General features: G+C 40.8%; 1 protein-coding gene and 1 long non-coding RNA gene across 8 annotated transcripts; both read left to right on the top strand.

Annotated features, from left to right (window-relative positions):
- Positions 1-39,629: 39,629 nt before the first annotated feature.
- On the top strand, positions 39,630-210,384 carry magi1b (membrane associated guanylate kinase, WW and PDZ domain containing 1b). Of its 7 annotated transcripts, none has more exons than XM_088086521.1 (24): positions 39,630-40,465; positions 116,729-116,845; positions 148,252-148,371; positions 152,873-153,115; positions 155,657-155,882; positions 157,592-157,674; positions 158,633-158,668; positions 163,792-163,849; positions 164,893-165,008; positions 166,759-166,878; positions 169,170-169,355; positions 169,504-170,163; positions 180,012-180,043; positions 180,517-180,561; positions 182,972-183,218; positions 188,707-188,798; positions 189,505-189,697; positions 191,749-192,120; positions 194,053-194,256; positions 198,714-198,807; positions 199,814-199,901; positions 200,876-201,019; positions 204,351-204,489; positions 208,308-210,384. In XM_088086521.1, exons 1-24 carry the CDS (start codon positions 40,168-40,170, stop codon positions 209,555-209,557), a joined length of 5,163 nt encoding a protein of 1,720 aa, XP_087942647.1. In that variant the 5' UTR covers positions 39,630-40,167; the 3' UTR covers positions 209,558-210,384. The 7 variants fall into 7 exon arrangements, with proteins under 7 accessions (XP_087942647.1, XP_087942637.1, XP_087942643.1 ...); XM_088086511.1 differs by having other exon boundaries at positions 164,893-165,026; positions 182,975-183,218; XM_088086517.1 differs by having other exon boundaries at positions 164,893-165,026; positions 182,972-183,212.
- Positions 210,385-214,764: 4,380 nt separating this feature from the next.
- LOC148190175 (uncharacterized) lies at positions 214,765-248,110 on the top strand. Its single transcript, XR_015775319.1, has 3 exons — positions 214,765-214,982; positions 216,744-216,860; positions 247,756-248,110. It is a non-coding gene; the product is annotated as an uncharacterized LOC148190175 (long non-coding RNA).
- The last annotated feature ends 12,347 nt before the right edge of the window (positions 248,111-260,457 follow it).

The following is a 260,457-nucleotide window of genomic DNA, read 5'->3' as shown; positions in this document are numbered from 1 at the left end:
GACCGGGCTGCTGTCTCAACTGTTTCGATCAGTAGAGTTTGAGGACGACAATGGCGTCACTTGCACACTGCTTCTCACGTTTTTATTGTCTAAATGCAACACTTCATAACATAGACCTCAGAGTGTATTCCACTGTGTGTAAGAACTTCTTTATTTTAAGCATGTTTTTTTTTTTTACCATGTTTTACTCCACTGAACATATGCAGTGGTTATTTATTGTGACACTGTCATTATGCTGGTGCTTTTACATTGTAGTCCATCCCTGAGGAAGACTTTGTCCCTCATTTCAGTCAATACAGCGCATTAATTCTATGCCATACCTGAAATCGATTTTTTTTTCTCTTTCGGTTGTTATGGAGAAGTTTGCAGTGTCCAGAGTCCTGTCTGTTCCATCATGTGAAGCCATTTGTCACCCTGTCACAGCACGTCCTTGGTTATTGGGATTTTTGTCATTTGTGCTCCAAATGCTGTATTCCTGTAAGTCTCAATGGACTGCTGGCAAAACCTTAAGGCTGCATTAAAAATGTAAACGTTTCCTAAGAAGATTTAACCACCTTGGATCAGTTTTTCAATAAATGTGTTACTCCTAAATGAGATTTGTAAAGCGTATGTACTGATCTTATGTACAAGGTGCCACAAATGGTTTACTAAATGGGCCTAATGTTCACAGACCGAAGAGCTCAAAGTGTCACCTTCTGGTCTCTATCTGCAAAATGCCACTCAAGTTCACTCACCGAGCAGTAGAAGACAAAAAATGTCCATAAAGAGATGCAAAAGAACTGCACAGAGAAACAAAATTACAACAGAGGAACACAAAACAACCCCAAACAACACAAGATAACCTCAAACAGACACAAAACCACAAAAAGGTAGACACTCAAAATCATCTCAAAAAGATACAGGAAACAGCAAAGAGGCACAAAATGACTAGCAAAAGGGGTTAGTCATCTACAAAGAGACAAAAAAAGATAGAAAAAAAACCACAAAACAACAACGTAAGAAACAAACCCATATTTAAAAAACACAAAACGAATACAAAGGGATTCAAAACAACAAAAAAGAGGCAAACCACCACAGAGTCAATGTTTCTTGCTCCTATGTGAGAGAGGTGGTGGGGTCTTTTGTATGACTGTGCCCCAGGGCCAAATGCCTTATAATCCGGCCATGCAATGTACTTGTCAGTATCACCCAATGTGTTCCCTGAGTGGCTTCAGTGCCAGTTTCATGTCAGGAGTGAAGCTTGCAGTTTTAGGCCATGAAGAACTGCAAGCAGGAACTGGTCTGCGCCTGTGACTTTTTGATGAAAGCCCCACGATCAGTGGGTGAATTTATCCATAGAAGTTAATGTAAAAGCTGGCTGGATGAGAGTCGGGAGTGTTCAGTTACCCCTGTGTAAGGTCAATGAGAAGCACCCGGAGTCTGGGCAGATTTGCAGGGAGCACCATTGATCTTGACCCACTCAGAGTATGATCTCAGAGATAAAAGGGAGGAGACGAGAGGGGAACTTATTCACTGTCAGCCGCAAGTCAGCAAAGGGCAATTCTAGCCCGCAGGCTGTCTTTGAAAAACTGAAGGGCAAAAGCGCAGAGGATTAAGCCACAATGTGGGGAGAGAGAGAAATGTAAGCAGCAATAAGGGTTATTGTAATAACACAGAGCCAACATCTATTGGTCTCACTCACCTTTAGAGGCATGTGTGTTAGCTGACAGTCAGAATGAACTCCAAGGCAAAAGGTTATGTGGATTGCACAGATAAAGGGGTGTTCAGAGTTAAACCTGAAGTTTTTAGACACATTTTCTGCCTTTGTGTGTGTTTTTTCAGACAGGACAGCTTGCTTACATTTGAATTCTTTAAATGAATTTTCATTACCCTCATTTTAAAAGCCCACTTGTTCTTTTGGACACCGCTATGGACCAACTTTTTTTTTTTTCTCATGTGTAAATTGAGAAAGCACCATCTGTAATGGTCATTATTTGTGAACTGAGTGGAGCACACATCTTGAGTCTGACACAGTGATGTTATTCATGAGACACGGTGGTTCGAGCAGTGCGGTAAACTTCAGCCCAAACATAACTCCTGCTCATTAGCCGGCCTAACATTTGCATCATTAGGACACCGCAACAGCAGGGGTAGGTGGAAATGCGACTAAGCGCCTTTCATATAACTCTTTGTTTTTGCTCTCAGGATGATAGGCTACATGAGCCTGTGACAGGGAGGGAAAGAGCGGGAGGGAAGGGAGGGTGGGAGTGATGCTCCAAAATGAAGAGAGGAGGGAGGTGACAAGAGGAGAAGAAAGGAGGTGAGATAAAGGGAGTAAAGGAGAAGAGAAAGGTTAGAGAGAAAGAGGAGAATAAAAGAACATTCATTATAAATTCACTGAATCGACAAGCTGTCAGGCTGCGCTGCCGTCCATGTAGCATATAAGCCTCTGCTGCACTATTGACTCCTACGTCACACCCAAAACTTCTTTCTCCTTTTCTCACCTTTGGCTGCATCCATATCACCTGTTTGTGCTCCACATTATCTGCTCTCTGGATTGACCCCAGAGAGCTGGACAAAGCCTCATCATCATCCCATCTTCCCCTTTTCCTTTCTCCCCCTCTGCCCTCTCATCCCTACTGGGCCACCAGTGAAATATGAGCTGCCTGTAGCATATTGATCCCATGCCTAGCTCCTGCCTAAAGATAGATAGATCACAGACAAGGCAAAGCACTCCTGATGCCTCCTCCTCCTCTGCAGCAGCAGCAGTGCCAATGGCTTCACTGGCTGATATTGATCGCACTGATCAATTTCAACACAATGCGCGCTGATGGATTCTGTGCCACTGTCGTCATCGGCTCAGTAAGAGCAGGTGAGCTGAGCGAAGGGCTGTCACACACAAGCTGAACTGTGATGGCACTCGATTGGTCAGGACGTGTGTAATCACCCCTGTGTTACAGCTGTCCAGTGGCAGTGGCCACAATAGAGGCATCAGCTGTCAGGACCTCTTTCACACTCTGACAAAATCAATGAAGATTAAGCTTTGGGCGTCATAGGTCAAATGGTGATTTTGAAACAATAATTTAGATACATTGTAGTGTTTATGTATTTATTTGCTTGTATTACAAGGCATTGTAATGGTCATTGTAAAGGCCCAGTCACGTGTCTCTTATCTACATGGGTTGTACCTCCCAAAATTATCTTGTGCTGCTACCTGAAATATTGGTCACAATTATGTAAAACAGCAACATATTATTTAATATGCCATAATAACTTAACTTATTAATTAGTTATGAGTTAAGATCTTAACTTGTCAATCTAGGTCAATCTAAGAGGATAAGAATTACAAATTCCAGCAGAAAATAATATGAGAAATAATAAAAACTTTGTTACCCTCCTCCATGTTTTTGTAAATTTGGCATCTCCTTTCCTAAATTTTTCAGACTTTACAAGTTATTTAAAGACTTCTAAGGGACGTTTCACCACATGAATGTAAAAACCTATCAATATAATCCATTACCATTTGTTCAATTGCAATTTGTCCATTACTTGATGATTTTATTAAATACCTGCAAAACATATTGTGTTTAGAGCTGATTAGCAAATGTTAGCATGATTTCTTGCTAAAATAAGATGTCGAACATGGTAAAAATTGTATCACCTGATAAACCTGCAAAGGCAGACCTAAATTTAAATGTTTGCAGACAATTACTCGTCCTTCTCCGTCCTGTCTGTTTTGAAATTGATGTGTAGACTATTATTTTGTTCTGCATTCAGATATTAACATTTAACACAATGTTGTCCCTTAGTAAACCTCACAAGCACTGGCACGGCTAACAAGTTTGATCTTTGTAAAACTTTAAGTATAAGTATTTTCTCCTCTATTGTGTTCATTGTCTAGCCAGATGGTTTTCTTTTTGCCCCTTGGTGAGTCAGCAGTGTGCTTGTTTATGCTTGTAGCTGAGTTTTTAATTTGGTCCATTTACATTTACGCTAAAGTAATTTACATGGATTTGGGACTCTGGTTTATCAAAGCCATTAATTTGGACTCTGTCTCTTTCTCCTGACTTGCTCAGTTTCTCACATTAATGGTATCATGTACGACATGACACATAGACCTAAAATATATATTTTTAAATAAATGAATAAATGCATAAATATAATATCTTAGAAATGAATTACCAATAAATAAGACTACAATTTTAGTGTTGTGGAGGCTTTGATGTAGAACAAATGGTTTCTTTATATAAAATGTGTAAAAATGCGTCTGAGAGTAAGTGTGATCCGACACAAAAATAAGCCAACAGGTTGAATCCTCTCTAAAGAAATGTGCTGACTGGTGGTACAGCAGGAAAAATGAACAGCCAATCTCCTCACAGAAAGCAACTTACACAAAATTATCTCAAAGGGGATACTGTATCTATTCATCACAACTAGTGTGGCTGAATTCCTCCCTCCGCTGGTATTAACTGACTGGCCTTTCGCTGCTTTGGTTCCTAGTCACAGATGGCACTTGCATTTGTCACGGCCTAAGTGCTGAGGAGGAGAAGGTGAAAGCACCCAAACAACAATACTTCACAAAGAGCTGCAAGATGAATCATGGGAGCTTTGTTTGCAGCATCCTGTGCACTTTGATAAATCACTTCACTAAGTCTCACTTCTTTAGAATTCACCATATAGCTGCTTTTTGCATTTTCTATTAAAAACGCACCTCTCTACCCTATGTAGTAAACACATTCAATAGATGATGGTATGATGGGAGAGAATAGGGTATGGCTCTGCATGACTGATCAAACAACATCATTTAAAGTACAAAAAAGCTCGAACACTAAAATTTAAATTTCCTTTGACTTTTTTCTCTTCTTTATGTAGCATAATATACTCCTTTACCATTAGAGAACTTTTTGTGTGACATGAGTCACACACACCTCGTTGACTCCACTAATGCCATCCTGTCTTTGTGTCTGCAGTGACAGATATCCCTGCCAAGCCTGATTGCGTCTAGTGGCTGATGCCCTGGTGCTGCTCTAACGCTCCACAAAGCTGTGTACAACACTGTACAGCTTTGTCATGCACGACGTTGTCTCCTTTAAGACTCTGTCTCACATACTTGAAAGTGACATTTCCACACTCTGTCTTTCTAGTGTTTTGCCTAGTTTGACTCCATGATGTTATGTGAACAAAAGCTACTATGAGTGCTTATAATTGACACCAAAGACCTTCTGTTGAGCAAGGACGTGTTGAATTGAATCATGCAACAGTCCCTGATGCTTCTCCACTGAAAAGTTTGGGGAAGTAGCCATGCTTTGTGCTTTTAAATGCACAGAAGAGGGGAAGTTAACTAGATGTGCCCTTACCAAACAACCCACAATCCTTACAGTCTTTCTCTTGTATGAACAGCAGGATTCAGTTGTAATGGATCTATTACTGCCACCTGGGGCCACAGAGCAGAAACCATCCACTGCAACTACAGTTGGTGGAAACCGCAGATTGTTTAATTCTATGGCCATATTAGGGTGCAGTGCCCAACCATGGTCATTGCGATAAAACGCAAATGTTTATCTCAAAACATCCCCAACCTTTTTTTTCCACAAAAGCAGTTAGTAGTGGTAGTTTGTAGTTCGACCATGTTACTTTTTACTCTGCTGCTTTCCATGTTTCATTACAATGTTAACTGTCTTCATTAACAACAGCATCAGAGGCTATCAGACAACACGACCCTAAACCTATAAGACCGCAATAACAGAGCCATCTCCATCTTAATCCATTTTTTATGCTGCAACAACCCAGATGCAGCAGTAGGACCATAGATTGTACAACAGAAGTGAATGTAGCCTCCTTCACGTCACTCATTCGTCTTTGGGCTTCTGTTTTGAAGCCTTAAGTTTGGACAAGAAGGTGAAATTGTGGAACGACTGAGTTCTGGATCTGACTGAGAACCTGAGGAAACCACCATGGGACTTATGGGTAGGGACTTATCAATCACAGGGTAGCCACATCCTAAAGCATACCCTGCTTTATCAACTTGTTTTTTTTTTAAATGAGACCATCATTTACAAAATGAAAATCATGCTTTACTGTAGAAAAGCTGAAAAAAGCACCATAAACTCATTAGGAAAATGTTCACTGAAATAATAAATCAAGTGAGAAGTAGGGTCTTATTCTCAAGACTTCTACAATTTCTTTTTGCTGCCAGTGGAGTTGTCTCCTACTGGCCATTAGAGAAAAAAAATGCAGGTTAAGCATGGCTGCAGCCCATGCAGGTTTCAGCATTGGCTTAACATTTCAGATCCAGACAAATAAAACCCGGTATATGTAACCTCATGCAGTGGTTTGTATGATATCTTATGAATTAGCACCCCATGAATGACGTTACTTGCGTGACACAAAGTCATAAAGTTGCATAGGTTAGGTCTAGGCAAGTTAAGGTATGTAGATTAAGGTTAGAAAAAGAATAATGGTGACAACATACCTTAAAATAACTTAGAGTTTGCCTGATTTCATACAGGACACAAAAACTGGTCTCCTGGGGGAAAAGTCCTGTGTTTGTTTGACCCACATGCCACTCCAACCTACCTCCTTTAATGGATTTCCACTCTTCAAACTACTTTTGTCTTTACTCCTTTAAACATATTAGTCACATGATCGCAGCCTTACGTGGTTTATACACAAATAACGGGCCAATGGTCACGTTGGTATTATACAAATTGTGGTGCATTACCTTTTCTTGGTACACATACAAACAGTGAATGAGAACAGTCTATAAAGGTCATTAAAATGGAAAAGGGCAAATTTGGTAACAGTCTTATCCCTGCTTACATTTCAAAAATTACACCTTGAATCCAAAGTTTTGATCTTCCTACCATTTTTATTTTGACCACACAGGGCCTCACCCCTAGTGAGTCAAGTTTAATTTCTACAACTAAGCCTCAGAGTGTACATCTCAGTCAATATCCACCTGTGTCATCATGCGGGTCTGAGAGCTCACAGTCGCTGTGTGGCCTACCAATAGCCCGCGTTGTGCTAAAGGCCTTTGCAGCGCAGGGACCAGATGTGAACAAGTAGATTTCATCTTCGCTGGCAGTCATTCCCCTCAGGCAGCTGCAGATGGATCAATAATACGAGTCCCCCCCACCCCCCTCATCTCTGCCAGAATGAGAAGTCTTGGAGTGGCTCTTGTGGCAAAAGCATGTACAGATCTAGTGGGTTTGTATGGATCGATTCGGGACATGCACATCAAATGAGAGAGGAGGTGTGTGCTGTATTATGTGTGTGTATGCCTGTCCATATACAACTGTATATGTTAGCTCCATGGAGGCATCTATATCACCTCCTCTGTAGGTCAGTGAAGATGGAGGAGCTGCATTACGGTAAAATATGCACAAAAATGCTTTGCAATTCATTCCAATCTGTTCTGTCTGTGGAGCTTAATAGAAATATGGATCTTTTCTTGCATGCTCCCCGTCACACTGACATTTGATTCATGCCTTCATGAGCTGATACACTGGCCCCGACGCAGCATCAGTGTGACACACTGACACGTTGAGACGCTTTCAGCCACAGGAGAACTCTGACAAATTGTTATCATGAATGTGAAAGAAATTTTTCACGCTGCTAAAAACTCATAAAGGAGACCTATTATCTGAGCACAACAGGAAAGACGACATTGTATGGCCCTCTTCTCACCACAGTCACCTTCAGGTTACATTGGAGAACTAAGAAATTAGAGTGTCATCCAAACTGTGATAGTGATCAACTCCACGCCCTGTTGCAGACAACGATTATGATTCAGCAACATAAATGTTACATCAGATTGTCCTTTGCTTGCTAATGATGACCTTTCAAACAAGCAAAGAGTGAGCACAGAGGGAGAAGCTAACCTTTAGAGCTGAATAACATCTGGACAGCATGTGCTGCTCTGTCGTGGTGTAAGAGTGCCATCTAGTGGTCAAATGGTACACTGAAATTGTACTTTGTCATTTGGATAATGTTTGATGAGGCAGTCTGGAGTGAGTTAATCAGACACAAATTGCATCTCACATTTTGGGAAATAATTGCATAATGATACAAAAGCAAAACAAAGAAAAGTTCACGCATTACAGAAAAACGTGTCTAATTTGATTGAGCCGCTCTCATAGACAAAATATTGCTGTATGTGGCTTCATTAACCCCGCATTCATAATTCATATACTTCCAATTTATCAGTTGTCAAGCATTACATATTGTTGCTTTCCATCTCCAACTCATGGGAACGCTCCCATCAAGCCATCGGTAACAGAAAAGCCTTTTGGGACCAATGCACTTGATTGTGTGATAATAACCCATTAACATGCTAATTTTGCAATTCATCTCTGCCATAATTGCCTCCATCAATATAAACTGAGGCCATGCAGCTTTCATTTGTGGAGAACAGTTTTAGATTTCTTTTAAAAAACTGCTGTATTGTGATTAATAATGGGTGGCAAGAGGTAGTGCCTAGTAAAATATCATGATGTAGGTGACAGTCTTTGTTATTTTGATAAGAAAATGAATCTAAGCTTGCCTTCATTTGTGATGACTGGTAAGCATTTGTGTCTCCAGGATGAATCAAAGATGGTTCAATCCTCCCTTGCTTTGCCATTAATATGAGAAAAAATGAAAAGAAAGAAAATGCTTAAAAAAAACTGACATGTTTACAGTGACAGTTCACCCCAAAATCAAAAGTGCATATTTTCCTCTTAACTGTAGTGCTATTTATCACTCTAGATTGTTTCGGTGTGAGTTGCCAAGTGTTGGAGATATCAGCCACAGAGACGTCTGCCTTCTCTTGAATATTAGGGAACTAGATGGCACCTGGTGGTGCTCAAAGAGCCAAAGAAATACTTTTTAAAAACTCAACAGCAAGTTTGGCCCGTGTGATTTGGTGTAATTTCCGACATGAAACTTCTAACAACGAGGTCCGTCATGATTTCTGGACTATAGTTGAGTTTTTCAGTTGTTGTTGTTGTTGTTTTCTTCTTCTTTTTCTTTTCTTTTTTTTTTTGACACTTTGACCACCACAGGCTGAGTGCCATCTAGTTCCATTACATTGGAGAGAGGGCAGACATCTCTAGAGCCGACGTCTCCGGAGTGAAGTGCTATTTTAAACATGGCAGTTAGTTGTTAACTCCTCTGGCTTATTTTCTTTTTTGCAATTTTTCTTACATTAATTGCAAAGCGATGGGGGCCAGTAAACCATATCTGACACTTTCTGATACTTTTCCCACATATAATGGCAATGACCTCTATAGAGGTCTGGCTGTCCTCTGCCCCCTTGCTTTCCTGTTTAGCCCACCCCCCTCTCCAGGGCACTTCACCACATGTATGCCCATAACAGTCAGTGATCATAGAAACTTTTCTATAATCTTTGACCTCAGATCATAAAGTGAGCATCAATTTACTATACATATCATCTTTTTTAATTGTTCCATCAAAGTTCATGCAGCTCCTGTACAGAGCAGACCTCATTAGATACCAACCTCCTGAAAACTGCTTCCTTGACTCCTAGTCAAGTCAAATAAGTCAAAGAAAACAGCCACTTCACTGGGATTAAACTTGGCCATTAATCTCAAGTTATTAATATCAAAGTAAGTTTCAAAGTAAGTTTGCTTGATTTGCAGCCGGGAATTAAAATGTTGCAAGTTCTCCTGCTCTGATGCAATCCTGACAAGGTTTACCTAAAGATTTTTGCAGTGCTATTTAGTTTGATTTTTCTTTCTGGGTTGAAAGATTCAGAATGTATATCTTAATCTAAAATATGAAAATATTGAGAGACGATATAACCAAATACGATATGATGCGATGCGGCGTGGCACGGCACTACACGGCACGGCAAGACACGACACGACACAACACGATGCGATGATATGCGATGTGATGCGATGTGATGCGATACGGTACGTACATTAATCCTTTATCAGTCCCACAGCTTGGAAATTTACGTTGTTAAGACAGTAAAGGGGATAGTGCGAAACACAAAGCATCAGTAAAAATCACAGAGCAATATAATGAGCAAACAGTAAAAAAAAAGCCAAATATAACAGAAAGACTGAAAAACTGAATTCTCATTTTATAATTACAGATATATGGTGAAAAAATTAAAAAGCAACAGCAAAGTGGTCCCACTAGGATTTTCTGAGATCACACCATCAAATGCTCACAAACCCCAGACATCTGCTCTCTATGGGCCAAGTATAATGTCAGTGTACTACATAAACTCTTAATTTCAACTATGTATCACAGAACACACATAAAATCTCTACCAAATGAAAAAAATCTAAATCATCTGCCTAATGACAATCTTGCATCAGTGAAGTATACAAAAGGTCAAACATAAGGTCTTTCAACAACATGGGGGCAATGCTGAGTTAGAAAGCCTCACTATGGAGAGCAAAGAGAAAATTTTGAGAGAGCAGCATCCTGAACCTTAATCCTAACCCTAACACCCCAAAATCAGCGGAAGTGTATGCTATTTTAAGAATATTTAAACAACTTTACCTTAATGTCAGAAAGTGTTCCCAGTGGCAAAACAGAAGCCATTATATTGTTTTCGTCAAAGCCTGATTCCACTGTCACTGCTTACATACTGAATAACATTGTGCCCAGCAGATGTGAATAATACAGCAACTTATTTGTCAGAATTATTTACATTCATTATCTGGAGCTATTGCGGGTTTGGTAAGTTAATTATTGTTTTTGTATGACAGCGAGTAATTGAGGAAGTGTGTGTGTGTGTGTGTGTGTGTGTGTGTGTGTGTGTGTGTGTGTGTGTGTGTGTGTGTGTGTGTGTGTGTGTGTGTTACAGCTTCATTGAACGTGCCCCCATCATTCCAAAATCAATTGTATATGGACAACATATTAAATGATAAATCTGTTAAGTAATTAAATATGAGGATAAAGATCCTGCCTTCTATTCAGGATCATTGAAAAATTTGACTAGTTGCAATCAAACTCCTTTTCTTAATTAACAGTAATCAATTTGAGGGTCACAGCCAGCTTATATCGAAATTCTGCTGACAAACCAATTCACTAACCTTCACTATGCATGCTCACTAGAGACCATTTTACATGTAACCAGAAAATGATCTATCCTGTCAGCAGAGTGCACTTTTACTTTATTGAGTAATTCCTCTTTATGTTTCTTTATACATTATATTTAAGAGGAAATTGTTGTACTTTTATACATTAATCACTTTATAAGTTACTTTGCTGATTAAAATTTTACATAAAACAAATGTTACAGCTATGAAACACAGCTAATTAATTTTTACTAGAAGTTAAAACCCCAAATTTAGAGGATGCCAGGCAACAGATCACTTTTTATTGCAAGGAATCATCAACTGAACATTACATGATCAAATCAAGGACCAGACTGAACTGAAACCCACAGACTAGACTGACAAGGGGATGAAGTGCAAGTGGAGAAAAGATTTGGAGATGCTCAGGTGAGGGGAATACGGTGATTAGCCAGAAGAACAAACAGGGAGCTGATTGGCTGAGAGAAACTGAGGAGCAGTGATGGACTAACAAGGTCTGATGCAGGACAGGCGTGTAGCTGGATTAATGAGGGAAAGGCAATACAGGAACACTACAGTAAACTGAAACCCAAAATCCAAGAAAACACAAACTTCCATATGCTGAACAAATGAAAACAAAGACAGACTAACTACTGGAGGCAACTTAAATGAGTCTTAAACAGACACTCAGTCCAGTCTTCCAAAAAGTAGACTGTGACATTAGTAAAGATTCAACCAGTGGTTCTCATAAACTGTGACCTTTTACAAAAAACAAAACAAAAAACCCCCCAAAAACCAAAGTGTTTGGCAATATAAAACATGACCTATGTTTGTCATGTTTTAAATGTCTGAGTTGCTAGCAGTGCCACTGAAAAGATGCTTCCTCTCAGAATTTCTTACATGCGTAAGGGTTAGAAAGACATCCAAAAAGTGTATACAAATATGTGTAACAGAGCTTTGTTTTATTCTTTCCTGTCCCCTTGTATCATCACACGATTAATCCTGGGACCTCTTGGATGGGTCCCACTGTTACGTTGGGAAGGACTGAACTACTCACCTTTAATTAAGTTAAACTAACTCCACCTCAATCAAGTACATGCAGCAGACACACTGTTGCTTCAGTATTTAAACAATCTAATAATGTCAGATGTGACAATATATCGCCCACAGGGGACATTTTACTACAGAACCAGTACTTTTATTTTCCATAGTTTAGTACATATTAATGACACTTGCATACTTTTACTTAATTGGGATTTTAAATGCAGGACTTTCACTTGTAAGAGGTTTTTTTTCATTATTATTTTTTGAGGACTTTTGCCTTTAATGATAGGACAGCATTAGACAGACAGGAAAGGTGGGAAAGGGTAATAACAAGCAAAAAAAGGACAGCAGGTTTGGAATTGAGTCCAGGTCAGTGCTAAGTTACTCAGGCTCAGGCTAGGAAAGCTAGAGGTCACCTCATAACAGAGTATTTTCACACTGTGGCATTATACTTCTTCCACCACGGCACCCCACCAACCTGCAGAACTGACAGATGTTGGATGGACGATGAATTACAGTTTTTCTATTTCCCTTATTGATTTCCTTAAAATGAAACCATGACTTTAGGTCAAGACACAGTTTGTTGAATTGTGCATGTAATTACATGACACCAGTATTATTAACTCTACTGAACAAGACGAGGGCCCATTACCTTAAACAGCTTGTTTTCAAGCATCACAAATTAGTGTTAATAGCTTGGACAGTAAACATGGCTAATTACACTGCACCAGTACATTTCCTTCAATGCTATCTTGTTCCACTGAGGGAATGCCGTGTGTCTTTCTCTCCTAATTGGTCTTCTCATCATCTCTCATCTTAGGAAACTGCTGCCACCTAATTTTCCCAATGGTAATGTTCCCAGATGCCTGTAGGCTTGCTGAAAATGACTCCTGTGATGTGTTTAATGATTACCGAATATGCTCGCCACACTGCAGTCAGATAGGAGCAATCAACACAAGAGGCTATAGATATATTAGAAATTGCTGGAGGCAGTGTAATAATGCTTGGTATCAATGACAAACACTTGCACTCATGTCATTTGGTAAAACTGTAACGGACATTTCTCAATCACAAAAGGCTTTTGCACTTTTTTTTAAGAGGAAAACTGCTTTTCAGGGTTTTTTTTATGAATTATATTGCAATGCCTGAACTAACCAGCAGAGGGGGCACATGTTATTCTGTTACAATGTGAAAACCTGGATGAAACAGAGGATCTTTGACAGGCTGTTCATATCAAACATGAATCCACTTTAAACCCATGCATCATGCAATACTGTGCAAACGTGGGGCTTCTTCCAGTACACTGCACTGAGGTGTCACATACACAGCTTTCATGCAAAACACTCACTTTCGGAATAGGAGAACATAATTCATGATCCAGTTTCAAGCTTGTTCTGACCCTAACTTGATCTTCTTCCATCAGACCAGTCATAAATCTCCATGCCAGTCACTGAAATCCCTTGATGAGTGGGAAGAGCAGAAGATCTAGTTTTCTGGTTGAGAAGAAAAGCCAATCCCTGACCTGAACACACATAAAAGCTAGAAGAAGTAACGTATCACAGCTGAGGATTTACAGCCCTTTGCCAGAATTAAATGTTGATGCATGGAGAATATTTTTCCCCAACAGTCTGAATCACTTTGAGTGCTTCTGTTTTTTAATTATATAAGTATCAAAACACTGATGTTAAAGTTGTTTTGGGGTTTTTTGGTTTTTGTTTTATCTTTGCCTGAATATTTTCTTGAAAGAATGATGCTGCATATGACATGAACTGGAACCTATTATTTGAAAAACATACCATGGCAAGGAGCTTCACAAATTCAAAGTAGAAAATAAACACACATTGCTTTCAAAATTGAGGGTTAAGCAATGAACTGAATATGTGATTATGAGTGGAAAAAAACAATACAACACAGACAGAAATGTCTATTTAGGAGCTTACTGTTAATAAGAAAAACTTGATTGAAAATTGATAAGAAAGACTGTTTTCCCCGTTAAAACAACAGAGGAGTCATTTGTTTATCATTTATGTACATTTGTAACAGTCTGTGAAGACAATAAGGGGTTTAAACTCCTCTGGAGGTAAAGAGTGTCATTAACTACAAGACCCATAAGCCACTGGGCTAATTGCTGGCTATTGATTGGCTGTAAGGCCACAGAAACCTAGGTAGACACTTCCTTAAACAAAGGCCTTATCTGCATATTGAAGCCTAGACTGTCAGTATGGAAGATTCTATTGGCTCAAATGAGGTGTCCATCAAAAGGTCAGAGTTCAGCCTTAATTTTGACACTAGAGGAGGTGGCATATATTTTTATGCAATCAAAGGAAATTCCGAATAATATATGGAGGAATACGAATGTTTGAAACAATGTAAAGGCAGATCACAAGTCAACAATGAGGACATGAAACATTTTAGGAGAGAATGACAACATTGGGAGATCTGTCTGGTAGCGAAGCAATAAAAGGTGACATGAAAACAAGATCAAATTGCTTAACAGCTGCTGCAGGAGCAGAAAAGTTGAGAAAGTTGGCCTAAAGTTGTGACGGATGGGGAGCGATTTTTTATGCCGCGCCTGTGGCTAATGGAGTCAGATAATGGCTAGTCCCCTGCTTTCATCCCAGCTCCAGGTTATTTAATTAGATCAAACGCTGATAAATGAGTCTTGACTTTCAAATGAGCGTCTCATAGGGTTGGAGGTGGAGAGATCTCTATCCACACTGATAATAAAGTTGGCCCGAGTCTGCAATTCATTAGGGAGTCTGTACAAGACTGGAATGGTTACAAACACAAGCTTTCTTCCTCATGTACAAACAGACACAGATGCAAAAGTGAAAGAAACATGGACAATAAGTTATCAAAGCATTTGCCTGCTATAAAGTGTGTCTCATGTGGAGCAATAAACTTCATGTTGGAAGCGTTTTCCGTTCATCAAAATGTATCTCTGTTATATAGTTTCATGGATGATACTTTTTCTTAAACATTACCTCGTAATACCGTAGGCATTTAATCTGTCTCTTTTTCTCTGCTCACCTCCCATCTCTGCCAGGGGTCTAATCCTCTGTGACTAATAGGCTGGATATGAGGATTATTTTTTACCTGCCCAGAGATACAGTTAAAGAGAGGCAGAGAGGGAGAGATGAATGGATATGTGGAAAGCTGATCTTTTTTAATGGTATGACAGAGTTGCCACTATCCTGCTCCTGAGCTTGGGAGGCAGTTTGAGCATTTACATGCTGAAATAGAGTCTGAAAGCCATGATGCTTTCATGTTGCAGTCACATAAATGTTGTGCCTACGTAGAACTTTCTCAGGTTTTATTTACAATATGAGTTGGACGGACCGACTCAAGGTATAGTCACACGCACCGAGACATTAAAAGTAATCAGTTCAGCTAGATTTTTCAGTTCATGAAGAGATTATTCAGTGTGATCTCTGCTCCACTGCTCAGTGGAAAGAATATCATATGTTAAAGCTGTATTCCACATCTCTGTTCTTTTGATAATAAGAAAGCCATGCAGTTTGATGTGCCAACCATCTTAAAAATGCACCCGAAATAGCCCCAAAACTGAGTGGCCTCCTATGAACTGAGGTCCAAATAAAAAAATGAGCTATGGGTATGAATGAGCACAAACAGTTGAATCCACAATATAACGTTGCTTTGCATTCTTTAACCAGACAGCCATGTTTGCGCCATGCTGAACGCTAACATCATGACGCTAACATCAGCCCGCTAATTGGCTCACACTGACAAGGCTTACACACTGATATTTGGTTGATAATGGTATAATGTTTACCACATTCACCATCATGTTTTAGCATGTTAGCATGCCAACATTTAATCCTCAAAGTATTAAAAAAAATAGACATTTTGAGTAAAGTCAGAGCATCACCAAAGTCACTGGGAGATAGGTGTAGCCTAAAGTTCAGGGGGGATGCAGGGGCCACATCCCCCTCAATATTTAGCTTGAACATGTTTGTATCCCCTTAATAAAAAAAAGAGAAAGAGAGTAGCAGAGGACGGTTATTTTGACAAAATTAAATTACACTATAGATTGCTCAAAAGCACAAAATGTTCCAAATCCCTGGTTTCATATGTGCGCCCCCCCAATATTAAAACAAAACCTATGCCCTTGTTTGAATACCTCCTCTAGGCACCATGAATGTCTGCAGGAACTTGAATTGCAATCCAAACAACAGGCTACTTGCTAAGATATTTCACACTTAACTTACAGTATCTCTCTGAACAATAATCCAATCTTGCCATCACTTGCCATGCCACAAGCATGGCTAAAAACTCTTTTAAACCTGATCTAAAGAAGAGTTCTGTGATTGCTTTTCAAGATGCTTGTCATCTGTCAAGTGGAGTGAAGTGGAGAACAGCATCTCATTGCTCAGGTCATCCATTTTTGCATGCTCCAAGAATCAATTTGAATATCTAAAAGCCCAAAGTGTGTTGGGAAAATTTTCTCATGCTCTCTTGCCGTATGGTTCACTCCTTTGATTTCAAGGGCTTTGGCTCGTTAAGATTGCATCAGCGGATAATCAGATTGTCCGAAGAATGAGCCAGTTCAGCTTTACGTCTGAGACCCATGGGACACAATAAAGCTAATCTTATTAAACAACTTCTATAGTAAATATATGCAGTGATCCTCCCTCGACTGCTTCACATTGTAATCCTATCAAAAGGTTGCAGACAAAGAGGACAATGTGGTCCTCTCTCACCAATGTGTCAAGCTACATTGTCTCAGGCGGATCCACTAATGTATTTCCACTTGAGAGAATGCTGTTGGGGTTTGGGATAACTTGTCTTCAAAATAAGGCAACATAATAGCCAGTGAATTGGAGAGTTAGAGGTAATTTCTTCAAGATATTAGCATATGATTACTCTCAGACAGTGCACTGTGTGGCAGCAGATGGCAGCACTGTAATTTTGCACTTCAAGAAATAACAGGGTTCATTTCTGTGCTTCATTCTTGCACTCATCCAGCAATGGGATGCACCAGTTATTTGGAAATCCATTTCTACATTTGCAAACAGTTCTTCATTTTTTATTAACTTAAGAAACTTTTGAAGGGATTTACAGATACACACACACACACACACACACACATACACACACACACACATATGAGCATGGTAGCTTTAAATGACAGGCATAGTCTGTGATTAAATAATGAACGTAGCTACTGTGACGTCACCAACTGGTTTGTACACCTCCAATTTTTTTTTTTGTTTTAGAGCCAGAAATGACCATATTAGGACAAGAGGGTGGAGCTGTGGAAGAGGAAGTGGTGGATCCTGGGCAAAGGCCACAAGGTTGAACTCAAGACTTCAAAAGTAAGTCTGTCAGGCCCAAGGAAGCTTTGAAGTTAATTTTTGTATTGGTCAAATAATGTAATTGAACCCTCACGCAATGCCCTGTGGCTCAAAAATACTTTTCCATCAACTAACATTGTTCAAAGAAATGTCTGTATATTAGTGGACTGCTTTTTTTGAGAGTCATAACACAAGTAAATTGACTTCTTTTGGTCGGTATAAGTCTGTAGTGCATCTGCTCTACAGGCCAAATTATGCAGAAGCAGTGCCGACATAAGGGTAAATTTATAGACGGCAGTTGAACCGTTTCTGCTTCATGTACCACTGAACAATTTTTATATGACTGAGCGGGTCCTGCCTCCTATGCTGTATCCAGTTCTCTGTATATATCCATAGAGGCCAGAAACCAATGGGTGACATCATGATAGCTGCATCCATACAGTCTATGGCTGAGCCTGTTAGCAACACAACAGTTACACCAGGTCAGTTACCACACTGAAATCTTTAATAAAAACAAATCTCTCTGCAAGTCTGTGTGGCGCAACACTTTTACTTAAGTGATGCGTAAATCTCCATCCAACACTTGTACTATACAGGAAGTTTGAACATGCTAACAGCAGGTGCAACCGACTGCTAGGCATAAATGAAAACACAATACACTGATGGCCTTGAAAAATAAAGAGCCCAGCATCCATCCATCACATTTTTACCTGGCAATATATAGTATATAATACACTGTATGACCCTTTGTAATACAATGAATTCCACATCATGGAGGAATTGCTCTGCACTGTGTGCATCCACAGATGACTGGTCTCAGAGAAAACTTAGTCCTTTGGGATCTAATTTACTCTGCTTCTCTAGAGTTCCCAACAAGTCTTGGGAATATCTATTACTTGCTGGCTTCTCCCTAACACATATATCTGCAGTATCTATGAAATAATTCCGTTTAATGAAAAACACAGTGCAGCGAATAGCATTCTGTTTATTTCTGTAACCTGTCTGGTCACATCTTCATGCAAAGCTTTTTTGGTTTGAGGTAGGAAGGTGTATTTTTTATGAAAACTAGACACACACATGCAAACACATAAAAGCAGGAGCACTCATTTACAGAAGGGAATAAAATGCCTACTCGACTTGACATAGTGCTCATACACGGCAGCCTTTCACACACACCCGTTATGTGTCTGTTGTTTGTCTTTGGTTGCCTCCACCCTGCCATGTTCACTCAAGGGTGGAGTGCCTGAGATTGCGTGTTGGTTTGTGCACGTGAGAGTGTCAGAGGGATTAATATCAGTAATGGCGACAAAGAGCATCTATGCCCATATGTCAAGTGGCCACTCAAACACTGATAGTTGGGGGATGGGACTAAAACAGGAAGAAACAGAAGTAGTAAATCTGAGAAGAGGCACTATGGGGATGTGTGAGTACTGACCACTCATGTATAGAGAGAGAGAGAGAGAGATGGGACAGATGCAGCCAAGAGGTTATTAGATAAAACATATAATCTTCAGTCTAGGCCCCGGTGGCACTATGTAAGCCTCAGGGCCGAGAGGTGTTAAAGGAAGTTTATGAGCGTGTTTATGGAGATCGATATGTGTAAGCTGCAGTGGCAGGGGACCGAGTGCAAAGGCATCAGTGAGATTGCCGTTTTGTCTGGAGGCAGCAGCCTCATGTTAAGGCTGTTGTAAACCTCTACTTGTTGTTCTCAGACTGAACTGTAAATCATTGCATCCAACAAGTCTTAAGTTCAGGTGTTGCTGGAAACAAGCATGCTGAGATTGTGGAACTAAAACGATGGATAACCGACTGATAGGAGTATGATAACCTCATTTTGTAGAAGAGTGGACCAATCATGAAAATACGAATGAGGTGATCCTTTGGCCAGCACTGAAAGCTTTGCTATCACTTTCTGTCATATTTCAGAGTCAGATCGTGACTTTAAAGCTGCATTTCAACGAAAAACTTTCAATAAATTTCTCTCTTGATACGATACGATACGATACGATACGATACGATACGATACGATACGATACAACACAAGATACTTTTTGACTCGGAGGGGAAATTTGTCTTAGACTCAGTGCTGCACAGATAATGCCTCCGCAGTGACAATAAAAACAATGATCACACCATTACATTGAAAACATGACAGTCAAAACAAAAAACAACATCAGATGTACCATTGCACATAATCCCCGTTAGACCTAACACGATATTGTGCATACATTGCATTCACTGAATGGTCATGTGATTCATTGCTAATATAAGTACATTGATTAGTGCTGCTTTTGCAGATTTTTCTCATTCATGTGCACATGCATGCATCAGAAACTATTTTCTGGGGTAACACATGCAGATACTAAGTCACCATCATGTATCATTTGTATCATGCCGTTCAGAGGAAAGTTTCTATACACAGATACCACAATGACAGCTTAATAGCTTGCACAGCATGTACAATAGTTGTGAGATATAAATCATATTCTTGCTATGTACCCTGCATTATTATCAGATAGAGCACTTTTCTTATTCCCCATGATAAAAGGCCAAACAAAGATGGCCTCAGGTCATGTCAAAAATACTTTCAGCACAGCTGCAAATTTACTTTAGCAGCACAAATCTTCCCTCCGGGTCAAAGAGCTGTGGCTTTTGCTGGCCTCATTATTTTGCACTAACAAAATAACAACAATCACACATGGAGGAAACCACCGAGGAAGAGATGATGAGACACCAGTCCTCCCCTCAAACATGCCTGTAGAGTTTGCAGTGCAGACACAAAAGATGTTGTGCTTAAATTAATTAACTCTACTGGACTTCTTTACTCTTGCCCTGAGAATGCTCCCACTATGATACTCTCTCACACCTCGATGCAAAAGCCGTCTTCTGGGTTAGTGTGCCAGTGAGACTGACTCCAGTCTAAATAGATTTCTTCCCAAAGGATCCCAAAACTGAAAATGAAAGTGCCGCACCTCCAAGAAAAAGAACGTTCATGACAACCTGCCTCAAAGCCATTATGAACTCTCACATTCTCATGGTAACGAACCTTGACCTGAACAACACACACACGTCAGCACATTACACTCAGACAGAGACACACATCCTGTCCGCGCATATTTATAGTCAAGCATGACTCTATAACCGAAGCCATTGTCTCTGTGTGCGTACGTGATAAATTACACACCATCCTCTCCTTTCACATGAATCTACTAGCACACAGACACACACATGCCTGAGTCAGTGCTGCAGCAATGCCACAGTGGATCACAGTGAAAAGCCAAAGAGGACCTGCAGCTTGGAGCCCATGGCAGAGACTCAGCCTCTGAGGGAGGTGGCCTCCTGCTGAGGACAGTAAACGTAACGCAGCACATAACAGAGCAGAGGATCCTGCTCAGTTCTCCCAACCCACAGAGCTGCTCACACATTACGGACTGCTCACTGAGTCGGATTGCTTTGTTTCCAGAATTAACGAGAAGGTTTTGTGTGTGTGTGTGTGTGTGTGGATGTGGTTAATGTTGCTTTTAGGGGTGCGTGCATACTGTGGTACAACTATGCATGTGCATGTTTCTGGTTAGAATGCATTTCTGAGCAGCGTAAACTTTAATGCTTTTGAAAATAGCAAAACATAAAATATTCAAACAGCTGTGTCAAAGCTCACATAAGTGGCTTTGCAGCCCCTTTGTGCTGTGCATCTCTCCCCCTCTCTCTTCCTCTCTCTTTTTTTCTCTCTCTTTCCTTTATGTCATTACTGTAATTCAGTTGTTATTTGCGACATCTATTGCACGTCTGTCCGTCCTGGAAGAGGGATCCCTCCTCAGTTGCTCGTCCTGAGGTTTCTACCATTTCTAGAAAAATGGATGCACTTGTTTATGGTCAAAATATCTTTGTTTATGAGAAGGAAAACAAAACAAAATTCAAGCAGCATTCAACATTTCAAAAATAAAATGGAATGCGATGCCGTGAGGCTCTCAGGCGTTCTGTAATGATTTCAAACATTTAATCTTTTGTAGATCCATATTTTCATAGATCTTTATCTCTGCTGAGTCAACACACACGTAGGTGTAAGTCTTTTTCCCACCGGCTCGTGTATTAAGAAACCCACCTTATGCTTTAAGATGAAATCTTCTTAACCCTTATGAAATATTTTGTGGTAAAAGAGACATCTCACATAGTAAACAACTGTCTAGAGTAACATATGATTCTCACTAACTGTACAATGTTAATTTAGAGGCTGGCGGGAATACTCTCACCTGTAACTTATATTTACTCAGCAGTTTGAATGAAAACACCACTCAGTGACACAAGATATCAGGTTTTGAAAATGTATCGCACCTGAAAACAAACATTCAGACCTTTGGTTTTGAAAAACAGAAAAACTAAGAAAAATAACAGACCCGGGTAAATATGTTTTGTTTAGTCCTAATTGTTACTTTGCTTCGTTGGCGCGCTTCGTTGGAGCTCATGGTGGTTCAGTAATGTCTGTGGGTACCTCTGTGTGTCTGAAGCTAGCGGGGCCAAGCTGCAGTTGCCGATACACTCCGCCGTTGCGGCGGCTCCTTCGTTGGCGACGCTCATCCACGACGACCCGGCAATCCTCGTCCGTGACGACCCGGCGATGATCCTCGTGCCGTTAGCTTTTCACAAGCTCCGACTGGCTAACTCTGCTGAACTTACTTAGTTTCCAATAAAACAACAAATACACTCAACTGCGCCGACTCGCACACTCACGGCATAATTTTCAGACAGCAGTTCAGTCCGGCGTGGATAAACCACGGCACAGATATAGCTCAGTCCCAGAGTCTCCGCTCCACGCCATTAGCACACTCTGCCTTCCGCTCCCTCTCTCGGGTCTGCCCGGAAGTGTAAACACTCAAAGGTCATGAACTCACACACGTAATATAACGTAATAAGAATTACTTTCAAACTTTTTTAAAGGCATTCACACCCCATGGAATTGTGTTTTTAAAACCACTCATTTTAAACAAAAATCCTTTATACATTTTAACATCTTAGTTTTATCAAATAGTTATTTATGCAAATTTTAACTTGAACTAGCTTTTTTCCTTTAACTCATTCCCATAAAAAAATATAACATAAATACGACTGATATTTATCAGAGTATTAAATAGGTATGTATCCTCTTTTGTGTGGAAAGGTAAGCTCTTTAAATGTGCATGTGGCACCGTTTGATGTCAATGACATATTAATTCATTTTAATTAATATTTAAAGCCCTGGACCCCTGGACAGTATCTCATATCGTTTGTCATATTCACAGAGAGAGAATGGAAAACAATGCATACATGTTTGGGGTCATTTTAGAATCACTAGGCTGGGGAACCTCTATTTTTTTATTTTTGTCTTATATTACTTTTTGGACAATGCACAACCTACGGTCAAAGCTTTCAATTTTTTTGTAATCACTATGAAATGACACTTATAATCTGTCTTTTGAGAGGATTTTAAACATTTGTACTCTTGTTCTGGCACGGCAGCTGTGGTCAGCTTATATTCAGATCAGTCACAATAGATTCCAGTAGTGTCAAAAAGTATTAAAAGTGTTTCTAGAAACTTCTCAAACCACTCCTATAACATCATCCACTTCTCATCTCCATATGCATTGTATATGCCAAACGTTCATATTTTCCCTCAAAATATTGTTAAACACAGTTTCCATCTCAAACCTCACGCACAACCTTTCAGTATTTCTGTATGTGCCTGTATATTTTCCACAGGGATTCCATGAATGCATGGATAAATGATATGCTTTAAAGTCAACACATTTGAAGGCCCTCTTTTGTTAGGGAGCTCTGTTTTGAATTATTGTTCACTTCCTGACTGCTCACTTCCCCTGCAGTTGAATGTTCTCCCAGGCTAGTCCCCCTGCCTCGCCATGTGAAACCCTATACAGCCTTGACATACATAACTGGAGCAAAGTAACAACACGGCACTCCCGGGCCCTGCGGCCCTCGCCCTACCGGCCCACAGCTTCTCTCTCAGGGGAACAATCCACCCCAATCTCCCCCTACATCTCCTGGACTTCTGCCAAAGCTTCATTCAACGAGGGATCAGAAGAAGAAGCAAACCTCTACTGGTGAAGGAGGCCCAGATGAGAATATTACCTCTCCCTAGATATGTTCACAAAAAATTAAAGACACAGCAAAACATGCTGAATTAAAACTGTATAGAGGAGCTGAAGTTGAAGACCATATTGTAACTACAAAATGCACTGTATATATTTAACCCCTTGTATCCTGGAGAAACATCACTTTTCTTCTACTTCTTTTGGATTCCTCTCACAAGTGTGTAAACCTTTGAACCCAGAGCAAATTGATGCAATTTCTTTCAAAAAAATGGAAAAAAAGGCAATGAGCATTTGGTGATAAATGTAACACAAACTGAAAGAAATTAGTAGGTTTAGAAAATTTTGTGAGTTGAGTTTTTTATTTTATTTTTTATAAATCAAGGACAAAACATCTGGGGAAAAAGAAAAACCTAAGGAAAATGTATGATAATGTATTATTATATTTTTTAAGCGCTTTTCTCCAGGTGATTTCCTTTTTTGTTTGTTTTGTTTCCTTTTCTTTTCTTTGTTTTTTATCTTTTTTCTTTTTTAAAAAAAAATGTTTTCAGGTATTTCCTGTACTTTTTACTAATTTCTTGAGGTCATTTCTGCCCATGTTGCTCATTGCTTTCTTATTTTCTTTTATAATTTTTTTATTTATTTCTTTTTATTTTTTTTAAAGGAATTGGCAAAGGGCAGAAAACAGCTAAAAGGAGTGCTCAGCAACAGGACTCTAAAGTGATGGTGCTCCATGTCTGCTGGATGTGTAAATAGGCAACAGTTTGATAACCAATTCAACATACAAGTGGCAAAAAAATGTTAATACTGCTACAGATCTAGTGTGTAGAGTCACAGGCAAAATTTGTATGTGGGGCCCATGTGGGTAGCAAATGGGCTGAAAAGTGGGCCCCACATGTTTGCAAGAGCTACCTGGGTACCAAGTGGGATCCAAAATAGGCATCTTATTCGAGCACCCTTAGATAACCCACCCAAGTGACTGATTGGCATGGAGCCTTTATGGAACCGAAACATGTAGGAGAATTATAGTGGATGACACAAAAATGCAAATTACCCTATCTAGAGCCAGTATCTGATTTGTGCAGACTGGGCTTCTGTAGAACGACATAGTGGACTCTGTGAAAGAGGGTTTGCTTTGTATGTATATACAAATGCCTCATTCTAAGATAACAAAAACACAAGTATTCAAATTTCCAAGTTATTATACACTAAAGAAAACATACATATTATATCATATTTATTATCTGCCAATATAGCCCCCTAAAACACCTGGACCTTTTAAGAAATAATGTCATATTTCACCAGGTAAGTGCCATGACAGACACCAAAAACTGTCTATTTTGGAAATCCATGCCAACACTTGGTGACAATAGGCTGGTGCTTTTGGCTAATGATCTAGCACAATGCTAACTACAGTATGTGAGACTGAACCTTTAACACGAGTTTCATGTGTTTTTATATGATCCTTAGTTTTAACTACAGGTAGGAAGTGATTTATCTAGTGACCAATCACTGATTTGTGAAGTGTACATGTTCAGTCACTCATCAATTTAACTGAACCACAAACTTTCCTAAAAATAATAACGGAGTAAAATTAACAAAATCTCTAATGCAGCCTCATCAAAATGCTAAGTGCTTCATAAAGTTACAGCAGGAGTTGTCTAACAAGGCTACTTGACTTTTTCAATCACTGCTTTTTACCTTATTTTATTAATACTGTTTATTTTATTTTATCTTATATCTTATTTATTTATACCGTAGACTTTTATGTATCGTTTTGTTTGTTTGTTTTTTCGCTTTTCAATAATTATTTGTCTTATGGTTGTAATTTGCAATTTGTAATTTTGCAATTCTAGTCATGCAAAACAAAAAATAGTTATTGTGTTATCCCTTTAATTGTGTCCTTGTCATTTAAATCATGCCACGTGAAGCACTTTGGGCAGCATGTTTGTATGAAAGGTTCTATATAAATAAAGTTGAGTTGAGTTTATTTAGTCCAACTCCTAATGTGACAATATTCTATTGTTACATTATTGTTTTGGATCACTCCAACATGATACGGATTGCTGAAAATATCTGAGCATGTTGTTGCCACTGCCACATTGCACATAATCCAGACACTAACTGTGTGTTGTTTATAGGCAGCAGTACATAGTTTCATAATCATCATCAACAACAACAAAAACAAAAGCAGTGCCCCACACAGTGAACCCATGACAACAACTGATTTTTTCATATTGACTCCTCTAATCAGCGTTGGGTTCAGGCACAAAGCGGATCTCTGTGCTGCACTGCAGACTGAGGACGGTTGGATTGCCTCACACTGCTGCAGGCAGGTCAGCTGGCTGTGAGTGGAGTCAGGGTCGTGTTGGCCTGTTGATGCATTTGTTCGTCTGTGCTCCAATGTTTATGCTTTCTGTCTTATCAATTATTTACTCTGTGTATTGCACATCTGTTGGTGTAGCTGCTTGCTTGTTTCTGTGTCACTATTGTCAGTCTCCCTGTTGGAGTGAAGGGACAGAATTTTTGAAGATGAGTGTGTGTTTTTTTTTTTTTTGTATGTGTGTGTGTGCTTACATGGAGCACAATGTGGGGCTGTTTCTCTTGTGCATTTGTGTTTTCATGAATCAGTCTGAAATAAGAGATGAGTTTCATTTCATTGTTTTAAATTAATAAAATAAAAATGAAAGAAACGTTTGCATAAAAGTGAATGTACGAATACATACTTGAAATATCTGTATTTACTTATTCAGCAAGTCTTTCATTTTTCTTTCAAAAGATTTTATTCATAAAGTCATCAAACACAAACAAGGTGTCAGTGTCACTCTGATTTTGATCAAACCCACCTGATATGCAACACACTTGATGAATGAAAAAGCTTGTGGCTTTTATAGTGCACAGAACAGATGTAGCTGTGCTGTATCAGTTTTCACTGCTGCAGAACAAAGCTCTTTGTTGGGTGTTTGATGGAGCGGGTCCATTCTGCTTGAGTTAGTGAGAGGGGAAGTACCTGCACTCCAACAGAAGCACCCATGTGCTTCCTCCACTAGTGTTTAATACTCACTCAGGCAAACCTACTTTGTGCCCTGGCTGAAATCCTGCCAGTTTAGGAATTCTCATAAATTCAGAGCAAATGTTTTCAGTTGTGACCCTGTGCTTCTGGTCAAGCCCTGTGTTTGAGGAAACAAGAGTTGTACAGATGTAAAGAGTTTCAAGCAAACATCACCTAGATATTTTCTATTTAAAAGAATACTTCATCCCCCCAAAAGACAAACTGTATTCCTTTAAGGCCTCCTCGTCCAGCTACAGGAAATTAACATTCGCAGCATACTGTAAAAAGAAAATATAGGGACTATTGTGTTCATCCAGATTCCACTGGTTTCCCCGTTAAGTCCACAGGGACGCCGCAAAAAGCTTTGTGTATGTTTGTTTAAAAATGTTCCTTTAGCTGGGTGATATATGAAAGGATGCAGGACAGCAGTGATGGAGTGATACTTACAGATTTATTTTTAGAAATTTCATCATCAAGAGAATATCAAGAACATTTTGTAAGAAAGCTGATACCAAAATGTAGCACCAGCAATGTAGATTTAAGGGATAGTTCACCTCAAAATTAAAATTCAATTGTTATCTGCTCATTCTCATGCTGATAGAAAATCTGGTGAAGTTTTATAGTCCACAAAAAACACTGTCGGAGTTTGACGGGGAAAAGGCGTTGCACTCATCTCCAAACTAATTGAGGCAAATTGTGACCAGAATTCAAACATAAAAAAAACCATAATAAAAGCATAAAATATATCCATATTGCTCCTCTGAAGTAAACCAAGTGTCCTAAAGCCCAGATTTGCAAAGGCTGTTTTCAAAAACATCACTGGCACCATTTTTTAGCCTTGTTGTAACCTGTAACTTTTAGTGCAGGAGCCACGTTCACGTATGCATACTTCCATACCTATGAAAACTCACAGTGTATCTGCATGCCAGTATTTGCATGCTTTACATATATTACCTGTGAAACTCCGGCATTGTTTTTTAGATAAAATTTCACCTGACTTACCACTGGCATGAGAGAGAGTACATAATGACTGAATTTTCATTTTTGGGTGAACTATCCCTTTAAATGTAATATCAGTGGAGAATTAAGTGTACCTCTTGACAACAAAGGGCTATTGTACAATATTCAAAACACACTTTAAGATGTTAATCACATCCAATCAAATTCCCACTGAATCCAAACAGAGCACGGGTGGGGGGAGAATGAAGTCACGCCTGATGTGGTGAGGCATTTGCCAAGGCTGTACCCTCCCACCCCTCTCCCCCCATTGTGTGCTTTGGTCCTCCGTCATGCCAAGCAACCTAGCTGGGTCAAGCAAACAAAGGAGCACCTGGACACAAAAGCCGCCTTGTTTGCCACTGTGTGACAGCAGTGTGACAGGTATTTCAAGGCTGACGTAAGCACAGGCTGCCTGAGAGCTGCTTTGAAGTCACTGACACCGTGATTTTATTCTGCTGTCTGTCAGTACTGACAGCCCATGTAAAAGCTGTAAAAACATTAGTATGTTCTATCAGACAAGCATAGCACTCTTGATGGTGTGTTCAACAACTGCAGCTACATCTATCAAGTAGTAGCTTTAGAGTAGCAACAGCAGGCTGAAAAGCATCGTTTCTTTTTTGTTTCAGTCTTTTCCTGACTGTTGTTGACCACACTGTAGATTCATAATAATATCTAGAAACCAAATGCCAATTCAATCCAATGGAGAGGCTCGCCTGGAAACATATGCCAAAAAAAGTTTGTGGCTTCCTGGGTTAACCCACAGCTTGTATTCCACTAAGTATGCACAGTACTGTTCCTGCAGATTGTATTGATAACTTACAAGCTTTTGTTTTGTTTTTTCAGTTTGAATTGTTTCATCCAAAACACAAGCATGGACCAACTATTGATGATAAGAAGACAGTTTCTCACTTGACTTCTCCATTGTTGCCTTTGCTATCTCCTCTTTCCAACCTGTAAAATATGACACACCGACTGACTTTGTCACAGTTTGCACTTCATGTCAAGGCAAACCTGCTATTTTCTGGTTCCAGCTGGAAACCAACTTTCATTGTATGTCTTGCTTGGTTTTTCACAAAAAAAAAAAATAGGGAATACTGTGAAAGAGCGACTTTATCCTTACTTAAAAGTTGAAACCAGGCAAGTTATTACACTGTGTTTCATCAGAAACAATATAAGCAGTGGTGTGTGCGTGTGGCCTTCAGAAAAAAAGCAGATCATATCAGAAGTTTATATCAAATAGATAAACTAGACAAGCACTTTCAAAACAATGTTGAAATGTCCAAAATGTCATGCGGGATTTGATTTTCAGTGCACATATCATTTAACTTATTTTATTTGTTGGTGTGAGGGTAAAGCACAGACCAACAGAAATATTCTGGACACGTAATTTGCCAAATTTTAAGATGAATTAATCGCTTTATTTGTGAGATGATACTTTGACTTGCTCAATCCCAAGGGCTTTTTGAAAACATTTATAAAACTATTTGGATTTTATTACCTTTCATTTAGCCATGTGTTTTATCAGATGATGTCAGACAGCTCCTTTAAAAATATTGACTGGTGCTATTTTTGCAGTGATTTAGTTATTTCTAACTGATTCCATGGATTCTTCAGCTGTCATAGTAGGAAAGATAGCAAAAGAGGCAGAGAGACATCGAGAGGAGAAAGAGGTGAAGGAGAGCATGCCCTGTCTCATGTGGTTTGGCCGAGCATCTTCACGTAATCACATCTGAAATCAGGAGGAAACGCAAAGCAGTTGCTTAAGGCCAGAGGGATCGCACAGAGGGTGAGCGGGGCAGCTCATATGGTCCTTACATGAGCTATCCATCTGTGCATACAGCACACTGTCCTATTCACAATCCCTTCATTTAGTCCTTTTATTAATTCATGCCCCTTGTGATGTCTTTTATTGTGTTAGAAAATACTCTTTCTGGATACAGAAAATACAGAAGCAGAGACTGTGATGATTAATCACCTTTTTTAACTGACAGTAGAAGCTGTTCCTTACAAATTCCCCTTTAAACTGTAGAAGAATATGAAAAATGTCATGTAGCGTGCATCATCGGCTTGTACAGCTGGGCTCTAACCCTAAAATGTCCACTTGACTTGCTTCTGTTTTATTCCAGGCCGTGTGGTCGTTGAGCTGGCGTGGGAGTCAGTAGCAGAGGACTAAGAAAAAACCTCGCTCTGTTCATTGTGTTGTGTTGCTTTGAATTATTCAGTTTTGTTTTAACATGACACACGTGACCTAACCCAGTCATACCCAGCTAATCATGATGTATCATCATCATCTCTCTCTCTCTTTGCTCTTCGCTTTTATCTTTTTACTCCCTTTTCGGGCTCTTCATGACTAAGATGTTGAAATTGAAAGATTCAGAGATGAAAGCTCTAAATTGTGGAGTCGCAGTTCTTGGAAGTGAGGAGTTTGTATGATCTGTGCAAGAGCTCAATAAAGTAAAACCTCACATTTAGTCTTAATGCAGCAATTTAAGGTAAAACTCTGATGTGAAATGTTTCAATTTGTGTAATCAGTCTTGGCACTGAGTGAAGAGCCAATGAATGATACTCGTATTTTGCCTCAGACATTTACATGCTAAGTCACTTAGGCACAGCAAAAACAAGCTATGACCATAACACTGACATATTATTACATTTTAAGTTGACGCTACTGAATATGTTGAACAAATAGTTCCCATATATTGTGTTTTCTGCCACCAAGTTGATGTAATTCTAATACATTTCTTTATGTCTTTATTTACATTTATTTCTTTTAGCTCTGTTTTTGTTCTCCACCAACTTCTGAGGGAAATTTGTCAGTTTTGCTGGTAAATGCTCAACTGTGTTTACTATCCAGTTGGGAAGTGTGTCAGTCTGCTGTCAGTTTGTCATGAAATGTTAACTATGAAGTGAAGAGTGGGATTTTAGATCATTTTGCTGTGTGAGAGATCGAGCTGCAGGCATGAGGAGTCACAAGTGGGTTTAGTTCCACTATAAAATGAAGGAAGCAATTTCCAAGAAAAAAAAGAAAAGAAGAAAGTTCTAAAATACACTATAAATACAACAAAATGGGACAATTAGTTTATCAGTTTTAATGTTTTCACAATTAAACAAAACAGAGGTACCGAAAAATTAATATACCTTACAAAAGGATCCCATTGAGGGTGGGGGGAGGTAGGATTTCTAGTTAAGAGTTTTTGCAGTGCACATCTTTTGCTGAGGCATGACAAGGTGTTCCTCTAGCTGCAGCAACCAGCAGCAGGACCCTCACCTCAAAGAAATAAATTAAGAACACCTTAAAGGGGCTCTGTAAGAAATTCAGTGTGTGAGTGTGAGAGTGGTTTGCTGCTACATGAATGCTCTGAATGTCACAAACAGGAAACTCAAAAACTCAAACTCTGACAAGAGTTGACTTTACAGAAGTTGTGTGAGCAACAAACGAATGCGCTCTAAAATATACTAAATAAACTGTAAGTATCATGTATGAAACAAAGGCTTTGTATTATAATTTATCAGTTTACTTATGTGTCTGCAATGTCCCTGAGGTCAAAAGGTCAACACACTAAATGAGAAAATGAGAAGACAATCAATTATTAAGAGATAAGTAATAAAGGTGAAATAAAAACAATAAAATAAAAATAATAAACTATGAAGTGTAAACTATAAAGAAAACACAGAGATGTGTGAACCAGAACACGAAAACAATAAGTTAAAGATGCTAAGAAGCTCCATAAAGCTTAGAGGAGGAGTGGGGAGGGTGATAATTCAGTGAGTTCATAACTAAGTATGACCCCTTTTACATAATACAAACTTATTATTGTTGACATTTGAATATGTATATTTTTAACCAGCATTTCCAGCACCTATCAGCTGGTGCTTGCTGAAATGTGACATTTTGATCCTTTGATCCAGATTCTTAAAAGCCACCTGTTCTGTGAAGATAACTGTTGAGGCTATTGTGGATGCAAAGAATGTTATTCCATGCTATGATGCTGAAATGCAACTGCATGCAGCATCAATGTTCATCAAAATTTAACATCCAATAATGACATTGTAGTGTAAGCAAGAGTGACATAAAACTGTAGGTGGCTTGTTGAGGATTAATGAGTATGTGCATACATCTGCAAATACAAGAAAAAACAGGGCAAAGAGCAAAACTTCTCACTTGTTATGTAAACAAGTGTCTACCAGTCTTCATCTAAATACAGTCAATCCCCTCCCTAAGGCCCTGGAAATGCAGATAAAAAAAAAGATACTTAACTCTGCTCAGCTGCCCGTCCAAAAAAGGAGATGATCCTCTCTGGGTTCCCGCTGATGGGAGGAGCTTCGGAGGGCAGTTGGGAGCACTCCTGACACGATGACCCATATGTCACACGTCTGAGGCATCAGACGGTAGTGCTTTGAGATGTATTGAGTGTTGCAGTGTGACAGTGAGTGAGATGTCTTATTCAGAGTGCTGGAGAAGATGGTTGATTGTTTCTCAAGTGAGTAGACCTGAATGATTGTTCAGGTATTCAGATATATTATTCGTGTATTTGTTAAAGCAACACATGACACATGTTAAAAAATGTATCCCAAATGTGAATATAAAAGAAAATGTCTGGGTCCACAAGTAAATGTAAAGATGGCATCCCTTTATATTTCTGGAAAGGTTTAAAGATATAAGGTATTTTGAATTAAGAGAGCAGCATGGGTGCAGGCTGCTCTGTGCTTCATCAAAGTTATGGCGGAGCCAAACATTCTCAGCATCCAAATCCAGCTGATGTTTTATTGCTTGGGATCACAGCCAGCTGCGAGAATGTGCTGACGTAAATTTAGGCAGTTAAATACGCTGAATAATGTGTGTAATTCACTCAGTGTCCCATTCCTGTCCTGGCCCTTAGTTAAAGAGCTCCAGCCTTTGCTGCTCACTCACTCCTGATGCACAGTGGCGCCCCCAGACATGTTTCACAGGGATGGCCAGGTGGAGCCACCAAAACCAAAAGCCATGCCTGAATTTGAATATGTAATGTATCTATACATATTAGGCGATTTATTCTCTTTCAAGTAGGCTGTCCTAGGGACAAATATACAGCTTTCATTTGAAGGAGTACATTGACTGTAAGAAACAAAACATTTACTGATAACAATCTGTGTATCATTAGTTCTTTTGACATTAAATTTGAAATACAAAATCAGAAAATTTAAAAAAAAACATTTATAACAAATAATGGTTTGTTTTTTTGTGCTTTTTTGCTGAGAACAATAACAGGACATGCAAAAAAAAAAAAATCAAATTAAAATAATAAAAAACAAGCCATTGGCTGAACTTTATTTTGATATTTAATTTGTCTGATTCGTTGTGACCCAGAAGCTACCAGCTGGCTGCTACCCCACGGCTCCTCTCTGTTCCAGTCTTAGCGTATGAGACCACTTTTGTCGTGAAGAGAGCGGCCTGCACCTCAGGAGAGGTGGAGAAGGATTCGCTCTAGCAACTCGAATTCAGCCAGAGCCAACCTGTTAACCCAGCATGGGGTGGCCAGGGGCAGCTCTGGATCTAACCTGGAGAGTTGGGGTTTGAGGCTGGCTGTATTCAAGTTGCTACTGTCACTAACAAAAGAAACGTCTCCACGGCTGCTGTCTGCTCTCCTCCCAGCTAAGTAGTCCCATATGCAGGAGTGGCGCAGCAAATGTATCAGGGGGACTTGGCCACCCTTGATCCCACCTCGTAGGCACCACTGCTGATGCAGATTTTTAAAAACAGAACAAAGCTCTATTTAGAGGACTTTAGTACAGTAGAGCTTACAGTAAAATGGAGTCCTTACTATACCAAGTACCTCATTAGTCCAAGTTATGAACCCCCCCTCCCCATCATTGGCTGTGATGTGACAGCTCTGCGAGAACCAGTCACATAATCTGATGGCCTTTTTGTGCTGAGCCATTCATCCTTAATCTTCCAGGGCAACACTGAGCTTTACAGCGCTGCTTTAGTTAAAAGAAGGATTTCGCTCTATTTTCCCCCTCACTCTCTCTCCCTCTCTCTTTCCCTCTTACGCTTTGTGGATATTATGATGAATGAGGCATTATCAGGGCACAGAGGTAAAGTAGATTAAAGTGACATCTAAAGCAGAAAAATGACCCTCCTCATTTACAGCGCCTGTGTTAAGTGATGAGCACAGATAAGTCATGGGTCAGCGAGAATGACTTGAGCAAAATTCGTTTGTTATACAACGGGAAAGCCACTCGGGGGAGTTATGCTATGATGCACCGATAGGCCTCAGATATGAAAAAAGTTCATATGTTTTTAATGACTTATGAATGGTGCACAAGCTGCACAAGATATGTGAAATGGCGCATCATTACAATCTCACGCCACAGATAATATGAGGTCATGTGCAGCCTGCAGGTTACATATAGGATTACACATATAGGCTACGTATATTCAGCAGATTTTCATCTATCAAAATACAGTTTGTGTCTGTTGATGTAGAGGATGGTGCTCGCGGCAGTCTGATCTCATTTATCAAAGCATGAGCTAGGATAGACATGCCCTAAAAATTTTTTTACAGACTTCTGGTTTTACAGCTACATGCCCATTAGAGTTTCTAAGAATTAAAAAGAAATAGGGAGTTTGGTTAAATATTTAAACAAAGTTCACTGCATGTCATTTGATATACAAAAAGTCTGCAAAGATAGCAAGAACATTAAAGATTGAGATGGGAAATGTCAGAGGGAAAACTGTGGAAGTTTCCAAACAGGAGGAAGCTTTGAGTTATGACTTGCAGGAAAAGGAGAGGTTTCTTTCAGGATGGATGTGTTGAAAGGTCAGGCGTCAGGCCACATCACATTATACAGCTCTCTCGTTTCTATTTCTGTGACAGCACACAATAAATTTAAAGTATCATTTCTTTCTTCCTTTCAATCCCTCCAACTACTTAGAGGTGTAATGATAGAAGTGAAATAAATGCTGATGCACCTATAAGCTCATTTGCTGACTAACAAACAAACATAAATCATTTCCTAAATTCTAAAATTTATGTTGGATTAAGCATGAATATAGAGTATACAACAAAGTAAGTGAAATGACCCAGTTCGGTGTTGTACAACCAGTGAAAAGAAAATGGGCAAAGACAGACTTCAAAGTTACAACAACTTTATTAGAGCTGTAATTAATATTAAAAATAAAATAAGTGGAGGCTAAAATGGGGCAGAGCTACTATCAGGACTAAGGGGAGTGATAGGGGGAGAGAGTCTGTTATTGGGCGGCCTTCTCCTCTGTGTTGGCTAGGCCTATAGTGCACTGGGGACCACTGGTCAGGGCTGGTCTGCAGGTGGTCACTGTTTACCAGGCTAGATCACTGTATCTGGTGGTGAGGAGCTCCCAAGATGGCTTCACCAGACACCAGATGTGGGCCAAGCCCTTTCAGCCCCAGCAACCGGCTCTGATACTGCACATCCAACACTGCACACAGGAGGAGAAGAATGAAAAAGGGCCAGCTCACAAACAATTTAAAATACCACGTAGCACACCGGAGGAGAGTCTACAATATCTTACAGCCCACACTTAATTTGAAACATCAAGCACAACATGACCAGCTGCATTCCTGCACACAGGAGGAGAACAATGAAAAGGACTTTCCAAGCAGGAGTGAGGTTGCTTAAGTAGTAGTGAAATCACCTAATCACACTTGCATGCAGTTACCCATTACACACACACACACACACACACACACACACACACACACACACACGGAAACCACACCCACCAAGCACAAGAGGTGCTTGCTCACCTTCACAGCACTCAACACACAACACAAAAATCTAAACAAACAATGGATACAGTTCTACCTGTTACATAAGATTAAGTGTCTACAGTAATGCTGACGGCTCTTTGACACTGCACTTGGAGTCTCAAGCGTTAAGAGCTGAGTGCTAATGTCATGCTAACATGCTGATAATGTGTTCACCATGTTCTCTCATATTTCATCTTGTTTTAGTTCTTTAGAATGCTAACATCAGCTAATTAGCTCTTGACACGATGTACAGCTAAGACTATTGCTAGTGAAAATACATCAGGTAAGTGGACTCTTAACTACTTGCAAAAACAGCAGGTGTGAATATTAAGAGAGAGTGTAATGTTTATATCACATTACACAATTTGAAATCAGATGATGGATGGGTCAGTCATTGTGTACATCATGAAAGCTACTAATGGTGGAGGACTGCCAGAGTGTAGCACCAAAGTCATCTGAGTGCAGCTGTCAGATTTGATGGCTACATTATTACTGTTGGCCATTAGGTTCACTCTGTCATAACTTGTCAGCGATGCCACCAGGCGCATCAGGCACATCAGGCACCGTGAATGGAAATGGTGGCTAATAATAGTTTATGATAAACAAACCGTTCTCATCCAGGTCTTCCTCATTACACATGCTGTCATAACACAGCGGCACAATGGCAGAAAGCGATAATGTGAAGGCGCTGCTTTAATGAGAGTTCTCCCTGACAAGGTCCTGACTTTTCGATACAGCTCCTCAAGATCAACACTGACATTTATTGCATACTCTGTGGAGTTGAGTTTAATATGTAGATCCTGTAGTGCCGTATAGTATAACATGAGTGACACTGGAGACGTTATATAAACTATTATGCACCGGTGTAAAAAGACAGCATTTCGATTGTACTGTCACCATGCACTGCATGTGATAATGTGTACAAGACCAGACTGGACCAGAGTGTGTACTGCATGCAGTGTGGTTAAATCCATGTGGCTAAAACACAACATGCAGCTGACTCTGTGTGTGCATTTAATGTTTGGATGCACATGCAGAGATTTGCATTTATTAATAAGTGCAAAGGGGTGAAAGGCAGGCAGAGAGAACATGACAGTGAAATACAGAGAGGCAGCAAACGCTACCAAGAAAACGTTGACACATGCAGACTGATGGATGGGTGGAAAGGGAATAGGAAATTTTGGGCCTGTGGCTGTGTGTGTGCCTCTGTCGATCTGATTTGGGTGACACTGTGACAGGAAGCTGGCAGAGGAGCTGGGTGACCCCCTCCATACTGGAGGTCAGGATGGAAGTGACTGGCACATATTCACATTCAAACACACACACACACACACACACACACACACACACACACACACACACACACACACACACACACACATCAAACCAAGCCTCCAAGTCTAAAACTTCTTCAACCCTGTACTTCTTATTAGCCCTCAAACTACTAACAGTGAATATCAGGCTGGCATAATGCTGGTGTTAACCCTTACATGGCCACTAGAGCTTGAATTAGTCTTGTGCATTAAACCAGAGACAACAGCTGGAAATATATAATTTCCCTATGTTACATCAAGGTAGGACTTCTTATATCTATATCAGTGATCCCAGGCCAAGAGAATCATGTACCCACTCCCAGTTAGGTTGAAAGGAGTCCTCAGCCATGCTTGAGTCTCTAACAGGCTGTACTTGAGCTAAATGCTGCCACCAGCATGTTTACATACACTCAGTAACAGTGTTAAATAGCTGAGGTTTAGCAAATGAACCTAATGACGGCAGTAAAAGAAAGAGATCACTAAAGTCAGTAGGATTTATCCTCTGGAGACGGTGAATGTATGTCCAAAAAATGTACCAAATCTTTGAGTAGATGTTAAGATATTTCATTGCGTACATTAAAACTGTGATCCCAAAGTGCCAGAGGAAATGTTAGTGGACCACCAAAGTCAGCAAATACATTCTCTGGGAACCACGAATACTGGACAAAAGTATAATAGCAATCCATTCAACTGTTTCTTAGATCTTTCTGTTTGGACATAAGTCACTGAAGTAGAATTAAAAAAAAAACTTGAACCTGCCTTGATGTATGGAAAAACTAGTACCCCTGATTCTTGCCTTCCACACACAAAGTTTTTCCCCTTTTATCAGAAGGCTCAAACCACTGAAGGATAACTCCCACAAGAAAATAAGTTCTTTTGTTTCTTGTGCCATTTAATAGCTTACCTCTGGTTTATGTATTTTTTATAGGGTAGTTGGAAATGCAGTGTTAGTGCTGTTTAGTTTAATGGTGGTCCGTAGATAAATGAAGAAGACATTCATAATTTATGATGCCGGCATATTTTGTTTTAAGTACTTTTCTATATTAATGTTTGTATTTCATCAATTGTCTGCAAAGAGAATTTCCCTCGGAGGCAACTGCAATGAACTGAGCACAATATTAAACATGCATTTCATGTATGAACAGCTGATGAAGATTGTTGTACGTTTTCATCTTAAAAGTGCACTTACTATTTCCCGTCCCATCCAGGCCAATGGTTTTTACTCCCAGGAGACCAAGAGTACTTTCACTGTTATTTTTAGGTTGAGAAAAGCTCATCTGCTGTTCCCAAGGTGAGAGGCCCAGCCCATCTGATCCCATCAAGCAGTGTATTCATCTGTGCTGTCTTAGTCTAGCTGAATGTCCACCTGTACCAATGTCTTTTTTGTCTTGCTTTCATTATATCTTGGACTATAAACCTGCTGTACAGTTATGGCCTATTCTCATTTCCTTGTGTTGTGTTCTTTCTTTGTTACTCACCAATCATCCCTTTCCCCTTCACTTGAATACAACAAATCAGAAAAAAATGTATAGTGACTGTAATTATGACACTGACCATAGATTGATAATGGTACAAGCAAGTCATTCTCTAGTAGATATAGAATTGCATCGTTGAAAAGAAAAAGAAACAAAGTCCCAATCCTTCTGCAATTTCTTTGATTAAAAAATATGAGTATGATGTCAGGAATACAAGAAATAATGCTGACATTTCTGTATCAGGGCCAAACACGCACAGAGGGGAGGTTTCACCCACACATGAAAATATGGTGAACCTCCAGTCTAGCCTGAAATTCAAGAATCCTACCTGGCAGGGTCACAGGTGTAACCCTTGGCTGACTCACTGATTGTCAAATTAGCATTTCAGCTAGAACCATCCACTCAAGTCTGAATAACCAACTTTTTTGAGTATCAGTTGAAATAATGACAATTCCTTCACAAAAATCTCCACAGAGCACATAAGCAACAGTGATGTCTAACAAAGACATTACAATAAATTCTATATTTAATACATGAATTTAAATGAGATCTTTTTAATATTTTATTGACTAGTCTAAACTGATTGGAGTAAACACAAGATGTAATCAGTCATTAAGGGAAGCCAGAAACTCTTTTATGTAAAAGGGTACAACCAAGATAGACCTTTCTGCCCTGAGCAGCACGCATGCGCCCATATTGCTGCCTTCATGTGCTCTTTGCAGACTCCGTCTTCCGATACTCAAATTTAGAAATGTGTCTGAACTCAATGCAATGATGATAATGTAAGTGAAGCACTTTACATTACTGTACAATTTCCACTGTTTAAGCAGTTATCAAAATAAACACAGCAGCCTATATTGTTTTGTCATATAGGCAACTGGGAGACAAGAAATTATATAAGTCAAGCTTTGAGTGACCTCAGCAAAGCTTGTATTTATATTTGGCTTGCGTAGAGTGATTAAAGTATATATATTACGTCAGTGAATTTCTTAATTATTTTTTGTAGTCTGAGCCGTTCTGGCATTTAAGAAAAAATGTTTTTAGTCATTTTGAGTAACCTATGTTTTAGCGTTTACAGTGTAAATGAATCTGCCTCAAAACATAATTAATATGGACATGGTATGCAATTTGGCACATTATATAATTATAAATAGTTAATTTGAGTCTCAGATTGGATTTATGATTCTCATTTATTCTTTTATTATTATTTTTTATTTAAGTGTGATGCCTCTTTTGGCCCATCCTATGGAATTACAAGACATGTTTTTTTTTTTTTTTAAATAAGCATTTTCTGGTCTTGCATGGACAAAACAATGCATGTGAAAAGGGAAAAGCACTCAAAATTAAAAACTGATTAAAAACGCATCACATTAAAATAAAATAAAAAACAAATAAATTAGGAAGGTATAAACTAATTTAAGATAAACATCATGGAAACTCCCAGCCCCAATTTACTTATTTTACACTAATATTTCCATTTTTTCCACATTACATATTGTTGGGTGGTCCATGTGAACCTGTCTGTAACTTTCCGACAGCGCCTGAACGCAGCACGAACAGCAACACATTCCCAACGCCACAGCAGAGCCCAGACTGGGAATGACACTCAGCTAAACTGCACGAGAGCGTCGTACCTGCTTAAAACGAGCCGAGGACGGTGTCAGTCACCGGCAAAGTGACGCTCAGATACGGAAAGGAAAGAGTTGAGTCGCTTTTCACTGAAGAAAAGACAAAAACCCAATTTAAAGTGAGTTTTAAGAACAACTGGGAGGATTTGAGAAGTGAGCACGAGCCGTGAGTGGAACCGTGGCAGATGTAAGATGACATCGATAAAGGTGGATTAAACAGCAGGGATGTTAAAGGGAATGATGAAAACAATATCTGCACAGTAAGGAGTGACTTTGGAGCCGACAGGAATGGCTTGATTTTTCTCACCGGGAGAGCGGCGGGACAACACTGTCAGAGGCGCTCATGTTTCTGTGGAAGAGAAAGAAAGTTTGCTGCGCTTCACTCGGATACACTTTCTGAAAGGCATCGCTGTTGTGACTATTTTTCACCCCAAGTGGCAGAGCCCGCCAGTTTTTGGTGTCGGCTCGTAACTGTTCACAATGTCCAAACCCGTGCTAAAGAAAAACCACTGGACCTCCAGAGTGAACGAGTGCTCCGTGTCCAAAGATGCCCGCGGTGACTTGAATGTGCCCCTGCGCGGCGGAGCGGAGAACGGGGAGTTTGCCTACATCGGACAACTTAACGAGGATGTCGTGGTTTACAAAAACGGAGCAATAAATGAAGGAGACCTGCTGCTGGAGGTGGAGAACCTCTCCATCTCGGGATTACCCCTGTACGACGTGCAGACAGTGATAAAGAACTGCAAAGGTCCCGTCAGGTTGAAAACGGTCAGGCAAGGTAAGGACTTTGAGAACACACACCAAACTGGGTTCAAACTTCTGCCATTTTAATGTTACACACTGTTCTGAAAAATTGTAAGGGATAAAAAAAGCCTTTAGTTAAAAGAGAAGGAACCACTCTGCCGTTCGGCACACATGAAATGAGAAATGAAGCTCAAAAGTTCACCGAAATAGAAACGTTAAGTTAGCTATGCCTCTAGAGAGTAGCTGTGCAGGTAATCTTGAAGTTGGTGATATGCTGAAATATTCTCTTCCTGACAAAACAATAGGTTATCAAGTTGTAGAGTACATGACAAGACGTCAAAAAGTCGCGACATTTTATACCTGTCTTTGAGCAAGACCGCGTTAAATTGACAGATTTTTGAATGGGATTTGGTGTGCACTTTCTTCACGTGCGAGAGAAAATGCCACCTGTCGGGCCCAGGGGGATTTGGGACAACATAGGTTCTTACATAGTGTTTATTCAGATTTTTTTTGTTTTATCTCATTACCAACCCTTTAGCACACGTCTGAAATAATCTTATCCTTACTGGTGTCACTCATGCAATTACTTTAAAGAGAATTTAACTATCAAACCAGTGACTTCATGCAGGAGGCCTGTAGGATAGCTCCAAATTCAAGGTGAAACCTGGATATTATAATCATATGCAAGAGTCAGATCACTCTGAATTTTAATTCAGCCAGACACCATACAAGCAAATAATAAGCTAAATCTGAGCTGGCCTGGATCTGTTTCGGCCGTGTCGGTTAGGCTGTACATTATCTGTTGAGTCCTCAAACAGGCTAGACTGGCAACACTTCTCCAGCACCTAACAGGAATGGGGACACCACATTCACGTAAGAAAAATGCGAACATCAGGCCAGCGTGGCTGGTCTGGCTCGTTCATGGTCAGCTTGACTCAGCAGGGCTGGGCATTTTGACACTGAGAGTCTCTGACAGGCTCCCAGTGTGGCACAGCAGACTGCTGAAGGGATGCTCGGAGCCAGCCTGGGCCACACAGACTTCCTGTAGAGACAGATAAAAGAGCAGCAACTCTTCAAGGACAATTTCACATATTTAGAACCTGTGAATGCTGGTAGCAATATAGCAATATAGTCTTTTCAGAAGTGGCACATTGCTTTTTAAATGTGCTACATGTGGAATTCAGCATCCAAGCAAGTACTGCATTAATTTCAGGACAGTATTATGATTATGCATTTAAGACTAGAACGATAGGCAGCCTCAACCTGCATATTACATTTTTTGCCACCCCATTGTATTTGCCATCACCTTGGTATAAAACATGAAAAATACACTGCTCTTGCCGGGGAATAAAAAGTAGGAAAAAAATGCTACAACAGTGATTTAAATGAAGGAGAAAACCTTCAACGTAAATGTCCTCACTGGGATGGGGAGCATAAGGGCTAATGAAAAACATGGTCCAGCTCTGATTAGTTCCTGCTCACCGGGTTTGTTTACCACACGTCACAGAATGTAGTTTTTGTTTGAAATAAAAGGCTTCAAACTTTTCATTTCTTACATTTCAAACAATTCTCCATGTAGAACCTTTTATGATACGCAGTATCAACTCAAATAGTGAAACTTAGAAACTGCCTTAATGAAGTATGAACAGAACACAACTAAATTTAAAGAAGGTCCTGCATACAGGTGTTTTCATTTATTGGTCAGTTACATATTTTATGTTGCTTTTAAATGGAACTTGTGAGCTTGTTGACATTAGAATTTGTGTATACAATTCAATTGATTAAGTGACTCTAGATTGGTGACTCTAAATTTCCCGTAGGTGTGAATGAGAGTATGAAAGGTTGTCTGTATTTATGTGTCAGCCCTGTTATAGTCTGGCGACCTGTCCAGGGTGTACCCCGCCTCTTGCCCAGTGACAGTTGGGCTCCAGCCCCCCCGCGACCCTTACGAAGACAAGCGGTCACGGACAATGAATGAATGAATGCATGTTGAGAATATCAATATTGTTCAGACATATACAATAAAACTGAAATTATATTACGTTCATATGAGTCAGTAAACACTGCTGCCTTTAAATGAAACGTGAGCTTGTAGTGAAAAAATCATAGTTACGTACATGAGGTGCTTGGTGTTCAAGTGGTTAAGTCGTGAGAGCACTGCTAGGCCATGGCATAATAAGACATAATAAAAGAGGGAAAAAATGAGGCTGTTGGGAATATCAACAGTTTCATATAAATTACAAAGAAAAACATAATTTATGAAATTATCAACAAACATGTCACAACTCGTGAGCTTTTGGGAAATTTCCACTTCTGAGGCTGTGAATATTACAACAGGGGGGTGGTAAGTAGTAGGTCAAGCACAGGTGTTACTAATAACATTAACAATGGCCCTGTTTTGTTGAAGTGTCCCATTGGGGCATGACAGTGAGCCAACAGGCAATACAGCAGGGCCGTTGTTAATTTTATTGTTTACACCTGTGCTTTTCCTACTGGGACAGGTTAAAATGACTTTTATGAAAAATGCCTTCATACTCACCATGAGGGTGTATGCTGTCCTGCCCTGACTAGTGCAACAAAACTGACTGGACAGGTGGGAAGATGTCAGTTAAACTCAGTAAATCCTACTCAGTCTTGAGCAAAAGGAATAATTTGGGAAAATAGGGAAGACACCTGTACACACATGTAGAGGCTTTAATTCAGTTTGAAAGCGCTCTTAATGTTTAAAAATTGTTGGCTACTTTGAATGTTCAGGATATCTGTTTTCTTGTTTGGTCAGGCACTCGAGTTAAGTATTGTTTACAAGTTTCCTGGTCATTCTTAACTGTGACAGGTGCTGCTGGTAGCTCGTCGTCACCCGTTCAGTTCTTGCAGGGGTAGCGTGTTCTCCAAAAAACTCTTGCTGCAGGAGGAAACAGCAGTAAACATATCACAGTACCAAGTGGTTTACATCTTCTTCAGAAAGTTTGCCTGTTGTTGAGTGCTGGATTTACATGCCTATCTTGAATATTTTTTTTTTTGTGGAGCTTGTAAATAGAAACCTATTTGGTGATTTCATTTAGCACTCATGTAAATACTTTGAGGAAATCACCAGTGTGAATTCTGATCTTGTAACAGTGTCTGTGTTGATTACACACCCCTCCTTCCTTTCTGCAGTTTGTAATGACTTTAGACAATAGCAGGAAACTCTTTTCTCACTTTGAACCAATCAGAAGTCTCTTAGCCCCCAGCTTCCCCCATTTTTCCAAGCCCCATCTGGGGATGTCGGGTGTCACCACCATACAACGTCACATGATTAGATTCCATTTCAAGTTTTTAATAATTCACGCTGTCTGGGAATTTCCCCTCCCTAATCAGCCTTAATTGGGAAAATATGCTTGGCAACAAGGGCCATCTGTAAAATCTAAGTGACCTAATTTTACCCGGAGCTTGTGCCATTTTCTCATTTTAATCAAGTGGGATGTGTGGAGAGGTACTGCTGCAGTGTCTTGGCTCACTGATCTTCACAAAGCTTTTGCTGCTGTTGACTGCCAGCCGTATAAAGAGACGTGTTGAAATGTGGGAGGTCGGGACCTTCAGCACTATTCACTTCTATTCAGAGCTGTTAGTGCAAACTCATGCGTGCACACGCACACACTCACACACTCACACACACACACACACACACACACACACACACACACACACACACACACACACACACACACAGACGCACACAGTGATACTTCCAGTCTGAGCTGATAAAAGGCTGTAACCAGTTCTGCTGCAGAGATTGTATTGTTTACTTTGGGTATCAGTGAGAAAGTACAGGACACACACAATTGACTGCAGAACACACACACCCTGTGCACTGCTGCTGAGTCCGAGCCATGAGAAGTCCACTTCAGTGTGTATCGATCGGCCAGAAGCTGTGGGAAAATAACTGGATTACGTAATTATGGACTATTACAGACAAACACAGATATACACTCTCACTCCTCACCCTTTTAATAACCTAATGCAGTTCAGTGTTCATTAGTATTATGAAAAAGACAGCATGCCATGTTTGCAAACAGAAAGTCACATAATGATGAAGACGTGTCAATCTGCAAAACACTGGAACTTCTTTATGGATTATTGTATTAAAAAGATGACTCAGTGCTCCACAAAACTATCACGGTCACACTGTGGATAATACAGTGGTGCACAAACACACAACCTCAACAGAGAGGTTTCAGATTGAGAGCAGATTATTGTCAGGCTCTCTCTGGTGATAGTACACATTTTGAGCGTGCTAATAATCAGGGAAATGTCTATGATAGTGTGAGATCTTGCACTGTATTTTTCATGGAGACATAAAGATAGCGGCTGTTACAGTTTAAGGTTGCTTTAGCACTGCTACTCAGCAGCTGCCCTGACAACCAACCTATCTGCAAGAGCGCTCCTGCAAAGTGTTTTTAAAAGTGGCTGCGGCAGCTGTGATCACAGGCAGGTGCTCTGGTGAACACTGGCAGATTCCACTGAAATTACAAAAAAATTTCCTCATATTTGGAAAATTTACCAGTCATCTGAAGTTTGGTGGAAATGTTATCCCAGGCCCAATTTTTCTTGTTGTTGTTCTTATAAGTTGCTAATGCTGTAACTGCATATTCAGACACCAACATTCTCTGCTCCCCCATCTTGTTTTCTTTCGGCTTCTGCGATGCCTGGTTTTTGATTGGTCAAAGCCAGGCGGCAACTGCCAAAAGTTCAACACTGTGAACTCGCAGAGCGAAATCTGTGTGCATTCAGGTGGGCAGCAACCACTTCATACCTCTCCCACCTTGTTCGAATCGACACTTCCCCCTGTCGCCTTCACCTTATTGAAATGAGCAGAGGTTGGCAAGTTAACATGCGGTTGTGTGAAAGCCCCATAAGGGCCATGAAACACCAGGCTACTGGTCTGCCGTTGGCCAATGTCAGGCTGTCGGTGAGTGGCCCTAGTCTTTGCTGTATGTTCCACATTGTTGGTAGTTGGCCCTTGTCGGTGGCTTTTTGTCTGTTTGCTCATGATGAATTGGTGGCAGAGCCTGTGGGTGAGACAAATCATGCTGATTGGCTGTCCAGCTAAACCTATCAGAGCACAAGAAGAGAAACAAGGTGAGAAAAAGCTGTATACCTTCATTCCCAGGCTTCCACTTTTCCTTTTCGAATTACGAATACAGACCACCGGCGCCTGCTGGTATAAAAACTTATTTTTTCTCACACAGTTGAAGAATGTATGTGCTAGTTGGCTGTTGGCTAGTCTTTGCAGTCTGTTCAAGTGCAACTTTTTGGTACCAGACATAGGCAACGTGAAACAACACAATATTCGGCGTTCATCGCCACAAGTTCTTTGATGTCAGTTTGGTGGTTCTGGGCCGTAAGTTTAAGATTAGATTGTAATTATGTTTCAGGTTTAGGGTTCGGTATGTGTTAATATTAGGGGTAAGGGACTGTAGCCAACAAAGGTCCTCAAAAGCCTTGTAAAACATACATGTGTGAGTATATGAGTATGTGTGTGTTTTTTGGTCATGAAAAGTAGCACAGTGGCCCAGAGTTCACGGGTTTCCCCAGGCAAGAGGTATGCTGTGTGTTGGTTGCCCTGCAGGATTTACTGCATGTGACTACGCTCTCACACATACACTTGAAATCTGAATCCTCCTCATGTAAAACCAACCGTCGCTTTCCAAGACCAATCAGGAACTAAGGAACTACAGCTTTGGAAGAGTGTAATTCTTCCCAAGCTGCATTATATTATGAAGCTGGTGTGATGAATGAGGGCCTCGCTGTAGCTATAAATTTCTGGAAGCAAAAAATATTCTCTCTTTCATAACGCTGGTGCAGGTCGCTAACCAGGGCTGCTCAAATTTACAACACCGTGTTACTGCATTAACTCTGAGCTCCGGGTGTGTATGTGTGAGTGTTTCTGGCAGGCATTGCATATGGAAGTGTTTATTTCCTTTCTCTCTGCAGGAAGTTGGACACCCCTCCTTACCCCAACCATTCTTCCACCTTTGTATTTTCTGACAGCGTTGGAACGACTTCACTTCCTCCCTCATAGCAGGCTTTAGGAAAGATCTCTGGCTTCAATTTTAGGGTGTGTGTTTATATCTTTGCAAGTGTGTGTGGGGGGTAGGAAAAAGAGGGAGAGTCACATGTGTACAGTATAAGCATCTTGCCCACTTTGAGATGAATTTGTGTTTATGTGTGTTGGTGCTCAGCTTAAGCTCTGCACTTAAATACAGTGGAGGGACACTCAGTTACCATCTAAATAGACCATGAAATGCTGCCTCACTAATGCTGCTCTTTTTGTAATCCCACTAAAGAGGTACATATGCACATGTGCACAGTCTGTCCTCTTGTTTGCTGAAGAATAGTCTTTCTTTTCCTAATTAGCTCAAGTGTAAGTTGTATTGAGTCTGAATGGGCATTGGTCACACTTGGCACTTGCGGTTACACACTCTGTCAGAGGAAGAGAAAGGCCAACTAATTTACGATAGTGAGTTTAGTAGGGCTTGGGGAGAGGCAGTGAGGCCGTTCCTTCCCCTTTACTTTGAAGACTCATCCAGTGTCCTCACATTGTATACATCCACAGCAGAGGAGTGTGTATTTCTGAGGAACGTGTCAAGATTTAGGAGATTTACCAAGGAACATCAGGACTATAGAGAAGTATCTAAATATTAGTTGTAAACATGACATCACAAATTGCTGTTTTTTCTTTACTAACAGGAAATCAAAGCCTCTTTATAGATGTCTAAGTCAGCTGTTTGTTTTGTAGCTTTAATGGTAGCCATGAAAATTGGAGCTCCTTATGAGTGCCAGAACACACAGGAAAATTAAAGCCTTAAGCTTAATATCAGGCTGCTCTGGTTCTGTACCTAAGGTATCATGCTAACCTAAGTGTAGACAAATCTACTCAAAAGGCATTGACTTATTGCCGCACTGTCAGTCCGACTGCTTGGTTAGCATAATCCCCCAGCTGGGAGGTTTGTTGATGCTCAGTGATGGCAAAATTAGACTCTAATGTCAGAGCAGGTGAACGTCTTAATCAAAGACTTTTTTAAATGAAGCATTAAGATCTTGAAAATATGCATCTATTCTCAGTTGTATAAAGGAGCTGTACGCAACATTCAAAGAAATATCTCTGATTCAGGCTGATGGAGGCATGGAGGTGGCTGAGCTGACTGCTAGCAGCTTAAGGTGCTAACTCAGTAAACAGTGGTAACAATGGCAATCATGCTGACCAAGCTAACATTGTAACCTGGGGTGATATTGTAGGGTGGGTGCTATATGTTTCTGCATTGCTGCCTTCCTGATAGCAGTCGTAACAGTGCAGTGTGGCAGTGCATAGCTAGCAAGTGGGATCGCACAAAGGGACTCACATGCACTAACATGCACACACTGCTGGGCCCCATACCACAACATTGGACAGAGAAGCTCGAATTGGGCACACACAAAACGAGAATGACTTTAATTTCTGCTCAGGATGCCATTTAGTCACTATATCTTTACATAGCTAATGTAGTTTTTTGCTGCTATATTAATGGTTTGAATGTCACTAACAGGTCCTTTAAAAAGTTACTTCAACCCTGATCCATTGGTCATTAAAAAAGAAGTTATATTTTCTTTGTATTTTTTTTTCCTTGAGATACCCCCAAAGTCTAAGAAGAATCTATGACTCACTTTTGACAAACACCCTGGAATTCCTCCATTTGTACTACTACTTTTACAAGTAAGGAAGTGGTTTACAGTAATGACCGTACTCCTCATTCACATCCCCTGTTCTGTGATTGTCACTTGCCTATGTGGAAGCCTTTTTAAGCTAAACAGTCAGTTCAAATGGCTCTGAGCCAAAATCTTGGTGTGTCTGTTGTTAGGCTCGGCTGGTATGTATATTTCATCCCTCCATACCCTTCTGAAATGTTACCAGGGTGTATGGTATATGACAGTATAAGTGTGGGGTGCTGACACCCCTGCCCTGAGGGCGCTACTTACTTTCAGTTTGTCCGACTAATAAATAAACAATAGAAACCCACAAAATGTTAAGAAAAGTAATATTCTCACAGCTGCTTTCCCTATTAAACAGAGAAATACAACTGTACACCTTGTACACCTCGTTCACGGAAGACAGACAAGGCTTACATACCTCATTAACTCATCATAAAGCACGCGTCATTCAAATAGATGGAAACAAAATAAAACTCACTCAAACCATATTGGTTACTCTTGCTAGTAATTTAGTTAGTAAGTCCATTGTTCCAACACTTACCAGCTCCGGTTTGGTTGAAATAAATCCTTTAATGACCAAGTTATGTGTAAAAAAACATGCTATTATTCCCCACAGTCTCTCTCTGCTGTCGCTGGCTCGCTGGCTGTTTGCAGTTCTGTAATTTATGATGGTATTACAAAACTAACCATTGTTATTTCTAAATACCTTGTTATACTGAAAGATGGTGTACTGCACATACTTAGTTTGAAAGCATTTTTTTGAAATTGTGAAGTGAGTGTGTTCAGGCTAAAACAGAGGGTTAAGTTGCTGTTCAAACTCTACAGCACTAAGACCATCTCAGGTTTAAAGCCTGTAGATCAATCAGAACCAGAGTCACCCTTTGAACTGTAAATGTGGTCGTTAGTAGCTGAGTGGTGAAATGTTGTACCAAGACACCAACCACTATAGAAGCAGCTGATGCTCTGCCAGCGTTCAATGTGCACATAGTCTTCACAGTGTTTGAGCATTGGCTGTTCTGTTTTGTGTCATGTGTTCAGTCAGGAATGGGATCATATGCCTGCAGATAGCAGTGGGGTGTGTGTGTGTGTGTGTATGTGTGTGTGTGTGTGCGTGCATGTGCATGTGTGTGCGTCCGATTGCATGCCAGACAGGCTGACACGGCCAAGTCTTTCTGTCAGCTCTGCTGCAGTTAAACTCAGATGAGATGCGGTTGTGCCTGCAGCGGGCAGACGAGGAAGCAGAGTGATTGGTAGTGGCTTTGGGCATCATTAATATAGCTAAGACTAGACCCAGCAGCAAGTGGAAGTGCCCAAGAAAAATGCTGCTGGTCTGTTGAAAAGTTTGTTTTATGTGTTTTTATGTTTTTAATTCAGCAGGGACTTGTGCACAAAGAAACATAGTTGAGTGCTTGTGCATTTTTAAGTTCATCTTTTTGTCATGTTGCAGCATATTTGACTTCTTGCGACACAAGATAGTAAAAGACACTTGGAAGCTTACTTGGAGTTAATTTGTTGTTGTTAAAACTTATCATCAGCTCGTTATCATTCCAGTCATGGATGCATCTGCAAAAATCTATACTTTATCTCTCAGGCTCCTTGAGATGTAAAGACTTTTCTTCCCAAGTCTGCTTCCTTTTTTTTCTTTACCTTTAATTATGTTCTGGTTGAGGCCTTTGGGGTCTGTTTACACAAATCCCATTAATGTCAAGTCTTTGGGAAGCTTACTCACATACAATCACGTGCTCACACAGACAAAACAATGGGAATATCTACAGGTTTAGAGGATAGTCTAGCCCTGATTAAGAGGATTTAGACACAACTCTGTCTGTTGGTCCACAGCAGTGAGCACACATGCACGCACATGCACAGACAAACACACGTACACACGCACACACAGGCCCAAGCTCTCAGGGTCTTCCTGCAATGGCAATTATGCAGCACGCAACAATGCCTCGTTGAACCACACTGCCTTAGTCCTCCTCCTCCTCATCTTTCCTCGCTCTATTCATCTCGTCTGCTCTCTTTATCTCTGCCTTCTCAAGTCTTTATCTTTTCTCTCCACACTCATTGTCGTCTGAGTATGGGAATTGTGATGGCTCTTATTAAGGGGCAGCCTATTCTGACTGAGTCCCCCCTCCCTGTCCTTTTCCCGCTTAAGTCCTAATGAAAAGAATCATTCCAACAGGTCACTTCACAGTAGTTATGGATGAGTGTGTGCGGCAAAGCATTGAAGACAGCTTTACGTGGATGGTAGTCATGGTGAAACGAAAGTGTGCTGGATTACACGTTAAAAAAAATTATCTGAGAAAGAGTTGAAGTAAGGAAGACATATTGGTAACGTGTTAAGGTTTGTGGTGAAGAAATGACCACTGATCTGTGTGTTTAAGTGTCCTTTGATAAACCTAGAGTGATGTTGTTCTTTAGTATTTTAGTAATTTATGTGTACATAGTAAGAGTTAAATTCAAACCGACCTCATGTCTGTACCATAAATATGCAACTGGAACTAGCAGCCAGTTAACTTAGCGTAGCATATAGACAGGAAACAGGGTGGAACAACTAGCCTAGCTCTGTCTAAAGGTAACAGTCTGTCTACCAGGGTTTCCCACACATTCATTTATTTGTGGCATCCCACCATGATAAAAACATCTCCCACTACGTTCTGACTTTATATTTTTGGAATTTATATACTGCTCTGTTATTCATTGCACCACACTTTTGGAGTGCAGAGTGTACTCTAGGCACAGATGGAGCAGAAGACTGCCAACTGCAGTAAAAGTGAAACTTAACCATTTATTGTGCTGGGTCTAAAAGTTTGCTTTCACTCACCTCTGCAGCAGCTGCTCCTCTTATCCATCGATCTGATCATCTCTGATCAGATTGACAGATCAATTATCCACCCCGCAATTCAAACTTCTCAAACTGCTGCTGAGAGAACAGGCTTAACAGGCTTGTTCTATATGAAAACACTAGCAGAAAAACAACAATTTGCCATTTTACACGGCCTGCTGGCTCTGTAGCTGTTGCAAGGCAGGTGTTCCCAGCCAAGAAATAGTGTAGCACATTATCTATCATGAAATGGTGAATTGTTGTTTTTTTGTATGAAAGTGAATTTTCCATTCCTTTAATCTCTCTGAGAAAACGACTGAATTGCTGTTAATTTCGGAACTGTGCTGTGCTGTCACAAAAAAGGATGTGGCAACCAATATTAAAGAAATCTTAAAAGTGTTTGTGTGTGTGATCTTTTGTTTGCACAGTTTGTACATAGATGTGGAGAGCACTATTAAAAAGGAGCCTGCAGTTCTTCCATCTGGAAATATCAGCCTCAGTAATGATGACCAGCGCTAAAGCATCCTTGATTGAGAAAGCATGTGTGTGCTGCGGTTAGCAGGAAGCCTTCAGGACACCAAATGGCTTTGGTAATCTCTTATGGTGACAGGGGAGATATGGTTGTGTCATCAGCTTTGCAGGTGGCCTCCGAGTGCTTAGCAGCTAAGGGCCAAGTGACACTGTGTCTTAACAGCTATTGGAGCTATCTGATATCCCTGTGTTGGACTGCATGGCTCTGCGTGGTGCATCAGCTGAGCTTGTGCGTCCCCTGAAGCTGGGCACTCACCGCATGACTCCATCACCACCACAGACCTCTCCACCACTCACATTAGAGTCTGTTCCAGTAGTTTCGTGGCTTTTCATCTTAGTGGTACACACACTAAACGATTCAATACATGCTGGGGACCACACACAACAAATTCTTTAATTTGTTATGCACGCAGAACGTGACTTAAGTTTTGAACAGACTGAGCTGAAATGGAACTCGAGAAGGAAGAGTGGTGTGTACTCATTTGTGCCAGGAAAGAACAAAAGCAGTGAGCTAGATGCCAGAGTGTATTACTTAATGTCCTTGCTGCATTAATAGCATTGTCAAGGGTATTATTTTACAAGCAGTTACAAATGATATTAGTTTTTTTATTCTAGATTCAAGTCAGTTTTATCATGAAGTCTTTCAGTCATTCACATTTGTTACTAACCTTTCTTGGGATTATTTAAGTGAGAGGAGAGTTGGTTTATATCTTGGCATTTTGACTCCAAAAGTTAAAACTCAATTAGGGTAAAGTTAAATTTATTTTTGGAAAAGCTTTAGTGGCAAAACACTATGAAAGCAGGCAGACCTAACACCTCTGTAATGAGTGTTTGAGAGGGATAATGTGAGCAAAATGTGATTGAATTGTAAGGAATTCTTCTTATCCTTTGGCCATAGTAATTGGGATTCAGCCCACAGCAATATAAAATATTCTTGAAAGTCAAAATGTGACAAATGATCTGCAAATTTTATTAAGTTAAAGTGGTTTCAAACGGCCTTTGAAAGCACAGCTCTGTGACGGGTTTGCTTCTTTCATCGTCTTGGTAGCACCATGGCAGCACAAAGTTACGCTGTCCCACTGTGTGTGTTTGTGCATCTGATAGTTCAACATAAAGGCCGGTATGCATCTGAGCACTTTAAGGTCAGCACATGTACTATATGAACACTACAACAGAGAAACTTCATCCTCATTTTTTACAGGCAGAAACAGTTCACACACTCATCATTTGCTGCACAAGCTTCATTAAACCAGTACAGTGAGGGAAATGTGACAGCTTACCGATAGAATCTTAATTAGACAAGCAGAGACTAATTAGCAAAGACAGGGAAAGGATTGAGTCTTAATTAAGAGGTCATTGGTGTCCACCTCCTCTCTTCACTCTTGGCATCAGTCACAGATGCTAATGTCTAGTCTCTTGAAGTGACGTCTGTTCATGTGACAACACCACCACCCTCTATATGTCAATGTCAGCAGCTGACCCCCTTTCTGTTCTCTAACTTTACAAGTTCCTTACAGGCCGGGTTCAGCATATTCAGATCCTCGCCTGAACACAAACATTCACACAAATTAAAATCAAGAAAAACTTAATGTGAGCAATACTGTACATTAAAACTAGCAAGTGTACCTCTGTCAGGCTGTTCGGCAGTATAGCCATAGTCCTCTTTTTTTAAATCAAGTCTGATAAATGTACCTGATGATAGATAGCATTACAGCAGTTAACTATGTATGTACATTTTCACACACCGACCGCTCATTTTCACATGATTATGATAATTCTTCTACTTTGAGAAGAAGATATTGTACATCATCACCACAACTCTTATTTTGCCAGCTGCCCTTCATGTCTTTCACAGTGAATTTGACATCAAGTTAAATCAAGTTTACTTTCAAACTCCAACCAACAGCATTTATTATAAAGTAGATTCAGGGTGGTGTTTTGATGAAAGCTGAACTTACATGAAAGAAGTCAAATTTCTTTTTTAATTAAAGAACAAATACAACTCCTGTATTATTAAAAAAAAACCCAGAGGTCAAATGTATGCTACAGCAGATTTAACCATTTTACAATCTCCTAACACAAGATAGGGTTAAAGGAGCACTTCATTCCCCAAATGACCCTTTGTATACCAATTAATCGCATGGTGTTGGAATTAACTAATGGAATTAGTAAAGAAAGCATTGTTTTTTTCCTATGCCTCTACCGTGAACAAAGAATCCAAAAACATAGAATTTCATAGAGTCAAAGGGTCCACATTTAATTATAGCAAAACTATATCAAAACATCCGTTGACAAACTCTCACACAACTCATGCAGCGTAATCCAAGTCTCATGGATCCAGTTGACTGGATAAACATTTACGCTTTTTTTTTCTTAAACAAATTTCTTGCAGTTTGAGGGACGTTTCTTGCCAGCTTTGTCATTGCGTTTTTACTTGCGTTATTTGAAAGAAATCAAATCAGTTTGCTCAGGTTTGAAAGGGTAAAAAAGTTTGCGAAAGGCATCTAAATATAGTATGAGAAAATTGATGTCTATCCAGATTTCAAAGGGTTAATTAGGCCTTGACTGTTCTGTTCTCTGTGACTCAATTCTGATCTGCTGCAGCTTCAAAACAGTATTCCTTTGGAGGTTTACAGTTATGTTGTAGTCTCCCTCTAAGATTTATTTTAGGACATTTTAATGTAACCAGTCTAGTTTCTTTCCATCTCTGATCTTATATAGACTTGACACCATAAAATAGTGGCGTTTCTGATTTAAATTGCTTCTCTGCGCTTCAGTGAACGAATGTAATGAGGCAGACAAGCTTGGCTTTATTCTAAGGTTTTAATATTTTAAGCAGAAACACACATTTCTCACATAAATGTCATAAACAAATTCCAAAGCCAGCCACTCTAGACTTTGTAGTGGTAATTACAGTAAAACACAGACCGCACAAAAACTTACAAAAAGTTGCCTATTCAGAAAGGCTGCCCTATCACACTGGAGCAATTGTATATGTTTGTGGTAACCAAATCAGCACCCTGATATATCTGAACTCATGTCTCCCACAATGTTAAATTCTTGCATGTTCATGGCAGAGATACACTGGCGTGGGCTTGTGGACCACGTGTCACTGCTAGTAGCGCCCACTGTGACGAGGCTAATCTGATACCCATATGGAAATAGTGCCACACAGCAGGATTATGACTTGACACAGACCCTGCAGGCCTTGTCATCATGCCTGTATTTTCAGTTTATCTAATGACCGCTCAGCAGCACGTCAACTGACTGTTGCTGGTCTTGATGGAGGCTTTGTGAAGCTGAGGTTCCCCACACACAGCATACTGTTGATGATGCATGGCTTTCATATGGGCATCATGTGGTTTATAGATGTGTGTTGAGTCGAACGAGCAGGACTGTGTGGGCTGGGTCTGAATTCCATTTGTCACTTGGTAATGCCACACAACTATCACTGCAGCTTACAACCATAAACACGGACAGACACACACTTGCATGTAAAGTTAAATCCATAATCCATGCCCTTGAGATAAACATGTAAGCTTACTACATGCAGATGTTTTCTCCTAAGTTTGCATGCAGGGATGCACACACACACACGGACACACACGGACACACAACTGCTTCTCCTCACCCTGTTCTGCTCAGGAATGCTCTGTTTACATAGCTGGAGCTGGCCAAGATTAGTATTTTGGTCTCTCAGGTGTCTGCTGTGTGTCACTGACAGTTATTTTGTAGGCCCTGGTACGGCTCATGCTCAAATGCCGCTGCACCTTGCTGTAAACTCTAGTCTGTCTGCTGGATTTATAGGACAACACAATGGTCTAGAGACACTTGGGAATTTTCGCCCCATGGTTGAAATGCACTTCAGAATTGTCATTTATTTCTGTAGGAAACCTTGTGGAAAAGTTGTTGAAAAAGGTATAGAATTTTTCACCTTGTGTTCTATTAGCTTGTCTGAAATGTGACTGATGCCAAAAGTGCCACTGTGATGAATGCATATCCTCAGCATATACACTCTGACTTTTCAGCTTTAAACTTGCCGGCCTGACATCATTTGTCAGTGCTGCTGATAAGATTGCACTAGTTTATACAACTGTGACTGCAGAAAGCCTATCAAATCAGACGGTGTGCCGCGAATGAAGGCCACACTGATGGCCGGACAGAATGCATCTTTCTCCCCCGCTTGTGAATTGAATCTCCCTAGCCTTGCCAACTGCATCATTGTAAAAGGAATGTGCAACATCAGCACGCCTTTTTATATGATCTCTCTCTCTCTCTCTCTCTCTCTCTCTCTCAGACCTCCACCCCCTCTCTTTCTCTCTCTTTGATGTTTCCTCTTGATGCACCTTTCCATGAAATGACAGTTCCTGTACCGGTGATATATTGCACCAATCTGTTTAACACATTGAGAATCACCTATTTTCTTAAAAACTCATTGGCGCAAATAGGCAGAAGATTGCTGTCGAACACAGACGTCCCTCTGTGACCTCAAGCTCTGCTGGGCTCCGAAGCTCATAAATTAGACAAGAAATCTAATTTCCCTGTGGGGCTCTTAGGACCCGAGCGCTCACAGGTACACTGTTTCTTTTCAGGGGCGGTTGATTTCTATTCTTCTTGATGTAAATGGGCTGATAAGGGGACAGCTGGAACTGGATTGTGGCCTAGTTGCTTGCTGAGTCACAGTGGACAAGTAGTACACTCCTTTCTGTCACACTGACTGTGGTTTTTTAGCAGTTCACATGACAGGACTGTTTGCAGTTGTCTCCTCGCAGCTGGAGAAAGTGTTGCGAGAGGGAGTTTATTACAAGTGTTGAGTTGTTGTTGGTCCTGAGAGTCTCGCGGGCCACTGAAAGCACAACACACTTTTTAAACAATGTTATCACAGAAAGCAGCTGGAAAACTGAAGTGGGAATGAGTGTGATAAGAGGAGTCATTTTCAGCATTGTCATGTGTTACTGAGCTCTGCTGTCGAGTTCTTGTCTCCTCTTTGAAGGCGCTTTTTTTGTTTAGCTTTCCTTTAGATTCATTTTCACTATCTTTGACTCTCTGTTGCTCCCACTCTAATTCCTACGAGTCACTTCCTCAATCCATTGTGTTGTCTCTGTCCACCACGCTCTTTGTTCTGGTTGATATGCAGAGGCACTGTGGACATTTCCTGGGTAGGTCTCGGTGTATTGAAACCTTTCTGCAGGGGCGTGTTTCTTTCTCAATTTTCAAACACAAACAAGCCAAACAGATGCGTGCTGATGAAATCACAGGGTCATCATGTGAAACCTGACTCCTGCCATCTGTTTGCTTAAAGATAATAAAATGGTACGAGTCACACATTTGTTTGGTTTATTATTCATGTTCAACCTCTTTTTCTCCACCGTTAAACAACAAGTCTCTTTGATCAATATCTGACTCACGTCCTCAAAACATTTAAAGGCACTGCTACCCCGAACTACTGAATGCCAAATTCATTCAATCTTTATTTAGTCTCAGTGGATCATTGAGAGCAAGCTCTCATTTACAGTGATGTCGAGAAAAATATATCCCACAAAAACAAAAGTCTGCAAAAAGAAGAGTGATAAAATAATTGAACCAATTAAAAGCATTTAAAAGAATACGGTTAAAATAAATCAAAATAATTAAAATTAAAAATGAGATTAGAAAAATGTTTTTAAAAATCATTTAAGACGGTTGCAGACTGTGGCAGCATTATTGTGTGCTCATTTCTCCCTGCATTGCCTCTCTGAAATTAGCAGTGTAAAACAGATTGGATTTATTGTTATTTCCCTGAAATGTATCTTGCATCAAGCAAAGTCTGCTTCATAGTTAGACTGATTGAGGATTTTTGAGATTTCAATAATTGAGTTTAAAAAATGGATGATAAATTGGCAAATGGTGTCTCATTTTTTTTTTTTTGATCAAGTGCCTGGTGCTGCTTTCTTAATTACTTAAAAACTAGTTTGTCATTTCTGTAGTGCAGTGTTTTGTTGCTCATTGGCAAACATGTACACCAATAGTATCTGCAGTGAGCTGATACAAGCCAAGATGTCGGCCTGGTGGATTCATCAGTCTGGCTTTAGTTGCATTTTCATGCCTTGTAGCATTTCTCTAATGCAATTCCTTGTTGCTTATAAACTGATATTAACACTGATACAAATATAGCTACAATAATCTAATACAAGCCACTACATCGTCCATTATTATTTCGGCTGGAGGCTTTTTCATGTACATGGCATGTGAACATCACAAAACAAATGCAGCATGGCATGGCCAGCCAACAGTTGTATATTCAGCTGCTTTGCTTTACATTCAGTATATGGCATTCCCTGGTAAATTGCCATTTTGTGACGGAGAAAGAGAGACATGAGGTGTGAATTGAATTTTTTTCCAAATCCGTACTTCTAGCATTGTAACTCAGTCAAATCTGAACACACACAGATATGATACACATGCTTTATTTATTTTAGATTCGGTGTGATGTACACCTAAATATAATATTATTATTATCTCTAATGTCCAACATACAGAAATCTGCTTTGAAATCATAGAAAAAAAGATGCCTCTAATTACTAAAGAACTTGCTGAGAAATTATCATGTTTTCTGTTTTCTTCAGTATCAAACTAATCAAGTGATAATTGCCTGCACATCCATAGGATTGCACTTGAACAGCAACTGCTAATTAGCTAAGTTGGCATACTTTTAATGGTGCTAATTTGCCAAAATGTAATTAAATATAGGTTGAATAAATGGGCTGCAGTTAAGACCTAACCGGCATGATGTTATTTCCTCTGTTGTTCCACAATGTAAGGCAACATTACACTCCAAATCAAAGTGAGATAAAGCATAATAATAATAATAATAATAATAATAATAATAATAATAATAATAATAATAATGATAATAATGGAAGTTAAAAAATCTATATCAATAACTTATTTTCTAGAACAATCCCACATGTTCCGTTTGGTCTACCATGTAAAACAAACAGTAACCTGCAGTATAAAGACCCCACCCATGCTGCCAGTGAGTCTGTGTTTATTAGCTCCATGCGGCCCCAGCTAGTTCATTGTCCTTTTGGTAGGAATGGTTGGAATCCTATACAGCTGGTTCGGGCAGTTCGGCTGTCTGTCGTCATGTCTCTGGCTTGTTGTCAGTTAACAGCACAAGAACATGCTGGTGTCAGGCGCTCTTTACGAGTTGTTTAAAACAGAAGGTGAACATTTGGGAAAATGAATGAGTGGTTTGAGTTGTCTGTGTTGTTACAGCCACATGAGCACACAGACTACTACTCTGTATGGGCGAAATCGCTTTTCTGAATTAGTAGGCGTGGACTTAAAGTGACACAAAGGTTTATTCATCAGAAGAATTGCAATTTTCTGAATCAGTTGTTGGTTGTGTTAATGATCAGAAACTGACTAATCACCTGAGAAAGCAGTTATGTCATTTCCTCTGAGGTGTGTGTGTGTGTGTGTGTGTGCATATGTGTGTTGACACCTGCTGAACTTGTTGGACAGGTTGGGGTGAAACTGCAGCATACCCCTGCTGCACCTGTCAGCAGGTGCGCTGGGCGGCGCTTGGTGGCAGAACACATCATCAGAGCGAGATAAAGATGAGCGATCAGAGGCTGCTGTGCTTCCTGGAGATTTGACCACGCCCGCATACGTCTTTGTTTTTACTGCACTCTTGTTTCCCCACTGGTAAATGCAAATTCCCCAGAGCCAGTCAAACCTCTCTGGACGTAATATTGGAATTGTCTCGCTCATTTTAAAGTGTTGGAGCTTTGTAGTCACTGCAGCTGGCACTTTAAAGAGATAAATGATCTCTCCACAGTTCGGGCCGATGTGTCTTTACCCTGGTTAAATGCCACACTTGAGCGCACTCCATCCTTTTACCCTTATCCCCCCTGTTCATCTGGAGAGTGTAAACATGATGTCTAAGGTGATTGGTGTCAGGTGACCTTTTGGTTGTCAGGGCAACAGGGTCCTAAATCCCAAGGCGCCGGTCATCTCCAGGGGCTTGGCTGATTACTAAATAAAATCTTCCCAGGCACACACACACACACACACACACACACACACACACACACACACACACACACACACTTGCACAGACTTGGAAAGCGGTAGATAAACAGTGGTGGGGAGAGGAGAAGCTTTTAGTCTCATGATGTTGCAGGCAGATAACTTTGTTTAGCTGCCCGAGTACAGACAGACCACATTCCTGCTGTCTCTCTGCACGGACGGAGAGGTACAACAGCATTGTTGTCCACATCTGGTTGGAGTTGAGTCACTTATTGGTGTGCTGAACACTTGCATTATTTTGTTAAAGGTAGATATGAAATAAAGAATTACTTCCTTGCACTGTTATATTCACGGTGGAAGAACTTATAGTTGAGATATCCCAGAGGTGAAACGGTCTTGTCAAAACAATTGTCTGTAATTAAATATCCAGTCAAGCATTCAGATTTATTTCTGTAATAGAATTTATCCATCCCTCTACTCTGATATAAAGCCAAACAGAGCTGCATGATTTTGAAAAAAATTAACAGTTCCACATTCGTTTTAGACTTTCGGTCAGATAGAACAAGGCAGTTGTTCATGGCACCGTGGGCTTTGAAAAACCTTTAAAACAATGAAAAGACAGCACCTATCACATCCATAATCTAAGACGATATCTCGTCTGATATTGATATTGCATTGATTTACTGCCCAGCCCAATATGAAAATGTATTATCATTTTTTTAATGGACCAAATAATAAATTGATTAATTACAAAGAAGAAGATTCATAGACAGTTAAATTGTTAGTTGCAGCCCTAAATCCACATTAGGTTTATAGGAGCCTCCCACTACTTCATTCAGATTTTCTCGTGTATTAAAAGCCGTCTTCCATTCCTCTCTCTGTTGTGAATAGAAACATGTAGTTTCAGCAGAAAGCTCTAGGAAGTGGATTCATCAGTACTCTCCTGCACCTTTGCCCTCTTAGATAAGCTATAGGCTGGCTGCTCTTCAGTCCCAGCTTCTACTAATCTATGGCACGCAAAAGAGAGAGGGCCAAGGGATTAGCATGACAAACTGTCTGCGGATGACTTACTTCAGTCATTATACATGTGGGAATATTTTTTTTATCAAGCTTGAGTTGTAATGATTGCTCAGGCTATAACTGTTTTATTTATAAATTTTACAAAGCGGGAAATACAGGTTGTTCTTAATGTACACTTTGCAAGATATTTAAATCCTGAGTTTACTTTAGAGAGTTGAATGTCAGCAGAGAAACATGGGAAGGCAGCCTTAATGTTTCCACAGGAAAACTGTTGCTGGGAAGGTAGTTATATTTGAATGCAGTTTTAAACAAATGATGTCATAGCTTTGCTCCAGATTGTAAAAAGGGAGCAGAGGAAAAATGCGTTGCTTTGTTCTCTTAAGTATCCAGACTCTTGACCACAGGCCTGCTGTGTGTGTGTGTGTGTGTGTGTGTGTGTGTGTTTGTGTTTGTGTGTGTGCAACTCGGCACTGGCATACATGCTTGTGTGTGGTCTAAATACAGCTCTTTACTGTTGCCCAAATCATTGTGAGCCAAAAGGCACAAACAAGGTCATAAAGTGACTTTGTATTGTCGCTCTAAACATAGACCGCCTCTATATTTTCATACCATTTCCCACAGGCGACTGTGTCTTTGTTGGATGTGAGTCAGCAATGGATCTGTATTCAGCTACTGTTTTGCTCCTGAAATGTCAACCCTGAGTGATAATTTTGTCATTAACACATGTGCCCTGGCTCCATGTCATTGTTCTTAATGAAAGAGTGTTATTTAAAGTGTACAGATTTAGTCGTGCTGGCTAAATTGGTATAATTACTGTAAATTTTTTCTCCATCAGGCAGTCATAGTTCATAATGTGATCGACGTCTGCAAAGTAGGAATGTAACCAATTTATATTTAGGAGGTTCAGTGCTGTGCGCCTAAATGTGGCCCAGTAAATTTGGGGGAATTTACCCATCCAGACTGTGATCCTGGCTTAACCTCCACTCACTCTTTTTGGCAGCTAGAAGACACGCACACACACACACACACACACACACACACACACACACACACACACACACACACACACACACACACATTAACCCTACTACACATTCCCCATCTGCCTGACACTCAGATGAATGAATTAGAGCAGACACAGGATGAGAGGCTAGATCTGTGTTATTTTATTGTGTGTGTGTGTGTGTGTGTGTGTGTGTGTGTGTGTGTGTGTGTACCTGCTCATCTGGTCTGTTTCTCTGACTTGTTTCTGCCCTGCTAAGCGCCAGCTGTACAGGGAGGTATTTCTGTCTACCTGACTGTGGTGTGAGCGCTCGGCAACACAGCCTAGGTCAACCACAGAGCCATCACTCATTTTTCGGATAAATGACAGGCAGAGGACAATGTAGGTCTGACTGAAGCCTAGGATGTTTATGCTCATCAGTGACTGCTTGTATAACAGAAGGTCTTTGCTTAAAATGAGAGACTTAATTTTGAAGTTTTAGCACTTCAGATTCTTGGCTGACAAATAGGTTGAGCTTTTCCAGATGATGATCCGTTCACCTGGCGACGTCGTATTTCTCAAGCTGCTCCAGGTGCAAACCGACAACATCTGTTATCATTAATATGAAATGTACATTGCAAATTAGTGCAGTATTATAAAAAGATCTCATGGGCATAACAATTCTAGGTGAGTTATTGTCTGTGTTGTCATGATTGCCTTCAGTTGCACAGACCACCCAACTCCATTTCATGTGCAAGTGAATTTTTGATCATTGCATGAAATAAAAAAACAAGCGGAGATTTTGAGGTTCTCTGTCTTAAGTCATGGGAACCAGAGAGAACACGGAGAAATTACCTCATTTTGCTCTCATTAGCATTTTAGCTCACACCCATCTTAACTTAATTTCACTACTTTTCGTTGTCTCTCTCCTGGGATCTCTCTTTCTCCCTTTCCGATTGAACAGAATCCATTGTGGGTCATAAAATCTGGGCGTGTGTAGTGTCTTCCAGGCGACCGTGGTCGGCTCGACACGGCCTTACGGAGCCGAAAGAGCCCTTAGGAGCAGAGGAGAAAACTGGCGGGGCTTTTGCACCAACCAAGCCCCTTCCCTCCCCTCCCCTGAGAGTCATCCCAGCGTTCAAACTGAAATCAATCCTCCTCCCTGTCGCTCTGCACCCCTCCTCCTCCTCCTCATCTCATCTCCCTCATTCTCCCTCTGTTCAGTCACCTCCTCCCGTCCTCCATCCTTTTCCCCCAAGCCCATATTGCCAGGAATCCAATTACATCACATGAGGGTAGACCCGGGCTAATGCTGCTGCTGTTCTGCCGCTTCAATCCTTTGCCTCTTAAACTTTTCTCTCTCTCATTTCTTCTTCATACTACTTCTCCCAGTGGGTGAAGAAAGATCCACCACCCTCTGGGAATTTGGCCCCCAGGCATGTCACTCTGTCCTGGGTCAGTGTCACCTCGTAGCCCCTCCTCTATGAGCTCTGGGTGCCTGGCTTTCTTTGCATTCCCACACTAAACAGTGGCTGTGTTGACATTGTTCCAGTGGTGCCGTCACGTTTTTCTGACACACAGCAGGTGAACCATGAATGAGAAGAAGGTCAAAGCAAGGCCATGCATGGGTGGATGATGGCAGTGGTGATACTGGGGGAGGAGGGTCAGCCAGTTGACAGCAGGGTGTTATCATTAGCCCTTTTTTCACAGAGTTCTAGTGATAGGGCTGCTGCCAATTCTCCTTTTTTTTGCCTCCTTTGAATTCTTACATTGTACCAAACGACAGCATCATGCTGCTCCAGCGTGAGAGTTGAGATACCATGGTGACATGTGACATATGCATCAGCAGCTCTTTCTTAACAATAACAATGGTATAACATGACAATAACAATCATTTACTGTCTCTGTTTTCCCATTTTGCTGATATTTACAGACACTGTTCTTTTCTTTGATTTAGCCTCATGCAGTGAAAACATGACTCTCCTTCCGTCCATGTTTCCATCCTGCCGGCTGTCCCCTCTACATAGACCTCGATTCGGCCCTGCTACTTTCTCCATTGCTGGCTCCAAAGTGCGACAACTCTGTTGCCTGCGTTCCTTAATTGTACCTTTTATACAGAATGGCGAGACGGCATAACGGTGCAATATTCCTGCCTTGAACAGGCAGTGTAAAAGGGGCTGTTGACTCTCTTTGCTGGTTTGGAATTTCTTACTTAAAATAAATCAGCAGAAATGATTTCTTGCATGTTTTCAGACTGTGGGAGGACAAATAATATATTGGAAAATTAAAAGTGTTGGTGCTGACAGTGTTTGACAGAGTCATACATTGCACTGTAAATTTCCTTTACCTGAACTGAGAAAAAGCAGGTTTTTTTTTTTTTTATTTGACACCAGTAATGCGGAGTTGGAAAGGGTGGTTTATATTCCATGTTTGTTCCATGTGTGGGTGTGTGAGTCCGTGTGTGTTTGTCAGACATCGCTGGCTGAATCATTAAGCTGTCGGGATCCTCCAACAGAAGGCAACAGATATTACCTCCATATTTCATGTCAGGAGGAATGGATGTGCCCTGCCAGTCCCACTGTCTAATCAGCTCGAAGTGGACTGTGCCAATAATCAGCAGCCACAAATCACTCTCATTTCCTGTTATGGGGCGAGGTATGTTGTTGTTGTTGTTGTTATTCTTTTCCTCACAAATTCCACAATAACATTCAATCTGCAGCATTCTGTGTAAAGTTCTGGCAATATGCTTATAATAGATAGGAGGAGTGGCTGTCGGTGAGCGATTGTGTTTACATGTGTGCTGCTTATATGTGATTATATGTGATTAAAAAAAAAACAAAAAACTCATGATAAATAATTATGCCCTCACATTTCTGGCTTTATCTGAAGTATTTCTCTTACTAAAACTGGAATGTTTAAAAGGTTATCATTAATTGCATAGAAAGTTTAAGCTGTCCTGAGCTAATATGCAAGAATGTGCCTGGAGCTGTTTGTTGAAAACTGCAATTTTCTTCATACCGGGGATAATGAGGTGGAATCCAAATTCTGTGCAAGCATTCTGCCACAACAGTAACAGACTGAAGCTCCTCTCACTGTGGATATTGTAGAGGACACCATAAGAAACCATGAAAAGAAATCTGTGATGCAGGCTGTTCCTTCTTAATTCAGAGCTGTCAAATGTCTAAATTGGATAGGCTTCATTGATTTTAATATAGGCCTTCTTTGATAAGGTGTATTGTGTGGAAAATACACTAAGTGAATTGAAACCTGGAAGGCTGTTGCTATTAAACGGCTTAGAAGGTGTTCAAGGGATAAAAAAAATAAATAATTTTTTTTAAAAAAAACTCTCCAGAGTTCCCTGATTATGAACTTTGAATGTCAAGTTTGGGTGTCATTTCCTCAAAATGTCTGGGTTTTATTAAATCAACTGCCATAACTCTTTAAAAAAAGTGAATAATGCTGAGGTAGATTAACTTTATAAATTAACTTCACTTGAATTTACTAAATAAAGAGGATCAGACTGCACATTGCTGACCACCATATAGCAAAAATGTTCCCACACTGTCAACTTGAAGAATGTGCCCAGGATATGGACTGATAAACAGTATATTTATCAAATTCAGTGCTCTGTATCGCTATTTTCCAAGCTGCTCTAGCTGTCATATTTTGCGGCACTGAATGAGCAAAGTTTCCTTTGGAATGCAGCTGGTATCCTTCTAAAGTAGGTCCGAAAAATGATAGATGCCGATGTATGTTAAAGAGAGAAAGAGGACGAGAGAGAGAGGGGGCAGAAGAGGGGCTGAACAAAAAACAAGAGGGGACCACCACATGGGCACTGTATGGTTATCATGGCGTGGGTCTTGGTTACAGGACTATTCAACCCAAATATTTAGCACTATTGATAGCAAACACCGTTCGAGAAATCGATTGAAGAAGAAGTTGACCAGAAAGCAAAGCAGCTAATTGGAACGTTCTGCTTTAAAATAGTATTCCTCTTATTTAATATCAAAACCAATTTTCATAGTCTGTGGTGCCTATTACCCACAATGCAACCAGACATACAAAAGTTGCATAAGAAATCAGCTAGCCACTATCAGAGATGATGAGTGGCTATACTCCAACACCTCCAAAATTTTTGTTGTCATTATTCAAACATGTAGTTTTCATATTAAGCGACATCACTGGAAGTAATTTACTGCAGCTCCCTCAGAATCTAGAAAAGGAAATTCACAACTTTTTTCTCACTTATGCATAACTACTATCCAATATCTGCAAACAGACTTTAATTTGTAACATTGGTGGAGTTCCCCTTTAAGGGACATGACTACTGCAATCACCACAACAAGAAACAAATCCACTGTTCTTGCTCATACAGTGTCATTCTATACTGTTCTTGTTTTGTCTAGATGTAAATACACACACAGCTGAAAGCAACAAGCTCATGGACCTTTTTTTGCCTGTACTGAAATGTAACTAGATGTAGTTGGTTGCCAGAAACTTGGTAAAACAACAGAGTGAAACTTTATTACTCAAAAAAAGAGCATAGTGAAAATCACAGATTGATGATATACTGTACAAGAGAATGTCTGAGGTAGGATTCTTGCTTTAATCCCTTTGTTTGTGTGTGTGATCTTCTGTGTGTGTGTGTGTGTGTGTGTGTGATGGATATGCTGCATGCTCAAGTGTGTCAGATGCTGGTGCTCGACTGTAATAATGACTCCCGCCCACTGCTATAGAGGAGGAGTGTAAACACACTCAAACAAACCCTCCTCCTCATCCATCTCTCCCTCTCTTTAACCTCGCCTGAAGTTATGGTATCCAACAAAATAAATTTGCAAATTTAAAGGTGTAAAAAAGCTACAACAGTTGTTTTAAATTGCAGATAGACTCACATGCACATGAACAGAGGGACTTACAGAGAATTGATTTTCTCATTTGAATTGATAATTTCTTGCCACTTGTCATAAAGTTCCCCTGTCAACTCTTCCGTCCTGACACAACATCGCACTGAGATCCAGCAGTAAAGAGACATCAAACCACCATGTCAGTCATCGGAGGGGAATAAACTTGCAGGATTCAGCAGACAGGTAGAAAAATATGCACTCCTGCATCATATCTCAACTTTCAGTCCTGCCTCTGTAAACTGTGAGCATGGCAGACTGAACACCGTAACTGGCACGGCCCTTCATAAAGCTCCTCAGCCCCTTAGGCAGCATGCTAATGTAAACGCTGTGCTCCGCTGCCCCTGTTTTAATCACAACCATATGCCTCGCATTCCTCCCCCTCGGGACCTGGACCCCGGTTCTGCCTACAGTCAGCCAGTAATACGACAGCCGCTCTGTTAGCGAGCTTGTTGAGTTGCTCGGCTGAAACACCTCATATCAGCAGGCTGCCTTTTAAATATTAAATTTCAGTCGAGTTCATATCACACCTGAGGAGGCAGGAGACTAGCAGTTGTTAAAGCAAGCTCGTGGTCAGACTGTCAGAACTGACTGCAGAGCTGCAGGAAAGAGGATGAATAATGAACTCATATTGCAGCCATAGTGCCTTTGAGCAAGACATTTAACCCCTACGTCTGAGGTGACAGTAGCAGATTAATGGTTAGATTCTTGGAGTTAATGTCCATGCTTTCCATGCTGACTTACTTACTAACAGGTACTACAAATAGAAAAAAACATTTTGTCTTGACAAGATTTATTTAAATGTGTCATCATACCTGTTGTTAGTGTAGAATAAGGCACTGCGTGAAATTCTCACTAAACGACAAAAGCAGATTTAAAATTCTAGAAAACTGAAAATGATCATCTCACCTTATCCAGCCACATTAGGGGCTTTGTGCATTTTGTTTTCAATACCTGTATGTCCTTTGTATCATTCTGTGTCTTCTCTCAATTCATTGATTTTTGGGGGTCCATGAACGCAGGGCCAACTCTCCATGAGATCTTTTTTATAGGGGGTTATAATTGATCCGTTGATTTGTTCACAGCTTATCAGATCAGATCAATGGATGAGAGCAGCAGCAAGCGAGTGAATGCAGGTTTCAGTAAGGGGTGCATAACATCACATAATTTGCTGATATCCTATATGCCTACATATCATACATATCATATATATATAAACAACTCATTAGGCCGATAACCGATAACCAATACCAATATCGATATATCCATTTATATTGCCATCTAATTTTGGTGATCATCAAGCCTCTTCTGTAGTTGAATTAACATTGATCATGCATACTCTTATTGTGATGGCCCACCAGCAGATGGACATGAAATACAATACTTTTCAATGTATGAAATATTCATTAATTGTGCAATATAATGAAAATACTTCAACTAACGGGTGGTTTTTTTGGGACATATTTGTCTTAATATATATACTTATTCGATAAAAGATACAAAAATATAGGTTTATCGTATTGGCTGAAATCAGCATGTTGGCCAATTCTGATATTTAATTTGAAAGCCAATATCTGCTTTTATCGTGCATCTACGCCTTACGTTCCCCCGCTCCACTCTGTCCCGAGTGTGCTCTGTGCTCTGACACTGTGTCGCTAGAGAATGATGTATACACTCAAATAGGGTCAAATAGGGTCAAATAGTCACTCAAAAACGGTCCAGTTATAAAAATAGAAAATCCATTTATGGTGGCTAATGTTTTAATTGTGGTGAGTTGCCAGAAGTAAGAGTGTGTGGGAAAATTAGCAGTAGAAGTTTAATTAGGAATATGCAATATTTGGTTTACTCTGATGTGGAACCTGGCCAGAAAGGTAAAAGCTCCTTGAGGTATATTTATCATTTGTGGTTTAGGGCAGTATAAATATGATTGACTTGATGAGGTTGTTCCTGGAAATAACAATTCTTTCATGGTACCTTGCATGATTTAAAAGCGCCTCATGGCTCATTACTGTTGCCTTGAAATAGCCTCCCAGGCCGAGCCTGGCCGTTATGTATTTAGAGCTACTTATACTAAGCCCTTGTGTCCCTCTTTAGTGTGGCTCACTGATTGTAAGAATATTGTATTTCACTGTTTTATGTGTGACTGATGGTCGGATAAATTGCTGCTCCATCTGGCCCCTATCTCAGCGCTCAATTAGAGAAAGAGGTTATCTGAGGACACAATGCAACACACCGCTGCGGCAGGCAGATGGTGACTTGGTGTGTATTTGTCTCATCTGACACTACCTGTGTCTTATGCATAATCACGCTCTCCCTCCCTCCCATCCACTCTCTTTTTTATCTACCCTAGTTTTCCAGTTGGTCTTCTCCTGTCGTCTGTTCGCTTGCGTTCAATCCCTCATGTCCACCTGACGTTTCACACTTTTCCTCTGCTTTGTCTTCCGAGGCTGTGATGGATTGTTTGTGCTGGACCAATAGCTTTGCATTCATCACTCCCGCTGGCTGATTTGACAAACATGATTTTTTTGTCTATCAATAAACTGTGTTTTATTGTGCTGCGGACAACAGCATAACCTAAATACGAGCCTAAATAGAGTGTACTCATGGCCTTAATATACTTGTGTGTTTTCATTTCTGTAGCAGACAGGCATGACCTGAGGCTTTATGTATGACCACTGGGGAATAGAACAAGAAACGTTTTGTTAACTTTGATGTAAAAGGAGGCCAGTTGGGTCCAGTTTAACAAAGTAAAACAGGAGGGAAGAGAAAAACTAGTGTGTGTGTGTGTGTGTGTGTGTGTGTGTGTGTGTGTGTGTGTGTGTGTGTGTGTGTGTGTGTGTGTGTGTGTGTGTGTGTGTGTGTGTATGACCAGAGACACACTTATTGAATGCTACGTATGTGGTTTGACCTGCTCAGTTGGATTGTGGGTGGTCTGATGTCATGTTTCACACATGCAGCCAGTTTCTGCCTTCACGCTGCACGGCCCAGCTTCAGTTTCAGTGCACATACACGATATGTAATTCCCTATCTGATCATTCTTTGATCTTCCATCACATCTAACGTTAAGCCACTTGGTGTGCGCTCTCAAGGCCCCTTTTTCTCTTCCACTCCTCAGGAATCTGGGAAAAAATAGCTGTACAAACAACAGATGTGCGCTCTGATCCCAGGCCACCACTTCCATTTTCAAGGAATGGTATGTTCCCAACCCTTTGACACAAAAGGAGATATCCTGAAGGAACATTGGTGGTCTTTTGTTCAGCTGTTGATCATCAGCTCTCCTTCATGTGTTAGTAAGCAGATGGAAACTTCCTATCCCAAATAACCCTTTTGATTTTTGACTCATGTGATAGGATCATGGCCCTTCCCACTGTGACACTGTGACCACTGAGCATGCATGTTCATGTGTTTGTGTATTCACACATTCCCAGCCACCAGCACGTATCCCATACAGGTTCAGTCACAGTAGACTTGCCGAGGAGACAGGAAGGTACCTGATCTCTGCCTGTGTTCCCACACCGCACAGAAACTCTTTTTTTGGATAAGATCAGGTAAAGGTAAGGTCCTTCTTTGGCTCTTTCCTAAAAGTCGTTATTTGTCATCCCCTAACAATCGCCATTTTAATAGCCAGCCTTAGGTCGGGGATGTTTTTCATTTTCTGCTTATGATGCTTTCTAAGTGTTGTGTGGGGACAAACACCACTCTGCTAAGAGCAATCTTTCCACTTTGTGATTATTACACAATCCAAGGCAGTGTGGGAACATTTCAGAAATAAAGGCCCCACTGTAATATATTCTTTATGAGGGCTTTATTGCTAGTCATATGGCTGAAGTTGATGTAATTGTTTGAGTGGGCTTTTGAAGTGCTGAAAGGTGGAGAAACGCTTGCTTCAACAGCCTGTATTTATGGTGGCGATGATGGTGGAATTTTTTTTTTGCTAATGTGAATGTTGCAAGCTTTTTCTACACCTCTGCTCAGTGAGCTTGTTGCACAGGGTATGTATGTCTGTAATATGTCAAGTGGAAAAATACATGTACAGGAAAAGTGAGTACAGCATGCACTTGTCATGGCCCACAGCCAATTCCTATTTTTTTTTCTTGTGTGGAAAAGAGATGGGCATTTTATAGTAACTTCTCTGTTGGAGTACTTGTGTTATAGTGTCATGGAATACTGAAATGTTTGCAAAAAAGAAAATCTGATGTTAGATTAGGAATGCATATTGGCCAACAATGGGAAAAAAAGTGTCATTTAAAATTCATTTATTGAACATTCAGGACAGTGTTTCACACAGAATTGGAAGGTCTTTTTTTCTTATCAGATTTCAATGTAAGCAGCATAAAAGTCAGAAGAAATATTAAACTCCGGAAAGAAAACTATCTATTTCCACCTGATGTTTCCAGTCTACTTGATCTAACCACCTTTGAGTAGAAAACTAAAAGAGACGAAATAAACCTTTGCCGGGATGAATGGTAGCCTCTATCTCACAGCAGTGGTATTTTGTTGCGCTTGTAAACTCAGACCACATTCCCCATAAAGCCAGTTACTTTTTCTTGCTAAGATTATGTTGCTGCTTGTGCCTGATCTTTCTCCCTGCCAGGTAAATTTTATTGTTTACCAGTAGAAGAAAGCAATATTTTCTTTCTTTTTTTCGCACCGTACCAGCAGCTTTCTTGCCATATAGTATGAAGTGATCTCTTTGTTTCTAGTAACACTGAACATTTTCTCACAAAATCCAAACTGGGAGTGCAGACTAATAAATGCAAATCAAAGGCTAGAAATAATCTGCCAGTCTTATTGCTAATGATCCTTTTTTTTGTGCTCATCAAGCTAATGTCTCCTGGATAATTTAACAGTTTAATGTTAAATTGCTAAATGTAGGAGGCTGAAAGTTAGACCACACTTGCCGTGCTCTTCTTCACAGTGTTGGGGGGGGGGGGCAGCAGAGGCTGGCCAGCTGGTTTGTCCCAGTGGTAACTGCAGCAGCATGCAGCCATATGGTGCCTCACCCTCTCTGTAATCACTGGACCAGTGGTGGAGACGAGGATGGAAAAACGACTGTGAGAAAGAGTTGGCGGATGTGTCGGTGTAATGTTTCTGTCAATTCCAATTCACATTTTGAAGATCTCCAGAGCAGTCGTCTGAGCTGCAGTGAAAAGGCCCGTAAACGTTTTAGCCTCCACATATAATTTTTTTATCACCGCATATTGTACTCGTCTTTCCTTCGCTGCGCTTCCACGAATTCTTTTTGACGACTGTGTCATTGGCAGTTGCATGGCTTATTATTCCAGCTGTGTTTTAGCTGCAGTGCTGGCAGCAGATTGGGGCATTTAGTCAGGCTGAGGTCAGGAACAGGTTACCACCAACATGTATAAAACTTAGAGGTGGTGTGTGTGGTGGGTGTCTTGCTGTAAGATGATACAGTAATTGATCCCACTCCTCTCTGCTTTATGGAGACGTGATTACTTCAGAGGCACATGAGGAGAGTGATGTAATGCAAAGAGAGATGTGGTCATTACGGTGGTTGATTGTGCCACTGTGTACGTTGTCAGAAGCAATAAGGAAAGGGTTGAGTTATCATTAACTTGATGCTAATGCTTCCCACTCAAGCTCATATTTGAGGTGGCAAATTGGATGTGTGTTCATGTATCGATGAATGAGAGTCCACGGTGCTACAGCGCACCACTGATGGATCATCGACACCTATACTCTTGCCTGAGCCACAAGGCCAGAGAACCACCTCTCAGCTGTGTACCCTAGAGTTACGGTTGCTATGATACGGAGAGGCGGTACTCGAACCACAATGGATGTTACCGATCTTGGAGGTGGCTCCATGTGTAATTGATGACATGGCGACCTCGGCAGCCGGGGGCCACTGCACGCTGTCAACACACACAGGGAACTCTAGAGGAACGGATGTCGCAGGACAAACAAACACAAATCAATAGCTGGCCTACCAACATCTGTGCCCATGTTTGTCACTCTCTCTGTTTATGTGCGTGTATATTCAGTGACCACCATCAAGAGTCATGGCACAGATTGTGGCGACTCAACTCTATGGACAAGGGCTGCAGTTGTGATGGATTGCCTTGTAGGTGTTTCTAATGTTTCCCATGTAAATGTCTTTGACAAAATACTGGACACACGTTTAAGCCATCACGAACCAGGGTTGAGTCGACACAAAAAAATGGAACTTTAAAAGTTTCACAAAACTAGTGCTACAAAGCTTTTACATTGGATTGCACTACACTATAAATTACATTATTCATTTTTAAGGTCAGTGAGTTTTTATGTTGTTTGTTTTTATGTTGTTTGTTCTTATGCGTGATATTTACACAGCAGCTAAATTGGAACAGCAGCAGAATGAAAAACTCTCATCTCTGCTCCCCTCCAAAATGTAATTAGAGGAGTTGAGAGCAGAAATGTCATGGCTATTGATCAGAGAGAGTGGGGGCAAAAAGCAGTGGCCGGTCCCCATGTTTAACGACTAATTAAAGGGCCTATTTAGGAGGGCAGGGGCTGGGGGTTGATTGTCTGCAGGGCAGAGACGGTCCAGCCTCAGTCATCTGGCCCCGAAGTGGAATGTGAGGGATTTGCGTAGAGGCGAATGGGCATGTCAGCAGCTGGCGCAGAGAACTCTGTGGTCAGCAGCAGGTTAACTTACAGACGCACCAACACAAAAGAGCATACTTTTGAGTTTCTCATCTTTGTGTTAACAAGCTTGTATCGACGTTTGTGACCCGCGAATCCCTGTGCAATCTTGAAGCGGAGGATCAGGAATTTTGACTTTGCGTGCATTTTCTGGGAGAATGAACATTGGGCAAACTTGTCATCTTTCATCTTGACATGAATTCTGTGCCTTTAAGACCATTATTGGATGTGTTTTGCTCAATCACCATCTCCTTCAGCTCTTGATTCCTGACAAACTGTCCTCTTTACTAGTATTTTTGTTCCCTTCCGATCATGTGACTATCCAGCTTATTTTGCTGGCTGTCCTGCAGTGTCCCCCTTAGTGTGTTTAGATTTCCCTTGAGATTGCGAGACAGGGAAGCAGTTTCTCACATCATTAAGGGACAGTTAGTGTAATGATTTGTTTAGAGGGCGGTTTCTGCTCACGTAGTTCAGCCAACACATACGCTTTCTGATTATGCTTACATTTGAGAGGTTATTTACTTGAAAGTGGAATTTCACTAAATAACTTGAAATTCACTTCCTTAAAGGCCCCATATTGTAAAAAGATATCCATGTCTTTTTTTTCAAAATTATAAGGCAGGAATGGGTGTTATATAAATACTGTTAAAGTATCAACATGCTCCAACACCAGAGAAATACACAAGGTCGTATTCAGGAACCTTTGCCTTTAAACAAGCCGTCAGGACTTCTGTGAAGTTGTGATGTCACAGCTATACTATATAACGGTTGAAACTGCAGCTGCAGTGCTGTTACAGTCATTCCCTGACTTCAGTGATGGTGCAGAGATGCAGAGAGTGCAGATGTGGAAGTAAACTGGACTGTTTTGGGAGGGGACTTTAAAGAGACAGCCACTAAAAGTGTTTTAGACAGAAGGTGAACACAAGTATACTCAGGCAGAAAGTGTGAGAAAAAATATTAACATTAACCCATATAAATGTATTCTAGTACAAACCCCAGACATGATTATGAACCTGAAAATAAGCATAATATGGGACCTTTAAAAACTATGAAACTGTTACTTTTCATTTTCTCTGCTATATTTGTGTCTCAATATCAGGAGACCTCTCTGTATGCTGTGGCAGAAGAAAATAATATTTCAGACCAAGTAATAAGGCTGTGTTCGGTAGGTTGCAAAAGCAATACATCTGTATCAGATTTAAAGCTTTAACCGAGGTCACAGAGCAATGATGCAGGCGCATGCTGAATTGTGTTGCAGTGGGCTCTTGTGTTGCCCTGGTGCTGCGAGGTGTGATTAATCAGTGTCCAGCCGTCCTCATCAATGAGAAATTGCATTTTTGTGCACTTCCCTTCTTCCTCTGTGAGCCACCCATATGCAGCCTCTCACCTTTATGCAAATAAGCATTGAGGTGACAATAAACAAGTCTTCTGTTATCAAGTCATCTGAAAATTGATAATGTTAGCATGCAGAAGACTGCACAGAGCCAGCGGGAATATAAACAACAGCTTTATCAGTGTGTTTTACTCTTAATGTAGAGGCATTGTGAACGTCCAGAGCGAGACATCAGAGTGACAAATGTTGTCCAAGCAGCACCTGAGTTAGCACTCACCCTCTATTGATTTTCCAACTTTATATTTCACAAATCTATCTCAGAGACTCTTTGCAGGTCAGCCTCCTGGCACGGCGAACTGAAATCAAAGCTAACTTTATTTACTGCCCAGCTCTCAAACTTTGACAGCAACTTTTTTTGTCCTCACAGCGCTTTCTCTACCTCACCTTTCAGTCAGTTATTCTGTGTTTACAGCTGCAGTGTTCCAGGCACCTCAAGGCGTTTTTATGGTAACACAGCACTTAGAAGCAGGTAATTATGTATATATAAACTGATTCATCTGTGCTGAGGAGATACTTTTTTTAAAAATATATACAGTTGTGTGTACTCAAAACTCAGACTATATGGTTATTTAGGCACTGAGGTGGGTCAGTGAAGATGATGTTTCCTGAATGCAGTTCCGTCTACTTCCCTTTTGCGCCAGATATTACTCACTAACAAGCAAAAGAGGCATTGCAGTGCAGCTCTGCAGATGCAGGCAGAATGTGGCGCGCGGGCTTGGAGGCTCCAGGCTGACTTTGAAGCTAATTCAATAGTGTGTTCTCCTCTGCTCTGGCGCATAATAAGATTGGAACACAGTCATTTGGTCCTTTGATTAAAGTGTCCAATCAAATGGAGGTTATCAGGAGACAGATTCCTGCGGCATGGACTGTAATGGAGAGCTTTATCGCCGTCTTTGTCATTATTGTTTCCTTAATTGCAAACGATGCCGGTGTTCGTCTTGGTAGACCTCTTTGAGCATCCCAAATAATAGGACGTGATAGCAATGATTGCAAGTTGAGAATACAAATTAAATAGCCTGGGGATCCCGGTCTTTCCACATTTTTCCAAGTTCAGTAATTAAATAACTTTACAGCGAGTGGAACAGTAAGTACATTTTTCTTTGTATTACAAAGAAGCCTTATTTAAAGTTTGATGGGGCCACAGGTGGCCAAGAAACACCAGAGAACATGCACGAAAAGACAAAGTATTCTCCACTCTGCCATAACATGAGTGTGTTGTATTAGGGAGCTGATATTTCTATAGAGCAGTCTGAGACACTATCTTAAGCCAACACAGAAATAAATCTTTCAGCGCCTTTTGGTCCGTCCTTTTCTTCACAACATCACTGCCAGTATGGGGTCTGAGGATAAAGCAACTGATGTTTGTATTGGCTCATTCAAGATGTAATTACAGCGCTAAAGGCCAACAGCAGCTTTTCATTGGTCAAGCCTCATTGAGGCCCCACGGGCCGATGTGTAGCATATCTTTCAGTATGCAGTTTAACTGCGGCCACATTATGATGCAAGGATTCACATTATTTCATGCTCGTGAATCTCAGAGAAAAAACATGCATGCATTTTTCTGGCTGCTAATACAGTGTGTACTTTTTTAAATTCCACATCATCTGTAATGTGAAGGTCCACTTTTATGGACAGGTCATCAAAGTCTCAGACTGACAAGGTTCAAAACCAATGTTGTCTGCACACCGGGGAGCTCCCCTTGAAAGGTTTTTATTCTGCGAAATAAGTGACGTTTCTAACCAAAACGCTAAGTCTGAGGAAGAAAAAAGTCACTTATTTCACAGAATAAAATCCTTTAAGGGGAGGTCCTCTGTGTGCGGACCTCTACCTTTTCACATTTTGGTTTATCTTGCATCCAGCACCCACTATGGGATGTGCGTGTCTTATTTTTGAATCTCTTTGCGTGTTTCTTGTGATTAACATAACAAAGGTGTTGGGTCCCTCTCTGTAATCAAGGCTCCTGCTGAGCGACTTTCTGAGAAAGCAGCAGCTGCTGTGAATGAGGTTAATTTAAAAAGCCATTTTTTCATGTTAAATATATACTAACTCAGTTCTTTTCTTTGGCTTTATCACTTGACTTTCCATGACAATGTTCATCTATGTTTAGGGATGTCACAAGACCAATACTTTGGAATCAAGTTGTGAAAACATGACAGTACTCGTTTTTCAGCATAAACCCCTATGAGTGTTCTAGTCTGCCATTAAATGCTTAGAAAGAAGACAGATACTTACCTGCATGGAAGAACAACAAGTCGAAGAGGGCAACAAGCACAGCTACAGTGACAGCTTTGCCTCAACTCGCTGAAAAAAACCCAAACATTTTTGACCTGAGGCCAACATATTTTTCTTTTAATTCTTTGCAATGGGAGCGCTGCGTACTATGCTAAAAAACAGCAGCAGCGTGATGACGCACTGTGCGTCTATTCTGCGCTGAGCGGTGCATCTTAAGTGTTGTTGTCTGGTCACCGAGATTTTAAAAAATGCTTATCGTTAGATAAAACACTGCAGTCAATCGCTCCAGTCAATTCTTCCTGAGCTGCTCAATCACAGTGAAGGAGGGGTTTTGTTTTTTTTTACGGTGGTATTAAATTGGTATAGAAGATCATTGAATTTCACTGATCTCTTGTAACGAATGCTAAATTTCTCGTACTGTGACATGTCTACAAATATTATCTTTGCTGTATCTCACTTTGTCCTGATCTCTTGTGCGGCCTCGTGCTTAAATGGCCTAAAACGCAGTCCACCTCTGTGTTCTTTTGCAGTGAACATTATGATTTCTCCTTCCCTCAACTCCCAGTTCATCTGTCATCTCTTTTAAACTATTCCCCAACGTCAAGCCCCCACACAGCATGCCAGCCTAACCCTTTCCTATATATCTCGATTAGTCATCGATTTTTTTCCACTGCACATCTGCTGGCTCCAGCCTCATTTATGTTCTCTGATGACCTTTTTACCTCAGCGAAGCCCCTGCAGCTACATTGTTAGCATAGATCTGGTATAGCCAAGTATGAGGCTGATGGCCTAATGTGGTCGGTGCTGAGTGATGACTAACATCAAGACCTGCGCCGTGCCTTTTTTCTTTGGAGCAGAGCAATGATGGAGATTTTGGGAATCCAGGTTTTATTTCCCCAGCTGTAATTTCAAGGAGTACACCAGTATTTTTCTATGTTGAGGAATGCTTATTAAAAATGATGTACTTCATTTAATTGGGTTTCACTTTATGTTTTTGCCTTCTGGTCAGTTGTGGATTAATATGATATGAAATTATTGAGGTAGCAATATATAGAAAACACTGATTTAGTACTTTAAAGTGGAGCTTCCACCAAATTATTTGGTCAGTCGACAATTGCATTAATTATCTGTGTCTTTTTCATTAAGGAATCGTCTTTTCGTCTCTGTGTAATAATTAAGTCAACACCCGCGTAATGAAAGCTCTTACTGATTAAAACTTTGTTAATGGTAGCTCTTTCATGAGAAATATACTTTAGAGTGCAGGAAGCAACGCAATGAAATAAGAATTTAATCTTAAGTTTAAGTTTATTACCACCAAGACTAAATAACAGCTCAAGAAAACAGAAAGTCAAAGAAGAAGGAGACCAAAGTTAAATTGCAAAGTGAATTCTTGGAAGTGCAGTGCAGAAAAAATAAAGCATTCACAGTCATTAATGTTGCCAAATAAAAAAAAGAGGATCTCCAGCATTACAGCTTTACAGTAATAAAGTCTGATTTAACAAGACATTTAGATGATTTTAAGCATTGCCGTTTGTTGATGTCATTGGGTTGGAGATTTTGTAAAGAGGGGAAGACAGAGAGAGAGAGAAACAGAGTATAACGTAGCTCTCATGGTATGCATTGTTATAATGTGCCTGCACAGTACACATGTAAATTATGACCACATGCTCCAACCTACCGTTGTATACATTATATGATTTTACTTTTACCCAGTGTTTTATTAAAAGCAGTTGTCTTTAATTCTTGAATTGCATCAGTATGTGTTTCTCATGTTACTATTTGAAGGATATCCAGCTTTATTAGGCACAAGGTAGATTCATACAGGCTTTTTTAAAGACACTGGATTTAGATGTATGATCGTAGTTATTAAGAGGAAAACAAACAGCTTTTGTTTCACTGCAGTGTTTAACTTTAACTTATTATGTGAAGCAAAAACCCTCTTTAACTCTTGACTTTAAAGTGTCAGTGTAATATATGACACTGTTCATTTGAGCACCAGAGTTTTGGTTGTTTTACAATAGGCTTTCATGTAAAACCATTATGCTGCATTACAGCCGTAACTGAGCTTGTACTGTGCAGAGTGAGGGATCAATGTACATTACTGTGCATTAACAGTGGGTCCTTTTGCCAAAATCTCTGCAAGTTTCTCTGCATGTGTTCTGAATAAAAATGTCAGCAAGTTAGGTTGTCTTTTTTAATGAAACTTCCCCCCAGAACATGACATCATTTTGGAGCTGCACTCCACATGAGGTTGTGACTGGTTCATGTGTCATGGTGGTGAAGCCTTGTGGTTGTGTCAGTTGCATAGGATATAATCAGGGTTAACTAACTGTAAGTAATGTCTGTTACATCAGCCTTGCATCAAAAAAATGCATAGGGCTGTGTTGGTGGGGACATGCTGTTTAAGTTATTAGTTAGACAATGAAATATGTGTTTGTGTAACAGATAAATGTTACAGCCCTCTAGCTGCATACAAATGAATAAGAATGCTGTGTTGACTGTTCTTCTACAGTGAAGCTCTGCTGGAAATCATCATGTTTGCTTTTCTATTAACATGAAAAATATAAACTGCACCAGTTCAGGGAGACGACATGACCCTCTATCAGTTTGCATTGTGGTGTTTAGCTTCATTCTCAGTAATAGTCATTCTCTTTATTTCTTGACCCTGACAGCCTATTTCAGTGTTAGCTAGACTGCGATTTTGAACATCGTTTTCTGAAACGTTTAAATATTCTTCTCAGGCCCAGTTCGAAGAAATTATTTAATCGATTTGTCTGCTGAGCTGAAAATGTTAAAAAAACTGCAGTCGGGTGTCGACCTTTTAGCACCCTGGTCCATTTGTCACATATTAATGTTCTCATGGAGTTACGTTGAGGAACTCGTTTCAAGGTGTTCTCTATTTGACATCCAAAGAGTGTCACCATATATACCTGCTCAATTTTTTATGTCTTGTAATATTTTTGGATCTCTGCCGTCTGTCGTGCATGCTATCTAATCTGCACTCTCCTCTCTCTCCACAAAACATGCCCATTGTCCACTCCCTATTCCAACCCCCCCCCCCTCAAAAAACCCCCTACTCCATCTTTAATGCTTATAGTTCAGAAGGTTTGGGTCTTGCTAATGCTTAATTAATCACTCACCAAGATTCCTGCACGCTCCCAGAAACCATGCTGTGTCCACCCTGACTTGTTGATCCATTTATCAGGCTATCGTTGGGTAACTGAGCTGCTGCTGCTGTGAGCTATTAAACACTGGGACTCCAAGTATCTGCCAGTTTAAGAGCTCATTTACGTCATTACAGACACGCTACAAGGTTAAAGCTAAGTGATCATCAGCAGGCCAAATGGGCTTTTAATGTCAGTGCTTTTTATGTAGTACAGAATGCCATAAAGGAGATATACTGTATAAGCCATTACACATGAGTGTTAAGGTATGTGTGAGGAGTTGACTTGTCAGTTTGACTTCAGAGGTATCAGCTTTGAGTTTGAGTGAATTCTTCAGAACACAGTAATCCTCCTGTTCATACAGTGTATATCAGTGGGACAAGGTCAAACATATGTCACTCCTCCTTTGTCGTTAATTTCAGCTATTCCTCGCCTGAAGACACTCCCTCATATTCCTCTAAAAGTTCTCAGTGTTTATACCTCTATAGGGAAATGGCTTATAGAACGTCCTCCATACTGATGAATTGATTTTTTTACCACCATAATGCCTCTTTCCCTTTAAGTAAAAAATCCCACTGTGTTGTGTTAGCCCAGTGAAAGGGGCTCTATACAAAATTCAACGCGTATGAGTTATCAGCACCTGGCTGTCACCATGGAGGTGGCTGAGTCGGCAGCTTGCAGCTAACGGTGCTAACTCCATAAACAGTGCCAAATGATAACAGCAATGATGCTGACAGTGCTAATGGTGTTTCAGTTTCATGGCGCCTGTGTCTCTGCTGCTCCATCTGTGTCCAGAATGTGTTCTGCATTCCCGGTGCGATGATTAACCAAACATTATATATATTCCAGTCGTGCTCCTATTATTTTATTTTATTTTTTTCTATCATTATTATTTTTATTGTTATTATTGTTATTATTATTATTATTATTATTATTATTATTGTTATTATTATTATTATTATTATTGTTATTATTGTTATTCCTGTTATCATCTGCTGATACACAAGTTGGAACCCACAATGTTCATGCATATTTTTCTCCACATTCAATAGAGCCAATAAGTGTCTGAGTATATTTAAGGTCTATTATAATATTAGTATAAGGTAAAAGGATGGATGTTGCAGCCATGTTGCTGAAGCTGACAACATGATAGATATGGATGACTGACCATTGTCAGCTGGAGTTTGTAGGCGAGGGGTTAAGTTGGACATTCATTCAGTTGTTTGGAGAGCTGTTTCTAGTTCAGCAGCCTTGCGTACAGACTCCCCTGCAGGGGGAGTGAGAACAGTGAAGGGGAGGGGTTGGGTATAAGAGGTGGGGGTCTGCAGTTGACTAATTGTTGGTGCACGACTCTCACTCCCTCCGTCTCTGTCATTCTGCGTCAACATGCCTCAGAGTGCTTCTCTCCTCAGTCGTCTGGAATGCACACTTTGTCATGCACGCATGCACAAATGAGCGCTGCTGAAGGAGTTATCCACACACACACGCACACACATGTACCCACACCTCTTTCACCTCCCGGGGGAGTCAAACCCAAATCATTAAGTTTATCCGCTCCCCTCTCTGTGTTTGCTTTTCCTACGTTTATGTCATCAGGCACGATTTCCCCTCAGAGTCCCCTGCAGTCTTTCTCCATAAAGTGCTGCTATTGACATCAGCTCTGGTTAGCTGTAATGGGGGAATGCATGCTGGGAGGTTATGGAATCCTCTGCGTGTCCTGCGGTCCTGTATGGCTCACTAAATAGACATGGTGAGAACTTTTGTAATGGAGAGGGAGTAAAAAATGGATGATTTTTATGTTCTGGGTTTGCAATGTGCTGGTCTTGCAGTTTTGTATTTCCATGAATATTTGACAACTGGTATCGCCTCATATAATATAGTACTGTATACCTGAAGGTCCTCTGTGGTACTGCTTTAATTGGCTGTTGGCTTAAAGTTTTGTCCATCTGGTTTTGCCGGAAACTCAGTATGTGACCATTGAGAAGAAAGCCGAAGATTTGTAGTTGCTTTCTTTATTCTGATTTTGATTCGTCTTATTATGCGCATAGTATGTCAACATGTTGAAACTGTGTGTTTCAACATGTGTTATACGAATGTTATTTATTTACATCGATATTTAAGTTTTTACAGATGTTTTACAGAGTATGTCGGAGCTGTTTTGGTTGGGTGGAGGATATCAGATTAGCTCAAGATATTCAGCACGCTAGACCTTTTGAAACCACCCTGAATACTTTAGTTTGGTATTACCATTAGCTAATGAAGATTTGTAATTTAGTTTTTATATAACTTGGGTCATTTGTAAATCAGCACTGAAACTTTGTATGATAGTTTATGCAAATTGATGGGTTCTTTGGGAATAAAAGAGCAATCTGATTGATTGAAGAGCTGCAGAGGTTCAGCCTCTATTGTTGACTAGAAAGGATGATAATTCGATCTCCCGTTTCATTCAAACCAAACTTTCCTTTTAGCAAAGTTTTTAAGTCAAGCAAAAGATAGGACACTAATTCTGTCATAAATGTAACATTCTGAAAACTGATTTCCATATCATTGCAGAGGTGCAATTACAGAAGAGCCAGTGTAAGTTTCAATATAAAAGCAAAAGTAGCATCTATAATTAACCAGCCTGACTAACACTTGTTTCCTCTGCCAACAAGGGTTTAATTTTCAGTCCACTTTCATTTCAATGGCATTTGGCGGAAAGTTTGGCTTTGGGCCACGGTTAGTTTTGGTTTGGATCCAGGATTGTTTGAACGGCCTTTCATAACACGATGAGGAGGGGAATTTCTTAAACATTTTTATTTTACCATGATCTTCCTTGAATGAAATCTGTGAGTGTGTTTTGATGCAGATCTGGATTCAGGTGAGGATTGAAAAGGCTGAAATAGTTTCTGTTGGAAAAATAACATGTTCCGGAGATTGTCCTGCCCCGGTGGAATTTAGGAGTAAGTAGTCAGAAAAATAATGAAATACACCCATCACAGTTTCCTCGAGCCCAAGATGACATCTTCAAATTACTTGTTTTGTTCAAAACCCAAAGACATTCAGGTTTAATTTTCTGTCAATCGACTAATCCTTCAGGCTCTTGTGGAGTTTTGTGCTCTCTTAAGTGCTTTCTGGTGTCCACTGGCATGTCCTTGGTGCTTCAGAGGAACATCTGTTTTCATCACACTGAAGGTGGTAAACATTACCTGTAAGTTTGGGAGTACTAATCTCTTTCAACACACAAGTGATAATGACCAAATAGTTCTATAAAACATTGTCTCACGGCCTTGTGAGTATCAGCTGCAAAGATTGCATGATTTTAGCAGAAGGGTTAAGTAGCTTAAAGGCTAAGGGTTGTTTTGGAAGCTTATAAGAGGGTTTGTTTGAAATAATTTGTCTCATTGGGATTTTTTTTTTATTTAGATTTTTTTTTTTTTTTTACAAACATTAGCGACATACATCCGAGTGCTGTGTGTATTTGTATTCTGGGTATTCATATTTAAAGCCTTGAAAGCTACATTCTGTTGTCACGAATTATCTTAAACAAATGCCATCCAATCCAATAATCAATTTGAGCAGCTGCATTATACAACACTCACTAATTGAACCTTTGAAGAGGGTTGATTACAATTATTCCAAGAACAAAACGACAGAGAAATAGACCATCACTGGAAAATGAGTTCATTTGGACATGAAAGAATATTCAAAATTATCATTATTATGTTGGTGCATGCTTTGAGTTTATCTATTTAAAACTTCACTCACCAGTGCCTTCATGCACCCACCCTATTAGCCCTTTTATTGTCTTAACTGTAACCATATTTTATGCTTTAGCATTTGTCTGTGTTCGTCGTGGGGGGGCTGATCTAACCAAGGTGCTGAAGATCTTCTGTCCTCTCTGATTGGTAGAGAGCGCACTGCCTCACCGTGCTCTCTGCTTCACCTCCCATCACTCACACTGCCATCTCCTCCACAAGTCCTTTAGTGGATTTAGGGGTTAGCCGCACCTCGCTGCATTCACCCTTTTCAATGAGCTGTCACTGATTGAAGCTCATTTGCATATAAATGGACAACTAATTCTCTCCTCCTTAATCGTGCTTGGTTGAAAGATTTGAACACAAAAGAAAACAGCTTTTGCAAAGTTTTAGGCACGTCTCCACATTTGACCTCAAATTAAAGTCTTTTTTTTTTTTCAATATAAACTTTAAAAAGTGCTTGTTCCTGGGTCTGCATCAGCGTCTGATAGTGGAGATAACGTGATGGCAGTGATGGAGGGAGTTCAGGCAGGCCGTCATGTTTTCCCCTCTTGCCTCTTTCTGGGTATTTCTGTCTTTCTCTTCCTCTCTCCTCCTGAGTGCACAGCAAAGATCTCATTTGGGGACAGATGGAACTCCCTTTTTTCCCTCTGTAGACAGTTTCCACTCTGGTCCTCTTATCTCTGTCCATCAAAGGCAGCAGGAGGGGGCAAGGGGCACAGTAAATGGAGGCTGGTAAAGGAGAAAAACAACGAGACCCCTCTCCTCTCCTCTCCTCTCCTCTCCTCTCCTCTCCTCTCCTCTCCTCTCCTCTCCTCTCCTCTCCTCTCCTCTTTCCCTTTTCCTGACATCTTCCCCTCTTCCTCCTCTCTGACTCACATCCTCCCTGCATTCCTTCTCCTCTTTCCTCCTCTTGTTCCTCACCCAGTATCCTCTGGGTCTCTATCCAAACTATTTTTGTTTCATTTCTTGTAAACAGTGTTAGAAGCACTTTCCCAGCTTGTCATCACAGTAGCTTTTTATCACCATTTTCACTAAAGTCCAGACATTTTAGTAGTGTGTTTGATCTCATTTATATTTGAGATGCATCAAATGTCAGCTATTTATGGGTACAAACAATTGTCACATGGCAGAAAAAAATGTTGGTTCTTTAGTGATTCATTCAGAACGGCAACAGCACCATTTGTTTTGCACTTAAATCCCAGGTTCTCCATATGAGTGAACTTTTCTTGCACTTTGATTCAGATACTATTTTGCAGCACTAATACTTCTCATGAGTTTACTAATGTACATATAATTTGCCACAGTAAGCTCAACTACTTATACAGTATAAATAACACAACTTTTGAGAATTGTAGCTTGTAAGCTAATTTGAAGTAGCTGCCCATCACTGCTTCTGGATTGCACCAGCTATGCGTAAATCCCCAAATCACTTTTTAGTAAGTACTAGCTAGTTGTAGGGATTTATTAAATCAGGTTACATCATGGTCACAACCTAGTTTGTAAGGCCAAAAAATGGAGACATGCCATTTGAAAGATTAGATTTAATAGTTTATTTGATAAAAATACCTAAATTATGCACATAACAGATCATTAGATCATCGACAGAGATGTGTTCATCAGCGGTGTCAGGAGTGCAGGGTATGCATAGGAGGTGGAAATGGTGTGTGAATGTTGTGCATAAAATAAACAACACATAAGCGAGGAGGAACCAACACTGCCACATAACTAGAGTGATGCCTGCAGGGAGAGAGAGAGAGTATGACAGGAGATAGATTTTACAGACTGGGAGAACTGACCAGGAGACACCGATGACCACACTGTGACCCAGACAGTGACGTGGATTATAAAAACACTTGCAACAACAGCAGAGATCGTCACACCATTAAAACTTCAGGAATGTCTTTGCCAGGGCTGGCCAATATGGAGAAAGCCAGATGTGATTTTTTTTGACCAGATACCTCAATACTGACATTGCAACGATATTGTAGGATTGAGTATTGGTTCTTTCACAAAATATTCACACAACGAGTTTTTTAATAGATAGTCATCAGTGGTGTGGATATAATAACTTAGTAAGTTAAGGCAAACAGGAAAAAACAATTTATGATGTTACGATATCCAAAATCTAAGATGATATTTAATCCCATAACACCATTTCTGTATAATATCTTTATATTGCCGAGCCCTCGTCTTTGCCAGTCAAGTCTTCAGGAATGTGTAAATCAGTTATTCCTCCTTACTAATATCTGTGGTGCCATCCAATCAAAAGCAATTAAAAATGCTACAAGGAAGTCATTTTAGCATCACAAGTGTTAACATCCAAATCTAACAATTTAAAGGAGCCAAAGGTCATATTTAACTTCATTTTGTCAATTAGACAGACATTATTTTTTGGAAAATGTAATTTAAGGTCTTCCTAACATCTTACATAATTCTAAAACTGTATTTTTATCAAGTGTCAGGTCAAATCAAATGTGTGTTCAATATCCCATCCCCTCTTTTACTCTTCACTCTAAACATGTAATATATAAGCAAGCCAGCCCTTGATTTATGTGTTTGTTCAGTTAGCTATATGACTTTTACACCTGTCAGTTAATGCACGTCTCTACAGAAAAAAAAAAATTAGTGATGAGTAAATCTGCTCAAGTTATAATTAGGATAATTTTAAATTTGGGAACAGCTGGTGCAACTGGCTCCTGATGTTCTCTGCTACATCGCTGTGTTACACAGTGAGGAAGAGAGTGATGGAGGGAGAAACCACGGGATGACAGAGTTGCATAAAGGCTGACCGTTCACTTTGCCCCTGTCCTGTCAGCAAGCAGCTGGAGCTGACACTGGTACTAACAACAGAGTCTCTCTCTCTCCCTCATACACAAACTTTAAACGCAGCTAGAATCCCACAACTTCTCATTACCACATTTTCAGCTGCATCAGCAAGACTGAGAAACTGAGGCAGAAACTGAATGTGTGTGTGGGTGTGTGGGTGTGGGTGTGTTTGATGGTGTTTTTCCTGTGGTCTAATAGTTGCTCTCTGCCAGTGCAGCGCTGTGTCGCACACTGAGGCTGACCTGTCCATGTTGAAGTGTGGAACACACGTTCAAATCAACATAGCAGGACGGTCAGAGCGGCGGCCGTTTTTATGTTTACCGTTGCCACATGCAAACAACTGTGACTGTTGTAGCAGGCTAACTTCTGTATAAACTGACCTGTGGCTGGTCATGAACTCACTGAGGTGAGATTTTGCAGTAATGAACCAAAAAAGTACGTCCATTAATGCCTGAACCTTGACCTGCTGAAACTGGATGGTGGTCTTTTACTGAGGCTGCTGCCTTTTAAAGTTCAGGTGAAGCAGCATTTGGAGAGTATGCAGCTTTAATACTATGAAGAATTTCAAAATGAAACATGATAGGCAGGATTTGGGGGAAACAAAGACACACTGATGTAGAATGCTGTTGCTAATTAGCTAACTTAATCTGAGCTCTGTGTGGCTAAAAGTTGCAGATCGATTAATGGGTAGATGTCGTTTTACTATTTGTTGATATTGGTTTGTACAAGCTTACCCAAGCATGTGTCATATTTTGTTTGCAGTAAGAAAACATGATTGGATTTTGAGATTTTTATATTTTTTGTGTGTGTATTTTTTGGCATATATTACGATGCACAGTATGACCAGGTACATTATCTTTAACTTTATTTTCATTTTATTTAACCAAAGGTGTTGACTTTTTTGCACAGTTAGATATAATTAGTTATATTTTGCCTTGGTTGTTTGTCTTACTTTCAACCAGTGTCCAAACAGTTACATTTCTGTTCTAGTCTCATTCTACTGTAGACGGTAGTTAAGGTGAGCTGAGGACATTACGCCGCTTTTTCAAAAATAGCAATGTGGCCTCAGAAAATACACACTCCACATTCACCGACCGACTGAACACTTGACTGTAGCTGTGCCTTTGTATTAAAATCACAATAATGTAGTTAGTTTTATTAAACATTTTTGTAACGTGATCAGTACTGTTCTTGTTGTGTGGAAAGCTCTTCACTTTAACCACTTTTAATGCAGCATTTTGCTAAAACTCAAAATCACTGACTGCCCAGCTCAGAAAGCGTGCGGCATTCATTCTCACAAAGGACCTCTCAGAGTTTCCGGTTGTCTCTCATCTTTCCATCATCACTCTCTCCGTCCATTTGATTGTCCTCTAGATTATCTTGTCCGTGTCACCCACCCCCTTACTCTCTCCTAACGTCCACTCCTCTTTCTCGCTCTTCTATCTCTTTTCTCCCATTTCGTCTCTCTCATTACAAGTCAGCATCATTATCTGGGCTTTACCTGCCCACAGTTGCTGGAGGATTTAGTTTTTCTGCAGCGGTAGATGGCTTTTTCCCTCCAAAACAGTGATTAATGATGCAACGAGGCAGAAATGGCAAGTGCTCTCCAGTTTTGAAGAATATTTATTGCATCAAAAGTGTTCACTCACAAATACTCATTGCCTCCTCTCTGAGCCTTACCTGTCAGATGTTTCTCCCTGTTTGGCCCATTTTATTCACGCTTTCTCAGTGGATGTGACGTGTCAGCTGTCACTTTTTCGGTAGACTTATGTTGACAGATTGAGAATGCTGCTAAAAACATTGCCCATTGTCTGTAAAATCCCAAGTGTCACTTCAGCTGAAATCACACTTAGACTGGTGGACGGTGCTTTTTTTGTTAAGGGGGACATTTTAAATGAACAGCTAAACATCGAGACAAACTGGCTAGTCTTATGTGTCACTATGGATACTTATACGCCTTGCTTACCCAGCTTTCGAAATTACATGATGCGCTTTTTACTCTAAATATTTTTGATGGTGCACTTCTCAATATTTTTATGATATGATGATATATGATACATAGTGAAAGGGGGCAATTGTAGTGACAAACCTAAAAAGAATCATCACTTAAGTTAGGAGTTTCCCTCAGCTCGACCCTGATGAAGGTCACAAGTTTAAACACCATGGTCTTACATTGAAGCTGTTCTAAATACTTAAAGTACTGCTGAAACTTCTACCTCTTTTGATTTAGTTCCCCTTAGCTCTGCAAATCTTTTTAGCATCTTTAAGTTATTGTTTTGGTTTTGCAGCCAACAACTTGACTGTTTTGGTTCAGTCTCACAGTTCCTATCAGCATTGTTTCCACCAGTAGCATGCAGCTGTTTTCAGCTACCAAACTCCGATAAAGACTTTGTGCTACCTGCCCAGCATCTAATCACAAGTGGATAAAGTGAGCCACTAGCTGGTGCACTCAATGGGCAATTTAGCAGTTAAAGAGCAACATATTTCCCTCATGAGTTGGTGGAGACCAAAACAAAGCTGAAAAATGGGTAAACAATGAACTAAAGTGGCTAAAACATGACTTCAAATGTCTACTTGATGTGTAAATAGATAAGTGATTGCTAAGTCGGTGTCAATGTTGTGTTTACATCCAATAAAACAAGCATGTGCTACTTTGGAGATCTTGTTAAATTGGTGTGTGGATGTATGTAATTAAGTAAAATTAATAATTAAAAGACATGGGGTGATGCATTATGATTTTTATTAAAATTCATTTAAACCCCTCCAGGAAAAGGTTGTGTAAGGAAAATGTACAAGTTTATGTTTATATAGCCAAAATAAGGTCAGAAAATGGGCAGAATTTAAATATATTTGACATTTCCTTTCTTTCTCTGGCACGTGTGCTTTTGTTTATAGGTAGTAGAGTTTTATTAATATAATTTATTCATTTATTGGCACCCATTACCACATGTACTAATTTCGAGCACATGCTTTTGGTTGAAATAATCCCACAGAAACATACAACACAAACAGCACCATTGAAAAGCAGGAAAATACCTCAGTGAAGCACAGAATAATTGTGTTTTTTTCGACTTTGTTTGACTTTATGGAAGGATTCAAGAGTGATGTGCGTGAAGGGCTGCTTCGTCCTCGAGTTTTGTTTACTAAAGTATGTGGCAGCTGGCATTTGCATGTGGCATCCTCCTACTTTGTGCAACTTAACATTTATGTGCGCATGCAGGAAGATACACATACATATGTGTATCTTCCTCCTTGTTTTTTTATATGACTTTTGGTGCACATGTCCATGTCAAAGTGTGTGCCACAGTCTTTTATTAGCACTTGTGAGTCTTGCTGTCTCTCTTTAACTTTTATGATTGAGAGGATTGCTGAGTTACACCTCTCCATTTGGCCAGCCAGCCTCTAAGGTAAACATGTCTGTAAGCCTCCGCAGCCTCAGCTCTGTGTAATGTTAGCTTTGGGTCTGGCTCTCGCACATTTCTTGAGTTAACGCTAAGGCTTCTGACTGTGCCTGAGACTTAACGTGAGCGCTAACATCAACACCATGAGCCCTTACCACCTCATTAAAACAAAGTCGATTTCCACTGCGACCCACATTTTCATCTGCGACTCCTGAGGCTTGCCAGGACGTGCGGTGATGGCATGTTGTGATGGTGTTTAGAGCAGAACTCGTTAAGTATTTATCTTGGGTTACCAAGGCTATATTCTCATACAGTGAGAGGATTTGTAATGGGAACCTAACCACCTATTCCCCTTTAAATTCCGAAAAGAAATTGTGCTGTGAACACAGTGGAAGCTTTAGTTGTACCCATGTGCGTCATCTCAGTTTATGGCTTTTTGTTTAACCTTTGTTTACTTCAGCAGTTTTGCTGAAGGTGGCCTTTTCTGTAGATTTTACAAGAGCTTATGGAGATGCAAGCAGTCTTACAGTAGTCAATGTTGTTTGTGAAAGCGATTATTGGTTGCCAAGTGTCAGAGTCAGCACATCGGTCAGTTTGCTTATGTGTTTGTGCAAAATGCATGTAGATTGTGCAGTGTATTGATCTGAAACTCTGGATCAATACACTGCAAAACTGTTCTCGGTTTTCTCGGGTTCTCTGTTTCTTGATTTGCTCTCGGGCAGTTTATATTCCCTGTGCTGCTTTTTAATATTTTTGCATGTAGGATTTACAGTAGATGAGGAACACTGTATATATTTTAAAATGTTTGCCACACTCCATAATCATGTCAAAATTTTAATGGTTTATGTCCAAACACCTGCAAAACTAATGGCATTCTCAACTGGACTTTGTCTCTATTTCTAATGAGCAACTAAACTAAGATAGTGAACAATGGCAAAAAAATACATACAAAAATACACATACATACTAAAGAAATGCATGTGAACATTATCATAGCGAGTTAGCTCTTTCCTCAAAGCAGTATTAATATTAGCATGTCAATAGACTTCTGTCATTGTTAAAAAGTATGTCACATTGAAAATGGTTATGAGTTTAGTTTCTAACGTTTGTTTCCTTTTCTTTCGTTTCTCCTCTCTCTTCCATGGTCCTGCTTTTCTTTATGGCGCGTGTCAATAATGATGACTCTTCTTCCATCACTTCATCAGGTAAGAAATATTGTACTCATGTAACATGAAGAATTTGTCATCTTTGTCTCCCACATCATAAAAAAATGTTATTTTACGGCGAAACACACTCCCCTCGCCCACCTGCCATGACGGCAATAAAGATGTAGGAATTCCACTGTTCCACAAATTGTAAACCAAAAAGCAGAGAAGTCATGAAGATGAGGAATGAGGCAGATATTTTCACTCTGCTGTCTGTTTAGTGGGGGTTTAAAATAATATTTAAACAGTGGATGTCTGTATCTGTCTGCATACCAGAAGTCTGATGCTGTGGGAGTCATGATACAGCAAGGTGTGGAGAAACAGGTGGAGAGTTTTCAGTATCACACACACATAAAATCACACAGGCTTAAGTTGGAAGGAATTTTTTTGCACATTTAACGGCCCACAATCCCTTGAGCCCCGAGCCTTCACCGCAACCAAGCTCGCTGTGTCACTGTTACTGACGTTTAGTACATTTTCCATTCCTTTCCTCTGATCTCCTAAAAATCCAGAGCCATGGTGAGGATCCAGCCTTCACAGCTCACCAAAGGACTGTAGATAATAAAGCTAACGTGAAACGGCAGCATGATAAAGCTCACAGGGGGAGGTCTTCTAAGGGAAAAGATACTATTTTCATCCATTTTAACTGGTGAATATGCCTCTCTTGGACATTTATAGTACCTGAAGTGCATACATTTTAGCCATCTGTCATCTGTACTCAAAGCAGTGAGGAGAGCAAACAAAAGGACAGATTCAGCTGACATCTGCTTTACACTTCAGTTGAAGGCAAATAAAGTACACTGACATGCTTATTAAGTGTATGCAAATTTTTGTGGCTGCTCTGCTGAGGATTGAACTGAAGCATTAGCTGTGCACAGGACCAACAGGTAGCTAAATGTCAATCAGTGTCAGTCTTGTATGTGTGTAACGCAGTAAAAAGGGAAAAATCCATGGCTTGATACTCTCCCATACCAGTGATTGGTGGTGATCCAGTATGGTCAGCAGAGTATTGATGTGGTGACGAGTTGCCTTAACTGAACTCATGTATTCCTGTAATCACTCAGATTTCAGTAACTGAGCTTCTCTGGATTTATACAAACCGGCACTTGTGTCATTATGTCACGCTCTGGCAATTTTAGAAGTAGCTCTAAATCCAACTCAAATTTCATTAGTGATAAGCAGTATGGCAGCATGAATAATATAATATCATGTTTGTAAACCTACTAATGGAGCAACTTGTTTCATTCAGGTAGTGTTTTAATTTACTGTCAGGGCGGCCGGTGTCAAATATGAGAAAAATCAGCTTTCAGCAGAGGGGGAAAGCCACGCATGCTGTTTGTTTACATTCTGGTTATTCTACATATCTGGTTATTCATACTAGTTATTCTCTTAAAAAGACTTAAACTGTGCCAATATGGCACCATTTTGGATTTGAAGCCGACAAAAGAGGTATCCTTACCGGCTGCTAGCACTGTTTTAAGTTTAATATTTGTAGGACACCATTTTTCTATTTATTCCCATCACTTTGAAAGCAAAGCAGTGGAAGAAAACTGGCTGATTCACGAAGATGACATGAAAAATTATTTATACGAAACCTCCTTTTTAAATTTTTACATTACTTGTGTGTAATTTCCAGTAAATATCACAACATAAAATGTGTGTTTTCTTATTTAACAACTTACATTACAAACATAGAATGATAGCAAGTTGGCTACTCACCTATGGTGTAAGCGTTTACGTCTCCAGGCTGAACTCGAGTGCGCAGCTGATAGCTACATGGTTTGTTTACATTAACTGACATAGGTGCATAATGGAGTCAGTGTTTACAGAGAGCTCCGGTGTTACGCGATGCTCAGTGATAGTCAGACACTCGTTTTCTGTTGGGACACAATGTCATTATGTTCCTCTCAGGATTAACTGCTGAGTCACATCTGACACCTGGTAAAAGCCAGAAAAAAGGCCCGATCCGGTGTTTGGTTTAATATCAAACTGGTTTGAAAATTTTCCCACCAGCCCAACCTGACTTATTCACAATGAATACTTTTAAATCAATCCGTCAAGTGAGACCTGAAAAACACTTGGCAATGTGACTGACATCTTCATCTCTATGAAGTTGCTTGGGTGGTCCTGTCCAGTTGATGACTTTTCTCTAAATGTCAGCTGGTGGAGCTTTAGCATGTACGTTTGTGTGAGGAGGGCGTTTCTGTCCACTCAGCACATTCCCCACCTGGGTGGCGGGGGCACATCTGTGGCACACGCCCTGCCCTGGCACCCTGCCAGGCCTCCATGCCTTCTTCCTCCCCTCACTCACATTTCCTTTTCCCTGTTTTTGCTTCTTCCTCCCATCTCTGTGGCTGTTCCTGTCTTGTTTTCTCCCACCTCTGCAGTCTCCTAACCGTCCTCTCCGTCTCTCATCTTATACCATCATCTTCTCAGTCTCCCACTTTCCAAATCTTACTCTTGCTCTATCCTACTGCTTATCTCTTACAGCAGGTGTACAGGGGTCTGATGTTTGATCAAAAGTTACATTCAACATGCTGTAACAAATTCATGTGTTACATTTGCGCTCTTACAGATATTGGTTGACTTGTGAGAGACTGATTAAAAAAAGGATAGTCCAAATCAAGTACGCAAAGGCCGAGATATCTGTACTTTAAGTACTAAAACTAAAATTATTAACAGAGAACCTGCATTACAAACTCAAGTTTGACCAATATTGGGATCATGTTATCATAAAGGTTATTTTCTCAGACTTGTGAAAGCTCCCTCCAGAGCCACATAAGACATTACATCTGTTTTTGACAGGTTGAGTAGTAATGTCCCATGATTAGTTGCTAAAAAATAAGTTTCATTGTTAAATCTTTGGTTTGTCCCGTCAACAGTCAACAGCCCAGTTTTAGCTTCAGATCTTGTTTCATACTGTAACATATGACTGTGTGATCTTAAAATAATATTGGAAAGCCACTGCCTTTAAAAAGTAAAGTTAAGAGATCTGTTAGTTGTGTTTTGTTGACTAATCAATAAATAATATACAATATATGAATGACTAGTATGCACCTGGCAGAATACAGATATATAGTGCAGTAAACTTGGTTTACTGAAGTTGCTAAAACTTCAGAAGATGGATAGTCATTTTTAAGTTGCTACGAATTTGCACAATTAATAAAATTTAACTAAATTTTAAGAAAATCCAACAATTAGATTCAGATTAAAAGTTATATTTACTTATTTTTTTCAAGGGCATTGGTTTGCTACATTTTTTTTAAACCAAAATCAGCTTGTCAGATTTTACAGTGTTGTTACAATTAACTGAAAATATGCTAGTTTTGCCCACTTTGTTCGTTTATCTGGTTTTAAAGACCCTTTTTGGTAGAAATCAAGGCTTTTATATCATAAATTTGGCATTTTTATTCCTTCCTTTTGTACAGCCCTCCATCCATGATTTCATCTTTCCCTCTGCCCTCTGTCTTCCTCTCCTGTCATCCCCGCCTGCCCCATTTAACTCCAGCTGGGCTCCTCTGCCTTTTGCTGTGCTTCTCTGCTGTTTTTACAAGCAGTGTCCATATGAATGTCCCGCTAATGTGGTATCCACGACCTCTTAAGTGGACATTTTTTGAGAGCGCAGAGTTCATGACTTTGTGTACAAGACTTCCCGTGTCGTAAACACGATTTGAGGCATCCACCTGCAGAGCTCTTCCACCCATTGTGAGTCACAAAGTGTTACAACCCAAGCTGGTGCTCATGCCTGAAAAAAAAAAGGCTGCCTTGTTCAGGATCATTATTTTTTACACATCTGCTCTTGACGCAGCAGGAGGAGTGGATTGGTGACTGGTTGGCACATAAAAATTCCCTTAATATTTAAAAGTAATACAGATGTACTGTAACTAATGATGATGACCTTAAACAGTAACCAAAACGTGGAGGTTGCAGATAGTTTGTGTTAAAAACTGTTTGGGAGTAAGCTGGTCTGTGAGGCTCAGTGCAGCTTCTATAAGTGAACTGAAAATGCGGCATGATGCCATTCAAGAACTGTGGGAAAGGTTGGTAAAAGGAGAGAGAAACGGAAACAGACTTCAGACTTGACCTCCATTATCACTTGCAACAGTCACACGCACACACACACACACACACACACACACACACACACACACACACACACACACACACACAAAATGTAATAGACTGTCTGCACAGAGGAGTGGTTCAATAGTCTGTCTGCATGGGAGAGTGGGTCTGTTGTCACGAAGTGGGCATCATTTGTTCACAGTGTGTTTACTTCTTTGTTCTGATAAGTATTAGTTGTCACAGTGAAAGATGGAGCTTTTAACTTTTTTGTCTGTGTGTGAGTTTGTCCAAAAGTCATAAGACCTGGGGCATGAAACTCTGGGTGGATTCACGACTAAAACTGTGTGTATGCGCACAAAGGCAGAAATGTAACACGGCAATGCACGATGTGAAATTTGTTTTATGTTAACCATGCTACAAGTGGCTTGCTGAAGATAATCGTGTGTATTCATGGTCTGAAGTGTGCGTGAGGTGAGCACATTCTTCCTTTATTAATAACAGTTTATGTGTGGGAAAACCTGTTTGCATGTTTTTGGCGTGTACACATCGTTTGTACATCTGGCCTCTGGTGTTTGAGTCGCTTGTTTGTGAGTTTGGATACATTTGTTCATGGCTGTGTTCAGGCACATGATCGCGTACAATGTGAGCTGCTGACAGTGATTACCGGCTGCCGGTTCCCAGCCAGCTGATCCCCTGTCTGTCTCTCTGGCTGTCTGTCTGTCTGTCTGGAGAAAAGGCCAGTCCTGCTCCACTCTGCCTCATCCTCATCTTTGGCTGAAATTCTCCCATGGCTCAGTGGCCCACTGCGCTGTGCTACTCTCTGCTCTTATCAGGCTGAGTTTAAATGTGTCATTCATCCCAAATATAATGTTAAATCAATCCATTCTCCAAACATTATGAAGGCACGGTTTCATAACTCCAGGTTCAACTTAAGGTGGACCCCCCCCCCTGTATGAACACAAACATCATCCATCATCCTTGTGTCTTGTCATTTGCTCCAGTTCTCTTTACAGATTTTGTACAAAGTAATAACAAAAGTGGCATGCTGTGTTATTAAAAACCATAAATATAGAATATGGAAGCTTTAAAAGGCCAAAATAAACATAAAATACAAAATGTGAATTGTATTTCACTTTGTTATTATAAAACCTCCATAGTATGACAGGTAAAAGGCGTACAAAGAAAACAAAACCTGTATGAATCTCTAAATTCCAATACTAAAATTAAATAATTCCATTATATTTAATAATAATACAATTTAATAGTAATAAAAATAAAAGGCTGATGGAATTCTGTCACCAGAAATATTTTCAGAGGGCTTTTATTTTGAAACTGACACAGGAAAGGTTGAGTAAAACAGATGCATGGGTATTTTTTCATGTCTGGGATGAGTATAGACATTGAAACTTTAGAGAGAGGAGGTATAAAGTCAGTATGACCCTTAAAACTGCATGTTCACTGTTTATTTTTGCTCCTTACGGCGGGCTGCAAGGAAACGAATCACAATTTCTTTAGATATAGTGCAGCTGAGCAGCAGCTGAAACATGCCTGCGCAGCGCTGCTCACTCAGGCAGTGTGGCTGCTCTAACTTGCTAACGTGGGTGCCAAAAACAAAACAAAAACAACAAAAAACCCCAACGGGTTCTGTGTCACTCACGCGCTGCTCATGCAGACAGTGTGGCCCAGGTGTGAGCTAAAATAAAACAAGCCTTTCCAGATATACAACACAAATGGAAACCCCATGTTTTCCCCAAGTGTTTATTGAGCTCATTGTTTGTGTAACCCTGCCGTATTTGTTTAAAATTTAAAGTGAACTGGATTTTACATTTTCATATCCAAACTGGCAGCCAGTGTGCAACAGAGTACGGTTGGAAGCACCAAAGGTCCAATGACATAATACTATCACAATACTTACATCACAAATATAATATTACTGTGATCTTAAACATTTTGCAATATGCAGTGTTGTGATCATATATATTGCAATTGATTATTTTTTAAAACTGAAAATTATGTCCTGAAATTTTATCTTATGAGATAAATCATGTTGACCAAGTTTTCTTTCTGTTCAGCTTGCATCATTTAATTGCAATTAATTGCATAATTCTAGTAAGCTACCGAAAGATTAATTTGTATTTGTAATATTAATAATTTGCATTATAGAAAAAACTCAATATGTTGCGTCCGTGTAACAATACAATACCGACTAGCAAAAATATTGAAATATTTATTTTTCTTCTCCCCCTGTTTCTATGCTAAGCAAACTTTGCAGATATGAGGAGTGATAAAAATCTTCTTTTCTTACTGGCAAGAAGTGTATTTCCCAAAATGGAAACTTATCTTTCAAATTTAAATTTGAATTATGTCATGTTTTTGTGTTGCCATCATTGAACCCATGAAAAAAAGGCAGTTTTTTGTTCCCCATTAATCTCTTGAGAAGCACGGCTTCTCCTGCTGTGACAGCGTTTGGCAGCAGAGAGGGAGGTGTGTCCGTCCGTCAGTGAGACGTCACCACGGCTTGGAAGGAGACCTCTGTGGTGGATTAAGGCTGCGAACTGGCGGCCTAAAGTCCTCAGACATGGGCCGGCTCCAACGTGAGCCTCTGTCGCAATACGATGGTGACGGTGTGTTCGGGAAAGTGTTGGGCATGTGTGCGAGTGGATTCTGCACATTCTCCTGTATGTGCGCATGGGTGTGTTCACTTGCTGAGCAACCCAGTTCCACACACAATTATCACCCTCTAACTCACACAAAGCTCTCGCCATGGTTCACCGGGCTTCATCTAGCTCATCATGCTAGGACACTGCAGATAACTATAGCTCTTATTTAAATATGCATGTGCTGCTGTTCACAGGCAGTGAACACACACACACACACACTTACAGCAAATGGCACAATACATGCATACAGCCTCACGTGGACATGTGCACATGCAAGGCATGAATGCAAAGACAAGAGGTACAGTGTGGAGTAATTGATACATGAAATCCTCTTTACGCAGACCCTGAAGCTTTTTCTAAATTCATCTCATGTGTATGTATGTGTGTTTGTGTGTGTGAGAAGAGGTTTGCTTACCACATGGCTTGTGGCTGAGGGTGCATGGTACTTATTCACACATCAAATACATGTCATTGTGTTGAGGTGTGGAGTTTTTTCTTGGATAAAGTTGAGTATTTATAGTTCCTAATATTTGCATTTATTCATTTACATACATTGCTGTGGGGTTCTGTTACTTTAATGCTGTATAAATAGCTTTTCTGCCCCTGTTGGTTCTAAGTTAGTGTTACAACCGTGTGACCCAGTGCGTGTGTGTGTGCGTGTGTGTTTGTGCTTGCCCCATGTCTGGCCTGGAGTCAGCTGTTAAGGGATGCAGCGCTGGATGAGCGTTGCCTGATGCTGACCCAGAAACGAGTGTAGACGTAACCGGGAGTGACTGCTGCCCCATTAGCCTACAACCCTGAATCAAACACAGCTTTGAATTTATGTGTGAGTAGCAGGCCGGAAAAATACGGGAAAATAGTCTGTAATTTTTTTTTTTGACAAATACTGCCAGTATTTGTTGTTTTGTTTTTCTAATCTTAAACTTACCTATTATTTACTATACAGAAGCATTTTTTAATTCTTTTATTTTAAACATAATTAACCAGTTAAATCCCATTGAGGTCAACTATCCCCTTTTCAAGAAAGAGAAAAGAGATACCAATCTATTCATTCACCCTTGTACTAATGAGAGCTTTAAAATCAGGCAGAGAGAAAAATTCTCTTAGTTTCAAATCTTTTTGGAGGCTATTCCAAGTGAGGGGAGCAGAGCATGTTAAAACTTTCTTTCCCAGCTGAATCTTTGCATCAAGAACAGACAACAGGGCCAGATCTTGAGATCGCAGACTATAGCTACAGTCACAATCAAATTGCAAGTGTATGAAGGGAGTTTACTTACTTTGGCTTTGTAAATGAACAAATCCCAGCGACTGAGCCTATGAAAGGTCAAATAAGGCCATTCAGCCCTAGAGTAAAGTGTACAGTGATGATTGACAGCTTCACAAGTTGTGACAAATCTCAGTGCACTATGAAATGCAGTATCTAACATATGCAAGCATTTATGTACAAAATATCACCATAATCTAGAACAGGTAAAAGCATAGCAGCAACCACATTTTTATGGCCTCAATCAGTAAATCATTTTGTAGTGTAACTAACTCAGCACTTGATTAAGTCGGCATATAAAATGCTCTTTTGTGTAGGCCAGCCCTGCATGTTATGATGAAATGAGATTAATTAATGCATGAATAAATATAAATTATATATATTTTTAAATATTCAATTTTTAAAAACCTTCAATCACTGTAGAATATCACAACAGTGGTTGAATTAATATAACTTGTAAGTTCAAGCCTTTTAAATATGTTATATAATAATCATGATTTATATAAAATCTGAATAAGGAAGCCTGGTGTAAATATGTATATGTATATGTATATATATATGTGTGTGTTTGTGTGTGTGTGTGTGTGTGTGTGTGTTAACTATTCCTGCTTTTTTTATACACCGTGGTCTGGAAGCGCAGAGACTCTGTGCTCCAGTCACCCCTGACCCAGTTTTTTTTTTTGTTTGTTTGTTTTTATCGCAGTTTTTGTGATTTGAAATGGCGTCCTATTACATCGTTATGCCTATTTGAGTGCGATTCATAGTTCAGCCCTAGTGTGAACTTGTGAACTTTTGACCTGGTGTGTTAATGTTGCTGCTAATGATTGTGCCTTGAAAGTGTCCTTAAATTTCTCATAACCCTCAGTACTGGTGACGATGATGGCCAAAATTGGAAATGATACATGCGTTGGCTTTTATTTTTCATTTTGTCCTGTCAGACATGATGAAAAGATGCAACTTTTAAGTGTTTTCTTCCTTCTACCTCTATTTGTGCTTGTTTCCTGTGTTAGTGTGCATGTGTGTGTTTGTTTTTTCCCATCCTGTTTAAAATTAGATCAGCGGGCAGATGTGATGTGTTTGAGTGTCCCTTTCGTTTGCAGGTGTTGCTAAATGTATTCATCTGCATTAGCGAGGCTGTATGTCTGTAGTGGTGCGTTCACAGAACATCTTGAGCGTGTCTTGAGTCAGCAGTGAAACAGGGTGACGTGAGCGGGAAAGTGGGTCAGTCATGCCCTCTCCAGGCATGAGGGAGATGGACGGATGGATGGATCGGTTGAAGAAGATGACAGCAGCTCAAGGGGTGTGGACGAGGGAAGGAAATAAGGATTTTAAGGATGGAAGGGGGTTAAGTTAGGAATTACCTAAGAAGGAAAGAAGCAAAGAAAAAGATGAGCGAGAGAAAGAGTGGTAGACTGCAGACCTTGGGATGAAAATGAGAAAACAGCAAAAAGTGGTGGAAAATACTGGAATATAAAGTAGTCAACTCAAGGCTGAGATCAGTGATGGAAATGCACAAAAAGCAGTAAACAAGCAAACAAAAAAATTAGTGGCATTAGCCACATTTTCACCCAGACATGAAGTTTTATAATGCAGCCTTGAATTTATTATGTAAGGAAAAAATGTCAGATGTTGCCCTAATATCAACTAATAATACGTCATATTATTTAGTACATCAAGTCAGCATGTCAGTGTTTATACAGCACTTTTAAAATAATAATGTCTGTAATGCACAAATGATTAGTCATTTTTAATTAATCAACGGGACAAAATTCACCAGCAACTTTGGTTATTGATATCTTATTTTAGTCATTAATCAAGCAAAAATGCAGAAAAGCCAAGAGATCCAGCCTCACAAATGTGAGGATTTACTGCTTTTTTAAAAATGTTATGTCATTTTAAATTGAATATTTTGAAGATCTGGATTGTTTTTCAGACAAAACAGGCAAACTGAAGACATTTTGGGTTCTGGAAAATTGTGAAGGGTGATTTGGATTTTATAGAATAAATGATAAAACAAATCACACTTATGCAACCTGCTGGAAAGTTGGAATTACAGTTGTGTTTCATTAAAGTTTATTGTCCTCTGTAAAGCCATCATGTTACCTTTAGGGGCGTAGATTTTGTTTTAACATTGGAGGAGTATCTTCTGCCAGAAAACACTGAGCATCAGACACAAAATCTCCAGAATTCTGGTGAAGTTTTCTGCATCAATTTATGGTCCAAATGTAATTTTGTCAAAATAAAAGTGTTACTTTAATGTTTTCACTAGTGTAGAAAATTACAGGTTGTCGATATGGCCCTAAAATAATTTCAGCGTTTCAGGGTATTTTTAAGAAAATTATATTTTTGATGATATGACAAGTATTGAAAAATATAAAACATATTTTATTATTCATTTTAAGAATATACAATTGCAACAAAATAGGTGTTATAGTTTTACATGTCAACTTAAGTTTAACAGTTTGCCTTCAAATATTGAATAAAAAATAAACAGTATTATTGTTTAGTAAGCCATACTTGTGGTTGACGTGTGTAACGATATAACATCATTTTGTGAACTATTTGAGTTATTGCTGTTATCTCGATATGAATTTTTCATACTAAAAATTCTACTGCTATTATTGTGAACTTTATGATTTGGATCATACCCCTGTTCTAAATATTGAGGGGGAATGAGTCCTTTGCTTCCCTCCTGAAATGTACACCTGTGGTTGCTTTTGTCCTCAGATCTGCTCAAAACTTGACTTGATGAATCTGTGAAGACAGCTGTGGTCATCAGCTTTATTTTTCAGGAGCACCCTTACACACAACTACAGGTCTCTCTCTCTCTCTCTCTCACACACACACACACACACACACACACACACACACACACACACACACACACACACACACACACACACACACACACACACACACACACACGGGCATCAGCAAGGTCTGCCAGATCACAATAAGCATGCACACACACGGAGTGCACCCTCATACTTAATGATCCTGAGTGACATATGCCCCCTGGTGGCAGACTTAATGAGCCTGCCCTGGTTAATCATAGAGAATAACTGACTCTTCCCCATGTGGCCAATTAGAAGCCAGAAGATCTGTGATGAAGACATAGAGTCTCAACAGCTGGTTGTGCAGTTGTAGACAGACAGGAGGGACGTGCCTCGCCGCGGGTCTGTCTCAAATATGAATACACCTACAGGAAACCTCCCGTGTCGTCTGACTCTGCTTTGTCTTCTCGCCTTCATCTTTCATTCATTCTTTATAACCATCTATTTTTCCTGTTTTTTTCCCTTTTGTTTAACCTCTTTGGTCTCTGTTCATACGCACCCTTGCTTTTATGTGCATCTCCTTTGCCTTTAATTTCTCCTTCTTCCCTCCTTGTTTATGTTATTCCTCCCTCTCCCGCCCTGCCTCCCTGGTTGTGACCAGTGGTTGGTCTGTCAGTACACTGTTCACCCACTGTGGGCCTGGGGTGACTTAGCACACTGCCTCTGATTACACCCCAGCAGTCGCCCATTTATCTTGCCGTGAAATGGAATAGAGGTGGAGAGGGGCCAGAAGATATTATGGTAATACATCTCACCACTGTTAAAGGCGTAATAAACTTGGAAATTTTCAGCTTAGTCATATGTTTATATAGTCATTCATTTGTGGCTGTGGTAGTGATTTGCTGATGGTCTTTCCTTGGTTTTTCTTTTAGTGTGACATATTTGCCCTGGATTGCTTTCTTTTACTGCTTTTCTTTGTTGTTGTTTTTTATGCTGATAGTTTTCCAGAGTTTCTTAGGCTTCTGTGGCTTTGTTCATTCTGTATAACTGTGCATTTTAGTGAAAAAAAAACAAACACTTTTTTGAGATTTAGAACATGACATTCAGATTGATACATCAAGTTAAGTTTAGAGGGATAAATTCAGATTTTTTGAAGTGGGGTTGAATGGGGTACTTTTCCATATAAAGGATATTCCAGAAGTTAGTTGGCACGCCCCCAGTTTGGAGAAGTGGGCTGGAGTCTGAGTTCAGCAATCTATGGCTGTGGAGGGGTCAGCAACATAACATATTTTCGCCAACTTAAAAAAATCAGTATCACTTAAAATGTAAACTATACTGAGAGTATTTTTACAACTTTACCTTAATGCCAGACAGTGACTTTCAAAGGAAAGTGAAGCTGACATTGCATCGTAAGACTCCAGATATTTGCTAACCAGTCACATAAAGGACACACTCTACAAATGTAAACATATTAAGACAACTTAAAGCCTTGTTGTTTAAAAATTCTTAAATGCCACTTGCCTTTTAAATTGTAGAAAAGCCTGTTCATGACTGATAGGTCCAGAATCAGGTTATCATATTTCATGATGACAGCATGTCCTCTTTGTTGGTTTCTAATCTTATAGTTCATGTTATTTAAATCATGAAGTACTTAAGTCAAGGGCTGCACCTAAGGGTTTGCTGTCATTGTCATTTAAGCTGCCCATTATTTTCTCAATTAAGCAGTTAGTTGTTTGGTCTATAAATTGTCGATCAATGTTTCCAAAAGCCCAAGATGACGTCCCAAATTGTCATAGAGTAGTAAAAAACCTTTAAGAAGCTGAAACCTGAGAATTTTGACTTTTATGTCTTAAAAAATTACTCAACCAGATTAAACCATTATCAGATTAGTTCCAGATTGATTTAATAGTTGACAGCTAATCGATTAATCCTTGTAGCGCTCCTTAAATCATTAAATCAAGAAGAGAATTCCTCTATTTTCTAAATGGATTTGATGCTTTAATCAAATTCATCGAGAAACACTGCCATGCTGCTTTATTTATGGTCGATTTCTTGTGACTGGCTTTCCTTTTTTGCTGACACACACCTCTTTGGTTGCGTTTGAACATGAAGAGCACTTTGCTAAATGGCAGATGAAGTGTGTGAAGGTTTAATCTTGCAGTGTCCCAGGATCCCCCTATCAGATGTCTTCCCTGTACACACACACACACACACACACACACACACACACACACACACACACACCACTGTCCCATTTCTCACTGACTGTAACCATTTAAGTTTATGGTCATATCAGCCATTAACCCTTTGAAACCTGAGCAAATTGGCTTGATATATTTCAAAAACATGAAAGTCAAAAATCAACTTAAAAAGAAATGTCCCCCAAATTAGCAAGAAATTGGTAAAAAATTAACAAGAAATTGACCTGGAAATAAGGGGAAAAAAGTATCAAACAAAAACAAACGAGTAAACATATATGACCTAAAAATATTAAATTATTGTAATTATGAGTATAGTTTCCTCGAGATTTTTTCTTTTTTTTTTCTTTTTTTTTCCATAATCCTCCCCCCCTTTTTTTTAAACTATTTTTTAGGTAATTTTATTGTCACCTTTTACATTTTTCTTGCAATTTGTGGGACATTTTCTGCAAGTTATTAGTCATTACTTTCCCCCATGTTTTTAAATAGAAATCAAACCCATTTGTTTAGATTTCAAAGTGTCAAATAACTTGTGAAGGACATCTGAATGCAGCACAAGAAAACTGATGTCAGTCCAGGTTTCGAAGGCTTAAAGAGTCGTTACTTCAAAATTTATTTTTTAATTTTTCCGCATTACCTTTCTTGACAGTAGTAATGTTACTTTTTTTGTATAAAAGTGCTGATCTGCCCTCTTAGCCGGGGAGACCTGTTTTAAATCTGTGAGCCAATCAGCTGTCCTGTCACAGGAGACTAATTCTCCCATTGGTCTTGAAATGCCACCTGTCAATGAGTAGTGGCCATGATGGAGAGGTAATTACCTCCAAAATGCTTGTGTCTGAGTGGCGTATGAATCAGTCAGTCAATAGTCATATCATTAGCAGGGCAAATCTCAGCCTTAGAGAATGCTTGCATCAAGGACACCTCTAATTCAGTGTTCAGTGTTAATCATGTTTTGTGAAGATGTTGTAGGTGCATATAAAGATGCTTATAGTGTTCGGTTTGTACCTTTTGTCTTTCATATTCCTGGACTTTCAATATTAGTGTTGACAATCTCATCTACTGCAATACTTGTTGACAATAAATGCAAAACCATCCTGTGTGTCAGTGGATGATGGATCCTCTCATCCCGAGCCTCTGGAGGAATTGTACAGGCTCACACTATATGCAGGTATCATCTCAAGAATATTAATAATAACATAGAAAACGTATATTACTTTGTTCAGCACCAGCAAATCATAATGCAGGGGCGGTGTTATTGTTTATTGTGTCCAAGTCCTTGGTTAGGGGATGCTGATGTTTTTCAAATTAGACAGGCGCTCGTGTAGTGCAAGTGATGAACCATTACTCCACACAATGAAAAATGCATGTGAAAAATTAAATCGACAGCATACGCACATGTAAAAGTCACATACATGTGCTCCTCTAGATCCTCTGTCAGATTGCAGCAGGGAAATTGACGCCTCTGCTGTAGCCCTTTTGCTGCTCTACGTGCTGAAATGAATCCTCTGAGGATTTCTTTTCCCGGTGTGGAGGACTACGATCAATGAAAGCAATCTGGAACATAGTAAACAGGCAAGCGGCTCCAGTACACACAACCATATAGACAGGATTGACAGCGCATCAGAGATTTAACCCCGGCCGTCCTGGTGTTTTTCTATCTCTGCTCAACATGGAGCAGATGTCAAAGGATAAAAATGAGTTTTTCTTGTTCCACAGCCGCACTGACAGGACTCTCCCAGGTTCTGCAGCTTGTGTGTCTCCACAGCTTTGACTCCAGTATGAGCCATAGTGATTGACAGTGGTCATGTGGCTAATTGGAGGCTCACACAACTCAGGGAACTTGTTATCAAACAGCTAAGACATCACATTCTTTATGTATTTCTTTCCTATTTAGGTGGGTAATGACTTCTGAAACAATTTCTGTAACAATCTCACAAAAAAGCTCCAACTCAGGCCTTGTTTATGATATAATCAGGAGTAAATATGGTTCATGATGGGCTTCGAGTTTTTATTTGCTGTGTTTGGAGAACCAACATTATTGATAACCACAGACTTTCCTCTGAGGAAATAGACAGGCTCATGCTGTTAAAGTCATATCCAGATACATTATTTTGGTGTCTGGGTCCATTTCCTTATCAGCTAAGTGTGTTTATTGGAAAGCTGCTTTTCCCTGCCACAAGGGGCCTGAAGGAAATGCTTTCATTCATTCACATGTGCATTTGCAATAATTGGTATGTGGGCAAGTACGGCAGTCTATCTAGCAGTCGTTAGTGCATGGAGGTTAGAACAGTATAAGTATACCTGAGGCCATTAGAAATCATTCCTTTCATGCAACAGCATAGGGAAACCATCACGCAATTATTCCAGTATGCTTGAGAAACCACCAACTCAAACACAGATCTCAACACAAACAGAAGTGGTGATATCACTGTGTCTCTTGGATGGCTCCTGCTTACAGTCTGGCCCCTGGTCGCTACCCTTTTATAAAGCGCAGACCTTGTCTGAGTGCTGTGGCGGTACACGCCCGTAAAAGTCCTGAGCACAGAAAATGAGAATAAAGTACGGTAAGAGGGCACAGTTGCTGCCACACTATTCCAGTGGGTCATAAGTGATAATTGAGAGGTATTACTTCTCTTTGAGTCAATACATTGCTTTTTAGGAAAATCCTGCATAATGTGCCTTTTTTCTTACATTTGAATTTGGGAGGTCTTCATTGCCACAAACATTTAATCTTATTTCATTTATCCATCTTTTAATTTCCTTTTTGTCAACATGAGTTAAGCTTTTCTGCCTGAAAGTCCAAATTTCTGATTTTACAAAGCTTTAAAACCTAGTGCTGAACTTAATACTGTCATTTTACTTTATATTTATACTGTTGCCAAAATGTGGATTAACCCAACCAACTCTAAAAATGTTATTCCTGCAGAAAAACCCACCTCTGCAAGGGACTACTTTTATAACTAGCTATAGCTGCAAAGCTTGAATAAGAATAGCATGATTTGTCCAAAAATACTATATGGTTAAAAATATTCTTGACAATATCTGAAAAAGCATTAAATGGAATTCTGTGATGCCATCAGGCACTGTGCATGTGGTTGTTTTTGTGCCGTTAAAGGCATCTTAGATACAGTGCATCGCATTACGCCAGCGAGCACATTCATACTGGAAGCTCTGAATCATTTGTGAGTATTCCAGTGTTGCTCATTACCTCTTTCTGTGAGGAGGAGCTGTCTTTTGTTTTTGTAATATCCTGTCAGTCCAGATGGGGGCAGCAGACTATGACTGGCTGTGACCGTCACCACCCTCACCACAGTCTGTGCTCATCTGGCAGCTGTTGCTATGGATACAGAGCCCGGCCATTGCCGCGTGATGCAAGCCACATCTAATAGAGGAACATAGGGGGTAGTGTTGAGCTCAGAGACAGGGATATCTACACACACACACACACACACACACACACACACACACACACACACACACACACACACATATACACTCGTCTGATCAGTGAATATGAAAGATTGGTCTCCACATCCCTGCAGTATGGTATGGGACTTCTTATTCAAAAAGCTATTGGTTAAAATGTTGTTTTGTCGACTGCCTTACACAAAAGAGCTGAAAGAAAAAGGTATCTTGCCATTTGCAATCATTTTCATGTGGCTGCAGTTGGGGTCAGTCTCAATGCATAAATTCTGCAGGTGTCAAAAGATGCAACCGTGATGCACTTAACACTTGCTTGCTTGCACTTAACAAGCCGGATAAATAGTAGGATCCCTAATCCCTGGTCAAGGGTCAGATGACTTCTCAACATGCCCCCTAATGATTATGACATATGGTTAAGCTGTGATCACCGGTGATGGAAATAACTTTGTTAACTGTAGAAAGCCTCTGCTGGTTGAATCAATTAAATGGTGATTAGCCCTGATTATCTGATTAACTAGAGCCATGGATGGACTGCTCACTTAAGAGTTGATTACTTAAGACATGACTCTGGACAGCCTGTGTATGTCTCACAGCTAAATTTAACTTGTAGTAGGTCATGTTTGAATGGCACAAATCCTTTTGACTTTAAAGCCCACTTCTTTACTATGTCCCACTTTGGAGAAACTAAATTTAGCAATAAACAGCCCACTGAAAGAGGACTTTATTCTAATCATAGCCTCTGCCTGGCAACATGTCCCTTGATGTTAAAAAGACAATTGAAAAGAGGGAGGGAGAAAAAAAAAAGTTGTTTGTTACCTTGTATGCCAGACTGTTTGTGTATTCTACATCGATACAACACTCAGTGCCCAGCCAAACATGGTGGCGCTGCCAAATCTGACTTGGCTAAGTGTAAAACAGGCTGGCACCCTGGCATATGACTGTGTTTTCTGCTTTGTCACTTAGACTGGTGCTTTGTGTTAAGAGGGTGACTGTGTCTACCATTGCCCAGCGTGCTGATTGAAGTCAGAGCATTTCTTAGATGCCTCTGCAAGATCATTTCAAATAGGGTTATTTATGATAGGGCAGGTCCTGCATTGCAATTATTACCAATGGTACCTCTGTAATTAGTATCCAGACAGTCCCCTGTGTTACCTACAACCCCACTAAGATTTTTTCTGTCTCAAATACAGCTAAACACTAAGAGTCTACAGCCACACTAGCAGCTCTGTGATGCTTTGCATAGGTGTACTGGTGCTTTGAGCTATGGTTAACATGCTTAAATGCTCACAATAACAATACTAGCATACTAGTTCTGGGTATTGGTTCTCCATACTTCTGAGGCAATAACTAAAATAATCCAGTACCAAGTATTATCGAAACTTCTCCAGTCCAATGATACCTGCATTTGATCCCTTTTGTACCTACATCTAGAAATAATTACTATTTGTATGGTTTTGCTCAGAGCTAATTACCTTAATTACCTTTAGCAGTATTGGTATTGGCATAACTTTAAGGGTACTGGTATCATAATGATATTTTTAAACAATACCCAGCCTTATAACATGCTGATGTTTTAGCAGGTATGTTTACCATGTTAATGTTTTAGTTTTAGGTGTTAGCATGCTAACTTTTGCGATCGCCAGACAAGTACTGCTGATGTGAATGCGAGTCTTTTCAGGTTTTTGTTCACAAAACAAAGTATTGGACAAATGCTAAGTTTTATCCAGTGATGGCCCTGGGTAAAAAGTTGAGGAATCTCCAAAGTTTTTACATTTTTTTTTTTCACATTTTATCGTAAGGGAATCTACACAATTCATCCAATACTTGTCGAGACAATTATCTCAAAACCACAAATTTCAGGTCATGGTTTACATTTGTGGTCCCACATGCTAGTGGGAAAGTCAGATCTGACAGTCAGGTGATCACCAAACTCAGTAATGTACATCCTCAGGGAAATATAAATGTCTGTATAAATGTTTGTGCCAGTTCATCCAGTAATGTTGAAATTTGAGCGGCAAGTGGTGTGAGACGAAAAGTCAGGGGATCTTTAAAATCAGCATGATACATCCTCTGGGGACCATGAATGTCTTATTGAATTTCATGGCAAACTATCCAGCAGTTGTATAGATACTTCACAAAAAAAGTCAACCTCAAAAACTGTAAATGACAGCACACTCTGCATTTGAGTTATGGACAGTAATTTAAAAGGAACCCAGATCCTCTTTCTCGTGTGAATGTTCCTCTGGAACTACACACACAGCATGTAAAACTCCCATTACTTGGCTTCTTTCAGTGAAAGTAATGAAGTGTAAGTAAGTTTAGATTTTGGCCTGAGTCCAGGTCTTGAATTGACAACCTCAGCTACTTCTCTACAATACACACAAGTAAGATTAATTTAAGGAACCGCAGTCGGGTCATACAAAGACATATATGTAGCGTTAAAGTAGCTGAAGGTTTTGAATATCAAGCAAGTTACCGGGGCTCTCTACAATGTAATGACACTGTCTGGAGCGTGAAGGGCCCGTACAACTTCAAGACTCCTGCTATTTCCAAATCAGCAGAGATCGGTCAAACCTTTCCTTTCCCACTACGAGCCGGAGGATCGAGTTTCAGTGAAGTTTGGTTTTTTCCATGCTGTGAATACAGATGTCAACTGCTAGCGGAGGGTCTGGCTGGTGCCATGTCTGGCTCTGCATGTCTGAGCAGAGCCTTGGCTGGCTGATCAGAGCCGAGGGGCGCAGGGGTGGGCTCAATGGGAGATGCCTGGAAAGTACTGGAGCTTTTCACATTTCAGCTGTGTCTAGAACTCTTTTGATGTGTTGTGTAGCTTATTCTGATGTTCTTTCTATGTGACACACTCTGCCTCTCTCTCCTCCTTTCATAAACCCCTTCTTTCCCACTTCTCTTCTGCCATGGATTGCATGTCTCCTTCTCAAAATCTTGCTTGTTTTAGGGGGCTTATAGAAAATCTATAACAGGTGGGCAGTGTTTGAAGGATATGTCTTTTCTAATTATCTGTTTGCAGAGGGATTTGGGCAGGCGGTCGTTGGGCCAAATGTTCTCTCAACCAAGCCTTGTTGCCTGTATACCTGCCATCCGTTGCCCATGAGTCAATAGTATTTAGATAATCAACGAATTAAAAAATTCACTACACACATGGTCTGGCATCTGGAGTTAGACTTGAGTTTAGAGGGTATTTGAGATAGGATATTTGAATTATGTTGATACCAAATAAAAGGAGTAAATGAGGCCATAATGAGGCACACCCCAATGAAGGACCCAATAAATCTTGGCTATAAAAGGGCCAATATATGTTTAAACATCACTGGTAAAGCTGTGAATAAGGTTGCAATGGTATGAGATTTTCATGGTACAATAACCGTCTCAGAAAATATAATATAAAAATGTTTTTTCTTGGTATCACGTTACAGAATTTTAACATTATCACTTACAATGACCCTAAAAGGTATGAAAACAGGAGCCTTTTCTTTTGATTGAACATACCATGTATCACAATAATTGAAACCATTTTTTTAATGGAGTTATGTGTAACAGTCTACCTTTTGAAAATAATTTAAATAAATTGGAAATTCTCCTTCCAGGTGCATTTTTGTAGATAGCTGTACATTTTCATACAATGGTATAGCTTGAAACCAGTTTATGATGCAGCTCTAACTGTATATTGTCAGGAATCTGATGATACAGTACATATCATAATATTTGGGTTACGATTCAAAATATTGCATTTTATTGCAAAACTCTAAGGAAGGCGATATATTGCAATTTTTTTCATACAACTTAAGGCAAACTGTCATGGAGCAAAGAATAAATAACATAAAACTGAATACAGAAAGTTTTTTTCTATGCAATCATTATCATAGCATTACTTTTCCGCAGTCTGAGCAAGGATATTAACATTGGCTAAATTTTGGTAAAACAAATAAAATAAACATGTTTGCAAACATGTTTAGGTAAACAAATTAAGAAAATAAAAAGAAATTGCAAACAGCATTACAGTTCTACTAATTAATAAATGAAAAAAAAAATCAGTAGTGTTTTTGAGAATACATACAGTATCACAAAACATATTATCGCATACTCAAGTGTAATGATATTTTCTCACATCTAAGATTTATTTTGTTTTCTAGATTGATCTAGTCAATTCAGTCTATATCCAAGTCTTGGATCAGTACCGAGTCCTTAGTTTGCCATCAGGGCCAGCATGCTCTGTCATTCCGGTATCAATATAAAGCAAGGCACCGTAGTAGCAGTTAATGGGCTTATGGTGTTAACATGCTTGTCATTGGTTTGCCTTAAAGGCTTAAATGGAGGTGAGTGGTGATCTTCTTGACCTTCTAGCACATGAGATGGAGACAGATTGCTGGTAAAGCATTCACAGAATATTGGTCTCTAAGATTACACTGTTGACTGTATTTGCACCTCAGTTGGATCAGCTCACGCCCAATCTCGAGCCAACCAAAAGACTGAAATCCACACATTGTGGGTGCACTTAAGGAGACTGGTTTTAAAGCAGTCTGCTCTTATTTTAAGAAGTGGGAAGGAAAGAGAACAGAGAAAGGAAATGTGGTAGACTGCTATTTGACCTCAGACCAGAAACAACATATTGTGTCGGGTGGCCACAAAATGAATTTGAGTTGACTCCCAAAGACCTCATGCATACTTTGGTCCCAGCCAACACCTCAGCCCAGTCTAATGAAAAATGGTCTGTTATCTTCCATTCCTTGTGAGAGCATTGAGGACACTTTTCAAGGTAGTGTGCATAGTTTGCAAAGACTTAAATGATCTATTATGGGTAACCTAATAATTCACAATCTGCGACAAACAGCTTCCTGTTATGTCTAAATCAAGCATTATTTTAACATCAAGCATGTGCCCCAACCTGCTCCATGCCAGTATTGGATAGTGGTTGTGAATTTTTTTCACCCCTACTATTATTATTAAAGACAATATATTCACATTGGGTGCTGATCCATAGGCATTCTGGTATTCCCATATCAGCAATTGATGACTGCAAAGTGGCCAAAAACAGCAGGACAGATAACACTATCTACTGAATCGACACATCCCTAAGTGATTACCTTCCCCTCATTCATCAATGCAGCAGTTCCTTCAGGGCCCCATCATTCACACTGTTCTGCCTTTGAAGGGTTTATGCTCATTTTCAATTAAACATCAATGTTTTCATCAAGATAAGCACACACAAAGAGAGAGTAAGGGGAGAAAACAGTCTAAAAAACTGGATTAAAGCTTAAGCAATAGCTCCTTGAGGTGTTGTTGCATGCACGCCAATGATCAACCAACCACACGGGAAGCGCTGTGTTAGCTTTTTTTAAACACTGCAGACATTTTCTGCTGTATAAGATTAACTTTTTCTTGAATGTTCCTCCTTTTTTTTATGAAATAATTGCTTATTTGTAAAAGCCAACAATGTTTTACCACCCAAAATAATGTGATAACTTTTATATAATGCACATAGCTAGTCACTCAAAGTTGTCCTTTTGTTATATTTATCTGCATCCCTTTAGTTTGCTCTGTTATGATTGGCCAAAGTAACCAAACCTGTCCCAAATCATGCAGCTCACTTACACATCACAACTCACAATAATAAAAAAAACAAAAAGTCTTATCAGCTAATTTAACTGTTTTTGCTGGGACTAGCAGATCAATAGCTGGCTTTATCAGTTGGTTGGTTATATGGCCACAGAAATTTCCCCACCCATTGAAAGCCACAGTTTTCTCCCTAAAAGGCTAAAATTTGGAATGGAGACCAAGTGTGTGTGTGTGTGTGTGTGTGTGTGTGTGTGTGTGTGTGTGTGTGTGTGTGTGTGTGTGTGTGTGCGTGTGTGTTCATGTCAATTGGTTAAAAGGGGTGTGGTAATGGGAGTAGCCAATCACATAAAGCACATAACTTCCAGATGGATTCACACACTTACCCAAGATTTTGTATAAAGATTTGTCATGAGCCAAAGGACAGCTGATTAATTGTTCATGCAAACTGGCAAAAAGGGACAACACATTGATGCATATGCGCATGTGATTGCAGCTATTGCAAATTAGCACTTGTTTACAGAAATTTCACAAGGTTATAATGGGCTCTAGGGTCAGACATTGAAAGCCCATGCACCATTTGCCATAATATTACTTCCCAATAGCCAAGCCAAAGTTGGTTAACAATATGTACAGAAATATTAAAATGATTGGGGCTTTTGAGAGATGTCTTTTGAAGACCTCCTTCTGTGACCAAAAATGATGAATTGTAGAACTGCATTGAGGAGTTGCAGAATCCAGCAGTATTGGAGTTGATTCATATATAGGGTATAAATGACTGAATATATTGGCCTCTGCTTATTCAATTTTGACAATTCTGTTTTAAATCTGTTCCTTTCAAGTTCCTCATTTTCTGAAAGGGCTATAAAAACATTTCTGTAGCAAAATTTTGAGCACTGAGACATTGACACATTACGATATAACTGGTAAAAATGCGACATAGATTGATATATGCAGGGAAATGAGATCAATGTATGTGAGGTAATACCCAGTTTTGTGTGTTGAAGAACTTTGCCATTTGAATATGACTTAATATAAGTGTATAAAGTTGGCTTACAAATTATAAAGACTGTCGCAATATATTAGGACTGTTTACCTGAATCCTTCTTAGCAGTGCCCTCATCTCTTCCTGTATGCCTGCTTTGGTAAATCTTGAACACAGATTTTTAAATGCAAAACTCAGACAGGTTCACACAGCCAGCTTTGGGTCTCCTTGTGAGTAATGCCCATTGCTCTCCAGTAACTGTTGTGTACAAGAGCCCATCAGGGTGTGCATTAGGCTCTCTGCTGGCTGCAGTGTTGGCTTGTGACCCGTTGTGAGGATTACAACCCTGTGATATGGGAGTGGGCCAGGAGCAGGGTTTCTTCCCAGGAGGAGCTTATAGTGGGTCAAAGACTCAACCATTCCTCTCAGACTCTTCACTAAACAGCCACATTGTCCATGAGTCCAATTATGACTCATCAAATATGCCACTCATTACTTAATGAAATATGTTTGTAGTAGGGCTGTAAATGATTAATTGTATAAATCATGATTAATCACAGAATTTCAATGGTTGACGAATGACAAGTAATCGTATCTTTAAATCAAATGTTTGCAATTCAGTTATTTTAACAGTTATTTTAATTAAGTCCATATTGACAGGGTAAATTAATTCTTACCAGATTGTCTTGATTAGGAATAAAATGACAGCAAAAATTGCATTGTACTAGCATAATGTCTTTTAAGGGAACACTCATGGATACCCATAGAACCGATTTCCATTCAGATATCTTGAGGTCAAGATCAGGGGAACCCTGTGGAATGGCCATACTGTTTTTCCATCACTGAAATTTTAGCCTAACTTTGGAGTGTTATTTAGCCCCCTCTCTGAGATGCTAGCATGACATGGTTGCTACCACTGTCAGGTCTTCTCGTTTAAGATGATACAAGTATTATCACTCCAGCTTTAAAACTGGTACAGCCCAGTACAGTCTCTGAAAGATGGGAATGTTGGCCGGCGTAAATGCGATAAAAAAAAAAAAACACATTAGATACAGACCTTATTCACGTCAGGGTTAAGTGACAGCCCCAGGTTGTAGACATGGGCATGGATTCACTTAAGTTGTCATAAGTCATCCAAGCTTGCCACCAGTTTTATTGGACGTGACATTTGGTTGAATTTAGGTCCTAATGTTAGTTTCCACACAATGTAGAATTCTAGTTAGACATTTAAAATACCATCAACACGATTTTCATTCCAACTGAAAGTTAATGTCTGTCTGACGTAAGAATCCAACATCTTTCTGATGTCATATTGACATCCTGTGCCAGCTGGGGAAAGAAGGTAATTCACAAGACATGTTTTGAAAAGTCCAGTCTCCAATGCATAAAACCAAATTTACATTGTAACACTAAAATACAGTACATTATAATCTAAAGCACACACCTTAAATAAAAATGTTGTTTTGCTTTCAGAAATCCAATATTTTTTTAAAACAAAAAAAACCAACAAAAATAAAACATTTTTATAACAAAAAAAAAACTAGATTCAAGTATTTAATTGCTATTCTTAGGGAATTGTCATTTAAAGCTAAAAGAATCACAGTTACATGTTTTTTTTCCCGTTTCCACGTTGATTATCTGGTAAGAAGCAATATGAACATTTGACATCTCGCCCACTCTTGTAACTTTTGCTGATACTGAATGATCTTGGTTCACATTCTAATATAAAGCAGCCATATCAAATCTGTGGGATGTGCATGTTGTGATTAAATTGTATTTTTTATTGTATGAACCTACAATCATTCTGCCAACCAGTGCAGAGTGCTCCTCTGTACCATGCAAACAATCTCAATCATCTTATTAAACACACACACACACACACACACACACACACACACACACACACACACACACACACACACACACACACATACATACACACAGTTTCCATGGAAACAGGATCCAGGGCCTTTTATGACTGGTTGTTTGCCCAAGACAACTAAAAATGGTCTTAGCAGCAGCCATGCAAAGATGGGAGATAAATCATTTGGATAATAAATAATGGGACATGTATTAACATAAAACATGATAAGATGTTTGTTGTTGCCTGAAGTGGTATTGTTATTGAATTTAGATCGCATTCACATATTAATACGGTAAATTCCCTATTTGAGTGACATCGTTCTGTACATCTCTGCTCTGTTTTCTTTTATGTTATCATACTGTTTGTGCTGCATTTGCATACACATAGCGCTGCCTGTAATTTGGACACTCACTGTAATGGCCACACACACCCACACAGACACACATTCAGCATCAAACGCACATACATACGGACACTTTCCAGCCGCGCTGCCCTTCAGTAGCCTAATGTGTGTCTGAGGTCCAGATGGCGTAGCGGCAGGAGGGCTGATTCACAGTACTAGCCGTAGTGCTAGCAGTCTTAGTTTTGGCTAGCCCTGGCTGGTTAGAGAGGGAGAGTCTGCAGCCAGCTACCCCTCCGAGTGACAATGGCAAGTGTACAATTCACGGCTATGCTTCTCAGCATCTAGCTTTGTTGTGGTTGCAGGATAAACTTGTGTTTTTCTTTTTGTGCAGAGCCAAACTGTGTGGCCGTTTGACACTTCACCGAGAATTATGAAAGCGGCATTTTGACTTTTTGTGATGCTCTCATGTCTGCTCGCCTTATTTTTAAAAAGAAATGTTTTGATGCAGTTACCACATGCTTCCCTTTTTGTGTTCGCAATGACAGGAAGTAAGCTGAACAAGGACCTGAAACATTATCTGAGCCAGCGCTTCCAGAAATCCTCGCCTGACCACGAACTGCAGCAGACCATTCGAGACAACCTCTACCGTCACGCCGTGCCTTGTGAGTCCACGACCACCTTATGTCTCTTTCTGTCATTCCCTTTTGCTCACGTTATTCATCGCTGCTCTTTTGTCTTCTCTGTTTCTTGGCATTCTGTCCATTTGTGATGATGATACGCCGGCTTTACACATGGTTTTACACTTTGTTTGTTGTTGCTCCAAAGATTCTCATTTATTTTGTGAATTTCCTCATTAAAACACAAAAAACACTCATGTGAGGTCAGTGTTAGCCGCTGTCTCGGCTCCAGACATGATCAGTTTTAGATCCATGTAATGATTGTGAGTGTAGCTGTCTCACACAAACACTATGGATGGTTATCGAATTAAGTGTGATTATTTCCGTCTAATTCCAGTTGCATTTGGATCAGTATTGGTTGTGCAGGTAACCAGGCTGATTACTTCATATCCTCCTTGGAACTAACCTCATGTTGATTGCTTTTATCACACATTTTCCCTCTTTATGCCGAAATGGACATCGCCTGCCTTACAAGCTGACAACAAGCTATGAGTTGATACAAAGTCAGCCACCCTCCATCCATTCAGTCAGCATGTTTGCTTCACTAATACTGTCTAATCAGTTAGAGGAAATGTCTGGTGACTCAGAGAACGGGCTAGTAGTTATCTCATATCCACAGGATCAATAGCACCAGTAATTATAGGCGCTGAGGCTTCATCTAAGTCCCTCACCCTCTATCACTAACCAGTATCTCTTCTGCCAGAGCCGGCTGTGTAATCCAGGAATAGAGGCTTGTGTCTTTGACGTTTTTTCCTGCCGACTGTCGATATAGCAAAGATCTAAAGGCACATTTGTTTTTTGATGCTGTGTATTTCTCTTGTAGCTGCTACTGCTCAAAAGCTGAGGTAGATATTTGAAGTGTTTTATTCTTCTCCACTGTGAAAAACAATCCTTGAAGATGCCACCGCAGCTAAGGATGTGGCATTGTAGCAGTAACTGCTTAATGGTGTCGTGATAAAGGGGAAAATTGTGCAACTGCCTTCATGAAGAACAGTAGGATGGTTAGACTGGTGCACCTTGCTGCATGATACCAGTCCTGTTATTCGTGATTTGCATATAGCACTGAAATCAACTCGATGGACCAATCAGATCCAGGCTCACCATTGGACGGATGGAGAGAGGGGAAAAGACAAAACAACAAGAAATGACTGGGCTGTATGGAAGTTCAGTGTAATGTTTTTTATGCCTTAGCACCGGAGACAGCTGTGGGCGGACACATTATGTTTTTGGGTTGTCCAACTGCCCCATTATTGTGAACACTATATCTCAAAAACTCCTCAAGGGAATTTCTTCAAATTTGGCACAAATATCCACTTTGACTTAATGATAAACTGACTACAATTTTGTCATCAAAGGTCACAGTGATCTTGCATCCATCTCATTCCAGGGAACATGACACCTCAAGAGCACCTTGAGGGAATTTCTTCAAATTTGGCACAAACATCCACTTGGACTCAAGAATGAATTGATAATAATTTGGTTGTTGGAAGTCAAATATCATTGTCATTTTGACCTCACAAAACATATTTTTTTTCCATAAAAGAATTTATACACTAATTATGGCAAAAATTTCTCTCAAAAATCTAATGTTTGCACAAACTTTTCTGGCCAGTACTCAACGTCATAACTCAGAAACAAAAGGGAAGACGTTTAGGCAGATACTGAATTGGTGGCATTAATCTCTGATTAGTGGTTGTATACATGGATGTAAAACTGTGCAACTTCACTGATTTGTGGAGGCATACAACTGTGAGGCGGTAATTTCGTATTTTTATTTATTTTTTGCTTTTCTCTACTTACTTTACAGCATTTTTATAGTCACGAAAATTTGCAGCTGTGGTGCAGTGACTTCATGTTTTTTTAATGGTATGTATATATTCCACAAGTGCTCACTAGACATACCACATAATTTCATACATTCTACAAAAAACACATAATTGGAGGAGCAACATTAAATTCTTTGTAGGCAGACTTGATCAAAACTTAAGGAAGCTTTTTTGTCAGTAATTACTTTTCACTTTCTTCGTCACCATAAAATTTCCAAAGTATATTAGATTTTTTTGTTTACCTGTTAATTTCAGACTTGAAAGGAAGTACCTCTCATTTCCCCAAACCCGTGTTTCTCCCTTAATGATTGTCATCCGGTGGCTTTTCAATTAATTTATTCGTGGCTCTTTCACACAAATTACTATCTGTATTTAGGGGTTTGTTTAAGGGACTTTATCTGCATTACCTCCACTGCCATATGTCAACCAGACACTGTGGGAGGATGGGGGGGTCTGGCCATAATGGCCATTTTAATCACTGAGTGGTCTATGGCACAGTAGTAAAAACCCTGTTGTTGTTAGCAGTAAACTAAGCATGAAGGTGTCCCCCAGGCCATATGTTTTATGGGACTGTTAAGTTTTTGTTGTCATGCACTCGTAGAGAAGTGTGAAACTCTCAGTGGAATATTAAATTTACAGATAATTTGCCACAGCTTAATCTTTCTTCTTTGTGTTATGGGAGTACATGTTACAGTAGGCACAGTCCATTAATAAGTACTCTCTTATGCCATTCACACTCACAGATTAATCAAGACCAGTGCAGCTATTGTATAGGAAATGATTTTAATTTATTTATTGTTAATGCATAAGTGAGATGGATTTGCTGTGACTTTTTTGGCCTCTGATTATGAGAGGTCAGTGTGTGTCCATGTTGATGTATGTCCAAAGGTTGTTTGAAGCACTGTCCATGTGTATGTGTAGGTGTAGGTGTGATTAATGCACAGCGAGCAGGTGGAGAAACAGATGGAGAAGTGTGTGGATTTTGGGGCTTTTCCTGCTTCCAAATGAGGCAAAATGGAAACTCGGTTTAATCGACCTTTTTGTACATATTCCGGTAACCAACCCTCCGGTACATATTATTATCAACAACATTAAACAAGACGAATTTGAGCCAAATTCACAAATGTAATTTGTGAGTTTCACAGAATAAATTTTAAAAAATCATTTCGTGGCTTGAAATACCAAGTGCATATGCATGGTAATGAATGTAAAATTTAAGCTATGTGCTGAGACTCACACAATTGACACATTTTACATGCTTTCATGCCACACATCCATTTTCTTACACCATGAAAAACAAATTATAACCTACAACTTCGTGGCACGTAAAGAGGACACTGACAGTGCACAAAGACAGATCAGCACGGCACAACAGCAGAACTGTAAAATTCTTCAGTAAAGTGAGCCACTGCTTGGATTTTTATCTATTATTGCTGTTACACTATCCATTCTTGGAGCGGCCAAAAAAGATGAAGAAAGATTTGCAACACGCCAATAATTTATTACACTTTATACATTAAATAAATCTTGTTCAGTATTTCACATCACCAAAGAAGTCCTGATATGATAAAACTGACAAGTGAAATGGATTTCTGTTTCTGTTTCAACATAATCCATGAAGACATGTCAACATTTTACTAAATTTTATAGGTTTTATGTGTACTTTTTTTTTTTATTATGAAAGTAATTAGCTCATCTTGCAGTAATGGAGGACACAAAAGCTTTCACGTTCACTGAGGCATTTTTCTGTTTCTTTGAGTGGTAAATTGTACCACAGTCATTGTCTTGGCTAACTGGCGCGTCGGGCTGGGCTTCTGTGATTCGATGCATTATTTATCAAGCTGTTGTTTATTTTCACCCGACAGCAAGCAGTTTCACCAACACTTGTGGAGGTTCAAGAGACACCTTTATATTCCTCCCTTCTTTACGTTAGTGCCCGAAATAACTAATAGGAGTAACATGGAAAGCCAAAAGGACATTATCCCTCACTGGCTTCCCACCTTTTAGCACCGCCAGTTGTGTTGGTTGGGCTGCCATGCTGTTTGCACCTCAGCAGGGATTGAACACAGTTCAGTGCCATGGCAAGTGAGTGTGCCACTCTGTGCCACCCATGCCACCATCGAGTGTTCCAGGGGTGACGTTTTTCTGTAGCCTCGCACTGGTTCCCTCGTCAAAAAGCCAATGAGATTTTTTTCATTGGACTTTTGATTATTGCAGGAAATAAGCTCTGTGGTAAGCAACCATTTGTGAAACTTCCACCTTTTGTTCAGCAAGATAATCTTCACAAACAAACACTACTTTTGTGATTTTTGAAGTCTAAATATGATCAACAGAAGTAACAAGCCAACGTTAGGCTATAAATAAACCATACCACAGTTGCATGACTTGACATCCTTACCACAACAAGACTGTAAAGCCGTGTTTAACGTAACAATGTTTTGTGGTCTCAGTTGGCCGCTTTTTAACAACCGTCAATTAAAAGTTTCAAAATTCAGGAGTGGGGATTTTACTGATGCATTTTAGTCATAGAACAAAATGTCAAAGTCTCCAGCTTGAGTTAACCAGAGACCTTATTTCAGGCTCCTAACCAAAAAGCCGTTCAAAACAGCCCTTGATCTCAAGGTGAGGGAATCTGGAGTGCTGAAAGACTCTCTTCCGGGTTTTAAGACTCATTCCTGCACCTCTCTATTCCAGAAAAGAAAAAAGTAGCTAACAAATATACTGTACAGTATGTTAGGTATTAAAAGACAGTCAGAGAAATAACACACAGAGTAAAACTACACAGAAGTAATGCTGTCACAAAGCTGGTGTGTAGTATAAATAACAAACTCAGAACAGTGCATTTTTATTCTCATTGGAATAAGTTGTCTTTAAATTTAAATAAAATTATACGAAAAGACATTGCATTTCACTCTTTCTTTTTTTTTTTTTTGCAGTTTTCACTTTGTCCCACAATTCCATTACCAAAAAACCCTAAAAATGGTGAAACATTGCAATTTTTTTTTAGAAAACTGCCATATATATATATATATATATATATATATATATATATATATATCCCCTCTTTCAGGCAGTTCTCTTAACATGACCAAGTTTTATGAAGTTTGCTGTAAACACAAACACTCACATCTCAGTCAGCTGTTCCCATGACCCTGTAAAAATTTAAAGCACAGCACTCTCACCCTCCCCATCTACTGAGGCGTCCGTCGGCTTCCCTTGTGGTCACCCCGTCCGCGTGTTCAGCATTCCCAATCTCCCATTATCCCGAACAATCCTCCACCCCCCTCCATCCTGCTCTCATTCCTGACCCCCCCCCCCAAGCTCATGGCCCCGCTGCCTCTCGTCCTTTCGCCGCCACTGCTGCTCCCTCTTTCCCCCTGTATTGCTTCTCCTCTCTCTCTCCTTATTTTTCCTGCCAGTTGATCGGAGCAGTGGCAAGAAGAAGAAGAGACTGTTGCCTGATTTTAAAGCTCAGCAGTCTGTGTCTACGAGCCTTGAAACGGGAGCTCTGGTCTCTCCTGCATCAAGGCAAGTAGCAGTATTGTCTGCTGTGGTTGTTGTGGTGCTGATGACTTGGTGTTCGTGGCTCAAATGAGCGAGGGTTCTGCAGAGGGCTCGTGTTCACATGCGTGCGTGTGATGAATTGCGGGGCTAGCACAGACAATTTGACGACCCGTATATAGGCTAAGAGGACGGCTTGGAGGGAGGTGGGGGCTGAAGCCACAGGGATGGAGATGGGGGTGGGGTGGAGTTTGGGTGTGGGAGGGGGCACAAGAAGGGGGGATGGGTGGAGAGGAGAAAGAGAGAGAATGGAGATATGCAAAAACACCCTCGCAAACTCAAATCAACTGGCTCTAGCTAGCCAGTCAAGCTAACATAAACATGCATGTATGACTTGTGGTTGGACAGGACTGCACAGTGCTGTCTGTCTTGGGCAGGTTTCTGCTTGTGTGCTTGTCTACAATTTATACCAAAGCAGCATTTCTGGGGCTGCTTTAGTTGCATCCACAGATGCAATCACAGTGTGCACCTGAACAAAAGAAATGCTGTACCATTCCTAAACTGAGAAGATGCTAAATGGAGATGGGGGAACGAAAGCTAAAGGAAGATTTAGAGATTAACTTGAGAGTCGTTTGGCTTTGTTGACTTTTATCAGACAGGAATATGATGCATGTCAGTCAAATACTCTGTGTTTGTCTGCTGTTTGACATACATTACACAACTTATGTTGTTATTGTCAATGCTATGTAAAAGCAAATTTGCAAGTCTGCCTAATGACAGATCCTTCCTGTTGTACCAGTTCACACTTGAGATATATATTGTCACAAAGCCACGTTGGCTTTACTCTGCATTGGACTTAACCCTACAGCTAAAAGGATTGCTACAGTGTGATACAACTTTTGTATTAAAACAGTTCATCCAGACTTGGGCATGGGGATGGGTATTGTTTGGCTTTTGTGGATACCAATACTGATATGCATACTGATACTGTTTATCGATATTGATACTTATCGATTCTCTTGTCCATACTCTTATCGATACTACTCTCTGTAATTTGGTGCAGGAAATAAACACGACATGAAAGTCTGAAAAAAAAGCAAAAAAAACCCCACAAACTATGCATTTCAATGCCCTGTATGACTTCTCATGTGACTCTGGCTATTCAAATTTCCTTTGACAAAGCATTTCCATAAAATGGCATGACTTGCACGGTGTCTCCCCTGTCCTGTGAAGTAGCTTTTTCTTTGACTGAACCTACAATAAGGTCTCTCCACAGCAGAACTTCTCATATGAATCTTCACAGTTTCCTTTTTATATATAAAAAAGTTAGAATCAGGTTGAATTAACTTACGCTAAACAATTTGTGTCATAAATACTGAAAGCAGCATTATTTGCTATAAGGAGCTTATCAGTACGTTAGTACCAACCCAGTCACGTACTGGTACTAATTAATACTGGTTCTCGATACTCCTACTTGGCAGTAGTTGATAAACACATGGATATATGTATATATATATATATATATATATATATATATATATATATATATATATATATATATATATATAGATATATATATATATATATAAATAAATAACCAGAGAGTTAGCATTTGGCTGCTAAGCTAAAGGATGTGGGCCTATGGCTTAGTGTTACGGGCAAACTTTTTATATCTTGGTATATTCAGGCAGAAATTGGTTACATTTTCAGTTGCAAGCCAAAGCAGACGGTGATCAAAATAAAAATGCAAAAACAGGGATGTTATCCTTGTTTGAAAATATACAGCTGCACAACATTTAAATGAAAAAGTAATAAAAAAGATAAATGGCAGGAATGCACGTTAGCTTTCGTGGTCTGACACTTTTTGCATCGGTGCCCCATTGACATTTATTTTGTAGAAAATAAACTAGCACACAATGACTTGAAACAAAACTTCAGGGGAAAAAAGAGGAAACTCCACTGTCCATCTTCCTCTCAAAAGTCAGAAACATCATCTATGAATGTCAGATATGATCCCACACATGGTCCAAATCATCTCTCTTGATTACTTTGGCATGCCCCCTTTCAAACTAGCATAGACTCTATGCCTAGGTGAGCCTTACCATAGACTGTAAAAATAATGGACATAGCTACTGTGATGTCACCCATTGGTTTGTGGCCTTGACTTCAGCATTTCAACCATTGCCATCTTGGTTTGTTTGGAGACAGACGTGACCATATTTGGGTAGAGGCCAGCATTATGGAGGAGCAAAGGGTGGATCTGACTTAGATGCCATGGACACTATTGGCAGACAAGCCTGTGACTCAAAGCAACCTGCCTTCAATTATGTGTAGTTACGAGCCAAAGTAAAATGTAAACAGGTGAGTTGTATAAAAATGGGGTCGGCTTCAAGTGGCCATTCAAGAAACTGCAGTTGTTGGCACTTCATATTGGCTTCATTTTTCAGCCCTGGAAACTGCCCCTTTAGCTCAGCCCACCAAACTGGACAGCCATGTAGGACAGCCAATAGGACACAATAGTTTTTTAAATTAAAGGAATGGTTTGATGTTTTTGAAATACACATATTCACATCCTTAGCAAGAGTTAGACACCTGTCCCATATCTGTCTATTAAATATGAAGCTAGAGCCGTGAGCTTTATGAATAAGTGTATTTCACCAATATTAAATTCCTTTAAGGCTTATATGATATTTTGTGCATTCAATGTGTAAAATCTTGAGTTTAAAGTCTTTCACCTCCTGTTCATATACATTACCATTGGAAAAGGATGAGAATCCCAACAACATACTTGTATCAGTGTGATTACATTTTGACTATAGGAGATCCCAGCATGCTGCAGGTTGATCAGAGGGAGGTTATGAAGGAAACAATAGGAGCTGCTCTGATGCCGATGGGGATTTTGTTTTGGATAGCTAACCGCATTAGGAAAATTCAAAGGAATGTTGTCAACCAGAGAGTGAATGATGAGTGGAAACCCCCAGATTCATAGCCCCCCGCTGCCCCACCCACCCACACTCACTCAATCACTGACACTGTTGCACACAAATGCAGGATGGGAGGCATGAAGATAGTTTACGCAAATTATGCCTCAGCACAGGCAGTATAGGATGTTTATCTGGTGCTTATTTGCGCCTCTCTGCATCGGAGTCTGTTTGAACAAACAGGAAAAAGAAATGGTGGCTTATACTCTGTTTCCTAACCTGGTATAACAGTTTGCAGATCATGGTGGCTTTCAGTCTGACGATGGCACACACTATATATTCTGTGTACAGCTCTTAAACATACACTAGCTTTGCAGAAACAGTGCTGAATGTGTCATATTTTTTGGTTCTAATAGTAGATAATACAAGAAGCACTCTGCGGCATGCCCATTATATAGACCGCCAACAAATACTGCAAAGAGAAAGCTACATTTTGTCCAATTTATTTACCACTTCATTCTTGTGTTTTCTGAGATGTTTCTGGAATTTTCTCACCACCGCCCACTTTTAGTTGATTTTTTTTCCAGCTGTGAGTTACTCCTCCGTTTCATTTGCATTGTGGTACAAAAGTGTCCATCAACACCTCACTGGAAAATCAAGTATACTGGAATCTTTTTCTTAGTTTTCTTGTGAATTCCTGGTTGGAAAGAGTACAAAGTATGGATTTTGGATGCATTTAAGGCATATCTGACAGATAAAGGCACATTGCATGACCTATGACCTTCCCCCCCTTTTTTTTTGCATTTTCCCACTGCTGTTCCCCAACCCCCTCCTCTGACCATAAAGCATAACAAAAGAATCCTACACAAGAATCGTGCATGCACAGATGTGAACCAGTTGGTGAGTTTGACTCAGCACAATCAGTGTTTTTGGTCAGTCCATATTTTATGTTGAATCCTAAAACCTTTTATGTTGGGATTGCTCCTTAGTTTCTTCATTCCCGCTGACACTGCGGTGGCTTTATGTTGCTTGCATAATCTTTATCTACCATGGTTGTAACACTTATAATAACGTAGAACTTGTGAATTACTGTTGTGTCTGACATGCATATTTACACAGCTCTAGCCCTATTCTAGCCCATGCTCTCCTGCCCAACTCTTGTCACAGATCTCAGCTCTGTCTCCTCCACCTTCAGGATTCCTCCCCTGACTCCTGTCCTCCTCACATGTTGGTCAAGGATGAGTTGTTTGGAAGTTGTTAAACACCCAGAGCATGTGTATGAGTTTGTGTGTGTAAGGACATCAGTGTCTGGGGAAAGCACAAAAAGAAACAGAGATGTGGGGAGAGGGGAAAAAAGAGTTGGGATCTGTGAGAAAGAATGGGGTGAACAGCCAAGAGAAGGGAAGGGAGAGAGAGAGAGAGAGAGAAGGGGGAGGTGGGCGGGTGCATGTGGGTGCCTGCGAGACGGGAGACAGCGGGGCTCAGTCAGTGAGAGCAAGAGAGAGAGACAGAAGCCTAGCATTGGTGTGTGTGGGTATGAGACGGAGTGCATTATAAGCCAATGTGTGGATGCTGCTTAGCTTAGCTCCCATTAGCTTAGCATCACAAAGCCAAAGCTGGACAGAGGACAGACGCACGGGAGGAGGAAGGGGAGGGTGGAAAGGAGAAGGAAATGTGAATCTGCACTGGTTTTTCTTCCACTCATCCAGACCTGATTGGATTGAATTTTTTTTTCTTGATGTCTCCTGTCGACGTGGTGTTGTTCTGTGGACTGTAAGGTGAAAGAGAAGAAGCCCCCCTCACAGGCTCCCTAACTGAGGTATTTTGTTTTTGTGTTTTATTGTAAGAGGGGGACGCTGAGGGTTGCTGTGATTTAATGGTCGGAGTGGGTTGGGATGAAGAGAGATGGAGAGGCAGGCGGTGAGGATGGCTGTGCATCAGGCGGAAGACATCAGGAGCAGAGTGAGGGAGACGGAGGCACATTGCTGGCAGTAATGGAGGCTGATGTGTTGTGGTCAAACGGAAGCTGTGTGTGTCTGTCTGTGTCTGTCTGTCTCAGGTATGCGTGGCTGTCTGTGTGTTTTGTCTGTGCCCGGTTTGATGCCCATGTGTGTGCAAAGTGTCACTTCCAGGGTGTGTGTGTGTGTGTGTGTGTGTGTGTGTGTGTGTGTGTGTGTGTGTGTGTGTGTGTGTGTGTGTGTGTACAGTACGTGTGTTTATGGTGGAAGCGCTCCAGCTCTGCGATGGCTGTATTAAGGCTATGTGATCTGTTGACATGCTTGATCATATTGGAAGCCATTACCTTCCAGCAGCAAACTGCTGCCTGTCTGTTTGTCTGTCTGGAGCTTCCAGGATGCTAAGATTAGCTTCTGCTTCTCCTTTATCCTCCCTCTTTCTTTCTCTCCCTCTCGATCCATCTCGTGTCTGGATGACCCCCCCCGCTTCCTCATCTCTATCCCTCCATCCCCACTCCCTCCCCGCCCCTCTAAATGTATCGCTTTAAAGCCTCTCTTTTCCATTTCCATGTTGCTGTAGGTAGCTTGCCCTTGGTGCTTTTTTTCTGGGTGGAATAAAAAAGACAAAGGCCGGCTCTGTGTGTGTGCGGGGGGCATTTTCAAGCAGGTTTCTGGCTGATTTAGCTTCACACTGCAATAGTGTTCCTTCAGGTTTTTTTTTTCTTATTCTAATCTCCCTCCCTCTCTCTTCCCTTCCCCCGGCCCTCAGACCTCTGTATGGGAATCATTTAGAGCTGAAAGCTTTGCTTATGAAGGGGGAAAAATGGAGCACATCACAGGTCCAGAGAAAGGCCTGTTTTGATCTCATTGTGGTGTGTGTGTGTGTGTGTGTGTGTGTGTGCGTGTGTGTGTGTGTGCGTGTGTGTGTGTGTGTGTGTGTGTGTGTGTGTGTGTGTGTGTGTGTGAGAGAGAGTCGTCTCCTCACTGAGAGCCTCTTTCTGCCAGCCGGAGCAGTGAAAACACCCTCCCCCCGACACAAAACACTCCATCCCAAATGAAAGGCATCCGTTCCAATCGTTGAAAAACCATCTCGAAAACTGCCTCCTTCATTGTTTAATTCCCTGCTGCCGCCACCACCACCACATGGGGACGGCTGAGATTTTGGGGGTTTAAAGAATCAGGTGGGGTGTCCGTAAGGCTGGACGATAGACCCCTCCTCCTTCTCCCCACACAACTAAAACACACACAAAAAAATCCAGACTGTATTTAGAAATGTGAGGACTGGAAAATGCTGGTATCTGCGGCCTGTGCTTTTGGTTGGATTAACCCTTTGCTGGGACAGATGGCTCCATCCCCCTGCCGAGCTGACAAACCCCAGTCAGCTCGTCACCCCTCCTGCATTTGTGTGTGTCTGTGTATGTGTGTTTCACAGAGAAAAAAAAAAGCACTGGCAGACAAGCTGTGGCAAAGATGGTGGATGGATCTGTTTTGGTTTTGGAATATGACGGCAGTCTGCTAGCCCTCCCCTTGTGTTTGTGTGTGTCTCTGTGCGTGTGTGTGTGTGTGCACGTGCATGCAGTCGCGTGTGTCTTGAACATTATCCATGAAGACATGCCTCAGTATCTTCTTGGAAAATGTGGACTAGCTGGCTAGCTTGACATCAGAGCATGTTTATTGTGGAGATTTAGAGGAATGCTTCTGTAATAGCTTCTGCATGACAGTTGGGGTCTATGAATGTTGCCACATTTTCAAGGCAGGGCCGTTATCCATGTTGTGTATCTATTATCATCCACTAGCTACATACAATATTCTTTATATTGCCACTTATTTCAGCGAGGCAGATGCTACAGTAAACCCAGCATAAGCAGCCAAATACAGTCAGTTAGAAAAAAAAAAACAAAAAATGTGCCTGCCAGATTTCAGCAGAATAATTAGGTATGATTGTATGGTGTTTGCCTACATGCTTAACCCTTTGAAACCTGGATCAACATCAGATTTCTTGTGTTGCGCTCAGATGCCTTTCACAAGCATTTAAACTTTTGAAACCCTAGCAAATTGGTTTGTTTTATTTTGAAAACATTAGGCGAAAAGGCAATGAGATACTTTGCAAGAAATCTTTAGCAAATTACAAGAATTTAGTAAAAGGTGACAAGAAAAATGACCCGAAAAAGATGAGAGAGAGAAAAAGTATTACAAAATTGGCATTGTATCCAGAGAGCAGCATTTATGGTTATTATATGTATTTGAAATTATTTTATAGAAAAATAAAAAAAAATGTTTTAGCACTCTTTTTTTATTTGTTTTTTTTTTACTTTTCTCTTCTTTTTATTAAGCAAACTTGTGGGTAATTTTTCTGACTTTAATTTCTTGCTAGTATTTTGGGTAATTTCCTGTAAAGTTACTCATTGCCTTCTTCTTATGTTCTTAAAAAGAGTCAGGCCAAAATCCTCTGGTTTCAAAAGGTTGTGTATTAATTTACGTTGCATCCATTTACGTGCCTCTGTTTACCCTGACTGACATTTCCCAAAAACCATAACTGCTTTGTAGAGCAAGTTTGTTTATGTATGATTTACTGATAAACTGTGGTACATTTTGATTTTGCACAGCTCAGTGGTATGTTTTCTGTGAAGGAAGTTATAGTTGATGGCATAGATGCATTGAGTTTGACTTGAGATGACTGGACTCTTTGAAAGACATACAGCGGGCTAATTCAATCCACTGCTGGCTCTGCCTTTAATGTAACACGGTCATCACATTTCATTTCAAAGCAGCATGATTCAGTGTATGGGCTAACTTCATGTTCACGTAATACAGGCAAGACTAAGGGAAAGCATGCACTTGCTTTATGCTGAGGAACCTGTCTTTATTAGAGATGGAGCCTGAGCTGTTAGCCTGCATATCACATTGGCCCACTACTTCACCCCTTCGCTCCAGTTTCTCATGTGAGACGTGCACAGACTACGGACAGTAGGGAAATGAGGGATGCATCGTCCCAGAGTTATTCTAATGCAGAAAAAGCCAGACTGTAGCCTGTGTTTGACTTCTTTAGCGGATCTTTGGTATCGGTTTGTTTTATTCCACATTGGAAACATTTCCAGACTTAAGTCGATTACTTAGTTAAAGGGGAAATTAAAGTCTGTTTACAGAAGTGTTGACTTTGAAGAGGTGACCTCACCAGACCTCTGTAAGCTGCTCCCCACCCATTTTTTGAGCAGCCCTGACTTCTAGAAATTACGTTATGTTACTAAACTGCTTCCATAATAACGTTGTTCTGCTTGGATTATATTTAGAGACGATGTTTCCTTCAGGTAACTAAACACTATTCATGTACAGAGTAGACTTTGCAAGAAGGTGGTTGTCGAGAGTGGAGGTCGTACAAAGTGCAGTAAAAAGTTGACAGCAGACCTTCAGGGTCGCGTCTACTGTCTGACATTTAGGCAACAGAAACACTTTAGATAAGGGAAAGATTGGAATTTGGTCAAATGTGAATGAAAAAGGTAATAAAAACATAATGCTGTCGTCACTATGAGTGCGCACTGTTGTGCAAGATTGTCTGTTTTGATTCAAAAAACTTTTTAGATTGTAAGTGAACATTTTGCTCAGTTCAAGATTTTTGTGACTTGCCAGATACATTTATAAGCAACATTTCCTAATTATGTTAAAAGAAACCGTGATTTTCTTAGCATTATAATTCCCTCAAAACATATTTGCTGTTTCAAGTTGTACATTAATGTAATTTCAAGGAGACCGGGCTGGTTTGAGGGTAGCGACTTGAGGCTACATTACCTGACTCAAGCACAACACACCTGAATTTCAAACCAAAGTGTTGGCAGTCAGGGTGCACTGTGGGCAATGTAGACTCCAAGTTTTGACAAAAAAATGAATGGATTAAAGAAAGATGGTATTTCTGGTTTGGCTGCATCAGTGTTGAATCCATCATGAGTCCATCATGTTAATGTTAAATGGCAGTGTCCAATGTAACATTATTTTCCCACTGGCCCTCTTGGCCAGTCGATCTCAGATTTATTGGCCCCCTGTTTATTTTTACTGACCTTTCAGCCAAACAGTGGAAATAACCCTCCTAACTTTTTCCATAATTTAATGATGTTTTTTATAATAAGGAATGCACAATAATTTGCCAATATCTGATATAACATCTCATTTGGCCGATAACCAATACTAATATATCCCCCTTTTTTTTCTTATCTAATTTAGGTGATGATAAAGTCTCTTCTGTCGTGGAATTAACATCATATTATGCATACTCTTGTCATGATGAAACACAAGTAGATGGAGACATGAAACACAATGCTTTTCAGTGTATGTTATATTAATTTACTTTGCAAAATAAGAAAAAAATATTCAGCTTAGGGTTGATGTTTGGTACATGTTTACTTTGTCAGTAAAAGAAAATATCTGTTTGTCATATTGGGAGAAATCAGCCGACTCCAATATTTGATTTTAAAGCCGATACTTGCCGATACAGATGATGTGCTGATATTGTCACGCATAGTTATTTTCAAAGTTCCCTTTATATTTGGTTGTTGTTCTCGAGTTATTTATATTTAATGTCTACATAGAAAAATGCAAAAATCATGCAACAGTCACTGCTTTCCACCCAGAAATACTGCTGCTTCCACAAAAATAAAATGCCTCTTTTTCTTTTGGTAACCTTGTAAGTTTGTTTTGCTGGCTTTTTATTTTTCTTGAGGACCAATAAGAGGCTAAGGTGCCCTTAGTATCCCATAATAGCATCTTTAACAGCTCTCATGTCACAGAGTGTGATTAGCTATCTGTTAAGTCAACGCTGATAAGGGTGTAATCAGTCAATTATTTTTTAAAATTTGGCCTAGATCGTAAGTATCAATATGGCATTTTAAGATTTTTTTGGGTGATCAGCGGTTTTTCATTAATATTCCCAGTAATATACAGTATTCTCCGTGCTTTTCTCATTAGTCTACCCCAAAAACATTTGACTCCAGTTTACTGTAAATATTAGAGCATCTTCATTATCCTTCACATCTGGATTTAGGTATCACTGGTCATTTAAATGAGTGTGGCAGCCAAAAGGAATGAAGCAGCAGTTATTTGGTGTACTTGTGGATTACATGACATCATCAACATCAGAGCAGCAAAATTCAGTTTTGAGCTTTTTGGAATGGATTGAGTCGGCAGCTTGAGAAAAACTACAGTTGTCCTCCAGTCAAACCCAAAAGCCGGAACCGTTTTGCCCGGCCACACAGGCAGCTGTCACATCTGCCAAACGTACTGGAGACAGAGAAAAACACAAACGAGCAGATCAGAGGCTGGGTGGAGGAGTCTGTGGTATTAACTTCCTTAATAGTCTTTGTATGAAAGACAGAGTAGATAAATAGTGGCTTAAAGATTAAAAGAGAGAGTTGGTGGTGTTAGAGATTTGAAAGACTGGAGCAAATAAGAGGAGCGGTAAAAGAGAGAACAAAGAAAACAGGGAGAGAGTGAAGTGGAGGAGTGAAGGAGAGATGGGGGGGGGGCAGCAGAGGGAGTGAGCACCACAAGTTGCCTGTGCTATCCACTAGGTCATGCTCATGAAAATTTTAATCAAGCTTTGCAGATAACAGCTTCTTCTCTATCCTAGCACATACATTCGTCTCTGTGTTTGTCAATGATTCATGTGTTTTATCCATCATAGAAAAAAAAACAAAAAAAAATCCCCAAAACATTGTCAGAGTTTCTGAGTGCTGCCATTGTTTCCATGTCAGTCGCAAACTGCTTAAAATGCACTCTTTCAAATAACTCCTGTCCTGGCTGACCTGAATGGCAGCACACAAGCAGAATAAGAATAGCTGGGCCTATTAATAGAACAATTATGATAATGAATCATTGCCAAACACATTTATGATGGCCTACTTTTCACTCATGGCACTGATCAGTTCACCATGGTGAATGTGTTAAACCAGTATTTCCCCCTTGTTTTTTGTTGTTGTTTTTTTTCAACCCTGCATTTTGAATTGCATAAGAAATGAACCAAAAATGTACTGAATTTTAGGTGTTTTCCTTCTTACTGTGCACACCGTTTCTCTGAACCGTCTGACTTTTGAAGATATGATTTTTATGTAGGTCATACTGAAGTTTGTGTTTATAGTGTGGGCATGCCATAAAGGCTTGCCTCAAATGGAGAGACAGATTGTGATGGAAGAGACTTACTTGATGTTTGAGATACTGTAGAGTAAAGCCGTATTTTTTGTCTTGGGCGTCTCAGTGTGTTTAAAAATGATCACAATCTACACTTACTCTTAATTATCTTGGTCTTGTTAGTGTGTGTGGATATGTTCTTATAAAACAGTTTTCAGGCACGTCCCCAGCGTCAATGTGTTTGGGTGTTTTCTTATGAGCCTGACTAACTCGTTTGGTGTAGTCACCTGCCTTCCTTATGTTAAGTATTTCCAGGTTCAGCTGGCTGTGTGACATGGCAAAAAAGTACTTAATCTTTACTGTTTCATGTTGAGGAATAAAGTAAGCGTAGTTTGCTATGATGTTTAGATAATAGGCATTTTTGTTCTAAGCATTTTAAGACAACTGGCACTCTGTCATGAACATCACTATAGTGGATAGATTCTGCAGAAACGTGCTAATCCATGCACAGAAGTAGCTGCAGTGTGCACAGAGTTGCAAAACATAACCATTCAGTGTGAAATCCAGGGTACATGTGCATTAACCCAATTGGTCTCGCTTTTCTAACTGATGATGCTGTTATGTCATCAGCAGTGACACGCCGACATGTGTGAGGCGGTCAGCGTGAGTGGGGCAGAGTAGGTGCACATTGATCACTGTCCATATGAGGCAAAGAGGTTTTACCAGATAAATCTAAGTTGTTATAAACAGACTTCTTAACCATTTTATCCTTAATTTTAATTTACTTTGAATCCTTGCCATGGCTCCCTGTGGCCACCAAGTTTTATCAGGTCTCTTGTGAGAATGAGACAGCACACCCCATTGATATTTCCTGTCTAAATAAAGGTTAAATTCTTCATACTGTGATCCTCCATCAGTGTTACAGTGCAGATCCACAGCCATTTCTGATTCATTGACGCCGTTGAGATCGACATTCTACGAAAGCAGCAAATCGTACTCGTTGCTGGTGTTTCGGTTTTATGAGAAAGCATTTTAACAGGTGGCTCTAAGCAAAATGCATTGTGGTTGCTCGTAGTGACGGCAGCTGTTGGAAACATGAACAGAACATGCATGTGTCTTTGTAGAAGCCTTCAATTTTATTTAAATCAATTTTAAATGCATAATCATCTGTTTCCATATATTCATATACATATATTCTCTGCCAAACATTTACTACGTCCAACCACAGATGCATTTGGCTGAAAGTCAGTCACCAGTTTATACAGTCACTTTTTAAGTTACTGATTCATCAGGGCTACTGACGTGCAGATTTACTAAGCCTACTGACACTGCTACTGTGATCCTTACATAAAGACAAAAGGCGGGCTGTGATAAAATGACACATCAATGAAACAATTGGAAGTATGTAAAAAAGCTTTTCTACAGACTATGAACTGAAAATTTGTGTACTGTATGTTTATTAAGAACTTGAGATTTCAATTGAACGAATAATTATACATTTTCATCCTGTTCATGTCTTTTCATTAATTGAAGTGTCACAGTTAAGGAAGGCTGCCTTAAGTTACATTTAATTGCCTTTTCTGTATTGTTTATACATAAGCTTACATTTAAATCACCAAAAACTGACTTTAGCCACCAAATCGGGGGCCTGGTGGCCTGTGGGCCCTGTGAGGCCAGAGATTGTAAATATTTGTGTCTATGCCTGCCGCCCCAGTGTCTGATCCAAGCTATGTAGACACGTCCTATCTTTCTGCATTTTCTTTGCTCATGGATATTGACACATTTTGGTTTTGGGTGGAGCAATCTCTTAGTGATACTCCCCTCAAAGTCTTCATGCCCTGGGGTCAGAACAAGGTCCTCCTCCTCGTTTGTCCAGCAAACAAAGGTATATAAATATGGATGTTTTGCTGCTAGAGCCGGCTGTTTTGGAACTAGTTTTCACTGTCTGAGGAGTGACATTCAAGGATATTTGGACATTCACCTGGATAATTATTTTATTTGGTACAACCAGAATATATGTTCCCTCTTTGTTTTCTAAAGCTTTGTGGATGTTTCGGAGTACGCAAAAAGAGAAAGAAACCTGGTACTAACATGAAGGAAGTATTTCAGTCTGGTTCACTTGCGTCTTTCAAACTCAAAAAAGCGGTAAGATTTAAGGAAGATGAAGACAAACTTATGAAAACTGCCAAACTACACCACCAAACTGGATCCGATGACGATGACAAGCCAGACAACTCCCCACCTCCCAGCTATAAACCCAAAGTCGTCCAAGGAGTCAAGCCCAACATTGTCCTTGTGGAGGGAATTAAATGTAGGTCACAGCTAAAATGCAAGGCCAGGCCTGAGGGATATGTGGGCCCAGGGTGCTCTATTGCTCTGGGGGAATGCAAGCGTAGGAAATAAACAGATTTTTCGCACATGGGTATTTTTAGAAGCTGGGTTGTGGCTGTGTGCATGTCTGTAGAGCCTCCTTTTACATTTTTCATGTGTTTTGATGCCATTGCGTTAAAAAAAGACGGCTAATTTTTTCTAATTCTTCTGTCATTTAAGCTCAGTTGCTGCCAAGCAGAGCACATTTTCCTCTCGCCTGCGAGGATTTTTGTCCTGTCCTCCAGAAAAATCTAGCACGGTTGAATTGATCATAATTTACCTTTCAGTCTCTCATTGTGTTGTGGGAGATGTTTCAGTGATGCATAATCGAATAATGTAGTCATTTTGGTCTTTCATATAATGTCACTGTACTCTCAAATCTAATCTTAGTGTCATCTGTTGCCTTCACAAATGTCAGAAAACTCAGTCTGAGTCGATCCCGCCACTAGAAGGGCAGATGCTCTCTTAAAATAGTGTGACATCAATTAAATATAGATAAGGTGCTTGGATTTGTCTGCCAGTGAGTGTTAGTTGTGCTTGGAGAGGGAAGAGGTGAAGATCTTCCATATATTAAGTGCGTTAGACCACTCTGTTTTGTTGTACAGTATTTAAATTACGGGGTCTATTTCAGGTTGTGTCTGTGGGTGGTTTGTTTGGTGCAAGACATACAAACACTTTTATGTCTAATTTATTTCCATAAAGGTAGAGTAAGAGGTGACCCATGGATGCAATAAACATGGAAGGAAGGAAAAATATGTCTGTGTTAAGTCTGAGGTGGTTGCTTTCTAGAGGAGCAGGAAGATAAAAATATGTCCAGTCATCTATCACGATATATGCTATTTAATATCACTTTGACGCTGTATATCATGATACAGTAATTGCTCTGTAAATTTAATTAGGATGTTCCTTAAAACAGCCATACCATACTACATTACATTTGATTATTTTCTTCTTTTATTTGGAATTTACATACAATCAAAAAAAAACCTGAAGGGACAATACTTGAGATAAAAACAAAAGGCTCTAAACAGTTAAGTTAAAATTCAATATGGAAACTCTAGGTCCCTGAGAACGATAATTTCACGTGTAAAAAGTTCCTGTATTTACAGCTTCACTCTCCTCCTTCATGTGTGCCCAAAGCACATTACCTAGCAAGACAGATTGCAATATCATGAAAGAATCACGAGATCACGCAAAAAATGATGAGATCTGCTAAATAGCCTGCTCCGATTAGCTCCTGCAATGGAAACAGGAGTGTTATGTTCAAGACTATGGCTGCAACAATATGAGATTTTTATGGTATGATAAGTGTCTTAGAAAATATTGCTGTTTCACGGTATCACAGTATTACAGAATTATTATTATTATCAGTCAGAATGACCCTTGAAGGAATAAAACCAGAACGTCTACTTTTGTTTAAACAAATGTTTCATCGCTAAAATAAAGACTTGTAAAAGTCTCTCTTTTAAAAATAACTAAAGCGCAGATTCTCTGCCCAGTTGTTTATTTTCTGGTTGTTTTTTTTCCCAGAGCTGTAAATAAGCAAATGCACAGGGTATGATAATCATCAACTTTCATATCAAGGTATACCTAAAAACTGGTATTTCGCTACAACCCTAGTCAAGACCACCTAAACTGATACCAAGACATGACTAAGACCAGAGTGCATTGAGACCGAGACAAGACCAAAACTTTGAGGGGTGAGACCGAGTCAAGATAAAAAAATTAAAAGGAATTGCAGAGGTGAATGCATGTGTGGGAATTTCCCTTTGTTTTCTATGAGCAAACAAATACAGACAAACGCTGAGTAGCTGAAATCAAATTAATCGTCTTTAACCCTCTTTATTTGCAAGGCAATTTAGTGATATCCCCGCAGTTGTAGTCTTGACCAGTCTTGAAATTAAATCCTGAGTTCTCTTTGTGTGAGACCAAGAGAAGACTGAGCAAAAAATTTGGTTAAGTCCAAGACAAAACCAAGACCTTAAAGTGGTCTTGAGACCAAGACCGATCTCAGGTAATACAAAACTTAGAGACAGTATTGCCAGATCTCTACCAATGGAAAACAATTCTACTGTTGTATCGCCAAACCTTAATTATAGATTTGTTATAGATTTATTATTATCCATCTCAATAGCTAACTAACTAGAATAACAAACTTTTTACTATTGATGTTCCGAAGTGGCATTCAATATGACACCACATCATGGTATCATCCGATTTGAACCTCAAACTTCAAAGTTGAGTTGATTCAGTTGAGATGATGGGAAGTTGACTGAAAAGAGACGATTTGGTATTGATCTAGTGCAAGCTGAGTGACAGTGGAGACACACTGGGAGAGGCCAAGGTCACAGCGAGGGTTGTGACAAGTTGCTGTCATGTATTGATTGTGGTTTGAAAGACATCACATTGGAACCAGATGCTTTGTGTAGTTGATAATCCAGTGATACTGTGGAGACGATCGCTTTTTTGACTTTTAGTTCAAGGTCACGGTGACACCTAAGATTTTGCTACTGTCTTTTGAAAAGGCAAAATACTCTCACAAGCCAGTTGTGTTTACAATCAAAATAATTAGCTTTGGAGGTTTTGACCTTTCAACGGGATCTCTGCGCGTTTGATTCTGATCTAAGTATGATCTAATTAATGTCTTTAAAGGCATACTAATCAATTTTTTACCCCTATGCATCCGAAAAAAAACTCAAAAGGCAACTTACAGAATCAAAGCTCTGAAATACAGTATCATCTGTTTACCATGTGCTTATGGCTTAAGTGTTAACAGTTACCCAGACAAAGATCAACATGAGCATCCTGTTGGAAACTCTTTTTCTCAGCAATTAAAGCAATTATCTTATATTAACTAAAACGATTAGCTCTGGTATAGTGCACCTGTATGGCTGTCAGGATATCTAACTTCACGTATGGTTGGTTTACTTTGGCTCTGCTGCTTTGTGCTGGGCAGGTTGTGCACACTCTACCTGCTTGATCTAGTTTCTTTGGAGCGTCTGAGTACAGAAAAAGAATAGCCTTTAAGAGGCGATGAGCTGCAGGGTCGTGTGATGCTTTTCATTGAGGTCATGAGTACTGGTAGCCCTTTTCACAGCACAGGATGTTATGTGATTGAAAGTTTTCATTGATTATATTACTCAGTGAAGCTTTGAATTTGCGCAAATATGAATTGATGTCAGACATATAAGGTTATATTATGCTTTGGATTCATGCTGAGGTAAATAGAAGTCAATGTGGCAAATAAATTCTTTCACAAGGACTAATAACCATTCCCAGAAATGTAATAGGCAGAAGGTAAGCTGTTTAAAGATTCACTCACAGTCAGTGGTTACTTTTGTTGTTCAATAAAGGTTAGTAGGGATATCAGTAAATGAGGGACTCAGTTTAACAGCATTGACAACTAATTGCAGATTGTTCTCTTTGTCAAGCAAAACTTTAAGCTTGGCCATGGTGAACAGAGGTATTTGAAAGACACAGATTAAAATTAACAGATATCCACTAAGCAAAATAACAAGTTAAAAACTGCCAAATGCTAAAATCAAGAATTAAATAATCGTAATGCGTACTGTCGTGCATACATGAAACATTGCGTCATTCATACTAAGTGGCTGATGGTGCTTGATGTTAAGTCCTTAGCACTTTCATACCCCTTTTCCACTAATATAGAATGGCTTCTTTTTATCTTATCTCATTTTGAACCGTATGGGGCATTTGGATAAAAAATAAATTGGTTTGGAACCTGAGAAGTTGGTAGCAGGTTTTCCTTGACCTCACGTGTGAATATCAGCAAACATGTCATATTATACAGCTTAGGGAAGAGAGAATGTCTCATTTATAGTTAGTCCACCCTTGTTTTTGCATTAAAAAAAAAAAAAATAATCATGCATGTAGTCAATTTGATGGCCATCTTGGTGCTCCTGTTTACTTCCATTGTGCATTGTGCAACAACTCAACATCCATTGATTAAACATCCTTGTTTACAGTGGTTCTGCTCAAAATTGGACTGCAGGCTGGTTCACAAAAAACACCCCCCACCATGATCCCACAAATTCTAAACAGAACCAGTTTATGTACCAGAGGTGGTGGTGGAAAAAGGGTGCCGGTGCTCTCCCTCATAGCACAGGAGATGGGAGAAGCCATGTGGACGTAGTGGGGGGCAGCAGAAGGACTGATTAGACATTTTTGCCAGGAAAGCAGTTGATTAGGAGGTCAGTGAGTTCAGAAGCTTAACAGCCATGGGGATAGACGCTGTTTCTCTGCCCTGCTGTTCTCGCTGGGGGGCGATGGATCCTCCAAGAAGATGGAAGAGGAATAGATACATTATGGGAAGGATTAGAGGGATCCTTGATAAAACAGGAAGCTTTTTTTGTGGATGCAGAGAAGTCTGAATGATGTTTGCTGTTGTCCCTGCTATGTGCAGGTGTGACCTTAGGTCAGAAGAGTTGCAGGCCATTACCAGATATTTAGCTAGTGCATTTTTAATGGTGCCTCTGTACAATGTAGACAAGATCAAGGTTGGAAGTCTTGCCTGTCTCAGTTGCTGCAAGAATTTGAGCCTTTGGACCATATTAGTTAGGAAGGATGGGATGTAAGGGTCTAGGTAAGGTTCTCAGTATTTAAGTACTTCAGAGTTTTTCAACTGCAGTCATGCTGATATCCAGTGGGGTTGGTCAAGATGGGCCTTGTTGAATTCTATTGTCCCCTGTTTTGTTTTAATCAACTTAAGAAACAAATCATCTTTGCACCTTTCCACCACCACTGATGATGCCAGTCACGGCATGCAGAGAAGTGAACTCAGCATGCATCCCTGCACTCAGTGTGTTGTTAACTGTTGATGGGGACCCTGACTTGACTGTGCAGAGTTACGACTTAGCTGACAAAGCTAAAGACGGACAGACTGAATTTCAGCTCTTGTCTTGTGGTCCAGGACAAGTCGCTTCAAGCAGTTTGCCCTGACTACTGTGAGAGAAACAAGGCAGTAATTGTTGAGACTCTTATCCTTTTGGTTTAGCAAAAGCATTAAACATTTTACCCAAATACTTGTAGCATTGTGCTAATTTTGCATTACAAGCTTTGAGACATGGGAGAACATGCTTGCTGCCCTGATGAACTTTTCTAAGCACCCTGTAACAACACACCTACAACAATGCTTGTGTTATTTTTCTATAGTGCTGTGGTCAGTATAAAAGTGCCCGAACTCTCACTGTGCTGCTGGGGACTCATTCAAAGCTATATCCCACTGGCCAAGTGTCTATTTTAGCGGCAATAATGCTTGAATATCTAAATGTCAGACCAAACAATGGGAAAGATTTTGAGAACAAAGGAGAAGCAATAATATCTGTTTAATTATTAAATTACATAAACAACATCGGTATGGCAACACTTTCAGAAGGTGGGGAGAAACAATTAATATGAGTTGTAGTAATGGTAACAGGGTCCACTCCATAGTTCCCTTTCATGTTATGGCTTTAATGTGGTTAGCCCAAACTACAATATGACTATTTAGGGTCGAGTAACTGTAGATACAGTGTGGTGGTGCTGAGCAATATAGCCCAGTTTATCTACGTTAAATCTGCATAGGCTCTGCGTAGTTGCCCTATGCAGATTTAACCCATAGCCTGATGTACTCCTCCCCAGAAATGTAACTGCGGTGCAGGAGAATATATATTTTTTTTGTAAACTTTTGTAAACTGAAAACCATTAGTGGATTTTATCAACTTTTTTTTCCCTAAATAAAAACAAAACAGTCACTTGGGGATTCAATATATCCCCCATAAAATAATATGATATGAGTAGAAGAAAAGTTCGCAAGCCACTTGGCTAATTTATGCAATGTCAGATACCGTTGACATAAGCTACAATGTTAGCATGCTTTATTTGTGGGGAAAACATGCCAAGCAAACACTTCTAATTTTTTTGTCTTGTAATCTTGTGAGTTGGAACTGAAACTTTTTTACATTTGCTGAATGTTAAATCATGCATTTTTTCAGTGTTTTTTTAAGCATGTTAGTTGTATTAATCAAACTTTACTGCACTTCACTTCACAAAGACTCAAAATACTGGCATAAAAATAACCAACCATTGTTTTTGCGGTATAATTGCAGAGCAATGCAGAGCTGCAGACACACCCCTGCACAAGTATACATAGATGAACAACGGCTTAGGCCACTTCTGTATTCTACATCGGCTCTGCGTATTCAGCTATAAATAAATGAGCCTTAAGTTGCTGTCCACATTGTGGGGGTCTAATCTGGTCACCATAGGTGGTTCACAGCATAGACGGGGCAGTTCTCCCACTGTGGCTGTTATGATAATGAAACTGTGTGTGTGTGTATGTGTGTGTGTGTGTGTGTGTGTGTGTGTGTGTGTGTGTGTGTGTTGCAGGGGAGATGGGTGCATAAAGCTCCATTAAGTGATTACCCTCCACCCACAGCTCCCGTTTAGCCCCAGACCATGCCATTTGGCGGCCATGCACCTCCTCCTCATTGTCAATGGGTGTGAGTGTGAGTTTGTGTGTGTGTGTGTGTGTATGTGTGTGTGAATGTGTGTGTACATGTACATGTGTATCTGCTGGCTGGCAGGGGGTGGAACAGCTGCTGATTATAACAGGAGGTGTTTCCTCCCCAACCCCTTTTTGTGGTATTACAAGCCAAAGCATGTTTGCCATTCACAAACACACAAGCCATAGCACCCCTCTGTGACTGTTGGTATCTGAGTCAACCCTCTGCTGGATTGCCAGAGGGAAGCGGTGGCTCAGCATTATGCCCTCGTCTGACTGAAGGGACAGGCAAGATCACAGACGTAGAGATAAGAGGACAGAACCGATGATCAGAGGTCCGTATGTTCGAACATAAATCTAAAATATCATGTACACAAAGTAGTCATTCATTATCTGCTGATATATAGAAGGACATACATGCTGTTTTTCAGAAGCACCCTGCTTTACATTCATGTAGTCACACCTCATCCAGTATGAATAAAGATATTACATTTATATCTCTAGTGTTCAGATCATTTTCTAGTGTTTTGAGGCTTCAACCCAACAGCATTCTGATCTTTAGCCAGCACATTTTTAAATTTTAAGTTTTGGCATATGCCATATTAGTATTCTACACACATGACAGTTTCCCATAATGCTCTCTTTTGTTCAGCAGTAGAGTTATTGCACTCTGGCTCCCAACTGTCTCTTGCCCCTCTACAGAGAATCAAATAATGCTCGACTAATTGGCTTGCTAGTTAACATTTGCAATGGCGCTGACAGCAAACATGAGCTTTGAATATTTTTCTGTGCGGTGTAAAGTGGGTGGACACAATAATGTGAACGCCTGCACAATGCATTGTGATTTAATATAAAATAATGCCTATGAAGATACTGCCTTTGTAAGGGCGTGTAATGTTTGATGCTTGCCAAGTTTTTGCTGCTTTTAGTCCAATATTGTTATGAAGGGATTGATTGGAAATGTGGCGTGTTAAGCCCCTTTTCCATTGGACAAAAACTCACGAACACCCACTAACATCTGGCTTTAGTATTTAGTGGGACAAATGATTCTGCAGTAGTCACGGGTATTTATAGGTTTCAGCACGGATTTGCACCAATTGTCAGTGATGGAAATATAATGCAACAACGTGCCACCACAAAATACCAACCGTTTCCATCTGAGCAGTGCTTGAGCATCATCCCAGATTTAGTCTGCCTGAGTTTTAGAGAGAGCCTGATTATGTAACAGTTATTTTTTTTAAAAAAAGTAACCATTGTCACATTTTTCACTGGCCTCCATGCTGCTTTCTACTGTTTACTCACCTGTTTCCCAGCCTGTCCTTCATGTTGAAGGTGACACACCAAAGAACAAAACAAACTGAAAGACTTGTCTGCTGCAGAGCCTTGTAAATGACTATCTCCTGTTTTTAATTGGTTTTCCAGCGTTTAAGAAACTCACATAAATCATTTTGGTGGGAAAATCTATTAGAAAAAGGAGCAGAAGCTTTAATTTTGGTGTGTTCTTAGAGCAGACAATTTTACAGGCACAGAGCTAAAATTGTAAAATGTAAATATGTTCATCTTTGTAATGTATCTGCTGCAGTGTTTTTGTATTCTTGTAGCTATCTGCTTGATAATGTATGAACAACTCTGCAGTAGTTGAGAACGTGTACAGAGGAAATGAATGACTGACACTGAAACAAAGAATGCCTTGAAGGACAGTGTTTTACAGACTTGGTAAAAGGTTAGGTTTAAGTACATTACGGTGGCAACACAAAAGAAAGATGAGGTTTGAGGTTGAATACTCAAGGTAAACTAATGGTAAACAATTTGGTCGCTGCTTTTAAAGTGTCACCTTTTGTTGCCCGGCCCTGTAAGCCACCTTTGTCAACAGTTTACTGTAAACTTATTTCAACTGAGGTCGTTGCAGTCCATGTAATTGTGACTGTGAGTGTTTTTTCACTCCTTCTCACTTCTCTCCAATTTTATTCTCAATCAATATCTCTCTGTTCTTTCCAGCCTTCCCCCACTCTCATTTTTCTTGCACATGCATCATTTATGCTTTCTCATACGGGCCAGGCCTTTGAGTCATACCACTGTGGTACTTCATATTTCTGTCGTGGAAGTGAAAAGGGAGTTGCGAAGCCAGAGGAAACTGTGTAGAGGACTGCGTCATCACTGGAGGACAAACTTCCCCACGTTACCTCCCCACATCTCTCGCTCTCTCACTCTCCTATCCTTCCTGGGTTGTCCCTAGCAACAGCAGAGACCCAGTGGCAATATGCATGAAGACAAAAAAAAATACTTCCCTTCTTTTTTGTTTCTTTGTTGTTGTTTTTTTTTGAAAGATTCAGTCCCAGAGCATTTATATTTGTGTGTTATAAATTTACAGATTACAGTACATTTTCTGTGGGTTTTTATGGGGCATACATGCATTTGTTTTGATACAGCAGTAGTGGCTTTGAGCTCGCTGCACTACAGTACAACTGCCAATATCTTAACATGTGTTTCCTTTATCATCCTCTTGAATTGCTAATGATGAAAGTTTTTTTTATTATATTGTTGTTGTTTTTTTTTTACAACGCCCACCCACCCATTTCAGCTGGTGAAGATGCTGAAGCTGTTAAACCATGAGCCAGCTAGCAGTAGACGAACACCCTCACAGCAAATCTCCAAGGCTTTATTGTATGTGCCAGTAGCTGGATTATGCTAACTCTTAGCTCGCTCCTTCTCTCTCTTTCTCTGTATTTAAGTTGTCATTTCGCTTACCCAAATCCAACTCTGGGCAGGAGTCTCTATGCATGACTCTTAGTCCAAACATGTCTCTCCTTTTCACTCTATTTCACAGCTTTGGTCAATGGAGCTATTGTGGGAGGCAGTATTGAATTAATTAGGCCTATAGCGATGACAGTGTCTCATCCCTGGCTCTGAGCCAAGGCTCTGCCTTTCTATCCCTTTTGAAACACTGGTCACAATTCCACTTCCTATTTGGTTTTCTAGGAGCAGCAGCATCTAAATAGAGTCCAATCAATGGCCACTTTTGTGTGGGAAGTGAACTGACAGTCGGCTGAACACTCGGGCTTGGCTGAGGACTCTCCAAGGTTGACGTTCTGTAAAGGACTCAGTGCCTGGGAATGAGCGGACTGACTGTTTGTTTGATGGACTTCAGATGGGATTTGTTTAACTTTAGATCAATTTCCTCTTACCGCACAAGTATCTGGTCACAAATAGTGGAGTTTGGAAGTTTATGCGTGGGAAAGTGTGTATGATGAAGAGGAAGATATGCCCTTTCAGTGTGCCCTTTACAATAGAGACAGTGTAATAGGATATACAGGTAGGGGTTGTGGAAGCTGGGTGATCAATTTGTGTGACAGAGTTAATGTCTTCAAGCTAGGGCTTGGCTATTAGTCGAATTTAATTTTGACTTACCATTTTGGCTTCAAATGATTATAAAAACAAGATAATTGAGATAAAACGATTATTGTGCAGTATTCCGTCTCACAATGATGCTCCCGTTTTGTATTTTGTTAAATCCAGCACGCCCCTCTCCTAAGCGGTGGTCAGTGTTGCAACTTGGTGACTTTCCCATTAGATTTAGCATCTTTTCAGACCTTTTTAGTGATTCTATTTCAACAAAGTCACAGGAGACTACCTGAGCAAGGTATTCAGACTATAACGGAAAAAGCGAGAAATTTGTTTGCAATATTTTATTTGGTGATTCATTCATGCATGCTGCTCACAGTAATTGCAATCCAAAATTCTAATGCAGAAAGCGCAAGATGCTGTATTTATATTAAGATATTATATCATGTAATTTATTTTATCTATTTCTTTACATTTATTTTTTATTTGCTTATCAGTTGAATTTCATTGCAAGTTTGAGAAAATCAATTTCTAAAATGCCATGTTTTTTTTTTTAAATACTTAAAAATAATTATGTTATGTTTCCAAAGTCAGTGGGTAGGTTAATTGTTTGTAAGGGATATAGCTGCCATTTTCAACCAGCTTTATAATGTGGGAGGTATGAGAAATGAACCATGATGAACCTCCATCTTTTCTACACGTACTGGCGAAAAATTCTCTTCTTCCTCTCAAACTCAAACCAAACTGTGATCAAACAATAAAACATATTTTTGCCTCATGTTTTACTTTAATACAAAAATTGCGGCCATCCAGATGCCATATTGTTTTTGGATGGGCAACTCACATTACATCATCCACCAGTGGGAGTGTTTATTGGTCGGGTTGCAGCACAGTGCATTCTGGTAGTTGTAGGTTTTCTTCCTCTTGAGCCAAACCAAATTTTCTTTGGATTTTTTGGTCATATAGCGCCAATGTCAAAAGTCTTTCTTCAGTATAGACAGCCTATTTTTATGTACAGACCATCTTTCCACCAGTAAAATATTTATTGAAATAATCTTGATCTCAATGCTGACCAAAATATTTAGGATTATGATTTTTTTTTATAATCAAGCAGCCCTACTTCAGACAACATGCATGCTTTTCTACATGTACTGTATGCTTGCCTGAGTGTAATGCGTGCCTGCTTAGGTTAGGATCTGCACATCTGTGATTTATCACCAGTGTCACTAAACATGGCTGCAGTGGGAGCCTCTCCCCCTATCCCCACACATCTATTTTTACCTGCTTATTGCTTACCAACCCACTGGAGACAGAGTGATTGGGTGATAAGACAGATAGATTGAGAGATGGAAGAGAGGGAAGGGAAGGGAAGGGAAGGAAGCAAAAATGGGAAAGCACCTCTGTTGTCGGCAAACAGATGTCTGTCAGAGCAAAATGAGAAATATTATTTGCCATGAGCACTGTCTGTATGCTTACATTTATTCCATTTTTCAAGCCACTGACAGAGTAGGTTTTTTCTGTAATGGGATACAAAAAAATGCAGTAGAGAGTGAAACACCTAGCCAGAGAACTTTGTCAGACAGTATTGTGGAAATATGCACCAGTGAGGCAAGCAAAAAAAAAAAAAGCAGACTGCTTTAAAGGGGACCTAAATTATATATATGACAGAAAATAAGGAAAAGCATCCTTATTTTCTGTCATATATATAATTTTACAGTGTCGGATGTTCAGATCAAACGTGACCAAAGTTTCAAATAATGAGGTTAATATTTGAAAAAGTAATTAATGTGAGCAAAAACCTGAGGCTTCAAACAGCTCTGAATACTTTTTTTCTGCTTTGGCTACAAGCTGACATCAGCTTGTGAAGAAATCTTTACTCTGTACCATCATCTGCTCCAGGCATGCTGCTACAAGTGTTTACATTATGTAGCCTGCACTGATATACAAAACTACATGCTGTCGTCGGGGAAAATGCAATATTGGTTGCTGATGTTGTTAATTTCTCAGTTTCTAACGTTCTCCGTTACAGTCATTCCCCAGCTACACTGTTGGTGCAGAGACACCATGTTAAGGAAGACTCAGAAACACTGACCAATCAGAGCAGTTTGGACTTTTTCGGAGGGCGGACTTAAAATTAAGAGTTTCAGATAGAGTGAGAATACAGTTCCAGCACAGCCAGTATGAGGAAAATATAGTGTGTTTGAACAGGAAATCATGTTAACGTGTTCAAGTAGAAACCCAAATTACAACTGTGAACCTGAAAATGAGCACAATAGGTCCCCTCTACACAAAAATCATTTGCAGTGTTGTCACCTCAGTATTGTCTCAGCTGTATAGCTGTTTACCATTGACACCACACTGGCCAACTGTCAGCAGTCATTAAAGACAAGTGCTAGAATCTCAAAGGCTACATGCCAAACCACACACACATTCACACACACACACACATATGGCAGGATCCCACTAAGGTGCTACTACGATACCTCGCGCTCTACCTTAGTGTGAAAAAAGATTGTAACAAACAATGGAGCATGTCCCCTTTGGGATGTGGTTTTTATCTACCAGTATTAAAAACCGCTCATAGCATTGTAAATCTCAGAGACACTTTGTCTCCCCTGTCGCATTTACCTTTAAGCCTGGAAATTTGGAAAGTATACGCAAGATGGCTGAAGATAGATGGCTGAAAAATCAGTTTTCACATACAGTGACATAAAAAAACTGAGTCAGTACAAAAAATGAAGATGGAAGCAGTGTTTCCACTGAATTATTACACACCAGCTGTGACTAAAATCTTTAGCTATATTCCTTGATGTTAATTGTAGTTAACTAACCCCCACCCTGTCTCTGATTCATTGTCCAGGTACAACTCGCGCCCCACGTGAAGGAGAAGTTCCTGGTGTGGACTACAACTTCCTCTCAGTGGAGGACTTTCTGGAGTTGGAGAAGAGTGGGACCCTGTTGGAGATAGGAACATATGACGGTAAATTTCAAAATCACACATTTGGTTGGGTGTATTGTGTGTAACTTGTACAGATTGAAACTTGCAGGGGTTTTCTAGTTTTCGGATACCAAGGACATCTAGGATAATAAATATCAGTGTTGATTTAACCAAAACTTGCTGGCTAGGGCTGCAAGGGTAAGTTGATTAATGAAATAGTTGTCACTTAGCTTTTGAATTAATTGCGAACTACACTGATAATGAATTAGTCCATTTAAGTAGAAGAGGTCAAAATTCTCTGATTCCAGCTTCTAAAATGTGAATATTTTCTGGTTTCTTCACTTCGCTATGACAGTCAACTGAATATATTTGGCTTGTGGACAAAATAAGAAATTTCATTTTAGGCTTTGGGAAACACTGAATTTCAATATTTGCCATTTTCTTATATTTTTAGACCAAACAACTTATTGAGTAATCAAGGATATAATTGAAGATAACGTGACAATGAAAACTTGTTGGCTTCATTGTTAGCTTGCGAACATACAGATGCAGTGGGGCACAGTTGCATACTTTCATTCAAACGCTCTTAATCCTTCTATGACGCATGCACTGGATATTTGTAGCTGTATGTAGGAATTCTCAGACACAACTCTCCCTGTTTTTGTCTTAACTGTCAAATGGCATTGAACCTGACTTTGGACAGGTGTTCAAGCTTGTATGGCAGAAAATAACCAAGTCCCTCTGTCCCTCCAGCCAATGCGTAAACTCGCCCACTTATGGTACATCGTCAGCAAGCAGGCATGTTGTGTCCCTGTCCAAGCCAATCAGCCTGCTTCTGGACAGGTGCACCTGTTAGCACAGCAGGAGGGAAGCATGTCTCCTCACTGTCTCCAACCAGCATTCAAAACATGCCCGCCCCCGCCAGAGTCAAGTTTTGGTGTCAGTCCCTTTGAGTCAAAGAGCACACTATTCACTCTAGATTCTGGTTGCATCGACATTCACATTAACAAAAATCCTTTACAGAACGACGGATGTACTTTCTGAGCAGATAGTCACCTTAGTACGCCATAGTGTAATACAGCAGGATTTTTCTACGAAAGAAAAAATTAAATTCTCTTGCTTTCTTGTGTGCACTGCAATTGCTATTACTCTGTCCACCTTTAATTTAGGTCAGCCTGCCCCCCCCCCCAACATGTTTACCTCCTGTTTGGGGGGTTATTGAAAGTAGCTCTTAGACATATTGGAAAACACGAGCTAAAGTAGACGAGGAGATTTAGTTTTAAGGTTGAAAGGTTTCTGACAGACTTGATATGCTTTGTGTTTCATTTAAGCAACATCACAAAGACATGCTCATGAAATTTTGATGCAGCGAGTGTTGGATATATAGAGGCACTGGGCAGATGCCAGTGCTAGTGTTTGGTTGATGCGATTTGTGTTGCCAACTGTGTGTAAACCTTGTAGGTCAGGTTGAAGGCTTTTGGGTTATAAGTGATTGACAGCTGCCTTGCTACACCATCGTAATCACAGACTACCTATAATGCAGATTGTTGTCCTTTATATTTACCCAGTTCTCAAGTATTTGCTTCGTTCTAGCTGCCAAAACTCAAAAAGTCTACATAATGATGTTGGTGAAAAAAGTTGTCATGTGTGGGTTGTCTGACCTTGGAAGGTTTTAATAATCAATTCCAAGCCCAGCGATCACCATGCCTACCAACATTTGACTTCATACAGGGTATAAACTTTATACAGAGATTGTTCCTGATGCTTCTGTAAAACACATTAGACATTCAAATTAAATCAAAATTATTAATCTGTACAAAACAAGTTTCCACCAGTAAAAATGCATTTTCTTACATGCTACACCGCACAGCAGGATAAACTGTAGCATCTAAACAAATGCATTTTCCATTTAGTACTTTTTGGAGAAGAAAATGCAATATTATTCCCACATGCCGGCCATAGAGAAAACAAACAAACAAACAAAACAGAAGGCTAAATAAAAGTCAGTGCTGTAAGGAACTGAAAACGTTTTGAAAAACCGCTCTTTACAACAAAGCCAAAAAAATTAATTTCAGTGATCATGACACAAAGTGTGTGTCACCTGCAGCATACAACAGTGTGCTGATAAACCAAAGTCACGTCTGACAAACTGGAAGCACTGTAAACAACAACACTAGCATGTAAAACCTCTGTTCAGTCAGATAGTGTTTAATTGTCTGCTGTGTCCACTGAGCTTGTTCACTGTTGCAAAGCGATGGATTTCCCTCTGATAACAAGCTAGGAAAAGCAGACAAGGCCGAAGGACTTCTGTTTAGGAACTAGCTCACTCATTTCCACTGATGACCATACAAAGGAAATCAGAACCTTTCAAATTTCTTGCTGTCACTTTAAGGGCTTTGATGAGCTTTAAAGAAACTCGTCAGGTGACATGATGTCAGACTGCCAAAGCCTGAGCCAGCTAAACTTTGCCAGCATAATTCCACCCATTGGATTGATTTTAGATAGCATGCAAACGTCCTGGAAGCAAAAGAGGCGTAACAGACATGATGTGTAACAGAAAAGTGTCAGCCTTTATTGTGATATTTTAAGTATGTGTCGGACAGCGCTTTCTAAACAATAACAATAGCATAACATGGCAATAACAATCATTTACCGACCCTGTTTTATGGTGCCCGATCTTGTCCTTTGCTTTGACAGTAAGGAGCTCCCAGACTTAATTATTGCTCCAATTTACAGACATTGTCGATTGTTGTTCTTTTTCTTTGAGTTATTTGCTAACTGCTGCTAGCTTCCTTTTAAAATCTACGTCACATGCGTAATATTTTATCAAAACGTCTTAATTGGCGTTGTTACTACCTCCACTGCAGGTAGAGGTGCGGCAACTCTATCCCTCCATTCTTGATCGTAGCAACGCAACATTCCCTTCTTGAACAGGCAGCACAACGCAGGCTCTAGAAAGGGAAGGGATGACAGTAAATTGGAGGGAGGATGTATCTGGCAAGTGTGCTCAACTCACAATTCAAATATTTTCTGGAGCATCCAAAGGCAGCATTGGCTTGCAACTGCGGGGCTGTGTTTAGTCAGTAAAAACTTGGGTGATGTTTCAGTTAACACTTTACCTAATTCAGTTTGTGACTTGAGATGACGCTTCAGATGTTAACACAAATTTTTGTTGTGTTTGAATGCGTAAGGATACAACTGATTAATTACTAAAATAACCAAACAAATAGTTTTGAGGTTGTGACACACCAAGCCAACATCAACATCATCTGAGCTGCATGGCCAATCAGAGTAATTTAATTTACTGACGGGCTCCTTGGCTGCGGCCACTGATTTCGTGGAAAAAACAGACGAGGGTTGATAAGGGCCAACGGTGCAGGACACACCGTAGCGACGAGGGCCCTGGTCACTTGTCATCAGCTAAACGTGGGCAGACGGCCAACTGTCAGCTTCCCTTTAATGTGTGGAAATAAACCGTAGTGGTGTATAAACTACAGATGATGAAAAAAGACCATTTACCTGAATATTTCTGTCATGGTTGACTGTAGGTTTTATGTTGTGAAACTGAAACTGTAAACTTCATACCATGAATCATCTGTATAGAGGCTTATATACCTGTCTTCAACAGTAAAATCATAATACCATTTTTGTTAGTACTTTTGGCCCATGCTGAATTTTAGGACAGGATTTATCATTCAAGGACTATTTTGAAAGCTGCTAATAAACACTGTCCATGGCAGACATGGCGGATTTTATTAATGTTATCAATTACACCTTTCCTGCTAAGACTTGCCAAAAAATGTCTGCTGGGAAAAAAGTCTATTTCCCTTTGAAGAGTTAGTTTGCCAATTTCTTTTTTGACTGTAATTTTGCCACCTGGGCAAGAGGACTCTTTTTTTCATTGCTTTAATATTTTGGATGACATCCTGTCGCATTAAGATGTTGTATACTCTGCTCTGAAGATGGTTCAGTCTCCTTGGGTCTGCCTGGTCTAACTCTGGATGAGAATGACTCAGTTTGGGGGAAAAAAAACAGTTCTGCATGTTTTGTTCTCTCGCCTTTGAAACTGTCAGTTTATCTGAGATGTGGTAGTGGCACTGGAGTTTGCCACTGCCACTGGATTTTGGCTGCAAACTGCTTCACTAAATGTCTCCAGATAATTTTATGAACTACTGGAGGAAAACTACCACTGTGTGTCTGAATATAAAACATTTCATGGTATCAACTCTTAAAAATATAAACCTTACTTGAGTTGTAATAGTGAAAGTGATGGAATCCTGTTTGAGAAACAGAATTTGAGTAAACCATTCAGTAGTTTTTGGTAAGTTAAAACAAAGGGATATGAACTTTATTTGGGTCAAACAAGAATTTAGCTTTGCCTCAGATTCACATTTTCCCACAGTTAAACTCAGTCTCTCAATTTGCATACAAAGACTCTACACTCGCATACACACACAACGCTTGACCCCTCCTGCTGAAATGCCCTTCTTTTCTCTGTCTTCTTCTAATCCCCCCTTCCCTGCCTCCTTCTCTCGTTGCCTAGGTAACTATTATGGGACGCCCAAGCCACCGGTGCAGCCCCCCGGTGGGAAAGTGATTAGCAGTAGTGGTAGCAGCGGTGATGCCCCACTGCCAGACGGGCTCAGCGATAGCCTGCCGGGCTCGCAGCACTCTACTCCCCGACGCACCAAGTCCTACAATGACATGCACAATGCTGGAATAGTGCCTGGAGAGCAGCAGCAGGAGGACGACGAGGACCTTCCTGACATGAACAGTAGCTTTACAGGTATGTACAAGGGACAGGAGGCCAGAGGAAAAAGACACGCATGTTGATGGTAATGAGAGGACAGTGGAATCGATGGATGTCTTACAGGTTTTAGCTTATATTTGTGTCACAAGGACCACAACAAGAGCAAAGTTTAGAAATTTTGAGATTGCCAGAATAAAGCCTTCAAAGTGATGACCAGGCATGTTTTTCTGCATGATGTAAAGTGAAAATATGACCCTGCTGATAGAACAAAAAGCCCACTGGCCTTTGCAACCTGTTTACAAATCGATCCCTCTCAGAGCCTCCAGCTTCATGCAGATGTAGTACTAAATAGCTGGAATATGCCTTTATGGGTTTTTGACATCAACTTCAAGCAAGATGTTCGATAAGTGAATTAGAACCATAAAAGCAACCCGCCACACACAAAACATATTACAAGATGTGACGCTGAAAATTGATCACTCTGATCATGCAGTAATAAAATGCAATGTGAATGCTAAACCTCCCCAAAACAGTTGATTTGAAGTCTGTACTCAAACTGGGCTCTGAAACAGCCTGTGCAGTCCTTTTCTCTGGCTTTTTGGCTTAGGACAGACGTGCATTTTTGTTGTAATGCAGCTTCACACGGTGAGCACGGAGGTGAAATCCAATAACAAGCAGCAAACTCAAGGCACATTTGAAACACATTCTGAAGCCAGGTGTAAACAGCAGTCCATCTGCGATGGATTTTGGCACAATTTTCATTTATTTGGATACAAAATACTCGGCCGGGACAGGCCTCGGGCTGGTAGTATACTTCAAACTAAATTAAATTTGGCATCTTCACACAGGCAACAGCCAATCTGAAGTGCCACATTTGGCATTGGTTAACGCTCTCTGTACAGACTAGCTAGCTTCTCTTCTCTGCACAGTTTTTTCCTCCCTTTCATAATTTTACCTGCAACTAGTCAACAACTGTCATGTGACCAGCTCAACTGCAGGCCACTTGTTGTTGGTTTATTGTATTTCTCTAGCTGTAGTTTTGTGTTAACTCCTCATTACATCATGACTCACATGCTCGTCTAGCTGGTGTAAAACAAACACACCTGAAGTCAGTGAATACACAGGCGATTGCTTGCAAAGCCGCCTCCAACAGCAGTCTGAGATCATGCTGCATTGTGTTTATTTTGGAGTATAACACCAGAATGCGACCCTGCTTTCCGCAGCTCTGTTTGGTATAGGAGAAAAACAGAATCTGAAGTTGCGATGGACAAAGTGGGAGGGGAGGGAAGTGGAGGTAGCACGACATGAAATAGAAAGAGGGAGTGGCTGTGAAAGGGGCAAAGTGGGCAAGTCTGAAGAGGATTGGACAGAGAGAGGAAGAGAAGCAGCAGAGGAATGTATTTTGTGAAAGAGGATAAGCCCAGAAAATAAAGTAGTAGAAGGAAGAGCACAAAGAAGGTGGAGAGAGAGTGGCAGAGAGATTGTTTTGGTGTGGTCAGGGGCTGCCGAATACAAGAGCGTCTTTGATTGGTGAGTAAGTGGTCTCTGGGTTTGACTACATCTGCCTGTATCTATGCGTCCACAAATGTAAAATAGTGCCATCTGGCTGCAAGCAGCAGAGAGTGAATGACTGAGCAGCCTCCATGTATTTAGTAAGTGATTTTTCAATGAAATCATCAGTGCTTGCTCGGTCATTTGTGTTTGTGAATTCGATTTTATTTGATGAATTCAAAGTGTTCGGAAGCACGATGCCGACATTGGTGCTGCTTTGTAAAAGGGGCTCTGTTTGTGATGATTTTTGAATAATGATACTCATTTTTTGATACCTCCTCTTGTGTGTTAGTAGGTCAGTAGGCATTGTGAGGAGGTTGACTCAGGCCTAAAGCTGTTTCTGCCATGTGTTTTTGGAAGGTGGGACCAAAAGTTGTTTATTTGCCGTCTGTGATTGCGCGTGCTGTGAGGGTGCCACTCAAGTGTTAGTGTGAAAATGAGATAACAGGAAACTAGGTGATAACACTTCACTAGGAGGCCATGGTTTTAGGTGTGAACTGCCCACTCAGCAGTCTTTAGCTGAAGTTAATGTCTTTGTAGCTGTAACAGGCAGTGTAAGTGTGATTTTAGACAAAAACTAAATGTGAGAGCTTTGGACAGAGGCTTTGTAGTGGCGAGATGAGGCTTTTTACAAACTCATCTTGGCAGTATTTGGACTGCACAGCTAAAAGAGATTTTTAATTAATGTAGTACATTTTAGAAAATACAATAACAGCAAAACTGTAACTTTTGACTCCTTTTCTTTTTCATTTTTCACTTATTCTTTAACATGTTTATCTTCATATATGACATCGATCGTCTGCTATGTTGGCTGAAACCTGTCATGCTTCTTAAAAATAAGCTAATCTTATCCAAGGGGGTATTAAAGCAATGGAAGCAATTGAAGTAATCAAATGCCATTTTTGGTTGATAATGTTTTGATAATGACATTGTTTCCACAGCTTCTGCTGGTTTCTGAACGTTTTTTCAGCTCCATATAACCAGAATGTTCTTATCTCCACCATGTGTTTGCCTTAAATCCTTCAGGAGATTCAAGTGAATTTGACGAGATTCATCACTCAGTGCGCCCCTTCCCCCCCCGCCAGAGTGACCCGCCCTACGTTGAGAGAACCCCCTCACCATCGGCCACCACGGAGAGCACTCAGCAGACACACTCTCACCTGAGCCATCCTCCCGCGGAGGATCCGCTGGGACCTCTGCCTGACAACTGGGAGATGGCCTACACCGAGAACGGAGAGGTCTACTTTATAGAGTAAGTAACTCAGGGCATTTACACTCACAAGGCAGTTTGCCAGTTTTTACTTCTTGGTGGATGCTGCTGTACCTGGAACTAAGCCTTTGTCACTTACAGTTCCCCGTAAATTACTCGTATAACCTTTCAGGCATCCATCTTACGCCTTTTCACACATGCCATGGCAATGCCGTAATAGATGGGGCAAGGGACAGTCTAGCAGATGGTGGTAATGCAACGCTTATGGATGCCAACCTCCATAAAACTCAACAAAAGAAGAAGAAAATAGGGCAAGGCTGGATTTACTTATGTGTGGCGTCTCTTCATTTTCAGTAACATGGCAAGTGAGGAGATGTTTTTGTCCAATGCCAAAGTTCCTGTAATTAAATGATTTAATATTCTTTTTTTTGGTGATCCATTTAAATCAGAATTACTCATTTTTCATGAGCTGAGTTTTGTCTTTCGCCAGATGGACACAACCCTTTATATGCTCATCTCTGTAATGTTGCTGCATTCATTCACAATGCAGCCTTACCGGCCTTTTCCCTGAAATGTTTTCAGGTCTTGAGGTTGGAGATTGGTGCAACTGATTTCCCTGAATATTGGTTCCTGGTCCCATTTACACATGACGCCATGCAGGAAATGCTCCTAAACATTTTAGGAATAGACTTTGTGTGTCCGGGGGCTTTAGAAATTGTGTAACTCCAATTAAAATGTCCCTAAAGTTCCAAAGAGCTGTCATTTTACATTTTTTTCCCTGCATGCATATGTACATTCTGTATATATCAGTATATATGGCCTAATATATTATTAAATTCAATTTTTAATTTAAAAAAATGTTACACAGTCTGCACACAAATTTTCCAAGTTCCAATTAATAATCAGACATTAAGTATAAAAAGAAACACAATTTATTCATACTATTAATGGTTTAGTTTGTAGTTGCAGTTCTCAAGGATTTCTACTGAATATGATATACATGTTGTGGACACTTATCGAAAGCTTTAGAAAGTGAAACCGTAAAAAACATAAAAGTCTTACACCACAAACACCAAAATGGAGTATAAACCAAGAAGAAATTAATTTTCTCAGTATGCTACACAAATGCAGCCACTATATTTGAATCATTTGGGACAATTAAGTCTGCATGATTGAACGTTTGGGAGAAATTTATCACAAGTAAACTGCATACAGTGATCTAGATCCTAATACTGTACTGAGTACAGTGGTGGTGAGTCTGTAGTAAGTGACCTTGTGAGATTCTGGTATTCATTCATATTTTAAAGGATAGTCAAGGTTTAGTGATTTGTAAAACACTTTTGTTCTGTGCAGCTTCTGTCCATCTAAGAGTGGCAGTCTGTTATAGAAGTCAGTTGTGGAAGAGCCTTTCCTCTCATACCTTATATTCTTTGTACTCTCTTTGGGCATTTTTCTTGTAAACAAAATCATAGTAAAGGCACTGACTTTCATCCCTGTGAACTTTTCTTAATATTATTAACAAATCAGCCTCAGCCTCTGACCCGAACACCTCTTGACAAGTTTTATTTGGCCTTTCAGTCATGCCTTTCAGTTAATGATAAATCATCAAACAGTGTCCACTACAATCTTAACATCCTGACAATATCTTAGAAATCTCTCTTGCAATATACCAGATGTGAGGGGATAAATATTTTTCACATTCTTTCACTGCCAGGTCATTGCAATTTTTTTTTTGTTTATTTTCTGTTTAGCCACAATACAAAGACCACCTCCTGGATAGACCCTCGGTGCCTGGACAAGCCTCAAAAACCCCTGGAAGAATGTGAAGATGATGGTACGTTCATATTTAAGCATAATTAACTTCAAGATTTTGTGTGTCCATGTAAAATCCTCTAGATATGTACAAGACAACATGGTATTCCTTGGCTTTCCCGTTTTCTTTTTTTTTTTTTAAGTTTTGTTTGTCAGTGTAAAGATATGTGTTTCTCACATCAGGAACTGACAGTTACAAACAGCCACCTGTTCATAAGTCAAATAAAAGTAACTGTTGTTAGATCAAACTTAACTGTCACTTTGTGTAGATTCTAGTTTCCCTGCTTGTTATGACTAAAAACATGGTGTAGAAAACATTAGATACCTTCTTTTTTTACAAACCTTTTTCACAACGCTGTGTTGATGTGAAAACCTCAGACGTTTATACAAGAATGGCGATTCCCCCAGCAGCCTTTGGGTGTCAGTGTTGGGTCACGTAAAATGGTGAGCAGCCATTGGGTGGCACTGCTCTGCCATGCTCTTTCTTTCAGCTGTTTGTCAGAGCGAGATGCCCCACAGCTTCAAGGAATTCACTGCATCATTCGCATCATGTAGCGCAGATAAATAATGCCCTCCCTGACCTACACTGAGGCGTCGCGCCTGCTCACAGATGTTTAACACAGATTTTTAACCACAAATGCAAACACAAGAGAGAAATGCATTCCATTTTGCTCAGGAGGTTGTGTGAGTCTTACAGTCATTTGTTTCCCTTTTGTAAGGCGCCCTCGCAAAATTAAATGTGACAAGAGTATTTAGGTTAAAATCTTCCCCAACTCTGCTGCCTCAAACCACGCACAGAGATCCAGTTATTAGGGAAAACATGCCTTGTGATTCTTGTCAGACGAGACTGAGGCTCTGGTGTTGATTAACTCTCAGATGTAGATGACTGACTCACAGATGTGCACCTTTTCTTCTCTCTGCTCCCCTTCTCTTTCCCTCTAACAACAATCCTGTGCTGCCACGTCCATCCCGCTGAGCAGAAGGGGTACACACAGAGGAGCTGGACAATGACCTAGGTAGGTTTCCCTCTCATCTTTTACACTACCTTTCTGTTACACAAATACTGCACTGTAACCCTTATACTCACCATTCATCCACCGCTGTCATCTTGATTTTGCACACATTCAACTCATTGTTCCAATCCAAAAAGTATAAGCTAAATTTAGGAAATGAGTCACAACAGTTAATAGTGCACATCTACATAATGACATGCATAACAACCGCCACCAGTGGCTCACACAGGAACATTTGACAGTCGGTAAGAGATGCCTTTGACAATGACTCTAATCATCTAGAAATGACACATTATACCACACTGACAGGGATTTGACCTTTACCTAGCCTGTTCTCAGTATGCACCTTTGATTGTTAACAAACACACGCTGCGCCCAATCTGAAAACCGGCCACAAACACAACTGTCAACTTACCCACATGCTGCCAGAAAACTAGACACGCTCGCACACCGGCAAAACGTCATTTCATACATAAGAGGCGAGGGCTGATCCGAGGAAGATTGTTGTAATGATGATTTCCTAATGGGTGTCTGTCTGAGCCAGACGGCAACAGGGCCCTTTTTTCTTGAGGCCCATCAGTGCACTAACTAGCCAATCAGACACAGCAGCGCGACCACTTGTGCAGGATAAATGGTGTCTGGAGACTGTGACCCTGCACCGATATGCAAGGGTAATGAATGATGTTATTCCATCAGGGGAGCTATGTGATTAATGATTAGAATAGCCCTTTATGACCAGCATGTTTTGACATGACCTAAAAGTACAGTGACATACAGTTAAATAAAAAAAGATACATACAGATATAGTACATATAGTGAGGCAAAGATCCTCCCCCTCAGCTGCACTAACATGGGATCTTATGCTGTGTTTCATTTACCTTGATAGTTGAAGGTCGGAGCTGGGAATCATGTCACACAGGGTTTCAGTGTTTCCTAGGATAGCGGAGGAATAGCCCGCCTTACTCTGCCCCTGATCATATACGCATTTTATGTATTTTTAACTTTTATAGATTGTATTGTAGTTGTTGTTGAGTCACATAGTTTTTTATTTTTACACGCCTTACACTCTCAGCACATTATACACATATTATAATTTTTATTATTCACATATTAATGGTAATTATTTCTTATTACTACTGTCTGTCTGTTTTATATTTATATTTTTGCACACTTTACACATTATACATAGTCATCATTTTTAAATATTCACATAGTACCTTAGTACCGATTGTTTTTATTATTAGTGTAGATGAAGAGCAAGAAATCTGTCACTCATATTTGCTTTACATTTTTACATCCTTTGTGCCGGTACTTATTTCTACTTTTTAAAATTCTCTATGCTTGGCATCAGAGCAAGTGTATCGAATCACAGTTTCCCCGTTAGGGATCAATGAAGTATTTCTGATTCTAATTAGATTATCCTGTTATTCTTACCTCAACACTAATCAGTCTTACTCCACTTGCCAAACTAACCAATCAAACCAACAAAGGCAATAAGTACTAGACATTCATAAGGAGAGTGGGGCGGGCCATTCTTTTGCTATCCTAGGATTTGCAAATTTGTTTCCAGTATAAGTGAGAAAACCAAGATATTGCTCGCAATACGGGTTGATAACAACAGATTCACATTCATACATCGTTGCAGCATGTCCACAGATAGAAGTTGGATAGGACTGTTACGACTGCTTTAATGACACACAAATAAGACACAAGTGCTAATAAACAGTATATTACCACAGCTTTCATTACTGCTGATGCATGGAGCTGCCTGATTGGCTGTTGAGGTCAGCGCTGGCAAGGTTCTGCCGACTAACTGAGTCAGAAATCCAACTTCAGGGGGCGCTCCAGTTGAAAGTGAAAGAATGAAACATCTTTTAGCTTGATTTGTAACCTGTTTGAGTTTTGCAAAATGAGATTTGAAAGGTTTTCATCAGCCCCAGGGTCAGAGACTTACTCAGAAATTTATTTAAGTATTGGAATCAAGGATAGTTTTTCATCATCTGCTAAAGTTGAGTAAATCAATATATTTTTATATTAACATTGAGTCAGATGACTTCATGTCTGTAAAGAAAAACATCACACTACTTTCACCCTCTTTCAAGCTTGTATTTTCCAGCAGCATCGGGCAGCTGTTTTCAGTAAACAACAACAAAAACAGGACAAAGACAGAACATGACAAAAACATTGCAGTGTAAAGGTGAACTGGCCGTCTACGGAGCAGTAGTCTTGTTAGTGCCTCGCATTGTTAAACATCTCAAACAGCTGCCATGTTGTAATCATCAGATCAGACAAGTCCAGAAGACAGCCCTCGACTGGATGAGCATGTTCAATAATTATTGATCACCATGATCCAATACAGGTGGGCAAAAGAACGCAATTAACTTCAGCTCTCTGAGGAGGAGCAGCACACTCAAGCATTTTATGAATGCATGACACACACAAACACACAAAGTGACTCTGTCGTACATGCTTACTCAAGAGAAATCAATCACATCAATGTGTCAAGAGAATGAGATGCAAATAGTTAAACATGTAATTCATCATGCTTGACTCCTCCTTGAATTCACAATATGTTCTGCAAGGTGGGATGTGGGAAGAGGGCATAGTGTGAGAGGAAAACGCAGCTTAATGAGTGACAGATTTCTTTTTCTTTGTCTTTCTCATTTGCGTTTTCACTCACTGAAATGTTTGCAGTATTGTTAAGATGGTTGCAGCACCAAATGTCGTCTCTGCTCTCTCTCTCTCATACACACACACACACACACACACACACACACACACACACACACACACACACACACACTCTCACCACACACATGCTCACAAACACAGGTGCTCCTCCAGGAGCGGAACTAGTGCAGTGTGAAATCAAGTGGGTGATTAAAATTTTGCGCGAGGCGATGCGGGACTGCATTCCATTTAACGTTCCAGTTCAAAAATCTGAATGATAATTCACCATGCCCGCTTTGTGGGTTCAGCCTGTACAATAACGCTAACGCTGTAACCTTGCAGTCCTTTTCAGCTTCATGTGCTTGTTGTGTTGGCCGCGTTTAGCAGATGTAGAAAATATGGAATCACAGCAACTTGAGATGCTTGCAAGCATCAAATTGACGACTCTGGTTGCAGATTTTTCTGTGGTTCCTCTAAATCAGCTTTGCTTACAAGTCGTTGACACCTGGTCTGACAAACTGTAGTCTGTGGTCGTGTGTGTCATGTACATACGATTTAAACATTCCCATCTGGCTTATATCTCTTTGCATCTGCTGCTGACTCCACTCCAACCAAGGACCCTCCTCATTAGAAAGCAGAGGGAGGCTCTCCAAGTTGGATGATTGTAATTGCCATCTACTTGCACACAGGGTGAGGCTTAATTGGCTCAGGGTAATGATATGTAAAACTGATACATCACAGGAGAGGATTATTGGACAATCTGTGTTTGTAGCCAATTAGAAGCCTCTGACATTATCTATGTGGAGGCCAGCCAATAATCAATGCTGCTGTAATCAAATGGCTCTGTTGGAGATAACGGCATCACTTTCTCTGGCAACAACTGTAGAAATACAGAGATTGCACCATCGGGCAATTACGCACTGTTGAAGTGGGGCCCAGTCATATTCATATATTTGCCTAATCAGCACTGATTAAGATGAATCTTACTTTCACTTTCTGTAAAAGTGTAGAAGTGTCTGCACATGCTTGCTAGCATCTCTGTGAGGAGGCAAGCGCTTTCAATACCACCTCCTCAAATGAAGCAGGTTTTCAGACAAGTCAAAGTTCACAATGAGTTATGTGAGGACACACTTAAGCTGGGAGACAACAGTCACACTACCATTGTGTTTAGTCAAGGACATGTGTCTTTTCACTAAATAGGCATCAATAATCAGAAATAAGCTGCTTTGTTCAGGATCTCAAATAAACTTTTTTTAAGTTGTTTCTTTTTTTTTCGCCCCTCAGACATTTTATCCACCTCATTTGAAATCTATGTTCTAAATGATGAAATAACATCATTTGGACATCATTTAATGTCAGAATTATGTCATTCAGTGTTTGATGTATTTACACAAAAAAACATCACATGCATTGTGATTTCCAGTGTTCGAATTACAGTGTGGCTCCTTGGGGAAGCTCTGTTTTTTGGGGAAGGAAGGTTACTGTGCATGCATGCACATACAGCATATGAACACATCTGCCCACTTGCAAAAATATGGAAAGCTGCAGTGTTTATAATGCTAATTTCCCCCTGCTCCAATCACAAACATTTCTGCTCTAAATGCAGTCTTTCTTGACAAACACATGTTACGCATTGAGCTGTATTGTCAGGCGAAAGTGATATGTGAAGTGGTGAAATTGAAACAATAAAAATTGGGCGTGTGTTTATGTTTTCATGCATCTTTTTATTGATGGTTATTAAGTAGAACAGAAAACTTTGACTGTCAATCAAAACGAAGGTTTTGCAGCTAATAGCGTTACTTTTATATAGCAATTATGAGTATGACTTTTTAAAACATATCTTTTTAGTTGTGCGTTTAACCGAAAGAAGCAGACAGCCTGTTGATTTTACCTGCCACTGCCAACAATTTGCCCGCATTTGGCGGGTGTCCTGCCTTTGTTATCATCTGTGGACTGTTTGTCATTGGTATGAGCAAAAGACTCTTTTCAAATAAAGCATGTTTTGTGTGTGTTTATGTGCAATGGTTTCAAAGCCTGGAATATTCCTACACTCTTTTTTCCCCTCCTTCTTATTTTCACCTGTGTTTCCTTCTTTGCTTTTTCTTCCCGTCCTCTCTCTGACCTATTCACTACTCCTTTCCCCCACCTCCTTTCATCTATCCATCCCTCCATTCATCCAACCATCTTTGCCCAAGGGGGTCTTGCTCTGTTCTTATCTGATGTGTGGAAATGTCAGCAGAGTGAGGGGACAAGGGGGTGTAGACAGCCTGTGAAGCTGTTGAGACACTTCAGCCCTGGAGACTGACTGACAGGCAGACACAATGGAGAGGCAAAAGGTCTCTACTGGCCTTGCCTCTAATGGCTCAATACATGGCCCCCGGCAACTTAACAGTCTCAAGTTTTCCTTGTTTCGTCTGTATCACTCACTTTTCTCTCTCCCTCTCTGTATTTTTTAGAACTTCCACCAGGATGGGAGAAAATAGATGATCCAGTGTATGGGGTCTACTATGTTGAGTAAGTGACGTACAGTAAAGGCACCCAACACCACACAAGATCACTCTTATGCAAAGGCACAGGCTTACACACAGACAAGAAAGAAGCAATGGCATTGCATTTTCCCTTGCACATAAAAAGAAATGCTGTCACACATTTTCATTCAAATAAAAGAAACTATTGACCTCACTGTAAATAGGAACAGCTCTAATGTATGTACAGTTCAGCTTCAAGATGTCACAGCTTGATTTTGCTGCAGCTATTTTGATCTTTTGTATTCTAGAAAATGTAGGCCATTTTGTTTGTGTCATTATCATTTGGGAAAACATGCGGCGAATGTGTGTGTGTGTGTGTGTGTGTGTGTGTGTGTGTGTGGGTGTGTGGGTGCGTATATGTGCGTATGTGCGCATCTCATCTTGTGTGTGCCCAGGGGCACACACAAGATGAGATGCATTAATACGAATATGTTTCATGCGTTTTTGATGTTGTTCAAAGCAACACCTGGGGGCTCAAGGCTGTGGCATTTCAATTTTTACCCCCCTCTTTGTCTCTGCAATATTTAGTTTTTTTTTTCCTAATATACATTATTCACCGTTTCCTTAATTTGCTCAACAATGTGGTGCTTTCAGGTGTAATTTCTCGGTGCTGGTAGGTTAGGGAGAAAACCTCCCACAGTTGGTGTTTGATGTGAAACATGTTTGTAGCTCCTGTGAATTAAGCCATCATCAAAGTGGGATTTATTTGATGTGATTTGTGGGCGTGATTGTGTCATGCGTGTGTCAGAGAGAGGTGTGAGTATGGATGGATGCATGCGTATTGTGCCACTGTGTATTAATCAAAGCTTATCGCCATGTGTCCCCCTCCCTCTGTTGACCCTATCTCTCACTTCTGTTACCTTATCCTCTCTTCTGTCTGTTTTCCCTCTCTGCTGCACTCTGCTTTCCTGCTGATATTTACCTCCTGTCCTACATCCTGTTTTCTGTTCTTATTTTCTGCTCCTATTATTCATTCCTCCCATCCTTCACTTCTTATTCCTCAACCTCCATCTGCTCGTCCCTCCAAAGTCATATCAACAGGAAGACCCAGTATGAGAACCCAGTGTTGGAGGCTAAGAGGCGCAGGCAGCTGGAACAGCAGCAGCCTCAGCAGCCTCAGCCCCAAAGCCAGCAGCCACCCGAAGGTGAGCGCTACATCCGAGGTTCGTTCACAAGCCCCCATCAAGGGCGTCATTTCCTTTCTTTCTATTCATGTGTGTGACTGAGATGTCTGCATACGTCTCTGGATGTTTGTGTGAGAGACTGTGTCTATATAGCAAGTATTGCTATGATATAACTTGATGTTGCTACTGCCTTATGATTTGCTAAGTACCCTTCCATAAAGGCATAACTATTATTTCTGGCTGTACCACGCAGCCTTTTTGAAGTTAATTTCTGTTTTCTGTGTTGCTTCCCGACTTGTTTGTGTTAATAACTTGTGAGCTTTTTTTCTTCTTGGGTGATGACAGGTAAGTTTGTCTTCAACTGAAAACGATCTGCCCGCTAAAGAGAGCTTCTTCCCTAATTTGTGTCACTTAATAAAGCACTAAGTGCGACCAGTTATAACAGTGATGATTTAGCTCGCACAGCTGCCAAAACATAACTAATTGGGAACCTTAGCTTGCTCCTGCGCCCCATCTTAAACCTTATGCATTCACAGGATGCCCCGCAGAGAGATTAATTGTAAATGCAGGCCAGCCCACATGGGAACCCTCCTATCGCACTGCACCCTTTTCTCAGTCAGCAGAAATCATGCAATTCCACTCCATTACCTGCTGATTTTTCCTCCGTCTGAAAGCTCAATCTCTCTTAAAAAAACGCTCAATACCTTCAAGCTGGGTTTTTATCTATTCTTTTCACTTCTGCATTGATCTTATCTCACTATCAAGAATATTAATGAAGGTTGTAGTCTAATCAGTGCCGTGATGCCGTAACAAGGTGATTAATCAAAGTTGGTAGTCGTTATGAGGAAATGGGCTGCTCTATTTTCACACACGTCCGTTTTCATTAAAAAGGGTGACGTGAAACAGTGTGAAACGCTTCAAGAATTTTCTGCTCTGTGGATAACCTGAGTTTGCTTGTTATCCAACTGTAATGTAGGTTTTAAAGGACAAGTCATTCCAAACTACAAATACACATTTTTCCTCTTCCCTCCTGTAGTGTTATTTATCAGTGTGGAGTGTTTTAGCTTTAGAGTTTTCGAGTGTTCAAAATATAAGCTGTAGAGATGTCTACCTTTTTTCCAGTATAATGGACCTAGATGGCACTCAGCTTGTGGTGCTTTAAGTGCCAAAAAACACATTTGAAAAACTCAACAGCAATGTCTCTTTCCAGAAATGATGACCTGGTTACTCAAGGTAATCCACAGACCATGTTGTGAGCAGTTTCATGTAGGAACTATTTTCTCTCTACAAAACAACACCCGCCAACTGGATCATCGAGTAGAGGGAAAGGTGCATCTACTGCTAACTCACTTAGCACTACTGAGCTCATAAACATTACAGCTCAGCTAAGGAGGACACCAGTAATGTTTACATCTTGCGCTGTCAGGAGCACAAGCCTCTCGTCGAAGAGTAGATGCGCGGTTCTCCCTGCGTGGTGATAGTTTGTTGGAAAGAAAATAGTTCCCACGTGAAACTGCTCACAACAAGGTCTGTGGATTATCTTGTGTAACCTGGGTGTGATTTCTGGAAAGAGACATTGCTGTTGACTTTTTCCAAATATATTTTTTAGCTGTTTGTTTCTTTGACATCACTGTGAGCAAAGTTGCTTTTTTTCCAAAACACAGTAGGCCATGTTGTCCCAGAGCCCTCAGCCCCAGTTTCTTCCTCAAGTAGGGCAGCTGTGCACCTGTCTAGACCCCATCTAGAGAACATGTGCCTCTTGCTGTTGCAGAATGGATCGAGGACTCGGCGTTGGCAGGGGCCCCCCTGGCCAGCTATGCTGCCAACCACCAGGAGACCTACAGGGAGCCTGGGACAGGACCTCCGGTGCCCAACGCGATGGGACAAAAACGTAAGTTCCCGTCTCTATAGACCTCATAAGAACAGGATTACTCATTACTTTTCTGTTTCTAAGCTGTGTTACCCAGAGCGACCTATTATGAGTTAAACCAAATTCAGCTCTTGCAATGTAGTTTGTTTTCCTCAGCCTGTGCCTCAGGCTGCTTTTGAGTTTTAATGATGGAGGACCAGTTAGGAATTGACACTAAATCTGCTCTTCGTATACACCTCATCATATATTCTTAGTAAGTAAAATTAAATTCTACTCAGCTGGTATGTACAGGAGAATACATTTTTCAAATAAAGCGCCCCCAGGCTGTGTTTGCATTTTCTTAATCGACAAACTGAATATGACTCTGCCAAGTACAGTTTTATTCTATATCCTCCCTGTGTGTTTACTGCAGCCACATGTTGCCTCTCACAAAACCTCTGTTATGTCGTCCCATTTCCCAGATCAAATAATGGCCTGATTTCACCCACCATTTAGCTATACACACACCTACAGACACAGTGTCTCGCCGTTACTGTGTGTTTGCTTCTCCTGGTTGCCAGCTCCTTTTATACCAGCCTCCCACTAGCAGCTTGTCTAATTAGCACAGCCATTGCTGAGAATTAACTGCCTCACCCTGTCTCTCCCTCTTACTCTCCCTTGCTGCTCTGTGGGATGTCTTTTCCTTTTTGCCTCATCAATCTCTTCATGTTATAGCTAGCTCACATTCGCCATCTCGCTGGCTATTGTTTTGTCTCCCGCCGCTCAGCTTTGGTTCTATTGTTGTTTATGTCCGTCTTTCTGTCTTCTATCTCACTCTCTGTCTCTCCGCTACTCTGCACCGTCCTAAACCTTGACATTCCTCCAGAGAAAGGCGTCATTTCATATCTCTTTATCCAACTCCAGGCTTTCATGTTCCTCCTGCTTCCTGGTCTGTTCTTACATCTGCGGATCCCTTGTGGATAAAGCTGCCATCTATGTTCACAGTTTTGTTACATCTCTCCTGTTCTGAAAAATGCTATTCAAAGGCGCTGCACACACAGACACACACGCCGCAGGAAAAAAAAAAAAAAAAACACAAACACAAGGACACTAGCTGACTCCAAGGGTAATGCATTTTTCATTGAATGCATAAACTGTAGCACAAGCATAACCTAATGTGGTGCTGCTGGTCACTAAGTACACATTCCTCTGTGATCCCTTCTCTTTAAAGCGCACAATCTCCTTCTCTCTCTCCTTGTTCGCTTTCATTCTTCCCCTCGTCTCTGCCAACATCTCCGCACTCATTGGTGTGAAGTCATTTTCTGTAGTATGTGGCTTACATGATGTCTGTTGATAGAAGGTTAGAGCCAAGCTCGTTGTTCCTCGGGCCTCTCATTCTCGACAGTGACAACGATGGATGAAAACCTCATTCAAGTTTTTGATTTAGACTGATTCCATCTCATATCTGTCTTCATTCTATCCTTAATGTCAGATAATGAGGTAGAGAAAGCAAGAAGAAAGAGGATGGCTGAGTAATTGGGTTTAGATTGTTCTCATGAGTTAAGACCACTGTGAAATGTGTTTTGTGGATATCTCTGTGTTAATTAAACCCTCACAGCCAGTGTTGAGTGATAGAGATATCTTGTTTGCAAGAGCCGCTCACCGAGGCAGAACGCTTTCTACAAATGCTTTTGTCATGTGACCTTCATGCATTGAGGATATCAATGGCATTTGATTTCATTGCTTAAAAAGCTGGTGTCTCTCTGTTAAATCTTTTATTGCAAAACCGTCATTGAAAGCAAACAAAGCACTGCACACGAAACAGCAAAGAAGCTGCAAAATCATATTTGGATTGAGGTGGCGCCAGGAGGGCAGTTTGCATTGATTTGGTTTTTACATTAGAGATTTGCCCCATTTTCTACCACTTGCAACCTCACCTGTCTTTCTGATTCATTTTTAACCTGATGAATCTATTTATCATGATCAGCCTGTTTTGATTGATGTTGTGTCATCAGACCAGAACACACCCACTGGGTGATCAAAAACTGCAGTCTCTAGCCATTCTCTAGCATACACGTGCCAATTTTGGCAAAAAGGTAAAATTTTATGTGGATGCACTGATCACTTCATTAAGTGTAGTTTTGTGTCTTTTTTTGCCAGTGAGCAAAAAGCATTTCACTGAAGCCCAGATTCAATTTATATCGACAGACCGACAACACTTTTAGCATTTTTGGTGAAGAGCAAACTGAACCCAAAGCTGCTTACTTAAGTCATGCTGTTCTGTCGGTGTATCAAAAAAATCTAAATTTAATTGTCTATGATTGTATGTTCAGGAGGGAAGCCTTTCTTTACTCGAAACCGATCCGAGCTGAAGGGGACTTTCATCAACACCAAGCTGAAAAAGAGTCGCCGAGGGTTCGGTTTCACTGTTGTGGGAGGGGACGAACCAGACGAGTTCCTGCAGATCAAGAGCCTTGTCCTGGATGGACCCGCTGCCCTCGATGGCAAAATGGAGACAGGTAGGTGCACTAAATTTATCAAGGCCAACAGTTTTGAATATTGCTTTTGTTAGGTTTTCTGATTGCTGATTGTTTATTAGTAAGGAAGGTTCGACAGATGAATACTTTACTTGCAAAATAAAACTTCTCCCTCTTCTCAAACTCTAAGGTGATGTTATTGTGAGCGTCAACGACACATGCGTGCTCGGCTACACCCATGCCCAAGTTGTGAAGATCTTCCAGTCCATCCCCATCGGCTCCATGGTCAATTTGGAGCTGTGCCGTGGTTACCCGCTGCCTTTTGACCCCGATGACCCCAACACTAGCCTGGTTACCTCAGTGGCGATTCTCGACAACAAAGAGCCCATCATAGTCAATGGCCAAGAGGCCTCCAACAGCTACGACTCGCCATCCAGCCACGGGAGTCAGAACAACAACAACGGCTCGACCAACGGAGGGGCACCTCTCAACGGCCTCCCCCGAGCCCACAGCCCCTCGGCAGAGGTGGCCTCTGATACCTCTTCCCAGCACGGTTACCCCAGCGACGTGGTCACCCTGGCCTCATCCATCGCAACACAACCAGAGCTCATCACTGTACACATGGAAAAAGGAGACAAGGGCTTTGGCTTCACCATCGCCGACAGTCCCGGAGGCGGAGGACAGAGAGTGAAGCAGATTGTTGATTACCCACGCTGCCGCGGCCTCAAGGAGGGAGACATCATCGTGGAGGTCAACAAGAGAAACGTGCAGAGTATGTCTCACAACCAGGTGGTCGACCTGCTCAGCAAGTGTCCTAAAGGCAGTGAGGTCACCATGCTGGTGCAGAGAGGTGAGTGGGGGCTGATCCAGCATGCTTATATTGTCCCAGTGAACCCGTCATGAGTATTATAACTGATTATAGCAGATGGAGGTGAGGAAGATGGAGGGAACAGGTGTCAAGTCATACGGCGGTTTCTGATTTATGTGCCCATATGTTGAAGTATTGCAAAACAAAACAAGCCTTTCCTATGAATCTGCTTGATGCTGTTGACAAAAAAATAATAGGCTTCTGCCTTTCAGGCTGTCCCGGCTCACAGAGAGCTCCTTTATTGACACACATTTATTTATTCATGTAAATAGTGGTTAGAAGCAGAGAGGAGATTGCAAAGGAGGCAAAGATGGAGGGACGATACTGAAGGAGAAAAAGAGCCACAGAGAAGGGGGAAGACAGAGTGAGGTGTTTACACTGAATTGCATTGACAGTCAGAACATTATAGCTGTCTTGAAATGGAACGGAGGCAGAAGGAAGGGAAAGTTAAATGGGGAGATGAAGGAGACATGATAAGAAGGGTAAACACAGGAGAGTTGGGTTTGGTTGGTGTTTCAGGTCACAGAGTCTGAGCACTCTCCGTCTCTGCCCAGGTTCTTATTCACTCGTCTCTGTTTTTGTCTGTTGGTTTGTGTGTTGGTTGACAAACACGTCTAGTTTATTTTAGGCTTTTAGTGTATTCCCATGTTAGAGCGAGTCGCTCTAAAGATGCCACTGAAATTGTGCTGGCGCGCCTTTTATCCGCCCACCTGGCTATCTGGCTTGGTATGAGCTGAAGTCATTCTGCTTGCTAACATACATTTTTCAGTGTTCGTTGGTCAGTGCCAGTGCTGAGAAAACACCTGCATGCTTCTATTCAATGTGCACCACCCAGCTTTTGTTGCGGTTTCTGATTGAAAATCACTGCCACACAGAAGCACCGAATGGAAACAAAGAAACTGTGAATGGGGAATAAAACTGAAATGACTGAATTTTGGTATTTTCCCTCCAATCCCCCTCAGACTTGCAGACCTCCAGAGCTCTAAATGCGCTGTGTGATACAAGTAATTGGACTATTTTCTCTGTCAGACTGTCCATAGCTTGCTTTGGGGCTTATTAATTCAAGTAACTAAAAGGTTTTTTTGTGTCATTGTGCACATGTGCAGTTTATCTCCTCTGTAGGGTTAAGTGCTCAGAACTGTCGAGGGAAATTGGTCAGATGAATGGCGGCCAAGTCACAGTGTAGTTTCGCATTGAGTCCTCATCTTTCTCTCCACGTGTGTGACTCCGTCTCAATTTGTATCTTCGTCTCTTTCTCCATGTTGTCACACTCTCTCTTTGTCTCTCTTCTCGACGCACACCCACACTCCATACGCATGCAGACCCAACCGTTCCACCCCGCCTCCTCTCACTGGCTTTTTGCTAATGAGTAGCATTTCTTCATCGTGCTAGTGTACACAAGCACATAAAGTGATACAGCCTCATCATGGGCAGGGTCCTTTATGGGCTGTCAGTGAAACAGAAGGCAGTTTAGCTTGGCTTGTGTGAATGTGGTGACTGACTTTGATGGCCACAGAAAGAAAGATATGACTGTGATCGAAGGAATGGCACTGAGCTGAAAGACAAAGTTATGAGTGATGATAATGCATATGGCGCATTTTAATTGAACCAGCATCACTAAATGGCTTTTATGTGTGGTGCAAGGGATGCCAGTAGGCAAAGAACACAGGAAACAAATATGAAAGCAAATTTAATATATATTGTCGCAAAACAGGACCTGTATGTCCGCTGCTTCATGCAGATTAATGATAGAACCAGATTGTGCTCACTGCACTTCTCCCATTTGAACATTTAAGTATGAAATGCTGCCTACTGTATATTTAACAGAGATCCTATCAGACGAAGAGCCTAATGGCTCCAACATCACAACACAGGCAGTAATTAGTAAGCGCAATTACAAATTGGATGAGCACATTGTATTGAATTCTTTTTTTTATTTATCCAGCGGCAGAGCTGGGTGTCACACCTACATATTGTTGGGTAAAAACTGAAAATATGTAAATAGCACTTTACATATTAAAAGCTGTCAAGTCTTTAAACCTAGCATTGAAGCCTCGGTCAGATTCAAATGTTTTTGACTAGTTTTTTGATCAGGCACCTTAGATATAAATACTTTTGCTATTTTAAACTCTATTTGATTTAGGCTTGTACAGCTGCTTGTGTTTCCACACCATTTATTTGGCTTCTTTTGTTAAAAGAACAAAAGGCTTTTGTAGAAAAGTACCAAATTCTCCATCACACTTCTTGAACATTTTTTAAATAATACACGCCCTATCTAGCATCAGGACATGGATGCTTGTTTTAGAAATTAACAACCAAAATGATAGTCATTTAGGGCTGCAACTATTTTCTGTTATTGATTCATCTGTTTCTTTTTCTATAAATCGATCAATTGTCTTGTCTACAAAATATCAGGAAAAAAATGGGGTCACATTTTTTCAGAGTGAAGGAGACGTCTTCAAATGTTTTGTTCTATTTAACCAATGTTCATCTATCTACGACCAGAGAATGAGTGGTACTTCTGCTTGATAAATGGTTTAAACAATTAACTATAATAATAAATAATTAACATCAAAATTGCTGATAATATTTTTTTTTTTTTAACAATAGACTTTTTTTTGCTAATTGTTTGATCTACTCATTGTTTTAGTGTTATATTCAGCCCTTTTTGCGCAGGACTAGTATTACCAGGGGACCTCATTTGATTTAGATATTACTCCCCCACGTCTGTGTTTCGTGCAGCACATTTCCATAGCATCATTTTTTACTTCTGACTTTTATCCCTCCAATATGATGACATGAAGGCTCTGTGTGCCAATAATAATATGGTAATGCTGATTTGCACAGGACAAGTATTATTAAATGTCCTGTAAATTAATTTTTTAGCAGAAGTGCTTTCCTTGAATTTGCTGACAATGTCCCCGGGATGTGATCGACAGTCATCTGTATGTGTAATTTGTATGAGTGTTAATCTTCCACTTTTTTTTCTTAATGTGGGTTTAAAAAAAGAATGGGCTCTGTAACACATTGTCACTTCATGCATTTTTATCAAGAATTCGCTCTTCTGGTAAATTTGAGTTTGCTCTCTCTGCATATGGCTCCCCATGATGTGTGGCAAGATGAACCTCCTGCACCCAAAATGCTTTAAAAACTTTCATTTATAAATATTACCATCACATTCTCCAATTGTCGACTGGGAAAGAGGCGCGGAGAAAACAAGAAGCCCCAAATCACAGAGATGCCAATTTGCAGTGTACTAATATTGTCACATGACCTCTGTGTTAGGAAAAATAGGGTAGGTAATTTTCAGAGAAATTTTGACTTGACACATTAAGGGCACGGCAGATTCGCATAGGATTTAGATCATAGACAACCTCTGCAATGTTTGTTAATCACATGAGGTCCCCAGGTTATTCTAGTCTTCTGGGAATATTGCTAATGAAAAAGATCAGATACCAAGGCTACCCTTGCACCATCAAAGCCTTATGGACGTGTTCACCCCGTGTGTTTGTATTTCTCCCACCCACTGAATTCCCACACATTTTCTGTCCTTCGTATTTCTCCATGTTGTGTGATGAATCTGTTTAGATCACACCTTTTTTCTTCACGTCAGTGCCTCATCAATACTGCACCATTCACATGACTGACATATACACACACACAGTCGCACTCAGAAGAACATAAGCCAAGGTTGTAGATACAGTGCCTTAATTACTCTCCTGCTCTTACTCTCCTCAGTGCTTCCTCGCTCTAGCTTACTCCACCACCGGTAGCAGAGAGGCACAGTGGTCTCTAATTGGGGTCCTGATGTCAGCTTTGCTTATCATACACATACATCTTTTTCTCTCCTCTGCTCTCTTTTACTCCCTCTCCTTCCATCTATCAAGAATCTCTTCTTCCCTGAGCAAACACCACTCATGCAAGTGCGTACACATCCACATACTCTCTTTGAGTCTCGGCACGAACAGCCATGCATACAATTATGGATTTGAGGCAGAACGAGCTCGGTACAGTGTTAATTGGTGGAGATATTCCCCTCCTCCAAACCTCCATCCCCCGTTTCCATTCCCCCACTGTCAGGATGTGGATTTACACCCGCTCGCCCACATGAAGATGGGGAACCAATCCCTGAGGACCAGCGCACATAGATATGCACTTGTTAAGGCGGTCATGCGCAACAGCGTGCCCCCCTAACCTCCTCTCCCACTGTCTTTCTCAGCATGCTGGGCAAGTCAGCTGGTGTGAGAATATGAGCATGTGTTTTTATGCCACAGTGTGCTACATATTGGGGGGGACTGTGAGTCATGGATCTCAGTGTGAAAAACTGGCCTAGTGAATCTCATTTGAGTTTATCTTAAACTGAGCTAAGCTACGATGGCTATGAATGATCTTTTTAACCCTTTTAACCCAGTTAATACATGCAGTCGAAGAGCCACCCACGGGTCAGACTATCAGGTTATGAGACTATGACAGTGTTTCTAAGTTATGCACACATGCCACAGACATTTTGTACCGAGATATACTGCCTATAAGCACATGGGGGGGGGGGCATGATTTATTGCTTCAATCAGCTCTGTGTTTCGTGATACATTGTTCTTTCATTTGTCTAATTACACTGCTCTAATGTGCTCATTTTCCCCTGCCTGTCTTCTCCTGCCCTCGCTGATGCGCTGACATAATTCATTTTGGCCCCTGATGTCTTGCCGTAGCACAGACGCTAATTTCCTCTCCCCTGTTCCCTTTAAAAAGGTGTAAATGTTACATCGTCTGTTGGGACACACACACCTGCTGTGCAGCTTTTTGTCAGCGAAAACCTGTTTGGGTGTCGAATTTCTGAAACACAGGATCTCAATAGCCCAGCAGCTCATGTCATTAGTCTGCTGTAGAAACATGAAGCCCATTTGTCTCAGCATGTATGTAGTCGCCCCTTTATTTCCTCTTTTTTTTTTACCTGTTTGTAAGGCCGGGCAGGTGCTGCAATGAATGCAAAGGAAGTTTGTGCAGCAATTGCTTGTATTCGTGTAAAGGAAATGGAGGGAAAAACAGCTGCGATGAATGGGTGAAGAGAGAGGAAGCATGTCAGAGGATCAGAGATGAAGGAAGAGCAGCAGAGAGACCCCCATGCTCTCTCTTTTCCTCTCTCTCCCTCCACTTCATGACTCATCACTCAACGGTGACACATAAGTCCCCACTGGGCAATCAGGGCCTTGCACTCCTCTTCTCTCAGAATGAGAGATGGACCTTTTCTCTCTGCCCACGTAGCGAGCTGATGGACGAATGGCAGGTTGAGGGACTTACACAGACGAGAGGTGTTAAACTCTTTTGCAAATGTCAGTGTATTTGATGAACCCCTCTGCTGCACACTCACTTCTCTTATCTCCTTTGAATAAATGAGAATCTTAACACCCAAACAAACGTCAGAGACCTGAAATTATCTGCATGGCTTCTTGGAAAACTCTTGAGAGCCTTCTTCTACAAAGCATCCATAGCGTCAAAGCACAAGAGGGTGTTTTCCCCTCTTGTTTAGCTTTGTTTGCCTTTCCCCTCATTGCCTTTAAGTGCAGATGTATTGCACCCTTGAAGACAGACAGTGGGTTGAAATGTGTGTTTTCCTTTGTTTTCTTTTTTTTCCACCGGCGTACAGCTTAAAGAGGGTAAAAGCAGCGAGTGGATCTCTGCCACAGTAGATAGCGCCTATTGGCATAATGTCGGACAAGTGAGCAGACAGCTTGTAAATGCCTCCTGTCAAAAAGCACTCCACGGACTAGTGTTCTTTGAGGACACACACTGATAAGCACGAACGCAATTACGTGAACTTACATAACCCACATAAACAAACTGCCAGTTACCGGCGTGCACATGCGCAAGGCCCCGTATAATGTGGACAGTCTGGTGCACACCCATTAGAAAGAGATAAACGTTGATGATGGGTCCCTGCGCAGACCAAAGCAGGAAATCAATTCACTGTATGGGCAGGAAGCGTCGTATTTTTGCCCACTTCGCATTAAAAATTCTGCTGACTGGGACTATAACGAACAGCATTGCAGTCCTGAAAAGCAATGACGGGGGAGGAGAGCAGCCTGCCCACTAGGCGCCCACGATTCACCTCGGCTCACTTCTGGTTTGCCGGAGGCTTGTGCCCGTGAATCACCGCTTGTTGCACAGGGACAAGGTGAGCATCTCTCTCTCCCACAACCCCCACCGATCTCCAGTGTCTTCACAGCTCCATAGCTATTGGGCGAGTTGTAAATCTCCACCATTGCACCATCCGTTGTTTCTATGACAATGCTCTGCAGCTAATCTGCGCTGGGGTCTCCTCTGGATGGATGTGTGCAACTGTGGGAGGAGAGGATTTCACCTCTGCTTTTTAAAAGCCATAGGAGGCTCAATACAGGGGAAAACACTCCTAGGTATCTCTCTCTTTTTGTTGGCTTTTCTTGCAAGAAAAATGTTCTATCCACTCTTAAAAAAATTTGCATGCACACTCTCCCGGTCATCTTTGCTATCCATTTAGTCACATTGGTACGCTCCTGTCACATTTAATTTCACTGTGTACACACACAGATAGAGGTAGCTAAATAAAGCTGTACTCTGCAGGACTGTCACATCCTGGCTGCTGATGTACACAGCTGATGTGAGCCTTTCACTCCTTGGAGACCGTCTGTCAGTTCCCCATGGTCACCAGGCACTGTCGCCACGGTGACAGATGGACCTGCCTGTTGGAAGCCATCACTCCTAGCCGAGATCTTACCAACACGTACACACACACAGACATTTTTGTGCACAGTGGACAGACAACGTAATCTGCTTAATAATGGCTTCCATTTAGTGACTGCTGAGCTGCCAGGTTGTTGCATCAGTTCCCATTTGTTGAAGGGAAGAGTACAGTCGAAGGTCCAGTACCTCTTGTCAGGCTAAACCCAGTTCAGCCGAATTCAATTAATCCAAACCTCCTTTGGGAGCTATTTTTGCAGAATTCATCTCTACAGTGCACAACTCTTTAACTCTGTGTGTGTGCATTCACCACACCTCATTTCCAGTGTTTGCAAAAGACTCCACCGTGTGTTGTCGTCGTGCACCCAAACCGTTGGACCTTAATCAGCTGTGTGTGGCTGTCACCCAGAGAAAAACAAGCTGCTGAAAATCATGGAGTTTCTCCCTAGGTGGTAAAACAACATGACTGTTATTCTGTCAAGCACAATAAAAACTTTTTACTGCAACCCCCAAATACACTGAATACTTTATTATTTTGGCTTCACTGGAATTCACGATAATCAGTTGATGTATCATTAATCATAAAAACCACACATCTAACAAATGTAATGCCCTGTAGGTTGAGCAGTCCTTCATTATTCACTGTTGATAATGCATTTTCTGCCACAAACGGTAAGATTTAGTGAGCAGAATAAAAAGAGATGGGGGGGGGGGGTCACGGAGAATTCAGTCTCGCTCAGGCTGTCAGTGCGCAGGCCAGCTGAGATCACCCACCTGTCCAAAAACGCTCTTTCCTCCCTCTTGTATGTAATTAGTACTGGAGGTTGGCCCAAACACCCACAATACCTTTTGATCTGGAGCTTCAAACACACTGTGGTGCTTCACACACACACAAACACACACACACACACACACACACACACACACACAACTGCTTCTGCCTACCAATGTGGTGTTGACCTGCACATAGCTTTGTCTTCCTTTACTTTCATTTTTTTGTAGATATTTTTGCCAAAGGCTCAGTAGTGCTTTATATCTTTAAACAAATATCCAATTTACGGATATTACATTTACAGTAAAACATACAGATTCCAGGGTGAAATTTGAAAGAGAGGACAGTGCATTGCGAAGACCTGGCTCAACTCGAGTCAGTTTCTTTGAGCGAGTGTGTCAGACAGAAAAGCTTGAAGAGAGCACGCGCTGAGAAACATTGACGGACAGCAGCAGCCGATCAGCTGCAGTTGATAGACGAAGGATAATCAAACGCCAGCCTGACACTTTGACTGACAGCATGCTTAGCCCAGAGAGAATACCTCAGGACTGACAGTGTGCATCTGCGTTTGCGTCGTGATTCATGTGCTCCTGAATGAATGATTCCTATTGACTGAAAAAAAGGGGGATGAATAGGGGAGAGAGATGAGGGGAAGGAGGATGGGGGAGGAAAGGAAGGAGAGAGGGGGAAAAAGGCTGCAGACGCAACACAGTTGGAGCTGTCAGTTGTGAATTAACCCAGATGTCTGAGAGATAAAGAAGACACAAGCCTGTGTGTGTGTGTGTGTGTGTGTGTGTGTGTGTGTGTGTGTGTGTGTGTGTGAGAGAGAGAGAGATCTTATCCTCTCTGTTTCCCTGAAGGATTGACACACAATAGTGGCCCATTTTCTTAGATCAGACACCGCCTAGTCTCACTCGTGCTTTCACACATGTTACACACCGCTGTTGTATGTCAGAGGTGTGTGTGGTTCCCCTCATTGTTGAATTTTCAATATTACAGACTTAAATACATGCCACGAGTCTTTCCTTTTCTCTTTGTTTCATGCATTCCCTTCTCCCGCTCTCATTTCCATAACTTCACACAACTGTTTATTTCATGCAGAGTCGAGGGAGGGAGGGAGGGACCGAGGGAGGGGGAGAGGGCAGTGATGTGCTTAAGGAGCAAATTTCCCAGGCTGTGTTAGCATTTTAGTCACCCGTCAGTCTTTCTTTGTGTGCCTCCCCGCGATAATGATATTTCCGCGATGGTATTTCTGGTCACTGCTCACTCAAGCACGACCCCGTCTGTCATACCTTTTAAGCACACTTCGATTTGCGTCGGGCGCCCGAGAGTGTGTGTGTGTGTGTGTGTGTGTGTGTGTGTGTGTGTGTGTGTGTGTGTGTGTGTGTGTGTGTGTGTGTGTGTCTGTTTGAGTGTGTGTGTGCAGCTGTGTGGATGTTTACCAGCATTTGGGGGTGGGAGGGAGACTGAGATGGAGGGGAGAGAGGAAGAGGGAGGGAGGGTGGGTGATGATGCTGAGGGAAGAAAAGGGAGGGAGGACAGTGTGCGATGAGGTGAGAGAGAGAGAGAGAGAGAGAGAAAGAGAGAGAGGGAGGGAGGGAGAAAGGAAAAAAAGGAAAAGGCAGCAGGAAAGGGAGAGACGGGGAGGACGCTGCAACTGCCTATAGATGCTGGAGCCTTCGACAGCGGAGCGCGGCGCTCAGCGGACACAGGAAGATGGTCTCAGTAAGAGGGGAACTGACGGTTGCCTATAATTTAATGTTCAGTATCTTGGACTCCTTCTCCATGGGTAATGCTACGGACAGGAACTCCAGAGCACAGCTCGCTTTTCTCCTCTCTGCTCCTCTGTCTTTATCCCTCTGGCTTAGTTGCTCTCCAGGATTCTGTCCTCTCCTCTTAAACTCTCACTTTCCTCCCTCAAACACACACTCACTCACGCGCGTACGCAGCCGTCGGGTAGCCAGGCTCGAGCGAGCGCAGGGTTAGTCCTCGGGGCTGGCCCCACTCTTCCGCTGCACCAGTCAAGCCGAGCGCTGGCCGCGGCAGTGATGCAGATAGATCGCGCTGCCTGCTCCCCCTACCCCCTACCACCACCCACCTCCCCTCCCTTTCCTCCTCAAACACCAGCCGCGGATGGGCGAGTAAAGGAACCAAGCAGGGAAAGAGAGGAAAGGAGGGAGAAGGAGACGAGGGCTAGATGAGCACTGTTGTGATATTGTTTTGGAGTCTGCGTTATCTGTCTTTCACCCTTTTTTCCCTTTTTTTTCTGAACATGGACAATCTACTAAAACTACATTTGTAACCTCCCTTTTTCTTTTTTCTCCATTTCTGTCTGGCTTCACAGGGGTGGCACCTGCAAAGAAGAGCCCCAAACTGGTAAGTTGTTGGTTTTTTTTTTCTAAATGTTTTTCCTCTTGCATCCATCCTCTACTCCTCCGTGGTGTGTCTGTCAGAGGGAGATCTGGTTCACTTCGCCCGCCTCTCCTCACCTACCTCATCTCTAACTCTAATGCTCTCTCTCTCTCCAAGGTGTAAGTTGTGCTGATGTTGTGGGTCTGTTTGTAGACATGGGATGCTGTGCTGTGTGGGGGTGGATCCCTGTAGCTTCACATCAGCCCCCCCTTCTCTTCTGTGGTGGGGGCTGGGACGAGGGCTTTGATGCACAGCATGAGCTGGGTTTCTAACGCGCTGATGATGGCATCGTTCGGGGTGCTAAGCTGGCAGTGTGAGAGTTGAATGTGGGATCACAGCTGAGAGTCGGCCTCATCCTGTGATATCTGCTGCATTAATCGGAGGAACTCTATTGACTGTGTCTGACTGAACGTGTGTTTGTCAATTTTGTTTTGCAGGATGCCTTTGAGCTGGCTCCTCCGTACAGAGATTACAGTAGGAGGGTATGTGATGTTTTAGAGATGGTTTGAAAGTTTTGGAGAATGAGGTGTGGTGGTGTTGGTGCTGGTGTAATGCGTTAGATGATAATGGTGATGGTGTTTTGTAGGTAGATACTAGAGTTGATAAATTTAGGATGATAATAGAGTTAATGCATGATGTTTTAACTAGGGCTATCAAATGATTATTTTTTTAAATAATGATTAATAGCAGAAATTCAACACTTAATCATTATTAATAAGCCTGCATTTTGAATCACATGCTTTCAGTTTCATTATTTTGCCTTTCAAAACAGTTTTGAATTCTATATTGAAAAGGTGGAGCAATTCTGACCAGATTGTCTTAAGTAGGAATCAGATGACAGCAAAAAAAAATGCATGGGACTAGCATAAAGAGGGCATGTCTGTAAAGGGGAGACTCATGAGTTCCCATGAAAACAATTTTTATTCAGATATCTTGAGGTCAAAGGTCAAGGAACCCCTGTGAAATGACCATTCTGGTTTTTCCATTGCCAAAATTTAGCCTAACTTTGGAGGAGTTGGATCAGCTGGAATCCTTAAGTCTTTTAGTTTCAGATGATGCCAGTATCATCACTCTAGCTATAAAACTCAGCCCAGTGCAGCCTCTTAAAGACAGGAATGTTGGCAGGCAATTAATGTGATTTAAAAAAAAAAAACAGGCTATGTACAGACCTTAATCGCATATGTTCACGCTGACAGCCCTAGTTTTAACATAGTGCTTGGTTGTTCATGTGCAACAAAACACACAAAAGATGACTAATGCTGTGATGCATTGAGGCACTGAACCTAAGTGTGGCCTGATGGTGGCAAAGCAGGACTAAGCTGAGTCTGAGGAAGCAGCAAGGATTTGTTTTCATTGCCCCAACCCCCTTGCCTCCCTCCATCCCATCTCCTGTCTTCTTAATAAGTTATTGGAGCAGCAGAAACCAATGTATTAGACCAGTCCTGCAGCACAGAGGGAGCACACAATGACTGCAGTAGGTCAAATCTAATAGATCCATCAAAAACAAGAGAATTTGTTTTCATGCGATTGGGGAATAGTATTCGGACTTTGTATACATCAAACTGAGAGAGAAACAAAAACAAAAAAACAAAACATGTTGCCTCATTGGCTAATGGAGGCACCATTTTGTTTGAAGGAATGGAAGTGACTTAAAAATCATTCTGCAGTCAGGAGGAAGCATCAGTCCTGAGGTCTGACTTTAGCACCAAACAGGCCCTGTGTTTGTGACTAACTATAGGAATCCATTGACATTTCTTTCACCACACAAGCCAGAGAGGTTACACTGGTAGAGTAAGCATTCCAGCTGGATCCACGGCTATTTGCCAAAGCGTCAAGCTTCTTTTATGTCTAACAAGGATGATGAATATAAACATGAATTGCAGAGGTGTAACAGGCTGATTCAGGGAGTAATGAGTCTTGAATTTATTGAAGACTGGGCTGTACTTTGAAGGCCAAACACTTTGATATTTGAGAACAGATGAGCCAGCTTGCCTCCGCCCCTTCCTGGTGTATTTTCGTCCACCACATCCAAAGTGCTCGGAGGTCACATGATGTGAGGAGACTGAACTGCTGTCATTTTCTTTTATTGTCTTAAAATATCTTCCTTTCTTTCTCACGCTCTATCTGTAACCCATTCCCTTCGCCAGTTTCTTTTTAAAAATCTGCAGAGTAATGGTGAAGACGAGGATGTAAAGGAAGATATCGTGACAAGGGTCGTGCAGAGGTTTTTTACTTGTGCTTGAGCTCAGGATTGTATGTGCTTTACCCTGCTCAAGCACCGCTCCCTTCAAATCCTCGAGCAGGTGCTTAAGTGCCCATGTTATTGAGGGGCCAGTGGCAATTTATGGGGGGTTTTACATTTCTGGCTTCACCAGTAAAACCCTCCCTTCGTTTCAAACCCCACGAGTGTTTCATTCACTGTGAATATCTCTCCATATGCAGCAGGGGATGCAGTTCCTTGTTATTCCATTCCACTCTGTTAAACAAAAGGAATAGGCAACCTAACCTCGTAAGCTGAGCTACAGTTGTTTCTCCCACAGCTGAATGACTTAATCATGAGAAACCATTGAGGTCTTTTTTCTCTCTTGGCTAAAATAATTCTCCGAATAAAACAGGTTGATTATTCTTTGTGTTGAATAGCAACACAACAATTGTTGACAATATACACTGGAAGGTTTTGCTTCCTTCTACCCCAAGCAGTAGCAATCTTTAATCTTTTTGATTTCTAATCCAAATTTCTTCTGTATTCTAATCTTCATCCCTCTTGTGTTTTCCACCACTGAGCATGCAGTAATCTCTTTTTTTTTGTCTCTACTAGTCTGTCAATGCTCTGGTGTACCAACACAGCTGACTGTCAATTGTCAAATTATATTGATCTGCTTCCCCCAACAGCAGTTGTCGAGAAAGGACAGTCAGAACAGCTCCCAGCATAGCGTTTCGAGCCACCGGAGTGCCCACACAGACTCGCCCGTGCACCCGTCCCTGGCGCCCCCTCTCAGCGAGAGCATCGCTCCCCCACCCCCCTCTCAGCCCCTGCCAGGCCTGCCGCCCCAGGACTCCCCAGCAGACGGGACCATCCAAAGAAAACCGGACCCCTTTAAGATCTGGGCCCAGTCCAGGAGCATGTATGAAAGTAGGCGTAAGTATATACTTTTTTGGTGGCGGCTGGATGAGGGGCTGCATGGGGCTGTTGGCTCAGTGGAGACCCTTGGTGTGTTTAAATGGTACTGCACGTTTTGGAGGAAGATTTGGGATAAGAGATAAGTGTTGTGCATGTAAGTAACGGGTTCATATTCACTTTATATTCACATAAAAGTGAGGATGGAAATATCGTTGTGGGATAAGAATTTAGGTCAACAAAATGTCATTTTCGTAACTAAAAGAGTATTTCAGCAATTTTGGGAATATGTGTATTCGCTGTCTTGAGCTGATTGATACCACTCAGTTATCTGTGCTCTGAGGTTAAGCTGGAATCAGTAGGCTATTAGCTTAGCTTAGCTCGCACAGAGAGCAGAGGGAAACAGCCGGCTTGGCTTTGCTCAGATACAGTTACATTTTTTTGTGTGTGGATTAAACAAACAAGTTCTTGTAGCTTTCCTTCTTGAGGCCAGGCTAGCCTGGCCTTGCTTCCAGTCTTTGAGCTAAGCTAATCACCTGTTCGTCTATCTTAAAGGTCCCTTATTGTGCTTATTTTCAGGTTCATACTTGTGTTTGGGACTTCTACTGGAACATGTTTACATGTAGTAATGCTCAAAAAACACATTAGATTACTCATACTGTCTGTCTGAATATACCTGTATCAACCCTCTGTCTGAAACACTCTGTATTACCACCTGTCTCTTTAAGCCTCCCTCCTAAAAAAGCCCAGGCTGTTCTGACTGGTCAGCATTTCAGGGTCTTCCCCATCTGTGTTCTTGACATCTCTGCACTGTCAATGCAGCAGAGGAATGACTGTTAAGGCACTCTAGCAGCAGTTTCTACCTTTATATTGTGTACCTGTGACATCACAACGTCACAGAAGTCCTGATGGTCCATTTAAAGGCACGGTCCCCAAATACAGACCGTGAGCATTTCTCTGTGGATTGTGTGCTTTGATACTGAATTTATATAGCACTTCTACCTGCTTTATCATAAAAAAGACATGGAACTCGACCTTTTGCAGTATGGGACCTTTAATATTTAACATGCAAACACGAGCATAATATCAGTCTTCTCATTTAACCCACAGCACGAGGAAAGTGAATAAATGTTGAGCTATTCCCCTTAAAGTAGTTCTTCAAAGCCTATAGAGTAAGCATAGATTTCCAAGCAGCGTTCGAGGCGTAGTAGTCTCCCACATGTTCTTTGTCCGGTCGTTTAAGAGCTACTACTGTAGATGCCACTGTGGTCCAGTTGTCGACACTGCCACTGTTGACACACTTTTACACTAGTCTTCCCTGAAGAGACACACAGGCGTATAATTAGCTGCAATAGTGGAGTGGATGTCAGCAGATTGCATATCCCCCTCCTCCTTGTCTAGCCTTGCCAAAGCGAAGGGATAGCTCCAATTAAAAAGAATAACCCTCAGATCCGCTGTCAAGTTTTTAGAAGAAAAAAACAGGAGAGGAAGAGAAAAAAAACAGGAGTCTGTAAGGGCTGAGAAACCTTAACATCTAATCACTTTCCCAGGCGCCACTTGTCAAGGATTTTCATTATTTAGATGCCTATGAAGAAGAATGTGAAAAGAGTGGCTGAGCGTGGGCTAGTAGTGCAGACGCCTGTTGGCAAGCTGCCTTGAAGGGCTGAGAGGACAATAGTGTTTGATTTGAAAAAGAAATAGTGATGGAGAGTGGAAGAAACCAAGAGTAAAGGGGAAATTATGTCGACACACCTGGTCTAAGGTGATGGAGTCTCAACAGGGGTTTTCTAAATTGCCTGAGCCAGTTTGCTCAGTGCAAATGGGAGGACTGCAAAGAGCGCAAAAAGGATAACGAAGAGCGAAGCGACAGAAACATCGAAATAGGACGTGAAAGAGAAACGTTAAGAGGAAGGCCAAGCTTTGGGAGATCAAGGGATTCGGAGGTGTAGAAAAGCAGAGAGGAGCACAGAGAGAATGACAGGGGCACAGCTGACCTGTACCAGCAGGTGTAAATCCACCACTTCCTCTCGCCGCATTGAGCTCTCAGCCTAAAATCCTGCTCTGTGCACCCCATAGGGCTCATGCCTCAGCTACGGCAGAGGCATTTTCTACGCAACATTTGCTGTAATGAAAAGTTCTGCTGAGATCAAGGTCTTTAAAAACACCATGTGGTGAACGATTTCCAGAAAAAAATTCCCCTCAAAAAACTCACCCAGCATTTACCTGCTCTAAGACATCAAGGCCAGAGAGCTCGCTTGTGCTTTATTGGTCTTCATTTTGATTATTGTCCGGTCTTAACATGTTCCCAGTTTAATTTTCTCACTGTTTGAGCTGTCTGTGCTCGTTATTTGCAGTCCTTGCTCATAGCTCTGCACATGTCCGTCCATCTTTGTGAAATATTGATCGATTCACGCCCAGTTGCCTGACTGCGGGGATCACTTATGGATCTATTAATCGCCATGAGCAGGGTGTAACTGTGCAGTTGACCCCACAGAGTGCAGGTACAGATTGCGACAGTTACCCTCTGACTCTTCCTCTCCAAGTTCCTCAACAGTTGCGTTGTGATAGATTGGAAGAGATAGCTTCATTCCACAGGGATTTTAAACTGTTGACTGAAGGAACAGATTGGGAGCAGGCTGTTTGTGCCTTCTGCCACCCCGCCGCCTCTTAGTGGCTTTAGTGGCCTTGGCAGCGGTGGGCTGTGTTGGAGCAAAAGGAAATCTCCTCGGGAGTTTGCTCAGAGGTGCCTGTTTGTCAGCCCGTATAACACAGCTGCGGCCACACAAATGCATGCACATACATGAATATGTGAATAAGCATACACACACTTGAGGATGAGAGAATCCTGTTTTTTTTTGGAAGAATCAAGATCACAATTATCAGGGAAGTCATTTATTTTCTTCTCTAAACAAAACAAATTATTGCTCTTTGCACTATTGAATTTCTTGTCAGTTAAAGTTTCTTACAAAGAAACAAAGCAAACATATGGACTTTGTTAAACAACTGTTGTTAAAATACCAACATAGTCAGCAACTGATCTCCAAAAAGAAAATTTTTCCATACCCATCTACTGTATGTATTCATCTACATTCCTGTCACCCCACAGTAATGCAAATAGTTTCTGGAAGATGAAGGAAAAAGTGATAAAAAGGAGCACCAGGGTTGAAAAAAATGGCTTGTTTCATTGCAACTGCTCTAGTGTAAACCATTTTTTATGATAATGTGCAGTACATGCATGTATCATTAAGACAGTGCTGTTATGACTAAATAACATTAGCTGAGATGCTTGCAGAGGCGAGTTTTGGCTTTTTTTTTGTTTGTTTGGTCTTTTTTTATACCTAGGATGGCAAAGGCATCTGGAATGACCCACCCTACTCTGCCTTACTCTACATCAGACTGTTTTAAACTGATATTCTTACTCTAACCAATATCATTTTTCTTGTGTAAGCCTAACCAATCAAACCAACAAAGGCAACGATTACTAGCCAATCAGAGGGAGAGTGGGGTGGGTCATATGGCTAGCTAACTTTAGCTGAGATGTTCGTGGAGATAAGTTCAGGGAGCAAATTTGCAATTCCTGGGATTGTTAAGGAATGACAAGCCCTACTCTACCCTATGACTGGCTAGTGCTCCTATCCATCATTAGCTAGATTGGCACAGAGTAATGCAGAGTAGGGAGGGTTATTAAACACAAATTCACGTAGAGATGGCTGTGGTGAATGGGACAGCAATGAGGTGTGGTGGGGCTACTCTGAGTGTTGCCTCAGTTAATAAGTTTACTGAAATTGTCCCCACAAGCGTAGCCAAACTGTGTGAGATAATAGAGCGTATTATCAGTGCTTGTCATAGCACACTAGTAATCAACCAGTTCCCACCTGTCATTCTAATGGATGACTGGTAGGTGCTTTCTATTCGTAGGGCCGTATACCTTCTAGTCAACTAATTTGCTTTCCATTCAGTGGGATTTACCAAATTGGCAGAAGTTTGCTTGTCAGGCGGGTTTCGGCTGCTTTATTGAGGTGTTTTATGACAGTTAGCTAGCTCGACACCAAAAACTCCTGGTACACTGGTATGTTGAGATACTCTCCATATTGTTTTTACATTTCTATAAATGAAACCTAACCTAAACCTAAACCTAAGCCTAAGCCATATAATGACAGAGAAAACCCTGAATATCTCTGGTAGAGCTAACGCATTTACAAAAACATTAGTGCATGTTGGAAAAGCTACAGACTAGGCTTGAGCCCTCTTCCCATATAACTGTGATCAAAGATTGAGAGAGAGTCTTTGCTGCGATCCGGCCTGACCCTACAGATAGTTTTTGGCTAATTAAATTGGTTTAGTGGTAGTGAAGTGGTGAGTTCAGGAAGAGTCTGTCAGCCTCAAAGTGTTTTTGTGGGTGCCACAGCAGGGACATATTATGAGCATTCATTCCATATATGCAACTCTCCAAAGCAAATATGTCAGAATCTGTCTTTCAGAAATTAGCTTGCATATATGCCTGAATTGAGATCACTTTCTTTTAATGACTAGCCCGAGCAAAAGAAGCTCATGTTTTCACCAAGATGAGGCCACACATGCACACTCTGTCTCTTGACTGGTTTCCAGCAGCACCCCTAAGGACCCCTCCATCTCCACTGCTACATGAACCATGAGCTGTGATTCGCTGCGGTGCAGTGCCTCTTTTATGGCACAACACCTTTCTAGTGACACACACACACACACACACACACACACACACTTCTTTCTCTTGTTCATAGGAGTGGACTGTGAACTAGCCGTACTGTGCTCTATAATCTAAAGCCTATTTCAGCATGTATTGTACTATTGGTTGGTAAGCGCTCTCCAACATATGCAGGAGTAGAAATTGAGTTCCTTGTCACCTTATAAAAGAAACAGCAGACTCCCTTCAAATAGTGATGTCCACTCTTGTGGGAACATCACTGAGAGTGCTTTAAAAAGCTACAAGAAAATAAAACGCTACTATTCTTGACATTAGAGTGGAATTTCAGCCTGATCATTTCTAATTATGGGACCAATGAATGAGGCTGCTCTGAACAGTTTTGGCAGCCTGTCTGGCTTTTGACAGTTTATTTAAGCTCTATACCTATGCTCTTTCCCCAAAATAGATCCTTTTTATCTTTTGATGGATCAGTTGTTTGTTCTTTTCCCAAAGCCTCCAGACAGATTGTTTGTGCAAAGTGCTATCTTAGTGACAAAGCTTGAAACAATTGGGAGGATGAATATTTGCATGTTGACATAGGCAGGCGGGTGGTTTGATTCCCTGAGAACAATGAGTGCATCCATTTTGGTCATATCTGCAGCCCTTTTTATGATAAAGCGTGAGCATGAAATTTTAACTAAATTGGGATATTGGGGGAGTTTTGCTGAATGGCTAACGGCATGCTGGTGCTGAGCTCTTGTTGTACTGGTGCAGGGCGCAGGAAGTCCCCTGGGCTGCTGTTGGTATTAATGCAGAAATATTAATGGTGCTCTGTTGATTTTACAGTTCCAGACTTCCAAGAGCAGGACATTTTCCTGTGGAGGAAGGACACAGGGTTTGGCTTCAGGATCCTCGGAGGCAATGAGCCAGGAGAGCCGGTGAGTCTCTCTCACACTTTTTCTATCTCTCTCAGCAACGTTGCTCTAGGTTGCTTTTCAGTTTCAAAATTTACCTGAAATATATAGACTAAAGCTGACAAGATTCAGTAACCTGAATGATGAAATGGACGCAACATTTCCAGCACTATGTGGCACCTAGGCTCTGTTTTTCTATTTCTCTGCCTCCTGTGCAAATCTTTTTATCAGCTTCATATCAGTGATTTCTACAGCACAGTTTTTCTTTGATCTGGCCAGTGTAAAAAGAAAACCACCCATCTCACACACACACACACACACACACACACACACACACACACACACACACACACACAGACACACCACTTTTTTCTTACCTTTTCTAAAGAGGCAAAATTGTTTGTTCTTGTTCACTGGCCTGCAGTGCGTTTTTTGAAAAAGAAAAAGAAATAATTTAATGATTTACTGTAGAGCTGGGGTGACTGCTATTGCAGGCTGGGAAGAAGAGTAAAGGTTTAAATTGTAGCAGACATGTATTGCATGCCAACTTTATGCCTGGTGTAAAAGTTAGGACATCCTTTTATTCTCATTTAATGAATATATTTACTGCATACAACACTAGATCTAAGAACTGAATGCACCTGGCTTTTGATCGTTTTTGTCTACCTGTTTATGATCTAGGTTGGTCCACACTGTCTCATAAGTCTTGTTCATCTACTTTTTGTTTCAGATCTACATCGGCCACATAGTGAAGTATGGCGCGGCGGACGAGGATGGACGTCTGCGATCCGGAGATGAACTGATATGCGTGGACGGCACAGCGGTGGTGGGCAAGTCTCACCAACTGGTGGTGCAACTGATGCAGCAGGCTGCCAAGCAGGGCCACGTCAACCTCACTGTGCGGCGCAAAACCAACTACGCCGGTAAGAAGGGAGAGGGATCGGGATTAGGAAGCAGCTCTGCCTGTGACCTGCTAACAGGTTCACAGAAGTTGGTGTTTAACCACACCCTATATATGCAAAGGAACGAAGGAAGGAACAGAACAGTTCATATCGATAGATCGATAGATAGATGGATAGATAGACAGATAAATAGTTTAGTTATATAGTTTGATTTTCACACAGAACGATGGCAGCATCTTTCCACTCCAGTGTGTGATTATACACAGCATCCCGGCATCCCTCAATCAGAGGCATGACAGTTGTGGCATGTAACACAATGGCGTCAACCTCTGATGTCACATATAATATATGCGTCTGTAACACTTTCTAAACAATAACAAATGGATAACATGTCAATAACAATCATTTACCTTCTCTGTTACATGGTGGATGATCCTCTGCTCAGAGGGTAAGGAGCTCCGAATCTCATTATTTTCCCAGTTTGCAGACATTTACAACCGCTGTTCCTCTTTTAATTAGCCACTAATTGCTAACAGCTGCTTTTTAAATCTCCCGTGGTGTGGTTGCCAACATAATGCACATGAAAACGTCACTCCTCCGCATCCATGGTCACGTCTTCCTGGCTTTTACATTTTACACAAACCTCGTTTTGGGGCTGTAACTACCCCCGTCTGAGATGAGAGGCGAGAACACTCTGTCCTCCCTTTCTGCAGTCGTATCTTATACACAGAACGGCAAAGCGGCACAACAGCAGGATATTCCTGCCTTCACCAGGCAGTGTAAAACTGGCTAGACAGAGGGAGGTTTGATGGATGGATGGATGGATGGATAAGAGAGAGAAAGAGAGAGTTAGATGGACCTGTAAATTTAATATGTATAGAATTAATGAATGTATTTTATATGTTTAAAATGATTTTTTTGTTTTGTGAACTGCTTTGGCAATAGCATACTTCCGTTCATGCTCATAAAGCTATTTGAATTTGAAAGATAGAGACAGAGAGAGATCCAGCTACAGTGTCAGTTTCCTTATAATTACTGTAAACAAATTTGAACATGTCAGAAATTGTGTTTTATATAATATCAGCGGTGCATTTTATTATTTAATGAGTCAATTTTGCGAACAAAATCATATCTCCTCATTTTTATCTGATTCCATTATTTTATTATAGCTTCTCCTGTTACAGTATTCAGTTGCTGAAAAGCATTCTGTACTTGATAGCGCCAAGAGCCCCATTTATTTTTAGGGCCTTTCTGTCAGAGGCCCGGGGACCTGCTCACAATGTGCAGAGGTTGCTTTCCTCTGTAATAGTCTGGGTGTAACAGTTGAAAGCGCTCGGCTACTGCGAGCAAACTCCCCCGCCCATTTCGCCGCTCTGCAAAGCTCCACCCTGCTCCTCAGCAGGCGATAAAGAAAGGCCCATAAACATGATGGAGAGGGTGGTCAACCTTCGGCCCGGTGACAGCGGCCAGACATTAGTGCATTGCTGCTCCCCGTCTGCCTCAGAGCGTTGACAATATGAGGCGCCTTCCGTGAGCAGCTGCACAGGAAATGAAATGTGGAATGAAATGTCCAGATACGACAGACGGGCCGTGTCTTTAGTCCATCTATTGTTCAAAACAGATCAGAGGAGAGATCGTTGGAGAGGCTCTTCTCCCCAAGCTGTCTTACGAGCTTGTCTGCTTTTTCATATCAGCACAAACTAGCTGTGTTAGGGAGAAAACTGTTTATGTGTATTTACAATCCTTATTTATTTTCAGATTTTGCAGATGATGTCACATTTTGCTGTGTTGTGATATCTTACCTTATTATGCACGATCTCTTATTCTGCCGTTTCTGTTCTATTATCTCCTGAGCTTGTTATGTAACACTGTCTGGACTCATACTTATCTGTTTCTCTTCATTCTCTTCTCGATCTCCTGAATCTGTTCTGTCTCACCTCTCAGTCCACAATTTGTTCCTCTTTATTCCTTCCATAAATCTTTTTCCTCTCTTGTAACCCACACCATTTCCTCTCCCACCCTTTACTGTATCTGTAAATCTTACTCACTTTATCCCCTCCTGCCATCTCCAGTTAAAGCAGAGGGAGACGTGCCTCCATCGCCGGCATCCTCCCACCACAGCAGCACCCAGGCACCCAGCCTGACAGAGGAGATCGGGAAACGCACCCCTCAAGGCAGCCAGAACTCCCTTAATACCGTCAGCTCCGGCAGCGGCTCCACCTCTGGCATCGGCAGCGGGGGAGGGGGTGGAGGGGCGGGAGGCAGCGGTAATGCTGTGGTTGCTTCAGCGGTTGCCACCACCTCCTCTCAGCCCCCCAACGTCATCAACAACGCCCCATCTGCCTTGCAGCCCTATGACGTTGAGATCCGCCGCGGCGAGAACGAAGGATTTGGTTTCGTCATCGTCTCCTCTGTGTCGCGGCCTGAAGCTGGCACCACGTTCGGTAAGAGATGCCGCACTTTTCTATTTGGAGTGTTTTAAAAGTTACAAAATATCTTAAGGCACACAGTTGTTGATTTTACATGCAAATGTTGCAGAAATCACTTCCACTCAGCAAAACATGAAACACGCTCCAACACTTCTCCTCATCACTGGGGCCTTTAATCTTCCTATCTTCTTTATGGGCTGCCTTTGTATCATCCATAAAACCACTGAACACTAAATAGCCTGACAACCAGCACCGAATCTGGCTATTTACAGTCCCACCGGATCAATACCAACACTCTTCAAAGAAGTGGTTCTTCTTTCTCGTTTTCGTCTGAGCCTGTCAGACCAAGACACTGAAACCCTTTCTTCGCCCGCAGCTGCTGCTACACTTGCACAAGCCTTTCATAATTGATCACAAGTGAAGTGGGTCTTACATAAGGCATTTGTATTATTCAGCTGAACTTAAATGGCTTCTGCCGAGCAGGTTGGCACTAAAAGCCTAATGACAACTTAATGAGAGTTCTGCAAGCAGAATAAATAGGGGAAATGATCGGTGTGAATATTGTTTTATCTCACAACGCAGCATCAGAGACTCAAAACCTCCTTGTCTACATTTTTTAGGTTATTTTGCATCACTTAGCTAATAGAGGAAAATAACTGCATTGTTGAAAAACTCTGATGTGACAGTATTTACTGTTTGATCTTACACATGCGTATCTAAAGCTTTTCAAATTGACTCCACTTTTCTTTTTTTCAAACTAGTAGTGTCTTTTCTATGCGGTGCACTCTTTGCCCTTCTGCCATGGCTTCCTGCCCACACCACTATGGCATTCCACTCTTCTCTGTGCTCTTATCTCTGTCAGTGTGGGTGGACTCAAAAGGCATGAAAATACTCAACTTTCCAGGTTGGCTGACAAAGTGGCAATGCTCCTTTTTTTACAGGCCAGAGAAGAACACATAGGTCTGCAGATAAGCTTCATTTGACCTGACACATGAAATCTAATGGAAACCCATTTGTTACTTGAAACCAGTTGGCACATACTGTTAATATTTAAAAAAAAAAACAAAAAAAAAACACTTCATTTTCTCAGCAACTTTCTTTTTTTCTCCATCATCTACTTTTCCACTCAATATTTTACAGCTAGATTCAGTTGGAAAGACAGGAAGAGGTCAGGGTTAGACAAGTTTGTAGTGGAATAAAAGAGAGGAGGGCGGTTGAAGGGAAGAAATTGGAAGAGATTGAAAGGAAGGAGTGATTGCACGCTCCTTTTCTCTGCAGTGACTGATGTCAGACTGCAGACAGAGGGAGGGAGGGAGGGAGGGAGGGGAGAAACAGAGACCTCAGGGTAGTTGGTGAGATGTCAGCTCTGATGTATGTTTGTCGTCCCCAACTTTTTGCAGGTGCAGGTGTTTTGGATACAGATGACACAACACAGTTTTTTCAACATTAGCTTTCTGCTCATGCAAATATAATAGTGATACTAGAAATTTGGTGCTGGAGCAGTATAAGAGGAGGTTCAAAGAAGGTCGGGGGGGCGGTGTCATTGGAAGATTAGTTTTTTTGCAATGAATAATTTGAAAAAAATAATAAAGGGAAAAAGGTCTGAGAATTAGATTTTAACAGATTCTTTTATTTCTCTGCAGTGCACACTTTCGTCCTTCTTTGCCAACGCTTGCATTTTGTTCTGCCATATTTCTGATCAGCTTCTCTGTGACTGTTGCTCAGCTGGCTGTTGGCTGTTGGTGAATTAACCCTCAACCTTCTGCTTCTCTTTTTCTACGCCTTTCCCCCTCATTCCTTTCTCTCCTCGATCCAATCCAACATCACCCCAAACACACACACACACACACACACACACACACACACACACATACACATACACACACACACACACATACACACATACACACTAAATCATGCATCATAACATGGCAATGGTGACCATAGCTGGCAATGCATGTGTGGCCATGCCCCACAAAATAGGCCGCATCATCGAGGGGAGCCCAGCAGACCGTTGTGGGAAGCTGAAAGTCGGCGACCGCATCCTGGCCGTGAACGGGTGCTCCATCACCAACAAGTCCCACTCTGACATTGTCAACCTCATCAAGGAGGCTGGGAACACCGTCACACTACGCATCATTCCTGGAGACGGTGAGTAGAGAATGACACTTAAAGGGATAGTAAGGATATTTTAAGTGGGGCTGTATGAGATGTTTATACATAGTCAGTGTATTATACCCCTTCACCACCAAAATCAGCGCATACATGTGGGCTTTTCAAATATGGGTAAACCTGCTAAATATTGCTTTTGTCTGTGTGTGTGTGTGTGGGTTGCATTGTTGGTGTATCTGCGAAGTTACCGACAGGCCGGAGAGCAGGTTAACGGTAAACAGCAACAGGAAGAGCAGTCTTTGAAAACATTTCAGTGGTTTCCTCTTTTAATATATCTCTAACTTATTCAGTCTCTCTTTCAAACTTAGTGCAGATGTATTTGGATCGGTGCTTTAGTGCTGCGTAGGAGGAGATAGACAGTAATTAGTAACGGCATGTCACTGCATCTTGCTGGTTAAGGAGCTGAAATTACCACATTCAACCAGGTGATGTGTTCCTATCAATGCAGATCGGAGCCAGAGGCAATAATAAAACGTGTCTATCGCAGAGTCATTTGATGTCATTGTGTGAATGCAGATCTTAGGCATTCTCATTGCATTAAAAAGCCAGATGTTAGCAGGTTTTTTTGTGGAGTGGGAATGAGGCTTTACAGTGCAGTGGATGTCGAATGGCACACCTCCAGTTTGGAGAACCAGGCTGGAGTCCTGATATGGAAACAATGTAATGCTGTGGAGGGGACAAAACAGATTTTATTCACTTAAAAAAAGGACAAATTTAAAAAAATCTTGAACAGTTTAAGTCCATGCTATATTGAGAGTATCTTCACCGCTTTTTTCCACCAGATAGTCAATTCCAACTGAGGAGCCATTAACAGCCCTAGTCTCCCATCTCTGCTCTGGTCATGGCCACCAGACTCCATTAACAAAACCAGTAATTTTGGTTCCCTGAACACAAGAGGTACTGGTCTACGGCTGCCTTAATCAGTTAGTCAGTTTACGTTAGTGTGTGACTTTGGTAAATTCAAACTTACCCTTTTGAAAGCCAAAGTCACGCAATAACACAGAAAATAACTGATAGAGGCAGCTGTAAACCAGCAGCTCCTGTGTTGAGTTATGTTAAATCGCCATTTTTCTCAGTGGAGTCCGGCTTTAAAGAGAGCGATATAACAGCTTCAGTTCTCTATCTGAAATTGCTGTCTGATAGAAAGGTACAGCAGTGAAAATACGTCCAATATAGCGTACATCCTATTGATTGTTTTTAGGTAGATCTTTTTAGATGGCTAAAATACATTGTATTACTGACTCCTCCACAACCGTATTTTGCTAAGCTTCTGTGTTGGTACTCCCACCTGCTACTCCAAATTGGGGCCACACAAACCACCATTTACTATATGTAATAAATACACTGACAATGGGAGAGAACTTCATTCAACCCCATTTACAAAATCTGGACTATCCCTTTAAGGACTCCACTTTACAAGATAGTTTATTATACTTTGTGACTTATGTGTTTAATAGCCTCGACTCACTTCATAAACCACTGCTAGAATGGGGAACTGGCAACCTCAGGGTGCTTTCAAGGCCCTTACAACAGTGTTGGATATTGCCAATCAGCACATTCTGACAATAACCCATTCAGCTGATGGCCCTCAGCCAGAAATTCATATTTCAGCAAACTATTGAGAGCATGTTCATGAAGGTTGTCCAAGTAGGAGTAAATACTTTTTCAACAGTACAATCACCAATTATTGTTAGTTTTACTATGTAGTCTGAGTATTTCTGAGGATCAGGATAAGTCATCACTTCCCCGAGTGGTTGTTATGAGTGCACTGTAGTGTTATATAAAGCTTGCAGGTTCTTCACTTGCTTTCAAAGTGACTGAAACTCCCCTGCAGTGTTGACAGAACTTCTTCTTTGGGGAAATTTGGGAAATTTTCCAGTCTTTGTATTTCTGCCTATGGCATGCTCGCACTTTTAACTGATGGATAGGTGTGTGTATTTGTGTGTGTGTGAGGCAGAGAGAGAGAGAGAGAAGGAGAGAGTGAGAAACATAGATCTTCTTCTGTGTGTATGGGTGTGTCTTTTTATGTCAAAGTGGTTTTAAGGAAAACTTTGTGCACGCTGTATGTTGTGTGGTGCAGCTGAGAGCTCTCGCTACTTTGTGCTGACAGATCACCCTGGCATGCTTCACAAATGCCGTTTAATTAAGTGTATGTGTGTGTGTGTGCGCGAGGAAGGCGATACTCCCTGTCAACCTGCACACTGCTAGAAATTGGAGCTATTTGTCCGCCGCTCGTTGCTTTTTCCGGCTCACTTCTTATGGATGAAGAGGTTTTTTTTGGTGCTTTTTTTCCCGTGAAGCGCTTGATGAGAACAGTGAGCCAAAATTGCTCTGCCAAGAAGACACAGAGAGCAAGAGAGAAGGCGTCGGAGAGAAATAACTGGATATGCTTTATCGGAAAGTTCTGGTTTGTGTTTATGTGCATGTGTCAAACAAACAGACGCAGTCTGACACGAAGACAGAGAGAGTGACAGGAAAAGATTGTGGCTTGTGTTTCTAAGTTGTGTCTCTGAGTGACTGTTCTCTCTGCCTCTGTTTACACATGACTGAGCATGCCTATTTTTGTGTGGATCAATCTTGTCTAAACTTTCTGACATGAATACATTGCAAGAGGTTCTTCCAAGGTGAAGCCAGGTTTAGCTCCTTTGCATTGAGCTCACCTCTCCCCTGTGTGGGAACACAGGTGGAGTTTTGTAGTGACTGATGCTCAACAGTTATGCAGTGACAGGGAAAACAGGAACTCTTCCTGCTGCTGCACAGAAATGCATGCACAGACAGCTAATGCCTTCATCAAAGCCTGTGTTTCTGCAGCACAGACTTGAGGCGCAGACCAAGCTCACCTCATTGCTTCCTATTGTGTGTGAGAAGGGAGAAAGACGTGCCTGAGGTGATATGATGTGCTTTTTTTTAAGCAAAAGCTGGGTTATATTGCATTTTACCGCCCTCCCACCTTTCTTATCTCTCCTCCCTTTCTTCCCCTGTCTACTCCTCTTTCTCTTTCCCTCTCCTGAATTTCTCATTTTGATTGTACCTGCTCTCCTTCCTAACTCAGTCTGGGAGGGCATATAGCCAGGGCCAGAGACAAATTACAGAAACACCTCAGTGGTTTTTCTTTGCTCGGTGAATGTTTTTAACGTGCGAGGAGAAAAGAGGCAGTGGGTCGCGAGCGGAACAGAAAGACAGAGAGAAACTGAGCTTATTCGATTTCATTTCCAGACAGAAAACAGTTGGAGGAAAGATAAATGGAGAGAGGCAGCAGAATGAAAGGAGTGGGTTATGCAAATGAGCAGATGGAGGGGCGAATCGGGTTTATGGGGACAAATTTGAGGCTGTGAAAGTGAAAAATGTGCAACAGAAAATATGGGAGATTGCAACACAGTTCAGGGTTGTTGCCAGAAATTCGTTCGGGTGGGGGTTGGGGTTCTCAGCATGGACATCATGGTGTGCACCAAGCCTAAACGATAATCACACACTCACGTATACCCCAGAACTGGAAGGTTCTCGCCCCACCCACGCTGCAGCTTGACTGGTTGACTTTGTACCTCGTGGGCAATGGGCAATCGAAGAGTTAAGCCAACAGGGCTCTAAGGGGACTGGTGGAGGTGGAGGAGATGAATAGATGAGAGGGGGAAGGACCGTGAGAGGAATAGTGAGTAGGGGACTTAGAAGAGAGTGGAGAGTTGTAATCAAATAAAGGATACCTGTAGATAGCCTAGAAAGATGAGGTTGTTAAGGAGAGGAGCAGTTTCTTTATGCAGCAGGGGTAGTGAAATGGTCTGTTTTTGTCGTTCGAGCCCAGCGTGATTCATTGATCACACAAAATGATTGAATCAGTGTTGAGATAAAAGGAAGAATAACCAGGAGCTTTTATGTCCCCAGAGGCTGTGTGTGTGCATGTTTCCTGTTCGACAATTCACAGGCAGACAGGAGGAGCTTCAGTTCTCAGCAAGATGAACACCTTATGAAAAGAAACACGGTTTCAAAAGCACCACGACAAAATGATTGATAGCACAAATGTGAAGAATGCTGTATTATCCTGGTGTCCCGGATCTTGGCTAAGTGATGGAGGAAGCCTAGAGGCTGGTGGAGCTAGTGATGGTCCCTGTACGTCAGCTAATGTTTGTAGCTGACAGCTGCTGAATCTACACCAGTGCTCACGCTGAAAAATGAAAATGTTCTATGTGTGAAATATGGATTTAATTCTGTCATGAAGAGTCTTTCAGGACTCCAGAGACACTTCTAATGGAGTATTTTTATAAAAATTAAAATGTATTAGATGAGAAGCTTTATGAAAAAGAAAATGTCAATAAAATGCGCTCAGTGTAGCAAGAAGGATTTTGTATTTGCATGAGGATGAAAGGTTCTTGGACTGTGTGAAAAATCAATGTCCTATACTGGCAGACATAAAAAGCAATAACTCTTTTCTCTCTCCTCAGAGTCATCAAATGCATCTTTGTTGACCAATGCAGAGAAGATTGCCACTATAACCACCACTCACACACCTCAGCAACAGGCTGCACCTGAGGCCAGGTAAGGGGCACACTGGAAAAAATGAGTGTTTTGGTCAGAACAAGTTAAGTCTTTTAAAGGTCTGCTGTGATTCAGTGGCATCTAGCATTGAGATTGCAGAAATAAAACGTCTCTCATGTGTCAAGCATGTAGGAGAACTTGTCTTGATTAGAAAATGTAATGACAGCAAAAAAACGGCATGGGAATAGCATAAGGTGGGCATGTCTGTTAATAATGGGAAAGAACCCATTTTTATTCGGATACCTTGAGGTCAGAGAGCAAGGGGCCTCTGTGAAGTGAGCGTTTTTTTTCATCGCCAAAATGTATCATCACTGTAGCTTTAAAACTCGCTACAGCCTCTTTAAGATGGTAATGATGGCCAATGATTAACACAATTAAAAAAAAATGACGTTATTAATTAGGAACCTTAATGGCATCACGATTTATGCTTTAACGCTGACAACCCTGATATAAAGATATGTTTAATGATAAACAAACCAGTAACATTGAGTGAAACATCAAAGTTTATAGTCATCTTTAAGATATGGATTTTTATTGAAATTTCCAGGGCACTTTTGTGTCACCATTTCCTTTCAAGCACAATTCCTCCCTAAACATTCAAACACTGCCGGCGGCCCAGCATCAGGCAGACAATGGCATGCTGCTACTGTACGAGCAAAACCTGGAGGATATTTACTGATATTATCTCATTTCAATCACTGCCCCCTGAATTGAATCAAATTTCATATCATTTCATCACAGACTTTGTGATATCAGCGAGTACTTTTTTGTCCAAAGAACTGATATATCCTATCACGATAAAACTCGTGATTTACACCCTTAGGTGATATGGGATCCAGACCACCTCCGAATATGGTCTTAGCGATCGGACCTCAAGATTCCTCGCAGATGCTTTGGTTGCATTCCCACTTGTACTTTAGAGCTGTTCGCTTGTGATCCGATCACCCAAGTCGCGTGGTACCACCAGGTGTAAACAAGATAACTGACTGCTGTCTTTCTGCCTCAGGAACAACACCAAACCAAAACAGGAATCATTTGAATTTAAAGCACCACAAGGCCCTCCTCCTCAACCCCCGACACAAGTTTCATCTCAGGTAAGAAAGGACGCTCCAGTCATTCATTCACCTGTCACTTCATTCATACATCTGTCCATTTCATGTCTCCTTCAAACACCCCAGCAACTTCCCACCTGCATCCACATTAGTCTTTTCATACATCCATCAGCTGGTTATAGCCCCCGTTGCTCCTCTGTCCCTTCATGCATCAACCACTCCCACACCCACCCACCTTCCCAAGGACAAGCAAAGTGCATTTTTATTTATTTATTATTCCTTTTTTGTCTACCTGCTGGGGTTATCAGAGTCCCTGCATTAAGGGAAGCCTGTTTGCTTTCAAAGTAACCCCTCAGTCCACTGTGTTCACTGCTGAATTAATCTGGCAGTGTGGTGATGGCTCATACAGATAGCATTGATCTCTCAGCAGAGGAGATTAGGAGGGCGTGAAGACGGGAGCTGCTGTGGCTGTCTGCCTGTCCTTGTGGTGCCCGGTCCCTCTCTCCTTCTCTCTGTCTCTCTCTATCTGTGCCCTCTCTCTTTGTCCACCCAGAGCCCGAGGCATCAATAATTCAGCATCCTTACACCTGAGCATATGCATGTACACACACACACACACACACACACACACGAACACACACACACACACACACGCACACACACACACGCACACACGCACACACACACACACACACACACACACACACACACGAACACACACAGTCTGGCGCACCTTTTAAAAAGGTGTGACTTTCCTGAAGGTGGCATTTGTCCCATGCTCCCGAAATAGGAGCCCACTTCAAAGGACACACACACACACTTCAAATCTGAATCACAAACCTTGATGCAAATGTGTCTTTCGTCCTCCCTCACCTTGTGTGTGCGTGCGTGCGTGTGTGTGTGTGTGTGTGTGTGTGTGTGCGTGTGTGTGCGTGCGTGTGTGTGTGTGTGTGTGTGTGTGTGTGTGTGTGTGTGTGTGTGTGTGTGTGTGTGTGTGTGGGGTCTGTCTCCATCAGGATGCTGAGTTCTACTCAGTTGACCTGGAGCGAGACAACAAAGGCTTTGGCTTCAGTCTGCGGGGAGGCAGAGAATACAACATGGACCTGTACGTGCTGAGGCTAGCTGAGGACGGAGCAGCTGTCCGCAACGGAAAGATGAGGGTACGGACTCAGTGCACTGACAATATTCACTCACCAAAAACGTCAACAATGTTTCCAAATACAAGGCCCCGTTTAGACACAAAGAATCTGCTACAGATATTGTTTGTCATTTTTGTTTTGTTTTGTTTTTTCTCAGGAACTTACAGAATCAGTAGAGGGTTTTTTTGTTAATAGGACAGTTTGGATTTGTGGAAGTGGGGTTGTGCTAAGAACTTCTCAGTGGTCACTGTATTACCTATGACAGTCAGCATGCCTCCAGTTTCGAGAAGCAGACAGGTGTACCAACACAGAAGCGTTACACTGCTGTGGACACGGGCGGCAGCAAAACATATTTAAGCCACCTAAAAAAAAGTCCCAATTAATGTCAGTTTGAGTGTACGCTATATTTAGCATATTTTAATTGCTTGGGGCACCCAGTCAGTCACCTGGTAGAGCAGGTGTCCCATGTACAAATGCTGTGTCCTCGCCACAGCGGCCGCGGGACAGATTCCAACCCTGTTCCTTTGCTGCATGTCATTCTCTCTCTCTCCCCCTTTAACACTATAATCTGTCCTATCAAATGAAGGCAAAAAGCTTCAAAAAATAACTTTAAGCAAAAGAAAGGAATATTTTTACTGGTTTACCTGCCCGTCAGTTTACCTACTAACTAAACTGAAAAGAAGACTTCTCAAGCTCTCTCAAAAGCCAGACTCCATTGACAAAAAACGTAATTTTACCTCACTCAACACAGGTGTTCCTGGTCTCTCACTGCCTCAATCAGTTTGTTTGTGATATTGTATGATTTTGGTGTTTTAAAGGGTTATTTAAGACTCCGGTGGCTTGAAGACAGATATAACGGTTACAGATCCCTGTTGGAAATATCTATCTGAGAGCAAGTTAAAGTGGTGACAATATTCTTAGTGTAGCGTACACTTGAACTGATATTGACTTATTTTTAGGTGGCTAAAATTCATCTACCCGCAAAATTGTCTTTAACAGTACATTTTTGGCTTTCGTGTCTGTACCGCTGCCCACTTCTGCAAACTGGGGCTGCACTGACTGACATATATTGTATGTAATACACTATGGTATAAATACTATAGTTAAATACCTCATACAACCCCACATCAAAAAATCGAAGCTATTTCCTGAAAGGGATGCATTCAGTTTAGTTGTCCCAGGAAGTTTCACCCAGCCTGTGTATACAGCTGTATAAAGTCTTTGTGCCTCTGGAGGAGTTTTCTAAGGTCTGAGAAAATATGCTCTGATAATGTCATCAGGGTTATCTCGACTCTGCTTTGGAGACTACAAATTATGGTAGAAAGCCTGCTTTACAAACTAGGGCTGTGGGGTTTGAAAGTGTAATCAAAGAAGCTATTGAGTTGCATCATGAGAATTGTGGGATCCAGCATTTTTGGAGCTGGAGCATGTAAAAGCCAGGATATCTCAGCCTTCCATACATATTTTTTTCTATTTGAATATGTCACTCACAAGTCTCCCAACTTTGTGGAAGTTTAATGTTAATGTGCTGCTTTAATATTGTATTGAATGATAAATCATTTAACTTTTTCTATGTAATGTTGTGTCCCTTGAAAATGAGACTTAAGTCTCAATGGGACATACTTTATTAAATAAAGGTTATATGCAACTGTGATAGCAATAGTCATTCTGTAACTGGAATATTTCCAAATTAATTACAGCAACATTAGACTGCATTCTTCCATCCACCCAAAAGAACCCCTGGGGTCCTTTGTGCATTCAGACTATTTTGGCTTAGGAACATACCTTGGGGATTTCCCGATTGCTTGCTCGTCATCACTGTAAATGTTATTAAACAGTAAGAAGGAGACAGTGAGGAATAATAGGACACCCGTATTTTAGTATATATGAGCTGTGTGAGAGACTTTGTCTCCTAGATGTCAACTTTTCACCAGCTAAGAAAAACTGCCTTGTTTCCAGCTTTGTAACAGTGCATTTTTCAGAAAATCCAGCAGGTTTAAAATAGTTCATTTGTTTAAGAAGGAGAATTTTCTCAAACTATAGAGGAACACTTAATGAAGTTTGGACAGGGCTGCAGACTTCCACACTATTTTCTCCAAAGCAATCAGGTTTCACTGCTGTTATGTACTGATTCTGATATGATAATTCACCGCTTCCAGGTGCAGTCTAAGCCGGTTGACTGTGTTGATTAACAAGGGGGCTGATGATACTGCCTCATAGACTTAACAGCCATCAGAATAATATTATCTATCAATATAATTGCTTGTGCATAATGCACCCCCCAATTACTGCAAGCTATGCTTCACTGAATATAAACAGTTGCCTTCAGGCTCGGGCACGTAAGAGCTTCATTGTGTGAGTGTAATATCAAAACACGAGGCAAACATTGCATAGTCATGGAGCATATCTGCGCACAGAAGATGTACATTTTAATTAATTTAACAGCCAATAAAGTGGCGTTCGTACATGATACAATAGCTGTCATGAAACTGTAATATTTAACCTTTAATTTGATTAATTGCACAAGTCAGCAGCACTTTCCCTGAGCTGAGATTGAATATACAATGTGGGGTTAATTGAATCTGTCCTGTGTGTTTGCACGTGTGACACATGCAGAGAGCCTGTTGGCTGATATGCATGTGAGCTATAGAGAGTTTTTGATATATGTTACTATGCTACAGTTGGGAAATGTGTGGGTGTGCATGTATTAGCACATTCCTACATGCATAAATGAATATATACATCTGTGTTTGTATGCCTTATTAGCAGAGATATTAATAGCAGCAGCTCTGTGAGGCAGAGAGAGGTGTCAGTGAGAGATCCATATTCTGCCAGAGAGGAATTCCCTCAGCGCAGACAGCACTGTCAGATAACTTGAGGCGTGGAGGCAAAGAATCGTGAAGCAAAAAGTGTTTCTTCTAGCTCCTGTTTCCCTCCTCTCTCTCGTTTTTCTCTCTCAGCGTCACAGTTGCAGCTTTTAGACGCAATTTGCCCTCTCTGGAAACCGTTGATTTAGAAAAAAAAGTGCAATTTACCATTCAGAGGATTCTATATGTAACTTCTCCTCAATCTGTCCTCCCTTTCCCTTCCTTTCTGCTGTCATTGTGTCCCTTTGAACCTCCGTGCCTCTCATCTTTCCTCTTGTGTACTTTCTCCCCCACTGTCACTTGTTTCCTGCATTCTGTGTTGCTCTGCCGTCTCCTCTCCTTCTTCTGGCTTTTGCTGTCTCTCCCTTTTCCCCTCTGATTTACCTCTGCTCCCCCTCTATCTTCACCTGTCACTCTGTCCCCTCTCTCTGCCTCCCACCTTCCTCCCCTTTCTTCCTCTCCCTGTCACTCTTCTTCTTCCGTAGGTCGGCGATGAAATCCTGGAGATCAATGGCGAGAGTACCAAGGGCATGAAGCACGCGCGAGCCATCGAGCTCATCAAGAGTGGAGGACGGCGCGTCCATCTGGTGCTCAAGAGGGGTGATGGCTCTGTGCCTGAATATGGTGGGTCAATCTACGAAAACATTCCCTTCTCCCCCATCTTCACGCCCTGAGCCAGGGGACACCCAGTGGACGGTGGTGGGTCGAAGGGGAAAGAACTATATAACCCTCCCAGAGCCCTTCACCCATCCCTGGGGCAAACCCACCAGGGAGGGGAAAGGGGTTGGTTGCTTGGGTCTCTTTCTGGTGGAGGTCACTACTGGGCTCCTTTGGGTGCTGTCGCCTCCCTCCTGCTGTCACCTGCTCTCAGTTTCCATGTCATCCCGCTGTCACTTTTCACCTTCTGGCCACTGAGCAAAAGCACTCTGCTGGGACTTTACAGAAAGGCGGTGGGTCTGATTTCAGTGCTACATGAGAACAGAAACTGTTTACAGGGTTTGAACGATCAGAGTAGTGAAAAATCAGTGTTTCTTGTGAGTAGGAAGTGATAATGAGGACTCCAAATCCTCATTAATTTAGCACAGAGAGGAAAAGAAAACTTGATCCAGTGCATCCCATGATAAAATGGGACATCTCGCAGCTTTGGTTAGGATGTGACACAAACATATTTATGATATTTATTGAAGGTGAATGTAAGCTACTGAACTCTTAATGGTTTTAAGTGAGAACTGTATTGAGAAGAAAAGGCAGCCTGATGCTTTTTTTGCCATTTCAAAGAGGAAAAATCTCACTTTACTGTGCTTGACATTACTCACTAATCCATGGATTTTATTTGCACCCACTGTTCATGTCATTGAAAAGCTGTGACGATAGGAACTCCACCCATCCCCATTTAAAAAAAGAAGAAGAGTCGCTCCAATTATATAGACGTTTTGTACAGTGATGAAAAGAATAGAGGCATTTTTACAAGTATTTTTGTTCCGTGTACAGAGCCATGATCGAAGCCACATATTAATGGATAAAAGTCTATTGCTGCATGAAAACTTGTCAAAAGTGTAAATTGGATTTTTTTCCTTCTATTGTCTATTTTCCATAATATTTATGGAACTTTCTTTTTTAAACGTATTGACCAGTTTTGATTGATAGTCACGAGTCATCATTAATGTTTTCTTTTTTTTTTTTTTGCTTATTTTTTTTGTTTGTTTTTTTGAGTGGAGATACATTTGCCTGTCTTGAAAAGTTCGTCAATGTAATTTTATTTGCGCTAAGAATGTGCTGTCTTAACCTGCACCGATATGACATCATGTGAACTTGTATATTTTGGATCATTGTTTGTACTTTTTAGTTGGCACCACCTTTGACAGTCTTGCCAGTATTTCTTTTTGATTTCTGTCAGCAATGTAAAACTGCTTCATACGCTGTTGTCGTGGGTGTGCGAGTCTCACTGTCTTTATTTTTGGGGGTTTTGGGTTTCTGCTGCTTCTGTGTCCACATGCTAAGGTGTGTGTGGGTTTAGTGTGTCTGAGTGTGCGTTTGGTTCCAGGACTTTTCTCTGTAACTGATGGGTTCCACTGAAGGGTTTGGGCAATTTCCTGGACTGTCTCTTTATTCTGAATGACTCATTGATAAAATAAACACTTTTTTTTTCATTGAAAAATCAACACAATAATTCTCCTTTTCTTCCTTCAAGTTGGTTCCGAGCGATCTAAACCCTGTGCTCTTCTCTTTTCTTTTTGTATCTTCCCGTATTGCACTGGGCTCTTGTCTTCCTTCAGGGATGGTCGCTCCCATTCTCACTGCATGTATGAGAAATGACAAGATGGGGGAGGCCTCTGTCCTCCAAAATCAGACCACGGTTTGTAACTGTCCTCCCCTGTCGTCTGGCTCTCCCTCCCATTTCCTGTCTTTCTCTCTGTCTCTCTCTTTCTCCATCCTGAACTTTGTGTGGTGTGGCCTCAACTCACCCCATGCCCATGCTCTACTCCATACATACAAATCCATCCAACCAAAATACATTGCCAGTGCCGCCGCTGCCGTAGCCGCTGTTATGGATACTTCATGTATATGTATGCACCAGTTGCATTTAACCTTTGGGCAACACGTCCAAAGGTGAAATGCAGGCCGTTATGTTGCTCTTATTAAATAGTTTACATAATGCACTACTTAAGACCACTTAAGACCTACTGGAGACATATTTACATTTATATTTACTGGGTAGAATGATTTTAAGATTTAATCCTAAAACAAAGCATTGTAGTGGCTGCATGTATATTTAGTGAGACCCACTGGATGAATTCCCTTAAATGGACCATTAACCCCTAAATCAAAAGTACATATTTTTCCTCTCACCTGTAATGCTGTTTATAAATCTAGATTGTTTTGGTGCGAGTTGCCAGGTTTGGATGTATCGGCAGTAGAGATGCCTGCCCTCTCTCAGATATAATGGAACTAGATGGCACTCCACTGGTGCTAAAAAACACTTTTGAAAAACTCAACAGCAATATCTCATGACCGGGTCACTCAAGATAAGCCACAGACCTTGTTGTGAGCATTTTCGTGTTGGAACTTTTTTCTTTCTACCAAACTACACCCACCAACCAGGTCACTACACAGAAGAGAGTGTGCAGGAATAAAGAAAAGTACAATAGTCTAACAGGGAGGACATAAAAGCATTTATTACTGTTTCCAACTGTTGGAGGGATAATAGTGGGCATATTTTTGCAATGTTTCTTAGGCGAAAATAGCAGGACTAAATAACTGTCTTGACATGTTTATTGAATTTCAATTGCCAATTAAAAGTGACTCCTAGGCTTTTTGCAAACATTTTTTTTATTAGTGGTCAGTGGTCCGAGATGTTGGACGATATTGTGAGAGACCTGGTCTGGGGTGAAAACTAGAAATGTGATTTAATTGAAACAGATTTTGAGAAATCCAGTTAGTGGTGTTGGCGAGACACCTCTGCAGAACAGATAAATGTGAGAGGTTGTGGGGCTTAAGAGACTTAAGAGGTAAAGTTATGTATCATCTGCATAGAGATGATAAAACACACAGTCGAACTGACAAATAAAGTGCCCTAAGGGTAGCATAAATAATGAAAATAAAACAGGACTAAGGATTGACTCTTGTGGCACGCCACGGATAAGGGTTGCGCAGATTGAAACTTTGTCTTCAGCGGACACCATAACTTCCGATTGGGATAAGAGGAAAACCACTGCCACTCCAGATATCTCGAGAAGGCAGACATTTGTACGGCCAATATCTCAAACACTCAGCAGCTCAAACCAAAACAATCTAGATCGATAAATAGCATTACAGGTAAGAGGAAGACAATGTCTTTTTTTGTTGTTGGGTGTACTGAACCTTTAAGGTAAAACAGGCAAAGTTAATGTGAGACTGTGCAGATCATTTTATTCTTCTTGTCATAGGAAACTGTGGACACTGTTACGGCAACAAAGCAATAGTTTTAGGAACTCATCTTGAGCATTTTATTTGCTTTAAAAGTGTCTAAAGCATCATGACAGCGCATGAAAAAGCATGGCTAATCAGTACAATCAAGCAGCATCATCAACATGCAGCATATTGACACTGACTGTAGCCAGCCTCCAGTCCGGCCACCGACCAACGAAGTCCCATTCTTCAGAGAGGTGACCCAGGTAGACCTGGGAACAGGTTTGTTGTGGGTAACAAGTCTCTTCAAGACCTGGCTGCCTATGTGTCACTGGCTTTTATTCTCATGTGTAAGCTACACTAATTTTTTTACCATTGGCTGTTGCTGTGCCATCTAACAACAAGCCATCTTTGCTGGCATTAACATCAGAATGGCTTCCATTGGAAATGTCTGAGTGATTCAGCATGGTTCACGTGAAAGCAGATAGGAGATTTTAGTCGAGATGCATGTTTGATCCCCCCTGCCCTCGTCTGTATTTCACACTGTGTTACAGACGGCAGCCCCAACGACAGCAGCGCAGCCAACCCAGCCTCAGGGTTACAAAACGCTGCGGAAGTGAGCATCCTGCCCCCAACCAATGCGCCATCGGAGTCAAGCTACCCACCAGAAACCCAACAACCATCCCGGAGCAAGAAGGAGCCGACCCACCACTCTAGCGGCACCGGCAAGCACCACCATTCCAACCACCGCCACCGCTCCCCAAACAAGAGAACCAGCACGGGAAAAAGCAAGGGGAAAAAGTCCACAGGGAAGGGCGTGTACAAGCTATTCAAAAAGAAGGGTGATAAGGGAAGTGACGGCCACCGGCACCATTCCAGCGGGCACCACCATAGTCGCCACCGTTCACCTGACAGGGGACATGGCCGGTCACGCAGTGCAGAAAACACTCTGGATAGCCGCCACAGGGGACACCGCCATGGCCGTTCCCCTGAGAGGCGCCATGGTCACCACTCTTCCTCTCATCACCGCCACCGCTCTCCCTACCGCTCTCCTTACCGCTCTCCCTACCGCCACCACTCGCCTCACCGCCACAGGTCCCCCCACCGCTCGCGGCACCACTCCCCCACCAGACGCCGAGCCCACTCGTCAGACCCCTACCGCCGGAACGCCTCCCCAGAGAGACAGAGTCACAACAACGAGAAGCCCACCGTGGACGAGGCAGTATTGAAGGAGCCACCCAAGACCCCTGAACTCAGCTTCCCTCTCGAAGACAGCATCCTCCGTGCACCCACGACCCTTGACAGGAGCTCCCTGAGCAGGGACGCCACACTACCGCCGCTGCGCAGGGAGGAGCGCCTGTACGGGGAGGACAGTCTGCTGGCGAGAGCCTCCTCCATGGAGAGAGCCTACAGGGGGGACAGCCTGCTGAGGGACGTGGCATCTCGTGGCCAGAGAGATGCCTTCAGAGACACCACCTTGCCCAGAGTGCGCACCCCTGAGTCAGATTCAGCCTACAAGAGGTACAGCTCGCTGCTAAGGGGGCGCTCACCTGAGAGAACGGAGAGGAATGGGCGCTACGCCAGCCGAGGTAGTTCTCCAGAGCCGCAGTACCGAGCCCGCAGCCTGGGACGAGACATCTCCCCGTTCAGGAGCTCCAGAAGGGACGACTCGGAGGATGAAGAGGATGATGACCATTTCGTAGCGGCTAAGTTGAGGGAGTACTACAGCAAGACCAACACCAGTCGCACCCTCCCTGAGCCCAGGAAGACCTACAAGGACAACCCCAAAGACCTGAGCATCTGAATGGATGGCTGTCAGCCAATCACAGCCACTACCCACAAACACCTCAAAGTACTCACTCACATTACCACTCGGTTCAACAGAAATGCACCCAGTTGTGAACACACATACACAGATACACACACCAGACAACGCACACACACACACACACACACACACATGCACGCACACATTATGTAACTATGTTGAGTTACTAACAAGACAGTGATTCCAAAATGACTTTTGAAAGCTGTTTCTTTTTTTTTTCTTTCTTTCTTTCTTCCTTTTTTTAATTGTATGTATTTTTTTTCTTGTTTTTGGTTAAGCATTCTACATTTACAGTAACTCAGACTTTTCCAGAAAATGTAAAACCATAAAAAACAATGATGTGCCTAACAGTTCCATTAACGAGCAACATTTTGTTTTTGATTTGATAAGTGACGGGCGTTTTGTGCCGCACTGTCAGATGATGAAATGTATGTACTTTTCCACGAGGATCCCATGGAAGTACCACGCACCTGGATTACTGTAACCGGTGCTCACAATGATGCTGTGCATGTCTTTACCGGTTTTAATGTCTTCTCTCTCTCGCTCTCTCTAACTCTCTCTCTTTCTTTCTCTTCCGCCTTCATTCTCTCTCTCTGTATCTCTCTCTCTCCCCAGTGCCACTGTTTTTTAGACATTTGACCAGACTATAGCACAAGCCTGCATTTGTTTGTATATTTTTGACAGTTTGCAGTATGTGTACATTCAGAGGTGACCATTTTAAATGAATGAAGGGAAAATTAAAAGTTAAACTATGATGATGATGATGATGTTAAAATAAAATAATATATTCAACGAATAAACAAGTGTGTGGTTGCTTTGGCTCGGTGTTTTTGGTTATCACAGCCATAGGAATGATGATTAAAGTTAATTTTTACAATACAAATATGGAATGTAAAGGGTTGTCCACACCAAGAATGATGACTGTAACAATAACTACAAATATATCACGTTAAAGGAACACTGTGTAAGATGAAGGGGGATTTATTGGCATCTAGCGCTGAGGATTGTAGATTGCAACCAGGTTTTAACTGGGAGCCAAATTATTCACAGAGCTCTCCTCCTGTCCAAAAAAATTGGACCATGAGATTAAAACCGTTGGGAACACTAAATACAGCAGTTTCACATTAATAAAATCATTGTTTTTCCGTTGCTCTCATTGCAGAGGGACTTCAGTCTGCAGTGACTGATGCAAAAAATGAAAATGCGAATGGCCCTATCTAGAGCAAGAGTGTGATTTGTCTGCTATGGGCTACCGTAGAAACCTGCCAGTGCAACATGGCAATCTCCGTAGGTGAGGACCCACTCCCTTTGTAGATAAAAATGGCACATTCTCACATAACAAAAACTAGCTTCTTAATTTGAGGTGATTGTACACTAAAGAAAACATACTTGTTATATTCAATTATTGCCAATACATTCTCCAAAATCCTACACACTGGACATTTAAAAATTGTTGCAACTCAAGAAGATGTAGACAACTACAACGCTTGCGGACAATATTATGCGATCACTTTCAGATCGATTTAATGGACAATGGTAGTACTATCATTAACCTTTTTCCTAAGCTGCCCACAAAGCCCACAGAGCATTATTGTGCGTCAGTGCAGATGCTCACATCATTATAGTTATCATTCCTGGTTCTTAGGTGTCAAAGAAAGGCAGATTCTGGGTGGCAGGTAGAGAGTGTATCCTAAGAGTCTGCAGAGCACTTAGCTGTCATCATTTGGGCAAACAAAAGAGTAGGAAAGCTGACATTGTTATTTCAGGCCTCCCAAAAGTATGTGTGCGTCTGTGTGTGGAAATAAAGTCTTTGAAGAAAAGTAAAGCAAAGAGCTTCCATCCTTTCACAACATCAAAGCCTGGATACACCAGTCTTGAATAATGTTCCTGCACTCCTCCTCTCACTGCTAACTTTGATTTGTGTCTTTTCTATGCCCCTTTTCTCGCGTTGTCCTCAACACTCCTTCCTCCTCTTCCTGTATCCACTCACTTTGCTGAGAGATTTTTTCATCTGATAGAGAACAGACAGCAGGGAAGCTGCATCCCTATTTCAGGACAGTGACAACAGTAGGTGGAAGATGACGACAGGGGAGGGCTGTGTCCCTTTTTTTCCGCCTTCCTCTCAGAAACAACAATGGGGGAGAGATATGAGAGAAAACAGCAGAGAACAGAGTGGTCACTCCTGGTGACCTGTGAATGCCAGCAGGGATTTACTACTGCAGATATATGAAACATGTTTTCTGGCTATGCTTGATGCTGAGCTACAGAGACGGATGAGGCACGGCATGTTTTTACAATTTCATACCAAGATCCATGATAAAAGTGCTGTCATTTTAACTTTTTTTTCATCATATTTACCGACATGCAGTTTTAATATTCTGGCATGCATGTCTACTAATTATATGATGATGTCTGTTGACGTTTTATTTACCTTCCAGCTTTAACATGCAGAGATTTTCTGAGCTTTTCATCATATGAAGTTTCTTCAAGTTGCTACAACACATGCCAAGGTACTTAATACCATATGTTCAAAAGTATGCATCTAAGATTACCCCGTGGACACAATCTGTGCAGCTCATAAGAGGAAATGGGAAGCAGAGATGAAGCATCACGATCAAACAGTTACATATCAGAGCTTTTTTTGGCCCAGTTTCTCTGCATTCAATAGGGCCTCAATGCGTTTTACTCCTTTTGATGCAAGGATCTGAAAGTGTTTCTACATGCGTACATTTATGGCTCTGTCTTCCTGTCCTCGTACAGAACGCATGCATTGCAATGCATTTTAAGGGGATTTTTTGCAAAATGTAACTTGAAACAGATAATAATTAATTGTAATTTATTTAAATTTTGTATCATTTTTTACAATAAGGTCTTTTTTTTTTACATGTAGGTCTTATTCAGGACGTTCTGTCGACTACAAAAAGACATAAAGGAGATGTTTGTACTGTGCAAACACAAAAACCTTTCCCTCCTTTCTCAAAGTGAAGGGGAGGCAGCTCCTAAATAATGGATGCAATCCACTTTCCAGCTGCGAAACACTCTCCTCCCCTCTCTTTAAATCTCCCTCTCCATCTTTAACAGGACATGCTCCACTCCTTCTCATCATCAAATGCAGGAACAGAGCCCCATGTTTTATTGCTCGCGCGACCCCAGAAATGATTAACAGCTCGTGTCTGGTGACAATTTATCATGTCAGTGCCAGGCAGGAGGAAGAGACAGTAATGAAAAGTCCAATAACAACATGCCTACAGCCCAGCGCGGCGACAGCCCCGCAGGGTCAAGCCTCCATTCTCCCATCAGCTCGGCTCCAGGTGCTCTCGCTCCGACCTTGGAGACCCTCTGCTCCCCTGTTGCCATGGAAACACCGATGCAATGGGCTCTCTCCTCAAGCTGACTGGAGCAGACAAGAGTTGTAGATGTGTAAACAAGGCTGAGGGAGAAAAGTAAACGAAAAGAAAACAAGAGTGCAGGGTTATTTTTGGCTGTGTGCTCAAGATGCTTTCACTCGAGAGAGAGATGGGGGTCTAAATTGTGAAGTTACTTTGCTCTCAGGAAGCTCAGCATCCTATATAACAAGCCTCTTAAAGTTCCCACTGCTGTCATGTTATGGATGTCCACGCTGCTGCCAGGTAGTAGCTGTTCTTTGTCCTAATATTGTACCTGTCTCATGCTTGGCTGTGCACGGAAATCGGCCTTCTCGGGGAGGAGAGGTGTGGTGCAGGAATGTGTTATAGCTGCTCAAAGGGCATTTCATGTAGTGTGTGTTTTCCTTATCATGGTTACAGTAACAGCACTCAATAACACAGGGTGTGTTTACATGCAATGCTTGAGGGTATTGTGGTGGATGGTTTCATTGAGCAGAGAAATGGCTGCATCCTTTTGCAGTTGTCACACTCATCAATCAGCAGCTTTTGGAAAGAAATCCATAGAAGCCATGTCTCATTAGATTAGATTCCTTTTTAATTAAATTGTGTTTTTTCTGTCTTCAGTTTCAGCCATCCAGATTTTTATTTCATCCCAGTGCTAACTTGGGCGATATCTTTGGAACACCGAAGATCCCAAAAGAACTTGATTGTTTAATTTGTCTTAACAGCCTGTAGTTATTTTGTGCTTGATTCAAATTCCCTAAGATTAAACAAATAAGAGACATCTTTCCTGATATTAAATTGATAGGGCTCTGACATATTTATTTGTGTCTATTTTTTTTACTTACACCTCCGAACACTAGACGGAGAATTCACCTTGAGGGTAAATAATAATAATACATTTAATACATTTTTCTTAAAGCTACACTAATCAAAATGTTTGATGAAGACCGTGATCAATGCTGCTTCCACATCACGGTGCCCTGAGAGTAGGCATACCTCTAAGTAGAGATTTCCAAGTCGGCTCCATAAAGTTTAGCATTCAGTTAACTTGAAAGTAGTTCCACTTATTTATTTATTTTTGTCTTTATATTTATACATTTTATTCTGCCCCAGGTGTTTCCTCACTTATGGTAACGTTTCCTCAGTTCCTGGTTTTAACGAGTATTACTTTTTTTGTGTGTCAAAAATCGGGGGGGTGGGGGGCTCTCTTTAAATTCTCCAAATGTGTTTTTTTTTGTCCATTATAGGCAGACATCTTGCTTACCAATATCTGAAAGCAACTTAAAGCAGATCAATGATAAATAGCATTACAGCTAAGCCAAAAAAAAGGTATTTTTGGTTTTAGGCTGAACTGTCCCTTTAATAATGTAAAACTACTTGCACTGTTTTCAATCATTAGCTCAAACTCTTTTGCTTAATCGCAGCAGACAAATGACAGTTACACTGTATGAAACCTGGCCAGCACCAAATAACAGGAGGACAACATTAGGAACTACTTAGTGAGAAAAGTGGAGCATTCAGCATCTAAAAGCCAGATATCTCCCCCTGTGGAGGCCAAAAGAAGAGTGACTAATAGATTAACATTCATCAGGTGGCCAGAAACAACACATGACTGCTAATGTTACTCTGTGTCTGCAGGACATGTATAAAGGCTCCCTTTTCAAACGTGTTTGCCTTATCAGTGATGGGTAAACAGCTTGTTGCCGCTTTTCACAGCAGACATTTTTACTGGGCACAGCAGGAAAACTGCAGGTGAAACTAATTACATTAACGATGGCTTTGTTCTGTTCAAGTGACTCAAAGAAGCAATGTCAATGAGCCAGCATGCACACCTCCAGAACTCTGAAACCGACATTTTTATTTTTCACATGTGCTTTTCCTTTGGCTTTTCCCACTGTGACATGTTGAAATGCCTTCAGTAAAAATGGACAATTAATGCAGGTTTCAGGAGAGTGCCCGTAATTCTGTAGCAGTATTTTCATTATTTTTTTCTTTCAATAAGTGGATCTGTGGACTATAAAGCAGAATGCAAGGTTAGTTGCAAAACAAATCTGACTTTGTTAAATTATTAAAATGCTACTTTATTTTAAACATGCGCCACAGGCAAGTCAGTGGAAATCCTTCAGGGGAAGTTTAGGTCACCCAAAGGTGACTTGTGATTTAGAAGTTCCAGAGGTGGCTCCTTAAGTAAAGGGTGTTTGTCCCCACAATGTCTACTGTAGCTGCTCCTTTAGAGACGTCAAGCACACTAACTTTTGCCTGCCCCTGAGGTGTGTCACTCCTGGCTTCCTTTCTCTGTTGGAATGTGTGCATGTATGCGTGTCTAATGAGTGAAGAAACAAATCCTCCACTTGTACTGTGTGTGGTGTGCAGATTCAAGTGTTTTTCTTCTCATCAGGTCTCAACAACGTAATCCCTGATCCTGTTTCATGCATATGGTGCTCTTGATCAAAGGCAAATTACAGCACACCTCATAGTGAGAATAATGCTGTTTTCAGAGTGACCCGTGCACTCTGAAAGCTGCCTTGTACTAAAACAATGAAATAGTTATACTGTCATAAGAAATGCATGTGGAAAAGTCGGCTTTGCCTGTTGCACTGCTGAATGATTCATTTCATACTTTGTATGAGGCCATTTGGTCAGGGTTATTCAAAGACCAAGATACTGTCCAGACCCTCAGACCAGTGTTTTTATTCTAAACCTTTTCAAACAAAATTAAAAAAAAAACAAAAAACCCTCAGTTTTCTGAACAATATCGACACTTTTGCAGTGTCCTTGTTCAGTCTGTATGAAGGCATGGCAGTGAACTTTTTTATAAGCAGGTGTTTTGAGTCAGTTCTAATGGATGTAGCCTCCAGGTCTAAAAAGTAGAGGCAATATGGAAATGCCTTAAAATTGCACTCTGGGGTGCCTTGTCGCTCGGCTGGTAGAGCTGGCGCCCCATATACAAATGCTGTATCCTTACCAGTTGTGCCCCCCTCTCTCTTCCCCCTTTCATGCTTAAGCTGTCCTGTAAATAAAAAAGCCATAAAAAAAACATATTTTTTAATGCAGTATTTCAAATGACCAGCAGGGGGTGACTCCACTGGTTACAAAAACAGGTCTTGTTGTATAGAGGTCTGTAGAAAATTGCCCTACATCTCACTTGATTTATCACCTATAATTTCCCAGTGAGTTTATTGACTAAATAATGTTCCCTATTTAAGAGCAAAACAAACAAAAAAGCAGAGTATTTTTATGACATGGCTTCCTTGTGATTGACAAGTCACTACCTACTACCACTACTACTAATTTGGCAGTCACAGTGACATATCCAGTGCATATTCATAGCACTGTGAATACTGTTAAATAGATGTAAACTTTTTTTCTGGGTGTTGTCTGTTTGACCCTCTGACAGCATGTTTTTAGCTCATGAAAGTCAATTTAATGGCTGCTTAAAATATCTTGTACAGTGTTCTGTTATTCAAAAGACACTTTCAGGAGATGTCTGTTTAACCTGTCAGGTATTTACATTTTTTAAGCCTGCTTTTTGGTTGACCAAATTAGCATCCTAATTAGTATCACAGTGCAATGTCTATTACAGATGCACCTCACTAATTTTGGTTCTCAGTCAGATCCATCCCTTGCTCCTCCTTAGCTCTACCTTCTTGTCCAAATTTGGTCACATCTTTTCTCCAAAATTCAAGATGGCGACAGCCATTATGCCAAACTCAAGGCTTCAAAACTGTAGTCCACAAACAATTGAGTGACATCATGGTAATTACCTCTACTTTTTTTTTCTTCTTTTTTTTAAGCACCCAGCAGACCAGGACGCCCACATCCATGATCACCACCATGCAGATGACTTGGTGCTCAGTCCACTAGGTGGCGTTCTCATTTCCTACCAACCCACGAAGGCCCCCTAACCTGAAGTAAGTACTTCTTTTAAACCAACCATGCTCTTTCCCAAAATCAAATCCAGTCATGTGTGTGCCAACCTCTGAAAATGCTGAATTGCTAAAGACCCCAGTTTATTGACTGGTCAGTTGAGGCTGGCTCCAAGAGCAATGCGATCCCCATAGACTTCCGCACTAAAATGCCCAACTTTACAGCAAAAATAAACATCTTTACAGCCTCGTGCCAAAAATGGTTTGGTCTCTATAGCTTATTTTCACATACATGTCACTATGTCAAGTAGCCCTCCTGCTCTGTGCTGAGGTCACTGGCCCCATCCTATTAGTTCCCATGTCATCAAGACCATAATAATGTATTGTGTGTGTGTTATCACTCCACACTGTGTGTCTGTATTGTCATCACACTCAGAGAGGAAATCAGCCATGTGTTCAGCGTGGGTGTACAGGCAAACATGCTTCAAAGATCTCCTTTCCTTTCAGCATAAATTCTTTTTTTTCGATTTTTGACAATGTCAGGTTAAATATTGATGCTCTGAAGTTGCTTCAAAGGAGTTGTGGATGGGGGTGGGGGGGTGTTACTTTGGCAACATATAAAAGGGAATATTGAGATTTTTTAAGTGGGTGAGGAATTTTAGAAAAGACAAAAGATCTAATCTTGTCTTACTTTACCAGTTGTAACAGTTATGTCCAAATAAAATAAAATTGAAATGGGTTTTAGCCAAGATTTTTTATGTACATAATTTGATTTATTAGATCTGAGTATTATATAGAAGCATAGACACAGGAGATTGTGGACCTTGGACCACTCGCAGTTCAAATGATGTGGACTGAATTTACAAATACCAAATGTTTTGCGTGACGCTACGTCTCAAGGCTAAATTATTTTATGCATGCACTGATAACAACACCTGCAGTGCATTAGTAGTCAGAGAAAACCAAACGGGGATCAGAGGACATTTTGTGAAAATCAATATCACTGTGTCTATGAATAAATTCACGCGTAACCTCCATACATAAATGAAAACCTCCTGACACATTTCTGAATGCACAGCCTGCCTCATAAATATTTATATTTGACAAAGGCAATGCAATTGACATCCAAATGTGAACATTTCAACTGCAACAAATGTATGAGTAACTGTTGTGGTCTGATGTGAATGCACAAATTGAATCTCTCTCTACACATTGTATAAATCTGTATCACGATATTATGCAGTAGTGGTAGTTTGTTGTGATGAATATTATATGAGTAAGAATGTATCCTATGTAGGAAACCATTAGCTGTTTACAGTCTTTTATATTGCCAGTGGACATGTCGATGTCGATTTTCTGTTTGGCATTCAGTTGAACTAGAAAATTGTTATACGACTTGAACAGATCTGCCACCATTGGCTGACACACATCATGTGATTTGTTGAACCGTGACAGCAGGACCACAGTCTTTGGCTCAGGTGTTTGGGAAATGGCATCTGGTTGTAAACAGGAGCAGGAGCGCTGCTGCAGAAAGCTGCTGCAGTCTGCTCAGGGATGTGACAAAACATTTGGTCCAGTGGCTCTGAGATGCTGACTGTGGCAGCTAGTTGGCCATTGGGTGTCTTAGTGACATGATGTTGGTGTTTTATAAATATACTATGCAGGAAATGTTAATTACTTTTTGTAAAGACAACATTCAGATTTGGCCCTTCCTTCATACACTGCTTTTACTTAACACTGCAGGCTGCTATGGTAGGATTGCTGCATTTGTTTAATGAAAAAGTAGATACTTTAAGCTAACCTGTCTGTCCAACAGAAAATAGGCCAACTTCATGTGGCTCCCCATTCTCTCCAGTGCTGGCCAATAAAAGTGAAAGACCTGGATTTGAGTTTTTCCAGCACTTTGTCTGATGTTTTAGTAACTTTCTCCTGGATGTGCTCTGCTATTACCTGGTCACTATCCAGCTGGCAACAGACATCAATATGACGTTAGAAAGACTTTGGACTAAAATTTGACTGGAATGAAAATCGTGTCAATGATATTTTAAATGTTTAACAACATTAGAATTTAACACTGTGTGGACAATAACATTACATTTTGCAAATGCTGGGTTTTGGTTACCACACTTCATGACTAAATGCTCTTATTCTACGTCAAGAGGATGCTGTCAGGAAATGTTTATAAGTTGTTGAATTCATCAGTATTCTACGTAAAATTGATGTTTACGTCAGATGTTGTCATGACATTGAATTTTGGTCACCTGTCTTAACAACCTCAATTCCATCTCTGGTCCCAAACTAACAAAAACATAAACATAACTAGTAACAATATATAGATACAAATGCAAGTAAAACAATCAAAATGTATTGAACATGTCAAGTTAAAAGTGATCACAGTTCTGCCCACCGCTGCCCAAAGGTTGCAGCACAGAAATGTATCAAAATGCAGCAAAATAAGAAGAAAATATGGGCTTAGGGCAGAGTCTCTGCATATAAATACACTGCCACAAATTTCTAGTGAGTCATACATTATGAGTCTATACAGTGTTTTTAAGGAAAATTCTCCATAGTCAACTTTAAAGAAGCAATCTTCTTAAATTACAGACCTTTCTGTAAAAAAAGCTCTTGCTGATGGGCTGTTGCATCTCTAATTGGTCCCTTGACTGAAAGAACAATTCTGGATGGCCAAAGGAGTAAAGAGAGTAAAAGCTTTCTAGTAGTTTGACCCAGCTGATGCTCAGGACTCGGCTGAAGAGGGTTCATGATCGTCATCCTGAGTGGATGAGTGCTGCTTCTCTTTATCACTGATGAGGAGGCAGAAGGGGAGGAGAGGTTTGATCCCGAATGAGCTCCTAGGATACTTCAACAAAACTTCAAAGAAGAGAGGTTGGTTTGGGACACAAAACCACAGTTGAAAAAGTACCGCAGAACAGTGTAATTTAATTTAACCCCAAAGAGTATTTATGAGATACTCTTAATTAGGTTATTCTGATCATTTAAAATGGAGCATGATATTTACACAGGAACAACTGGAGATAAGTAAAGTAAACACTCAGGTAAAATTATTGTATTCATGTATTGAAATGACAATGGTCTAGTAAAAAATGAAGTGCAGACACAAAAGTGTGCTTTAACAATATGTATTTTAATCAGAGTCATTAGGTAAGTCATTTTTACCACACATAACAGGTAAGAACCAGCCGTTTATTCTGGCAATCTGATTTGCAGAATAAATTACTTATTTAGAAATATTTGTCATATTCTTCATCAGTGGATGTATTGTAATGGCTTGGCATTTGTGAGTAATGTGTTTTTGTTCAAATGTTAACATCTTGTGTCGCCATTATTTACGCCCCATGGCCATTGAAATGTTGCCATGGTTTCCATTATATAACCCAGTGCCTTGAGAAAAACAAATAGTAATATGCTTCACACTTCCTAATTATTTCCACTCCTTCCTCTGCATAATTTAAGGGGCTACAATTACTATACACTGAGGACATTTTTTTTTACCTCCACCAAGGAAGTTATGTGTTCAGTGTGGTTTGTTTGTTTGTCAGCAGGATTATGGGAGAACTACCAGCCCAAATTTCATGACACTTAGTGAAATAATGTAGCACAGGCCAAGGAAGAACTCACTAAATTTCTCTGCACTTTGCACTAATTATATTTCACTTTCATTACATTGCGAGACAGCATTTTGGCCTTGGTGAAGGTCTGTGCTCTCTGAGTGCTCTTCTAGTTAGGTGCGTGTCACAAACATCAAATGACAGTACCTATACAGTATCCTCTTAAAGTTACAGTATCCTCTTCTTGACCTGTTCTGAGGACTAAATAAGATTAAATTTCTTGGGGTGTACTGCATCAGACTTCATTGAAAAAACAAACAGTAATTTTACCTTGCTGAACACAAGAGCTGCTGGGATACCACTGCCTCGATCAGTTAGTTTGTGTTATTTTAGAACTTTGGTGTTTTAAGGGGTTAGTTAAAATTTACTAAAAATTTTGGATTCTCTCTTCATCAAAGGCATACAAGAAAATATTCAACATAACACAAGGTGAGTAAATGATATACATAGTCACTGAGGGGTGAGTGACACTTTTGAAAAAATAGACCTGACACTAAAGATCCAAAATCTTTCAAAGACATGTGACCAAAACAAGAACTTATGATTGTTGCTAGAAATTATAAAGAGAATGTAAATTGCAAAATAATACTGATGTCCTTAGCACAAAAACATTTGTGCTAAGGACATCACATTATAAAGCAAAAACATACCAAATGTAATAATAATAATAATAATAATAATAATAATAATAATAATAATAAATAAATAAATAAATAAATAAATAAATAAATAAATAAATAAATAAATTAATTAATTAATTAATTAATTAATTCATAATAAATCTGCAATTACTTGAAATAAAAATAGGTATTTAGCCCCATTTGGCTCCATTCAGTGTTATGAGCTTTATAGTAAATACAGCTGCTTTCCCTTCCATGTCATCATAGAGAAGATCTACTGTTCATTTAAATAATAACATATAAGTACATGTGTTTGTGTTTCAGCAGCACAACATTGGTGCACAACATTCATGTACTGCATGTGTCCCACAGTGTCATCTGGTGGCCAGTTTAAGACCTCACACTCTAACATCACCACTCACTGGAAGCTGTCAGAACCAACAGTTCACAGAGTCAACAAACCACTTCCTGTGGCAGACATACCGTCACCTCGTGCGCTATAACTCACAGCCTTGAGTGTGACTGATGCTCTAAAATGAGAGCAATCTGCCATTTTCTGCCCTCATTCCCCATTATAAAGCAGCGAGTTTCCTGCCAGGGTGTCACACATCCAACATCTGAGGCCAAGGACTCTGTCAGAGAGAGACGGATCAATATGTCAGCAGAGGAATTTGTGTGTTGATGTCCATGTGTGTGTTTGTCATAGTCAGGGTCAGGAGGAGATGATGGTCTGAGGCTTCTTTGTTCATGGTATTGATTGAGTCTTACAGAGAGTGAGCTGATGTCACGCAGCACAATGCTGGCTCAGGGTCGCTGATGTTGAGGTGAAACGCCCTCTACTGTTGCTGGGATGAAACAGGTTAAGAGGGTTTACACAATGAGGCTGAATTCTTTGTTATAAATACTGTTGGGTGAATAGATCTTTTTTTAGGTGTGAATTGAAATGTGAGCACACAGTTTTTTTTCTCCTTGTATTTCAAAGAATATGCATCATCCTGAAATACTGAATAAGTGCTAAACTTCCAAGTGATTTATCTTGCTGTACTGATGAGATGAGTGGATAACTCTACTCGGAGGAGTTAAGTGTACTTTCTTTGCTTTTTTGAAGGGAGCTCTGCGCCCCTCCAAACACACATTTGCCTACTGCCGAAGGTTTTGTAAGGCCTGTGAGACTGACAGATGATTTACTGAGTGTTATAAAAAGTCTCCCAGCAAGGACACAGAAAAGATGGGAGGCCCTGCGTGGGCCGACTCACTGTTTCGTACATGACTCACGTCCCTCCCTATACGCTACATGCCTGTCCAACAAACACGCTCACACACAAACACATGGTTTGCTTTCAAGTTCGAGTTACTGCCTGACCACCGCATGATGCATTTTTGCATAGCCCTTTATGCATCACAACATCAAAGTACCAGCTCATCTATAGCATGGCAGAGTTAAACACAGGCTGCAGGGGCTGGACACAGAGTCATCAGCAAAATCTAGCACAGAAATATGCTGAGCCGACACAAGTTAAGTGTTTTCTCATGGCCCCTTTTCACGATCATTTTCCTCTTTTAACAGCAGCTCCTCTGTAATAACCACACTGCAGGAGCTGCAAAAGCTGTAGTTAACAACGAAGATTTGTGTTGAAGCCTCTATTACAGAGCCCCATACAACACAATGAGGTTGTGTTGCTGTGTACGCTCCACACAGAGTCAACAAAACATGATACTATTGTTGAAATTAACTGGCTTAATTTAGTCCCAAATGTGTGGCTTTGGCATATATAATTGAGCCGCGACATTATCTAATGTACACAAACTGAATTGCTTTTGCAGGGCAGGGCACACACACATAGTCGATCTCCACCGCAGGGGGAGTTTCAAGGAGATCCACACAGCATGCTAATAAGCCTGCAGTCAGCCAAGAAAAACACAAATCAGATATACATCTGCGTTTTGACCTCGCCACTGGCCTGTAGCAGAAAACAAAGTAGAAATAATAAGGTACGTTCGGAATAAACATTTCTACAAACAATGCTGTTTTGTGTGGCCTGATTATTGTCAGCATGTCTGAGCTGTCGAGAACTAGTTGCTTTTTGGACTTTTTGTTTTTTGCATAGCACTCAGTTGTATAGTGGCACCAAACAGTCCTGAGACTCTCCATGCTCTCTGTTTTAGGACAACTTCTTTGTTACAGTAGAACAAAGGCTGTTTGGCATCTCGAACAAAGACAGGCACGCTTTGAGTTGACTGTGGTGGCTGTAAACTTCCTGTTAGTTACAGTGAGCTGTTGTGGAGCAGCTGACCAGTGAACTGCTTTTGAGTGGGCATGCAAAGGCGGTCATTACAGAAACCCAGGCTCCACTCCCAGTAAAGTAGACTGCTACAGCTGGAAAGGTAGTGATGCCAAAGTGATTTTGTATTGTAAGAAGAAAGCAGTGGCCTAAGCCTGTAACTTTTAAGCCCTCCAAATTTATTGTATATATTATATTTATTTTTTACCACTTGGGGGCATTGCAACAAGCTGTGAACACAGCATTGACATATTATCACCACATACAGCTGATATGGCTGTTATGTTAGTAAACAGTTGCTGTTCTGTGTCGCATCCAGCCCACAAAAAAAAAAACTGCTGCGCTTTGAAGCCAATTTTACATAGTGACCAAAAGTGGAATTATAACATTCCAGTCTGTTATGTGAGGCAATATGGCCCAAAATGACTTTTTCTCATAGACTTGCATTGTAAAAGACACATATGTAAATCAGTGGATAAAGATTTTTGAGTATCACAACCCCCGTGAAATAACTCGTTTCACTTTGTGATTTTCCATGCGGCGCCATAACACTTTGAAAGTCTAGAAGAACTGCAACAATTTTATCCTCATTCCAGTTAGCGGAGCACTAAACCCGAGGTTAGCCACTCAGCTGGCAAAGTCTTGAATGAGCTTGCTCTTGACCTCACAATGCGGAAGATCCAAGTTATTTCATACCATGGAAACCAAGCTTTTGTGACATCATGTGCCTAAGCAACTTTAATATAAATGAACAGGCCCCGCCTCCAACACTATATCCAGCTCTCTTTATACATCCATGGTTGCATCCAGCAGATTCCAAACAAGGTCAGTATACATTTATTCATATTTCTGAATGCTAAATAAATGCAAGTTAAGTAAGTTCCCACATTAGCTCTGTTTTGTTCTCCAGCTAGTCCTGAGGAATATATCTGACTCTTAGGCTGTTAAACACTCCCCAGTGTTTACCAGTTAGTTTTGAGCTTTTTCTGCCTGTCATGCAGGTTTTGCATTGTTGGTAAGATTTTTCACTGAAAAGAGTTGCATGCTGTGGCCTAAAGAAAAAGTTAATGAGAGACTTGAGAGTGAATAAAAATAAAAAAAATAAAGTGGCACACAGAAGTAAGACAATGAGCTGAGAGACGCCAATACACTTTGCAAAGTAGCCTATAGGGGAATTGCTGAGTTGGGTCTTCACTCTTTGTAAACCAAGGAATACTAAGGGAGCATTTCAGCATGACTGACTATAATTTCGAATGGTAACTGTTGGTGACTTTACCTAAAAAGATGACTGTTTACAGCAGCAAGCTCTGTTTGAACCCACTGTAGCCTACCTACCAAGCACCAAATGGCAGAGAGATAATATTAGTGACTAGCTGGTGAACGCAGAAGCATTTAGCAACTCAAAAACCAAAAACCAACAAGTTTTATTAAGTTGGAGTGACCATAAATGGCAAGAGGGTAAATATTGGACTTTAACCTATAAAACAGCGAGAAACATGACTCCAAATGACTGCTAGTGTTTTTCTTTGTCTAATAAGACTCAAGGGAATTGTTTGCTTTTTGCTACTAACATTATACATGTCAGATGTGCCTGATGTTTAGCTTTCTGTTTAGTTTTGTACCCTAGTGGCCAAAATGACTAATACAACTTTAATCTTTTGCAGCTTTAATAAGGTGCATCCTTAAAATCGATGCTGTTTCCTCAAGCCTTTCACCTGCATGTGATGTGAGTATAATTACCCTCCAGCTTTAATAGTATGGACCAAAATAAATCAATTCAGTTTTAATTCCCAAGAGAAGCAGGTTTCAGTCCTCAAGGGGCAATAGATGAGTCCAGAGGTAAGACAATGCAGTTACCTGACATTTCTCATTAATCTTCCCTTCCTTTTCTGTCTCCACAACCACTGAGAACATCTTCAATCACTGTGATTTGTGAGTCCAATGCTGAAAACAACACAATCCATGAGGTTGTATCTCAATGACAAATGTCCTTGAATATGTGATGTGTGATATTTCATGTGTTTGACAACTCACAGTACCAATTTTCAACATTGGGATGAGGACAATGATGATCAATAGCCTGTTGATATCTTGGTCTCTGTATTTCGCTCATTGGATAAAATAAGGTGGAATTATCATCAGTGGTAAATAGACTGTCAGAGGCCCACAGGCACTGTATAAATACACGAGGCACCAGCCAGGAGAGCATTGACTAAGTCCAAATTTACTGCTGAGTTTATCATTATTATCCAAATTTACTGCTGAGTTTATCATTATTATGAGCCTGTTTTATCACCTGAGACGCCAGCAGAACAGTCTGTCTGATCTACCTAATGCTAATCTTACGAGGGAAACCCTTGTAGTGTTGTTATAGAGGTACAGCAATAAAGCGAATGGCAGGGAGACAGAGATGGCAATGGAGATGGAATGAAAGCCAACATAATATTTTAGGTCCATTTTGGGAAGTCATTGTCACAAAGGAAAGTTTTTGTATTGTGCATTTGAAGACGTAGAAGGCTCCTACAGGAAGACTGACTTGTGTCAAAGGGGTGGAAGATAACTGGAAAAGGAGGGGGGGACAGTTTTAACCATAAATCGTGACTGATCTCCGTCAGTTGGGAAATATTAAAAACTTCATGTACAAAGACAGGAAGAACAAACAGGAGTGTTTCCTGCTTCTGTTTACTAGTTGTTAACATGAGCCAAAAAATATTTGATTCATAGGATGTTCTCTTGAGCAATAAAATGTTAATAAATGATGACCCACACCTGCACGGAGGCATGCGCACTGGATGGGAGTCAATGTGTGTCGAATGCCAGGCCAGATCGATGGGCTTTGTGTATCTGTGTGTGTGTATGTGTGTGTTCCTTCCATGAATTCTTCGCTGCTCCGTATCGCATCCTCTGTGGGTAAGTGTGAGTAAGCACTTGTGTGTCAAGGATGTGACGTCTCACAGGGAAGGGATGAATGAAGATTTTGAAAGGGTGTGTATTTGTGAGCTGCCCCAGGGAGGGAAAACGTGACCTCCCATCACACCCGTACACCCCACCCTGTCCTGGACAATGCAGGGGGTGGTGGGCTGGTGATTAACAGTAGAGAACATGGGCTCTGTCATACCTGGAGTAGCCGGATGGGTTGTGTAAAATGCCGGTGAACTTAGACGTGGACTTCCCCATGAAGCTGGACTGGGAAGTGCATCCTGGAAGGAGCCTTGGAGCCGCAAAATCAGGGTGGGAGGGGGCTAGACAGAGTGCAAGTGGTAATTTATAAGTCCTGATTCCAAAAATAGAAAGAGACTGCATGTTCTGATTAAAACTCTGTCTTGAATTCTGTTCTTTTAACAGCATTCTTTGGATAAACTGAGGCCATCTTTGTCATTTTTTTAAAAAAAAAAGGCTGAGCTGGCTGGTGCCTCAGTTGGGACTGAGGGGCAGAGCTGACCAGCAGTCCCAAGGACGTGACAGCTCCCCTGAGCAGCATGACACAGTATGTAGTAAGAGAGGGTCACACAGAGGGACCAAGGATGTAAGCCACGCCAGTTCTGTGGGAAAACAGCACTGAGCATGCTCCGAGACCCCTGTTGAACCAGCCTCTCCACAGTCTGACGGGGGATTTCTTCAGGGAGAGACCCCAGAGGACGCTCCACTGCTTCGCCTGCTGTGCAGAAGAAAATAGAAAATCACACAGACAATCACAGTCTGTCTTTTCGTTTTTCTCACACAGTATTTTCATGTGAAAGATACAATCCTTCCTGTTGTTTAACTGACAGATTAAACATAGATCTTGTAAATTTCAGAGCATGTGTGAGTGCATCGTTATGTACATGCTTGCATAATTTTTTGTAATGCTGTAATGTTTATTTGTCAAACTCTTTTTGTCTGTGTGTGCCAAACATGTAGACACTTCTATACAGAGGACAATAAACCTGGAGTGACACTTCCCAGACTCACAGTGAATCCTCCGTTCCTGAAGTGTGCGTGCAACCCTGCGTCTGGCTGGATTTTTCCCGCCCATACTTCACCCTGCTGACGTTGCAGGCCTGCGAACGCTCTCTGGCACTCGAGTGCTGTGACGTTGGCTGAATTTAGGAGTTTATAAATGTGCTCTGGCTATTCCCAGTATTACAGAGTCTGACGCAAGAAAAGCATTAGTGTGACGTCGCTGCATTTATGGTAGCTATTAGAGCTACTGTTTTACATGTGAGTTATTTTTGTTCTCTCCTAGGTTTGACTTGTCCTTCAGTTCGAAGTAATTCTCTTCACTTATTTATAGGAAATCTCATATATAAACTTATTGACTTTCTGTATTAAAATTTGTAGATTCTCTTACATTTTTAATATGAAGCCTAAAGATATTTATAAAGGTGGATACAGCTCTCAAGAAAGACAAACTAAGGAAGCAGCTAAGGCAACATTCATTTATGAAACCTCCCAACCCCTAAAACATGCACTAACTTGAGCATTTTGTCTGTACAAATGCATTCCGTCTTTTCCTACATACACACTGGCTTTGTCTTGCCTTTGTATATTCGGGTAAATGACCCCTGCGCGCCCCCAGCTGACCCTCAGACTGACCTCTGTCTGGTAGTGATGATGTCAGACACAGAGGTCACCAGGGGTTATCACAACCGGCTATCAGAGCAGTTTGGGACTTGAGTGTTTGAACGCTCCCACTAGACTGACAGTGGTCAAATAAGCCACTCCATGCTAACTCAGCATCCCCCTTCAAACACACACACACACAAACACACACATACACACACACACACAGGATGAAGTCGCGCTTGAGCACTAACAGAGCTCCAGATTCTGGAGCTAACCCTAAATGGGTGAGTGTGGGTGAGTGTGTGTGTGTGTGTGTGTGTGTGTGTGTGTGTGTGTGTGTGTGTGTCTGTCTGTGTGTGGGGTGGGGGGGTGTAGTGAAGTCTGTAGGCAGCTTTAGGCTTCACACTCTAAAAGGCTTTTTTATTTGACCTGTGACCTTAATGATCTGTAACTCCAGTGGTGGAGCCCTCTTTAGATGTAAGTTAATGATCTTTGCCAGGAGCCCTCAGATGTTATGGTGAACTTGTAGAAAGCTTACGGGGATGATTTTTAGGGTGGTTGGAGATGGTTGAAGCTTCTCAGGGTCATCAGGTTTTGTTAACTGGGGTCTTTGAAGTTCTGGGCATTAGGATTCTCAATTCACAGACACAGTTTCACTTACAGCCTAAAGTAGCAGCAAGTTTTACATCTTAGAGCAACATATAAAAAGCACAACCTTGAAAAGTTTGTTGCTTTTAACAGCTGCACAGAAGTGTACGGTACTGATGGTTTCATTACAGGTGGCACTAGCTGGCAATTGTCTGCCCTTGTTGGCTATATTTTGACCAATTTAGCATGTTTAAATGGCCTCAAAGAAAAAGAAGTAAGGAAACGGCTAAAGCCAAGAGGCTGTAAGACCAGAACAAACTTTGTCATAATGTGTAAGATTGTGGTTTTAGCTATTGATCTCTTTGTGTTTTTGATCACTAACCCATGGTAAATATCCTTTTGTTCTGTCAACACCTGGTTGTGTTGTTAATGTGCTGACTGGCTTTCCCTTGTTGAATGACATATACAGACCACCACAGCCTTCCAATATGGAAAGCTATTTCCTCCTTTCACACAGGCGAAGAACATTATGTGCTAGCTGGCTTCACGCCTAACGCAATGTCTCGCGTCGTGTTACTTGCACGTATAAGTATTTTGGAGAATTTGCAAAAATTTGCCCTCAACAGCTGTGGTTGTGCTAGCCTGGAGAGGCAGCTAACGGCTTACTTGGCTTGCAATAAAGCACAATAGATAGCAGGATGTAGACACAGAGGACCCCGTGCCCTGAAGTAGAGTGAATCAAGATTCTCACTATTATTTGTCAGACTGTCACAGCAGCACATCACATGACCTCCATTGTTTACCTTCCACAATAAAAGACCAACTTAAATTACTCAGAGCATTTTGATAATGAGCAACTCAATAAAAATAACTTACTCTCTGAGCCCTTCAAGTCCTTATTTGTTCTGTCTCTCACAATAAATTACTGACGCTGAGTGTTGCTTTGTGTGTTCACAGACAGCAACATAGTTTATCCTTTCTTTCTGAATCATGGTAATTTCAGGAGAATCTCAGCCAGATCTTAATGTTGATAGGCTTTCGTGACACAGCATCACGTGAATTTCTCGATGGTGCTGGAAATGACTGTGTTGATGCAGGGATCAAACATCATGAGACGGAGCAAGAGTTACAAATGGAGTGAAAGTGAAGATATTTTCTTGCGTCATTTAACTTTGTGCCTCTGGTAAATGGATTCATGCTGTGGTAACCATGTCACATGAGAATCACAGGCGAAGTAAGTTGCGAACAGTCGGCCTTCAATGCTAGAAGTTCTTTGATGTCTGTGTGTCCGAGCCTTTAAGCTCTCACCTCAAACTTGGGTGAACGAAAACAGGCTATTTTTGTCAAACTAAAAGCCTCATGAGAGACCTGACACAAAAATATCCCTGTGGTATTCACATTTAAAAAATGTATTAACCCATATTATAAACATAATTGTCTTTGCTATCATTGCATCACTGTTCAGTTGATTCTATAAAAAAAGCTATATAAAATCTCTGCAGTACCATGAGAAGAAAGATCTGTTGCATTCAAAAATAATTTGCTTTTTTTTCTTGAACTTAATTGAATTTAACCAAAATCCAGCAGCAGTTCTAATACATTAGCCTACAGGCAGGACTACAGACTGGATTCTTGAAATACTGAGATCTAATGTCCAAATTCTTCTCGAGAAGATTTTCATAAGCCACCAACTAAAGTTTTCTACTTTTTAAATTCATTTAACATTTATATTGCATTTTCTATCAATTTGATTTCCCTTTGGATGTAATTTTTGGCGGAGGATAGTAAATTCTTTTAATTTTTATTCCGTTTTTTAGTTGAAACAGTCAACTCTAGTCTAAATAAATATGAGAATTAGCATTTAAAATGCTGAAACCTGTAATCTCCCCACATCTCCAGAAATAAGACCAAGGGTCTATGTCTGTTTTACCACAGCATACAAAGTCCAATGATGCAAGAAAATATCTCCATTTTCACTCCATTTGTACATCTTGCTCCGTTTTATGATGTCTGATCCCTGCATTTTCACAGTCATTTCCAACACCGTAGTTTCTGTTAATTCTTTAACGTCTTTTTGTCTGCTGTAAACCTGGCAGGAAAGGTAGGGCAGAGAGGAGGGAAAAAAAGGGTGAAACAGAAAACATCTCTTTTATCCAGCTGTCGGGCTGTTAATTAGATGGGAGAGTGTTTTGATGAAGGCACATTCCCTGGATGTTCAAGCTATCAGTTTGGTACAATGGGGCCAGGAGCACAAGCCGTAGGGGGTGAGTAGGAGGTTTGTGTGTGTATGTGTCAGTGTGGTGTGTGTATGTATGCGTGTACATGCAGGGGGATCTGAAGCCTTGTGAGATTGAAGACAGAGACCCTGAAAGGGGGGAGGAGATGGAGGAGGTAGAGACGTGATCAGAGTGAGAACTCTGATCAATCTGAATTTGCAACATCATTATTTCCCTCTTTTATCAGTTTTCCACTTTCCTCTATTCTTTTTCTCTCTGCATTAGGTGTGGCTTAATATTCATTGTTACGGTGTCTAGGATTAAAATTGCTGCCTGCATACTTTTCCCTTCACTAGCCCACATGTGCTCTAATTCTTCTCTTCTCATAAAATGACACCTGTACATTTGTCTTTTGCTCTTTTTATTAGACATATGGTGTGAACGCTTGTCTCGTATTTGCAGCCATAAGGTATGAAAAGTTATAATGAAAAGAAGAGTGCACTGAGAAGCTCTTTGAAGGTGTGACAGATCTGTCTATAAACCTTTTAGGAAATCATTTCTAGAGAGGATGAAAAGGCAGTAAAATCAGAATTCATAGTTGCTTTTATGGGAAAAATGGATATTTGGGGAGATTTTCTTTTGGCTTCCTTGAGCTGCTTTTACAAAGATTGTGCTATAACGCTGCCACAAAGTCCTTTCTTTTTACCGCCCTTGCATTTTTACACAGAATTAAATGACGGAAGCATCATTCTGTTCCTGATTATACACTACATCCCAGCATGCTGCAATTAAAAGAGCCATGACCGGTGTGACATGTAACACAATGGCATTGGTCTCTCGTGTGACATATAACATACGCGTTGGCAGTGCTTTCTGAACAATAAAATGGCACAACAAGTCAATCTCAATCATTTACCATCTCTTTCATATGCCAACTGATCTCCTCTCCTCCGAAGGTAAGGAGCTCACAAATCTCCTTGTTTGCTTAGTTTGTGGTCATTTACAATCGCTGTTCTGTGAATTAGCTTCTAATTGCTACAGGTGCTTTTTAATTCAGAGAGGTCGCCTTCTTAATATGTAATCAAAACATCACACCTCCTGACCCATAGTCATGTCTTTTCAACTTTACATTTTTCATAGACCTTGTTACGGTGCTGTCACTACGTCCATTCCCGGCTCAGAGGTGAAACCACTCTGTCCCCGCTGTCCACAATCAGATGTCATATAGCCTACAGAACAAAGAGGCAGCATAACGGTGTGATAATCCCACCTTGAACAGGCAGTGTAAAGGTAACCTTGCAGAGTGTTAGATGAAAACCACTCTCAAGAAGGTACAGCCAAGGAGCTTTGCTTAGCATAAAGACTTAAAGCAGGGTAAAAAAGCTAAACTGTAAACCCTTGTTTGTTTATTTTAATACAAAAAGGGGGAGGTATGTGCTGAACTATTTCTTGTCCGAGTGCAGTAACATCCTGAGTCTTGTCTTCGGTGTGAACTTTCTAGGCAGCTTGCGCAGACTCCAGGAAGTTACTGCCACTGTAAACAGCCTGTCGTCCTTAAACTTTGTTTTTTTATACAAATTAAACAAGAGCAATTGTCTTAATTAGTGAGCTTTGGAGACACTAAGAGGTGGGTTTTTTTTCAGAGAACCAACTGTTTCCCCCCTGATTCCGGTCTCCATGCTGAGTTAGGTAACCAGATGCTGCCTCCAGGTTCGTATTTATGAGCAGATAAAACAAGGGTATCAAGCCTCTTATACATGCTTGACAAGACAGTATATTTCCCAAAATGTTAAACCATTTATTAAAAGGGTAACTGGTGTTTTTCAACCTGGACTCCACTTTGCCATGTTTTTATGTGATGAAGTGACAAATGGGAACAACAATTTTTTAAAAAACTAGTCCAGTAAAAAGCGAGACCACCACAACAGGCAGCTGCTAAACAGGCTGTAATATAACCACCAGGGGTATTTGTGCTCTGTCACACAAAGTGTTTATTTTTGCATCAGTCAGGCTCAGATTATTATTCTCAGTGTCTGACAGCATTTATGTGAAGGATCCCAGCAGAGATAAAACTGTTCATTAGAGCACAAGATCATTTTTGTTTAACCAGAAGCAGCCTTGAAATTGCCATTGCCAAATCCACCAGACCTCATTTAAATAAACTGTAATTTTAGCATGTATGGATCCAGCATACTTGTTTTACTGTAACATTTAACTGAATGAATTAAGGAATTATTTCAGCCAGAGATTGTGATTGTTTGAACAATGGAGAGACAAACCAATGATGGCTGTCCACTTTGTATGAAGTGTGTTTTAAGATGATAACATTATTGTGTATTTATATGGAATCTGGTGAGTTTGGTGATTGAGATTTTGGGGCCGTTTCTGATTAACAAACAGGATCTTACTCTTTAACAAAAAGGTCTATCTGTGAAGGAATAATGTCCACAACGCTGTCAGACACTTAAAATAATAACATGAGCCTGTTAGTGGCAAAAACAAGCACTTTTAGTGGCCATTCATTGACGGTGCACAAATGCCTTGTTTGCAGGCTTTTTTTGCCACTGGTGGCTGCAGCCATTTTACTCAATACTGGACCCATTTCAAAAATTGTTGTTCCCATTAGTCACATAGACACAAAAACTTCGGAAAATGCAGTCGTGGTCAAAAAATTTAGTTACTCTTTTAAGTTATGGTTACAAAAATACTACAAAGGTTGTAGTCCCTGTCATATTTTAAGAATAGTAAGCAAATTTTGAACCAGAATAATCAAACGTCTCCAAAGATATGACAGTAAAATAAGGAGGGTGGGGTTAGGGGAAATATCTAAAAAAGCTGCTCCTTCCTGCTTGTGATCGGTCTCTTTTGAGTGCTTTATCTGGCCCTTTTGTATCCTGACATCCCCTTCCTCTGATTCTGTCTCTTATTCTCTCTCTCTCTAGGTGGCCTTGTCTTGTCACTGAAGCCAACCACAGCCACATGCAGGCAGACCCAGTAAATCGCCAATTCTCCCATTACAGACCATGTTTCTTGTTTCTCATCATCCAGTCTGTCTGGCTTCCTTATCAGCCTACAGAGCTTTTCATCTGCATCTCTGGTCCTCTGCTACGCCACCAGGTTCTCGTTTAGCCTCCCACCCTGGGAGCAAAGCTGTTTAGAGGAATTATCTTTCATCTTTGTGGGTGGACATTTTGATCTGGGAGGAAACAATGTCTGAGAGTGTAGGTTAGAAAAAGGAGCCAGTAGGTCTATTTATTAGTTTACACAAGTACATGTTGGAATATCTGAAAGAATCACTTCTCAGTCCAGTTTGAAGCCCATCCCTCTCTCATTTTAAAGGATTAACAGATCCAAATAACCTGACAAAACATTCCACATCTTTGTGCTTCAAGCATGTGTATTTGAGCAGAAAGTTGAGGTTAGTTTTTTTTTGCTCCCACTCCACACTGGGTTTCAGAAGGAAGTGTTTAGTGGTGAGATCCAGATTTCAGACAAGGCTAAGCTAAGGATTTGAAACCAGGTTTTGTGAAGAGAACACGAAAAAATCTGTGGCGCAAATTTACAGCCCCTCAGGACTGACTGGTGTGCAGTCGATGCTCAGGACTTACAGGCTCTCTTTAGTGCTTGGTGACTGAGACCTGCTGGTAGAGACAAAAGGCCTCGGCTTTGGCCCTCATCTGCCCCCAGCTGAGGGACTCGGCGGGCACTAATTCTCCTCTGTCAACCCCTGTCAACCCCTGCTCATTACACCACTTACTGGGAAACCTCTGGTGTATACCTCGGCACAAAAAAATGGGACAATACCTTTGTGGAATGCGAAATAACAACAATGCACTGTGGGAATATTACACAGGGGCTGAGAAAGGAGGAGGACTGTTCATTAGAAATAAGAGCTTTGCGGTGCTTCCTGCCAGTGTTGAAAACCAGTGGGGATTTTTTTCTTTCACGTTTTGTAGAGAAAAAGCAATGCTGATCGATGGATTAGGGTAGGTAAAAGTTAGGGTTAGGCCTGCAGGGTTAGGGCTAGGGTCAGTAAATACACTTTTTGCGCAATGTTGCATCTTAATTTTAGCATTATATCACAAAAATGTTGCATATGTACAAGGTGTCACATTGCTGGTATTACTGGTCCTGATAAGCCATCCTGCACTTACCCCGCCCAGTTTCCACCTTGAAGCCAACCACAAACTCTTGTTGTCACAGCCTGTTCTCATTCTGAACTCGTAAAGAAATGCTGCTTTGTCAGTGATTTGGTGTAAGTGCACAATGCCAAAAGGTAACTTTCGCATAAACACAGAATGCCATTGGATGGTGTCAGCTGACAACACAGCCAGACAGAACTGGTCATGGTGTTATTATACACCAGTAGCAGGCACCTGTCGTGTCTACCCAGTACACGCACGGGTGGCATCTCTAGAGAACATGGCTGGACAGAACCTGTCAAATGCACAGGAAACATGGCAGGATGGCTTCAGGTGGAAATGCTGCAGGTAAAAACACAATATGAGGAGCAGGAGGGCGCCTATATGTAGGGTAGGCAGGAGGGTTGGTGGATGGGTTTCACAAACAATGGACTTTCATGAGAGAGTCCAGTGTTTGAATGTGATGTTTTTTTTTACAGCTAACCATGTGCCTCCTTCCCCTGAACCTAGCCATTTGTGACTTTTTTGCCCATACCTAACCATCTGTGACATTTTCACCTCAACCTAACCATTCTTGCTGTTGTTGCCTAAACACAACCATGTGCCACATCATCCCACCATGTGCATTTGTTGGCATCACAGTGGTGGCATCCCGGAGTGTAAACAACAGAAGCAGCACACCTAACCGTAATATGTAGACGTGGAGGTCCACTGACAAAGCTGGAACATTTGACGAGTTGGGATGAGAACGTGTTGGCCCCATCCAGTTGCCAACTTGTAGTCTGAACTATAATGAGTAACACTTCCACCAGCCACAAACTCTTGTTGTCACTTCTCTCCTTGTATGATTAGTGCTGTCTGCTAAGCCCGCAATGAAAAACAGCTCAGTTAGACCTGAGCTGTCAGATGACACCTGTCACAAGGTACTTTCACACAGATTTAGAGGAGTAGGAAGATTACAGTTTGTGTGACTGTCTATCACTTAATAACACAAGCAGTCTTTCAAGTAGCGACTCTCTTCTCAGTCCTCACTTTCCTTACACCCTGACCCAGACTGCTCATTTCACAGACTCAGCAGTTCCAGTTTGTTTTTGTCTGTGACCCCAAGCTGTGTCCGCATGTTTGCTGCATCTGCATGTGTGTGTTTTCATGCTCTCACTCTCTCTCTTGCTGCAGATGCATACAAAATAGATGTTGTGTGTCTCCGTCTCTGGTTGAGTTTGGAGGCCATATTTGTGGCTTTACCTCCCTGCTGCGTTTGCAGGGCTTTGATGCTGAGTCTGGGGAAGGAGAGATGATCTCTGATCTGACTCCCCTCTTTTTTTTCTCCCCTCCCTCCTCCTTTTTTTTTTTTTTTACTCCTGTTCTAATGCTCCCCACAAGATGCAGCTGGTCTGTGAGCTCATCCCTCCTCCAGCAGAGCTGTAAATAAACCTACTCTCTCTCTGCTCTCCCTCGCAGTTCCTAGATCTATCTCTCTCCTTTTTCCTTCTTATCTTCCTCAAGGAACATGTCTCTCTCCCCTTGTTGCAGATTTGTCTGACAAGTTGTCAACAGACCTGGAGAATAAAGTTTCACACACTTTAGAAGTGGATATCTCTGAGATGAGCAGAGGTAATGATGTGAAGTGGGCTTCAGATCATTAATGCAACAAGCTACATATTGCACACCGCATATGTGAAGGGTAGTTGTGAAACATTGAAAACAGCACTCTTGCACTCTTGAATATAAAGGTACAGAATTTCAGAAATCTTCTCTACTCTGAGGACTTGAACTTATAAAAATGTGCCTGAATCAAACTGCTATCTCTGCCAACAAATTGAATTTTGAATAATCCCAGTAATGAAACTGCAGTGACATGCCAGGTCATGTTGCAGTATATTTTAGACTTGATTTTTTTCTACGGTCACATCCATGTTTATGATGATGTGAAAGCAAAACATATTTTTCTGTTTAGCTTTCTGGGTAGTAGTCAGAGCTGCTTTTGTCCCAAAATCCCCTGGAATGATTATCCAACATGTTCACATCCCAACTTGTCACATGTTGATGCTTTGCAGTGGACTTTTGCATCTTCATATTATCTGTTAAGTATCTTTCTGCATCTGCTATTTATGTTGCTGGGATACCGCTACCATGATGACAACAGCATATGGCAACCGATGCCTGGATATCAACAAATGCACATGCTGGCACATATGGTTAAGATTAGGCAACAAAGTTACAGATGATTAGGTTTCAGGGGAAGAAGGCACATAGTAAGGTGTAGGAAAAAAAAACATCACATTCAAATTGGAAGCGAACACTAAATTCCTGCAGCAAAGTCCAGGTTCGTTTGACCCATCTGCCACAGGTTCCATGCCGCCTGTGTGCGTACTGGGCGGATGTGCTCCCTTAGTGTATAATAAGACCGCAACCAGTTCTGTCCAGATGCATTTTTAGCTGATGCTGTCCAGCAGTGTTCCATGCACACATGAAAGTTGCCTTTTGGCATCACACACTTGCACCAAAAGCTCTGACAGACCGGTGTTGTTTTACAAGTTTGAAATGAGAAGAAGTTCGATCATCAGTAAAATGAGGGATCGCCATGCTCACAGATGTCAAATCTTTATCTTCTTTCTGTTGTAAGGCAGCCTGGTGAAAAAAAAAAAGTAAATCTCTGTATAGCTGAGCCCAGTTGTCATACTTGTTTGCCTGAGTGTATTGTTGTCGAAGCAGGGTTACCTTTACAGTAGTTTATATAACGGTCGAACACAGTAAAAAATTATTTTCCTTACAATGGTCAATGCACAGGCTCTAACTGGCCTCCATGCCTGACCTTGAACTTGATTGCAGGCATGTGTCACATACCTCCACCTATGTTAGTCAAAGCCAGATTCTGCTGCTCTAACACAATGCAGCAGACCCCGAGCAAGGCCAGGAAGGAAGAATTAGTAACACATCCTCCACACGAAAGCTCCTGCCCTAGGTTGTCATATCGTTACACATAACACATCCGTTTATTCAATTAAGCCTGGTTAATTTATCACCACCAGTCATAGGCCTTCATGTTCTTTTCCACACTCTCTGGCTCACTAATATTCAGGCATGTTTGTTCACATGGCCCACCAACAATGATGAGGTCAGCGAACTTGATTCCTTAAAGAAAGGTGCTGCGATAATGACGCACAATGGCAGAGAAAAGGTTCAAGATTGTGCTCTTGTTCTGCGTGGTCTTTTCACCTCATCTGGGATGTTCTGGTTGAGTGTTGCAGACAGATAAAATGCATCTGTGGTTTTTGGTTAGTGGACCGCGGCTCTTCTGGCACAGTTTGAATCCCTGTGTCTTCTCTGCGCTCTCACAGAGAGAGGCACAACTGTGGTCATGTTTTTCCCAACATGAAAGGATAAGCCTAATTAAAACATCTTAATTACAAAACTAGATACAGCCGTCCTGAAATGTGTGTGTGTGTGTGTGTGTGTGTGTGTATGGGGGGTGGGGGTATGCTGGAGTTCAGTACAAACTCTTTCACCCATCCCCTCAGGACAATTGTTGGCATCAATAATCCTGCAAAAATAAAAAGGTTGGATTTCTGTGCTTGTTTGATGCTTGGAAAAGTTTTCTGGATCTATTTCTTTGTAGATCAGTCGACACAGCAACAACAAATTGGTTTTTAAAGGTTTGTGGTTGCGGTTTTGGTAATATTTGCAAACACATGCATGCACGCAGGCTGAAAAGTCCCTGGATCACATATGTATTGATGCTTTTGTGAAGGAAGTCGGGGTTTCTGTTAAAAAATGACTGGAATTCAATGTTTGGCAGAGGGTTTGATAATGACAGAATAGCTGCCCATACTCATTTTGAGGTTGTAAACACATGAAGTTCTATGGAATTCTTTGCATTTCACAAACAAACCAACTCTGGTTTGCCAAAAATGGAGCTCGGGGTCAAATTCAAATGATGGACAGTTTGATTGGTCCCAGGCGATAACAAACAAGACTGTCAAGATTCCTCCATACTCCTGTCAATTTGATTAGTGGAGCTTCAAGGGAACTCTTTCGAAGCCTGAGTGTTTTGTGAAATCTGGTTTTCTTGTCCTGTGTCTAACTCTTTAAGACCTGGATTGAAATCAGTTTTCCTGTGCTGCGTTCAGACACCTTTTCTAAGCATTTAAACCTCTGAAACTTGAGAAAATTGGTTTGATTTCTTTCAAAAACACAGGAAAAACCTAAGTAGCAACTTAGCAAGAAATGTCTCATAAATTGAAAAAAAAAACAGTACTGGTGTCAAGGAAATGACCTGAAAATCACCTTTATATATCCTATTAGATATTCTCCGGAAAAGAGAGAAAAATGGCCAAAGAACTACATTAACTTATAATTATATATTTAAACAGAGGGCAGAGCATAACCTCAAATCTAAGTATTGTAATTGTAATGAACTATGTCCTAAGTTGTAAATGTGTGTGTGTGTGTGTGTGTGTGTGTGTGTGTGTGTGTGTGTGTGTGTGTGTGTGTGTGTGTGTGTTGGGGGGGGCGGGTTACGGGCTGATAAATGAGGCCAGATGCAGTGTCTGATCATCCACCTGGCCATGAGGCCATTGACCAGACATATCAAATGAAAGGAAAACAGGAAAAGGAGAATCAGTGTATATCAAACAGAACTAGACTATTTAGTCTATTCCATAACTTCCCAAGGACTTATTGATAACACTGAGCACTGCTGCAGAAACCACAGCATTATTGGCAACAGTGTTAGTGCATGTTCATGAACAGTGCATGCAAGCTTGTTTTTATATATCCTTTCAGAGGCATTCTTGTCTCAACTCTACTGTTGTGATGATTACAGTTGCCTTTTGGGTAGTGGCTTAGTTCAATGCAGATTCTCCAAAAAGTCCAATCAGAAAGCCATTTCATGTTAGACTGTGCCAAACCAAAATCTGACAGAGTGAGAAGAGTCAAGGCAGTATATTGTTGTGCATCTTTATCTGTATGTTAGTCTCTCTTATTACCAAAAAGATGATGAGAAGAGAGTGATTGTTCATTGATTGGTTTAAAGCAATAGCTAGACATATTTAGAAATGTGCTTCCTTGCTTTTTTCTCAATAAGAAGATCAGCACCACTCTTTGTCCATTTACATTCCAGCAGTTACTTGTATGGGTTGGGGCAATGTGTCCCATACTGTTGACACTTATTGGCCCTGGATGGGCCTGGTTGGCTTGTTTGTGGCCATTTCAGCATGTTGAATTGCCTTTGGAGACAGTGGAGCCCATCGATGCCTGAAATCACTCTGATTGGCAGTTCAGCTCAGTGCATGAGAATAGAAATGAAAGCGAGGAAAGCAAACAAATGACCAAAGTCAAGAGGGCATGAAATTGAAAGAAACTTGTTATATTAGGTAAGATTATTTTTTAGCTATTGAGCTCTTTCACAGACATGGTTTGTATTTATTTGTGTTGTTCATTAGCTCACAGGAAATATCCCTTGTTCTTTCAGAATTAGTTTGTGTTGTTAATGTGCTAACTGGCTAATTAGCATCTTGAATCCACCCTCTAGGTCTTCTTATTCCATTTTTGAATAATAAATGCAGACTACTGCCACCTGCTGGTATGAAGAGTTCATTCTTCTCATACAGGGGCAGAACAAACATGCTAGTCTGCCGAAACAGTCAGCCTTTCTTGCCATTGGTCTTCATTGACCAGGGTTAGAAAAAGAAAATTCAATAATGATTGTGATCATGGTTAAAACAACAACAAAGCTGACACTTTCCATGGCCAAGTACCCACCTTCACCTCCATTAAAACAACATCATGCTGCTTCCATGTTTTGTATATGCCAGGATCGGACTAAACAATATCAGTCTGATAATAGCCTAACCTGACAGATGAGGGGCATCAGAAAGAAATAGCACCGAATATATCAATTGCTTCTTATTTCCATGTTGTAAAAAAACTAATGCTGCATCAGGCATGTGCCACAACATCCTAACAAGTGCTTCAAATTAAAAATCTAAATATGAAGTTTATAATTGGTCTCCAGAATAACATATACGTAATAAATGATTTGGGGAAACAATCAGCAGGAAGACAGTATTTGTCAAAGCCTTGCAAAACTTTTACAAATCATTTTTCACAAGAATCAACCAAAGTTGACAGTTGGTAGGAAATGGGAAACATTGTTGTCCTGATTTTAACATTTGACATTTTGTTTGCCGTTTTTTTGATGCAGACCGTCTCCTGGTTTGAGAAAGACATCCAGTATTGTTTAATGATGACCCATAGGAGCACAGAACACTCTTAAGTGCACTACTTCACATGGCAAAATGAAAAAGGGAATTATTGTAATTATGGCCCTTCCACAACTGTAAGATGTCTTCATGACAGAGATTGTGAAAAAAATGGCAAACTAGGATTGCAGGAACAAGACTTTATGATTCTATTGCCTATCTGGCTGTCATCTCAAAAGGCAAAATTATGGTATAGAAAACACAACACAAAACAGTTTCATACAGCGATCAGTCTCCACCAGTAACAGCTTGGAGATGAAGTGCCAAGTGTTTTCCGTAACCTCAAGTTGTTTTTGTATATAGCTGGAAAACTGTATTTTCTGTGCTGTCTGTGTGGTTGTGGGTGTTGAATTGTGACACAACACATAATCTGACACAATTCAGAGTTTATGTTTTGCTGACACACTAACATTTTTCTCAGACTTCCTCAACGTCTTTGATGTAAAGCCACAGACTGTTTTATAAAAAACATGTCCTTGTTAACAAGCATGTGAATAAATCCAACTCCACTACTGGTTGTTAAATTTAACATTGGTGGCATCATGATGCTGAAGCTTCAGATCTCAAAATGCAGCCTTTACAATGAATAGAGGGTTTTGTTAGAATGTCTGTGCGATTGATTTTGAGCAGAAAAAGGGCAACTAATACTCTGTGTATTTGAGGTCTTTGCTTCTATAAATTTAATCAACATGCATTAAACCAAGCAATTAAAAAGAAGGTTCTTGCAAGGCCAAACTGCCTTTAAATTCATCTGTTGAACCACCTTTTTGAACATCACTTCCTGTTCTACACTATTAGGAACAAATCAGTTTCTGTATCACTTACAGAAAGGGAATGAGATGTCCCCCCTTGGCTTTTTGGTGGTTAAGTCTTGAAAAATAATGATATTTGCACTCCTGTATTTAACATCTTACTTGACTGAAATCTGAAATGTCTCTTCTTTATAAACAGATATATGCATATGCATGCAGATATTCTTAGGCAATTAGAAAAGATTTTAATGTTGCATTCATGTGCTCTCCAGATGGTCCCGTTTCCTAAGTTGAGAAGCTGTTACTCCATTTTTGGTTTGTTTGTGAACTTTAAGTTGTAATGTGGAAACAGTATGGACACTGAGGAAGATGTGTTGTATTTTATTGCTCAGACCATTTAAACAACATGTTGATAACAGTTTGAAGCTTTGAATTACAAAGTGATTTTGTCCCAGATATATAGCTGTACCCGTCCCCTAAAGATCACTTTATGTAGACAGCAACTAACGATAACAACCTGAAACCACATTACAAATTGTGTGTGAGCAAAACATTGAAATGCCACATGTGCATTAATGAACATTTTCTTACCATCAAAATAACAATTACTTTTGTCCTCCATGTTTCTACATAAATGCAAATATTCCGTAACTTGTGTACCAAAGTTTTTGCCCATTTGTTATTGTTCTGACTTGGGGGGTATTCAAGTGTAGTTTCCAGTCTCGCCCTCATTTTTCCCATTATTCTGACACCACATGAATGCAGTGTTATCGGAAGCATTCTGTGTTTTGTTTGCAGTTAGTTTGTAGTTCATGTTGTACTGACCTTTATGCTTGGACAGGCTTTGGTTGCATGCTGGTAAACAGTCAGTGTAGAGAATACAAGAAGCGGAGCGCTTTGGCCAAAATGCAATCTCAGAATGGTTATAGTCTAAAAATTTAGCTTTATGCTTTTTTAAAATGTATTTGCATTCATATGCAGATACCTGTTCACAAAGCATAGTCAAAATTTCATCTCAAGTTGCTAATCAAACTGTAAAAAATAACACACACATGAAAAGGGAAGTCTTTGGCCAGATATCCACTGGCTGCATTGGATCTCCGGAAATATTGTCCATTGCCCCGAGAGGCTTTATTGTTGTCAAAATGAAAATGTCTCGATTCAGCAAATGTTACCATCTGTCTTCTTCTCTAAAATATTAGTGCTGAGAAACAGGCAGCATTTGAGTATTACAAACATACTGATCATATGCCAACATATCCACAGTTGAATGTAATTGACTACATTCACTCAAATAGTGTGACATATTATCTAAGTGTTTTTCCTTCCTGCCTACTTGCCGTCCTTCCACCTTTCCTTCTTTTCTTTGTCAGTTGATCTTATTTATTGTATTTACATACGGACAGTGACCCAAAGCTTTATGGAACATTAAGACACAAAACTGTTGAAGACAGGAAGGCTGTTGCATAGAAATAGTTTCAGACAAACAACGTGTGTCCATTCCCCGATTACATATTCCTAAAGTCCGTCAGGGATCCACTGATCAGTTAATGATGTTATATTCATTTGCTATTACATGACAATGGGTTTTGCAAAAGTAATGTATTGAGTAGTGTAGTAAATGACTTTCTACAGAGAGTAATTAAGAATGAGTAATGTGTATTACATTAACTATTTTGATTAATGACCCACAAGCATATACAATATGCAGGAACCTACAGCTCGAGAGTGAGCACAGTGACATCATGAAGACATGGTCACCAATGGTAACCAAAGTCTCTTGTTGTGAAGGATTTTCCCAGAGATTATACTGTGGAATCAGATCGTCTCAGTGTTGAACTTTAGTTCAATCCCCTTTTGTTTTTGTGCCTTTGTAGACGTTCACATCTCTCTGCAGTGGCACAGCCAGTTTTACTCCCTTGGGTACTCCAAATCCTGAATGGCTGTGTTTCCTTAATTTCTTGTTTTGTGTGACCCACCATATGGCTCGGCTCTTTTACACTCATGAGGTCATCTCAGGTCCATTTGCAGCTTTCCTAGAAACACTGCCATAAGAGCATTTATACTGTTGTGCTCTCTCTGTCTCTCTCTCTCTCTCTCTCTCTTTCACACACACACACACACACACACACACACACACACACACACACACACACACACACACACACACACACACACAAACCCCTCCCAGACACAGACACACTATCTCCCTGAGAATAACAACAAAGCAAAACATACTTTTAATGGAAATTAACATTCTTGCTCTATGATGATTTATTTTAAACTCAAGTCAAACTACATTTGTTAGCAGTGTTAGGTGGTTTATTTTTGTGGGGGCTTTTGTGTTAATCTTTTGCCTTTTTATACAACTTCCTGTGAAAGTTTGAAAGTATGCTTAAAGAGATTAGGGCCACTTGAAACAGATATTAGTTTATTTAAGGGTACCAGGGGTTAAAATTCAGTGACACAATGCTGTGCCACCCTATGAATAGCACTGCTTTGTTCAGTTGTCAAACTTGTGCTGTATGTTTGTCTCCTCAAAGAGAAAAAATATTTCTTCCAATATTTCTTTCAAGAAAATCCTGATACTCATAAACAAAAGAGTTCTGTACATCTGTACTTCCCTAGGATTGACCATGCCGAATGTGACCTGAGCTGGAAACGATTTGTTCACCGGCAGTGTCGTCACTCCTGCCAAGAGGCAAGGCGGCGGGGCGGGGATGGTGGTGGTGTTTGGTCGCTGGGGGGGGGGGCAGTGGGTGATGATTCCTGTGGAAGGATATGGGGAGTATACAAAGCTCCTCTGGTCTAAAGATTTGGTTGTGTAGTAGTATGATACTTGGCTGTGTTTGAAGATGTAATCTCCCATTTGATTCCCATTCAGCAGGCAGGATGGGAGGGTGCTGGGTCCCTGCTCCCCTGGGCTACTACATCCAACCCATATCAGGGTCAGGCCGACTCTCTTATAAACACTGATTATAGCTGCTCGGCTAAAAGCTTATGCTGACAAGATCCAGCAGGATGGAGTGGCACTAAGGAAGATGAGCCAAAAGTGAAATTACAGTTGACAATGTGCATCTGTTGTGATTTTAACCACTTTGTGAGTCAATATACAGTACATTTGATCTGAAACACAACAATTATTTCCCTTCCCTTGTTAGCTCTGTCAGTTCTTCTGTTTATTTTATGGTCTTTAAATCTGCAAAAGTGAATGACGTGTCATATATTGTTAACATCATCAAAGCATGCAGTGCATGGTGCATACTTATCTCAGTATCGAAAACAGATGCCACAGGTTCAGAGGGCAGTGCTGAGTCGATTTCAGCAGTTTTATAACAACCAGATAGAGAGAGAAAAAGAGTCTGATGTCAGCATCTGCAGCCCCCCATGGAGCCTGTATGGAAAATACTCATGGATTGCATTCCAGCACACAATAATGCAAGAATGAGATGTGCGGTTTCATCTGGCAGTGTTCATTTTCTCCTAATTTTTTGTTTAAACATAATGATTGACTTTTATATTTGCAATGTTAGATGTGTGGTCAAAAGAAAAACAGTTATTGTGCAGAGGGAATGGTGGAATTACTGGGGGTATACTGTATGTAAAAATGATCAAAAGAAAAAATGTAAAGACCTTAATGACATTTTTTGTCTAAATGAGGCATTGTTTCTGTATGATAACCACAATGAAATGATTCCAACAGAGGCAGACATAAAACATATGGCCATTCGATGAATCCATGTTTTTGTTCAAAGCACACAGAGAGCTTTTCCAGAGAAATTTCATGGGAAGTGTAGGGGGAAAAAAGTTCTCTGGAAGAGCTCATAAATGAACATTTGAAAACTGTAATTAGTGCATGATCTGTGGCAAACCCAGTATCATGATACACAAGTGTTGCTCTGTCCTGTCTTCGCCAAACTCGAGCAGAATTCCTGAATGAATGACAACAAAGCATGAAAACATCAGAATAAATCTTTTAAAGCTGATTTTAACCAAGGGAGTTATTATAATAATTATTTTTGGGAATATTCAAATATGCTCAAAATGCCCTGCCCCCTAATTATCTGGAAGCCTCCAGGACTGAAAAATGAAGCCAACACAGAAGTCATAAAAACTGCAGTTTTTAAGCATAGCAAGCTTGGTAATCTTAGGGGGGTGGCTCATAACTGCCCTTTACCCTTCAGGGCACTTAGTGGCTACCTTATCAGATAAAAACAAAAGCTGAAGGAGTCATCAGGTTAAAAGCTTTGAACTAATGAGATGTAAATGATGTAATCAGATTCATCTGTTGCTTATTTGATGGCCTAGTGTAGCCACTTAGGCTCTGCGAAGTGTGCGGAGTGGAGTTTGCAAACAGTGGCAAGACTATTTTCTGAAAGGCTGCAAATATTCTATGCTGCAACACTAGATTTAAGCTCATGTTTTGCGGAATTCATTGTTGTTGATTCAGCTTTGAACTGTAACTATCACAGGAATATGTAATGATAATTCTGCGCTGACTTTGTCCAGTCAGTTGGAGTCTATTTAATGTAGAACAGTGGTGTCTCCTCCATCGGACACCCCTGACTTGACAAACAAATGTTTTTTTTTTAATGAAAGTGGCTTTTTGTAAAGCCATCTCTAGAATAAGGAATGACATGTTCATGCTTCTGCCATTTTAATATGATACAATTATATGCTGGCTTTATTGAAAAACTCCCTGATTTCAACAGTGCTGAAGGAATTTGGCAGCCGCATCATGTTGTTTGACTGCATGCAGTCATTTCGTGAGTTTGAACTGTCTTGTTGTGGTTTTGGAGTAATTCTTGATTTGAGTGGGACAAAATGACAGGGTTAATAATTTTGGACTCATGGTCCAAGTTTCTATACTGAGGTCTTTTAAATGAACAAATAGTGGAGCTGTTGGATTCAAGAAGCAATTGAAATGATTGTGATTGTTGCCTAAATTGTAGCGACGAGAGGTCTGCAGGAAAGTCGGCTACTTGAAAGATGTCCTCTTATTTTGAGCTCTTCAGTCAGGTCTTATCGTTCCCCAGTGTCTGTGGATCATCAGTTAATAGCTGCCTGCTCTTTCATAACTGCCAGAGTAGATGTAGTTTTTCATGAATGGACTATAATCTATATTTGTTTGACCTGATTTGGGATTTAAGGCGTAAAAAAGTTACAATGTTAAAGCTGGGGATTGGAAGAAATCTGGAAAAGGAAAAAGAATCTGAATCTGAAAACACACCCTCGTCCTGCAGCTCTTTCCCAACGCTCTCCCACTGAATGAGTACTAGTATATACACGTACAGTAACCCTGTGTTTTCCATACAATGATTTATTCAATCCTGTTTTATTGTAGTGTTGCATGCAGTGCAGTCGTTCAACTCCCTACTTACCTTGCTCTCTGTCTGTTTATCAGACCACAAATTCTCCCGCTGCTGTGGATTGCTTCGACAGAGGGAGACCAGGCAGCATCTCTGCAGATGGACCTTAGGTCAGTGGCTGTAGCAGCTCAAATTTCAGCAGTGCAAATCCCCCTGCGCCAGGTGTTACAGTGGGCCTAGGGACCTGAGACAGCACCTATGTAACAGGCTGGATTAATTTTGCTGCGGCTGCTGACTGGGGTTCCATCTCCAGAGCTGCTGCCCGCTTTCCCTACAGGGAGGTGGTCTGTAGCAGCAGGGAGTGATGCACACTGTGATTTGAGGCTCTTGTTAACATTATCTGACCAAACATGAACTTCAAGATCCAGCCATAAGCTTTTAGCTCTTGTTAGCAGAAGGCTAAGTTATTGGCAACATTTTCTTTTAATCTGTGGACGGCTTTGCTGATATTGACAAGTGTTTCATTTTGTTTATTGTCAGACTCTCTTAAAGACTCTCTTAAAGTTCTTCTTCCTTTTCTGGCTTACTTTGCAGTGTGGAAGGTCATTGCCAGTGCTCTGAAGGACTCTTCAACTCTGAATCAGGCTTTCACCGAAGGGACATGCTCGCGCATCTGTATTTGCATAACAGACAATAGGAACAGCATCCCTCTGAAATAGCCTGTGATTGGCCAAAGGCTAAATCAAAATCAAAATCATGGCCTCATATAATGCACCTGAGCTTATGTGAAAATTAAGGAAAGTGAAACAAGATGCCCTTCATCTCCACACTTGGGAGTTTGTGAGAAATCAGTACACAGATGGTCTGATGATACATTTTGTGCCATTTGTGAGGATATTGTTGAACACAAAGCTGGTGAAATCCATTCACTTTGATAAAAAGTCTATGATCTTTCTATGATTTCTGTGATTCATTCAATTTTAGTAATGAGAGTATGAGCTATAGTGAAGCATATACATACATTGATATGTTGTTGCCTTTACCTGAGGCTTTCACTTGCAGCAGCCTCACAGCTGGATGAAAGTAAAGCAGTTTTATACACAGCATGCATTGATGTTTGCTGAGCCCCCCCCACACACACACACACACACAACACCCTTGTCCCTTGTTGGCTATTGTCCTGCAGCACCTCACAATCCCAGCAGTGAGCTACTGAAAAATTTCATACCTAAAGAGATGGAGCTGTTGTTGAAGCGTCCTGGAGGTTAAACACTCATCATATTCCCCCAACACTACCATCCACCATCCTAATCAATCGCCATGACTCCCCGTCATGCACTACAGATAGGTCAGTAGGTTAAATAGATGGAGAGTAGAAAAGAAATAAGGATGGAAGGAAATAAGAAGAAAGCACGGAAAAGAAATTTGAGAGGTGACCTTGAACATCCGTAAGCTTTAGCTTTTTGGAAAAAATAGACCTTGATTTTGAGAGAGAGAAGACTTTCTCAAACATCAAAAAGAGATGCTAATTGCCATGAGTGGAACCCATAAAGAGGTTTTATGGGTCGAAGTAATTCTGTCCACAGCAGGACTACAGAATGAATGGATTCTTTGTTGAGGTCCATACAGTATATGACTCCACTTTATTTGTGCCTGTCCTCTTTCCTCAGGCCATGTAGAGAGCAGAGCAGTTGCAGATGGCATATTTCAGGAAACCACGGGCCCAAAAGGATCCCTCTCTGCTGTGCATTTAGTATACAAACTACAAAGGCAGGCTGCGGTCAGCACACCCTTGTGAAAGGGGCTAAAATAGTGTCAGCAGGATGTCCAACAGACTGCAGGCAAGCAGAGGAGAGAGCACAACACACAAGAGAGGGAAACACACTCTGTTCACTACTGAGTCACCTTCATCTATACTGAAAGATTATAGAAAGTGAAATATACATTTTTGCTCTTACTCACAAACATCAGCCCAATGTCATGGTTACTGGTGATGGGTGTATTCAAAGCCATTTCAGATGCAATTCATCATAACTTACTGCCATTTTTAAATATACCGTGGGAAATAACAGCGTTTGCTAAACCCCTCCTATGAACAGTGATTGTCATTGTCCAATCATAGCAACCGTGATAATGCACGGCTGCTCTTTTGGGGACTGTCCAACAGCCTAAAATTCCAAAGCCTCGTTAATTCGTCCATTTCTTCCAAACAGAAATGCCCAATGCTCCTTTGTCCCAAATAAACACACCCTGATAAAAAACACTCACACTGTACATATCGGTAAACTGTGGATATGTTACATTTGTCAACACAAATGGTGAGTGTGTGGTTAAGTTTAGGCACATAAGCACTAAGTTATTGTTAAGAAAAGATAATGTAAAACACCCACGTTTGGTGGCACAAAGGTCACTGGAAAAACATGCCATTTTGGCTCAAACACGGCGGGAAAGTATTTTTACAATACTAAGGGGGTTACTAGTAATTCTTTATTTACATTGCTCTATTTGGACTTTTAGCCTGAACTTTAGCTTTTAGCATGATGAGTCCGCTATTTAGCCATCAAATGATTTTTTTTTTTTAATTTATTTTTTATGAGTCTGCTGGAAATGTGGAAAAGTGAGCTGGAGGCAGAGGTTTCAACCAGCAAGCATTAATAAGTTTAGGCCTCGCTGTCATCACCTGCCATCATCTAAAAAGTAGAATTTCCTTCTAACAACTTGTAGGCCCTATTTGAAATCAACGGCCAGTTGATTCAAAATTTACTGTAGATTGTCATAGCAAATCAACCAACATGGTTACTGTTAATTGCATATGTGTCATGCTGGTATGAGAGGTTTACAGGTGTAACTAAGATGCGATGTTAATGATGACGGCTAAACAGCCTCTGTGGGATAAACTGAGGATATTGGGCACAGGGGCATTTTGAGAGTGGCTGTAGAAGGAAATCATCGTTCATTTACCAAATTGATTTTGTCTTACTTGTGAATTGGATTCTGTCAACTGCCTGCTTCTCTCAGCCTATGGATTTACAGAAGTCTTATAGTCCAAAATACCTCCATTCTCAGAGGGTTTCACTTTAAACTGTGTATAAATCGGTTTTTGTCAGAAACACTGCTCATGATTACACTGCGTAGGCTCAAATTTACCCCTCATGTTTTGCCAACAACCCTGTCCAGTTGTTGCTCTCTCTGACTTAAACGTTGCGAAAGTCCAGCTGTGCAGAAATGTTGCCATTCCACACTGATTAGAAGCCAGACCACGTTTGACTACCATTAGCTGATTGCAGTGGGTCTCTTTACAGAGGTCACACCTTTGATTATCAAAATGTAGTGATGTTTTCAGACGAGGTATGTACATTACTTATGAAAAGGGTTACTCTTTAATAGTCTAATGTCAAAAACAGAGCCCTGCTCCTCCTACACAGGCAACAATGCAGCTTTCTGCCTCTAATAATGTGGCAGAATTACATGCTGTTTCTAACTTTTAGCATTGTTTTTGTGTCAAAGTTGGCATTCCTGTAATATTAAAACATTCTTGTACAGCTATTTTCCAACCCTGACCTAAAAGGATGTGATTAACAATGAGGTGCCATAAGAGACAGATTAATTTTTCCACCATTTTGGCTCTCTTGACACTACTTTAACTCCTCCATGCCTCCAAAACACCCTTTGTTCTGATTGTTTATGGGACTTTTCTTCACGTAATAGAGTGCTAGGACTATATTTCATATTTTTATATTTCTTGGATCCCTTAAAATCTTGATATGCTTTACTTTGACGCACATTGAATTGGATAAGGATGTGTTATTTCTTGCAAATACAGATGTCAGCTGTTATTACAGGTATTGTGTATATGACTTAAAGGGCAAATCCCACAATTTCAAAATGTCTGGAGTAGATTTTACTCAAGTAGATCACTGACGCCTCTTACACAACTACAAAAACAAGACGTAGGCTATTTGATAACGGTGCTGCGTCTCTGGTTAAATCACCATGCGAACATGTGACCAGAGGTGTGGCAGAGAATCAAAGTCCCATGGACAACTCAAATAAGGTGGGAACAAACTTCATGCTAATGTGTGATGATGTGACCTAAGCCGTGGGACGCCAGTGCTTAACGTGGATCAAAACTCAACCTCAGAGTGACCCAAGTGGGAGTAAATGTGAAAAGCAGGACAGGGAGAGCAGAGTAGATCAAGTGTGAGCAATGCTGTTGGTTTGCTTGCCTTCCCTTGTGTGTGTGCAGGCTTGTGTAATAAGAAGGATGAAAATCCAGTGATATCGTTAACAGAGACATTCTTCTTGAATTGGATGGGCAGCCGACAGACCATAGTGGAATATCAAAAATGTCCCAAAACCAAAGGAAGATTTCTGTGGTCTAAAGGTTTTCATCATAAACATCTTTAGACTGTATATACATTGTGACTATGTATCAATAAGTTCTTATATTTCTCAGCAAAGAAACACTGTCTACAGTACTCAATTTCCTTCATAGACTAGTGTCCTCACTTTAGTATCTGACTGAGGAATGACTGTTTCCTGGGAATGTAATCTAAAGGAATCCTTGACATGGGATATTTCCTGTAGCTCTGAAGCCATCCATTCCTAAACAGAAACGTACACAAGAAGAGGCCCAGTTTGGTTTTAAAGGCCCATGAACAGCAAGAAGTGTGTTACACCTTCAGTATTTTTGGCATAAATCTTCATCAATAAATCTGTATGAACAAGATACAAACGAGGAATCTTGGTGGAGGCAGAAAGTTAATGGCTGTCCAAGTTAATGCTATAGAATCTGTAGGGGTTTATATCTGTTCATCATTTGTACAATGTTAATACCTTCCTAGCGGAAGTAAATTTACTGCTGACTTACAGGTTTTCCATGTTGGACTTTCAAACAAACACACACATGCATCTAACCCTAGTCAAACCTTTTTTTTTTTTTTATACATTAAGGTCCTGAGACCTTAATGCATGGCTAATTAAGAAAACACACTGATAGTAGACACAACTCAAAGCAACTGAAGAAACATCTTTACCAATATGAAAATGCATGCACAGCATTTAGAAAACTAGCTGCAAAAAAACACCCCAAGAAGCTCACAACATGAGCAATCACAATAATAGATCGCTGTGTTGATAACTAGGTAAAACGATGGCAACAACAAGTGTGTCCCAGCTTTTAGTATCCCCTGGAAACAGTTCCCATTGTGTTTGAGGTTCTTGCAGTGTATTTCTGTATTTGCAGCGCTTTGTCTAACTGCTGTGCATGTACTATCAATTTGGTAAAGATATTCATTTACCTGTCTTTTCTTATTTTGCAGTATGTTGAGCTCTTGGGGCCACCGTACAAACAGATAGATGGGTGGAAATGACAGTCAATGGTGAAAACTTGGTTTCCTATATTGTTGGACATGACAAAGATGCCCATTCCTATCAAATGAGAAATCTATCATATCACTCCTTGCTGTTGAGCCATGGAAGTAAATTTGTTGTTTTGATGACCCCAGTTTTCCCAGAAATACACTAGATTTTAAAATAAATTCATATGTGGTAAGTGAAATGTTCCAAAATGACATGGCCGCTCAAAGTAACTACTCTGAAGAGTGTATGTTGATTAAAAGAATGTAAACAACATCAAGGGGCAAGCTAGATTTCAAATAAATGATAAAAATGCAATCAGCTGATGGAGTAGGGTGACATAGTCTGGCAGTTGCTTTCTGTCTTTCACAATCAGAACACATCCCATAGCAAGCAGGCGAATGAAATTAAAACCAAGTTCCTCCAGCCTGGTATGTTTAAATAATTTGATGGGGTGATGACAAGTGCAAGCATAGCAATTGTCACCTTACCACTGTGAGACTAAAAAAATATAGCTCAAAAAATTATATTGCAGCTCCACTCGCAGCATCTATCTGGCTGTATTAAATTTAATTCGGGTACTTTGAACATCAGTTGCTGTGACTGATGTAATTTAATTAGAAGGTGGACAGGTTCTTTTAGTTTGTGCAGCTACGTGGCAAATCAATCATGGATATAGCGGTTACACACAGAATATCTAAGCTGTGCTTTATATTCTGTTTGAGAAGAGCCTGAAATGATTATGGAGGTGACTCACATGAATATCTGCTTATGGAGTCAAAACGATGAGGCCAGACAAAGTTCACATAAAACAGTCTAGGCTACATCACTTGATTGCTGTATACTCCAAATGCTTTTTGTTTAGGATTTTGTTGGGTTTCACCATTATAGTATAACATGCAGCATATTGTACTGTTTTGGGTTTTAGAGCTAGGTTCCTGTGATTGATCCATATTGTGAAAAACAGCTCATCTGTTCCTTGTTCTTTAGGCTCAAAGCAACATGTAAACTGCACCATTTTTAACCAGGACTATCTTAGGATCTTCAAGGATCATTTGATAAATATAATTACATATAAGGACTCTAAACTGTCCTTCAGCTGTGTTACTTTTCATTTTTATAATTAATATATAGTACAGCTTCAAAAAGTACAAGTCATGTTTCAGTTTGGATTTGTTTCTGTTGCATTACCTCTATATGATGCAACCTGGAGACTTAATCTTGTGTATGCACTTTTTTTGGGCTTTCCACAGCACATACTGTATGCTGTCAGTCAAAGCCGTCACAGTCATTACTTGGTGCTATTCACCCTGCTGTGTTAAAACCATAATACGATTATTGATTCATTAAATCAGATTTGGTGAAAAATCATGTCTTTGTCAAGTGATAATCCTAAGTGGCTTCTGAAAGATTAAAATGGGACAAACAATGAACTCTAACAGGTGAAACAGCCCCTGTGTTTGGCTACAGTGATAGAAATACTCGAGGTGACACTTTTATTTGAATTATTGAAATTGCACAGCATGGATAACCACAAGATTTAAAATGCTCTGCTTTGTGGAATAAGCATATCTCAATTATATCACAACCAACCTTATGATTAAAGATTTCTGTCTACAGCGGGAGACAGTCATTATTTTACATATTTTTGCCCTGTTCCATTTAAACCACCTTTGTATTCCTGCATGCCTTTCTTTTGGTAAAGATCCCCCCCTCCCTCACATGCAGCTGGGGTCCTGGTGCACACTGCTGTGCGCCTGTCAGCTATAGTGAGCTCGCTGGCTCCTCTTGGTCCCAGACGACCCATTTACACAGTGACCCTGCCAGCAGGACCTGGGCCAGCCTATTCTACAAGCCCTGACAGCCATTAAAAAAAGTCCTTGACCCAGAACACTAAACTACATCTAATATGACAAAGGGGTAGATGGAGTAGAGGAGAAACAGATCTCACTGTACAGTATTATGTTGGTGGAAGATGTAAAGATCCCAACTCTGTGCCTAAAACTTTGCTGCATCGCCTACAGGAAAAACCAGTGCACGGAGCAGCAAAAACCCACTGTCTGGTTAACAATCCTGAACCACCGCTTTACCTTCAACAAATTAGACTTAACAAAATATTAACATCAGTTGTCGTCAGTATTCTATGTAAAATTGACATTAGTATTAGACATTGCCCTGGCATTGGATTTTGATCACCTGACGTCACTATCTAAATTCAGCCAGATAGCAACGTCTGATGATGTTGGTGGCCACCTGGGACTTTGCAGATCAGGTTTCAATAAATAAGCCTCAAAGGGTCAAGGGTGAAATGGTTATTTTACACTAAATTTTAATTTTTTCTGCCTTTATTCATTTTTTACTATCTCATGTGATGACTCCATGTGATGTACAAAGAGACAATGTCACTTTCACATGCATGGGAAATTTCACATGTTCACACATGGAAACCAATACGTAGTTTAAAAAAAAAAAAAAAAAAAAGCACATATGCTTTGGATTAGCATGTCCTCGTATGCGAGTAAGCCTCCTCTACCCTTACCCTTATTAAACATGTTTCTTTGGTACTGCGTGAAACAGCTGGAGAGCAAGAACTCGAGGATCCCGCCTGTCGTATTCAATGAGGAATCTTAAATAAATGTGTGTTTTCAGCAGAGGGATAATCCTACTCCTCCCCATATATCCCCTCGTTCCCCTCTTTTGTTCTACACTCAGTTCGTCACTCCAGCTGTGCTGTGTCCATACAAAAAGTCAGGTGGTTAAAGGGTGTCACGACATCTTTTTTTTTTTTCAATTTCTTCTGCAGCTGAGAGTGATTAGGTCATCATGCTGTCCTTTTGTTAAGCACCAAGTGCCAAGTGAGCTGACGAGGGAACGTGCTGGGGCCCGGATAAGACTGCATGACATCAGGACCCTGAGAAACAAGATCACTACTACATAATATCATTATCATTGTGAGTCAGAACGGGAGAGGTGGATCACACACCTTACACCACAGCTAGCTATGCCTCCGACAATTACCTCCCCACTTCAACCACACCAACTGTAACCCCTGCCCTCCGCCAACTGCACTCAACATAATGATGTTATGAAAGAATACATGCCCTTCTACAATTTTTTAACGGAGGGAGAATGACTCACTTAGCCTTTTCTTCTATAAACAAAGGAGTTCGTGGAATCACTGAGAGCTTTGTGGAACTGGAAGGCCATTGAGTTTGGTTCGCCTTAGTGTGTGGCATATATTATGCCAAACTGGTATCCAGGCTACGCCACGCTACACCTCTGATGACTTCTTCCTCCTCCTCTCTTCAATCTGGGGTCTGATTAATTTGGTATCTGGCATGAAGTCCATTGTTGCCATTCCATGGAGAGCCAGAGAATCTGGGAAGCACTCTGATTTTGGAGGGACCCACTGACAGCTGCTGTACTACTTGAGCAGAGTCCAGACCCCTATCTTGTGGTCTGTGAAAGCTCCTCCAAAGCACTAATTAATTGCACTTTAGATGTTGAGCATTGTTTTCACTTAGCTCTCACCAAACATAAACTTGCCCAGGACCATCCTAAAAGTCCATTTACAGAATCACTTCCCCTCTCTTGTGAAGCTCTCATCGACCGCTGTCTGCTGCTGCCAATTAAAAGAGTGCGGGCATGTGACATTGATGTTTGAATATGTGTGCCCATCTGTATGTGTTTCTGTATGGCTGTACGTGTATGCCTGCATGTCCCTTGATGTTTTCCCAATTACTGCTCAACCCAAGTGGTCCCCATGCTCAAAGACATCTGATGCCACATAAAGCATACTTTGTCTTCCAGTGAAACATTTGCTGCAGGACTCACTTGTTGCAACGGTACATATTATGCACAGACACACACACACACACACACACCCGCAGTGTCTTGCAGCAGATAACAGATAAGGGAACATCCTCATAGCGCTGACTGAGAATCGCTACAAAGTAATCTTGACCAGCATACGATATTAAAATGTATGCAGCTCAACCATTCAACTTGTGCTGCTGTGCTGTGAGAACAAATGCTCCAAAGTAATTATAAGAGAAAGTTTTTCCATTCAAAAATTATGAACAAAAGTTGACTGTGCTCATTATGTCTCACAAGAAAGCTTGAAAACTTTTGAAAAAAATGTGGTGACATTTGGGTTGCTTTTTCACATAACTGTGAAACTGACATCATTAATGGCTTTGCAAAACAGACAGTTTAATAGAGTTCTGGTAATGTGTCCATAGTAGCATTTGCCATGTTGATTGTCCATCCATCACTGTGGTCCAGACAGAAATATCTTACCTATGAATTATATTACCATGAAATTTTGTGCAAACATTTGTGGTTCCCAGAGGATGCATCCTACTGGTTTTGGTGATCCCCTGACTTCTCTTCTAATGAGACCATGAAGCTGACATTTGTGTTATTGTGAGAAATGTTAGAACAGACTGACATTGAATTTGGTGCACAAATTCATATTCCCTTTGGGATGAATTGTGGTTGCTTTGATGAGCCCTTATCTTTTCATTTAGTGCCATCATTGGGCCAACTTTTAAATCCGTCCAACACTTTGGTTATGACCAAATGCCTGCAAAACACTGATAGCCTCAGCTATGCTTTGTGTTTATTGTTAATAAGCAAAATGTTGCATGCTATAATGTTAAGATGGTGAACATAGAAAACATTGAACCTGCCCGACATCAGCATGTTAGCACTGCATGAATGAAATATCAGATCTGGACACCAGATCCAAAAATTGCACCTATTCAGTCCAATGAGAACTGCTCGCCTTGTGCATGTTTAAAAAAAGTTTCTAGCTTCTGCGCTATGCGGAATATGCGATGTATTTTCCTCTTGGCACCACCTGCATATTATAGCTTCGCCTATAGACTTTACATCCAGATGATGTCAAGGATTTTTAAATTCCTTTTTTCATGTTCAGGAAAGGTTTACTGATATAAATCATTTGTGGATCAAAAATTTATAATAGAAAGCATCATAATTGACCTTGTTTTCTCTTTGAGGTAACTGTCAACAGTTTTACAGACAAATCGTTTATAATAATGGTCTATGGGTGAAATGGTTTTTAGGCTGCAGAGGATTTTTGCATTGCAATAGGTGTACCGCAAGTGACCAAAACTGGAAATGTGTTTGCATGTTGAGGATGGCATTTAGCTCAAAGCATTGCTGTAGCCTACAGTCAGCCTCACAGAGCTGCTAGCGTGGCTGCAGTTGGAAAAATGCCTTTTGCTGTCATTTGTCTGTGATTAGAATGCAACCTCTTGTTTTAGTCACGTTTGATTTCTTTTTTTTTTTCCACCTCAGCGAATCATATTTTCCTCTCATAGTGTCCATTGTGTACTCTTCATCGTGTGTTGAGCAACACCACAACACAAGTGGCTTCAGGTGGCAGAGTGTTTTGTACATTATAAACTGCTTGTATTGAAAACAAGTTCACCAGGCCAAGAAAGTCCGCTGGGGTTTGGATGAAGGGAGACACAAAGTGAAACAAGTTTTTGAAAGCTACACAATTAAAGTGTATCTCTTTGAAATGCCAGGCCAGGCTTTGCTACTTCATTCAAGCTTTCCTCTCCCTAACGGCCTATTATCTGATCTGGAGGGGAAGTGAAGTTTACACTGCTGATAGCAGCTCTGAATGATGCTGCCTGCGCACAACTCAGGAAGGGTGACTCTGATGACCTCAATGACCATCCATTGAGAACACACACACACACACTCACACACACACACACACACACACACACACACACACACACACACAAACACAGCTGTAGTGACTGCTCCATTGAGAAACATGGAAAAAGGTCTTGGCCACATGCCGCAGTTAAAGGCAGAGGGGTCCCTTTTTAAAGCATTCTCATTGCCACCTGTCAGCACAGGCTTCATGGAGACAAATGTCCATTCACTGAGAAACTTGTCATAATTTTTCTTAGTTTAAAATGAAGGATGTTTGTAACAACTATACAGTGACTGCAACAACTAATTTAACAGTAAATTGTCCACTTAAAGTTGTATTTGCTGCACACCAGAATGCTGCCTTGGCTCAATTTCTCCCAACTGCTTTTACTTACCTGTGACCCCTGGGCTGTTAAAATGTTTTATGGAGAGTTCTGGGAAAGGGGACTAATTGTGAATGAAAGGTTGTGTTTAAATGGGTTTGTGGCCTACAGCTGCTCATGTTGATGTTTTAGTTGTACCCTGAGGAAGAATTTCCCAATGACAGGAAGAACATAACTAGCTCCTGTGAAAAAGTTAGCAGATTTGGGAGTTCTTTTAAGTGATTGTGTAGACTATTCTGGGGAGTCTGTGTGGCTCCTTGTGACTCCTGACCTCAAATACTAACATTTCAGTAACCTTAAGATCATACCTAATTAGTTCTATCATACTGGAAAATCAGTGTTCAGTGGTGCAAATTGTTGGGTAGCCCATTGATGTTTAGTTGCCGATGTTGGTTTTGTCAACAGCAGAAGTCATGATTATAAGCTTTGGTGTGAAATTTATTGAAATTATGTTCTTGCTGAAAAATGATTATGACTGTTTGCAACACCACATGCCTACAGATTAAATGACCATAATGATACAGGTGACAGAGCTTTTTTGGCCTGTTTTTGCTCAGTTAGGATTTTGCAGACAAACACCATCCTCACTTTACATTTTGGGATACCGCAGGCATTTCATATGAGGCTTTTGTTTTAGGTGTGCACCTGCAAATCCAAGTGAGCCTTCTAAATGGCAGTGTGTGTTGATTGTACACAGCACATGAGCTGCAAAGTCATGTTCCAGCTGTTAGTATTTATGACCACATACGGTCTTGTGGGGAAACATCTACAGACGCCTGAAGTGATGTGACTCTGACTGACAGCATGGAGGCCATTTAAGTACAACTCAGGTCAGAGATACTTGTGATGTTAATGCTGAGCAAATATGTCCAAGTTATTGAAATTTTGGGGAGATCAGTTTCACTATTCAGGAATATCTATTTTAGAGATGACTTGACACCTTAATACAATTATCATAATAATAATATATTGTTTTAGCTTGTTTTACCCCAAAAATTATAACTCCAACAATAAAATCTTATGATCTAAAGTCTTAGATAAATCTTATGATCTATAAGATCAGGACACTTATTTCTAGGTAATGTATTACAGTTGATGTATTGTATGTAGGCGAATAGCTTTAAATTAATCTGAAAATTGCTTAGTCTCAGTCACGAGTGTTCTGGTGTATTTTGAATATGTTTTGGTTATGTGGTACTGCTATCATTAAGAACATGACTTAGGCTAAGCAATGTATTCTTCATTTCTCAGACTGCATGTTCGAGAACAGGTACAATTCTGTCTTCAAGATATTACTCATAACGCATGTTTACAATGGCATGATCTTAATGTGTTGACATGGCATTTATATATTAACATTTTTAGACCCACGTATTACAGGCTATCCCAGCAAGCACACCACAGACAGATCTGAACCCTCTTTATCAGTGTGGTTACCATTAAGCACTTTGTAAACTGCTGCCTTGTAATGCAAGACTTACTATTACAGTAGCCTAGATAGCTGTGTAGGTCTTATTCATCCAGGTAGTACAACATCCAGCCAGAATAAATTATTCTATTGTCACTACCCAAATGTGTCTTCAGTTGTATTTGAGATGGACAGTTATTCAAATGTTTGTCCACTGGTGGTGAGTGAAGAATGTATCAGCTGTAGACTGAACTACTACTTTAAATACTCTATTTAAAAGTGTAAAATTAGTTGCAATCTGTGCATATATGTTATTACTAAACATATGTGAATCTATGTTGCACTGGTGTAGGAGCAATACTGTTTAAATGGAAGCGTAAACTGCTGTGTTATAGCTTCTGGCCACTAGTGGCAGCACAGACCTCTTCATCCAATCCCCCTTTTTTTGTCATT

The sequence above is a fragment of the Plectropomus leopardus genome, chromosome 2 (genome assembly GCF_026936395.1).
Source record: "Plectropomus leopardus strain MGB_pleo_1.0 chromosome 2, ASM2693639v1, whole genome shotgun sequence".
In the NCBI taxonomy this organism is placed as follows: Eukaryota; Metazoa; Chordata; class Actinopteri; order Perciformes; family Serranidae; genus Plectropomus; species Plectropomus leopardus.
The sequence above is the reverse complement of the archived record's forward strand: the minus strand, read 5'-3'. Positions and strand labels throughout refer to the sequence as shown.

Excerpts from the sequence above, each read along its gene's own strand:
- magi1b (XM_042502556.2), top strand. The coding sequence starts at position 40,168 with ATGTCCAAACCCGTGCTAAAGAAAAACCACTGGACCTCCAGAGTGAAC. Across the intron at positions 188,799-189,504 it reads GCAATGAGCCAGGAGAGCCG|ATCTACATCGGCCACATAGT; the intron begins GTGAGTCTCTCT and ends TTTTTGTTTCAG. Across the intron at positions 199,902-200,875 it reads CGACACAAGTTTCATCTCAG|GATGCTGAGTTCTACTCAGT; the intron begins GTAAGAAAGGAC and ends TGTCTCCATCAG.